The sequence below is a fragment of the Pleurodeles waltl genome, chromosome 7, assembly GCF_031143425.1.
Source record: "Pleurodeles waltl isolate 20211129_DDA chromosome 7, aPleWal1.hap1.20221129, whole genome shotgun sequence".
Classification (NCBI taxonomy): domain Eukaryota; kingdom Metazoa; phylum Chordata; class Amphibia; order Caudata; family Salamandridae; genus Pleurodeles; species Pleurodeles waltl.
The window spans coordinates 53,700,958-53,984,426 of record NC_090446.1 but is presented as its reverse complement, the minus strand read 5'-3'; the positions used below and the strand labels follow the sequence as shown (position 1 = coordinate 53,984,426).

The window sequence follows — 283,469 nt, the reverse complement described above, 5'->3', positions numbered from 1 at the left end:
AGAGGAGCGAAGAATCCAGAAGAGTTAATTGGGAGTTTATCGTAATAGGATGAGGCTTGTGGTGAGTAAAGGAGAGATGGAGGAGGGAAGAGTCCGTGGAAAGGGTTAGGGAGATCATAGTAGTATAAGGGTTTAAGATGAGTCAAAGGTGAGATAAGTGAGGGAGAGTAAAGTAGGGTTGTTTGGGAGCTCATAGTAGTCAGCTGAGGTTCGGGGTGAGCCAGGAGCCGTAGCGGCGGGAAGAGCTTAGGAGGGTTATTTTGGAGTTCATAGTGGTGGAATGGGTTTAGAAGAGTCAGACAGTGGGGATGGAAGATAGATTGATAGAGGCAGTGCTTTAAATGAAAATAAAGAAGTGCAAGTACTCTCTATTCAGAGTACCTATTTGCTCCTGAGAAGTACTGGTACTCATCCTTTGTGATGCATTGTAGCTGTGCTGAGAAGTACAGGTGCTCCCCTTCAAATTAAAGAAGTTCTCAAATGACCTACTTGGCAACATACTGTGTTAAAAAAAACGGTGGGATTTGTCAAGTTTCAAAAAATGGTAATTAGTGTACCAGTGATCTTACTGGAAATCACATCATATGACCTTTGAGCTGGCAGTATCATAGCACAAAATGGCATTACGTGCTTGTGATACAGATCAGACAACATGACGTAGCAGTGGGTGGCATTAAAAGAAATCTCATCACATATTGAGTGACAGTCTGAATCTCTCTAACATAACTCGTGCACATTAGATAGGCACAGGTCACCATACAGCCCAGTGTGGCTGCTGGCACCGTGTGTGTGCCCACAGGGGGCAGCTCCTCTGTTAGGTTGGAGGAGTGTTCGCCCCCCCACCAGCAGCGGCAGCAGCAAACCTTTACAAGGAGACAATAATAAACAGCGTTTATTATTGTTTCCTCATAAAGGGTCGGGCCGCAGAGGTGATGAGGAGTGAGGGGGAGTGCACAGCACTTCTCAGAGTGCATGTGTGTTTGGCTGGCTGTCTGGGACTGGCCAAACACACATGCGCAGTAGGCTCTCTCCAGCCCAGCAACAGTTGCCAGGCTGGATAGAGCCTGCACAGGTTCCCAGTCTGCTTGGGAGGGCCCCAGCTGGGCACTCCCAGCCAATCCTGATGCTGCTCCGAGCACCGTCAGGAATGGCCACAGACCAGGCTGGGAGGCGGCGCCTGCCTACAGCGACGGAGGAGAGGAGTGGCGTGGCGAGACGGAGGAGGTAAGTGTTTATTTTTTTAATCTTATTTTTATACCCACCGGATCCCCCCACTCACCCCTGCACCGCCCGCCCCACCACTCGCGCTTTGACTGGTGCCCACACTTAATCCAGCCTCCTCCCCCCAGAGGGGGAAGGGGGCTAGCGACATGTTAACAGGGAGAATGGGACATAGCCGAGCCAAGGGTCTGCCTTGGCTCTAAAACAGGTATTTCTAGAAGTACTTCCTATTACTTCACTTCCGATTGAAGAATTTATTAAAAGTGGCAGTTTTTAATTAGGAACTGGAAACATTCCTGCCCCAGACTGATGTCAACACTAACAGTGAACTAAGAGGGATCAGTTGTCTTGTATCCCTCTATGTCAGTGGTCTTCAAACTTTTCAAACCCCCCCCATGCAGGGGCATAACAACGGCCCCACAGCTGTGTGGTAAGGTGGGGGCAAGGTTCCAGGGCCCCCCTCAGCTCAGTACACGGTGCAGAAGGTAGCAGGCCTCTGACTGTGTCCAGAGGGAAGGGGGACCCCTACAGGTACTTTGCAGGGGGGCCCATTTAAGTTTCGTTAGGCCACTGCCACCCTGGACTTCAGCTCCTCAAGCAACAGGAGGGCAGAAACCTGTCTGTGAGGTGGCAGCAGCTGGGGCTGCCTGGAAACCGTCAGAAGGCTGGAATGGCAGGACTGGGGGTCCTCTAAGGAGCCCCCAGAGTGCATGGGATCATACTACCAATGCTTGCAAAAGCCTTGGGGTATGATTCCAACATGTTTGATACCAAACATGGCCGTATTCGGAGTTATCATTGTGAAGCTGTACATAGGTAGTGGCCTATGTATAGTGCATGCGTAAAATGAAGTCCCAAATCCGGGAAAAGGGTTCTGGATGATGTGGGGGCACCTCTGCCAGTGCATGGGTGCCCTCACACACAGGTACTCTGCACCCTGCTTTCAGGTTTGGAAGGCCTGTCATAAGGGTGACTTATAAGTGACCTGCTGCAGTGTAATGGCAGTGAAAGGGGACATGCACCATTTCACACAGGATGCAATGGCAGTCCTGTAGAAGCCTTTGCATGGGCTCCCAAGGGTGGCAAAAGAAATGCTGCAGCCCAAAGGGATCCTCTGTAACCCCAATACCCTAGGTACCTAGGGACTTATAAGGGGCCAGCAGTATGCCAATTATGAGTGGAATACTGTGTTAACAGTATCCAACAATCACATTTAGAGGGAGAAAGCATAACTACTGGGGTCCTGGTTAGCAGGATCCCAGTAGACACAGCCAAACACACTGACAGGCTACTTCCCTACACCCACTCGTATATTCCCTCTTCTCTCTTCACCTGAATGTAAAGGGAAACCGGCACCCAGAGTTAAAAACACAAGAAGACCTAAGCGGCGGCTTTAGCCAAGCCTTGAGTAATAGAGAGCCCTGGTGAAGACCCAAGGAGGGAAGGCTGGACTGACACGATTTTTAAAATAACATATTTCTACACTATAGTGCTTTTGCCAACATCACAAGACTATAGCGTCATTCTTACACCCCTAAATTGTGGAATTAGAGGTATGTGATGTATATACTATAATGCTAATGCATTTGTGGTTTGATTAATTGTACACTTTGTGTGCTTCTTCCATTTCTTTGTTTCAAGTTCATTAGAATTTGGGGTCATTGGGTGGCTTGACCCTGAATGTTAAGCACCTCGCACTAACAGCATCGGTTGTACATGTGCAATGTGACTTTGCCACCTCTGTCAATGTCACCTCTCAATTCAAGTGGTGCGAACATTCGTGCTAGTGGGTTTATTCGTAATGACGATAAGTCAGTACTGGGGGGACACCATAGAGCACGTGACTATGCCACACGTCACTTCCTGAATGGATTTAACTACGAACAAGCTTTAATCCTGCACATTGAAATTGATAAATACAAAGAATAACATCAATCCTGCGTTGTCAACACATGGCTGCTTGATCTCAGCACAGCCGGATCTAGTGATGCTCCTATTTCATGCAGCATTGCTGGGAGAGATAAGGGACCGTTTCTTCTCTTGAACAGAAAGGCCATCTTGAGAGCTCCATCTGCCACCAAATGGCTCACAGTTTTGGGTCAATGCCTATTGTTCTGGAGGCACTTCATTAGGGCACTGTGACCAGAGGCAGCAATGTTAAAGTGCTCCGTGTGTGTGTAGGTGTGTGTGTGTGTAGGTGTGTGTGTAGGTGTGTGTGTGTGTGTAGGTGTGTGTGTAGGTGTGTGTGTGTGTAGGTGTGTGTGTGTAGGTGTGTGTGGGGGAAGGGGTGGATTGATCGGGGGTGTCTTGTCATGTGCTCACTTTCTTGTGTGAAGAATCACTATCAAAACAGAAGGTACACAACAAACTACACACCCATGACCTAATGCACTGACATGCACTATTAATTATGCAGAGAGTGAAGAAAGTTATTAAAAAAACACATTAAAAAAATCACTTTGTCTTCTTGCTGTTCCCACTCATGAGTGATGCCAGACATCAGCTTCCCGCCGTTGTGGGCTGACACAAGTAGCGGGTACTGTAGCTGATAACATAGTGAATGTGCTGCACAGTTGCTGCTGCATCCTCAGCAGCGCGGGAATATTATCCCTCAGACTGGAGTGGGGACTGTTTCCCATGTGCGCCTGGCTGCCCCAGAATCCCTTAACGCTCATGTGGAGCGCCGATAAAAGCCCATACTCGATTCCATCAAAGCAGAAATGAGAAAATAATCTGTCGCTTCGCACCGCACTTCCAGCGCCTCAACTGAAACAGGTGTTAATTTAATGGTTTTCAACCTACAGACACCGGCAGGATAAAAGGCGGAGTTTGCATTGCAGGATTTCAAATTTACAATCTGGAAATTGCAGCGTTACCAACATCAAGTGTTTAATCAACTGAGCCATTCTGGAAGTGTCCGTGAAGTCACTTTAAAAATTTAATTAAATTAAAACCAGTGCTGATAAAGGTGTGCTTCATGAGCATGTCCCTTCGTGACGTATGTCGACAGAACCTCAGGACGTCGGGACGTCTGGTCACCATACAGAGTAGTCACATTTGTGGTCCTGTTTTCTGTAAAACGGAAATGACGTTTTGAATAAGCAAGCAGTGGGGCGGGAGGGGGTGGGTCAGTACAGTGGGATGGCAATGTGCACGCAAAGGCTGGTTAAAGTTAAAGAAAAAAGTAGCTCCTGCAGAAACCGTGGAAGGACACAAGTACTGGGGAGGGTTCAGTAGAGGAAGCCATCACGAGCTACCAGAGGCAAGCAGGGATATTAGAGTGACAAAAAAGCTAATGAATGTTAAATGATAAGTGATGGGCAGGCGGGGTCTCACTGATAGTAAACGAAATGTCTTGAAGATACAGTGCATGAGCTGTCTAGCTGAGACCTAAAAATGGAGAATCTTGTGCACGCTGCAAAACCTCTTGCCTTATGCTTACTTTCATGATACCACCCAACCTGTGTAACCACTGCTCCTACTTATCAATTATTTGTTTTTGATGGCTTATTCCTTATTCTTCCTACCTCTTTTTGCAGTTTTCACATTTTGATACACCGCTCTTCTTCCTTCTTCAAGCAGAACTCTTCTCACATAAATTTTATCATATTTATTTATATTTAATATTTAACCTTACATTCCTCCTTTATTCAGATCCCCTATGTTAAGGGAGAATCAAGTAATGATCTCAGATTTTGATCTACTTGAACTTCAGTACAATCACTGCCACAGGGTTAAATGAATGAGTGATCACTATTTCTTGTTAATTTTTTGCTGATTTCTCGAAGGAGCTTCAAATCGTGACCCCATTCCTCTGGAGATTCTTGAGACACTAAGGATGTGAGGCAGGTGTTAAGATGTTTGTCCACTTGTCTTCTTCTCTGATAAATTTTATGCAACCATGGAAATGTACTACTGGGGAGCCATCATCTCTCTGGAAAACAATGGGGACGAATGGAACAGAAACACACACTGGGCTCTCGTGATCTCGAGGGCTACATCTCCCTTCGGGCATCTTGAAAGGTTAGCAGAGGCTTTTGTCTCCCGCCCTCAGAACACCAATAGCCAGTGGAATCCACTTCACAGAGTTCTACATAGATAGATACAAAAATGTATATTGTGATAAAGAGGTACAAGCTTAGAATTTTAAATTTATGCTCATCTGATACTCCACAGAAGAGATAGTTGACAAGTCCTATGTCGTATGTGGAATCCTGCTCCAGTACCTGCAAGTTTCAGGGAACCACAGTGCGCCTCTATACGCGAGGACTGTGAACAGCAAGGTAGGACACCAAGGCAGGTAAGCTTCAGTAAGGCTACAATGGAGACAGGTATGGGGCATGGGACAAAACAAATTGCTAAGCTGAGTCCTCCTGCACTAACACCAGCGGTAACCACACAGTTTGTGCCATGCACCGGACCTGTGTTCGTGTCTCCTTGGACTGCTGCTGGAAGTCAGTGTGAGCCCTAGATTCCCTTGCAACAGTCGGACACCTGAGTGTACTTCTCACTCCAATGGCTGCAGACCCGTGTCTTTCAGTTTCTCCCTTATATATGGAGAATGCCTACAGCATTTGTTCGCCTTTAATCATCCAACCGGTTTATTGCCGATCAGAGGTATAACATGCTGTTTGCAGTTTCTTCGCTGCACGTTGCAGCTGGCGCCACAACACAAACCCGCCGCCATGTTGGAGAACTTACACGAAGGACATTCTGCAAAAACCACAGGTGGGCAGAGGGAGGAGGTGTAAAAGTTTACAATAAAAACAGTGCATTGTTCATCCGCCTCCCAGGGATTTGCCTCTGGCAACACTGTGCAGTCTTTGAAATGTAAATAACAAAAAAAACTGTCTGATTTTGCTTCCTGTTTGATGCTCGAGTAACCGACTGACTAAAAGCTTTGTCCTTCGATCAGCAACGTCAGTATTGAAGATGCCTAAAACCAGAACTGCATCTAGAAACATTAGTTTACGGTGCCATTGGTTGCAGCGTGAAACAAAGATATATCAAATACAACACAGATGCGCCCTCCACCAGGAGAGTAAATATTAATCTTGTCTGTCCCCCGACTGACACTTCAATTACACTTCCCGTTCAATAATCAGGATTTCTTAGAGAACTGAATGGACCAAGGACAAAGGAGACACAGAGGATACAATGACTGGTCATGAACTCACCAATCAAACACAGCATTGGGATTCTAGCTACAGGCATGTTATTGGCTAAGGAGGTCCTGGGTCTTTCCACCCCTCACACTTCCCACCCTTCCTCTGCAACATTCTGCATTGGTTGTGTGTGCAGCCTTATATTTCTATTAATAATTTATCTATAAGTTGACACGTATAGGGTAACCATCAATTACCCTGAGAGGTCGACACAAATCTTTGGACTCAGATAGGAGTGACATAGTCAACAACAATGAGATCAAATCAATAAACATCACTTTTCATATTGGAGTCAGTAATTTATATGCACCATGACCTATGTGGCCATGAATCACCACACCAGTTTAGTAAAGTTCTAACATTAATTGCCCTCCAGAGTAACAATCCTAAGGTCACGCAAAGCAAAAGCAAGACCAAATGATATAAGTACAGAAATAACACAGGCTGACCAAATCTATGAAAGGATCTTAATCTAGACAGAATATTTCTCATTAAACATTCAAGAACCACCATGCAGAATAACAGCAATAACAAATGAATGCTAGACACAGAATACATTTAGTTATCGCAGATGAATGTTTTACGATCAATTTATATAAAACAGTCAAATTTAGAATGTGGCATCTTTAACTATTACTCTAATTCAATAAGCATGTTTGGGCTTCATGCAAAAAGAATAGGAAGACAAAAGGAAGACAAAAGATATTTTGGAAAACATCTGACTTTGGCACTAACCAATAAAGCGGTTGGGTTTTCTTAAAAGAGAAAATATAAAAATCTGCAAGAAAGACAAATGCACATTTGGTTACACCTCTCCTAAATGGATCAGCAAACAGGGATGTCTTCATCAGTAGAGCATCTTTTGGTCTTCTTCATTTGACAGTAACATAATAGGGAACAGTTCAGTAATGTTTGCCCTTAAGGCATCTGAACTGTCAGTGGCAGAAAGCTAAAGAAACAGCATATCATTACACTAGCAGAGAAAAGAGAAGCACTGAACTGAGAACAGCCAAGATCTGAGCAGAACTGCGAGGAACTGAAACCTGCCAGACACAGAGAAGAACAGCACTTACATCACCTAATTCTGTTATATCAAAGTCCTAGAAAGCAACGAGCTAAGCTTCTATTGGTCGGTCCACGGGGTGGTTTGGGTCAGAGCCAATAACATTTTCTCCAAGTTCTCAGAAGTATCTTTTCTTCCTTTTCTGCCTTCACAACTGGCTCATCTTCTCAAACCGCAGTCACCAGTTTCCGCAGTAGAATACAATTGTTGCAGACTGCACATAAGCACTGAACACTATTGTTCTTTAGTACACACTATCTCGCAGGAAGACAATCAAATGTTGCAACATAAGAACATAACTTTTCCACAGCGAGCAAATCACACAGGATGCTTAGAAAAACATTTTTCACAGCGTTAACATTTTAAGCATTGCCTCTGCATTTTTCTAACATTAGGTCTTTTAAAAACGAATGCTAAAACAGGAAGAATAAAACATTTTACAATATTTAATCTATTAATCCTTTTAGTAAATATTAATATTGATTTTTCAGTTTATTTAATTACAAACCGACGAAATACATTTCATTACATAGTTATTTATTATTATGTCGAACTAGATTATGGCTGCCGCCAAAGCGGTCATGTTTTTCAAAACACACCTTTTCAGTATTAACGTCTAAACATCTTATTTTATTTTGTTTTAGTGTCACAATTTTATTAATAACGTTTGCACTCTAACAATTGTTCCACAATGGAGTGGCCAGGCCAGCGGTGATGCAGGCAAATACTTTCGTAGTTAAAAACTCATTTGCATTTTTTACGCACACACATTCTTCAAACTACCACTAAGCAGATTAGCAATCTAGAAAATGGCACCATTGTAAAACCCTAGTGGCATCCTCATCCTTTAGAACCTGTTTTTCATGAATGGGAGTGGTGAGGGAGTGAGAGGAGATTGCATTTCATGAATGACAAGAACCTAAAAGCTAAACCCTCTGTTCTCTCCATCACCTCAGCGTTTCAGTTAGCAGCGGCCTCCTCTGGGGCGGGAGACTGTACCATGGGCTTCCCCAGCCACTGCATAGATGGGCTGCCACTGCGGAAGCACAGCAGGGACATCTGGCTCCCTAATTACCACTGTCCACCCCCAGTATAGGGATGGGACAGTGGTAATTACCGGACAGAGGACCATCAACCCGCCCTATCTTACTCTTTGTTGTGGAAGATAGATTCTGATGTGAACTTTTTCCTAGAATTGCATCCGCCCTTGACGAACAAAGATTACCCAGCCATACTTTTCATGCCTCCTGAGGGAGGACGGGTTTTTGTACCTCAGGGAGTCAATGAGTGATGTGCGTCAGGGTAGGGATGGGCAATGTGCTGTAGAGTAATGTGCATCAGGGGAGCTCTGGCTGTAGTGTTGATCCTCAGGGGATCACTGTATTGTGCATCTGACGGGAGCATTGGTTGAAGCGCATCAGGGGAGCACTTCACAACGCTAATAGCTCTAATGCAACCAAACGTGAGACGCATTGCAAATGTTTGTATCTTTCGCATCTATCTTACATTACATTTTGCATACAAGCGAAAACGTCATATTTTCGATATAAGTAAATGATTCTCTGACTTAGGAAATGGCTCAGGAAGGTGAAAATGGTCCGTTTTTGATTGTTTAATCTTTTAACTGTTTTTGACTTGCAGAAGTGGATCAACATGTTTGGAGCTTAAATAAGAAGGTTTAGAGCCATATTCATGCTCTGAAGGGGACAAAATGTAAAGTTTAGAGATTTCTCAAACGTGATGTAACATGGTTCACTTGGCAAGACTGAGGCCTTAAACAGTGTTTTTACAAGGTGGGAATTAATTTAAACAGCATTTGGTGTTATTTTACATACAAGCAAAAAGGTCATATGTTTGATGAAACTCGATGATCCTCTGACTTAGGAAATGGGTCAGGAAGGTGAAAAATGGGCCTTAAAATAAACAACTCTCAAATTGAAATGTTATGCTGGACTAAAGGGGTGGGGCAGCGAAGAAGAGTGACGGGGAAGCAGAGAGGTGTGAGCAGAGAAGAGGCTGAAAGACCACAGGGAGGAGAGAGAGGGTGTGCAGATGCACCCATACGAAGTGGCAATTCGTGAATGAAAAAAAAGTACCTGTGAAGTGGAAGGAGAGTGGCCTGTAGCCAGTGGTAATGACTGGAAGGAGTGCTTGGTCCCGAATCCACTGACAGCATGGACGGCTGGACTGCAAAGCAGCAGAGAGCAGGAAGTGAAAGCAAATGACATGCTGGCCAATCAGAAGCACATTTATGAGATTGACATTGCAGTAAGCCAATGGTAAGGCCAGGTAAGTAAGGGGCTGGTTCCAAGCCTCTTTTCAGATTTTCTTTCAATTCACAAAGGATTTTGCAAGCTCTGCGCACAAGCGCTTGTGCAGGCGAAACCTAACAAGTGCTAAACGGCCTTGTTATTATGAAACTTACAACAGGTAGAATTCTTATTTAAAATTATCATCTGAGGTCGCTTATTGGACATTTTCATTTAGAGAGTTTTTACCCAGTTTCCAGTAGCCAAGGTCTTGTAACATTTTCACACTGCACTTTAACAACCCAATGGGAATACATATTTAGAGATGGCAGGGTGTATTTGAGTTTTCATAGACATTTTATAGAGTTTTTCACAATGTTTTCACAAACATTCTGGTGTTTTTTCATAGAATTTTTCAGTTTCTTTAATAATGTTTTATTAGAAGGTGGTAGTTTCTTAGAGAGGTGTCACGGTGTTTAAAAACAGACCTCATGGTGTTTTTAGTGTTTTATAGAGATTTATGGGTGGTTTTTCTAGAGATTTCATAGTGGTTCCACTATGTTTTCAGAGGTCTCTTGGGGTTTTATGGTGTTTTTATAGTTTTTTTGGTGGATATCATAGAAATTTCACAGTGTTCTCACAATAGTTTCAAAATGTTTTCAGAGGCTTCATGATGTTTATGGTGTTTTATAGAGGTTTATTATGAGTACCACAGATAGTTCCTAGAGTTTTATGATGGTTTCACAGTGCTTTTTACAGGCCTTACTGTGTTTTTAAAGACGTTTATTGAGGGTATCGTAGTGGTTTCGCAGTGTTCAGATAAAGGTTTCATAGTATTTTCATATAGGCCTATTTGTGCTTTATGTTTTTTTTTTTATAGAGGATTGCAGTTACCATCAAGATTTCACACTATTTTCATAAAGGATTGATAGTCTTTTCATGGAGGTCTGTTGTTTTTCTATTTTTTTTCTATAGTGATTTATTGTGGTTATCGTAGATATTTCTCATAAAGGTTTCACAGTGTTTTCAGAGGCCTCATGGTGTTTTTATAGAGGTTTATCGTTGGTATCGGAGAGATTTCACAGTGCTCTCATAAGGTTCCATGGTGTTTTCATATAAACCTCAGTTTTTTATGGTGATTTTATAGAGGTTTTTGTGGCTACTATCAATGTTCACACTGTTCTCATAAAGGTTTCACAGTGTTTTCATACAGATCTCATGGTGTTTTATGACATTTTTACAGAGGTTTTTCTTGTTATCATTGAGATTTCACAGTGTTCTCATATAGGTTTCATAGAGTTTTCATAGAGGCCTCGTGGATTTCGCAGAAATGTTTCATATCTTTTTATAGAGGTAAGAGAGTGTTTTCAATAAATCGTTTTATGCTCCCATAATAAAGGTGTCATTCTGTTTTTCATGTGGTTTCACTGCACTCTTATGAAGATTTCATTGTATTTTAAAAGTATTCTCAACTAGGTTTCATTGAATTTTCATAGAACTTTAATGGCTTTTTCTTGTAGTATTTTCTGTATCTACCAACTTCTAAAGTTTCTTCACTGTGTGATGAGAGGACGTGGCTTTGAAGAAGGCAGGGCTTCAGGCCAACTAGAAACTCTGAGACACTTCTTCCTACTGCTCCAAAAAGAAGAAAAACACAAAAAACAAAAGTTCGGTCTGACAAAGATGTCCTGGGGCAATTTCAAAACCCATAATTGACTTTAACTTTGCAGATCTTCAAGAGCTGGATTTCCTCCTTGTGTTCTATTGTGGGATATCAGCTCATCATCCATTGACTATGTGAAGGAAGCCGATATCATGTGACATACGGTGAGAGTGTGCTGACAAGTCTTCTTTTCTAGAGGTTCCTGTGTTCCCAGAAAGGTTTTGTACTGTTCTCTCAGAGGTTTCATGTTCCAGCGCACCCGATGTTCCACCGTGCAATATCAGCTCCTCACCAGGAGACTCCGTGAAGGGAGGCAATATCATGATATGGCAACTGTGGCGCTGTGTGTGTTGGCAGGTCTGTCCTAGAGGTCCATGTGTTCCCAGACACATCTTATAGTGTTCTCCTAGAGGTTTTGATGTGTTTAACATGCTGCAGTGAAGCAAATGGGGGCAACTGTAATGCATATTGCTATAGCTAACAACAAGGTGTAAGCTGGAATCACCAGCCTATTTCGCAGTTGCTGATTTTTATTTAATCGTCTACATAAGGCTTAGTCCATCAGACCTTCAGTTACGTTGTGACCCTTTAGAATATTCTAGTTGTAGGAATCGCCTTACCTGGGCCATGTCCAGGCAACGTTGACATCCTGGGGGTGGTACATTAATCCTCTCTGAGTGCAGTAAAATACTTAACAGGAACTCTCTCAACCCTTTCTTGTAAGCAAAGTATGAAGGTGTTGTTCTGAGAGGGGAATGCTGCTCTGGATCATTTGTCCTGCACCGCGAAACACGTGGCAGAGAGATCTTTGTGTAGGGTTTCTGGTGTGAAGATTGCTTTGTTCTTATAACATCTGCCTTCATCTGGGATGTTTAGTTTATGTGCCAGGAATTTCAGGATGCTACGATATAGTTGGTGTATCATGCAGTTCTAGAATGTATCATTGTCAAAGACAATTTAGCGATTTTCAAATTATTGAGATGTGACCCATCTTTTGTTTTGTTTTGGTAATAAGCCTCACAAGAGTTCATGGATGCTTTCATGCTGTTGTGGGTAGTAAAATACAGCAATTGTCAGGGTTTAATGGGCCGCTCTGGGCCCAGGTGCACTGCACCGGGTGCTCTAATGGTAGCTACGCCCTTGGCAAGAACTGTGCATACTGGACACCTTCTGTTTTGAGTTGCCTGGCATAGTGGCTTTGGGTGAGTCGGTTATTTGATCAAGTGGAAGACATTCATTGGCTATTTTTTGCCTCATTCGGCTGCTTGGGGAAGATTGAGACTTTGGCACTGACAATGCTTTGCTTGCAAAGTTTACTTTACTTTTTTAAGTGTTCAGTTTAGAGATTGATGCAGATGACACTCAAGTATTTTAGTGCATTGTTTGTTAAATCACATCCCCTCTTAAGTCATTGGCTTAGTGGAGGATTGATTTAGCTGTTACATGTTTTCCCAGAGCTTTTTCCTCAATATTGGGTAAAGTTTCTGCGTTGATTAAGCAGTGTTTGGGCTGCCCTCATGTAACTGACGTTCAATGGGAATATTTTAAGTGATTTATCGGAGTTCAGGTGATCTTCTTGTAGGTGCAGTCTTGAGAGGAGTCTATTCTGGTGGTCAGCCTCTAGGGCAGAACACTCACCTCCTCTTCTGGTTCTGGGAGAGAGCTGTTGAGACCCATCACACACATAGGGTCATAAAGCTCAGGTTTATTTTGAAGGGGGACCCCTCCCTCTTATAAAAAGGCCCTTGGCACAGACAGAGCTCTTAAATAAGGATCCCTTCAGTGCAGTGGTCCATGGTGGGGAGGGGGAGACATGGGTTCAGCAGAGCGTGCCAAAGATGAGTCTGGCTGCAGCCTTCTTCACCATCTTCAGCACCGAGAGCGATGATCGTACTGTTCCTAAGTACGTGAAGGGAGTATGATGCAGATGACCGATTTACAAAATTACCTTGGTGGAATGTGAAGTCGGGAATGTTGCTTACCTAACAGTTTTGTACCAACTCATGATCATTTGTCATGTTGAACTCTTAGCTGTAACTTATGATTGTATCACTGTTTACAAGATGCCAATAAACTGTATTAAGTGTAATTAAAACAATAAATTAGTTTAAAAAACAGGACCTTGGGGGAGAGGGGCAAAGTAATGTTTTAGATAGTGACAATCCAAGGAAGAAGCTTGATGCTGCCAAATTTTAATATCTGTTTATTAAGTGAAAGTGATTGGTCAGAACCAAAGCCGGAGATTCGTACTGAAGTGACTACAGCTCGCACGGCTCCGGGATCCTCGGGCTACTACTCTGTGGTGCTCGTAGAGGCATTACCAGGCACAATTATCAGCTGAGTGTCTCTATCCAATTTCAGTGCATTGGATGCATCCTATCACAATTGCCTCAATACATTCCTACTAGTGTGGACCTAACCAGTTGGATCTTCAAGCCAGACGACTTATTGAGCCTCTACTGTGTAGGTCAAAAACAAGAACCCAACGGATGTGATCAAACAAGGTAGTAGCGCCACATACATGTTAAACCACCCGAGGACGAGTGACGAGCCCTGTGTTATACACTGGCCCAGTTTTGTAAGAGGAGATGGAAAGAGGCAGTCCTCATGGCTGTCATTGGATTGAGAATTAAGAGGCCCATCAGCAGTGCCAGACAGGGCGTAACGGGCATCGGGTGTTTTCCCAGGAAGTTGAAAGGGTGGGGCCGGTTTTAAAACTGGGGCGGGTTTGCAGCGGTGTTATAATATTGGCATCCACTAACAAACGCAGCAAGAAAGCGTTTCCAGCCTCAGGGGCCAGGCAGTGATTCCCCAGTGAGCAGGTAGTGCTTACCCACCATCCATTGCCACCTCCAGGGGGCTGGTCCAAGAAAATTGCCAAGGTTGATTTGGGTTCCCAGTCCGGCCCTGCCCGTGACCCACCCAATGGCCTGGGCAGAGATAGCGATCCTTACCTTCGACCCAAGAGAATGGATGTGAGACTGTGTGAAAAGGGGCAGACAGACTGGGCAATGCCAAGGCTGCTCTTCCACCCCTTGCCTTCTGCAACTCTGACGTCACCCAGGGCAGCAGTTACAGGAGGAACACTGGTGTCCATCAGTGAATGAAGTCCTGCTGCAGGGCAGGCATCCAGTGGAGAGCCTGGTTTAATGCACAGTGACAGGGACCTTGTTGACACTGAGAGGGCAGTGAGAACTTGGATATGATTGAGACACTGGCTTCCCCCTCAGACATTAATTAAAAGCTTACAAAGGAGGAGGAACACAGGAAGAAGGAAATGTTTTACAGAACAAAACTGCAATTGAATCAGACAGAGTTTCGCAATGATGTTGCAAACATTGCAACAGTTTGGGTTAGTCAGAGATTTCACAATACTAAACATTTCCTTTCAAATTTTTTTTCTGCTGCAATTTTGCCATCATAACAAGCAACAGTGGCAAGCATACTTGTAATGACTTCTTGGAAGAGAGAAGTAAGGTTTTATCCGTGGCTTAACTTGAGGAATCCTTGAGCCAATCCCTTCCAGATTGAGTGAGGGTTCACTGCAGAGGTATAAGGGAGGGGCCAGGCCAGTAACTCTAAGCTATTTTTAAAGGGGCCACTGCAGCTAATGCAACTGGAGAAAAAGGCAAGAAGGGAGGAACACATCACATGGAGGCTTCGCCCAGGCATGAATGGCTTGCAAGAGAGACCCAGGCTCAATCCTCCACCAGGAAACAGATAGGAGCACACGGCCTCACACTCCAGCATGCAGTCAGCCCCACTGCATCTTGGTAAATGCAGCACAAGTTTGTTTCACTCCATAAAGTAGTATGTAGTTTTTCACCTTAGTTGGTGCGGCTAGTGCTGTATATCTCTGGACATGTGTTTCTGGGGTTTGGCCCTTCATCAGCAGAGAGTAGCTTTGTCTGTGGGGTTGTTGGAAATGGTGCCAAAAGTCCTCTCAGGTTTCTGTACCACTCACAGGTGCTTCAACCAGAGCTCGTCAACTCGCTGGCTCAAGGGAGCCTTCTTAAACAGGAAACAGATGGGAGCACGCGGCCTCACACTCCAGCATGCAGTCAGCCCCACTGCATCATGGTAAATGCAGCACAATCCTCTACCAAGTCTGTTGGAACGGAGAAGGCCAAATGTTACAGTCACATAAATCCAATACTAACAGATTTCAAACAACGGTAATAAATGGCTTCAAAGGTTCTAAAAAAAGTTCTGAAAATTACTACCTGGTCCTCGGGAGCAATGTAATAATAAGTGGAGGTGAATATGTAAAGCATGAAAATACGGCATAGTGAAATTGTGCGGCACATGACACATTTAAGACCCGATTCACAAAGGTAACCTTAGACCTGAAGTCTAACTTTAGACCTGAGGTCTAACTTTAGACTTGAAGGTTAGACTTCAGATCCAAACTTACGGCTTGATTCATAAAGGTAAACTGCTAGATCTAAAATAGACTTAAGGTCTAAAGTTAGACTCCAGGTCTAAAGTTAGACTTCAGGCCTAAGTCTGCCTTTGTGAACTGGGCCCTTAGACTTCAGGTCTAGAGCTATACTTCAGGTTTAAACTTACATTTCAGGTGTCTTAAGTTAAAATTCAGGTCTAAACTTAGACTGCAGGTCAAAGGTTACGTTTGTGAATAGGGCCCCCTAGTATCTAGAAATGATTGCAAGGCTGCAACCCCTTTTAACAACTCTATCAGCATGCAGCATTTCATAACTAGATGGTACTGCAACATATAGGTCTTGTTGGACCTGGCTTTTTGACAGGGACATCCCCAAACTTTTTGCCTCCTTCCTCCTATTTTTTCTGACCTGCTGTTGTTGGCTTTTGACCTCTGAGCACTTTACCACTGCTAACCAGTGCTAAAGTGCATATGCTCTCTGTGTAAATTGTACTATCGATTGGTTTATCCATGATTGACTATTTAATCTACCTGTAAGTCCCTATTAGAGTGCACTACATGTGCCTAGGGCCTGTAGATTAAATGCTACTAGTGGGCCTGCAGCACTGGTTGTGCCACCCACCTCAGTAGCCCCTTAACCTTGTCTCAGGCCTGCCATTGCAAGGCCTGTGTGTGCAGTTTCACTGCCACTTCGACTTGGCATTTAAAAGTACTTGCCAAGCCTAGAACTCCCCTTTTTCTACATATAAGTCATCCCTAATGTGTGCCCTAGGTATCCCCTAGAGCAGGGTGCTGTGTAGGTAAAAGGCAGGACATGTACCTGTGTAGTTATGTGTCCTGGTGGTGTAAAACTCCTAAATTCGTTTTTACACTACTGTGAGGCCTGCTCCCTTCATAGGCTAACATTGGGGCTGCCCTCATACACTGTTGAAGCGGCAGCTGCTGATCTGAAAGGAGCAGGAAGGTCATATTTAGTATGGCCAGAATGGTAATACAAAATCCTGCTGACTGGTGAAGTCGGATTTAATATTACTATTCTAGAAATGCCACTTTTAGAAAGTGAGCATTTCTTTGCACTAAAATCTTGTTGTGCCCTTCAATCCACGTCTGGCTAGGTTTAGTTGACAGCTCCTTGTGCATTCACTCAGACACACCCCAAACACAGGGTACTCAGCCTCACTTGCATACATCTGCATTTTGAATGGGTCTTCCTGGGCTGGGAGGGTGGAGGGCCTGCCCTCACACAAAGGACTGCCACACCCCCTACTGGGACTCTGGCAGACAGGATTGAGCTGAAAGGGAACTGGGTGCATTTCTTAGAGACTCTTTGAAGTCACCCCCACTTCAAAGGCACAACTTAGTATAAAACAGGGCCTCTGCCCTACCTCATCAGACACTTGCTGGAGAAGAAACCTGAACCAGAAACTACATCCTGCCAAGAAGAACTGCCTGGCTGCTCAAAGGACTCACCTGTCTGCTTTCTCCAAAGGACTGCTGTCTTGCTGTTGCCCTGCTGCCTTGCTGAACTCTTGTCTGGCTGTGAAAGTGCTCTCCAAGGGCTTGGATAGAGCTTGCCTCCTGTTCCTTGAAGTCTCAGGACCAAAAAGACTTCTTCCTTTCACGTGGACGCTCCGTGCGCCGAAAATTTCGACGCACAGCTTGTTTCGCGGCGAGAAAAACGCCGCACACCGACGCTGATCAACGCGACGCCCTCGGGACGATCGAGACTTCGACGCACAACCTCGCAAGGACAAAGCCGCCCGACTTCCAAGGAGAAATCGACGCGACGCCTACCGTGAGTGCGAAACTTTGACGCACGGCCTCGCAAGGACAACGCCGCCCGACTTCCAAGGAGAAATCGACGCGACGCCTGCCGTGAGACCAAAATTTCGACGCACGGCCTCGCAAGGACAACGCCGCCCGACTTCCAAGGAGAAATCGACGCGACGCCTACCGTGAGATCGAAACTTCGACGCGCAGCCCCGCAGAACGACGCGCAGCCGGAAAACGAGCAGGAGAATCCACGCACAGACCCGGGACATCTGGTAATCCTCGCGATCCACAAAAAGAGACTGTCTGCGCGCCGGAAAACGACGCCCGACTTCCCCGCGTGGAAAAGAACGACGCAAGTCTGTGTGTGCTGAGCGGAAATCGACGCACACACCCCTTTTTCCACGCATCTCTTCTCCTGTGGCCCTCTGAGGAGATTTCCCACCAGAAACCAGGTACTCTGTGCTTGAAAGACACTTTATTGCTTTTTAAAGACTTAAAGACTCTTAATATCACTTTTCAGTGATATCTTTACCAATTCGTATTGCAACTTTGATCGTTTTGACCTACAATTATCCAGATAAATATTCTATATTTTTCTAAACACTGTGTGGTGTATTTTTGTGGTGTTATACTATGGTGTTGTATGATTTATTGCACAAATGCTTTACACATTGCCTTCTAAGTTAAGCCTGACTGCTCGTGCCAAGCTACCGGAGGGTGAGCACAGGCTGATTTTGGATTGTGTGTGACTTACCCTGACTAGAGTGAGGGTTCTTGCTTGGACAGAGGGCAACCTAACTGCCAACCAAAAACCCCATTTCTAACAGGTCTGAAGCCAAATAGCACACATCAGTTTTTGTATATCTAGATTACGTTAATGTGTAAGATGTGTTATTTCCCATTTATGTTTAGCCACCAGTGGTGTTTTGTGCAGCACATTAGTACGTGTTTTCATGTATTCGCCCCAAGGGGATTAATCCCTCATGTGATTTTATCTGACAGTGGGCTGAGAACAAGCGTGACTCGTGGTGCTGACCCAGTTATGAGTTGCCCGTGCATGGGTAGTGAAATTACTGGGTCCAGAATGCTCAGATTACTTACTGGTAATCTTCATTACTCAAATTCTCTCTTCCTCGTCCCGTACTCCCTTATAAGTTATATTCACCCAATGCATTAGCATTTCCCTAAACCCTTAAAGCTATTTTCTCTTTCCTTTAGAAAGAACTGTGCTGCTCTCCTTGAATGACTCCCTCCTCCAGGAGTACTTCCTTTACCTTACTGAAGGCTGTTTATCAAAAGAAATGATAGGAAGACTGAGATAAAGAGGAGGGAGGGTGGTAAGTACTGTAAATAAATAAAAGTAAATAATCCCAGAAATACCTCCTCATTTCTTTCCTCGTCCCACTCCTTACATTATGAGTATACTCAAGGTTAGGCATTGCTATCGCTGGAACTGGGACAAAGAAAAACACCACTTTTTATTGCAAGGAACTAAACACCCTAGTGTACAAACAACAGATTATGAAAGGCAAAGAATATTATTTAACTCAGTAACGTCCCACATTTAATCAAAACTCTAAGAGACTGACCCAAGAATGCCCGAAGCAAAACAAAGCTCATTACCTTGTGCCACAATACGTCTGTAATGAGAAATAAACATACACAAAGTGGCCCACATTACAGCAGAGCAAATGCCCCCACAATACCCCAACCCTTTCTGCCCAAGAGGCGCCCATGCCTCTAGCTGAGTGAGCATCTTGTCATTAAGTTCCTTGCCAATATTTTTATAATCCAAGGAAATCACTGTCTTGATCCGTATGGCTTATTTAGAGGACTTGCAAACCCTATTAGCATTCGTAAAATTAACAAATTAAGAGTCTGAGTTCCCGAAAACAGAAGTTCTCCTCAGGTATATAGTAAGGGCCCTTACAATACACAAAGATTTCAAAAAGGTATCATCAAAACAGAAATTCAAAAAGGAAGGAAGGACCATTTCCGGATTCCAACGGAAGAAGAGTTAATCTTAGAGAGGACATCTGGACCGAAGGACAAAACCGCCTCATCAAACATCTTCAAATATGGATATCGGCCTTGGAGAGAATCAAGCTCTCCTATTTTTCTAGCCAGTGTAAGTGCAATCAAGAAAGAAAATTTATATGTGAGAAATTTCTTATAAATTTCCTCCAATGAATCAAAAGGAGGACCTCACAAAAAAGAACAAGCATTGGCAAAGCCAATAGGTCTCGGCAGTGGGCGAGCTTTGGGCGTTGTCAATACGTTTTAGCCATGCGTAGTGTAGAATGGCATTTCATGGAGTGGCAGTGTGTGGAGCGGCATTGCGCGGAGAGACCGCGGTGTTACGTGGCTTTGTATGGCATTCCATGGTGTAGATTGGAGTGCTGTAAAGTGGAGTGCAGTTGGATGGAGTGGTGTTGCGTGAAGCTGACTGGCATTGCGTAGAGGTAAGTGGCGTGGCATAGAGAGGAGTGCAGTTGTCTGGATTGGCATTGCATAGAATGGAGTGGCACTGCATGGAGCAGAGTGGTGTTGCATGCAGCGCAGTGGCATGGCATAGAGTTGCATGGCATAGAGTGGCGTGGCATAGAGTGGTGATGCGTAGAGTTGTGTAGAGTGGAGAGGTGGTGCGTGGAGTTATGTAGAGTGTAGTGCAGTTGCAAGGAGTGGCATTGAGTAGAGTGCAGTGGTGTTGCGTACAGCAGAGTGCAGTTGCATGGAGTGGCATAAAGTGGTGTTGCATAGCATGCAGTTGCAATGCGTAGAGTGGAGCTCCATGACCTTAGTGGCCTTGTGTGAGTCGAGAGGCGTTGCATAGAGTGGTGCTGCCTAGAGTGGCATTAGAGTAGAGTGGCGTGGCATGGAGCAGAGTGGTGTTGTGTGGAGTGGTGTTGCATAGAGCGTAGTGGTGTTGTGTGGAGTGGCATTGCGTAGGGCGGAGTGGCATTGCATACATTGGAGTGGTGCAGCATAGAGTGGAGTGCAGTGGCATTGAGTGCATTTGCATTGAGTGCAGTTGTGTGCGCTATAAATATAGAACAAAAAGTGTGCATGTGCGCAAAAGTGCTTTTACAGAAATAGGAATCAGTACAAGTCACAATATCGGCACTCTGAGATTTCATCAGGGCAGGAAGGCGACAGTCGGTCATGTTCTGCTGCACACATTAAAGTGCCCTATCAGAAAATACATTTAGAAGCAGATGTGATCTGTTGTCCAAATAAGCATCCATTTCAAAGGAAAGAAGTAATGATAGATGGAGGGGGCAAGCAGTGATAAGGGAGGCGGTCCATAGAAAATTATTCACTACATGACCACTCGCCCTTAGCCATTAAGAAGCGCAAAATGTGTGCATATGCGCAGTGCAGTGAAAAATAATTTGAGTGCAAATCAACAAACCTTAGTAGCATAAATTCCCAGAAGCACAAACAACTGTGAAACAAAACACTGTAGTTGACATCAAAAAATTGAGTAAAATAACTGGCATGCATCACAAAGGTGTAGTTTCTCTGAAAGCTTTCTAGCGCTCCCAATCAATAATGAAATATTAAGAAGCATTGTCTCGCATTTTTCAAATTTAGAAAGAAAGCGGAGGTCAGCTTGTGTTGTCGCTCTGGGTGATGAATCATTACAGCATTTACATGGTGGCCTCAGTTCTTCAGCAAAGGGCCTGCCTCACACCCATCCTCCAGCAGAGATAGCTTATCAGCTACATCTCATAAACAGCTGCCCTCAGCTCTGCACATCCTGTTTGAATTAAACGAACAAGGATTGCAAGCTGAGACAAAGCAGAACCATGTGCACAGCAGCATAGGCAAAGTAACTTCTTGGTGTGGGAGAGAGGAAGAAGCTGCCTGCAGGGAACAGTGACAGGAGGGGGGTGGAAGAGAGGTAAACTACGAGAGAAGAGGGGAGGGATGCAAACAACGGGAGGCATTATGTAACTTATTTGGAGAGAATGAGAAGGTGCTGTTTGCTGTGAGGACAGAGAGCCTTGGTGGCTAAGAGGTTTATTTATATGCAATGCGGCTTTTCTCTGGGCCGTTTCTAAGTTTGTGGTTTAGAAAAGCAACCGAAAAAAACAAACCCAAGCCACTTAATATGTAATGAATCTATTGAAAAGCATCAAGTGCACATCTCCTTTGTGAAGGAACAGATAGTGCCATAAACTAGGCCGGATTAGGCCGCCTCGCCAAGTCCCTCAGTTCCGGATTTCAGTACTTACAACGCCCCTCTGTCAAAATCCACGGAAGCAACACTTGCAGGGTTGGGGTTGATATGACAAAACCGATGCTGCTTTGAATGCACAGAAATCTTAAAATGCGCAAAGAGACTAAAATCGCTTAGAAGTAGTTAACCCAGCAACAAGGCACTTCATGAAAACCTTTCCGAGTTTAGACGCGTAGTAAGGCTGGAGGATATTTCCGGGCTGGTGAAAGAATGTGAATTAGTCAGTCATGCACCCGGACCGCCAGTCACACTAACATTCAATCAATCACTTTGAAGTCAGACAAGAAAAAAGGCGCTCTCAGAAAACAGCGTCTGACATTCGCTCTCCATCGTTTAAGCAAATGTGACCAGATAACACTCGGTGAACCACAAGCACTCCTCTTAAGAGCTCCAGACTGAAACCTAAAGTAGTTCCTGAACAGAGGACATAAATGGTGACCAGTGTGTTTATACAGTAGTTGGTCGGTGCGCTCGGGAGGGCTCAAGAAAGCACAAGCATTTACAATGCAAAGGGTCTCGCGTTTGCTCATGTTAGAGCTGATCGCGTTGTAAACTCCTAACCCGACTTTTCACCTATCGGGCAAAAGTGCATTTATGTACACAACCTGAAAAAGTGAAATTAACTATGTAAAGTGCTCGACTTCTGCCAAGCGAGATCGGGCTCGTAAATTAGAGAACAAGAAATCCACGAGCCCGATGGAAAACAGCGAGCCTCGCATGTTTTCTGTACTTGGTCGCTGCGCTCGAGGAGGTATAGCCACCGGAAAAGGCATGACGTATGCTTGCCTTCGACTAATGAAAGCAAACAGATTTTATTAGGCAAGCCCACGAACCAATAAAAAACACTGACGTGAAGTTGACAGGGCTCCGAGCCCTTTTCTAAATACAAAAGTGTATCGCTGCGAAACGCATGCGCGAGCACATGCAACGCAGGCTCGACCCTAAAAAGGCATAACAAATGCACACCCAGGACAAATGGTAAAAAACAAAGGGTGAGTGACGCTGGAGCCAGCCAATTGCTACCCTGTGGGTGGGCTAAAGCCCCCAAACTGGATACAACATGTCTCTTTTCGAGGCAGCACATGCGCGTGTCTAGAGCCGAGACCTAAAAAACTAGAGGAAGACCCCAAGGAGAAAAATAATCATTCCCTTTTGGGCTTATCGAGAGAAAACCCTTAAAAAGCCTAGAGACTTTTTCTACAGGGGAAAGACTATCACAGGGGATCTAAAGGCTGTGACTACATTGGAGTTTTAGAGAGGAAACAGACAAGTTCTCATCAAAGCCCTCAGAAAGATAACCTTGGCTCTCCGCAGGGGAACACTGAAAGGGAGATAAAGATTTCAGAGAACACCACTTATGAAAAGAAAGCCAATGGTGATTGCAGGATTTCTTCATTAAATCTGTCCTGTAGGCCTATAAAGACAGCTAGACAGGTTAGGAAATGCTTTTCTTTAAAACGCCTTCCCTCTCAACCTCCAAGCTGGCAGCTGAAGATGTGCCATGGAAGCATAAGTCAGAACCATCAGAGGGGGAAATACAGGAGGAGAACCTGCTGCTGGGGATCGAAGTAGAGGAAACTAGGACTTTCTTGGCCACAATGAACCACAATGAACCACCCCTTCGAATTTTCAGTAAAAACTGCCAAACCAAAGGGAATGGAGGAAAGACATACAGAGGGGAATTCAGCCCAGGGTGAAGGAACGCATCAACTCCCACTGCTTGGCTGCTCAGGAATCTGGAAATTAACATTGGGACTTGCACTTCTGACTGATCTGTGAACAGATCTATAACCAGAGTACCACATCTGTGACAAACGGTATTAAGAGCCTAAAAAAGATAGGGACTGAGAATGTAATTGTGAGAACTGGGAAAACTATGGCTCAATTTCTCTGCCTGAATATGCAGGCACCCCTGAATATCTACTGCCTATAGGGAGAGAAGGTATTTCTCAGCCCACACCATTATGTCCAAACAATGTGATTCAGACTCCGGCATTTTGTTACAAACTGTCTGTTGATATAAGCCTTCGCCACCAGGTTGCTTTGTCCTGATCACTAGAGCAGAACACTTGAGTTGAGGAGAAAATACATGGGCTGAATCACCATCATCTCTCTCCAAAGCAAAGACGTTGTCAACTATTGAGATAAACAGAAGCCTTCAACTGACAGGTCCAACAGGTCTGCTCCCAGCTGCAACAGCTGGCATTGGTTGTCAAGACCAACAGGTCCAGGAGGGACAAGGGAGAACCCTGTAACAGAGCTGGAGTTCAAGGTGTAATGAATACCAATGTGGACTACAAAAATGAAAAGAGAAGCAAAATCAAAAAAAGCCCATTTTTCTCTTGCAGTGCCCTTAAAATATAAAAGATGTAACCACAAAAACAAAAGTTACTGTATCCCCTGTACTCGTACCCTCATGCCATTTTCTCACAGAGGCCTCCTTTCTCTTCAGATGTTCCACATGGCAGCATGGCTTTATACTCATTGGAGCTGGAAGGAACACTTTCTCCACATCTGACCTAAAGTTGGTACCTATGTAACCCAAATTTTGGGAGGGTGTATTAGAGACTTCTCCTTAGCAGACCATCCTTGAATGAATATGGGACTGAAAGTAGGAACATGCCTGAATTAGAAGTCAAGATAAGGGTAGACTTTTGTCCCCTTGTCATAAAGAAGAGCAATTACCAGGGTCAGAATTTGTGTGAACAGTCTTGGAGCAGTTTTTAACCCAATAGAAAGGATTCTGAATTGTCAATGATCCTCCCCCGTATAGCATCTGAGATACCTCTGATCTGTCAGAGCAAATGGAATATGCAGGTACGCATCCTGTAAATCAAGTTTGGTTAAAAAATGTCCTTGCATCACCAAAGGAATAATTTGCTGAAGAGAGCTCATCATGAAATGTTCCTTGTGAATAACATTTTATAATATTTTAAGTCTATAATCATGGCTGTTGTGGTTTCTCAGCGCAAGGAGCCTCACAGATGCGGCCATCTTGGAGTCAGGCTCTCTGCCAACCTGACTGATATGTGATCCTCTCTCATTTTGGTGCGTCACCTCAGAGCCTCCTTTGCATGTCACAGTAGCGAGTGCAGTGTTTAATTTGAGATGGTGCCTGCAGCTGGAGCCCACAGGCACTCATTTTTTAGGACAAGTCCTTAATTTAAGAGTGAAAAACACCAGAGGAGGTAAGAAGGAGGAAGAGAAAGATGGAAAAAATGACAAAGGATAAAAGCAAGTACCTGCAAGGGTGAGTTATCCAGAGAAAGAGAAGGGTTTGGTGGAATAAAGAGCCATGAAGCGCAGTCAAGACTACACAGCCTTAGTATTCAGCACACCGATATACAATAGTGCCAGCCGTGGGCATCTTAGCAAACGATTGAGTCCCGGCACTTATTCTTTTACAAATTAAGCACTGACTGAGATTTTTAGTCTTCTGTCCTCCATAGCTGGTAAGGATATATTTTGCAATTGAGTGTTACTTTATGCTTATGTCAATCTATATGCCGAACCCTTGTATTACTGAATTACCTCTGGCAACTGATGGAGACATACACTCTGATTCCTCCAGTGAGACACATACTCTCCTTTAAATTGAAGAGAAGGAGCTTTAGAATTGCTGTGATTTTCTTTATCCAATGCTGCATCCTCAAAGTTGCTTCTCCTCTATTCCATAATACCACACACTACAAAGTACACAATTTCAGTCAAGTGAAGTTTTGCGGGGAGTTTGCTACAAACTTGTCAGCAATAATAACCTGGAAATGGTCTGAGATTTACTGCAGCCAAGGGGTGGAGTAACTTCTCTTCCAGAATGAAAAGGGGAATGGATCACCCTAGCCTTGCTGCAGTTGTATGGAACAGGGATATTACATGTGGAGAAGGGGTTTTCTTGTTGAGAAAAATGTGCATTTACACAGGTGGCTGATATTCCTCTTGTGCAGAATTTTCAAATATGTAAAATCCGCAGAGGAAATAGGAGACCTAAGGAAAAGTTACATCACATTCTGAGATGTACACTAGGAAATCTACACCTGTACTTATGGGAATGTTTATTAAACCCACAAAAAAGTAGAAGTATGTCTATGTGGAGTTCTAAGTCGATCCCAGTACTTTTATGTTTTTCTTTCTAAATAGGGCCCAAGTAGGTTATAACTCTGGTCCTCAAGCTGCACAAACACGAAACACCAGCATAGAAAACATAATATAGAATATCAAACTGCAGCATAACACAAATACCACAGTGTAACATTACATACCATATAATAAAAGAACACAGCTCAGTAAAGCAGAGTATAGCACGACATTCCCAACCTTATATTGAGCTTTACCTCAGCGTGCTCGGTACCTTTATTACCGCCCCTTTCTCAGGTATTTGTACGGTCTGGCTCGACAGCGCAGCTATCACCAGACAATCCCGTGAGAATCACCAGGAAAGAGGGTCTGGCTCCGTCCACATGTTGGATCCAACAGTACATATATTTTGATTGGGCAGAAGTTGTGTGCTTTCACACAAAAAAGTGCTTCCCCTCTCACAGCCGTGATCATTTTCTTTACGTATCCAGCTGCCTGAGCTTGAAGTTTCAGGGCACACACATGACACTGTAAAGCTATTAAAGGGTTTTGGATAACTGGATAATTATAGTGTTTTTCTCTGGCAGCAGCACAGACGGAAAGAGGGCGGTCATGAACTTACATGGATACTTACGTGGATATTTGGGTCTGGCTTGACAGTGCAAAAGTCACTTGACCTTTTAATCTTCTACAATATTATTCTACAGTCCTTTGCCTCCCCACAAATACACGTCCATCCCCATGCTAGCTATTTGTAATCAGCCCTGCCAAGTACCATGCATCAGGCATTCAACTAACGCATTTTAATGTGGTGGTCCACATCACCGCATTAAAATGTATTAATCACACATTTTTTGCATCTTGACCACCTGCGCGTTGCAAGAGTGAAGCAGGGAGTGACCGCGGCCATCGTTGCTGCATTTACAGCAGCGTGGCATCAGAGTGGTGTGTAAACCGTGCTGCAAGCTCACTACTCGTACTACTACTAGTTACTCAGGTCCGCACTGTTAAATAAAATATTTACTGACATATGATGTTGCGATTAACATTGCTGACAAGTTTCCCAGCTCCATGTATGAGATGCTGCTCCAGTCCAGATTTAGTCCTTTGAATTCTGGGCCATGTAGTCCTATTTTTTAATGGAATAAATAAAGCTACAAGTCCCAGAATACAAAGGAAAAACCTGGACTGGATCAGCACATCAAGCATGGACCGCTGAAACTTGGCAGGGCTGGATTAAAGAGCACATTGATATAATTTAATGTAGTAGCCTGCAAGAACTGTCGTCCTCGGGCTCGTGCCACAGCGGGCTGGGCTCAGCTCACTGTATTCAGCAGCTGTCATGTGGCCTGCAGTTCTGGGGTAGTAGTGAAGTGAAATTATCAGGGGGTGGCACAATGCCCTTCCCCGGCTCTTGATGTTTGTCGTGCCTCCCCCTCTCCCCCTGTGACAGTGACCTTTCCTTTTGCCGGCTTCGCTTTCTGAGTGCCGAATAGGTGCAGCAATGATCACTCACACCACAGCCCGAGTCACAAAGATAGAACAAAAGTCTAAGTTTAGGCCAAAAGTCTAAGGCTAGACCTAAAATCTAACTTTATTCATAGCAAGACTTGTGGTCTTACTTTAGAGTTTTGGTCCAAGTTTAGACCACAGGTCTAAACATAGCCCAAAAGTCTAACTTCATTTATAGTAAAGTTAGACTTTGGTCTAAGTTTAGACTTTGGGTTTAAACTTAGACCAGGTCTAAACTCAGACCAAAAGTCAAACTTTACTACAAGTAAAGTTAGACTTTAGCTCAGCAGACCCTTGAATTATCAGCTATCTGGGGAGGTCCGCTTATGATGAGCCCATATGGACGTCAGGCAGACTAAAGCCTAAAAGCGAGCGCCCTGGAGGACTTCGCTGGGTACTTGCAAGCACCTTGCAGAGACACATGAAGCAGTCTTGGCAGGGGAAGTGTGAGAGAGAGCCAACATCCCTGCAATAAAGTAAAGAGTGATTATTCAAATGTTTGTGAGATCTGAAATACTTCACTGGAAAGTGCTACTGTCAGAGGAGCACTGCCTCGGTGCAAGTACATTTGAGCAAAAATAATCCGTTCCTTCTAAGCATTTTACAGCACCAATTGGGGTAATTTCTGATGTTTATAATTCCAGGGATTTTTTCAAAGGTTTTAATCTCAATTAAATTTCACATAGAGTGTCACACATAAGATATGGAACATCACACATCAAGAATGGCAATGTCACACATATGAAATGTGAAACTTGGCAGCCATATGTAATGCTTCACATTACCATGCAACAATCCTTTAAGGCCAGACCTATTGGCATTGTCAATGTTTGTTCTCTTCGTGCAGTTCCTCTGCTTCCAAAGTTGCCACAGGGACCATCAAGTGTTCCAGCATGCTTCACCAGAAGACTTTAGGGCCGAGGGCAGAAGATTTATGAAGGGGTGAGGAGGGGGCTGCCATGGGGCCTGGACCCACCCAAACCGCACAGCAAACTGCCAAGCGAAAGATTGGCACCTCCCATGCGGCCGGAAGTGATTCAGGGGTCCCCCCTCTCACCCCTATAGACTGAACAGTTGAGAATCTGAGAATAAGAACATGTGCGCTTTTTGATTGAAGAGATTATGCACAGCAGTTTTACTTTCAGGAACAGAGGCGTTTTTTGACTTTAATAGGAAAGACAGTTAGTTACAAGAATAGCCTATGCGCAGCAGTTTTACTTTCAAGATGAGAAGTGCGGAGTCTCCACAGGAACCTTCTCTACGCCACGCGCTGAAGGTTCACTTTCAGGGTGACTGGCAGGAAAACTTCATGAAACCCCCACAGAGCACGAGCCTCCCTGCAGCCCAAGTTAGAAACACCGGGCAACGGACAGGCGGCTGGTATTCCTCGTGCATCATTTTCGAGCATGTAGAATGAGCAGAGGAAATAAGAGACCCTGGGCACATTTAGATCACATCCCCACAAGTACGCCAGGAGATCTGCACCTGTAACATTGGGAATGTTTGGTGCTCCCTGAAGAAGGGCCGGTGTCTCTGTGCGCAGCTTTACGCTGACGGCAGGAGTCCGATGCTTCTCTTTGAGGGGAGGAGGCAGGTCTGGTGCTGAAGCTGCGAGGACAGTCCTCCCCAGAGCCGGCGCGTGGTGGACCCCCAGGCACGAGTCCATCACGGGGCTGGCTTAGGGTGGTGTGAGCTGTGCGGGGGTGCAGGGTGCTGACCTGGTTTGGGGGCGCTGACTTCGGGGGGCGTTGTGTTTAGCAATGACTCACAAACCTTGCGATTTAAAAGCACCTGCTGAAAAGTTCCTTGTGCGCCCAACCTTCAGGAAGCAACTACAATGTCAAGAATACTCTTGTGATTAATGATCCTGCTAGGGCAGTGGTTCCCTACCTTTTGACTTCTCAGGACCCCCCACCAAATCACTACTGGAAGGTGAGGACCCCCAAGCAAATTGTACGATTTAAATTTCAAACATTAAAACAGTAATTTGCAAAAAGGACACAAACAAGTACACACCAACCAAATACTCAAAATACTGAAGATATCATTATTTTATATTGAAAAAACGAGCGGAAATCGAAAACATTTTAATGGGAAGGTTGATGGTGCATCTCGTCAACTAACTTTTCAATGTTTGGTTTCATTTATGAAAGTTGAATCCTGAGGTCAGATTCTAAATTTCCCAAGCAATTTCAGTTTTTATTTTTTAGGTAGGTAAGATTTTTCACATAAGTATGTGGTGATGTGATCAGTATAGGGAAAGGTGCGGAAGACATTGTGACGCAAAGGGTTAATTAGCTTGAGTGGTGTAGATGAGCGTGATGCCTGCTGAAATCACCGAACAACGTGGAAAAGTTCATGATATTATTTTCAAGCTTGTTTGTGTAGAAGACTCTGTCTCAACCTTGAGAACGAGAGTACAGGGAGAAGATGGAATGAAAACAAATGCTGGGGAAGGGTAGAGCAGCCAAGTGCTGATAACATAGCTAGGAAATGCCAGAAAGAGATAGAATCCAAGCTTCAAGTTATTTAATCACTGAAGTGTGGGTGAGGGACTTGAAGCTCGCAGATGGAGTTGTGAAAGCTGCCACGGCCCAGCGCTGCCTCCCTTTTTTTGCTGACCATGATGCTTGAGGGGGAGAAAGGTCCAAGCAGGCGGTAGAGGGCTTCCCAACATTTCGTGGACTAAGTTAAGTTCCACACAGGGATGAAAGGCCTTTGTTTCTCTGCTCTATTATTATGATTGATTATTTATGCTTGCACTGTGTTTATAACCTGAAGTAACTGAAACATGCATTTTGGTGTGCAGTAAATCAAAGCTTATCTGAAGTATTCAACTAATTTATATTTTGCTTCCTGAACATCGTAGTGTGATGCATTTTGGTTTACAGTTAATCAAAACTTATATCTGTCAATGAACTCTTTGCTTATATATATGCACAGATGCTCTTTGTAGTGTACTTATATATAAATAGATGCTTTTCATTGTTATTCTTATTCTACTATTGTTAATGTCCTAAATGCCTACATTTACCTGAAATTCTAGTAAAGCTAAATTTTATTTATAATTGGCGTGTGGTCCTTCATTGAGCGTCCTTATTGATTTATACCGAACAGGTGTCAACCAGTCACCTGGATAAGACATGATGAAAGGAAGTAAACCATAGGGGCTTTTCATCTCTCCCTAGCCTCTGTGTCACATATAATTCATTTGTTTTATAGCACCTCTCATACCAAAGTAGGGTGTCGGAGCACTTTACAGGGGACTACAAGGTATAGGGTTCACATGTCATCCACGCTGGTAAGCATTTTCTAAGAGTGCTTGGTCTGGAGAAGCACAAACTCAGGATTCAGACCACAACGCAGTGGTTAGCGTTGAGTTTAATAAGAATGCATTTCTATGCAAGAAAACATTGTTAGCAGCATAAGGAAAATGAAAGACTGGGAAAAAAGCAACTTTCTTATTTGTGCCGTGCAGTTTGCATGGAGCTCTTTAATGGCAGTTCAAAGCTCACTGTGCTAGCATATGATTGTAACTTATGAATTGCACACAAACAATAGAATCTCTGTGACAAAAGCAGTAACCCACTGTGCTGTGCATAAAAAATATTGTTCTGTGCATGATACACATTCTTTGCAGCAGCCATATTATGCATCTGCGCTACCTTTGAGTCAAAACTGACACTGCCCAAAATTCCCATCTCTCTCCAGCAGGTACATTAATCACTAGATTTATCTTGACACTATTATTTTTGCCCAAAAGCTGCTGGAGGTACAAGGATCTTTGCACTGCTTTTAACACTGCTGAACAAAGGAAGTAATAAATATAAAAACACCCACATGTTTGTTGGAGGCCCCAGCTGCAGAAGTGACTTCCTCCTGGCCTAGGTCTGCGGACACCCTGGGAATGTGTCACGGACCCCTGGGAACCACTGTGCCAGGTAGAGAGATTGGAGTTTTGTCTAGCAGCAGCTTTGACTCGCCATAAAGTAGCGTAGAGGGTTAATGTGCCTGCTGCAAAGAACAGAACTACATTGTATATGGATAGCTGAGTGGATTAGTAAAGCCAGCCTTTACAAGCTCTTCAAAACAAATAAATGTATGTGAAAGGGGAGCCATGGAAAGACTAGTGGCACATATGCCGGGTGGTAGTGAGGGCAGCAGAGGAGGTGGTCATGGGGTGAGAGGGCGCCAAAAACAGACAATCGCACAAGGCGCCACCAGCGCTAAAGCCGGCCCTGATCCATCACATGCGACGGGAAGTGACTCACAGGGATTTCCCTCTCCCTCGATGAGCTTAACAGTTTAGGAATGTGGGAATGAAAAGTAAAGAGATTTTTTGTCTTTAATTGGAAAGACTGTTACTTACAGGAAAAGGTGTGCACTACACTTTTTCTTTCAAGCTGAGGAGCTTGGGGTCCCCACAGAAAGACCCTCTAAACCACGCACTAAAGTTTAACTTCCAAGCTGACTGGTGCAGGATAATTTCATAAACTCCCAAGGCATCCTCCCTGGAGCTGAAGTTATAAACACTGGGGCAACCGGGTACTTTTGCAGCAGGTCAGAGGCAGAGAGTGGAAATCTGGGGGACTCAAATACTCCCACATCAGGCATCCTGTGAACTCCTGCCGAGTGTAAATGAAGTTATTTTTAGCTAGAAGTGTAAGTTAGCATTTTCACATATGGAAGAAGAGGACGGCCACATTCACAGGCCTCCTGGGGTCTACTCACTCCCAGAAGGCAGTGCGCCACTTGCTTCATGCCGTGGCACTGTTTGGCGCAAGCATGATGACATCACCTCATGCTTCAATCGTGCCCTGGATAAACCATTCCAGCTCATGTCAAGTTTAACTGTTTTTCCAATAGGCCAGGCATTGGTAAAGCCAGTAGGTCTCTGCAAGCCAAGAGTTATTGTCGTTTTAAATGCTAACGTCTTTTAGACATGTTGAATAGCAGCATGGCTGCTATTCAGCATGGCTGAAAGTCATGTAAAAAAGTGCTATGACCAAGCCTGAGCTGCATTTTGAGATCATATATTTGAAAGCGATTTCATGCGTGATAAAGAAGACAACATTTGTGGCAAAATAAAATATTTGGACAAGAGCACACACAGAGCACTTCTTAACCCCTCCCTGCTAAGCCACCCACCTGTGCTAAGCATTTTTTTTGCTATTAAGAGTAGTTCCTGCTTAGGCCCCCATAACTTTTTGTCCATATTAGGTATCCAAGCCAAATTTGTGTCCTTTTTTTCCGTCATCCAGGGGATCCCCTGGGGGGGCTGGGAAATTAGCCAAAATACAGCTACATTTAATTTTTTGGGGGAAAAATGGCAAAAAAGTGCTGCCGAAGAAAGCATCTGTTTTATCCCTGCAAATAGCATCAACAGCTAGGATCACCATCTTCTCCGCACAGGAACAGGCTAACTAGAATCAGAAAAACAAAATTTTCAACACAATTTAGGCATTTTACTGGGACATACCCCATTTTTCTGATTTTTTGTGCTGTCAACCTCCTTCCATTTAGTGACAGAAATGGGTGTGAAACTAATAGTGGATCCTGGAAAGCTATACAGTTCTGAAATGTAGACATTATTCCGAATTCAGAAAGGGGTCATTTGTGTAGATCCTTCAAGGTTTTCCTATAGAAAGTAACAGTTAACATAAAAAGAAATATTGAAATCGAGTTGAAAATAACAACAATTTCTGTCTATGTTTTCATCTGTAACGTTTTCCAGCTTTGGCAGGTTTTTGAAAGCAATATACCATTACTTCGCTGGACTCTTCTGGTTGCAGGGATATAAAGGGCTTGCAGGGTCACCAAGGACCCAAGGTGCCTACAGCCAATAAATGAGCTGCAACTTTCAATAGGTTTTCATTGTGTACTGGATGTACAGAAATGTGTTTGGTAAAATATAAAGAGTGAAACATAGATACGAAGGAAACCTACGTAATTCTGAATTGGGAACAAGATATGGAGTTTAGAAGCAGTGGCTATTTGCACATCTTAGAATTTATCGGTACCCATACTACCATATGAACTAGAGGGCATTCTCAAAATGACTTCTTCCTTACAGACTGTCTTACATTTGGAAGGCGCAAATGACGAGAAAGACAATTGGTAATAACACTTGATCTGCTATTCTGTGTTCCAACAAGTCTCCCAATAAAAATGGTACCTCATTTGTGTGGTTTGGCCTAGCGCCCACAAAAGGAAACAGCCCAAAACACAACGTGGACACATCATATTTTTCCACTGAAAACTGACCCTTTACTGCTCTGGCTTGTACCACCTTTTTCAAACCTCAAAAACATATTTTCCCCACATTTCTGTGATGCAAAGTTCTGGAATGCGAGGGGAGTCACAAAGTTCGTCCCACCCCTCATTTCCCGAAGTCTCCTGATGAAAACAGTATCTGGCTTGTGTGGGTAGGCCTAGAGCTTGTGACAGGAAACACCCCCAAAATGCAATGTGGACACATCACATTTTTCCACTGAAAACTGACTCATTTTTTGCAGTGTGCCTAGCTGTCAATTTTGGGCTCTAGCTCAGCCCACACCTAGGGAAAGCTACCAAACCTGTACATTTTAAATAACTAGCCACCTAGGGGAATCCAGCATGGGGTGACTTGTGTGGCTCTTTCCACATTTTGCTGCCTAAAATGCCTTCCAAACCTCACAATATGTTCAAAAACACATGTTTCTCACATTTCTGTGATGCAGAGTTCTGGAATCTGAGGGGAAACAGAAACTTCCTTCCACCCTGCGTTCTCCCAAGTCTCCCGATAAAAACAGTACCTCACTTGTGTGGGTAGGCCTAATGCCTGCGACAGGAAACACCCCAAAATGCAGCTGGCACATATCACATTTTTCCACTGAAAACTGACTCATTTTTGGCAATGTGCCTAGCTGTGGATTTTTGGCTCTACCTAGCCGGCACATAGAGAAACCTAGCAAACGTGTACATTTTTGTAAAACTGGACACATAGGGGAATCCAGGATGGGGTGACTTGTGTGGCTGTCACCAGGTTCTGTTACCCAGAATCACTTGCAAACCTCAAAATGTGTCTTAAAAAAAATGTCCTCATGTTTCTGTGATGCAAAGTTCTGGAACCTGAGGGGAGCCACAAACTTCCTTCCTTCCAGAATTTCTCCAAGTCTCCAGATAAAAATGATACCTGACTTGTGTGGGTAGGCCTAATGCCCACAACAGGAAACACCCCAAAACATAATGGGGACACATCACATTGTTCCATTGAAAACACACTTGTTTTTTATAATGTGCCTAGCAGTGGATTTTGGGTCCTAGCTCAGCCAGAAGCTAGGGAAACCTAGCCAACCTGTACATTTTTATGACACACCTAAAGGGAATCCAGGATGGGGTGCCTGGTGTGACTCTTACCACATTTGTGTACCTGGAATTCCTCGCAATCCTCAAAATTTGTGTACAACTATTTTCCACATATTTCTGTGATGGAAAGTTCTGGAATCTGATGGGAGCCACAAATTTCCTACCACTCAGCATTTCCTTCGGTCCCCCAATAAAAATGATACCTCACTTGTGTGGGTGGGCCAAGTGCCTGCAACAGGGAGGGGCCAAAAACGTGAAGAGATTGAGGGGGCACCAAACTGTGTTCATAAGCACAGTTTTTTTGTACATTTTTAGGCTGACTGTGCTTTCTATATCCATACAAGTGAGGTATCATTTTTATCGGGAGACAAAGGGGTACGCTGGGTGATAGGAAATTTGTGGTTTATTTTTCATTCTAAAAGAATGTGGCACAGAAACGGAAGGACAATTTCTGATTTTAGTCACATTTTGAGATTTGCAGGGCATTGTGGGTAAGAAAACCTGTTGTGACCCACAACAGACACAACACCCTGTACTTCCCTAGATGTCTAGTTTTCAAATATATCTAGAGGTGGTAGATTTCTCCTAGACAAGAAGTGAGCATGCTACCAAGCCTCTTACCTCTGTGATGTCCCAAACACGCAAACTGTGAAAAAAACACCCTTAAGGTTTGTTAAAAAGACCCCTCACCCACCGACCTATTTGGTGGCATGCTTCATCATTGAGGTCCAACCCAAGAAAACCTAGCGGGTCAGGGGTGTCCTTCAACACCTGATTACAGAGGAGCAGGTTTTTTAGAGAGTTGAATTACCAACTGAGAGGAGAAGTGCAATAAATACATCTTGTGGCTACCCACCATTATTTTTACACATGCAGACTGATGGATTTGCCACGAGGGTGAGTGATGGTTCAATATATAACATTTTATTAGCAAGAGATTTCGCAAAAATCAAATGCACTGTTAATAATTGAAAGGTCAAAATGTGAACCAATGACTCACAGCACGGTAACTAAAGCCATTACAAGGCACCAACCACTTTACAGGCCATTCATAAACCTTTCATCGGTGACACACAGAGGATCATTCATTGCACCAGCTGTGGTCCCAGCACATTGCAACACTCAGATCAACAGACAGTGCCATTCAAGGGCCCATCACTTTCATACACCCACATGCTTGACACAGCAATCACACCAGATGTCAGAGCGTGTGGACTGGCGTTTGGTTATCAGTGTGTGTAGTGACCAGCAGCAAATCACTACTCACACACCACCAGCCAAGTGCCAGTTCACTCACACCAATAGCCAAGTGCCAGCTCACTCACACCGCAGCCAAGCGCCAGAACCCACACACTGGCAGCCAAGCACCAGCCCACGCACACCACCAGCTAAGCACCAGTCCACGCACACGCACACCGACATCACATTTTTTTCACAAAAAAGAAAACACAAACCAATTGTAAGTAAACACCAAACTACAAACACAACAGCTCTACCTAAATAAATCACACTAATGCCAAACATCAAACTGAACACAAAAACGATACAGACCAGGCAATGCTAAGGTGTGCTCCCAAAACTCTTTTGCATGTGGTACATTCTAAAACAAGCAGGCACACACAGTCCAGGTTTCGAAAGACAATCAGGGCAGTGCATATGACTCTCGTTTCACATGCCTCTTTGCATATAGACTCTCATCTCCTAAAAGGGATTGGTTTTTTTGGGCGTGGGAGGAATGTGATCAGTAAAGTAGCGATCTTTCAATCTAGCCACATTCTCCACCATTCCAACTCTAGGAACACTGGCCTGTTCCACTACAACAAGGCTACCTATCACAGACTCCGGAAACTGAACAAAAGTCATCTTTGACTCTGGAAAACTATCCTTGATCACAACAAAATCTTTAAAGGGTGCTAAATGGTAGAGATGGATAGCCAACTTGTTATACCAAATATAAGGCTTACGAACAGCAGTGTAAGGTTCCAAGCACTGATCTACTCTATCTACACCACCCATGTGCTTATTGTAGTATAACATGCACAAATGTTTGCACACTTCAGCAACCTGACACCAACCAGTCACAGATGAAGCACTTTCATCATGGATGGTAGTAAGCTTGTAGGCATCCCTCCTGCCTGTTAATTTCACAGCTAACAGTTCACCACTACATAAGGCACTGCAATGTCCACTCTGACGTTTTTTACAAACTAGCTCCTTTGTACAACATTTACGGATAGAGCGGACTGTGCCAGAAGCAATAGTGTCAGCTTTGAACAATTCCATGAACAATTGCACACCAGTATAGAAGTTAACCTGGTACAAATGATGACCTTTGTTAAAAAGTCCTCTAAGAAGTGGACGGACAACCAGAGGGGTCAATAGTGGAATCCTTACCAGGGTAGAACCCGAAATAATAGATATATTCTGTACGTCTCTCAGACACCATATACATCTTAAACCCCAACTCTTGCTAGGAGTGTACTGCCTAAAAACCAAACAACCCTTGGACAGGACCAAGAACTCATCAACAGCTATTTCTTTCCCAGTAATATAGGCCTCTGAAAACCGATCTACAAAGTGATCAAGGACAGGCAGAGTCTTAAAAATGTGGTCACAATCAGGGTAATCTCATGGCAACGCTAAGGCATTTTCAACAAAATGCAGCATCCAAAGCAGAAGCAAATACCAATCACGACTCATGATTGCCGGAAATATGGCCGTTGCCATCAAGGGACTGGTAGACCAATATGAAGACAGCGACGGCTTCCTTATGAAGTCCATCAAAAAAGTTAAACCCAAGAATTTCTTCAACTCTTCCAGATTTGTGGGAATCCACATAAGCTCCGGAGCGGGGCTTATATCTGGCAGTGGTGTCCCTCAAATACTGTTCCGCACACAAATTAGTCTGTTCAAAAATGTCACCCAAACATGCATTGTCCATAAACAACTGAAAGAAATTTATAGGCAGAAAGTTTTTGTTTCAGTATTCACGCTACACACTGTGGCACCAGTAAAGGTAGTCAATGCTAGCTGCACCATGTTTAGGGAAACCAGGAGTTCAGCTCTGGCAATGGAAAGCCTTTCAGCCCCAGGCTGCAATCCAGATGCCTATAGCTGCGCTGTCTGCACATCAGTGTCCTCCTCCAAAACAGGCGCTTCATTGGCACTGAGAGTGGCTTCATCATCAGATGATTCCTCTCGCACAGAACATCTGCTGCCAGAGTCTTGCACTTCCTCCTCTGCCTCAGATGCCGTCAGTCTCCTAATCATGGTCAGAGGAAGATACAAAAAGTATACCAACAACCTGCTGAGTGGTCATCTTGTGGCTAACCATAATCCTTACCAATAAAAGTAACTTGACATACAAGTCAACAACAACCAACACTGTGTAAAATAAGCAATACAGTGTGGCTTTTTCTCAAAGACCGATATACTCCAAAACTATACCACACACTTGCCAGAGACAGCTAGACTCACCAGCACCTACTCTACACAGACACAGCAAGCACTGATATCCCACTAAAAAGGAAAAACAAAATAAAATTACACAAAATTAAGACAACACAAAATTAAGACAAAAAAACACACATCGTGCACAAACGCAAGGAGAATTTCACACACTATAAAACATAAGCTAAATATGCTGCATTATTACAGCATTTATAGAAAACTCATTTCTGCATGAAAATGATGCTCATTTTGAGTAAACAGTACAAAAATGTTTTTCTTACCAAACACATGCAACTACAGAAACTGCAGATGTACCACAGCTGGAACCTCAAGCAATGTCACAGCTTAAAAAGGAGAAATAAAACATTATAATCACAAATAGAAATTATGTGCCAGTCCACACACCCCACCACCAAACATTCAGAAATGTTCCCTGGTGCCTAGTGGTTTTCAGCACCCCTTGCGGGCTGATGCACCTAAAAGGTTTGCCAGTCTTCCCCCAAGAGGGGCAGAAATGGCCAAAATAATTGCCTTGCTAAAGGGGAATGACCCTTGCCCAAGGAGTCACTTCCGAAACACAAAACTCTACAGCATTAAGAAATCCCTGATGTCTAATGGGCTTCTGCCCCCTTTGAGGCAAAAGGGCCTAAATCATAATGGCCGAGCTGCTCTCAAGAGTGGCAGAAATGGCCAAAATATTCTCCCCCAAAAGAGGACCAACCTTGCCCAAGGGACCATTCCCCAAACACTAAAAGTCTACAGCACAAAGAGATCTCTGGTGTCTAGTTGGCTTCTGTCCCCCTTGGGGCAGATGGGGCTAAATCATAATGGCCGATCGGCCCCCAAGGGTGGCAGAAACAGACAAAATATTCTCCCCCAAAAGGCGAATGATCCTTGTCCACGGGGCCATTCCCCAAACATAAAAATAATCCATGTCCTGTTTGGGAGCAGATGGTCCTAAATCATAATCGCCTATCAGCCCTCAAGGGGGGCAGAAATCGCCCAAATATTCTCTACCATAAGGAGAGCGGTCCTTGCGCAAGGGGCAGCTCCCCAAACACAAAAATAATATATGTATATAAATCCCTGGTGTCAAATGGGCTTCTGCCTCTCTTGGGGGCAGGTGGGCCTAAATCCTAATGGCTGATCTACCCTAATGTGGGTAGAAAGAGCCACAATATCCACCCACAATAGGGGAGTGACCCTCGCCCAAGGAGCTGCTCCTCAAACACAAAAATAGTACATGCATATAGATCCCTAGTGGGCTTCTTGCTCCCTTAGGGGCAGACAGGACTAAATCATAATGGCTGATCTGCCCCCATGGAGGGCAGAAACAGCCAAAATATCCTCCCCCAAAGGCAGAGCGACCCTTGCTCAAGGGGCTCCTCCCCAACACAAGAATAATATGTGCATAGTAAATCCCTGGTGTGTAGTGGTTTCTGCCCCGCTTGGGGGCAGATCAGCCTTACAAAAAAGGCAGATCTGCCCCTAAGGGGGACAGTAATGGCTAAAATACTTTTCCCACCAAAGGGGAGTGACCCTTGCTGAAGGGGCTGCTCCCCACAACAACATGCTGCCCAAACATAATATTCCTACTGCACGATTGTAGTGCCATGCACGACCCTGCAGCAGGAATGCACACCAAAGAGACATCAGGGGAAAGGAAACCCCTTTCCTTTCCCCCAGTGCCTCTTTGTTGTCCCCGATCCCCGTCGCCGAACACAAACTCACCTCTAATTCCCTGGACGTGCTGGAAGCAAATAGCGTCAAGCACGTCCCGGCATCATTTTATGACGTCTGCGCTTCCACTGCCATCCCTGGTGGGGGGTGCACAAGGGTGTCCGTGGGTGGGTGGCAGAACAGCTGGAAGCCGTCTGATGCACACGCCCACTGTGTCGTCCGGTGGCATGCAACGAGTTAAAGAAAATGAAACAAAGTGCTTGAAGTGCCCCTGCCTGAGCCCAGCTCCCACAGCTGCTAATTGGCCCGGCCAATTCCTGGGTGAGTGCCCAGCCCCCATCAGTAGACCTGTTTTGTCCCAGACCTAGCTGTGGGATGACTGGTGCACATTTCTCCATAAATAGCGTGACCTTTTCAGTACCAGGAACTAAAAATGTAGGTGCCCGTGTGCAAAGATTTGATTACGGCATGGCCAATGGGCTGTTGTTGTCTACTCTCTGCGATGTACACTGCCACCAGTCATGCAAGTGTGGTTCACACACGACATGCTGAGCATGGACAGTTCTCATGGAAGCATGGGTCACACATGACACGCACACCATGGACAGCAGTCATGCAAGTGTGGTTCACACACGACCTGCAGAGCATGGACGGTTCTCATGGAAGATTGGTTCACACATGACACACACAGCATAGTCAGCACTCAGTCACCTGTCCTCCATACAAGACAGAACACACCGACACACACGCGGCTGAAAGACAAGCTTTCTTCACAAACGTATAATCGCCTGCAGCAGCCTTGCAAATTCCCACTTGGCATCGGAATGCAACCTTTCCACTCACAGAACTCACATAGCCTAGACCTCAGCAGTGCCAGTGTGCTGATAAAACAGAACAGGCCCAGCACAGCATCAGTGGTGCAAGCTTCCCATGCACAGAACTGAAATAGCATGGAAGCTTCCCATGCATAGAACTGATAAATCAGCATGGCAGCAGGACTACAAGCTTCCCACACATGGAATAGCTACAACATCAGCATGGCAGCAGGACTACAAGCTTCCCACACATAAGATAGCTACAACATCAGCACGGCAGCAGGACTACAAGCTTCCCACACATAAAATAGATACAACATCAGCATGGCAGCAGGACTGCAAGCTTCCCACACATAAAATAGATACAACATCAGCATGGCAGCAAGAGTGCAAAACTTCCCACACACAGAACCGACACAGCCAAAGCCTCAAGAGTGCAAGCTTCCCATGCACAGAACTGAGATCACATGGAAGTATCAGTGCCAGCTCCTCACACATAGAACAGCTATAACATTAGCATAGCAGTAGGAATGCAAGCTTTACAAACACAGAACTCATACAGCCAAGACCTCAGCAGTCCCAGTTCACTAATAAACAGAACAGGCCCAGCACAACATCAGTGGTGCAAGTTTCCCAAACACAGAATTGAAATAGCACGGAAGTACCAGTGCCAGCTTCCCACATATAGAATAGTTACAACATCAGCATGGCAGCAGGTGTGCAAGCTTCCCACGCTTAAAAAAGATACATCAGCATGGCAGCAGGAGTGCAAGATGCACACACTTAGAGTAGATACATCAGCAGCAGTGTGCTACAGCATGCCAGCAGCGGTGCAAGCTTCCCACACTTAGAATAGATACAACATCAGCATGGCAGCAGGATTGCAAGCTCCCCACATTTAGAATCAATACAACAACATGACAGCAAGAGTGCAAGCTTCCTGCACATGGAATAGATGCAACATCAGTATGACAGCAAGAGTGCAAGCTTCCTGCACATGAAATAGATACAACATCAGCATGGCAGCAGGACTGCAAGCTCCCCACACTTAGAATAGATACAGCATGGTAGCGGCAGTGCAAGGTTTCCACACTTAGAACAGGTACCACATCAGCATGGCAGCAGCAGGTCAAGCCTCCTGCACGTGGAAAAGATACAACATCAAAATGGCAGCAGGAGTGCAACCATTCCACACTTAGGGCCAGATGTAGCAAACACTTTGCGACTCGCAAACGGCGAAAATCGCCGTTTGCGAGTCGCAAATGCGTGTTTGTTATGTAGAAATGCATTTTGCGAGTCAGAACCGACTCGCAAAATGCATTTCCGAGTCGCAAATAGGAAGGGGTGTTTCCTTCCTATTTGCGAGTCGCAGTGGTATGCAATTCCATTTGCGACCACATACGCGGTTGCAAATGGAGTCGCAGTTACCATCCACTTGAAGTGGATGGTAACCCACTCGCAAACGGGAAGGGGTCCCCATGGGACCCCTTCCCCTTTGTGACTGGACCCACAATTATTTTTTCAGAGCAGGCAGTGGTCCAAGGGACCACTACCTGCCCTGAAAAAATCAGAAACTAAAGGTTTCGTTTTTTTTTTCTAAGTGCAGCTCGTTTTCCTTTAAGGAAAACGGGCTACACTTGGAAAAAAAAAACTGCTTTATTTAAAAGCAGTCACGGACATGGAGGTCTGCTGTTCCATCCCCGTGAGTGCCCTGACTCGCTATGGGGTCGCAAATTGCGACCCACCTCATTAATATTAATGAGGTGGGTCTTTGCAACCCCATAGCGACTCGCAGAACGTGTCTGAGACACCTTTCTGCATAGCAAATTGCGACTTGCAATTTGCGAGTCGCACGGACTCGCAAATTGCAAGTCGCAATTTGCATCTTTCCTACATCTGGCCCTTAGAGTAGATACAACATCAGAATGGCAACAGGAGTGCAAGCTTCACACACTTAGAATAGATATAGCATAGCAGCCCCAGTGCAAGCTTTCCATACTTAATTTAGATGTAACATCAGCATGACAGCAGCAGGAGTGCAAGTGTCCACACTTAGAATAGATACATCAGCATGGCAACAGCAGTGCAAGCTTCTCACACTTGGGGACAGATGTAGGTAGCACTTTGCATGGGGCAAACTGTGAAAATCGCAGTTTGCGCCATGCAAAATGCGCATCGCGATGCTCATACACATTTTGCAAGTCGGTACCGACTCGTAAAATGTGAATGCGACTCGCAAATAGGAAGGGGTGTCTCCTTCCTATATGTGACTTGCACCGCAATGCTAAATTGCTTTGTGATCGCGAATGCGGTGTCACACTGGTGGTAAGCCATTCGCAAAAGGGAAGGGGAAGGGAAGGGAAGGGGTCCCATGGGACCCCTTCCCCTTTGTGAATGTTTCCAAAAATGTTTTTTCAGAAACCAAATGGTTTCGTTATTTTTTTGGTATTGCAACTCGTTTTCCTTTAAGGAAAACGGGCTGCAATACAAAGAAAAAAGAAAAACTGCTTTATTTAAAAAGTGAGTTCAGGGAATCTCTATGGGGTCGCAAAATGCGACCCACCTTATTAATATTAATACACCTTTCTGCATAGCAAATTGCGACTTTTTAGGGGTAAGAGGTATGTAATGGTATTGAGTGGTAAGGGTATATTTAGGGTTTAGGTGTAGGCAAGCGTATAGCCTGGTAAGGATAGTATTAGGGTTTTAAGGGTGTGTAAGTATATTGGATGGTGAGGATATTTTTAGGGTTTAGGGTGGGTAGGGGTATTGGGTAGTAATGGTGTTCTTAGGGTTTAGGGGTGGATAAGGGTATTGGGTGGTAAGGGTATTTTTAGGGGTTGGGGTGGCTAAGGGTATTGGTGGTAAGGGTATTTTAGGGGGTAAGGGTATTGGGTAGTTAGGGGTGTTTTTAGGGTTTAGGGGTGGGTAGAAGTATTGGGTTGGAAGGGATGTTTTTAGGGTTTAGGAGTGGGTAGAAGTATTGGGTTAGAAGGGATGTTTTTAGGGTTTAGGGGTGGGTAGAAGTATTGAGTGGTAAGGGTATTTATAGGGTTTAGGTGTGGGTAATGGTATAGCCTGGTAAGGATATTATTAGGGTTTTAAGGGTGGGTAAGGGTATTGGGTGGTAAGGATATTTTCAGGGTTTAGGGTACGTAGGGGTATTGGGTGGTAAGGGTATTTTTAGGGTTTAGGGGTGGGTAGACGTATTGGGTGGTAAGGGTATTTTTGGGGTTTAGGTGTGGTAAGGGTATAGCCTGGTAAGGATATTATTAGGGTTTTGGGGTGGGTAAGGGTATTGGGTGGTAAGGATATTTTCAGGGTTTAGGGTAGGTAGGGGTATTGGGTGGTAAGGGTATATTTAGGGTTTAGGGTGGTTGAGTTTAGGAGTTAGGGGGCGATAAGGGAAAGAGGCTTTCTTCTTTTAAGACAAAATGTCATCACAAGTAGAATAGCAGAGCTCAGTTACTGCCTGTATCCTTCACCCAGTGGTGTTCAGTGGATCAGTTAATAAAGATAAAGCAAGATGCTGCTGTAACAGTGTGGGGGTGCGGTCACTGATGCTACGTCGCCGAAGTCCTGGGATTTGTGAAATATCCAAGTATCACTCAAAAGAGTGCGCCATGCCCATGCAGCATCAGCAGCGGAGTGGCGAGGGTGTGGTGCTGATGCTGCATTTTGGAGCACACTGTTGCAAATGTGTTACTAAACATGGTGTGGCAGAACGCCGTCATTTACAGACAACATTTTCTGTTGAAATGGCCACCACATTGCGTAGACGTGCAGTTTCAGTGGTAAAAATATAGAGTGCACTTATGATTATGCAAGGAACGCGGGATTCTGAGAATAGTTATCATTTGTGCATCACCAAGTAAAATTTCTTTATTTGTTTTCATCCCATTAAAATCCGTCACACTTCAGAATTGCTGATATATTTTGAAAGTGTATAGTTAATTTGCATGTATTTAAAGTTGTTGTGTGTTAGAAAAAAACTGACATCCATCAGCCTTTCCCGTCACTTTCTGTACCTCATCAAGATTATATTCCCAGGTAACTTTTACAAAATCCTCTCGCTTTCCAGACAGAGAAATAAAAGCAAACACTAGTTTCAGAATAAGCAGCAGTTTGTCAGAAGCAGCTCTGAAGTGCCACGCTTCACGGGGTAGACTAATGCATTTTAATGCCTGTGTCTGCAGCACAGCACTAAACTGCATTGGTCACGCACACATGTTTCCCTGACAAGCTTTGGGGATCATGAGGCTCTCCACAAAAAAGCCTTGTGCCTGCAGAGCATGTTAGCCTGCTGGCGGGCCTGGAGGACTTGTTGTTATGGTGATGCGACACACGGAATACACTGCATCTTTCCCGTGCTCCCTCTCTGTGCCCCACCGGCCTCTATGAGACACACGTGTAGCTGTTGCTTCTTCCGGCACAGGCGGGGCTGCTAATTGTGCGTTCGGGTATGTTTCCTGTGGTCTCTGCTGAGTATCAACTTGTAGAACTTCAGAAGAGAGAAGGATCAGAGGTAATGTGGCGCTTTCAAGAATGCAGGAGGTAACTAATGTCATATTGATATGAAACAATAAACAGGCTAAATGGGCAGACGTGCAGCAATCTGTGACACATTGTGCCCAACTCTGCTACCCTGATGTGCCTGATATAATATAGGTCAGTGCTCAAGAAAGACTTAGAAATCTAAAAAGAATTCTCATTATGAAGTCACAACAAAGCTGCAGGTAAGTCACGGCTTAGTGGAGAAAACTGTCCAACGTAAAAGCAAAGCAACTCTGCTTAAAGGTTACACAACAAAATCCCGTCCCACCACATAGCTTTCTGGACATTTTTTGTAGGTTCAGATTTCTAAGGTGGGGGCTAGTCTTATAATGCCAGCAAGCACTAGACAGAAATGTACATTATGCCAGTCTAAGGCTGTCAGGCCATGTGCATACTCTCGCTGTCCTGACAGCAACCCCCGACCTACCTCACATGTAGTTATTTAGAGGGAAGGTATTTTTTGACTAATTTTCCCAATTACTAAATTTAAAAGAATATGGGAAGCTTGAAACTCTTGAGAGGCCTTATTAATATTAGGTCGTGTGATCAGCATTTGAACAATGTTTTGAATGGTGTCAAAGTACTTCCGGAATCTGAACCCTACTCTCCAGGATGTTCTTGTTTCTCATTTACAGAATCATGATGGTCTGTTGTCACAGAGTAAGACACCCTGAGTGAGGAGAGGATTGCTGACTGTGACTCTGTCTGCCTGCACTAAGCCTATGACTGCCGCCTGCTGCAGCAGCCCATTGCCCCCGCGCCCCCGGGCCAGTCAAGACTCCTCGCAGCTCCACAAAAGGGAGTCTGAAGCATCCCAAGCACAAAGAAAGGCAACATCACCCATGTGTCCCTTCTCGGTGAGTCTGACTGAAGTAGGAAAGCAAACTTCACAGAAGCAGGAAAATACATTTCATGTTTGTAGGTTTGGATGTTTTTTTTCAAAAGTTAAATGAGATAATTTGAGAAGCTTGCATAGTTCACATTTCTTTGTCTGACTATGAGGAACTCAATCATTTTTCATGCAGTGATTTGTGTTACTGATACCGTCCTGCTGCCTAGCTTTATAACCAATAGCACTTTACTTTCTGGGACCTGCATTTGCACTTTTCCCTGGTGAATTGGCTGTGAACCATATCAGGCCAATGCTAGTTTGTATTGCTGCATTAAATGCCTCAAGTCCAATATGATCTAATCACGTATATTAGCACCATGTTAAAGTGATCACAGTCCACATTCCTATTGTTATCAGTAAAGATAAATGTGTTTCTAAAGCAGCGTTATGTCTTCCAGGCTGCAACTGCTAGCTCCCAAGTAAACAAATGCCAGCTCTCCATTTATTTTATACACACTTTGGGCATGGTTGCGATTTCAGTGGACGGAAAAGCCCGACTGCCGAAATTCCACCAGGGAGGTTGCCGCCATAGTGGCTACCTCCCGGCTAGGCCCATTGCGAGATTCCCGCTGGGTCAGCAGGCAGATCCTCCGTTTTTGCCCGATGGCCCAGCAGGAAGTGGCCTGCAGCATTGTCTCTGGCTCGTAATAGAGCTGGCAGCAAAGCTGTAGTGCATAGAGTGCACCAGCACCTGTGACAATGTTCATTGTCTGCAAAGAAGACAGTGAACGCTGCGACAATGCTGGCTAGGGGGGCCCCTACACTGCCCATGCCCAGTGCATGGGCAGTGCAGGGGTCCTCCTGGGGCCCTCTGCACCTCTTCTCCGCCAGCCTTTTCATGGTGGTGTTACTGCCAAGAAATTGCTGGCGGAGAACGGGGTCGTAATCGCCAGGGCAGATTAGGACTGCCACAACCGCCAGACCACCAAGCGGACTGATCCTGGCGGTGCTGCCGGTCCAACCGCGGCACCACCGCTGCGGTCATAATGTGGCGCTCGGACCGCCAGACTTGTAATGAGGCCCATTAATGTTGGGGAGGGTGCACAATGGTGCAAGGCATAACTGCTTGTTTCTGCTTTCTACAGCGTCCCTCAAAGGCAATGAAAACTTACAGATGAGCACCCAAAAACTCAGAGATGTCACACATAAGTAACCTTAAACCGTGGCAACTCTGTACAAAACATAGCCTGACATTTGACCTTTTTATTTGAATGGGCATACATGCCAACCCTCCCTATTAAGACAGGAGACTACTGATGTCAAGGTTAGTCTCCTGCCTCCCAATTCCTGTGTGAAGAAACCTGATCCAAAGTTTTGTAAAACTTTCAAAAATATAATTTTGATGCCTGTCACATAAGCTCCAATCTCCCCCCTCCAAGAATTACCTCTGACATCAAATATTAACGCACTGTTCTTAATTTTTGGAGAGGGAGATTAGTGCATGCAACCGTGGCCTGTATTTAGAAGCTAGGGCAACGCCTCCTCACCTTTTGCCCCTAAAGAAGAGTGTCTGTCAGGCTGGTCAAAGGTCAGTCTGACAGACACTCTTCATTTTCAGGTCAGGCAGCCAGGATCTAGACATCCACTATTTGTGCAGGCTTTCATTGCCTCCAGGACACTTCAGCTTTAAGCCCTGAAGTGTCCTGGACCGAGCGTCAACCAGTGACACAACATCACAGAGTGGAGTGTGTTTAGCAGTCTCACTGACTCATCCCACTCTTTGACGAGGTTGGGACTGCTGCCTTTCCTCAGCCAATGAGGGAAGGCAGCAGTCCCAACCCTCCAGGGACCTCAGAGACTTAGGACTGCTGCCTTCCCTCATTGGTTGACCAAATGTCGAGTCCTAGTGTTCTTGGGAGCTCTGAGGCTGAGCTGCAGGTCCTTTTTTTTATTTTAATTTATGTGTGGATATATGTGAATGAGGTTTGTGAGTGGATGTGTGTGTGCATGCATGTGTGTGTGAATGAAAGAGTGTGAGTGTGTATGTGTGCATCCCGTTTACCACGCACTCCTTTACAATGATTTTTAATTGTAGAGGAATGCCTAGTGAAGGCATGTGTGGAACGACATGCGTTTTTTTCACATGCCCTACACCCACCCTCAAAAAACAACTACCCCATAGCCCCTAAAAACAAAATTACCCCGACCCCGCTCCCAAAAACCAACATCCGCCAACCCCAAAAACCAAACTACCCGATCCCCTACCCCCAGAAAAACAAACTACCCCAGCCCCCACCCCAAAAACCAAACTACCCCAACCACCACCCTGAAAAAACCAAACTACCCCGACCCCCACCTCAAAAAGAAATGACCCCGACTCCTAAAACCAAACTACCCCGACTCCCCCTCCCCACCCCAAAAGCAAACTACCCCACCCCCCAAAAAAAACTACCCCGATCCCCCCCACCACTCCCAAAAACAAAAGTACCCTGACCCCCCACCCCCAAAACAAAACTACTCTGACCCCCCACCCTGCCCCTAAAAACAGAACTGCCCCTATCCCCCCACCCCTAAAAAAAAAAAACTAACCCCACCCCAAAGTCAACCCCGAAACCCCTAAAACCCAGTATTTAATTTGTGCTTGTTGTTTCTGGTGCTGAGAACTGGCAGTTATTTTTGAGGGCCGGGGCTTATTCTTCTGCCTCAAGCAGTTGCTGTGAGCAAAAGACACATAAGGGAAAGACGAGGAAGGGAAAAACGAAAAAGCGTCACAAAGGGAGAAATCAGAAAGCTGCAAGAGTGAGCTGAAGGGGCAGGGTGTGGCTTTATATGGATTGAAGAGGCCCACGATGGCTTCAGGATTACGCCGCCTCAGTATTCCGCGTTCACACATTTAATTGCAGCAGCCCCGTGTTTAAAAGGAGGGCTTTGGGTACCTGCACCTTTTTATTTACAAATTAAGCACTGCTAAAACCTAACCCCCAACCCTGCCCGAGCCACACTAAGCTGATCACATCCTCTTACAATGCTGACTCCCTTTTTCTTTGCCTTAACCACCGGGCATTGTTTAGCACCTGGTGGTTAAGGGGAGAAAAAGGGAGTCGCTGTTAACGCAAGTTTGGTTTCTGAGTCTTTGTTCCGGATGTTCCCTGGGAGGTTGCCTCTGTTTCAGTGTGTCAGTGGAGAAAATATATTGTCTCTACAATTTTTTTAAATTCCCAGTTGCATGCTCTAAAATGTTGGCATGTGTGCATGTGATATAACAAAAACACAATTTAAAGGCATCTTTATAGCTCATTCACCCTCTGCACTCCGGCGTCGTTATATTTGGGGGTGTCCCAGCGCCTGTTGGTTTTGCCAGTGTCTGGTTTTGAACTGTTTTCCCGCCTGTATGTAAGTCTTGGTTTCCAAGAAGACGAAACTGAAAGTACTGACTGCAGATCCGCCCTTTACCCTGCCAGTCATCCTGCACTACAGTCAGTGAACATCCGGGCTCGGAAGGGAGAGCACAGGCGCTGCGAAGCTGTAAAAAAAACAGAAAAAAACAGAAACGGCATGAAAATTTGATCGTCACGACTGACAAAGATTAACAACAAGATGGAAGCTCTGGGCAGTTCGCTGAAGTCGCCTCTGAAACCGCGGGATCCGGAAAGCCTGGGCGGACTTAATAGCTGCGAGAAGGGAGGATCACCAGCTGGTAAGGACACCCCGGACAGAGGAGCCCCAGCTTTCTTGCATCATAGCCGCCCCTCTGTGATTCATTGGCCGCGTGCGCCACCCTCTGGTGTGAATATAGAATGCAAATAATGCTGGCATCAAAAGTCATGGAAATGCGTTTTCTCTGACAATAGTGTGTTTTGTTGCGGAATATTTAAACTGAATACACATTTAAGAGCACCCCTAAGGCTTTTACAGGCCAACTTACTGTTGCAAGGTGAGTTGGAAGGCTCCAGATACTTGTGTTCAGTGCAGTAGTTGTGGGATCTTTGCTGTTGGTTGTATGTGCAATATTCAAGGCACGAACTGGAACATCTGCAGTGTAGGTCTGGGAGTAATTTTAATTGTGCGGAGTATAAACAGAGGAATTGTGGTTCATTTTGCGTTATTCTTTGACAATGAACGATCATAATAATACAGTTACACTCACTTTCATAATTAAGAGTAATTTGGGGGAAACACCCTAGGGCAATAGCACATTTATGGAGCGCACGTAGCTACTTGCCCTGCTGTTTACGTTCTGATGGATTTAGCGCTGTGCCTTCTTCTGCCTATTTGTGAAGTGAGGGTAATTTTACAAAAAGAAACTAACACTAAGTGCCGGGAGTGGGTTGACCTGTCCCACTTACACTTTTAGTGAGCATGAGCAGTTGCTCGCGCTGCTTTGCATGTTCTGTTGCGTTTACCACTATTTTTTAGCACAAAATGCATCCTCGTCCTTTTTGGATGCAAGGGGGCTAACAAAATAGCGCCAAATGCATAACTACTCTTCTTGCGTAATTCTGCGTAGTTTTATGGAACATTTAGGTATATCCGTTACTACACTACACTGAATTACGCGCGCTGTGACCACCCATAATACCAAGTTGATAGAACGAGCACTGTTAAGTCTGGCAACGCCGATTCCTATTCTTTTAGCCCAGTGTAGTTGGCCGCCTGTTAAAGCAAGTTGTATACACTTAGCTGGAAGGAGAAGCCTCCACTTTAGGCTAAGATGCTTGCGAATTGCTGTGCTTAAAGACGGTCTGCTAAAGTATGTTTTTTAGAAGCCCTAGATAAACCTAGGCCTTCCCGAGAGGGTGCAGCGTGTCCTGTTGTACCCCGTGGTTTGGTGGTGTCTTTATAGGTGAGTCATGCTTTTGGAATGACATTATTATGTTTATTCTTAGAAAGCATTTTAATGTATTTTAGTTCCTTTTTACTTTTGTATTTTCAGTTTCATATGCATTCTAGGTGCACCTACTGTAATGGTAAGTGTCATTGTTTTACTTGGCTCTCCTTTAGGTACCTGCTGGTACAGTATTATCCAGTCTGAATAGGTATTCCTTACCTAACTGGTTAGTAGTGCAAAACGAGTCGTTCTCACACTTTCAAGGGAACTTCTTCATTGGAACACCCATTCTCTTCCTCCCCAGGAGAGTATTTTCTTTCACAAAAGTCTGTGAGTAACTCTCTTTAGGGGTGTAAATCCAGGCTGTGTAAATCTCAAATGAGTCTTTACACTCATAAAAAGGTCACTTGTCCAGGATAAGCTAAACTTGCAAATGCTGCTGTGAAGCAGGACAGTGTTGTCGATGATGCACCGCACTTGGTATCAGCGAAAACTGCACTTTCCTTTCAGCCCCTGTCCCTGCAGCCTGAGTGTTTGGCACGGAAGATACACCATTATCTGTGGCTTGTGGCAGTAATTCTGTGGCTTGTGGCAGTAAGGTTATGTTACCTGGAAATGATACAGGCCACAGCTGCTGCTTGGGTTCCCTTGTGGTACTCTGGTTGATGTTACTCTCAGTAAGTATTTGCCACTCAATTGCATGATACAGTGTTGGAGGGACCTCCTTAAAGACATGAGGGAAGGCCTCTTTCAATCCACCCACCCTCAGCGTTAACGCCAAAAAACAAATGTGAGGCAAAGTTGTCAGGGCATCAGGTCACATCAAGTGAGGCATTTTGCACCCCTTTGTTGACACCTCTTTGTTAACACCTCTTTGTTAACAGGTTAATGAGTGGCACTGCTAGAAGGGAGTCCCTTTGTTGACTGTTTGTGTGAGCTAGGCACAGAATTGTCCCTTCCCTCTGGCCCACGCATCCCACCTAAAAATGGATATTGGTGTTATCTACAGTGCTTAGCAAGGGCCAAACTGTGACACCAAGCTCAAAATGTCAATAAGTTGTTTCACTCCCGCCTGTCACAAAGAGGCCCCTCTGTACCACCCTGTGTTTCAGCTAGAGGTAACTTCCTGAGAATGTATGTGTTGCTTGAGTTTTTTCGCCCTTGTGTGCAGTTAGTTGTGAACAGGACGTGTCTTGCTGTTTGCATAGCTGGCAATGTGACCTCCCATTTTGCTGGCCCAATCACTTGAGAATTGCCACGTCTTCGTTCAGCTGTAGGAGGATCCTTTTCTGCTTTAATTGATGCTTTCCCTGCCCTCTTCAGAGGAGGAAGAACCTATCTGTTCCCACAAGTGAAACCTCAGCTCGATCCACTGGTGGACATGCTTGGCTCGGTCACCAGTCCGCCACAGGCCCGCTGAGCCTCACTCGCTGTAAAACCCGGGGCAGGGAAATGTAATTTATGAAGAACCATTGCCCTACTTTTGTCAAAAGACAACCGTCTCGGGACCCTTAATTCCGATATTAAATGCTTCTGCTAAAGTGTCATTCAGGGAGTCTCCTGTGCTGTGAAACCGAAGGCGAGCAGACATTGTAGCAATAAGCAAGCCTTCTTGCCAGGGTGCCTGCTTGCCTGAAAAATGCAAACGTATGCCACTGATCAATCTGCAAATGTAAGATTAAGCTTCAGTACAGGCTTTACTGGATGGAATCATTGCAAGCTTTGGGACTGCAAAGATTTACTCTTTTTGAGCGGTAGTGCAAGGAAGTTACCAGATGTGTTATGAAGTGTTTGCTTTTAAAGAACAGCCATATAAAATGTGCCTCATGTGCAGTCTGGATACTATTAAAAAATATGGCCCTCATTACAACCCTGGCAGATGGCGGTATTTTGGAGAAAGGTACTTCCAACGGGCTAGCGGGTGCCTTTCCACAAAATATGACATTGGCGGTTCGGCTTCTCTCCGCCAGGGCGGTAACAGCTGCCGTGCTGGAGGCTTCAGTCTCCAGCCAGGTGGCCGTCACTGTCCCACCCGTGGGATTATGACCCTGCCTACCGCCAGGGTTTTCGTGGCTTTCTGACCGCCACGAAAACCATGGCAGAAGGCAATCTCAGTGCCAGGGAATTTCTTCCCTGACACTGATAGGGGTCTCCCCCGCCCCCTCCCACTCTCCAGAGTTCTCCCCCATCCTCCCCCTTCCCCTCCTGTCCCCCCCACGATATACTCACACATTCACGCACCAACATACACACGCATACACACACTCATACCCACATTCGCCCATGCATGCATACATACATTCACACACACATCCACACATACTGACATACATACAAGCAAACACGCATTCACACAACACAACATACAGGTATACTCACACCCATTCATGCACACATGCATTCCACAAGCCACACACCCGCATGCACGCACACAGATACATACACCCTCACCCCCACACACACAACATCCCCCACCCCCTCCCCTGTCAGAGCACCCGACTTACCTGCTTGCAGGGGGTCCTCCGGCAGGAGATGGGCTGTGGCGCTGCTGCCAGCTGCAGCGTCCGCCAGCAGAACACCACTATGCCGTATCATGGATCATGATACGGTCTGCGGCATTCTACTAGGTGTGGCGCTGGTGCTGGCAGCAGCGCAACCTTACCACCGTCCGCTGCCACGTCCGTAGCCAGAATTCTGCCAGCCTTCTGGCAGAATTCCAGCTGCGGTCATAACATAGCAGACGGTAGGTAGCCGTGGCAACGGTGTTTTGGCAGCCGTCACCTCTGCGGTAGGTGGTCATTACCGCCATTGACATAACGAGGGCCTATGTTTTGGAAGCACCATTTTATCTTGTTGTGCATTCTGTAGAAGTCTATTTTGCACTGTGTTGAGTGCAAGTTTATAATAATTAATTACATAGTCACAGTGCTTTCTGTCACAAACTGACCTTGTAGCAATAAAAATACAAAATTCACTATTCTTCACCACACCAACCAAGATTTAAGTCTGTTGCTCTCTGTTTACACACTGACATTTGCAGTGCATTAACTAATAGAGGTTTCATAATGTACTATAGTGCATTTCAATTGATTAACTTAACATTTTATTAATTTATTTCTCATTTAAGCTGTGGGCTGTTTTATATGTAGCTACCTGAAGGTGAAAGACCAAAAAAAACTAAAGAGATATCATATTTTTTGGCCACACCTTTGATCCCGCCCCCACACATCCTGACCCCGCCCCCATTGCTTGCAGCATCACAGTTCCCATACTGTTTTTTAATGCACTGCGACCGCTGGTTAATAGGGAGAGTCGAGCCAGAGCTGAGCGAAGGGTCTGGCTTGGGTACAGGAGGCCGTCTTCAAGCTGAGAACAAGTTTGGCATGTCAATCTTGCAGCAAACATTATATGATCAAATATGATTACGATAATTAAAAAAAAGTGCATTCTTTGAACATGTTGATGTGGTTCACCTTAGTGCCTTAGAGTATGTATTGAGTCATTTTTGTTAAAACTGATGTTTTTCAAACATGACAATAGAAACAGTCATGCCTTCACCTTCTCTGCCAACGATACCATTAAACTAAGGGGCAAGACAGCTGTCATGTGCGACTTTGACTCTTGTTATACGTGGAACAATATTATAGTCTTTTAAATCAAACACAAGAAATGTTTTTGATGTCACATTGTGCAATTCAGCCACTAGACATATATCTCTTTCTCTCTTCTTTTGTACATCAACGGTTAATGCCTTGCCTTTAAATAGGTTAGAACTGGGGGGCAGCCAGAAGCAACACGATAACTCAACTCGTTTTGGGCTCGAGGATCTCAAGCTGAACCGGAGCCAGCCATTTACTTGAGGCTTAAGTGGTTTGCCTACCTTCAGTGCATGTGTGTGTGTGAGAGTTTTCACATGAATGTGTAACTTTATATGTGTTTGCATCTTCCTCTGTGTATGCCTCAAAGGCTGGAGTTGCATCAGCGTTTCAGAAAAGAGCGCTTTAGCAAAACTGTTCATTTGTCAGTTAATAATAGCTAAATGACTTTCTACCCAGGTAGGGTGTTAGTTGTGTCGGTACCTGTGTGTATGCCCATTAGGTCTAGAACAGGAGGGGGTGCTGTACATCTGAATACTGTTGGCAAAGCTCCTTCTGAGTCAGTGCTGGTTAGTAGAGGTAACACGTGTGCGTGTGGGGTGTATGTGTGCATGTGTGTGCATGGATTGATTATATTCACATCAGCACTGCATTCAAGGTTGCTAGCTGCAGGTCTTTGCTACAGACCTGTGGTGTGTTAGTCTTTCTGTCAGGTGTGGAATAGCAGGGGCTGCTAGTGGTCTGGGATTAGTGTATCCGCAGAGGTGTTTGAGTGTGTGTGAGGAGAAAACAAGACACAGTTGGGCCTGCTGAGGGTAAGGAGTGAATGTGAGAGTTCTTGCAGAACACACTCAGAAATAAATTGTAATGGTTTAATACAAGTTGGGACTCGGCTGCACGAGTAGAAATGCATGTTATTTCCAGCGGTGGTTTGCTCCTATTTACGATGGGGTAGCGAGAGGGGGATATTATAACAATAAAATAAAAAAGGAAAACACAGCACTTACCTTGGGATGGGCGTCCTCCTCTCTAGCTATCTCCTTTTCTACCGGGTCCAATGCACAACGGGACCCAGGAAACTGCACTAGCCAATAAAGTGCTGCCTTCATGCTGGTACCCAGCATGAACGCAGCGTCAGGATTAGTGGGAGCGGGGTCTCTCTGCACTCACCAGAGTGCTGGAGGCCCATGCCTTCTCGCGGGGTTAGAGAAGTTTACAGTGCGCATGTCAGGCTGGCTGTCGCAAGATGGCTGGCCAAACGGACCTGCGCACTTTAAGCAAGTGCGCAGCTCCCTGCTGCCTCTTGGCAGCAACTGCCCCGCTCCGCCCTAACACCCGGTTAAAGACAGGGTGCTGAAAAATAACCGGTTAAAGACAGGGTGCTGAAAAATAAAATGGTATTAAACAAAGTTTACCACTATTTTATTTTCCTGTCCTGGGGGTCGTTTTTCTTAGCGGGGCAAGGCTTCTTCGCTCTCGTTGAGGGGCCGCCCATGGTTACTTCACCGTTTACTGAGGATGCTGGAAGTCACAGCATCACTGTATGTGTTGGTCAGGAGAGTGTGCGAGTACGTGTTTGAGAGAGAAGGAGCTGGGGCTGCTGTATTGGTACTGGAGTGCTTTGTGAGTGTTCTGTGTTTGACTCAGGAATAAAATAATATTGAAAGCTGTAGGTATTTGCTAAAAACTAAAATCCATTGTCAGAGCTCAGGCCCGGACTGACCGTACCTGGAAACAGGCATTATCCTGGTGGGCTGGAAGATTGGGGGCCAGTCTTTCAGGGTTGGGGGCCAGTTTTGTTACTGGGTGGCGGTTTTTCAGCAGTGCTGCAATATGGCCCCCCAGTAACCACTGGTTCATCAACCCAAACACCCCTGCCCACTGACGCGGGGTCTGGTCTCACAAAATTGCCAGGGCTGCTTAGGTTTCCCAGTTCGGCCCTGTCTGAGCTGTGAGTGACGTGGCTGGATGGCAGGGGTGCTTTTAAGTCAGGAGTGAAGTACATTGTTTAGGAAGAAGGGTCATAGTGCTGGCGCTCATAGGGTTCTCGATGTCAGGAATGGTGCACGTGTTGGGCCCTGTTAGGGCTGAGTCCTGCAACTAAACTTGACAATACCTAACTAGTTGCACTGTATCCTGCATCTCATATATATGTATGTGTGTATTGTGAACCTAGCTGACAGACAGCGGGGCACTGCTCAGGGTCAATGTCAAGGATACAATGAGTGATTAGCAGTGTAGTTGTGTTCTGAGAGAAGTGGACTGTGCTGTGGTGTAGTGTTCTTAGACAAAGTGTCTCTTCAGCTCTTTTCTAAATAGGAGGCAGGTCCTGATGGATATTGTTACTATAGATGTCATTCTGGATCCATCATGCATCCACAGAGAACTGATGTTGCTTATTTTTTTTTTTATATTTCTTTGTCCTGGGTGTTAGCTTCATGGGTGCCAATACTCACCTTCCGGGGAATATTCCAGTTGGCACAGTCTCACTTTCTTTAGTAGCAAAATCTGTGACCAAGCTGTATTGTTTTTTGGCAATATACTCCTTGAGTAAAGAGTTGGTGTCCATGGTGAATCTGAGTCAATTGGTGTTGGCTGAAAGCTGTGGTTTATGTCCAGATTTATGTTATTGAGCCAGGATTGTTTGCTTCATTTGATGTATTAACACAGTCGCACAGTTTTCTAGTGAAGGATGTGCCAGATGCTTAATATCTGAATGGCGAAAGCTCACTTGTAAATTTGTATTGTTGTAATTGGACTCTTGCTCTAGGCAAGACTGCTGGTTTAAGGATGACAGTACTTATGTTTGTAGGGGACTATGCCAATCCTACAACAAAACGCAACTGTTGTCCCAACCCTTCCGGCTCACAAGCAGCACCTCACCAAAAACCTTAAACAGTCAAAGGGGATTTGTGGCCGCCTTTACGCATGGACTCAAAAGTGTGACATCTTAGGGAGTGTCGTGGTTAAATGGAGTTTACCCCTCTGTCACATTAACAACATGTCTCAATCACACACAGGCAATAAAGAAGATGCAGTAAAGTTTCAATAGGTTTTATTTTAGTAAGACTGAATGATTAATGATTAAGATAATGAACAGTGCAAGAAATAAAATGGTAAAAACAAGAGTCATTAATACAAAGACCCCCACCATCTTGTAATATCATGAAATACCATCAGGTTTGTGATACGTTCTGACACCTTAGCATATACGCCTAACCCATAACCTAGAAGAGAGCTAGGTGTGTTAAATCTCAAGCTGCCAATGCAATGTCCATGAGAAGAGCCCCCAATCCTTGTTACCTTGGAATGAGGTCTCTAGTTCAGACTCCGCAGGAAACCGAAGACTGGGTCAGTGTCAAGGCGATGTGCCCCATCGATAGCAGTGATGGCATCTGGTCAGAATCCCTCTGACTATCTGATAAAGTGAGGAGTATTTAGACAGATCTACTTGGACACCTGACGTAGGTTTGTTCCCAAACAATAGATAACAAGGTGTGCTTGGGACGGTAATTAATATAAACAATTCCCTCGACAGCATGAAGAGGGAAAGTACCTAAAGTGAACACCTATAGTTTGTTTGTATTGGTCGCCTGATCTTGACTCCTTAGTGAGGTGGCACTGATAATGCAAATCAAAACAAGGGCCTAAGTCAAAACAAGGCAGCCATCTTAAAAGAATTAATTAAATAAATGCGCTAAAACAGAGCAAGCTAAGTGGGGTAAAAGTCACTGGGTGACGGGGGCACGAGTCTGCACGCCACAGGCTAAGCCAACTCCTGTACCCCATTAAAACAAGCTAGGATTCACTGCAGTATGTAGGGGTATTTTATTCTGCATCGTGGAACACTTCTTATGTCACCATCTGTGGATGACAAGACGTAAGGAGGCCATAGGGAGTCTGGAATGAAACCTCTTCCGCAAGAAATAAGCATCAATATCAATACATTTTGGAGCATCTAAGCCAGGTCAGATTCTCCGGGTTACACCAGATGAAGAGGTAAAACAACAGCAGAGGTCCAGGTTCTCCCACTTCCGTCCTAAGCAGGAGTGTTGACCATTAGCTCAAGGTGTGTTGCGTGGACGGGTAGACACAAGGGGAGGGTTGTTATTATATGTGACCCTGCCTTTCATATCTAGATAGGATTATGTTGTCATTGTGTCCTTCTGCTCTTACATAACAACTTCCTGCCTACAGATAAAGGTAACCTGTAGATTCCCTGCTTGACAAATAGAGTCAACGTGTAAATTTGGCCGAGGCCTGTGTGCAGTGTGCCAGCTTGCCAGCATGAGCAAACAACAGAGAATAGACTTTCCCCTGAATTGGTTAGTTGCAAATAATCTTAATGAACCTTCTCTAGACCTCAGCCTTGACTTGCGCGACTTGTGCAGTCACCACAACATAATACTGTATGTGACCCCACTGCCTACAAATGGAGTCACTTCTAACCAAGGCGATTTGCCTCTCTTGGTGCTGAAGAGATTCCTGAAGGGACAGAAGCATCTCCTACATAAATTGCTAAGTTCAGCTTGGAGGAAGGCATGCCACTGCACCTTGGAGGCAGCAGATGTTGTCAGAGTGAAATAAAGTGATGATAGTGACGCTGTTTCGGTGGTTCATGGGAGAATGGCAATGATCTGCAAAAGTGCTGGTGATAATCTCTGGAGTAGCAGCTCTGAACTTGCATCCCTCCATCATCGAAATGAAAGATTTTGCTTCTGTCCCCTAGCAAGAGTCCTATCCTGTGCCACAGTCTTCTTCCCTAACCTCCATCACGCTAGGCATCTTGCCTAAGGCTCAGAATCTTCTCCATGGTGGTCTTTGAGGGTGTCTGATGGTTTCTGGGATTTATTAAAATTTAGGAAAGTCCAACACTAGTGACCCCCTGTGAGCCATTAATAAAAGATGTCCATATTCTGTGCCCACGTCTTCCTGCATTCAAAGCTATAGGTCCTACCCAGAATGATGCCCTAAAATCCTTCAGATCTTGGATGTGGACTGCTCTTGAAAAGGTTGGGTTCAGCAAGAGATCAGTTGGCTGACCTGCCCATAGACACATCTGATGTGCCTACCAGGCAGGACCGAATGCCTTTCTCAGTACTTAGCTTCTTTATAGGAGATGGGGTGGTAGGATGAGGGCATCACAGATAAGGTGGCATTTGAATTTAAGTTTGCTTCAGTACACATCTGGATCCTATAAATGCCTGCACAATTGTTAGGTCTGCAACCTTGCATTGGGCATTTTTTAAATTCTGTACAGAATGTACAATTCAGTGACCAAAGCCAAGCACATACTAAAAAGCCCACACATTGCCATCCCTTGCATATCATTTTTAGTTTATGACATGTGAATATGGCATTTCAGTGTGGCACTTTGTAGCTTATTATGTCATGTGTTCGTCTTATTGTATTGCATAGCATATGTTTAATATTCATCTGGCCTTTGTAGGATGTGATTTGTTAGGGGGGAGGGGTGTAAAGTTATTTTACCAGCAGATAGTTCTATCTGTATATTAATGGTACCAAGAATAGTCCTTAATTTTCCAAACACCAAAATAATTAGCATAACCCCACCCATCCCAAGACAACGTCCTAGCACATGACATGCTTTTTAACTGGGATGATGTGTCGCGTGTTGGTAAATTGCAGTCTCTTCTTCCCCCCAAAATCTTCCCTCTTCATTCTCATCACTGAGTGGACCTCAAGTTGGTCTTGGCACGCCTAGAATGTTGTAATGTCTGCTAAGCGGGGCTTTCATAGAAAGGCTCGAAGGTTGCAAAACCAGGAAGCCAGAAGAGTGTACTCTGGAGTATCTAATACAGTAATATCATGACATCTTAATATCGTAGCCACAGTATCGGAGGACAAAACATTAAAAGGTGGGAAGGTATTGATTTGCTATTCGTAACTCCACATCTGCGAGCCTTGAAGCTATATATATGTCAGCAAGGCACATATATGTGAAGTTAGATATAGATAGTCTGTACTTCCTTACTTTTTGATATTTTATCTCTCCATACTTTGTCAGGGATATTAGCATTGCATGATATTGTGTATGCAATATTCAGGATCCACACTCAGCTAGAATGTCCTGAACCTTTGCGAATGTGTCCACAGCAAATCCTGAATCAACTGTGCAACAGCGTCTCATGGCGGATGCATGAATATGAATAAAGTTCATGGTCCCTCCTATTGCTCACAAAGCTTGTTGGACGAAATGTAGACTGTACTTGTGCTCTGTGCTCCTTCTATGCACCAAACAACCCACCCAGCAATACTCCAAACAGCTATTGTGCTGTTCATAAAAAAGTAAAAAAAAACAGGTATTTTACAAACTGGCCTCCATCGGACCTGACAGAAGAAAGCGATTGATACTGAAGAGCTTAGGACAGAGTGTCACCTCGCCGATCAAGCTCTAGCACCCCCACAAAAGCACCCCATATGTCTTTCTCAATCTCCAAGAGCTAGAGATAGGCTAGGGATAAGCCGATTATACCTCAGTGTGACCTAACAACATCCACTCTAATTTAGGAGCAACATTGGGTTGTTGCTGCCCAAACTATCTGTTCGTGACTCTCACATCACCGGGTGCCTGAGGGGTTACAGGTTCTAATTCTGGTTTCAATGTGTGGTTAATGCCACCCACATAGACATGTGACATGTCCTTCCTAGGCGTAGGGCCACTTAGAGTACGTGGTCATCAAAGGTAGTTTTGCCTTTAGGCCTAAGAGACAGCGGTCCCTCTGGTGTGTGAATGAGACCTGTCGTGGAGTCGCCCCACAGATTTAAGATGTTCCATTATGAGCTGTAGACTCAATCCTGCAGTGACGCCCTTTGTGGAAGGATCACCCTTTACTGGTAGGATCACCCTTTACTGGTAGGCTGTAAATCATGAGGTTGGGATTTGACAAATATGTCTTTTCTATGTACCCAATGCTCTCTATAACTCCAGACAAAGGAAACATGATTATATTGAACTGGTGGTCTCTGCACTGTTCTATGCACCTAACAGAGTTGGTGTCACACCGAGTATTGATAAAGTAACCCCCTGAGTGACTAAGCGTGCTTGCCACAGGGCGCATCGGAACACAGTGTACACCGCCACATCTCCACATTGTATTTCCTCCTTAGTCACAGTTTGAGTTTGTGCCCCTCCCTGGCTGACGTCATTACTACACCAATGATGGGCTTGAAACGTAAGCAAGAGCATGGGAGATTGTGCATGTGCCAGGGTAATGGTAGACCCCAGCTCCGTCAGTCTGCCGCGATGAGACGAGCAGGTGTACCACCATCGCTGAGGCTCTCACCGTGGTGGATCATCATGGGTAACATCAGTGTGACCTGACACCCTAAACCCATCCACCTCCTGCCCAGCAGAATGTCTTTTTGTTTAAGTCAGGGCATAGCTGCTGCACTTGTCGCTGCATCCCCCCAAGGGAGCATCTCCCAGCAAGCGTCCGGCCCTGTTGAGTAACATCCTCTGCTCAGCACAGGCAAGCACTGGATCAAACTACACACTGGTTATTACCAAAAAATAATCTTCAGAATTCAGGTAGAGGAGTATAATGAATGGACACTAATGTTTAGTGATGTATTCTGTCATAACATTTATTTAGCTCTTCCTGCTAAGCCTGATGGGTTTGCTCATGGGACTTTACAGCACTGTACCACCTTACAGGGCTTATTGCTGCTCAGTTCTGTCAGCTAAACATTACCTCACAGTAGAGGCCAGATTGTTATTAGGTGGAAAAACTCCCTTTTTCTGCTGTGTGATGTCTTGCTTTTGTTCATTTCTGCTTCCTCCTGGCCTTGCTCTCTTCCCTGTCTCCTCTTTATAGTTGGGGTCTTTCATTCATGTTCATTGTTCCTGAGAGAGGGGACCAAAACATGTAGAACAATTTAGAGGAACTCATGGGCACTTAATTGTGGGAATGAGGTAATGACTATCACCTGTATTAAATTGTGTTTTGTGGGGAAAAGGCATTCCTCAGTGTACTCAGCTCAATTGGCCAGCAGGTGGTAAATGTGTGGGAGATTCAAAAGATGAAGTTCTTTGTTGCTGAGATCATCTAATTTGTCCTTTGTGCCCGTTGAATAGTTTCCATGTGGTAGCACCTTAAAGATATATCTCTTCCCAGTACAAAAAAACGCAGTATTATATATATGTCAGCAAGGCACATATATGTGAAGTTAGATATAGATAGTCTGTACTTCCTTACTTTTTGATATTTTATCTCTCCATACTTTGTCAGGGATATTAGCATTGCATGATATTGTGTATGCAATATTCAGGATCCACACTCAGCTAGAATGTCCTGAACCTTTGCGAAAGTGTCCACAGCAAATCCTGAATCAACAGTGCAACAGCGTCTCATGGCGGATGCATGAATATGAATAAAGTTCATGGTCCCTCCTATTGCTCACAAAGCTTGTTGGACGAAATGTAGACTGTACTTGTGCTCTGTGCTCCTTCTATGCACCAAACAACCCACCCAGCAATACTCCAAACAGCTATTGTGCTGTTCATAAAAAAGTAAAAAAAAACAGGTATTTTACAAACTGGCCTCCATCGGACCTGACAGAAGAAAGCGATTGATACTGAAGAGCTTAGGACAGAGTGTCACCTCGCCGATCAAGCTCTAGCACCCCCACAAAAGCACCCCATATGTCTTTCTCAATCTCCAAGAGCTAGAAATAGGCTAGAGATAAGCCGATTATACCTCAGTGTGACCCAACAACATCCACTCTAATTTAGGAGCAACATTGGGTTGTTGCTGCCCAAACTATCTGTTCGTGACTCTCACATCACCGGGTGCCTGAGGGGTTACAGGTTCTAATTCTGGTTTCAATGTGTGGTTAATGCCACCCACATAGACATGTGACATGTCCTTCCTAGGCATAGGGCCACTTAGAGTACGTGGTCATCAAAGGTAGTTTTGCCTTTAGGCCTAAGAGACAGCGGTCCCTCTGGTGTGTGAATGAGACCTGTCGTGGAGTCGCCCCACAGATTTAAGATGTTCCATTATGAGCTGTAGACTCAATCCTGCAGTGACGCCCTTTGTGGAAGGATCACCCTTTACTGGTAGGATCACCCTTTACTGGTAGGCTGTAAATCATGAGGTTGGGATTTGACAAATATGTCTTTTCTATGTACCCAATGCTCTCTATAACTCCAGACAAAGGAAACATGATTATATTGAACTGGTGGTCTCTGCACTGTTCTATGCACCTAACAGAGTTGGTGTCACACCGAGTATTGATAAAGTAACCCCCTGAGTGACTAAGCGTGCTTGCCACAGGGCGCATCGGAACACAGTGTACACCGCCACATCTCCACATTGTATTTCCTCCTTAGTCACAGTTTGAGTTTGTGCCCCTCCCTGGCTGACGTCATTACTACACCAATGATGGGCTTGAAACGTAAGCAAGAGCATGGGAGATTGTGCATGTGCCAGGGTAATGGTAGACCCCAGCTCCGTCAGTCTGCCGCGATGAGACGAGCAGGTGTACCACCATCGCTGAGGCTCTCTCCGTGGTGGATCATCATGGGTAACATCAGTGTGACCTGACACCCTAAACCCATCCACCTCCTGCCCAGCAGAATGTCTTTTTGTTTAAGTCAGGGCATAGCTGCTGCACTTGTCGCTGCATCCCCCCAAGGGTGCATCTCCCAGCAAGCGTCCGGCCCTGTTGAGTAACATCCTCTGCTCAGCACAGGCAAGCACTGGATCAAACTACACACTGGTTATTACCAAAAGATAATCTTCAGAATTCAGGTAGAGGAGTATAATGAATGGACACTAATGTTTAGTGATGTATTCTTTTATAACATTTATTTAGCTCTTCCTGCTAAGCCTGATGGGTTTGCTCATGGGACTTTACAGCACTGTACCACCTTACAGGGCTTATTGCTGCTCAGTTCTGTCAGCTAAACATTACCTCACAGTAGAGGCCAGATTGTTATTAGGTGGAAAAACTCCCTTTTTCTGCTGTGTGATGTCTTGCTTTTGTTCATTTCTGCTTCCTCCTGGCCTTGCTCTCTTCCCTGTCTCCTCTTTATAGTTGGGGTCTTTCATTCATGTTCATTGTTCCTGAGAGAGGGGACCAAAACATGTAGAACAATTTAGAGGAACTCATGGGCACTTAATTGTGGGAATGAGGTAATGACTATCACCTGTATTAAATTGTGTTTTGTGGGGAAAAGGCATTCCTCAGTGTACTCAGCTCAATTGGCCAGCAGGTGGTAAAAGTGTGGGAGATTCAAAAGATGAAGTTCTTTGTTGCTGAGATCATCTAATTTGTCCTTTGTGCCCGTTGAATAGTTTCCATGTGGTAGCACCTTAAAGATATATCTCTTCCCAGTACAAAAAAACGCAGTATTCAACTCGATTCTAAAAATAATCCTTAATGCCATTGTAAGGCAATGTGTAAAGTATTTGTGCAACACTTAAAACAGTGAAAATCATCAAACAAAAACATACATTAACTTAGCTTATGATTTTTTAAAGAATATCTACAAATGTAGTTTTTAGAAGCTTAAAGCACCAACCGGGGCTATCAGGTTGCACTAGAATGAGGTCAAGTCAAGAGTTTAGACCAACCGCAATGGTGCGAGGGCCGGCTACAGGGACCAACCTTGTTCTTCTGAAAGAGTAGCTTGTATAGAGGGTTGCTTTAATGTCAGAGATCCAATGCGAGGAACAGAGGAGACGATGTGAAAGCAATGCGCCATTTACAGTCTGCTCAGTCACAGGATGCATCGTTGTCGAGCCATGCAGTTTGTCAATCCGTGCAGTTGTCTATCCTCAAACAGTGGTGTGGCATTGAATCCTTTGTGATAAAAGCAATGTGTCATTGTCAAGCTGCACAGCCCGCGATGTGGAGGTGATGCATCAATTTTGAGCCGCGCAATCAGTGTTGCAATGTCCTTAGCGGCAGTGGAGATCTGATTCTGCTGGCTCAGCACAGGGAAACCCACTTCCAAGGGTCCAGGACTGGATTGCCACCACCTGGCGTGGCAGAGCTCTCAGTTGGGAGGGTCCAGCAGCTGTATGAGAAGTGAGTGAAGTCTTTGTTGTCCATGAGACTTCCGAGCAAGAGGCGAGCCATCAAGCCCTTGGAGTTACTTTGGTTCTGGGGTTGTAGAGATGCAGGTCCATTCCTTCTCCCAGGCAAGGAGAGCAGAAGGTGGCAGAGCAGGCACAGCAACGCAGGAGTCCAGCAAAATCCGGCAGAGTGACAGCAGTCCTACTTCCTGGCAGAATGCCCTCATGTCCACGAGTGTACTGGTTTGGTGATGGTCTGAGGTCCAGTACTTATAACCAGTTCTGCCAATGACATGGGGAGACTTCACAGAGAGGCCTTTAAAGTGCACAAGGTCCCTGATCTTCCTCCCCTGGCTCACAACACACTACAGGAGATTATGCAGCACTTTCCGGGGGCTCAGGACCCAGTGTATTTAGGTGTAAGTGTCAACTCCTCCCTCCCATCCACCAAGGATGTCCTATCAAGAAGGTAATGGCCTATCAGGATGTGGATGGCCCATCAGGCACATCTAAGTTCCCTTTCTGTGTGGCTATCTAAAGGGAATGCACAAAAGCCCAGCTGCCACCCACCCAGAGGTATATTCAGAGACAGAGAGAGCGAGGCACATAATGGTCAAAGTAAGAAAATGCCAACTTTCTAAAAGTGGAATTTTCATATTTGCAACTTAAAATCCAACATTCCCATACGTTGTGATTTTAAATTATGAGTCCAGAGATACCAAACTCAAAATGTCTATCTGGTCGCAATTGGAACTTACACTAATACGATGTAATAAGGTAATCCCAATGTTAACCTAAGGGAGAGATAGGCCTTGCAGTAGTGAAAAACAAATTCAAGAGTTTTTGACCACATGGACATATACAACTTAAAAGTATATGTCCAACTTTTTAGGTAAACTGCAGCCCGCTTTTGGGCTGTCTAGAGCCTAGCTTAGGGGTGACATATGTATTAAAAAGGAAGGTTTAGACCTGGCAAGGGAGTTAACATACCAGGTCGACATAGCAGTTGAAAACTGCACTCACAGTCTTTTCAGTGGCAGACATGAGACCCGATTAAAGGGCTACTAAAGTGGGCGGAGCAATCAGTGCTGCAGGCCTACTACTAGCACTTAATTTACAGGCCCTGGGCACATGTAGAGCACTTTACCAGTAACTTACAAGTATATTACACATGACAATTGTGGATAAGCCAATGTTACCATGTTTTAAAAAAAAAGTACTGACACTTTAGCACTAGTCAGCAGTGGGAAAGGGCCCAGAATCCTAAAGCCAGCAAAAGGAAGTCACCAAGACAGGAGGTCAGAAGGAAAAAAGTCAGTGGTAACGCTGTGGATGCCAGGTCTAACAATGTGGATGCCTCTACACGGGTAATACCTAACATCCATAGCTGCAGTGCCCGAGCACCAAGTTAATAATATTATTAATAGTTTCCCCAACACTGTTTTATTTTTAGCACTCAAATATCAGTTTTAAATATATTCTAGAAATGCAGTTGTTTTTCTCCAAGCAACAGCTTATGAATTCTGGAAATACACACAAATGTATCCTTTTAAAAAACACACTTTTCTATTTTGACATACGTATATTAATTCAACCAAGCAAATGCTTTCAAGTTGCACATTGGAGAGCTACTTCCAATTAGCTGGAGAGCTACCAGTAGCTCACAAGTTATTGTTGGAGAAGCCTGCTCTAATCTTATTGCACGCCATGCTGTTGTATGAGTTACACTTGCTTGGCGCTCCCATGCAATAAACTTATCTTTATAAAGAGCTCTATTAATTCTTAGAACCAGGTCCATTGAATATAAAATTCCTAAAATAGATCAATAAAAGTGTTCATGTATAGGATTTCTTGATCATTCTTTCGAGGGTGACATGAGATGCTAAAAAGTCAGGACTCTTGGATATAGCTGCTGGGCGGTGGATCACATTCGGTGGTTGTCACAGGGCCAGTCATTCCCAGTTGGGGATTTTACAGCTCTTTACAAGTACCTTAGTAGATTGGTCAAAGCAAAAGGTAGAGTAATAGAGATTATTTCCGGCCACAGAAAATTAGCAGGGGTGCTTTGTTACTGACTGAAGCTGGAAGGGAAGCAGTTCAATCACTCATTTAGATTGTAAAGGTATCACTCCAGACAGTTATACTATGGTCTAAAGTATCTTGTTAAAGATCCTTCTGACAATTTAGGTCTATATGGAATAAACTGGTGGAGAAAAAGTCATTGGTTGGCACGGTTACCTTATAATATTACAATTGAGAGTTAAAGGATTATGCAGCTCAGAAAGTTTGGTATATTCTCATAGCTTAAGTGAGGTTTGTAAGGGGTGCAGAGTCCATCACAGATAAGTCACTGCAGTCACTGAAAATAAATGTCAATATGATAGAGACAATTTAGGGGTTCCACAAACCGCTAGACACAGTGTTGAGTGAAACTGTGTTCTGCACTACAGTTGACATAATTCTTTTATCTTTTCAGATGGGAAAACCTGCAAGATGCTTGCCATTGGTGGTTCTTGTCTTGTCTTAATACTTGTTCTAGCAGTTGCTCTCCCAGGTGAGTTTTCAGAATTTATCTTTAATCCAGGTGGTACTAGTGTGCTTTTGAGGGAATTTAATTATAGAAAGTAAATGTTGGTGTTGCGAAGCGAGGAAGAATCCATGTAAGTGTAACACTGAAGTTTATCCAGCAGGATCACTATGAAGCAACATCCAACACTGACATCCAACACTGACATCCAATAACTGACAAACCAACTGTCACCTCAGAATCCTGACAGACGGCTTGGAATGTACCAGTTGTGAAAGGGGGAGGAAAGAAGGGCAGTCAATATTGTATAACAATACCTGTAACAATTGGCTTCTTCACAAAGTTCACAATTCTGCCCTGATAACCCAGGTGTTTTCATCTTGAAGTGTTCCTTGTAAATGCTGCTGTGAGAATCTTTCTATCTCAGTGGAGGTCCATACCTTTATGAGTTGTCATGAGACGTGGTACGCTGGGGTGTCATGGATCTATTTGACTACTCACGTGTTCGAACAGTATTACCTGTCACGTTCAAACTTTTGTTGGTCATATTGTTCTCCAGGGGCGGCTCCTTTATTATGGTTTTATTTTTATGGTTTGAGATCTCTTTTATTGATTTTGTAAAGGCAAGAATGACACAGTTTCTCCCACCTACAACCACTGGCTGGTGGGGAGACAGGTAACATAGAAGAAGGGGAAGGTGGGGGGGTGGAGGGGAGAGGGAGTGCAGCACCCACAGTGTAGTAATTACCACACTCAACATGCATACTCAGAGTGTATATTGCAAGCAGGAAAACCTTAGGGTCTCATCGGTCAGCCTGTTCAAAGGGAAGTCTGCACAGGATTCGTCAGTCGAAGAATGCGTAAGTAGTTTGGGCAAGTTAGTTCCCTAAGTTCGTCCGACAGGTTTTGGATACGTGGTCCCCATGTTTTATCAAAGAGGGGCAATGAGCCAGTCGCTGCCGCCGTCAATTTTTCCATACCCATAAGAGCCCATAACCTATGCAGCCAGTCAGTGTGGGTGGGAATGGTTTCGGTATACCAATGTGAAAGCAGCAGTTCTTTAGCAGCCCCCAGTTCCAAGGTAAAAGCCCTACCCTTAGGTGTGAGGAGAGGATATGTTTGAGGGTTGGGGAGGCCTAGTAGTAGATAGCCTGGGAAGCGCGGTATGGTTGTGTCATATATGTCCTCTATCGCTTGGAGGACGGACTGCCAAAAGGAGGCGATCCTTGGTCAGTGCCATAATACGTGAGTAAGTGTACCTTTCTGTCCGCACTGATGCCAGCATTCACCGTCGCCTTTCGCCCTCCACTTGGCCACCCATGCAGGTGTATAGTAAATGTAGTGGGCTATTTTCAAGAATATTTCTTTAGTGTTTGTGGCTTGTGCTGTGACCCGGGCCCAGTGAAGAATATCGCGCCATTCCCTGTCTGTAAATGTACGCTCACATTCCCTCTCCCATCTGCATCTCACTGGTGTTACAAAGAGTGTAGTTGGTGTGGTCAGTAGGGCATAAATGTCAGACAAGAGCCGTTTGTCTGTATCTTTGGTCAGTAACCATTGTTCAGATCTTGTAAGGGGTCGATTCGCATGTGGACGTATCGCAGGCGAGGTCGCTCAGTGATGAACGGCCATGAATTGCCAATAGGTAGATGTCGGGAGACCATACCCCACTTGGAGGCTGTGGAAGTCCATGACTCCATCTTCGTCAAAAAGGTCACCTATCCTCTTGCAGTTTGCTTCCTGCGAGGGTATGAAGACAAGGTTGTCAAGTGTGGGAGGGAAGTGCAGGTTTCTGATAATCGGTGACTGTGGGGAGACCAGTGTGGAGAACCCTTTCTGAACCTGTACTTTGTCCCATGCACTCATCGTGGCCCTCAGAAACATACACACCTCGTGGTCGGTCTTTCTTTGGCAACCATGGTACCTTCCAGATGTGGACTCCTGCCACTGCCTGGTCAATCAAACACCAGTATTTATCTGTCAGGGGTCAGTTTGGTTCCATTCAACCATGTAGCACAGCTGCGCAGCATGGTAGTAGCTCAATAGGTGGGGAGCTCCCAACCCTCCCTCGGTCTGAGGAAGGTATGCCTGGACTCTGGACATTCTGCCCTTCTTTCCGCTACAACTGTATTCCCAAATGAGTGTTTGCATTTTGTCCAAGAGGTTAAGGGGCGGTTGAAATGGCAGGGTCTGCATAAGATAGAGTATCTTAGGCAGGACTGTCATCTTGACCGCGGCTAGGCGTCCCAGCCAGGAGAGGCCAGGCACCTTCCACTTTACTAAGTCTGAGCGTGTAATGTCAAGTATCTTGTTGTAGTTACTGTCTATTGTGGCCTCTATTGTTGAGAGTATCCACAGTCCGAAGTATGTAATCCCCTGTGCAGCCCACGAAAAAGAGAGAGTGGCCTCCAAGGATGACCTGTGAACGTCTGGAGTGGTGAAGTTCAATATGGATGATTTAGCAAGGTTGGTTTTAAAACCTGATACCCTACCAAAGGCTGTCAGGTCCGCCATGACCACGGGGAGAGAGGTCTGAGGCCGGGTGAGGTGGAGGAGGATATCGTCTGAGTAGCGAGCCAATTTATGCGATCTACTCCCCATTGGCACGCCAGAAATATCCGGATGTTGCAGTATATGCACAGCAAAAGGCTCTATATATAGAGAAAATAATAGAGGTGAGAGGGGACATCCTTGTCTAGTGCCCCTCAATATGGGGAATTTCTGGGACAGTTTGTAGTGAAAGAAGCCTCCCCGGGATCTCAGCCTGCACCCGAATCACTTTCCCTGGCAAATTTGTGGCCAGCAAGATCACCACCCCCGCCCGCCATCCAGGACCCGATGAATGAAACTGACGGTCAAACCAGCGTGTCCTCATTTTTTTCCACTCTTGGTGAAGTAGGTGTGTCTCCTGTAGTAGACATATATCGCTCTTCGGGTCTCTAAGCTGCAGCAGAAGGACCTGCCTCTTCACTGGGGTGTTAAGGCCTCTTACATTAAGACTAAGGCCCTCATTCGGACCTTGGCGGGCGGCGGAGGCCGCCCGCCAAAGTCCCGCCGTCAGATTACCGTTCCGCGGTCGAAAGACCGCAGCGGTAATTCTGAGTTTCCCGCTGGGCTGGCAGGCGGCCGCCTTCAGGCCGCCCGCTAGCCCAGCGGGAAACAGGCTTCCACAATGAAGCCGGCTCGGAATCGAGCCGGCGGAGTGGAAGCTGTGCGACGGGTGCAGTTGCACCCGTCGCGTATTTCACTGTCTGCTAAGCAGACAGTGAAATACTATTTGGGGCCCTCTTACGGGGGCCCCTGCAGTGCCCATGCCATTGGCATGGGCACTGCAGGGGCCCCCAGGGGCCCCATGACACCCCCTACCGCCATCCTGTTCCTGGCGGCAGAACCGCCAGGAACAGGATGGCGGTAGGGGGTGTCAGAATCCCCAAGGCGGCGCAGCGAGCTGCGCCGCCTTGGCGGATTCACAAGGGCAGCGGGAAACTGGCGGGAGACCGCCAGTGTTCCCGGTCCGACCGCGGCTTTACCGCCGCGGTCGGAATGCCCTTGGGAGCACCGCCGGCCTGTCGGCGGTGCTCCCGCGGCCCTCCACCCTGACCGCCTAAGTATGGTTATCAGTGGGAAGGTTGATAGATGTCGCTGTGCTGTACGTCATATGGTTGGTGCAGTGTGTGAGTGTTCCCATGCATATGATCAGGGGTGATAAGGTAAAAGGGTGCTGCAACCTCTGGGATAGTGTGGAGTGGTAATAAGAAATGAACATTCAACATGGGATAAACTGTTGACAGAGTTCCCTACCTGGGAACAGTCATCATCAAAGCTGGGGGTCCGTGCCTGTTCATCAGTCGATCGGGCGCTCAACCACTACTCTAGCAGTTCAGAGCTCCACCAGCCAGATGTCCCAGTCTATTGTCTTCTTGCCTGTATTGTCGCGCGGACTACCCGCTGAAATTATCCAGGAAGCATCAGCTTGGTAACCGGGGGAGAGGCCACATAGCGAGCCAGTTCGTCTCAATGATGGGAATCGGCTTCTGATATGCTGTCCTGGCTGCGTAGACTTCTGAGCAGTGCCGCCCTCTCCTTTTGGGTCTCAACCATTGAAGGTTTGCGGGTTTTATATCGCCGGTTGTGTGTCTTCAGGCATCCCTTGACTGCGCCCGACAGTTGTGCCTGTGATGCTGCTTTCTTGGCCTGATCTCCGAGGTTCGGCGGCATCCCATCCGGTCCTTGCACCTCCTCCAGCTTACGGATGCTACAAAGTTTGTTTTGCCAGGTGAAGTGCAGCCGGAAAGGGTGGCCCTATTTTTACCTGATAACTTCCTCCCTGAGGAGCTCTGTCACAGGCCGGAGCGATCTACGTCTCTGCATTGTTATCATCGATAAGTCCTGATACAGGCCGATCCGATGGCCCTCATACTCAATAGATGCTGTGTCACGGACAGCTGCCCTTATGACCATTCGCTGTTTATAGTGATGCAGATAGGTTAGTATGTCCTGAGCCTGGCCCGGCATGCGAGCAGGGCGGCCAGCTCTATGCGTTCTGTCAAGCACAATGTTCTGTTCCTTCAAAGACGGCGCCACTTGCCGAAAAAGACGCACAACGAAAGCCCCCATCACTGCCTGCGCAGGTACTCTTTTTATTCAAATGTTAGAACGACGTGATCTGTTCTCTAGGTCCTCTATTTGGTATTGCAATTCTTGGTTCTTGTCTTGTAAGGCAAGGAGTTTTCCCCAGTGACAATCCATTTCTTCCTCTCGTGTGTCATGCGTCTGTTCTATAGTGTCCACACGCTGTCCCAGATCAACTACCTCTCTCTTAAGGTCTTTAATGTTAGCCACTATTTCCTGCTTCAGTGTTGCGAAGTCTTCATGTAGGGACCTGAAGTGTTGTTCAATGAATGCTCTCGTCAGTAGTGCTCCATTGCCTTCCGATGGCCCCGGCCCAGCCGCCTCTCCGCCCTCCAACTCCATGGTCAAAAACTGTGCCGCTTTTTTGGCAGGGATTTTATCGAAGAGGTCTTTGAGAGAGTCCTCCTTCTTGCTGTGCCTCTGAGACGTCATTCTTTGTTACCCGTGTCTTATTGAGGCCTCTATCTGGTCCACTATCCTCCTGTTGCTGTCTCAGCCCATTCGCCTGCTCCCGGTGACCCGTTTAAGCTGATATCAGTGTGGGCTTTGCTATCCCACTAATAAACATGCTCTTTCAAGTTTGCAGCGGTCCCCTCCAGCCGGCTTCAGTCTCATTCCACCCGAGGCCCTGCTCCCAAAATGACCATGTCTTCCTGCCTGAGGTGGTCCTACGCCCCGGATCAGCAGGCCCGAGCATCTCCATTTTGTTTAACCGCAGCGGGTGGCCGCGCTCCCAGCCCCTGCACAGACCTCTGCCGTGTTCCTCACCTGCTCCTGATTGTCCACGTTACACATGCTCCGGCGGGGACCGCTACCCCTCAGGGGCCTCCATGCCGCAAGCGCCTGTCCTCTTTCTTCTGCGCTCGTCCCGCTCCACTGCCCGGGCTCACAGCGCACACTGACCCATCTTATGCGCAGGGCTTGCAGGTGTTTGACGCCCGTGCACAATGCAGGTCCTCTCTTTCTCTTCCCCACGAAGGTCTTCACTGTTGGGGCCCTTTCTCCGCACGCCCCACCAGGGCCGGCCCTGACCTTACCGCCCGCCTCCGTTGGCCCAGTCTCGCCTACTCTGCTTCGCTGTCTGCCCGGAGACATCTGGGCTTACAGTTTAGCGGGGCCCGCACTCCAGGTCACTGCACTCACTGCCTCCTCACAGCGACCGGGCCCCAGTCACGGCGTGTCCGTCATCTTTCCGCCGCTCCGCAGCGGCTCATCGCGACCCGCACCTCTGGTCACTGCGTGTCCCAGCGTGGGGCCCACCGCCATTGGCCGAACTCAGGGGCCTCCAGGGTACACAGGCATTGCCACCACATCCTCGGATGGCATGTTTGGGTGTCCGATCTGGTCAGGTGTGCTTTCCGGCGGCAAAGCTCTGGAAAAATGCTCCTACTTGGCAGCCATATTGGCCACGCCCCCTATGGTTTTATTTTTAAAGGGGTGGGGCAATGGGAGGGTGACAGCCATGGAGGGGAGTGCACAGAGTACTCCCCTGGTTGCACATGTATGTTTGGTGGGCTGTCTCTGATTGAATAGCCAGTAAATCTGAGGAAAGGAAGTATTGTGTAATGGGGAGAAGAAGTGTTGTATCAATAAAGATTCACAGTGTTGTATCAACAAAGATTCACAATGTTGTAGCACAAAAGATTCACTGTGTTGTATCAACAAAGATTCACAGTAATTTAAAGGATTATGGCTCACACTTGTGACAGTGCTTCTATACACAGACAAGTCCCCTCCACAATATACTTGGTGGTTGCCTATGATCACTTTACACTGCTGCTTGCAACTCTTTTAAAGTAACTGCAAACATACCACTGGTCAAGGACATGCTGATTAGTACTCTATCCTGCATGTTTGCTGCAAAAGCACTTAGTGATCTGCTCTCTATGAGAAAAACAATGCTTGGGTCATTAGCACTTCACATTTGGTTGCATGTTTTTGGTGGGTGCTTCCTGGGAGTGATTGGAGTTGATATTAGAATGGCATAGCTGCATTGACGGCAGAAAAGGGCTGACCATCAACCCACTGGCAGAACCTCCAGCGGCTTAAGATTGCAATACATGGCAAATATGAAAAAGGAGCCCTTTTAGTTTTTGTGTCTACACATTGAGTATACCATTCATATACATTGTACTATAAACAACCCTGCAAATGAGGGAGGTACCACACCGGGATCCACAGCACAAACTACCCTAGAAATCTTCAACATTTCTAGTGCTGCTGTTGACATGAAAAGCCACATGTGCAGGGATGTCCAAAAAACCTTAGTGAGCATTCCTTATTACAGGTTTAGCTGGAGGACAGCTAGACTGCTTGATCTTCTGAACATGCAGAACATTTTTGAGACTCTTGTGTTGGCAAGAACTGGGGGGTTAGTTTTATGGAGAAAATAGATTTTAGATTCAAGCTGTAGAAGATTGACCTGTTGCTTGATTGATACTGGTATTCTAGTAAGTGAGGACAGAACAGCGCCTTTCCGGGCACGTCTCATGGATGAGAATTGTGGGAGATTATAAATAGGATAATAGTCCTATATTGATTACTTTCAAGAGATAAAGTATACAGACTGCAGTAATATTAGTCCTAATTGTTAAGTCTGAGATTGGGTTAGATAGAGCATTGTCTGCATTCACTGCTGACAAAAGATTGTATTTATTTAAAAAATGGTCTTCCTTATTAAGCTCACTTTCCCCGCACAGCAATACAGCACCCACCGTAGATGATGCCACAAGCAGATGAGGGCATGATTGGGGTTATTTTTCATCAAGGTAAAAAAAAAATGTTTTTACATGGTAAGTTTTCCGCTCCCCATGACTGCCTTCTTCATTTTTAAAAATGCCCTGGTAGATTTACTCGCCTCTCTCGAAAGATATCAAGTTATCATGTTTTCGCCAGGCTATACCGCTGTGGCTGGCGGTGCCGGCTCCCTTATTCTGTTTTATTAGCCTTTAATAGCATGTACGTGAATTCACCTAGCTGATAACCTGGTTAACTGGTTAAACTAGAGGAGATATGCAACTTTGTTACCCAGATCTGAGGTGCAGCCAGGTCCACTCGATTTATATCGCAGTGAGGGACCTACGCATGTGCCATGTGACACTAAATATACAGCAAGAAAAGGCAAAATATATGTCATAATATGGACATTTAGTGGCAGTAATTCACTACTTCCACATTTTAACACGCATGAATGCTTTATGGACAAAGGTTACTATATTAGTACCTGTATATAGTTAGCAACTAAAAGCTGACCTGTTAACCACTGCAAAGGTTTTTCCACTGCCCAGCACTTTGAGCAGCACTTATCATGATAACTTTTGATTCATTTTACCCATAAACGGAATATGTTGAACTCTGCCAATTATACAGCAAATTATTGTTGCAGCTGCAGTAAATCAGTCATTATTCTGAAAACACTTCAGATTTACTAAATTCTGATTCCCTTGACTTCAATCCAAACTACTCCATTTATTCTTTATTGGTTGCACGTGGGATGATCATAGGAGGCTGAGTTCATGCCTTGCATGTGATTTCTGTAATTGATCAGAGAGCTACTGGGGTTTGCCTCCATGAGAAGTAAATTGCAGATCAACTGAAAACTCTAGAATAAATATGGAGCAGAGGGACAAACTATGAGTGAAACAAAAAATGACAAATTTGAAAAATGTACTTTCCTTGTAGTGTACAAAATATCATTTGTTTTATGTCAAGACCATTTCCACAAGTTCTTGGTGTCACAGCTGAGACAATTCAACAGGTTGAAGATGTATACTTTGTCTTTATTAATGTCGGGAGTAGGAGGGAGCAATGGCCTTTCAGGTGTTCTTCCTTACAGAGAAAACACACTTGTCCTGCAGATATTCATTCTTCAATTCATGCATCTTCAGTCAAGAAACCCTGTCTACAAAGTCAAGTGACACAACCATTTCATTGGTAAAATAAATATCACCTTACTAGCACTTCTTTAATTAACTGACAATCACAATTTGGTCCAATGATTTCTGGGGACTTTTTGGTACAGATCTCAGAGCTTAACGGTAGGCCATAGACGCACTTAAGAAAATGCGACAGATTGTCGCCTTGTGTCATGATGTCCTATTTGACAAGGTAGGTGATTTTTACGTTTGTATTTTCTCCGACTACAAAAATATGAGATCCTGGACAAGGACAAACCCTGGTCACTCTGCCCATGATATTACTGGTGAGGTATGGAGTAAGTTTTTTAATGTTAAGTTTCATCTCTATCTCCAGATTTTGATGATGGTTTTGATTGTTTCGGGCAATTCTGAGAGACTCTTAGCTATGAACCTCTTGCTACAGTTTCGTTTGCTGGGCTGGTCTTTTCCGGCTTAAGTTTAAAATCACATACCACTAGGCATTGGTGAGTGCTGACTACAAGGGACAACTACTCTGTGGTAGAGTCTCAGTACTTTTTGATGCCTTGAGATGTTATCTTAGCCACAATTTCCACTCATTGAGCATCTGAGCTTATTACTAAAGGGCTTCAAAATACTTGCAAAGCATCACAAAGGTATACCCATGTCTGACATAGAAAACAACAAATACACCCAGTGAGTAAATGCTGAGCACAAAGGAGGGGGGGGCGGCGAAAGTAACACAAACTATTTCCCATTTTAAAAAGTAAATTGCAGGCATTTATGTACTGAAAGACACACTATAAAATACAACAGTGGAATGATCATTATGAGACCACTCTACTATTTTTGAAACAAATGAGAGAGAATCTATGATTTATGGGCCACAATTTCCACTCAGTGCAGGTGTGAGCGCATCTGGCCTTATTTGGTCTCTAGTAATTTATTTAGAAGGGGCCACGTTATAGATTCGATGGACCTTTTGACTACGCTCAGAGTGATTCCACCATGTACACAATCTTTATTTATAATCTAACCACCAACAATACAACATGTTCAACAAATCAGTTATCAGAAACTTTGAGTCAGTAATCTTCACGCACCATGACCCATGTGGCCACGAATAACCACACCTTTTAGTAAAGTTAGAAAGTTTATTTTCCTAGATTAACAATGCTAATATCACGTAAATTAATCTCAAAACCAAATGGTATGTATATACAAACAACACAGGCTGACCAAAGCGGCGAAGTATCTCAATTTGAGTAAAGCATTAATCACTAAGCATTCAAGAGTCACCGTACAGATTAATAGCAACAATAACTGAACAATAGAGATGGCATGCATCTAGATTCAACAGGTGAGCAAAATCAATTATTTGTTAATAACATTTGTTAACACATGGCACTCTAACTAACCTTCAAATCGGAATGGCATATTTGGGCTTAATGCAAAAGTAATTTTAGTCAAAAGTTAATTTGGAAAACATTTAACTAGGGCTCTATCAAAATAGCGGTTGGTCCCGAAAAGAAAGAACAAAATCTATAGCAGACACAATAGCATTTTGTTATACCTCTCCTGAATGGATCAGCAAGCTGTGATTTTCTTCGTGGGTTGGACATCCGTCTGGTCAGCGTCGGCAAAGGCCAGTGAAATGATCGGTTCACCCACGGTTGGGCTCTAAGTTAACTGAACCAACTTAGAAAGGGCATAAATCTAAGAACAGCATCATTAGCATTGACAATTAAGCTATAAGGCTGAAGTTAGGAGGAAAACATCAGGAGCTGCTCTGCTTCTCGAACGGGACTGGAACAAGACTAACTGAACTCCTTTTCCAACACAGTTGGTTTTAAACTAAAAATCCATAAAGTATTTTCTCTCATCGCCATTGGTCAGAATATTGTGTGTTCACAGTAGAACCAATAATCATTAATTCCCTCATCTATGATATAACTAGACAGTCTTTCACACGCCGATGATTGGCTCCTCTTCTCCCATTCCCATCACCAGTTTTGTCAAGTAACTTTTTAGTTACATTCATAGCCCCCGTCAAGGAAGCCTTCGTTAAGGCCTGGGAACATCAGTCTCTTATACACAAAAGATACAAATGTGTCTTCAGTTAGGACACGGTATTACAGCTCATTGTTCTCACAGGAAAGTTTAAGAAATCAACTTATTTAACATTGCAAGGTTACAAATCTATCTGGTCAGTTCAGCGTGAACAATGAACAGGTGGTAATTCTCTGCTGGCACAAAAAATATCTACGAAAATGTACGGATGCCATGAAGCATAATATGAGGCTCTGTCGACTGGGCCCAAAATCTCATAATGAATCAATGCATAATATTTAATCAAATACACAGTATTAATGCATCCTGTCTGAACAACAGAGTAATCAGCCGGAGAAGCATAGAGAAGCTCACGCTGGAAAAGTGTAAATTATTAGCTCCTGAGATTCCAAGCGCTACTGACGCCTGCTGTTGAAACATGCCGATCTGTTGTTTCTGAAACATTCATTTGTGATTATGTATATTACTTTTTAGTTTTGTGTACTTTGCATTTTTGCTTGTTTTCAAAGTGTGTTTACTGTTCCCTTACCATGTGCCCAATACCTCTTTGTTAAAATTTGTTACTTTAACAGTTTTTTCTAATCTAGTAGAATGTATTACCTATCGGAGGAGACATAGCCATGAGAAATTCAAGTGCCAACCCCTTCATTTTTAACCCAAAACTACTAAACTATAGCACTGATGTTTTGCGAAAAAGAGATTAGCACCACCTGTCAATAATTTCTTCCCTAGGAAAATGCTGAAGATATAGTGGAAGCCATAAATCCTCAGAAGATAGCACCTTGGGAGCAGACCATGTTGATTTGACATAGGAAAGCTCAGACAATCATTTAAACTTTAACCCCTTAGCTGCTGCCCCCCTCCCCAAGTGCTGAGCCCTTTTTTGATTATTTGGGGTAGTTTGCGCTTAGGCCTCCATAACGTTTTAGCCACATAAGCTATCCACGCCAAATTTGCATCCATTTTTTTCCAACTTTTTGGGAATTATGAAAGTACCCAGAGTTTGTGGGCTCACCTGGAGGAGACCACGAAATTAGCCAAAATACAGCTAAAATATGGTTTTGGTGTTTTGGGAAAATTGAGAAAAAAGTGCTTCAGAAGAAAGCATCTGTTGTTTTCCCTGCAAATGGCACAAACAAATGCGTTTCCAGTGCTAGAATCACCATCTTCCCAGCTTTCTGGAACAGGCAAACTTGAATAAAAAAAACACATTTTTCAACACTGTTTTTGGCATTTTCCTGGGACATACCCCATTTTACTATTTTTTGTGCTTACAGCCTCCTTCCAGTTAGTGACAGAAATGGTTGTGAAACCAATAGTGGATCCCAGACAGCTCAACATTTCTGAAATGTAGACAAAATTCGGAATTAAGCAAGGGGTAATTTGTGTAGATCCTTCAATATTTTCCTACACAAAGTTGAAATAAAAAACAATATTGTAATCGAGTTGAAAAAACACAGCCATTTCTGTCTACCTTTTCTTCCATAACTTTTTCCAGCTATGATGATTTTTTTAAATCATTATACAATTACGCCTGCTGGACCCTCCTGGGGAAATATAAATCTTATAGGTTCATCAAGAACCCAAGCTACCCAGAGCCAATAAATGAGCTGTACCTTGTCATGGCTTGTCATTGTATACCGGGCATACAGCAATTCATTTGGTAAAATATAAAGAGCAAAAAATAGGTATCAAGGAAACCTATATATTTCCGAAATGAGCACAATATAAGGAGTTTAGAAACAGTGGTTATTTGCACTCTCTGAATTCGGAGGTCCCTACACTGACATGTGAATTACAGGGCATTTCTCAAAATGACTTCTTTCTTACATTTGGAAGGCAAAAATGTCGAGATAGACAACTGCAAATAAAACTTCTATTCTGTATTCCCCCAAGTCTCCTGATAAAAATGGTATCTAACTTGTGTGGATAGGCCCAGTGCCCGCAACAGAAAACGCCCCAAAACGCAGCGTGGACACATCACATTTTTACATTGAAAACTGATAGGTTTTTTTTGCAAAGTGCCTAGCTGTGGATTTTGGGCTGTAGCTCAGCCGGCACCCAGGGAAACCTAACAAACGTGTACATTTTTGAAAACTAGACTCATGGGGTGACTTGTGGGGCTCTCACTGGGTTCTGTCACCCAGAATCCTTTGCAAACCTCAAAATTCGGCCCAAAAAACTATAACACTTTTTCCTCATATTTCGGTGCTGCAAAGTTCTGGATTGTAAGGGGAACCACAAATTTCCTTCCACCCAGCATTCCACCAAGTCTCCCGATAAAAATGGTACCTCACTTATGTGGGTAGGCCTTGTACCCGCGACAGGAAATGCCCGAAAACACAACGTGGACCAATCAAGGTACCCTGGCTGTACAGTAACTGAAGCATTGGCTTTATAGTACTGCAAGACCATGCAAGCTTCATTTGGTGAAGGGTGCGTGGCCTCGCAGTACCCCGACTGCCAGGGGATTCCCACAGATCTTCATGGGCTGCCGCACTAGGCCATGTGGGAGTACCTCAGGATCGACAGCACAAAGTAAATCGATTAACTCTGTTTTCTTAATTTACAGTACTGCAGAAGTCCAGCAAGGCGAACCATCCTGATATAGCTATTTTTTACCCTTTTCAACACACATTTGTCAAAAATGGTGCACCGGTGATACCAAATCAGTAGTTAGTAATGTTCTAACTTTCATTCAAACATTTTTTTCTGTTTCACTTCCAAAAATATCCTTTTCGAATAAACATGGGAAATTTATGTTTTGGGACCCCTAGTCCCCTTTTACTCAGCCACACTTAATGGATTACCCTGACACTTTCCACAAGGGAGCTGAGGTGGAAAAAACTTTGTTTTTGGAAAGTTTTGTCAAGATTCGTCAATCGTGAAACAGTGCCAATATTACTAGCAAAACAAAAAATCATTTTTCCTATGGTAACTATGGTCTAACTACAACTATACAGTGGTGCCCACCACTGTGCAATATATATGTTCCTCACATGTGTGGCTGTAGATACACATGCCTAGCATACAACATCTAGTGTTAGACTCAGACGTTTGCAAGTTGTTTTACTATGAAGAAGGTTCACGAGTCACAAGATTTAGGTGGTCAATACGACTTCTGCAGACGGAAAAGCCCATCCGCCGAAAGCCGAAGTCCCAACAGGTAGGTTTCTGCCAGTATGGCCACCTCTCTGCTGGCCCCATTATGAGTTTCCCATTCGGTCAGAGTTTCCGTCCCCTGTCCCAGTGGGAAACGGCCTACAGCATTGTCTCCGGCTCGTAATCGAGCTGGTGGCAATGCTGTATTGCACAGGGTGCACCAGCACTCGTCGCAATGTTTACTGTCTGCAAAGCTGGCAAGGGGGGGCTCCTGCATTGCTCATGCCAAGTCCATGGGCAGTACAGGGGCCCCCCTGATCCCGTCTCTGCCAGCTGTCTCTGCGAAACCGCTGGTGGAGAAGGAAGTCATAATCGCCAGGACAGCGCTGCCCTGCCGGATTAGGACCGCCAGCACCGCCACACCGTTGTGTCGATGAAAAGTGGCAGTGCTGGTGGTCTGACCGCAGCACTACCACCGCGGTCGTAATGTGGCTCTTGGACCGCCTCATTGGCGGCAGTCTGACCACCACAGTGACCCTGGCAGGCAGTGGACCTCCAGGGTCGTAATAAGGCCTTAGTGTGCCTCCTCCTCCCCATATAAATTGTGCATGGGCACTTACTACAGGTTAGATTGTTTTTTTCTGCCATTTGCGTCAGATGTGCTCTGAGTAGCCTCAGAGTTCCAGCGTGTTTCTCACATCACAGTAGGATCCGATTGGTGTACTCTTGATAACCTGAACTAGCTTCTCATAAGTCTTGCCAGATAAACATCAAATCCCTGGAACACGTTCGCCGTAGAGTGGCGTCAGGGCCTAATCTCTTTGGGGGCCAAAGACACTTCCACCTGGGTTATTTTCTTCTGAGAAAGCACCTCGGTGATGTAACAAACAGCATTCCATTACTGACATTGATGTATAAAAGGAAAACTCCCCATCCAGCCTATCAGTTTTTAAGGTATTAATCCCATGGATAATCGTAAAACAAAGCGGGTCTCAGTGGTTCCCATTAAATATTCATTTATTACATCTCTTCATGTTAATATAATATATTCATTAGCCAGGCTTGCTTGAATCCAGTGGCATCTTGTTGTGTTGCTACAATCTATGAGCATACCTTCCAGAGGCTACTTTAGCAGGTAGCAGTCTTGGGTAAAGGGGAGGTGGTCAAATCCCATGTCTCCTGAACAAGATCATTCATTCCAACAGCATGTTTATCAGCACCAAGCCAATGGAATACAGTAGGGGAAACTGCAGAGGCAATCACTAAGGCAAAAATAAGGGAGTCTTGCACAAGGGCCCACCCCTACAAAACCGTGACCTACCATACATTTCCCCATTCGCTCCACATTTTTCAGGGGAAAATTGTGCAGCTTCCTCCATTAATGGTTATGCCCAGACGTGCTCACTGTGCGACTAGAACCAAGCTATATCTGGCTGATGAGCGCTAATGAGAATGAAACCAGTTGTGAGGTACTTGTGCTCTGGTTCAGGGAGGACCTGGCCCGCAGTTCGGGTTGGACTGTTCCTATTGCGGCAGAATCAAGACTGATTTGCATATGGCAAACTAACGCAGGGAAGAGAAACATGCTTCTTTTACTTCTTAATTCACAAGCGGGTGGCTCCCTCAGACCCATCCTTAACCTCGGACCCCTCTACTGCTAAATCATCTTAGAACACTTTGAGATGTGATAACTCAAGAGGTCACCCCCTACTTCAGCAAAGGGAATTTTATGACAGCACTTTATCTCAAAGACACCTAGTTTCATATCCCCATTGACGCAGCCCAACCGAAGTACCAAGTACATATGCTTTGTGGTAAGTGGTTGTCGCTACCTTCAAATTCTATCTTTTGGAGTCACCACAGCTCCAAGAGTGTTCACAAAATGTCTGTGAGTAGGAGCAGCACACCTTTACTGCAAGGGAATTCACATATTCTGATACCCCAACAATTGGGTGATCAAGTGCTGAAGCAGAATGTATCACCTAGCATGCACAAAAATACCAGTTCCCTTGCTTCATGCATTGGGTTTCATCATAAGCACGACTAAATTCCACTTCCTGCATTCTCATTTGCAGCCTTTCCTTGGTTCCATACTCACCTACTTCCTCATTTTCAGCAGAACCCTTCATACTACAGTGCACACAAGCACGCCCCTTTTGTGATAATGGCATATTGCTTTGCAATAGTCCCCTATGCAGGGTCTCACATTAGGCCTTTGCAAGGGTGTTTGACAGTCCAATGGTCATAAGCTTTTAGCTGTAAATCACTCTAAAAGCCCTCCTCCAAATCATTCTGGAAAAAATTGTCTTAATCAACCCTGGCAACATGGCAGTTATATATTGCATACAGAAGCAGGTTGGCACACATTCACCTCAGTGCTCTCACGTGGCACACAGCATTTGGCGATTTGCCACAATGTTCATCCATTGGTGCAACTTCTACCAGGGGTTGCCAACAATTTTGCAGACCTATTCAGCAGGGTACATCAACAAGTCCACCAATAGGAACTCTACCCCTAGAGTCCTTCCCTTATACTTCCACTGTTTGCTGCCAGATATCCACACCCACATCCCATGGGCAATGCATTGTAAATGAACATGTCAGTGACATTTGCCTATACCTTTCCAGTGTTTTCATTCATGATCAGGAAGCTGAGGCAAACAACTCTCACCCTCATTCTAAGTGCCCTGACCCGGGCCTGACATTCCTGGTTCTGAATTTTCTGGAACTGTCAGTCAGACCCCACAAGTGGCGCCCTCTCAAACCAGACCTGCACATGCATAAACAAGGCCAAGTTAAGCATCTGGACCCAGCACAAATTGATCTTGTGATTTGACACCTGAGGTCCTAGAGTTTGGGTATCTCCACCTTCCCAGGATGTGAGGCAGCCTACAACCCATACCTATTATGCAGCTAAGTGTAAGAGTCTTATCGATACTGCATAACTAATACATCTGACCCTTTAAATCCTAGGGGTTGTTACCTACCTTTTGCAGTTGTAAAAAGTGGGGTTGGCCAGAACATCAGTTTGCCTCCACCTAACCTGTCACTGCGTAAATGCAAAATAGACAGCTGACAACTTTGTTCAGGATATCAGTGGTAAAATCACTTATGGAGGGATTAAAGAGTGTCATACACCCTAAGCACCTCTAGCCTTGTGTTGGAACTTCAACAAAGTGCTTACGATACCTACGTGCCACCATTCAACCCTTCACACTCATGCCCCCTCCAGTTTCTTTCATGGAAAGTAGCTTTCCTAGTTGGCATCAACTTCACTAGGCACATTAATTAACTACAAGCCCCTACCATCCAAGAACAATTTGTACAGGTTCACAAGGATAAGTTGGTTCTCAGCACCTGCTCTAAGTTCCTGTTCCTTCCTAAGGCAGTCTCACCTTTCCATCTCAGTCAAACCATACAACTCCCAGTGTTCTTCTCTCAGCCAGATTCTGTTGCAGAAAGAGCATTACTCATTTTGGAAGTTAAAAGGTATTTTAGGTACTTCCAAGACCGGATGAAACCATTATGCAGATCAGATCAAATGTTTCTTTTGCTAAGCCTCACAAAGAATAGGCCATTTCCAAAATGGACATAGCAAGGTGGATTATCAAATGTATCCCAACCTGTTACCTTTAGGTCAAAGGATACTCCACACACTGTCTAGGGCACATTCTACTCATACAAAAGGCTACTATTGCCTTCCTCAGCAACATCCCCGTTGCTGATATTTGGTAGCCGATACTTTGTCAACCGCACACGTTTACTAAACATTATTATGTGTACATATTGGTCCGGAACCAAGCCCTAGTCATCCAAGCAGTATTAAGAACATTATTCCATACATCTGCTTCATTCACGTTCTAGCCACCACGAATTGGAGGGTACTGCTATAACGTCAGTGCGGAGCATATGGATCTACAGCCATACATTCTATGAACAGAAAATGCTACTTACCCTGTAAGCATCTTTTCATAGCATGTAGTGCTGTAGATTCACGCCCACCCACCCCCTCCCTGTGTGCATGCAATGATGCAGATCTTTTTACCATAATTGTCTTCATTTTACATTGCCCTAACGTACCATATTCTTTTGTTCACACTCCATACAGCCTTAAACCTGCTGTACAGAAAAGAATCTAACATGGACTTGGTGCCCATGCACAGTTTACATTGAGAGGAGGAGTTACACTGCATCTCGGGACTCAAGAACCTTCTTCAAAGAAAAACAACTTGCAAAACTCTGAGGCCAAAAGTAGGTGGCATGAGTATGCTAAGCACGAGAATCTACAGCACTACAAACTATTAAGAGATGCTTAAAGGGTAAGTAGCATTTTCCATACATTTAAATATATTTTCACTGAAATAAAAACAAAGGTTCCTTACAGTTAATTCTCCAGTTATAGTTAATAAAAGTTACTAAATCATTAGCCGTGTTTTTCTTTGCCAGCAGCACAGATGCCAAAAGGCAGTCATTAACGTACATGGATGTTTAGGTCTGGCTTGACTGCAGCTTTCACCTGACGTTGTATGATCAACAAAAAAGATTTTTCAGAGTCCTACTGAGTGAGGGGCGCAGGCTCTAACCACTTGTTGGCCCTCCTGATTACAGGATTTGATTGAGACACATTTATGTTCTTCCACTAAAAATATTGCACTTTTAGGCTTGTGGGAAAGTTTATAAATCATGCAGCAGGACTGAGTTGGTTATGATGGCAAGCCAAGGGTCATGGCTGTTTATTATGAAATGGTAAAGGGAGTAGGCCTGACACATTTATTCTGAAAAGCATATATCAACGTTGATCGGCATTTAAGTGTGGATTGCTATTACTCTATATTTAAGCCCATATTTAGGTATTTTGTAGCTTGGAATCTACCAGCTTTCCATAGTAGGAAAGAGTTTTGACGTTGGCAACCGACTCTGAAAACCCTGTGGAGTTCTGATGTGATGATTCTTGTCAGGCCCCATTGGGAGGGGTTGCATATTGTTTTGCAAGCTGTATTTTTCTTCACATTTGTAACTTCATAACTATGTAGACTGGTTGCCAGTTTACGTACACTTCAGTAGGCTGGTTTTGGGTAAAGTGTAAAGACAGTGTTTAAAAGTAAAGGCTTCATCCGTTCATTGGGCAAGAATACCAGATTTCATAGGTTTGATCTTTTTATTATGAAACATTATGACAAAGCCAGAAGGCCTGGCCTACTTATTGTGAAAAGCATGGGTTAAAGACAATAGTCTCTTTAGGATGGATTGTTACTACGTAGGTGCTAAAGCCTGTGGATAAGCACTTTGTTAGATGGAATTTCTCAGATTCCTGTTGGAGGCAAGGGTTTTGGTGTTGGCGATCTCCCCCAACAAACTGGGGATATAATATATATAATACAATATTCCTTATTAGGCTCTTTTAAGAGAAACAGTATTTTCCTTTGCCAAGTGCAATTTTGTATACCTGTTTTTTTTTTGCCTGATGGAAAGTGTATGCTCAGTACAATTGGCTTGAGTCGGTTGTGGTTGCAAGCCGGTGATAAAGTCTTTATTTTACGATAAAGGTAGTAGGCTTGACATGCTGATTGTGAAGAGCATATGCTAAAGCCCATATGTGTTTTAAGGGTGGATTGTTATTACTCTGAATTACAGTCTATAGATGTTTCGTTACGTGGAACCCCATAGATTTCCTTAATGGGCCGGGGATCTGGCGTTGGTTACTCCCACTGACAAACTGTGAGAATAGAGGATTTGCACTGTAAGAACCTCTGTTCAGATTTGCTAGTAGAGACACTACTTTGCTTTGCCCACTGTAACTTGGTATAGATTTGCAATTTTCTGACTGTACGCCCGATGGTTGCCCTGTGGGAAGCATTATACCCAGTCCTGCAGGCCAGAGTTAATTATGGTGACAAGCCAATGATAACAGCTTCATGCTTGATTAATGAGCAGGGAAATATTGTGTTCAATGCCACAGGTCCGGTCTGCTTATTATGATATGTTATTATAGCGGCAGTAGGCCTGGCTTATTTGTTGTGTAAAGCATATGATGAAGCCAGTAGGTCTCTACCAATGGATTGTTACCACATTATGTTACAGGCCGTAGAAATGTATTTAGTTGCATGTAATCTCACAGATTACCGTAGTAGGCAAGGGTTTTGGTGTTGGTGTTCCACTCTGACAAATGCAGGGAGCAGAATTTCACTGTGACGATTGTTGTTAGCCCCTTTTTGAGAGGGGCTGTATGTTGTTTTGCCACCTGTCATTTTGTACATACTGGTAATTTTATGAATGTATGCCAGATGTTTGCCAGTTCTGCATGCTTCTCTGGGCCTGGGATGTATACAGTGTGAAGCCCTGGTAATGGGTAGAGGCCTCATCAGTTCACTGGAAAAGGTTATGTTAGATTCATTAGTGTTTTATCTGTTTATCATGAAAAGTTATGATAAAGCAAGAAGATCTTTTTTTATTGATATTTTGAGCTTTAATTGTGGATTGTTATTACACCGCTAAAGGCTTGAGGCAGGTACTTTGTTACATGGAATCTCACAGATTACCGTAGTATGTTAGGATTTTGGCGACCCACATGAACCAATCATGAGGATAGACAATTTGCACTATAGTTATCCCTAATAGGCTCTATTAGTAGGGATTTTGTTTTGTTTTGACAACTGTATATTTTTTATTTTATTACAGTAAACGTGGTTGATGGCATGTGGAAAGCCTTATGAACCATCACAGTAGGTCTTAGTTACTTATGGTGACAAGCTAATGAAAAAGTTTATAGGCTTGATTTTTTAATGAAAACTTACGATAAAGGCTGTAGGCCTGACATATTGATTGTGAACAGCAAATGTTAAAGTTAGGAAGCATTTAAGGGTACATTGTGATTACTCTGTATTAAAGCAGAAATATCGGTATTTATTACATGAAATCTCACATCTTGCCATAGCAGTTAAGCATCTTAGTGCTGGTTACTCCCTCGCACAAGCCACGGGTATTGAAGATTTACTGTCAAGATAATGGTTAGGCCCTCTTAAGAGAGATGGCATTTTGCTTTATCAACTTTAATTGTATTTACTATGCATTTGTCATGCCTGTATGCCTGAAGGTTGTCTTGTTGGAAAGCTTATGCTCATTACAGGAGATCTCAGTTGGCAATGGTGGTAAACCATTGATAACACCTACAGGTCTGATTAGTTCACAAGGAAAATATATTTCTATGAACCAGGAAAGTATATTTCTTTCACCATAGATGTGTCCTGTTGATTATGAAAAGTTATGAGGAACACATTAGGATTGACACATTGCTTGCAAAAAACATATGTTAAAAAATCAAAAGACATTTAAGGATTGATTGATATTTTTCTTTACTAAAGCCTACAGATAGGTATTTTGCTCAAAATATCAAATCACTTTTGTACTAACTGACAACCCCTAGAGGGAGAAGATTTGCACTATAATAATTTTTGCTAAAATCTCTTCTTAGCTGTCGGACAGGATCTTGTAAAAAGTTTATAAAAATTATAAAAAATTAAATACTCAGACAGATCAAAGGAAGAGTGGACCCAAAGGCCCTATATGTATCTATATCAAGGCATAATGTAAATATACATTGAGACAGATACTGGGCCATTGGGTTCACTCTGCCATTGATCCGTCTGAGTGTCATTTGTACTCTGCTTCCACCCATGACAGCAAACGTCACGGGGTAGCAGCTCAGTCAGCATTAGTATTGGCTCCTTTGCCCTGTGAGTAAAGGCATTTTCTGAACATGTGTGAACATCCACCGGAAAATGAATGTGCTTCAGTGCCATGGTTGGCTGGCCAGCCCTTTAGTTTTTAATTTTCTCCTGTTATAGTTCCCCTTTCATTTCTTTGCATCTCCTCTTTTTATTTTAATGTTTCTTAAAATGATACTGCAGCTCCAGTGCTCATGGGTTGGTTGCTAGCTGCTGATCGCATCTGCAGTGTGCTGCATTCCATGTGTCCACTCCCGCTAAATCAGGAAATCATTATGTAATGCTGTTGTCCAAAGTGTATGATTGTTTATCATTCCAAGATGGCCAATACGTTTCCTCTGAATGTGGCGGCCATGTTTGAACTTTAAAACACAGATCCACTAGTTACAACACCTTTGCAAAGCAGACACCCGTTGCTATGTTTAGGATTCTCATTGCGAGGATATGTACTCTGTCTTTAGAAGACAGCATGTTTTATGTTTTCTACGTGTATTCTTATAATTGATCTTGTGTATGTTGTTGAGTCTGTATGTGTTTTATTGCGGTTGTGTCAGAGAATGAAATGAAGGGTAAGTCAGTGGATTGTTGAATGGATGCATGAGTACAATGATGAGTGGAGATGTGTCTGTATAATGGCTTGTTGAGCGTCTACACCCATCAGAAAAAGCACTTTCATTCATATGACAGACCGAATGGCATCGCCAGTGCTTGTTTTTCTTTTTGTTTGTTTTCTATGACATGGGGACTGAGTGCCTCAATCTTAAATTGACAGCCACAACATGTCTCTTCATTTTGCTGCCAGCCAACCAGAATATTAGTTTTGTGCTTGCTGTACCTTGGTACTCCCGCAGTACTATTGCACCGCCAATGAGATTGCTAGTTTCCAGCTCCCTGTACTTCCTTGGAACTACAGCAGTAGAACGGTGTTACTACATATCTATACATTGTGAACCTTAATTTCTCATAAACTACTGAACAGATTTACACCAAATCACAACAAGCATTTGCAATGCAATAGATCTTGCGTACACTCGAGTTGGGGCTATTGGCATTGTAAATTCATAACTGGACTTCTTTTGCCACATGAATTGGTCAACCCTGCCACATATTTTGTTCCTTTCTGCCACATAATTTCAGTGGCCCTGAATAGAACTAAAGGGCTAGTAGGTCTACTGGAATATTATTTTTAAACAAGGCCCTTAAAACTACTCCAAGGTGCAAAACAAACTTTCCAGCCGTAAGAGAGCTTACGAATACACTGAATGGTGGGACGGGTTATTATTTTGGGTTCCCCACTAACCCAGTGTGGGGACCCAGAGATGATCTAGACATAAAAAGCACGTTGTAGTGAACACTTTTTGAAGGTGGTCCTATTGTATGAGGAATTATGAGGAAAACATTTTTGTAAAAGGAATGCCCTGCAAAGCAGTATCGGGCGACTTTCTGAGTGCCGCGAATAATGTAGTATGTTGACTGTAATGCTCAGAACAGCCTCTAGAGGGCACCACAATAAAAATAGCATTTCTAAGAAACATGGTCATGTAACCATACAGTTAGCCCCTACAGGGCATAACACATGAAACCAGAATGGCAGAAAATATTGCAGCGCAACAATATAATTAGCCCCTAGAGAAAGTAGTGCATTAAACATTTCCAAAGCTTGCAGGCCTACTACAATGATATTACAAACAAGACCCTCACAACACAAACTACTCCCAGCTCTAAAATAAAAGTTCAAGCCCTGACAGAGCTTAAAAAGACACTCAATGGTGGGAGGGTTTGTTATATTGCCCCCCCCCCCCCAAACAGGGGACCTGGAGTTGACCTGGACAGAAAGAGTGCGTCCTACTGAGGTTTTAGTGGTGGTGCCCTTGCTCTAGGAAAAATGTTTTGAAAAAAGAATGCTCTGCAAAATATTATGGGGTGAGTTTCCGCGTGCTGCATATATGTCAGTATATTGACAGTAATGCTCAGAACAGCCCGTAGAGGATACCACAATAATAAAAATAGCAGTTATAAGATACATGATTATGTAACTATATAGTTGTCCCTTAGAGGGCACAACCATATACAACAGAATGGCAGAAAATAATGCAATGCAAGCATACATTTCGCCCCTGGAGGACATTACACATTTTCAGGGCTGTCAGGCCTACTGCAGCAATATTCCAAACAAGGCTCTTAAAACATTAATACTCTCACCCCTAAAACAAACCTTCCATCCATGAGAGAGCTTAAATAGATATTGAATTGTGGGAGGAGTTATTATTTTGGGGTCCCCAATAACCTAGTGTGGGGATCCAGTGATGATCTAGACAGAAAGAGTGTGTCGGGCTGAATGTTTTGGTAGTGGTCCTATTGTCTTAAGACCACCGCAGGCTGAGTTATGGGCAAAAATGTTTTGCAAAAGAATGCCTGCAAAGCATTATAGGGCGAGTTTCCTAAGTGCAGTGAATATGGTAGTATTGTCTCTCCCGCTGTGCCCAGAGAGCCGCATTGAGGATTTCTGTGTTTTTTACATAAAGCATTTATCAATTATAAGTGTTTTTGTGAAAGCCATGGAGTGTGAAGGGGAGAGCCAAGAGAAATGACTCTGATTAGGTGACAGTGTGAATAATGTGCTCAGCGCTCCAATACTGCCGGTGGAGTTCACGCTGCTGCTCTGCTCTGTCCGCACTGAGAGCGGCTTGAGCGCCGTGAAGCAAAGAGACAAAAGAGAAACACAGTTCACCCTCACTGAAGTATATCGGCAATTGTGCAATAATCCATGTAACTGGGTCAGTCTGGAAGGTGGTAACAAAACCGCCCCAAGGCAGGACAAAGGTAAAGCATTTACCAAAGACATCAGGGGATGTTTGAAAGGCAAGCCCATGAATGAGTGGAAGTGATGGGTGTGAGATGCGGTGGTTAAAAGCCCACAGAATACTTACAACAGGATGAAATGCGCTTGCTATCGACCTTAAAATGTCACTATAAATTCTGATTAATGTTTCTGGAGAGAGATCTACGGGAAGATTGGATTTAGTATAAGGTAGTGCAGAGGTTAGTATGCCTGCTACAAAAAACATCACAGAGTGCATATAGTGTAAAAATGTTAAAATAACTGGTGATTAATATTCTTTCTGGAGGGAGAATATACTTTTGCCTAGTGGAAGCTTGGATTCATTATAAGGTAGCGCAGAGGGTTAATCTGCCTGATGCAGAGAATGTGTACAAGGCAGATCCCAAAGTGAATATAATGTAAAAATGTCAAAATAACTCTTGTGATTAATGTTGTTTTTGGAGAGAGAACCTGGTTTTATCTAGTGGAACGTTGGACTCATTATAAGGTAGCGCAGAGGGTTAATTTGCACATTTATTGTGAAAATGTCTAAATAACTCTGGTGATTAATGTTCTTTCTGGAGAAAGATGTACTTTTGTCTAGTGGAAACTTGGATTCATGATAAGGTAGTGCAGAGGGTTAATGTGCCTGCTGCCAAGAACGTGTAGTAGGCAGACCACAGAGTCCATATAATGTAAAAATGTCAAAACAACTCTGGTGATGAATGTTCTTTCTGGAGAGATAATATACTTTTGTCTAATGGAAGCTTGGACTCATTATAAGGTAGCACACGGGGTAAATATGCCTGCAGCAAAGATCACGTACTAAACAGATCAGAGTGCATATAATGTAAAAATGTCAAAACAACTCTGGTGATGAATGTTCTTTCTGGAGAGATAATATACTTTTGTCTAGTATAAGCTTGGACTCATTATAAGGTAGCACACAGGGTAAATATGCCTGCTGCAAAGATCATGTACTAAGCAGATCAGAGTGCATATAATGTAAAAATGTCAAAACAACTCTGGTGATGAATGTTCTTTCTGGAGAGAGAACGTACTTCTGTCTAGTGGAAGCTTGGAGTCATCTTGAGGTAGCGCACAGGGTAATGTGCCTGCTGCAAAGAACGTGGACTAGGCAGATGACAGAGTCCATCTAATGTAAAAATGTCAAAATAATATGGGGTATCAAAGCCCTTACTTGTGACAAAAGCGTGGAACACCAGGCCCCTTAATTGTGAATGAAGCATCGGACACTGGCCCTCACAAGTGACCAAAGCGCAGGAAACAAACTGTTTTATGACTACAACACGGGATTTACCAACCTTCACTTGTGGCTTGAGCCTGGGACACCAAAGACCTTACTAGCAGCTAAAGCGCGGGACGGCAGCCTCCTACTGTGGGGATGAAGTGGGGGACATATGGAGGACGGAAACGCATATGTTCAGCAACAAAAGAAACATAGTAAGTGTATATCTATAGATGAGAAAAACCAACGGCTTGATGACATAAGAAAAAATAATGGGCTCTTAGAGAAGTACGTCACCAAATTCTTTACTAAAATTTAAAATGTTATTTTGAGTAAAAGAATCCATAATATTACATGAATGAATAAAACAAACAGTTGTTAAGGCCCAATTTTTTACACTAAAAAAGAATTAATAACATTGTTTAGTAAAACTATTGCGTTCGGGGAGATGCTATATAGTGAAATATGGCTTATTTTTTTCATTAGACACAAACCATCAGCTTTAGAGCAGAAACTTGTAATGGGCGTGGCTAAACTCTTCCCCGACCGCTGTTTATTTTTTTTCTTTTAGTAAGGCCAGGTGGAGTTAGGAAAACTTGCCAAAGTTGCCACAGAGTTTAAATAAGGCAGAGACGTCACAGGCGCGTGCAGGTGACGCTCTAAACAAAGGTGTAGACAGATGTTGTGTGAATTCTGCAGCTGTGCACACAGTTACAGCAGGGGTTAAATGTACTTAGAAGAGTTTGGTGAGTTTCTGCCCCAACACATTTTCCCAGGAGTCACCATTGCGAGTCGCAGCCTCAAATTGCGAGTCGATACCGACTCGCAATTTGCGGTTGTGCATCGCGTTTGGCCATTTGCGCCTCGCAAACTGCGTTTTTCGCAGTTTGCGAGGCGCAAAAGGCTTCCTACATCTGGCCCTAAATACTGAGGCAACATAATTTTAGACATAATTTTAGAGCCATCTCGGCCCCTTCAGCTCACTGTTACATCTGTTTTTTTTTCCATTTGTGATGCTTTTTAGGGCCGAGTGCAAAGTGCTCTGTCCCTGGTATAATCTCTCTGTGGGCTTTTAACCACACCCATGTCATGCCCATCAATTTTGTTGGTTCGTGGGCTTGCCTTTTAAAATTTGCTTGATTTCATTAGTGAAAGGCATTTACTGTGAGAAAAGTAAAATAAGCAAGCATTTGCAATGCAACGGGGCTTGCGTTTGCTCGCGTTAGCGCTATTAGCGTTGTAAACTCCAGACCAGACTCTTCTTGCCACATAAACTAATAATTTAAAGTAAAACAGTTTCACATAAGTGAGCTGATGGTCGCCATGAGCGTGAAGGAGACACAGAAAAGGAAACAGAAGTTTGTTTGCAGTGAATCGTTTCGGCAAAAGCGCAATTATCCATGTTACCAGCAAGAGTGGAATTGTCACGGAGGAATTTAACAGGGTCGATGACGTGCAGAGTGCTCAACCACTGCTCAGCAAGATCGATATCACGCTACGCAGGAAATTAAAAGATAAAGTAGTCCAGAAACCAGCTGAAAACATGGAGCCTCGGATGTTTTCAAAGTTGACCGGTGCGCTCGAGGAGGGCTAAACACCGGAAAAGGCATGAAGTATGCATGCCTTTCACAAATGACAAGCCTCTAAAAGTACGTCCCTGTCATGTCTTAAAATAGAAGGCAAAGGCATTTCAAAAGAAGACAATAACTTTTGTAGCTCAAAACCAAACACGAAAAAAAACATTATAGTCATGGAAGTTTGTTCTTCTCGTGGCTTCCAAAGAAAGCCAACTCACCAATGAAAAAAGTGCTGACAAAGTGAAATGAATAACATGAAGAGTAAGGACATATATAACAGGGGCAGTCCTTATAGGAGGTTACAAAAATGCAAAAGGAGGGAACAGGAAGCATATGCACCAATGTAAACCAAGCATTTAGCAAAGACAGTCAAGCAACCCAATTACAAATATGGGCGGTATTTAAATCACAATTTCTAAAGTCAACACATCTCGAAGAGACACTGCCTAGGCGAGACCTAAATAGCACACTTTGTAGAACAAAGTCTAGCTTTTCACAAAATTTGGTGTCATTCTCTTCAGGCGTTTTGGCTGTGGCACTGTTCAACTTTCTTCATACAGTTTGCATGGGGAAATTGCATTTTGGTATCCTCCTTTTTCTCTGCCCGCTTGATAAGTCACCGCAAAGACTTTCAGGAAGGAGCTGAGTTGGCTTTAATTGTTTGGAAAGAATTGTCAAGTGGCACCAAAGTAATTAGCAAAATAGAAAATCCATTTCCTCTGAAAACTTGGGCTCTCATTATGAACACGGCGGTTAATGCCGCCGTGTTCATGCTGGTGGTCTTTCTATAGACTGCGAGCCCCCCTGGGCCCCGCCGGCCGTATAATGCACATTCTGCTGGGCCATGACATTGCCGGCGGCTCCACATTGAGCCGCCGTCAATGCCTCTGCGGTGGGTGCAGCTGCACCCGTCGCGCAGATCACTGCCCGTAAATCGGGCAGTGACCTGCGCGAGGGGGCACTGCACAGGGGCCCCTGCACTGCCCATGCAAAGTGCATGGGCAGTGCAGGTGCCCCCAGGGGGGCCCCAGAGCATCCCTTCCACCAGCCTTTTTCTGGCAGGGAAACCCGCCAGGGAAAGGCTGGAGGAAATGGGATCATTATCCGAGGGGCAGCAGTGCTGACTAGTCGGATAATGATGCCGTCCACGGTCAGGCTGCCTGTCGGAGGTAGCCTGGCAGTGGAGGAGGGCCGCCTATGGTGGCCCTCCCTGTCTTCATTATGTGGAGGTCTGGGCCGCCATGCCAGATGGCGGTATTTACCGCCACCGCCGGCATGGCGGCCCGGACCGCCAACATCATAATGAGGGCCTTGGTCCTAACTATAGCGGCAACCACCAATGTGTATGTGTTCCTGTGTGTGTGTGTGTATATATATATATATATATATATATATATATATATATATATATATATATATATATATATATATATATATATATATATGTATATATATAGAAAGAGAGAGAGAGAGGTGTCCAATTGTCCAATGACAACTATCAGGATTCACTTGTTCTGGATTCGTGATCAGTTGATGATGTCACAATCCTGATTATTGTTCCATAGTATATTCTTCTCCATTTTACAATAGTTAGGATTGGTACATTGTATTCTATGTTGTTAATTAGGTGACCACTAATGTTTTCATGTGATCCATGTATAATAAAAATGAATTGGAATTTTAGATATATTTTTTGTTTGGATACTTATTGAGGTGACTCCCACACCAATTGCGATACCAGTTTTTGGTGCTGAGGTGGCCCTGTTAGCCTTGATAGGGTTGTCTGATGGGATTAAACTACCTGGTGGTTGTGAGTTCTAGCAGGCGCTATGGTATGCTTCTTTATACCTCCTCGGTTGCCTTAAAAATTACGTTTCTTTTCAGTGTCCTAAATAAAATACAAAAAGTCTTACCTGACACACTTTTCATATTTCATTGGCGGCCAGTCACTCAGGGATGTCCAGTTTGCCTACTGTCCATGTGTGTTCCAGTGATTGTTTGGTGTACTGAATATTCCCTTCAAGAGACGGCTTGTGGGTGAAAGGCCTTCATACACAAGATACGGGGCCAAGGACTAGGTGGGGCACTCAATTAAATGTTATTTCCTCCAGTTTACTTAGTGTTAGTCTTCTTACTCAGTTGCTTAGTATATTGTATCACAATTGTTGGTTCCATGGTGCATCACTGCGTTCTGCGATTTTCATACGTTTTGTACACAAAGTTCATATGCTGGCCAAATGCAGTTTAAAAAAGTTCCTTTAAAGTTTACACCACATCTGGACATGTGCGACCCTAAAGCTAATACACGGGCACCCATGTAGTAAACTTCTGTTTCTGCATGGGAAAAAGAAGGATGAGCATTCTGTGGCAAGTTCAATGACTTGACTTGTTTATGTGCATTTCTAGCATGTAAGGCAGGTGTAATCCTGAAATGAACAGGATGAGGCTTAGGCCTCTGCAGTGATATTGTTACAAAATGACCCCATCATTCTCTTTCACATTAAAGTTCAGGTGAATTGCCTCATCTTAATGGAATGTTCAGGCAAGCATGGTTGGTGCCGTAATGGACTAAAGGTCAATCAATCAATCAAGCATTTGTAAAACGCTGTTAATGACACATAGCGTCTCAAGGTATGCATGTTTACTGTACACATAAGTATCAACTTAAAGGCGGAGTTAAAGAATTAGGTTAATGGGAAGAGAAGTTATGTGTGTGTGTGTGTGTGTGTGTGTGTTGGTGGTTGGAAGACTAAATATGTTAGTGTAGGACAGAAACGTCTTTAGACAGTTTAGCAGAGATCATATTTAGAAACCCTAAGCCATCTTGGGTTTAGGGATATTGGGTCCTACCACCACCTTCTGTATGAAATGGACAAATGTTAATGGAGCCAGGAGAATGTGCCCAAGGTCCCCAAAATGGTGAGGTAAATTCATGTGAACCCCCGCCAATCTCCATACAGCCTAGGGAATCAGTGAAATGGGAGGCCATGTACACAACATCCCATGAAATGGTTGCTAGACACACATCATATCTTGATCATAGCCAGCACAGTGCTGGTAGAGTAATCCGGTGAAGAAGAGGTCTCCTTTGACCTCCGGTCCTACTGTTGTCCTTCATTCTTAGATTCTCACACATTTCTTTGTATTTGCAGTCATACTAACAAAACCCTGCGATGATGGAAATGAGACGAAGGAACAAGTTCTGCTTCCATGTGAAGATGGGTGGATCTTGTACATGGGCATCTGCTACTTCTTTTCTGAAACTGATGGCAACTGGACCAACAGCCAAAGCTTTTGTGCCTCCCATAAAGCCTCCCTTGCTGTAATTGCAACACAAAAAGAAATGGTAAGTGCACTCAATGAACGTGGGACATTGCAAACGTAGGCATGGTATGGGTGTAGACTGGTGTTTGACATCTTTCATAAACATGCAACTTTTAGTATGACCTTACTGTACTGTGACCAAAGGTTTCAAAACCTGCAACAAGGGTCATCACCGCCCACACTGTGTCTTCGGCAGCCCTCGAATATCACCCCTGGACATTGAATTCCTCCCCTAGCCATAGCATGTCCTGCATTACTGTCAGTCCACTGTGTTTGCTTTTCCTTCTTATTATTTCCTTCCTCTTGAATGAAGTTTCTTTCGAAATGTTGAAACCTCACTGTCCTTTGGCTTCTCTGGACACCTGGAGGCTGTTTCAGCTCAATGTGTCTCGTCCCAGCTGTTTTCCACCGCTCTCGGAGGTGGCCATGGGTGCTCCAACTTCAGATTTAGGTTTGCTTGGGGAAGAGTTTTTTCTTCCGATGCTGGTGCTTGTCTTTTACTACATCCTGTTTGCCTGTAGGGACTCTCAAGGAGTTTCCTAAAGTTTAATTAGTATTTTTCTTCCCCATTTTACTCTTCTTTCAATATACGATGTGAAGAGGATTTAGGGAAATAACAGTGATTCTGTGTCACACTGATTGGAACAAATTATCCCAAACAATGTGTAAGTTCATGCAAAGTATTTGGTCTGCCTGGTCACCCGGGTTGCTTGAAGAATGTCTTCGCCCCAGATCAGTCTCTTCATGGGGGCACATTGTTAGTGATTTGACCGGCTCTTTTAATGACTCATTGACGTTTCCACTCACTAACTCATGATAAGGTCCTCCTGTACATCTACTTACAAGTGCACCAACAAGGTCTCCTCCGCGAGCGCAATCTCCTAATATTCTCTAGGCCCTTCTGGGAGCTGTATTTACCTCTGACTGGGGCTAAGGATCCAGCTGGGCAGAGTTCTGAGCCACTCCATGGTTGTTGTCACTCTTTGGGTATTTCCATCGAGAGGGAAGTTTCAGAAGGTGCAGCCTCCACTAGTTGCTCTTTCTCTTACCTTCTTTGAACACCGCCTAGAACCCTGGCAAGAACTGGAAGAGGCTTAACACTTTAATGTTAGTTTGCTTCGGTCAGATGGTGCATCTGACATCAGCCAGTTCACAAACCTCCGAGCTAATGATGACGCTTCTCTTACCACCTGGACGGAGCTCTTCCCAACACATGGAAGAGAGATATTTTCATTTAGCAAGCGTGCACATGGTGCTGCTGGCCTTGCCAAAAGAATGCAGTGCAAAAGATACTGTAGAAATGGTCAAGGGCATGGGATCAATTCAGTGTTACTTTTTTAATGGTAAAAAAAAATATTGTTGCACAGTTCCAACACTACTAATTTCTTTAATTAACTGTCTGAGATGTACAGCTGATGATGTGAATGCAGACCATTAAACGCACCAATCTAGAAAAAAGCACAGGATGTCTTTCATGCTGAGCGATCAACATGTTTGTTGTACAAGATCTATTAGTCACTCTTACAGAGTAAAGAATGAGCTTCTATCATATGTTAATAATCTGCAGGTACAGACTTAGACCTGATTGACCAACACACAGGCAAAGGGTGCTATCACCTCTTAAAGGAGATGTGTTTTGCCAAAGATGGTTCATTTATAGGTAGCCTTTACAAAGCTAGTCTACCTAGGCCTGCTCCCGAAGGAGGAGGCTTTACTAAGCACTATCAGTCCCACTCTGGCACTCTGGATGTCAGAAACAACATGAATAACAGGGATGGGCTCTTGGCACAAACACAAGTCTCCAGTCATCCTCAGAAATAGTGAAAAAGATGTAGGTTCTCACATTTATCACTGCTCAGGGTCCAGTAGCACATTTTGTCACAGAATGTAACCTCCTCTGTTACAGCAAGAGGTGGACCATCCCAATTCAATTTTCAATAGTATGTGGGATAGTTAGTGACAAACCCAATTTGTGCCTACTTTTGCAATTAGTTTATTCAAGTACCAATCCGTACTACCGATAAGGCTTCCTACATGTGCCTGCGTGAGAAGCCTCTGTAACCGAGTTACTAAGAGTTTTGCATTTCTGCACAGTAAAAAATACAACCAATTCATGACTACATATCAATATTATGGAGCATTTTAGAAAAGAACAAGGGAAACACAGGAAAGAATGAGCTAGTCTCCGGTTGGGTTATATGTTGCATCTGCTACTGCTGTGATGCTTCAAGAACTATACTAAAAGGTCAAAATCTGTTCTATCGTTCGAAATATCCATGTAGTGTAGATTTGTGAGAATGCCACATGGGCTTCTGCGCATGTGTTTACAAAAACTACTGGGGGAGCTTAAACTTTGCTGCAAATAGCACATAACATAAAGCTTCACACTTGGAAGAAGAAGTGAGGAAGATAGGCTGATATCAAACAGGCCTCATTCTGCAGAACAGCAATCTCTCAGCCCTTCTTGCCTCACCTTGGCATGGTCACATTTCCATCTAGATAAAGACCTGACTTCACCTGACTAGACCAATTGACTTTGAAGGCATCAGGAACAAGGAAATGGCAACCAGGGTGAACAATCTGCTTGGAATTGGCCTGTTAGCCTGGGGTAGGTGAATTAAGTGCCTATTAAGGAGTGAACAGATCCTACGTATCTCAATGACTGCTATGGCTGTTCAGAGTGTTATCCTAAGTATTTGGAATGACTGTGCACCAGTGAACAGTCTCCCAAAGGCTAGTTTGGTTTTGCTGACATCACTATCAGGATAACATGGCCTGGCTTCTTGTAGCCTGCCTGCATGAACCGCCACTTAGACACACACACACATCCAACAGCACACATTAGACATAACATCGAAAACACAGCACAGAAATGTTAGTCTACTCTTGTGTTGCTATAAACAGTAGATGCCACCGAGATACATAAGTCACATGCATTCAAATTATTAATAAAACAGGACATTTCATGTAAATCAACACTGCTCACAGATGGCACCCCTTGAGGAACAGCTCAATGACACCATAATCACACACAATTGCTCAGTGAACATCCAATCAAGCCGATAGGCCAGAGTATACTGTGCAGAACGCGATTTTGCAGGATGACTGAGACTCCATTCTGCTCTGACAGCTAACACAGCTACAAAGTCCTTCAAATGTCAGACTGTGCTCTCTGCAAATAGTAAGCACTTCATATGACAAGGAATGGTGCAAATTGTGACAGCATTTGACCTGAACCTGTTCACCCAGGATGTCCCCAGACTACAATAACCATGACATCATAATTTAATCTCATCACCCTTAAATTACCCTTTGAGGACACCCTCAGGGCAAAATCAGACACCACCTTGAAAATTCAATATGCCCCACCTAGGGCCATATAATCCAGTTTAATCAAATTCTAAGTTTTCTTACCACAGTGGACGTCATCAATATGTTGGGATGTGAAATTTAAAATATCGATTGTTAAGACCTGGAGAGATCACAGGATGGCCTCATATATGTGTATGAACTAACACAAGTCAGCCTGCCACTCCAGACATGGAGCACTGCAATGGACCTTCAAAGGAGCCACCCATATGATCAGAACTTTCCAAATGCTACATTGCTAAGTGAGTGGGGGATGCCTCTCTGGTGAGCTTCTATACCTCCTAGCTCCCTGGATAAAAGCAAGTCCTGGCTTTACATTATGAAATTAAAGCATTGACCCGCTGAACAGACACCTGGGGAAGCTGAAGGATAGTGATGTCAACCCATCAAAAAGTTCAATGTAAGAGAATGTATTATAATTCTAAAAGGCTTCAAAGGCAAAATGTTGAATGTGTTCTGTCTGCTGACATTAAATTATTCAAGAAATAATATATAGTGTGTGGACACTTTTTATTATTTGTGTGTTTGGTTCTCCATGTCGCAGAAACAAACATATGGCAGTCTTGCTGTGGTGTGTATTGCCGTAGAAGGCATGTCTGTTTAGTAGCATTACTCTCTGAAAAGCTTAGTACCACATCGTGCTTTTATAAGAATGATAGTTGAGTGGACACATTTAGTCAGGTCATTTGTGTGTAAGCTTGGTGATGGACAGGCCCTAAGCAGTCTAGCCTGGTGGTGGTGGTTTGAGTTGCAATTGGGGTCCTTAAACTGTAAAAACATGATTTCAAGCCCTGACAAAGGCAAACACTAGGAGCCGCTACAAATCTCAAGGGGGGGAATAAAAAAAATATTTTTAAAAACGTACCTGTTTCCGTAGCAGCTGCCTGCCACAATGTTCCAGCATTCACTGGGACACCAGCACAGGCTGCTCAGCAATCCTAGCCCTGCTCTCATGCTTAACCTAGCATGAGAGCAGCACCCGGATGGGTCTGAGTGGCCTGGACTGCCACTCAGACACTGCCCTGGGGTCTGTGCATTTTCTCCAACCCGGCTGTGAAACCTGAGAGTGCCAGCCAAACTCACATGTGCACTTAGTGCACAGATTCCACTCCGCTCTCCCCCTCCCATGGCCCAGCATCGCCCCTCCCTGCACCTGCTGATGGCTGAGACAGTAGCTGAAAGATAACGCAATACTGAAATATCATTTTATCTTTCAGCTCCGGGCTTAGACAGGGGCGTGACGCTCTTTCACCATTGTGGAGGAGCCGCCTCTGTGCATTAAAAATAAAGAAAATAGCTTTGAGTGGTGATACAAATATCCAATTAAGACAGCCCCATGACATTGTTTTGTGAAATATTTATTGGGAGTGGCCATTCATCTTTTGATATCACATTCTATATTAACCACTTAGCGTCACTTTCCATTCAGCCACAGTGGCATGGCTATGTGCCCTGGTGGCTTCACCAAGCTGCTTTACCAGTCAGTACGTCGCAGGCAGTTTCTGCCAAGGGATTGCTCTCAAAAACACCACATTAGAACACCTCCCACTTGTCCCACTCACTAAGACAGAAATATCATCTGAATGAATCCCCCATCACATCAACACACTGCATTCATCCAAGACTGCTGACATCATATGACAACACAACCTACATCCACTCTGCATCTGCTCACACCCACATCCACACATCCCAGACCTCAACCTGTCAAAGCTTAACGTTCAAATGTTAGATTATGTGCATAAGGCAGGGTGAGGACTTGACGTCAAATACAGATCCAGTGTACCTGCATAGTGTCTCAGCCAGATGAACTCCCCGCGTGCCACTTCCATTCTGGACAACCTCCTTCATTTCGATCTAGAAACCTGTATGGCCCTCATCAAGAACTTCACAGAAGACATCTCAGAATACTTGCCTTCTACCTCCTGCCATGTCTCTGATGCTACATTCAAGTCATATAACTTTAGTCTCTCCATGGTGAAAGCACAGACAACGAAAGTAACACTCTGAACACTTCTGAAACACTTGGACTTGCAGCAGTATATCATGAAACCTACCCACACCAAAAGCTAAACATTGATTTTATCACAAAGCTTCACCCTTAGTCCACTGCCTGGACCGAGACTCCTGGACTGGACTTTCTAATGCACCATCCCCTTTCTCCATGCTAAGCAATGCAGTGCAAGCAAGTGAAAAGAGAAAAACAAACATACAGATGTTTAAGGACTTTAACAAAAACATCCTCCAAGATTAAGTTATCAACCTTTCCACCTCACAGCAGTCCTACTTCTTAAGCTATTCAAAACTGTACTGAAACACCAAGTGGAGCTAAATGAGCAATGATTCTGCATACTCAAACTACCAGCATCATGGTACATGCATAAACTCCCATAGAAACATAACAGAGCAAGAAAAGAAAGAGTCTCACCTCCCTCAGCCAACTCAATTCAACGTGGCATGCCTCACCGCTATGTCCAAAGCCAGCTTTCATAAAACATCTATCAAAGACACAACTAACGAAAGCTAACAGAAAAAAAACAGTTCTCAAGGCTGTAAAGTACAAAAGCAAGTGCAACAATCAATCACTTCTTTAATTCTAAGAACAACCTCAGAACTCCTATTAGCAAGCCCAAACAGACTTTCTCCTCACCTCATACCCGCAATGAACTACCTTAATCCCCTTTTGTACACTGAACTCACTAACATCCTCAATTCTAACAAGACATTCTTCTATAAAGATACCATTCCACTATCATCCGTCATGAAATCCCTTCAAGGAGATTCACCGCATCCCTACGTAGAATTATCAAAATCTCCTCATCCAAGGAACCTGCACTGAAAACCTAAAAACTGGACAGATCCTACCCTTATTGAAAAAAAACCCTAAACTAGACCAATTACCACGTGATCACTTATCTACTTTTTGAAACAAAAATAACTGAGGGAGAGGTAACTACCCTGCTACAAGATCATATCCTGAGAAATACAAGATTACCAATCAGGCACCAGACCACGCTGCAGCGTGTAAACAGCTTCAGTTCAAGCAGTTGAAATGATTGTTATAATGGATATATTTAATTTAAAGGAGATGTAATACAGGGCATGTGGAGTCCTCCTATTGGCAGTGTGTCTGCTGGACTTATGTTAGACGGCTTTAAGCGTAGGAAGACTGGCTGCAACACTCTCGCTCACACACTCTGTTCAGACTCTGATTGACAGACTATTAATGGATTAAAAAAAGGAAGAGTTATATATTCAAATGTTTTTAATAAACAAATTCCTGGTCCCAGTTGAGGGTCATTCGCCTACTCCTTGCTGAATATTATGACATTGTAAGAGTGGTCAACTCTGCCAACAGCATAATACCTCGTGAAATATTTTTAGTTACACCAGATTAATTTGTATCTTCATTTAAGACACCAGAAACGTGATGCTTTGAGCATATTCACTTCGGATTTTCTGCCCTCTTTGCCTGACCACATTATTGTGATGTTGCTATTGTGTGGGCATTCATTGTTGCCAAGTGTTGCCATGGCACATGCCTCATTTTAAGTCATCAGTCCTGACCTCTTAACAGACCGCACCAATGTTCTAGAGCTTGAGATTTTGCTGTTACCACTGCAACTGTGGGCTCAAAAACCCCATCATTAAAGCGCAGATGTGTAAAAAGCAAGGATTAGCTGAAGGTATCATACATTAGAATGGGGCACCTTGCAGCTATGCATTTCTTTGGTAGCCTTTGGAAGCCTTGTGTCATGTTTTCACCTCTATCCCATATGCATGGTGACAGCACTCTGTTCACAGGTACTGATCACTAAACCTTGTAATGAATGTTTAAAGCCTTGGCTATTCGTCAGTTCGCCAGTTATCAGTATTGACTTGTTAGAAAAGGGTGCCGATGTATAAAAGGGTTTAATCAGTCTGAGGACAAATGTGAAAGTACATATTGGTCAAGATTCTTATGAGTCAGCCATTTCACCAGTCAGTGAAAGAATTTAACACTGCTAAAAGATCAAATATGGTTTCAGTATTTCCATGTTCTCTACAGTGTATAAAGTAATAATTAGATCAGACATAAACATGCTTCTAAACCATGCACATTTAATCCAAGCACTCAGAGCTGGAAAAGAAACAGCAGGAAGAAGAAACTAGGGGGTCGTTATGACCTCGCCAGTGAGTGTAAATATGGCAGTAGTACCTCTAACAGGCTGGCGGTACATACCCCCACACAAACCGCCATGGTGGTAGCAGCCGCCAGGATGGAGATGTCAATCTCAAGCCCGGCGGCTGACATAGTACCGCCGGTGGTGTTATGAGCCTGCCTGCCACTATGGTTTTCAAAAGCAGTTCCTCCACCCCCCAATACTCACCAGATGCCCCCCACTCCCCTCCATCCAAATCCCCCCTCCTCCATCCAAACTGTCCCCACGCCCACCGATCATCACACTCACCCCCCATAAATGCACACACGTGCAGACACGCACTACGCCTACACCCAATCACACACACTGGCATACACACATTCATACATGCATACTTCTAGACATGCTAGCACACATTCTTACACACAATCACACTGACATGCAGCCACAAACTCACTTCACCATTCTCTCACACACATACACCCACGCAAAGAACACACACAGACATACTCACACACTCAGACACACACACACAACATCCCCCGTCCCCCACCCCTGTTGGAATTACCTTTGTTGAGGAGGTCTTCCGACAGGGCCCGCAGCAGAACCCCGCCAGGCTGTATCACACGTCATGATACGGCTGGCGGTGTTCAACTGGCATGGTGGTGCTGGTGGTAGCAGTGCCAGCTTACCACCGTCCGCCAGTATGATCACTGCCGGATTTCTTTTCTTTTTTGTGGCGGAAGTCCAGAAGTGATCATTATATGGTGGACGGATGGTAGCCAAGTGACGGTATCTTGGTGGCTGTCACTGCGCCGGTAGACGGTTTTTACCACCATTGTTGTAATGACCACATATGATAGTCTGTGTGGCTGTAGATACACATGGTCTGCATTCTCCTGCCATCTAGTGATGGGTCTGGAGAGTTGCAAGTTGTTTTTCTTCGAAGAAGCTGTTTTTTCGAGTCGCAGGATCGAGTGACTCCTCCTTCTTAGTGAAACAGCACATGAGCATCAAGTCCTTTGTTAGATTGTTTTCTCTCTGCTGTTGGGTTATTTTTTGCTCCGTCTTCGACTTGCTCTGGTCTAGGACTTTCTCCCCGTCTTTTCTATAGTCAACGATACTCTTGATCGTTGTTTCTATTTACACATCGAACTTTACACCTCATCAGATCCAGTTCCGGCTGTACTCCTTTTGGGGCAAGCCTGTCGGCCTTCGGGACTACATACTTGTCATGCCGAAAAGAATGTAAGCCTGATGGAGCAGACACCATTTTCATTTTGTCCTCGGTGCCACTCGAAGTACCCTTACAACAATCATCATCGGGTGTGCAACCTCTGTCTCTCACCAGACCGTCAGGAGGTGACCTGTGAGGTGTGTCGATCGTTTCGGTCCAAAAAGACACTTCGGGATCAACGAGTTCTCAGATAGGAAATGGCTTGCAGATCTCCAAAATGTACCCCGTATATTTTTGAGGAAGAACATGCGCAGGAGGTGCCAGGACAGGAAGAAGCCGTCACCATCCAAGATTCGGATTCCCACATCCTATTCGACCTTGAGAGTCAAGAACTAACATTGGTGCAAACCGTGAGTACTGTGGCCCCACCTTTACCCACAAAAACGCAGAAAAAAGTCACTACTGAGGTCACCGAACTACCACTGCCTTCATACCATGGTCGGTTTCGAAAGGACAGTTCAGCTGACCCACCTACCGGCTCGGCACCGAAAAATATGATGACTGCAGCAGCGTCTTCAGCATCAACCACATCCACTTTGGTCCAACCTTCCATCAGTAAACAATCGCCACCAACTGCATCCATTTCGAGCCAAGAATTTTCGGATCCGAGTTCAGCACTGAAAAAGTCCATCAACCGAACAACTTTGGCACTGAAAACCAAAGAGCATACTACTCTGGAGCCTTTGGACTCAGGCCACTCCTCCTCCACACCCTCACCCATTCAGTCAATAACTGGGACTATGAACGCTAGATAGCACATACTATACATCCAAGAGGGCACATGGCGAATTGTAGCTTCACCTACTGTGACTTTTAAAAGGAAGGTTAGTTTTCAGGAGGCATTGGACACAATAATTCAATTTGGTGTGCACTAGATGCTGCCAATACAGCGGAAAGGGGCATAAATTGTAGTGTATTCATAAGAAGACATGCATGGCTTAGGTGCTCTGCCTTTAAGCCAGAGGTTCATCAAGCAGTATTAATTATGTCTTTTGACAGAGAACATCTCTTTGGTCCACAGGTTCACTCTACATTAGAGAATTATTTTGCCTCCCAGTGTATAGATGTGGGCTTCAAATCCTATACGGCATCTGACCCTTCTTCCTCCCAAAAAAAGCATGCCTCAAGCTCTTACACGAAAAGACTCCTTCAGAGGGACATTCAGAGGCAGTAATTTGAGAGACAGGGCAAAAACAATAACTCTCCGGGCTCTGCTTCCACAACAAAGCATTAACTACCTGAAAATGCCCAAATTCCATGTAACACCAGTTAAGAGGCATCTTCAAAACTACTACACATATTGGACAGACATAACTTCGGACCAGTGGATCTTCTCCATTATCCAACATGGTTATTGCCTGGAGTTTACCACCACACATCCCAATGTCCCTCCTCGCACACAGAGGTTATCACAAGAACACCTCGCCCTCCTCAAAGAAGATGTACAGTCTTTTCTTCTAAAAGGAGCCACAGAACCAGTTCCATCCCAATAACATGGAACAGGAGTATACTTGCTTTATATCCTCATTCCTAAAAAGAACTGGTCACTCAGACCCACTTTGAATCTCAGGCCCTAAATCAATACATTCTTTCAGAACACTTTCACATGGTCACTCTTCCGGATGTCATTCCGCTCCTTCAACAGTACGATTTCCTGGCAGCTCTAGACCTCAAAAGCATAATTCCACATTCCCATCCATCATGCACACCGCAAACATCTACGGTTTGCGGTAGCGGGTAAACACTATCAGTTCAAATTCCTCCCATTTGGGGTCATCATTGCTCCCAGGGTATTCACCAAACGCCTAGAAGTTGTTGCAGCACATCTCAGACGACAAAAGATTCATGTCTTCCCATACCTGGATGACTGGCATATCAAAGCCAGCACACTACAGCAGTGCCGATCCCACACACAAATCACAGTAAACCTCCTTCACATGTTAGGGTTTAAACTCCCCTTTGTAAAATCTCATCTACAGGGTAAAGCATTCCAATCCAGCTCGCATACAAAGTTTTCAACATATTCTTTTTTAATTTCAACAGAATCATTCTCCTACAATCAAAACTGTCATGTGTCTCTTAGGGGTGATTGCATCCTGCATTGCCATCGTCCCACATTCCAGACTCCACATGTATCCACTACAACAATGTCTGTTTCGCCAGTGGTCTCAGTCACAGGGTCACCTTCAGGATCTAGTGTTGGTAGACTGCCAAACTTTCCACTTTCTGCAATTGTGGAACCCCACCAACTTTTTAAAGGAGTGGCCTTTTCAAGACCCTGTGCCTCAACTCATTGTGACCATGGATGCATCCTTAACAGGCTGGGGAGCACATCTTCAGCACTTCACAGTCCGGGGCCTTGGGATTACACACATCAATCCATACACATCAACTATCTGTAGCTTCAAGCTGTGTTTCTAGCCCTGAAAGCTTGCCTACCCCACCTCACAAACAAGGTTGTCCTTGTCCAGAAGTAAAATATGACAGCAATATGTTATTTACAAAACCGGGGGTGGGAGGGTGGACACAATTGTTCCAGTTGTCACAACATGCACAAACAATATGGAAATGGGTTCAGCACCACCAAATTCACCTACTGGCAGAATATCTCCCAAGAACGGATGATGACTTTGCAGACCTGCTCAGCAGGATGCAGCAACAAGTCCAGGAATGGGAACTCCACCCACAAGTCCTTCAAAATACTTTCAAAAGTGGGGAAATCCTCGAATCGATCTTTTCGCCGAAGCACAAAACGCAAAAGGCCCAAACTTCGCGTCCAGGTGCCCTCATCCTCTGTCCAGGACAATGCTCTATGGATGAACTGCTCAGGGGTCTCTGCTTATGCTTTTCCACCTCTCCCACTCATTCCATTCCTGGTTCGCAAACAGACACAGACATCACTAACCATGAATCCATATGGGTACGGTAACCTTGGTTTACAGCACTTCTGGACTGATCACAAGTTCCTCATGAGAAGCTCCCCAACAGGCCAGATCTTCTCACAAAGGACCATGGACAGATCAGACATCCAGACCCCAAATCGCTGAAGATAGAGATATGGCTCCTGAAATCATAGAATTTACTTATCTCACTTAACCTCCTGAGTGTATGAAAAGTTTGACGGAAGTTCGCAGGCCAACAACTAGAGCATGTTATGCAGCAAAATGGAAGCATTTTGTTTGCTACTGTCAGTCCAAACACATTGATCCTATTAAAGCATCTGTCCAAGATATTATTTGCTGCTTGCTACACTTGCAAAAAGCCAAATTGGCTTACACCTCAATCAGATTACACCTTGCACCCATAGCTGCATGCTTTAAAAATAGAGAACATCCTTCACTGTTCAGAATCCTTGTCCTTAAAACTTCCATGGGGAGACTTAAAAGAGTAATTCCACCTATACCGCCTCCTGTTCCATCATGGAAACTTAACATTGTACTCACTAGGCTCATGGGTCTTCCATCTGGGCCACTTCGCTCATGTCCTGTTCAGTTCGTTTTATGCAAGGTAGATTTTTTGGTCACAATTACACCCCTTAGACGTGTGAGTGAACTCCAGGCATTAACTTTAGAAGAACCTTTCTTTCAAATACATAAAGACAAAGTAGTCCTTTGCACAAACCCAAGATTTTTACCAATGGTGGTATGTCAATATCATATCAATCAAACCATTGAACTGCCTGTTTTTTCCCCACAACCTGATTCAACATGTAAAAAGAGTGCTCCATACTTTAGATGTAAAAAGAGCTATAATGTATTACATTGACAGGACAAAAGAGTTTAGGAAAACCAAACAACTTTTTGTAGCTTTTGCCTTTCCATTTAAGGTCAATGCTGTTTAAAAAAAAACGGCATAGATAGGTGGATTGTTAAATGCAAACAATTATGTAATGCTAAGGCAAGCTATGTCTTAAACACCTAGGGCACATTCCACTAGAAAGAAAGGTGCTACTATGGCATTTTTGGGACACATTCCATTAGCTGACATTTGTAGAGCAGGTACCTGGTCTACAACGCACACATTCAGAAAGCATTATTCTGTAGATGTACAAGTACGATAGCAAGCATATATAGGGCAGGCAATCTTAAGAAAACTTTTCGAGACAACTGAAACTCCCACAGGCTAGCCACCATCTTTTGGAGGGACTGCTTTACAGTCTATGCAAAGCATGTGTATCTACAGCCACACATGCCATTGAATGAAAAATGTTACTTACCCAGTAGACATCTGGTTGTGGCATTTAGTGCTGTAGATTCACATGCACCCTCCCTCCCCCCGGACACCTATGGCTGTTGCAGTTACATTATATTTGTATATATGTAGATACACCTGCATGGACAACTCTTTCGCTATACTTTCTTCTCATTCCTCTTTCTCACCCGCCTGCGGGAAAACAATTTTACAAAGGGCTCGATTCCCATGCGCAGTATGACCGAGAAGGAGGAGTCACTTGAACCCGTGACTCGATAAACAGCTTCTTCGAAGAAAAGCAAAGTGCAGTATTCCAGATCCAAAATTAGATGGCAGTAGAATGCAGAGCCTCTGAATCTATAGCACTACATGCCACGAATAGACGTCTACTGGGTAAGTAACATTTTCCTTTAGTGACATCCCTAAACAACAAAACTCAAGCAGAATAATTTTAGACCTGTATTTTATGGTAATAGCTTGTATCACAAAGTTACATTGTGTTCGGGAAGAAATAAGAATTACTCATTCTCTCTCACCTTTCTTTGACTAGCATTTTAATTTGTAGTTGTGCAGGTGTTTATCTGTGTTTACATGTTTATACTGATGAGGGCTATGTCTCTTTCATCTGGATTTTATCAATTATTATAGGTTTAAACCTAAAAGAGGATAGCCTAGTTATATTTCAGTATTCCTCATTTGTATGTAGTTAGCAACACCTTGCATTCAACAAGCCAAACACCTGTCCAGTTATATTCCTGGTATGTTTATGCTTTGTATTGTACTTTGCCTCCTGTGGCGGTGTAGCCTGCCGTTTGAGCCACAGGGATCAACTAAGGATGCCTGGAAAAATATGCAAGAAGATGGATTTGTGCCCAGCATGTGGCATCACCCATGGCTAGTGTCATGGATTGTTTAATTGTGAAGTGGATGGTTGATGTTTTGTGCCTTAATGGGGTGTATGAGTAGACAGGCATAATCACTGCCGACAGTGACACCATGCTGTGATTCTCATGTAATATACAAGCAAGTGTAGGCTGCTATGGTGTTTGCCATGCATATACAACTGGTTATTATTGGGAGGGTATTAAGGAGCCAATGAACTTGTGCCTGAGAATGAACATCGCTGTTGCCACCTTATCAAAGATCCATGTCCTAAATCAATGAAGTTTCTATGGAACAAATGTAAACAGTCATCCTGTAGAACAATTGATCTGTGAGTGTGTCCAATGTGAACTGTACTTCAGAGTATGATGAAAAGGTTTGAGTTACGTGTCATGTTAGTTTTTCTAGATTATGACATCTAGCTGTTCCTAACATCTGTTTGCTGGCCTTTGAGGAAACATGTTTGATGTGTTTTATGACACCCACTATGTTTGCAGTACGTTCCAGTTGTAAAGAAGTGTGCATTCATAGTTTGATTACCTGTTGTTTCAAGATCCACATGGACCAATGAATGACTTCATTGAGAATGTATGACACGATTTATTATGTGAAGGCACATAATAAACCATATCTATGGTTTATGGAATAACCAGGACCTCATACAGCAATGGTGTTATGTCTAGATCATTGTGGATATTTAGTTAAATGATTTTCACAATGTCAAACAATAAATGCATGCTGTGTGCTGATACCAAAAGTATACCAACAAATATCTTCTTTGTGGGAGTGCTGGTTGTGTTTTATCCATTTCTCTTACAACACATGGAGGTATTACATTTGTGATGTAATTGCACTACTGCTCAGGTTTGGGTCTACCACACTGTTCTAAGTGAGGAGTGTATTGTGCAAGGGGAGCCGTGGCAGTTTGGAGAGGAGCTGAATTTTCCCCATCATAGGGATATTAATGTAAAGTGCAGTGCTCACATGGAGGAACTGTTAAATGGGTTTAGTGGTGAGGAATTATATTATGGGGTGGGAATTAATTGAATGGCATGCCCAGATCTGAGTCCTGTGTACAGTCTGCCACAGGACTCAAGCTGCATCTCACTAATGAGACTCAAGTAAGGTGAAACCGATCTGGGAGGCTTTTATGTATCTTTGTATGTATGTAAGTATGTATGTGGTATTTCTGTAGCACAGAACTAGCCAAAAGGCAGCAGAGCAATGTAAATGTAAATGATGATTATAAAGTCAGCTAGTGATAGTAGAGGTAGCTGGTTTGTGGACGGTTAATATATTGCGAAGTAGGGTTCTTTAAAGGGGTGCATCAGCGACTTGTTCCTAGATTGATTCACCATTCGGTGGTCCTGATGGATGTGGGTGTGCTGTTCCAGATCCAGGGTGCAGAGATGGAAAAGGCCTGCTGGATGCCTTGCTGTTTCTTTTTTACACTTCTTAGCTTGCACTCTGATGGGGTCCCAGCTTGTAGTGACAACCACCTGTAAGTTGGGGTGCGGGTCATGATGGGTTTGTAAAGGAAGCAGCTGGTTTTGAAGATGGTGCTGGCTGCCAAGGGAAGCCAATGGAGTTCCAACAAGGATGGAGGTGATGTGATCATATTGGTCTTATGTTCACATCTGGAGGAGCCCTTGCCTGGCTTCTTATAGCTCTAAAACCAGACAGGCATCCAAGTGCCAGTGTACAATCAGCACTTGTATGTAAACAAATCATGCTAAAAGTATAAAGATCGGACACCAGTCAAGTTGTTTCTGATTGCAGAATTTATGAAGGTTGGGCTAAGTTTTCACTCTGTGACTTGGATCATGGTTGTTTAATGTGACTTAACAGTACACTTTTACTGCTTGCCATGATGCCTGTCTGAGTCACTGCCTAAGATTTATTTTGTTATGCTAAAGTTTGCCAGTTAATAATTGATTTACAGTTTGAACTTCAACAATCCTTTCAGAGACAGCTAAGGAGCTTTGGCTGACTGATGGATGATAGTCATCTGTAATCAAACAGTAAAACTAGGTCCTGCATCACACGTATTGAGGAAATATCCCTCCGCTAATTTCACACCCAAAATTACCTATATGGTGGGTATTGCCAATTGCATGATCCAGAACTACCACAACATTTGGGGTAATCCCACATGGAACCAGTGGAATGAGGAATGATGTTAAATGTTCTTGTTACCACGCCAGTTTTTCCATGTCACTACCAAATCCTAGGCCTGTTTTGTTGGTCACATTTCTCCAGATTTGACATTGAGGGCCTGATTCTCAAACTGCACTTTGTAGTACACGTTATAGTGCTACAAAACATACTACAAAGTGATATTCACAAAGTCTGTGTGGAGTTTACACCTCCGTAATGACTCATATGTTTGTGTGTGGAGTTTTTTCCCCGACTGTGGAGTCTCTGTATACATAGATATACGCTTTAGCAGTAAACGTGGGTGGAACACAAGGTAGTGGCTGTTAAAAGGGGTAGACTTACTCCAGTAGGGGATGGGATTTTCTTTCTTGTTAGGGAAATCCATATGTTTGCGCCTGGACATCTATCTGCAGACTCTGTTCCTTAACATTTTTTTAAAATCAGAAGATAGCCAAGAAAACACAAACATCAAAGACTTATCTATAAGGTCTCTTCAGTCATTTGTGATAACGTTATGATGATTGGAAATTACTGTAGGATTTGATTTGTGGAAGAGCGGTCATCAGCGCATCCAGGATGTCAGGACAAGATGTGGATTGCACCGTAAAGATACTGCAGGTGATCTCAGTATGGCTTCAGTGGCAGCAATTACTCCTGATCTGTAAAAGATAAGGAGGACATGACTGAGGAAGACAAGCCAGACTTTAAAGACTTAAGGGACTCTGAAATAATGTAAGAACTGGTGGTCTGTCACAGTATTGAAGTCAAGAATTTCACCTTGCACATATATTAACGCCACAGGATCAACTACCAATATATCGTCAACATAAGCATACACAGGGAAGTATAAAATTACTATTTTCTACTTCACAGGTACTAACCTAACCTTGACAATATATTAGTAGTCAATATTCTAGAGGTGATATAAGTGCAGGCTAATATTTAAAATATAAAGTTGAATGTCACCATCTCAAATTCCTACATATATCACAGGGAATGGAAAGATGCTGCAAGTTATGCCTTGCCTGTACAGTGAACCTACTCTAAGCCAAAAAGGAAGGCAAATATTTGCTAATTGTGGGCTGAGTCAGAGGGACCTGATAGAGCAGTAGGGAGAGCAACATCTCACAGTACAAAATACCTAACACAGCAGTGCAAAGGTGGAATGATATCAGGACAACAGCATGCAGAGGTACAAGGATGATGACTTTGCATAGATGGTCATAAAGTATAGACATTGGGGGCCTGTTTCATGGTATTCACATACTACGATTTTAATTTTACTAATAGTAATTTTACCACCTCAGAGACTCAGTTGAGGTGGAGAACTCCATACATAAACGTATGCACGTGTGCAGAGTCTCCACCACAAGTGTGGATTTTCCACAGTCATAAAATTAATTTAAGTAAAGTTAAACTCGTAGTTTGTGCTTACCAAAAAAAAGTAAGCTTACGCGAAAGTGTAAGTTTACCTTTGTGAATCAGGCCCCAGATCACTGTGTGCTTGCAGTCCATTCAGCAGTGTGCAATCATGCAACAAGATAAAACCACACTTTACAAGTTTGTATGTTGTGAGGACTTATACTCGACATTGTTAGCAGATCTACTAAAATATGAGGACATGCAGAGAAGTCTTTGCAGTTCATGATTAGTCCCATGTGGAACTCTAAGTGTTTCCCAGAAGAATCCTGAGGTTCAGAGGGACTGTACAACCCAAGAAAGTAATTGTGATGGTTCAATTTCCAGTAAACTATCCTGACGGAATGCAAAGCACTCTACGTCCAGGACGTAGCCCAGTCAATCCTGGTTTACTAAAGAACTTAAACACCTTCATAGGAAGTACCGCCAACAAGATAGTCGCTGGAAATCTAATCTCTCCTGAAGAGAAAGATAAACTGAAATTGGACTTAAAACTTATAAATTTGCAAGTTTCAGAGCCAAATCAGCTTTTTACACTCTCAAAATCAAAGAGGCATCAAACGCCACTAGAGAGCTCTTTAAAGTGATCAAGGCTTTGTCCTCTCCCTCTATGCCATCTGAATTGGAAAATTATTATGAATTTTGCGATAAAGTAGGCAAGTATTTAAAAAATAACATTTTGCAAATTCACACCAATTTCACCCCTCACAAGGAAACTATGGGCCACCTTACCTTGACTGATATGGCTTTCAATGCTAGTCATGCAACCCTCTCCAACTTTCCCTTGGATTATATCCAAAAGCTGATTTCCAATATTAAATCAGGCTCCCCCTTGGACCCCTGCACCCCCTCCATTTTTCATTTGGCCCCTGAACTCTTTACCTGGGCTTTAGCCCCTATTTTTCAGGTGGTTCTCTCCTCAGGGATTTATCCTGCTTCCTGGAAGGAGACTATATTCATCCCCCTTAAGAAAAAGCAAAAAGGAGACAACCAGGACCTAAGTAACCTACGTCCGATTGCGCTCCTCCCTTTTCTGGCAAAGATCTTTGAAAAGTACATTAATACGGAACTAATAAAATTCCTAACGGAAGAGGGAGGACTAGATCCTTCCCAACACGGTTTTAGAAAGGCACACAGTACAGAGTCGCTCTCATCTTTTCTTCTGACTCCATCCAGAGAATGGTGGACGAAGGGCAAGGGGCTATCCTAATTTTATTAGACTTGTTGGCGGCCTTTGATACTATTTCACCTCAAATTCTGCTAGTCCGCCTTTACCAAGCAGGCATTAGAGATCAGGCGATTACATTACTAGAGTCCTTCCTGACTGGTAGATAGACCTCGGTTAGCTGTGGCGACTTTAGATCTACAGCCTATCTCTTACCCTGTGTGGTTCCTCAGGGCTCTTTATTAAGCCCCACCCTGTTTAATGTGTATGTCGCTCCACTGGCCAACTTGATTCAGTTGTTTGGTTTCATTCCCACGTCTTGATACACAGCTAATTATCCCAGTGAATAAGAACTGGGAGGAAGTAGATGATTGTTTTAACAATTGCATGCAAGCAGTTAATAAGTGGATGAGGACCAATTGGCTGAAACTTAACAGTGCCAAAACCGAAATTCTCTGTTTCGGATCTGGCATCGAGCGGTGGAACTCACGGTGGTAGCCGGCTGACTGTGGCGCGCTCCCAGTCCCCACTAACGCTAGTAGGAATCTAGGAATCATCTTCGATGATCGCCTATCCTTTAAAAACCAAGTAGATCACACTGTTACTACGTGCTTGTGGACTCTAAAAATGTTAAGAAAAGTTTTCCCTTATCTTCAACGGGAATGGAAAATCACAGTCACTTTAGCCCTGGTCATGTCTAAAATAGATTATTGTAATGCCCTTTTTCTTAATCTGGACAGAGTTTCCTTGAATAAGCTGCAGTTGATTCAGAATACGGCTGCTAGATCCATTCTTAATCTCCCTCGTTCTGCCTCAGCCAGAGATAGTCTTAAACTTCTACATTGGCTACCGGTGGCTCAACGCATAATCTTTAAAACACTTTGCATGACCCACAAAGCTGCTTATGGCATCGGCCCTCACTACCTGGTCTCTAAACTCTACTGGTATAAACCCAGGCGTCACCTCAGTTCACTCGGGGCGTTCAGAATTCAGGCCCCTCGTACCCATAAAGCTAAATGGGGGGATAAAGCCTTTACTGTGGCCGTGGCAAAATGCTGGAATTCTCTTCCTTTGCATATCAGGAAAGAATCCAGCTATTTAGACTTCAGGAAACTGGTCCAAACTTGGCTTTTCCTGCGTTAGTCACAGGTCTCTGCTTTTTTTTTTTTTTCTTCCTTTCCCTTCTCGGCATCGCACCTCTCACTTCTATTTCAGCGCTTCAATGCTCTTCTGTGCTGGAATGCGCTTTATCAATACCACATACATACATACAAACATATGTTGGCCAACTTCAGTGGGTCAACAAGAGTATAGATAAGGTACATGCAGCATACTTTCACATTTCATTTGAAAAGGTGCATGGCTGTTAGCTCACCTACTTTGCAGGATTCACCTGCTAGATCTCTTGGTGTACTTCAGTCAGCTTCTAATTTCTCCAAGTGCCTTTGCTCTTTCAGGTGTTACTCTACAATCAGTTATAATGACTAGGGCCCTCATTTTGAACATGGCGTAATGACTACATCGCCGGCGGTGACGATAATTACCGCCGACAGCATGGGGGTGCAGACCGCCATATAAAGATAACAGTAGTGCAGCCAGTTCACTACTACATACTGCCAGGCCGACGTTGGCCACTTTCGACCCGGCAGTCGAGCCTAGACCGCTGGTGGGATAATGATCCCATTTTTCACCAGGGATTTCCTGGCGGGATGCCCCACCAGGTAATCCCTGCTTGAAAGCATACTGGTGACAGGAATGTGACACGCTAGGCCCTCCCCCAACTGCCACAACCCCCAAATACCACCCCCAATTCCCTAGACACCCACCCACCCCAGAACCCTGAAATCATCCACCCTACCACTCCTACCCCAATCACCCTGTAGGCCCTCCCCAACACCCCCTCACTATCCTCCACCCCTCTCCCCACCTCTGTTTATGCCACCCCCAAATACATATGCATGCATACATAGACATACACACACACACGCATTCATACACACAGACACACATTCCCCCTTCACAAACACACATGCACACCCCATGCACACACTCACTCACTCAACACACACACAACCCTCCCCTCTTCCCTCTCGGGCAGCACTTACCTGTTCCGTGGCGCTGCTCCAAGATGGAACGGGCTCCTAGGATGCTGCTCCACCGGCATCACCGCATCTCCATACACCGCCACACCTATGACTGCATGATTATAGGCGTGACGGTGTCTGGACTGACGTTGCGGTGAGGGTGGAGCAGCATCCACTCCCGCCACAGACCGCCAGCATGGCGGCCCTCAACGCCATCCATGGCGGTGAGGCTCCAGGCGTCAATATATGGCAGGGTGCCTGCCGCCGCCACTGGCGGTCTTCTGTCGACCATCAGCATGGTTGTCGGCGGGGCATCCTGCCAGCATCATAATGACTACCTAGGTCTTTGTAGTTTGGGACAACTTACTATGGCCAGTAGTGACTATGTACTGGACTGAGCTGGGCCCTGAAAATCATCTGCTTCCTTAAAGGAGGACAGGATCAATTTAGTGTATGACATTTTGAAAAGTTTTAAGAAACACAATTGATTTTCATTTCAATGTAAAACACCAGGAGAGTTTGAGTGAGAGAATGTGGAGGTTACAATGTCTGTAGTACTCAAATTATGATCCAAAGAACTAGAGTGCAATTTTAGTGAAATTAAAAATGTACCAAAGTTATTATTATTTCATATTCAGATTGTTAGTAAATAGGTCACTATCCATTTGCGTGACTTATTCAACAATAAACAATAGGCATATCTGTTTCCTCTGGGATTCACTATCCAGATGCATATTGTCTCTAATATACTTACAGTGAGCTTTGGGTCCATCTCATTCAGTCATTGTCTTGAGACTTTGTCATTCCCATCTTATCTCAGCCCACGTGGGTATTGATTTCGTGCTCAATTTCCTGTTGTCTGCTTGGGTATTTGGGGTATCCTTTCATATATATTGAAGTGCTTCCAGAACAGTGCTTGAATGCATGGTTTTCGGCATCCTGCGGGCACTATTTGGTCAGCACAGAAGCCTTCTAGAAAAGAAAGCTTCACAAGTGCATTTTGCCTCACATTCTTACTTTTGAACGAAGCTTGCTTTGTTGCATTTACCTGTGTTCCCTTTAGTGGTAGTGTTGTGCACCCATGATAGTTCAGCTTGTTGTCTCTAGAATGATATTATTAGCTACCTATTCGTTCTTTAAGGCCTTTCAAGCATGATGCTTTGTTAATCTGGTTAGCCTCATCTGACCTGCTTCTGGATGTGTCATCAACTGATGCAGCATGTTTCTTGGTAATTACTGCATCCAGGCAGGACCAGGTTATTAGTCTATATTAATGCAAGGCTCCACCTACATCTTTCCAAACCACCTGCATCCCCACCACAATATATATCAATCTCTTTCCTGGTGTTTGAGCCTTACCCGCACTGTCAAGAGTCAGACATGCTCTAGGACAGTGGTTTAAACAGTGGTCCGAGGACCAATGGGGTCCACGCCCCCTACTCAGATGTTCAGCGACTGCTTACAAAATTAAATACTATGAACAGATTAATAACCTGTATATTAACCATGAAACAAATGTAGAATTGAACATTTTAAAAAGTTCTGGAAATGTAACATCGCTTCATAATAGGAAAACACTCGGGCCCATATTAAGAGTTTGACGGGTGGTGGAGGCCGCCCGCGAAACTCTTTCGGACGGAAGCGCAGCCGATGACGTGTTGCTCTAACCCGTTTGCCAAAAAAGAAATGATGCACTGGCAGCGCAAGGGGCTTGTAAATAAGACCCCCCCCTAGTTTGTAACGCGGAGGTGAATGCGTGCCGGCCTGTGGGGTTGATAAGAGAAGACCCAGACGAGCACTAGGAGAATAGGAGAGAGAACTGGGCAGGTAGAAGGGCAGCCAGAGAGTGCAGCAGATATAAAGGAAGGCACTACTAGTCTGTTAGAGTTTTGGAAGTCTGTTGCTGCCTTGGTTTACTGTTTTTTTATTGGTCGAATTCCATGGTGTGTTGAAAGTGGCAGATGTTGCTTCATCATTGTGGAACCCCATGTTATCCAAAGGTTGCAGCTGTTGCTGATCACTTACATCAGGTCGCTGCTGTGCAGTTAATACTACAGATTGGTCGAGCTGGAAGTCCTTGCTAAACAAATAATACATCATGAATCAGTTATTTGGTGCAAAAGCATACAGAGCTCCTTTATCAATGAAAAGTAACATCTAGGAAACTTATTAGGAAAAGTGAATCCAATGCAGGTGTTCAAGTGAGGCTGTCAAGATAAAAATTGACATGCTTTGCAATGCTGTGTTTGTGAGAAGATACCAGAATAACTGGAGCACAGTCGTGAAATGGGGTGTGTTCCCCAAAGAAATCATTCTTGATGCATCTGCAATGAAGTGCGATCCCAGCAGTGAATGAAGATACCCTTCGATGTATTGGAAGAACTGACACAGAAAAGAGTAAGTATTTATAACTTCTGTTTAGATCTGTTTTAAAATTGAAACAGTCTCAAGTTGTTAATGGCATTGCATGTGTGTGGTGGTCCCGGACCTACACTCTGGTATGTTAATTCTCAAAAAACTCATAGTTGTCTGTAGTATTATCCCTTGTTACTCAGGGTAACCCACTACATAACACTTCTATGAAACCATTTTTCTGTATTTATTCCTATCTCTAAATTTATTTTCCTTGTGATTATTGGCCAGACGTTTTGCGAAAGCAATCAGATTTGATGAGCCTACCTAAGTTAAATATGTTGGGTCAGCCATTATGGAGTCACTGGGTTTGTAGAATGTTCTGCTGAATCAATATTTATTAGGCATGTTGCTATTTGCAGCCCCCTGTGATTGGCTACTATCACAGGGATGGTGGCCTGCATGGGAAAGCGCACCTACATCCTGCGATTGCTTTCCTGAAGCTGACATCTTGTTTCCCAAAGAGTGAGGGATCCAAAGGACCCATTCCCTTTGGAGAATCAGTTACCACCCTAACTTTGGTGGAGGTGATCTATCGAGCAGAATCGTGTTTGTCAATCATTGATACATTGGGCACCAAATTGAAATTTTGATTGAATACCCTAACATGCTTGTTCCAAATTGTGATTTGGTATCCATTTCCAAGCTGATTTAGAGATTCAGAAAAAAACATTTCCGTATTGCTAAGTGAGTTTATTACATTAAAAAAAGGCTTTAGCATTCACAACCCTTTGAGTTACCAGCTCGGAGGATTTGCAAACCCTAAGACCTTTCTGGAGACATGTCCCTTAATGGAAATACATCTCTTATATTTATGAAATTAAGTTGGCTTGCACATTTGTAATATACTTTGGTGTTTTGAGAAATCCCTTTAACTGCTTTTCAATATTTCAGCCTCTACGGATTTGTGAGAAAGCAAAATGATGAAGCGAAGCAATTGTAAAGGAAAGGTCATCAGAACGAAATGGTGTCAGCGAGGAAATAACAGTTGCAGATAATCACATTGGAAAAGAATGGAACAGAAGATAAACAGGGCGAGGCACATGCATTTAAAAGCTCCTTCATTCAAACAAGTTCACTCGGATTGGATTGGAATGCAGCCCGCGAGTCAGCACACAAGATGAACTGCACTCGGATAGGCAGCTACTAACATTGATGGTGATCGATATGGTTTTTGCTTACGAGATGACTGTTAGTACCAACAATGAGAAGTCAAAGTTAACAGCAGTGCCTCTTCCACAACCCTATGGGTCATACACAAATTCTCTGACCTCACAATTGGGCCCCCCAGGTAAAAAGAGAATTTTTATCATAAATCATTTGTGACCTCTCTTCTCTTCCAAAGCAAAATTCAAATAACAGCTTAGAATTAATGAAGACCCTCACTATGACAAAGTTGGAAGTGGATCTCAAAATGATAGTGAAGTGGCAAAAGCATATCATGATTTGTGCACCACCATGGCTTTCTGAGTCAAAATGGCGGATACGCTCTAACACTGCTCCGCATCAAACCCCAATAATCCTGGTAAATTCCAGCAGCTAAAGCAACATCTGCCCCAGGACCTGCTCCCACCATGTCCCTGGTCCAGAGGATAGACCAAGAAGCCACCTGTCGGTGGTCACAAATACTGAATGCACTAACTGGCCAGGGCGGGACGAGCACGTCCCCACCAACACAGCTGAGGCCTAGAGTGATGATCGAACCCTGAAGGATGCTGCCGCAGTGACGGGCTACCTTGGGCCGGTGACAGGACTGGTCATCGACGCCAGAGAAGGGAATCGCCACCTGGGAAGCCGAAATGTCAGAAGCCAACACTGCCACTGCCCAAGGTAGGAGTGTGCCTTTCTGGCCTCTGACGCGTGGCGGCCAGGCTCTGCAGTTGGAAACACACTCTCCACCTGAAATGCCTCTGCAGTCCCCCCCCCAGGCCTCTGATGCGAATGGGTTTGCTGTATCAGGGACAGGAGTCAGGTCCCACAAACTTGCATAATTAAAAGTGGGCAAACCCAGGCCTGAAACGGAAACTTGAGTAGGCGTCCCAGGAGACAGTAAGATCTGGCCTATACCCGTCACAGACGTCCTCAACATTATACAATAATAAAATTAACCATGGAAGCCTGACCAAGCCCATTCCTTGATATCACATTACAATCATAAACCAGCCAATAGACTGTACATATGGCGGGTGAAGCCCCAGAGGGACCCCTCATGTCACTTACAAATTATGAAACATTGCACTGTGCGCTGTAAGGCACAATAAGGTGGCTGATGATGTTGGACCTCAACCACCCTGATTAACCTGTCAAGGACATAAGGGACATTGCAGGCACACTGTGTGCAAGCCTGGATTACAGTCATACCTACTATTGATGATCCAGCATAGACCATCACCATGCACTGCAAACTTTGCAAACCACTCTGCAATAGACAGTACACCACAGTACTCCTTTAGTTGAATGCTGCCACAGCACCAGGTGCTTATCCTAACCCGATACATCACTGTAGAGCCCTCAGATCCCAGTCATGATACAAAGGATGCAGCTGTACCTTTATTCATGCAGAGTTCCCCAGAGGGGTTTTGTATGCTGCTCATGCTGCAATGCCTGCCCTGTAAACACAGGCATTAGCAAGAGGGCCTCCCCCCTCAAACTTTAGCTTACTAAATAGAGGGATACAGCACAAGTTTCATCTACCTGCTGTCAGAGACATAGGATGATTGCGCTGTAATGCCTCTGGGGTGTCGCCATCCTCCTCCACTGCCATGGGCCCCACCACAACCAACTGTATTGAACAGGATCCGCCCTCAGGTGATAAACTCAATGTTGTAATAGCAGCCATTGAAAAAAACTGCACCTCACTGAAATCCAAGATTGACTATATTACAGCTGATTACATGCCACTCCATACGGATCACCGTAAACTAGAAGACCGTGTGCACTCAATAGAAAAATCTATCATGAATATTCAACCGAAGCCTCAGCAACTGGAAACTGAAATAAAAACGTGCATGCAACAAATTCACAATCTGATAGCAAGAGCCGAATATTCCAAGGGGCGCACCAGGCACAATAACGTCCGTGTAATAGGACTGCCAGAAGGTACGGAGGAAGAAGCTTATATTGGAAGCTAGCTTTTAAGAACTTGTTCCAGCCTGTGGGCCCATACCCGGCTCCTATCCCAATTTTTTGCCTGCTGCACTGTTGTGACCACAATTCAATACTAATGGAAACCCATAAATTATCCGACATCTAAGTAGACAATACACGTGTCAGATTTTTCCCTGGTTATACCATACAGGTGCAACACCAGCCTAAATTATTCCTGGCAGTCAACTGTTGTCCCCGTGAACTGGAACTATGGTATTCATTGTTGTTCCCTGCATGCTTGAGAGTGGTGTCAGAGGGTAGGACACTGCTCTTCAACTCTCCAAGAGGTATGGGACTGGCTGGAATCATCAGGGCCGGCAACCAAGTCCCCCATTCAAGCAAAAGACCCTGCATGGAGTGGTGGTGAAGTGACATGCCACCCATGTCGTCGTCGCCACCAACATGGCGCTGTCCAAACAAAAGCAGGCCCCAATCTGGAACAGATCATCACTGAGAGACGACAGGGGCTACAGGTGGCAACACAACTCCATGACCCCACACCAGACTCTGGCCCAGAAGTTAACTCAGAGAATAACTCCAGCGGCGAAGGACCATCTGCTAAGTGGTCTCCTGGAACAGACCACACAGACATTCCTGATGTGACTCCTCAGACATCGGAAGACGTTGCTTGAACACCGCAGGGGGAGTTGAGAAGACCCACAGCCTGATACTGTCCACATGCGAGTAACTGTTCTAACACGCTCACGCTTGTGTCCTTAATGTTATGCATAACTGAACGCCCTCTACACTATGTTGGTACACCTGTATTGCCGCACCCAGATGTGGTCTGGGAGATGGATTAAAATCACAGATTGGAATGACTGGGTCGGTGGGGACAGCACAGGGAGCTATCCACAACCGTAACATAAGCTGAATATCCATTCATACTGGGGTTGCTAGGGCACTAGTCACATCACACTTCAGCTTCCCCCCACTATTACTGTTCTGGTTGCTGCATTTGGCATACATGGCCATATGTATGGGTGGACACATGTTGTGGATCTGCTCTAATAGTATTATTAATGTTTGTTTTTGTTTAGTTACATCATTTGTTGGTTCAACATTTAGTTTTGACCTTACACCCACCATACACATGAGAAGAACTTATACCCACCCATCCCTGCCAACCACCCTAGTAGAAGCAACAGGAAACTATTTTTTTGCTACCTGGCTCTTATGACGTACACTAATATAGTAATTTGGAATGTGCAGGTATGCACACCCCTTCACGCTGTCTCAACCGTGCTTTCTGGCTGGAGTGGGACTCCCTGGCTGATAGGAGGCAACGTTAACAGTGCATTAGATACCAACCTAGTTCACTCATTCCCTCCTGTTCCACATACCACTGCCACACTGGCTCACCGAATGGCAGTTAGCAGACATTTGGCGACATCGTCATCCCAACACCAAAATATATTCCTTTTATTCTTCACCACATCAACTCCATTTCAAAATTAATTGTCAAGTAGAAGGAAGCTGTCAAAGATCGAATACACTCTGCTAGACCTTGAAACCGATACGGTGAAAGACCAATCGAATGCTGCCGCCCTTACAGATGCCGAGCACACACGTGCCATTTTGCTAGGGCACCTCCATTGCCTTAAACTGTGCACTCCACACCACCAGAAGCCACGCGACTGCAGACAAGTCAGGTTCCCTCTTGCCATGGCTGATGAGGGAGGAGCATACACGAAACCCCATCAGCACACTGTGCTCTGCTGATAAAAATTTACTATACACACAACAGGAAATATAGGCAGAATTAACCAGGCATTAAACCACATTATACCAGTTGGCATTAGATGCGGACCAAGGAGAGATTGACACATACCTCTTCATGTTGCAAATCCCACAAATCACCATGGGCCAGCGGGTGGAGCTAGATGACCCCAACACCTCATCTTAGATACAGGCGGAAATATGTGCACTAGCCACGGGTAAAACATCAGGCCCAGATGACTTTCCCACCAAATTTTATAAAGCGTATGCAACACAACTGGCGCCTCACCTTCAAAAAATGTTTGAAACTGCACGAGTCCTCTTGCCTCCCAGACTCTCTGTGACACTATGCTCATTTCCCTGCCCAAGGCAGATAGAGACCCCACTGCCTAGGGTCGACCAGACCCTTAGCATTGCTGAACAACGATTGCAAAACCCTGGCCAAAATATTAGCAGAAGGTCTGGCAACCCTTATTCCTTCATTGATCCATCAGGACCAAAACTGATTTGTCTCTGCTTGCAACACTTCCCTTAACCTGCGCCACTTTTTTCGACTCCTTGCATGTGCTCCAGGCAACTGGCCTCGAGCTGGATGCATGGTGCTTGATCTTGAGAAAGCCTTTGATTCACAAGAATGGGGCTTTCTGTTTGTGGTGCTACTGCGCTACGGATTAGGGGCCAGATTAATTTGACTGGTAAGTCTGTTGTATTTGAACCCCCTCCTTTTCTTGTTAGCCATCAAACCTCTGGCACTTGTATTGTGAGCTCAGGCTATAGAGTGGGGTATCCCAGTGGGGGACGGGATACAGATGATATCCTTACATGCAGATGACCTACTCCTCTACATCAAAAACAATCACTCCATTCCCTCCTTGATCACACACACCTTACACCATTTTCTCACCACTCTGACCTAAAGGTCAACTTGGTGAAGTATTGTCTCTTCCCCTTTACTCCCACAATGCCGGACCCACATTTCATCATTGATAACACTTTGATAACGTGGCAGCGGTCTTTGGATACCTTGGTATTAGGATATACCATTAGGATCCAGAGTTATTTAACAGAAATCTTACAAGGACAATTACAATGATGTCACTGAAATCACAAGTACCATTTTCCATATTGCACTCCTTAAAATTATGATACTCCTGTGTTTACTCTATTATTTTTCGAATCTGCCTTTGGCACATACCACCCTCTTTTTTCTTATTCCTGTAGAAAACGGTGAGGCTTTATCTGGAACAAAGGCCGCTGCAGGGTGGCACTGACAAAACCGTACTTGCCGTCTGATCAAGGAGATTTGTTGGTACCAAACTATGAACATTATTACTAAGTGTCACAGCTCCAGTGGGTGGCAAGATGGCTGGCAGGGTCGTCCTTACAGATACCGCCATGCTTGAACCTACTTGGAGTAGAATCACCATCCTCCATTTATTTCATCCATGCTCCACTCTGCCACCGCCGTGTCCTAAAGTAGTACTTCTGGCCTACCGCTGCTTTTGCTGCTGCCTATGTATCACTCACTCCATCACCCCATAGGCGCCAGCACTGGTGTTATCAGGAACACAAAGGGGACGAGTTGTGACCACCGTGACTGAACTATCAGCCTGGCACAGGGCTGGACTCCATACACTAGGTGATCTCTATAGCGACAGGACCCTTCCCTCATTAGAGTTGTTAATGGCTGAAACCGGCCTACTCCCCTGGACATTTCCTTACATACAAATCATTAGTTGGGGCACTAGGACGCAGCTGGAGAGACATGTCAGCGGAACCCCAAATGCATCTTCCTATACAATACATGCATGAGATGGGCACGGGCCAAAACCTCAAGCGCTGGCTGTCAGACTCATTGCAACTCCATACCACAACATTACTCGCACCCTTTCACCAGCGGTGGGAGACAGATTTGACATGACCTTGTATGGGTAAAGAATGGGCTGTACTATTAGCGAGCCCCACGTATGTACCTCAAAATGACAGATTTTGACTTATCCAGTACACAGGACATATTTGACCCCAGACAAAATTCATCAGTATTTCCATAGAACAGATGCAGCCTGCTCTCGATGCACCGAAATAGATGCTGACCATCTCCACAGGGGGCCTGCCCCTCCCTACAACACTACTGGCATGGAGCGACACAACTCTTACCCATATGCACAGGAAGACCCACACTGCATGCATGGAAGATTTGTCTCCTGGGTCTCTATCACAGAGACAACTAAATACAATCACCATACATTTCTTAGATCTGGGTTTCCTATTTGCCAAATGCCTCATTACTTGCAGGTGGAAGTCCTCTGAACCACCAACAGTAGAAGCTTGGTGTCAGGCACACCGCACTGCTTTGGTGGCATGATAGTTATGGTCTCTTTAAGGTGGAGCGTGTAGACTTTAACGCTGGCATGTGTGCTGGTGATCTTCGTTCTGTTGCATGGTGTTCTTAAGCAGCTTCGTTTCTTGACCCACTATTGTGCCTGGCGGCCTCGTTCCAGGAGTCGCAACGGGTTCGTCCTTGGTGTTGGGGTCTTCTGTTTTTTTGTGTCTGTATCTCTGAAACTCGTGAGCACATGCAGAAATCTACTAAAGATAAAAAAACAATAAGCGGCAAACCCTTCAGGATGGTAACAATTGAATGCACACAAAATATACAAAGCAATATAATTATCTAATAGAGTACTGTAAAAATAATTGGTGATTCACCGTATGTTACCTGCAAAGGAGAAAGTGATATATATTAGTTTACATCAAGTTTATTTTAGACTTACATTATTACTCACAGAGGAGCTATTGTTTGTCATTTAATAAGACTTTATTGCTGAACTTTATCTGGACAGGATATCCATTGCCTGCATGAGAATTTCTGTTAAGAAGACTAATTGAAGTGAACTTATGAACTGACTGCTATATACTTATGAGATGAACTCTGCATTTATGAACTATAGATAGTGTTTGTACTGCTTTTCCCCCTATCTCTGTCTAGCTCCTGAAATAGACACTATGGCCCTCATTACAACTTTGGCGGGCGGCGGAGGCCGCCCGCCAAAGTTGCTCCAACAGAATACTGCTCCGCGGTCGGAAGACCGCTGAGGGTATTCTGGGTTTTGCACTGGGCTGGCGGGCGACCGCCAAAAGGCCGCCCGCCAGCCCAGTGCAAAACTACCTTCCCACGAGGACGCCGGCTCCGAATGGAGCCGGCGGAGTGGGAAGGTGCGACGGGTGCAGTGGCACCCGTCGCGAATTTCACTGTCTGCAATGCAGACAGTGAAATTCTTTGTGGGGCCCTCTTACGGGGGCCCCACGACAACCCATACCGCCATCCTGTTCCTGGCGGGCGCACCGCCAGGAACAGGATGGCGGTATGGGCTGTCAGAATCCCCATGGCGGCGCAGCGAGCTGCACCACCATGGAGGATTCATTTGGGCAGCGGAAAACCGGCGGGAGACCGCCGGTTTTCCACTTCTGACTGCGGTCAAACCGCCGCGGTCAGAATGCCCAGCGGGGCACCGCCAGCCTGTTGGCGGTGCCCCCGTCATTTTAGCCCTGGCGGTCCAAGACCGCCAGGGTTCAAATTACCCCCTATAGGTTGGTGTGGACAGATCACTGACCTATTCATATAGCTATGTAAGTTTATATGATATGTATTGTGTCATTAATGTTGAGCTTGGTTTCTAGATAAAGTGCACATCATTTCCAGCGTACTAGGAACCTGCGTCTTTCACGAAAGGGAGGAATGGACATTTGGTAGGTGACGGGGAGAGGGGCAACATGTTTTTTGATATACAACTCATAGTAAGTAGTCCAAGCATTAAGTAGTGTTGTTCATTGCTGTAGTAGCTGAATACCTGCCCGAAGTCATCAGATACTATCAGGTGTTGAATTTGGACAAGCTTCATCCCTTCGTACCAGTGGGTCATACATGACCATCATTTGGTCCGTCTGTGTTGCAGGGAAGTAGGGAACTACATTGTGTCCATTTGACTCCTATGAAAAAACAACCTAACTGTGACACCTGGTCTCAGTCCATTTCAACATGGGATCATGGCTCTGCACAGGTAGGATAATTTGAGATTCCACAAATACCCCATTTCATCATATTGGGACACTGTCCTACATGATCTCCATGCCTTTATACAACATACTAAGGTGGCACTGGATGTTGACACTAATAACGAGATGAACACATAGAATACTCTGCATAACACTTAGGTGGTCATTACAACCTCGGCGGTCTTTTAAGAAGACCGCCTAGGGACCGCCGTGCGGAAGACCGCCAGTAGTGGCGGTTTGCCGCTCGGCGTATTATGACCGTTGGCTGCCCTCCGTCGTTTTTCCGACGGAGAGCCGCCAACAGCCATACTTGCGGGTGGCGGGGAAGTGGAGGTTGCTCCACCTCCACCACCACGCCAACAGAACACCGCTGAGCTAATCACGTCCTGTGATTCTGCGCAGCGGTGTTCTGTTGACGGTGTGGTGTTGGCGGAGCTGCCCCCATGGCTCCCGTCCCCTCCCGGAGGATCGACGGAACAGGTAAGTCGATCGTCCGTTAGGGGAGGGGGGTGGGGGGTGTTGTGTGTTGTGTGGGTGCATGGAGGTGTGCGTCTGTGTATGTAGGGGGGTGTGAGTGCATGGATGCTTGCGGGGGTGTTGCGTGTTTCGGAAATGTGTGCGTGTCTGTCTGTCTTTATGTCTGTATGGATGTGTGTGTGAATGTGTGAATGTGGGTGTACGTGTCTGAGTGTGTGTGTGGATGTTGGCATGTATGTCGGTGTGTGTGCGTGTACGTGTGTTGGTGGTGCCTGTATGCGTGTCGGGTGTGTATGTGTAGGGTAATGTCGGGGTCGGGGTCGGGGTGGGGAGGGGGGCCCTCCCACCTTTGGGGGGGTGGTAGGGGTGGTGGGGGGTGTATGGGAGGGAGTCGGGGTGGGGGTGTGGGGTGAGGGAGACCCCTATCAGTGCCAGGGAAGGAATTCCCTGGCACTGATAGTGCTTACCGCCATGGATTTCATGGCAGTTCAAACCGCTGGAAATCCACGGCGGTAAGCCGGGTCACAATACCGGCGGCGGTATGGTCACGGCTGCCGGGCTGGAGACCTGGGTCTCCAGCCCTGCGGTCCTCTCCACCCTGGCGGGCAGAACGGGGAAGCAGCGGATGACCATGGCGGTTACCGCCATGGTCATAATACAAAAAAAAAGACCGCCAGCCTGTTGGCGGTCTTACCGCCGCTTTAACACCGTCCGCCAGGGTTGTAATGACCCCCATAGTATTCTCAATTACCGTGCTGGGTCAAATGTTTTTTCTCGGGTGAGAAGCTCTGTAACATCATATGTTAATGCTGTGGCACTGGTATGGTTATTAGTTATTGGCTCTTACCACCTGTCTTCTCCTACCCTCTCATTACCACCCTTGATTTTATTTCAAGTTATGGCATTTACGCCCTCATTATGACAATAGCGGTCTTCCCTAAAGACTGCCGTGCTGGCGGCTGGCAAAAGACCGCAGTGGCAGTGGTAATCCGCCCGCCCAATTACAACACACAAAAACAAAATTGCCAGAACACAGCCACAAAGCTGACACTGTCAGGCTGAACGACGGCTGCAGAGAGGCAGTCCCACCAACCACACCACCATAGCAGAAGAAAATGTGCCCCCTAATGCGAACCACAAATCGGCACAACGGTCATAGCGCAGAGTTCATCGATTGGTGGCAGGGACCGCGGCGGCCGAAATGGAACCTCCACTACAACACAACACCACATTAGCCAACTTGAATACCCCATACCTGAAACACATACACACACCACACCACCAGCCACTATAAAACACACATACACACACACACACAGTCCGCAACCCCTTGCTACGACAAACATCTGACATACATTGCACGACCACGCTGAAGATCACACTGCACACAGACATCATAGACACCTGCAAACCTCTCACGCATCACGTCACTTAAAATATTTTACACACACTCACATCCCACTCACCATGTCCCGACAAAAGCACCCCTGTTTCACCGATGATGAATTAAGGACCATGGTGGACGAAACCATGAATTAAGGACCAGGGTACAACCACAGCTGTTCGGGACACACGTCCAGCAAATGTCAATTTCAAAGAAGATGGAGTTATGGCGGAGGATCATTGACAAGGTGAACTCAGTGGGAAGCCACCCACTCACAAAGGACGACATATTGAATAGGTGTAACGACCTGAAAGGAAAGGTCCAGTCCATGGCGTTCAGACACCAAATCGCCCTCATGAAGACTGGCGGTGTGTCCCCACCTCCTCCCCTGGAGATTACATCATGCGAGGAGACGGTCTTGGCGACCCTGAAGGTCTCAGTGGAATCCCCAGAGGACTGGAAACTGGTAAGCCACCTATAATCCCCTTGTATAAAGGGTACCTGTAATGCATGATTCCCCATCCCCTACATGACCACCCTACCTCACTAACACCAATCCCATTGTCTACACACCCAAATGTACCGAACGCATGTACAAAACATGTTGCACTACAACTCATAATGCATCACCCTTCAGCCACCTAACAATGCACATTCTCCTCGCATGACTACACCTGAGTACTGAGACGTTACATATAGCAGTCACCTCGCAGCCCCTGGAAAGCACACCAGGCAGATGTGAATAACAATCAATGTAATTCACAGGTGTCACTGAGAATGTCTTCAGACAACCAGTGCCATGTACAGCCATTCCTCTACCTGATGAAGACCCCACTGATGACAGTGACATAGACTGTCTGGAACTCGAAGACCTACCTGGCCCATCTGGGCTCTCTGGGCAGTCCACCTCCACCAGCCTCACCCAGGACACCATAGAGTCCCCCTCAATCTCTGCCACCACAACACCTGTCACCCAACACCCCCACACCAGTGTCTCCAGGTCACGTCAATCCATAGTGTTCCCACCTGTACAGGGACCTGAGTCAGCACCCACCACACAAGATGATGAAGGTCCTGGTGTAAGTGGGAGTGGGCACACCATGCCGGAGACACAGGTACAGGGAGATAGGGCCATTGGGAGGGCACCTAGGGGTCACAGGGCGGGGCAACCCAGAGAGCCACCTGCTCATGAGGCTATAGCACAAGTCATGGGAGCATACAACCTATCCCAGGATAAGATGGGGCAGATATTATACCATTTGGGGGAAACCCTGAGCCAGCAGAGGGAGTACCACCAGGAGGCAATGCAGGAGTGGCATGCCCTCAATGCCTACATGGCCTCCATGAAAGGCTTGATGCAGGAGCTTGTCACAGTCCTGCGTGAATCCTCCACCCACCAACAGGCCCCTTCCACTAGCCAACCTACTGACCAGCCCTCAACATCTGCTACAGCTAGTGGGATCGTGACCATGCCTGAGGACTCACAAGCCACTACTGAGCCACCCCCTGTTGCTGAGTAACCCCCATGTAAACGTGGTCGCAGAGCCAGATATCCTGCGGGGACTGAAGCCAAGACCAACCCCACTGCCAGGAAATTTGCCTCTCCAGAACTGTCTCCCTTGTGTGCCACTGAGACATCTTGTTGACTCTCCGCTGCAGTAGCCCTGTGCTCAAATGTCATTTGGATACTGGAACTGTGCTACCCACTGTGTGGCCTAACAGACTGGTGTCTCTGAACACCATAGTCCAACTTCTTTGCACCCTATCCTTCCCTTTGTTATTCACAATAAATACACTTACACACAAGTGATGGTGCAATGTGTTTACTTATTGTAGTAGTGCAACAAATGTGTAATGTGTCACAGAAATTGAGTCTTAAAACACAGTGAATATGTGTATGTATCATCCGGTTCCCTGCAGCAAAGTCAGTGTCCACACATCCCTGGGTCCTCAGGTAGCAGATATGGAAGAGTTGTGAAACATCATCCACATAACATCTGCATAGAATGTACATCACATATCAATTGCACTGTTGCCAACAGTAAGTACCTGCACATCATGATGGTAAAACGATTTGCAATGTAGGTTTCATTGATAGGCAATCCAATGCCTTCTCCCCTCTCCCAGCCAAGCCGCACATACAGACAAGCACTCACACAAATCAACAGACAAGGAACACAAAGACAAATACAAGCACCACAGATCACATCACAAGCATGCACACACTCAACACACAAAAGCAAACACAACATCAGCCACTACCTCCAGGTCTTCCCCAGCACCTCCTCCCTTACTGTCAAATCACCACTCACACCTGCACTGCAATGTCACTCACAGTTCCTGTCACCACCTTGCTCTCAGTCATTACAACAGCAGACACTCATACATGCACCCCATGCACCACATCCACACTCGCCACTACCACCATCACTGACACATGCAGCATACCACCTTACATGCAGACACCACCCCAACATACATCCACACGACCTGTCTGTCCTCTCCCAGCCTCTCTTCCCCCTCCTCCCAAAACACATAAATGCTCACACTCAGACAACCAGCATTCCTCAACCTCACACATAGATACTCTGCAAACATCTGCACCTATATCCAGCACACCTACCATCACTTCCTCTACCTCCACTACCAAACCTATTTCCCAATCCATCCCCCTTGTTCCATAGAAGCTTTTCCTTGCCCACCTTGACATGTTCCCTGAGCCTGTCCCACCCCGTGTTGCCCCTCACTGTCATGGTTCCCTCCCCAGGCCGAAGCCCCTCCACCTCCAAGTCCTCCCATAACCCCCTCTTGTACCTCTGCTGCCCCTTCACCTGCAAAAAAGTCTTCCTCTGTCCACCAAAAAAATCCTGCCCCAAAACATAGCTCCAAAGCCGCTGCCACTCTGGCCAGAGCAAAGGTGAGACTCCACCCCCTCCCAAACCAGTGCCCAAGGACCCCCCTCCCAAACCAATGCCCAAGGACCCCCTCCCAAGCCAAATCCCAAGGACCCCCCTCCCAAACCCAAAACCCTACCCCCAGACCCGTGAGGTGCCTCCCTGCCCCATTGATGCCCCTACCTTGTGGAGGCCATTTGGCTGTCTGGTGTCAAGTTGGGGCCTTTGCCAGGCACAGTTATGCCTACTGGACAGTGGACTGGCCTACAGACCTTGGTGCTTTTTGTTGCACATTTGCATTGCATTTGTTCTAAATATATTTACACCTCAGGATTCCTGTTGGTTTGTATGCCATACATTGGTGGAGTCTTTTTGTTTACTGGTGGATTTTCATCCATCTACCATGGGCTGTACAATGTGTACTTCTAAGCATTTTTTCATTCAGATTCACTGTTCTTTCTTGTATTTGGGCATTGTCTGTTTTGTTGTGTCTTTGTATTGGTTTGTGTGTCTATGCTTGTTGGTGCTATTGGTGTGGTTGTGTAGTTGTGATCCGGGGTGTGTGTACGTGACGTGTGTTTGGCGTGGCTGTATTTCATGTGTGTGTGTCTCAGTACAGGTGTTGTGTGGCGTGTGTTTGCATTGGAGTTTGTGCATGGTGTGTATGTTGTGTGTGGGTGTGTCATTCTCCCCTTCCCACCTTGTGTGCTCTGCAGGAGTACTCACCAATGGCGTCGGCGTTGGTGGTCATAGAGGAGGAAGGCGAGGAAGAGCGCTAGAAAGATTTCAAGGTGGCATTCCATGGCTTCCGCCGAGTCGTCTGTGTCCCTGGAGGTGAGTGGGTAATTTTCTATATGCTGTTTCCACCAGGCTTTGGATGGCGGTCGTCCCACCCCAGAAAACATAGTGGTCTGCTGTGTCGTAATAAGGAGGGTGGTGCAGTGGGTACTGTCAGGATGGGGATGGCAACCGTCGGCAGCAGCGGTCTGGCCGCACTGGCGGTAGTGTAGGCAAACTGGCTTTGTTTCTGTAGGTTGATCTCCAGATCATAATTTTGTGGTCTGCACTGCGGGCTTGGTGGTGAGACCGCCATCGCTGGCATGGTGGGAGCGTTACTGCCAATGTCATAAGGAGCACCATAATGTTACTCCAGTAAATCTGTTTACTGTATGTATCTAGTGGTATTGTATCTTAAATAACAGCATAATGACTGAGGCAACCACATGTACAATTATGACTTGCAATAACGCTGATCAGCATAAAATTGAACCCATGGTGCAACCATACACCTTGTACAGAAAAAAAGTATGTGTACAACCATGTTATTCATAGATACTCAGCAAATGTAAGGCATATATATGTTGTATGTTCATGCTTGGCACATATTGTTGTATGATAAACTGATCAAACAAAAGACTTGTGCACCACCATTTGCCGACACTGAGACTCTAAAAAACTTAGTGAGTTTTCTGAGCAAGGAGGAAAAAGAGAAGCAGAGCCATGTCAGTTTGAGGATCAAGGAGATTGTATTGTGTAAAAGTTTGCACAACTCTTGAAAGACCTGTTCATTTACACTTCAGGAAAATGTTCGTAAGCTTCATTAGCCTGACATCGTAAAGAGTTATAATCAGAGCGATATCTCCATACATTAAGTCTTTTTGGAGTAAATTATATGTCCTGTATTTTTATAATGGTAAATTTGATGCAAGATATGTTTAAGATCCTATGACTTCGATCAAACTACTGACCGATTCCATGAATCTATTTGCAAGATTTTGCATATTATGAGGATGCTTTTCCTGCAGCAGTGACCCACCCGTTTATGCCTTTATGTTCTGTGGAGGCCAGTTTTTCCATCTATTGGAGATTCACCTGTGAAATAGTCACAAAGATGTAAAAATTATAATACCCAGTATGGGGAATTGAATTAGAGAAAGCCAATCTATACAAAATGGAAACAGGCCCTATCAATAGTTGTCCCAAAGTTTGAAGTTTTGTGTTCGCCCAGGCTTGTCCCAGTCCATTATGGGAAAAATTCAGAAAAGATGGGTTATGTCCTAAACCAATATGGCAAGTTCTAACAACGCTCATGTTAAATCAGCTACGTGGCCCTGCTTTTTCGGTACAACCCTGTGAGGCCAGTAACCTCTACGACATACAGTTTAATAGCAATCGATACAGGTAGGGTATAGGCTATTTCTGTTTATTATAAACAACTTACATTAAGAACAAAAAGTAAAAAACGAAACCTTAAGAACATTTTCTTGTCTAAAAATATAGGATATGTCTCGTACTTGTGTAATGTTGAAGAATAAAAACTGTTTCATAGTTTTGTAGAGAAGAATTTCAGGTTTTGTTTTTTAATTGCATTCTTAATATACATTGTATATCATTGCGAGAGACAGCTTGCTCTCCGAGCTCTATGGAGTCCCATAAAGTAATATACAGATTATATTTGGGAACCAGTAACTTGCCAGCAATAGCTGACCATATCTGTGAGTATATCAACAGAGTTTTAAATCTTCTTTTCTTAAAATATGCTGCATCAAAGAATCCCTGAGCCGGGGTTCAATCTTCGTCTGTTGAGTGACCAGGTAGTATTTGTGATAACCTGTTGAGAAGCATTCCCAGTAATACAATTTTAAACAGGGTAAAGTCCATTCACCATTCCCTAAGGGGCATCGCAGCTTGGTGATTATCTATTCTATTCATGGGAGCTTGTAAAGCACAGGGCTACCCAGAAGGGCCTCCCTGCACTACAACAGCTAATGGTTAATTGTCAACTCTGGCCATTCCGGCCAGAACAAATCTGTTTTTAGCAATTTCCCGAATATTGATTCTGTCTCAGTCTGCATCATGTATTGTGGGAGAGTATTCCAGAGCCTGGAAACTAGGAAAGTGAAGGACTTCCCCCCACTTCTAGCTGTCCTTATCCTGGGTACTACAAACAGTTGCTGGAAGGCAGCGACCTAGAGGAGTTGTAAGAAGTAAGTAGTCTTTGGATCAGTTTAGGACCCTTTGTTATGCATCACTCGATGGGCCAGGTAAAGTGAATTGTATCCTATTAAGCACGGACAGACAGTGTAGGCTAGCTAGAGCCTCATTTGCTGAGTGACGTTTGGGGATTTTCAGTAGTATCCTCGCCGCAGCGTTCTGGATAACCCGGAGTCTTTTTATCACAGCTTTGGGACTTCCCAAGTAAAGGGAGTTCCCATAGGCAAGCCTTGACATGATAAGGCCTTATACCACTATCCTGCATGATGGTTCGGATAGCCATCTCAGCAGCTTTCTCAGGATTCTTAGCATGCCAAAGCATGCTGCCGCCAGTTTTTTCTCTTTAGTTGCCACTGAGAGTTTATTGTACAGCCAAAAACCCAGACTTTTCACCTCTGTTTTGGGGTTGAGTTGACTGCCAAGAGACTGAGGCCAGTTCAATTCCATCCAACTAGGTCGATTATTCAACCACCCTTAAATTTGGTTTTCTCTTCATTTTATTCCAGACTGCTTTCCACCATCCAATCTATGACATTCCTAAGGCAGTGGTTAAGGTGGAAGGACATCTTGTCTGTTTGATGGGAGAGGGTGATGGCGATCTGTGTGTAATCAGCATGAGATACTGAGGAACGGCTGTAGCCATTTATGATGTCTGCCAATGGGGGGACAAACAGATTGAATAGCCCGTGGCTCCACGAGGCACCCTGAGGGACCCCACAATTTAAAGAGTTACGTTATCGACCATATGAATTCCTTGCAGACTTGGAAGGTTCTGTTATTGTGGAAGGAGGTAAGCCATCTAAGTGGTGTCCGGCCTACCCCTGCTTCTTTATCCTTTTTACAAGCAGTAGGTTGGAGACAGTGTTGAACGCCACGCTAAGATCCAGAAGGACCAAGGCCACGGACCTACCTTGATCCAGGATTGCTTTAAGCTCCTCCGTGGCAGTGAGCAGGGCAGATTCAGTGCTGCTACTTGATCTGAAACCGGTCTGGGAAAGGTGTAGTTTGCCATTTGTTTCCAGAAATAAAGAAAGATTCTTCTTAACAAATATTTCCAAAATGTTGCTGGGTCATGGAAGAAGGGAACTGAGTTTTAGGGGGTCGTCTGATAAGTAAGCAACTAATCATATCTTTCACCATGGTGATTACTGCTTTTCCTCCTTTTGGCAAAATGTCTGGAGGTGCAGGGTCTTGCAGTGAGCCTGATTTTAAGGAGTTCAGCATCTCCTCTGTGTCTTTTTGCATTATTTCTGGAAAAGTGCTTAATTTGGCATCCCGTAATTGGGGGGACTTAAAGGCTCGTCCATTACCTCCCAGAGTAAGGAGGATGCTATTTACTTTCTCCAGAAATAAATTTGCCAGTATATTACATTGTGACTCTGATGGAGGGGGGTTGCTATTGTATTATTGGTGTGTTTCATCAGGCTGCTTCCCAGTTCTTTTGAGGAGTTGGCTACATTATAACTTTTCAAGGCAAAGCAATTCACACTAACATTCCTGATAGTGTCATGATATTTTTTAACTGCCTTCTTCAGTTATCCTTTCCACCTATGTCATAGTTTGTTCTCCATAGCCTTTTGTAGTTTTTTTATTCTTTGTTCAGATCTGTGAGTTCCAGTGTGAAACATGGTGCTCTCTCTATGGAGCAACTAGTTTTTTGTAGCCTTAGGGGTTCCAGATTGTTTACAGCATTTTATATCCAGACTTTAAAGCTGTTGTATCTGCTGGCTATATCTCCAACAGTTTCAGGGATGGTGTTAGTAAGTATGTTCTTCCATGTGTCTATATCTGTGACCAGTTTTTTCCAGGTTTGGGCTGATGAGGTGATGTGCTTTTAGTACTTGTGTTGCACATTTGGAATGGTATTAGTTTATGATGTGACCATAAAATTTCTAATGGGTCTTATGTTTCGGTGAGGACCATGCTGCTGGTTTGTTGTCATCTAAGAAAGTGAACAGATCGAGACCATGTTTGGGGAGGGATCTACAATTGATCAGGTGTAACTGGCTGTTAGTACCTTCTCTCTCTGGCTTGTCTTTTCCGGAGGATGGTTTGAGGTTAGCCAAGGTCACTTTACGTTCCCCACATGTGAAATCCCAAGCGCAAGGGCTAATGATGTGCATTCACACCTTTCCTGTGAATGGAGTTTGGCTGACGAATATCTGAGCCTTTTTTTGTCCAGACGGGAAGGGGTCCTGGCCGTGGCCACGGCTGGGCATGGATGGGCGCAGACAGACTTGCCTTCGGTGTGCCCTCTGTGCATCCGCACCCCGGTGCCCATTACATAGCTGGGCTGGAAGTGCTACAAGTAGTGTGCTGACCACAGTGGTACCAGAGGAGTGTCTAGCACGTGAGACCCTGAACAGGGCCACAACCTTTGGTCCCTTCTCTCCTTCTAGAGGGTAGCGGTGCCTCTGTCAGCTAGGGTGTCGGCGCTACAGGAAATCATTCAACTAAAGTGCAAGTTCATGGTTTAGCAACAATGCGGTGAGTTTCACAAAAGGCGTGGTGATTTAAAACAAATTAAATATGTTTCAGCAGCAGCACACTGATTTCAAACACATAAACACTTTTCGAAACCGACACAGTGCAATAAACAATGAACAGTCCTACGTGGTTTCTTGGATTGCCAAATAAACTGAGATTGTTATGCTTCAACCTTATGGAAAAAAAAGATGTGGGGATTGCAAGTGGTTAATCTTGAAAAAGAAACCTCATTTCTGGTAAAATAGACGTTTTTGAAACATTGAAGCATCCTTGTATTCCAAGTACAAAGTTGTTCAATTTTAATAAACTAAGAATCATGGTGTTTAAGAGTGCAACACTAGTAGAAATATGGATGCGAAGATATGTGATAGAGGTAACATAACAACTATTCTTATTTGGTGGCTTCCTGATATACACTCCTGTTATACACAATTTGAGTTATATCTGTTATCAGCAGATACCTTGAAAGAGCACCAAATCTCTTGGTTTCTTGTTCTGCTGCTGCTAGTGCCACAACATCAGTAGCATATACTGCAATTTTTTGAGGCACACAATTGAGAGGTATACCAATGAAATTATTAATATATTTGATATAGACCACAAATAACAGGAGGGGAAGGTGTAAGCACCAGCGAGTCGAGTGAATGACATTTTTGCATAATGTACCCATACAGTCAGCTTGGTTGTGAGATCCCTATGTAATACTTGTATCCGTTTGATCATCATGAGTCAAAATCCATTATTATTAGGTAAGTTCCATAAAATAGTCATCACACCTTATCAAATGCACTTTCAGCATCTCGCAGGACCATCTCGGATGCAGCGTCGAAAATGGAGACTGCTCGCTTTGGTACAAAGTGTGCTGCACTGGATCTACGCAATTCACAATCCAAGGAGAAATTCTTTGTGAAAGTTGTATATCGTGTCTAATTCTTGATTCACCAAATGGCGGGTGATTCCACAACTTCATATAGCGACTGTTGATATTGTGATTGTGTCTTGATTTGCAAATTACAAGCAAATTTGCATGTTTTTTCTAGGGTTAGTCATCAAGTTTTCCACACCTGTGCGTACTGTGCCTATGTGGTCAGATACTTGTTAAAGTACATCTGTGTTCTACATCTCCACAATTATGAATTGTAATCAAATTGCAAATTCAGAGAAGGTGAAAAAAATAACTCTACAGAGACCTACATCCAATCACTTTTTAGTAACAATTCAAATGTGATTAGCAGGATTCGCAAATTACTGAACTACAACTATATGTAGAGGTGAACACAGACAATTATGGTATACATAAATGTTTAAAGACTTGGACTACAGTGAGCAATGAGGTTTATATATTGCACTTATGTTGGCTTTGTTCCCCTCCCAAAATTACTCAAGAGCTATGTTGGGACTCTCGCGGTACCACAAAGGCAACTTTTACATTTCTCAGCTCTAGTGGCTTTCTTTGAAATATTATAAACTGTTTCCTGTGTTTATCAATGCCCCAAGCACCTAATCTTAAAATAACACTAAAGGGAGGCGAAACCTAACACCAGCACTTCTACAAACGTCACAGGTGCTGGGACTGTGTCTTCTTTCACTCAAATTAAGGTTATGTGAGTACTCACAAGCAGATCTTAACTTGTGATTCACCCAGTTTCATAGGATTGTATGTGTTTTGTGGCAAATAACTGTGTTGCAGATTTTATTTGCGTTGTAACGTAGTTTAGCAGATAAATCAAGCTTAAATGTGTTGCCTGTTTAAATACCTATAGATTGATCGAGAGCAGTACATTTCTCAGTAAAATGTATAAACTGCAGAATTGCAGTAACGAGAAAGTGCTAATTACCATAAGAAAATGCTGTAATCTGCAGCAAAAAGCCATTATAAATCAGGGTTGACTTGTGATTGCAGTATACTGACTGCTGTGCTTGATTATTCCATAGCACAGAAACGATTCTGAACATGTAGTGCCTGATTTAGATCTCAGCAGAAGAAACATTCCCTCACAAACATGATGGATATCCCGTCTGCTGTATTACGATCCCATTATTTCCTATGGGGATCATAATCCATCTGCCGAGATCTAAATCAGGCCCATAGTTCTGTGTAGTACCAGATATTCGCAGTCCTTGTTCTGCCGTTAAAAACATCATCTCGCTTACAGAGTCCACATCCAGCCAGGGGCGCACAGCTGTTTGCTGGTTATGCTGTGTGTTTACATGGTGATGCACTGTCCATGGAGCGTTCCCTTGCTGTCACTCATAAGGAATTGCATGGCTGTAACATAGGGACTGCGCGTCTGGTTTTGTTTGCTTATACAAGCGTGCACGTACACCCAAAAATCAATCAATCAATCAATCAATCGTTTCTAAAGTGCGGCTAATCAGCCGTAGGGTCTCAAGCCCGCAGAATAAAGACAGCTCGTGGTTGAGAATCTCCGTTGTGCCAAGCTGCCTCAAGGTGCCACAAAGAAAACAAACAGTCTTTCTTCCACTTCTTGTCAGAAAGGCAGATTTGCTGTCAAACAATTTTTTTTTTTTCATTTAGCGATTCCTGTCTAAGCAATGCTTTAATCTCTAAGCTGTGTAAGTAACAACGCATCCTGGAACATTGCCAGACTCACTGAGCCATCTTGCCAACAGTAAATGGTAAACTTCAAATTCAATCCCAGAAAGCCCATCGTCAATGCTGCAAAGTCCTCACCACACTGTAGAACATATACATAACAAAGATTGGTCCTGCAGAAATAGAACTGGATCTTTAAATACACATGCACGAGACCAAGCTTTCACGAACAAGCATTGCCAAATCCAATCGGTGTGACTTCAGTTTGCTAACATCTGCAAACACAGACAAAGGCGTTTGCACATGCCCTTGTTTGTATGTGTCTGCACATTAAAACCAGACATATTGGTTTGCTGGTGCTTGTTTTTATTTGATAGCAGTGCTGGGTATAAATGAGGCGTAAAGCTACTGATACAACCCCAAATACGAGGGCATTTATGTTTCTAATTCTACATTATGATGTGTGGGTCTAAGCAAACTGTACAATAAGGCATTTGTTTGACTAATTATGTACTTTGCAGAGAATATTTTATCATGAGAATATAAATGATACTTATTTTCCATAAATCGAGGTTTTCAACATAGGCATTCTCAAGGACTACAAGCAAAGCTCAAAGAAACATCTATAGTCGAAGGCTCAGGCCGAACCGCGTTGCCATTGTGTTCTGGATTTTGCACTTAGCACTTTACATTTATAAGATGAAATAAAAGAAAATTGGAACCTGGATTGGTGGTGCTGGCGTCAGACATGTGGCGATAGGCTGGTGAAACCTGGCTTTTGTTGAAAATGGAGTGACGTTTTGTGGATATATATATATATATTTATACAGTCCTCTCATGGTGTGCTCTGCAGCTAGTGCATGTGTCAGGGTTGGACCATTCCCCTGTGTACAATTTACCACCAAAATGAAACTATTTATTCACAGTACTTCCTGTTACACACTTTTGTGGTTGCAACTGTCTCTCCATTTTGTTGTCAACAATACAGCATTCCTCACAGCAGGTGCGATATCCTATCACATTAACATAAATGTCCAACTACAATTGGAGCAAATATTAAAATGTGAAATGATTGTTTATTAAAAAAATGTGGATTCATATTCTAATCCATTCTACAATAGACATGACCGGGAAGTAATTAACACTGATCCATAGCAATTTCTCAACACCTTCCAACAGTATTTCCACAGTTTTTATGGAACAATCTCCAGGACTTCTTGTATCCCACTGCTATTTATAAAGAGCATCCAAAATCCTATAAACTGTAAAGTACTTGGAACCGCTCCAATTCCTAAAGACTGTAGACTACCCAGACCGCAACAATTATTAATCAGTCCATATTCTGTCTTGATTAATGCGGTCCTGTACTGATTGACAAATATATATATATATATATACATATATGTATATATATATATATGAGCACACAAAGCAGTCCTCTCACGGCGCGCTCAGCAGCGGTGCCTGTGTCAGTGGCGGACCATACCCCTGTATCTTATTTTCATCAAAAGAGAATCGCGGCACTCCAAGAGACTTGCTTACTTGCTTTTCTATTTAATAATTATAACATCTCCATGTTATAATTATTAAATACAAAAGCAAGTCTCTTGGAGTGCCATGATTCTCTTTTGACAAATATGTATATATATATATATATATATATATATATATATATAAATATAGAGAGAGATAGATAGATCAATAGATAGATAGGGATTTGTGACAATATATTTTGTTTGTATTCCTTTTTCCTGGTTGGTTCATCTTATATAGTTGTATTTTTGTCAAGGTGTTCTTTTGGTAGTGTGAACAGGTTCTGAAAATAAAGAAGAATTACAACCCAAACAATATTCTTGAAAGAGATATGTTTTGGAAGATTATGTTATTCTTTTGACAACTGACAAAAGATTACAATACAGGACACTGCATGAGACCAGACGAAAGAATAGAGTATACTTATTATTAGGATGGTTTTTTCTACCTTTAATAAACAGTTGCATTTTTTTGTCTTTTCCACATTGATTCAAAATATAACAATTTTTGGTTATGTTGTGCAAAGGAGAACATAAAATGGATTTTCTGATGAAACACTTATGAGACACCTAACAAGGACTATTTATAAGTGCAAAATATCATGGGTTCCAGAATTGAAACATAGTACCTGAGAGTATGAAATCATGAAAGAAATGCAGTGATTTTTTTGTGTTTTACTAAATATTCATAAGATTATTCATCTCATTAAATTGTTGTGTATATTTGAGGTGCTCATGAAAATGTACACTAGACAAAGTTTGAGTTTGTAAATATTCTAAGTTCTGAATCTAAATGGCAGAAGCTGGGTTTTCAAAAATTAAGCGTCAACCATCTGCAGTCATTGCATATGATGAGGAATGTCACCTTGGTGTTCATGAACATATATACAAAAAGCCCCCTCAATGTGTGCTCATGCTAAACCATTTCAGATTTGGGTGAAGTAGTAGCATTAAAACATCAGTCTCCCACATATCTAAATGGTTTGCTTGTTTCATCACACTATTGACTCATTGGTGTATATTTACTTACATAGACTCACCCGTCATTCTCACTGTTTGATAGTAACTGGCTCCTCAAATTGCAAATTGCTGGTAAACTTCTTTCAGTCTCTTGTGCACATCTTTTTATGTTGCCTTCCTAGTAATTTCCTCCACATATCTACTGTTCTTCATGCATACAGCCCTCATTAGTTATGATCTGTGCCATTTCTTTACCCTGTACTGACAAGTGAGTGTTCCAAAGGTGAATCAGTGATACTCCAGTCATCATTGTGACTGTAAGAGTACTGAAGAGTATATTTTACCATATCCCAGTCTTCTCAGGCATATTAACGATTGCTAATAATGTTGTGCTTTAAATATGTTGGTCTCTGTATTTTTGATGGTTAAAAGGAATATTCCCAAATACTGCCACAGTGTTTAGAATATACTACTAGGACCCTCTACGATAAGCTTACCTAGTAATAGTGCCTTAGGCTATGGAACTATATATTGTACCATCAACATTGGTTGGTCAACATTGTAAATTTTCCTATTTCCTATGTGCTCACTTTTGAGTTAGTGTTGGGGAGTCACATTTGATATCTTTGTTTTTGTATTTCATGTTTATGTCTGTATACAACCCTCCATAAACTGCATAATCATTCATGCCATCTGGGCATGTAACAGAACTAACTAAGACATAAGTATGTACCCACACAGATGAAGGATGTATTGGAAGTATGATGCCTATAAGGTTCTGCGGGCTAAATGCTGGTGCAAATGTTTCTACTTATTCGCTCCATGAAAATATTCTGTGGAAGTTGCCAAACAGGGCTGTTTTGGGTGTACATTTTAAAAGGTAAAAAGTCCTTTATCAATCTTTTTTTTTCTTTACCTAACTTCACAAGTCAAGCCATAAACAGCAAAAGCCAGCTTTGAAAAGATGTTAGCCATCGGTGAACAATTTTAAAAGTTGCTTAAAAGGAATTATTTTTGAGGTAGCAATATCAAAATCGGCATTGCATCACTTCATTTGTACACCAAAATTGAGCATTTCTTTCTCTTCTGTTGTCATAAAGAATGCGTTTGTTAAACTTGTAAAACAAGAGATACCATTTGTAGGCTAACAAAAGTATTAAATTGTTCAAAATAATACATAGAAATGTGCAAAGAAACGTAATTTTAACTGCAGCACACTGGTTAACAAAATGCACTAATTATCCTGTGGCATTTCGCAAGTAGGGTGTACACGTACACCTCTCCAGAATACAGTTTTCCTGCACCATTTCTACTTTCTGTGTCTATATATTTTTGCATACCAAATTTTACAGAAATACGGATGGTTTGGCTGAAGGGCTTGAGCGATGTACCTGGATATTCACTAATATTTCAACCAAGTAAGGAACTTGCTGCGCTGCATTGGGTGAAAGGCAGAGAGCAGAAATGCTCCATATTTTTAAAGATAAGGACCATTTCTGATCTCCCCTTGCATGGCGCACTGTGTGCTGCCCAGCGCCAACACGGGCACCCTCGCTCCATAGTGCAAGGGCGCCTGCATTGCAAGATATAGATGCATCTGTCACGGTTCCAGGCGGTTGTCAGGACTCTGGGTGGAGCACCCCTTGAGGTCACACAGTATCTCTCGATGGAGGTAGTGTACCAAAACAGAAGAGCAACTAAAGGCGTACACTGGGAATGAACAGCTATAGTAAGGCACAGAAACAGGACAGTGAAGGCACAGCAGCCTTAGTGTGAACAAACGGGGAACAATCTGCAATGGACAACCACAATGGGGTTACCACTAAGGTTGTACACAGGTAAGGATCAGAACTTCCCACAGCCACAGGGAACGTCAATGCCTCGGTGTAGATTACTCTTACAGATAGTCACCCTGCAAGCCCCATAGAAAGGAGGCAGCAGAAGTGATTCTGTCTCTGGACCCTCAGGGTACAAACAAGGATTGTACTTACATACACGAGACAAGCCCTGGAGAGTCCAGCTGGAGACACAGTGGCAATTCATGGCAAACAGCAATGGCACACCGTCACAGTTAGGCACTTAAGACTACATACAAAACTAGACAAAGGATGGGGCAGGAATTGCCTCCTGGAAATCAGGAGCTAACCCCAGTACAAAGGAAAACACTTACACAGGTGAGGATTGACAGTACACTTACCAGACACAAGAACCCAAAAGGAAATAACAGAGAAAGAGTTAGAAAGGAGCCTAAGAACTGATGAACAAGCAAGCAAGAGACTAACTACAAGAGAACTAGAGGCTGCAGAAATAACAGAGAAAGAGGACAGAAACTAGTAGGCAAGTCTGAGACACAGAAAAGAGGTTACCAACGGTAAGGAAGAAGCAAAGGAAAAAGGAAAAGAATACCAGGAACAGAAGGAACAAAAAAGGAAGTAAAGCAGGAACAGAACTGGGAAAGGGAGCAGGCTCTGGCTGAAGCAAATAGGAACAGGGTTGAGAAACAGGGAGCAGGCTTTGGATGAAGCAATTAGGAACATGGCTGAGAAACACAGAGCAGGCTCTGGCTGAAGCAAGCAGGAACAGGGCTGAGAAACAGGGAGCAGGCTCTGGCTGAAGCAAGCAGGAACAGAAATGGAACACAAGCCAACAAGAGGTCCGGTACACAAAGGAAACAAACTCCAATGCACGACGAGGAGCTCCAGGAAATGGCAACTTATAAGCAGTTCCAGGCAGCAGTAAGCCCAGGGCGGAGTCACATTCCTGGGCTGCACAAGAGTGATCACAGGTGTGTGCAGTTCCAGTCTCTCACAAGCCCTGAAGGAGAGAACCCAGTACAAAGTGACAACAGGACTATTCCCATAGGAAACAATGGTCAGCAGATTACAGGTTTTACCAACAACAAGGCAGTGCATTATGGGACCTGACGTCCATGGAAGCAAAGGTAGTTCTTCAATAGCAAACCATATCGACATGGGAAACAAACGGGAGTCGGAAAGGGACTCTGGATAAGTATTAATGGTGATTCCCAGGCTACAAATAGTCTGTTTATGGCGCCCCCTACAGATGGGACGACAGAGTCGTAACAGCATCACATATAGAAAGAAAGGACAAGAAAAAAATATTTCTCCTCTTTACGCCATGCTGGGGGGGCGCATACCTATCTGATGCTATCCCAGGATTACAAATGCCGATCCTAGACCCATGGAACATCTCTGAGCTCAAAATGTAATGCAACGCAGTGCAAGCTGCTGCAATTTGTTACGTGTCATCACAAAGCCATGCGACCATGCAAGGTGGTAACATTGCCCCTTGTGTGGCTTTGTAAGCCCTACTGAAGGATTTGCGCTGTCCTTGCGTTGCCTGGCCTTGATGTTTATTGTATGGACATTATAGGACAAACACACACATCCTTGCACAGAACATTGGACCTTGATCACAGCCCATACACTGCAAACAGCATATTTTTCTGACTCAACTAGAGCATTCTCAGAGCACGCAAAAACAAGCTGATTTAAAGTGCCACAGCGAAGGAGAGACACAAAAGGAAACAGAAGGTCACTTGCAGTCAAACCTATCGGCAGTTATGAAATTATCCATGTTACAGAGTCGATGTCATGCAAAGCACTCGACTACTGCCCAGCGAAATCACTCTGTGTTGGAAATAAACAGAAAAAGTAGTCCAGAAGTCATGCTTAAAACATAGAGCCTCATATGTTTTCAGTACTTTACCGTTGCGCTTCAGGAGGGCTAAACACCGGAAAAGGCATGACGTATGCATGTGTTTCACAAATGAAATCAAGTGATTTTTAAGGCAAGTCGTCCACAAACCAATTAAACTGATGGGCGTGCAGTGGGCATGGTTAAAGCCCACAGAGAGCTTACAGCAGGCTAGCACGCTTGCGCGCTAGACCCTATAAAGGGGAGCAGAGAGAGGGACATGAAGCGGTACAGTTATTTGTGCTGCTGTGTCAGTGGAGGAGTAAAGGTGGTGGTGGAGGAGATGCAGGTACACGGATGGGTTGAAAAGTATTTGGAGATATGGAAGGGATGAAGTTGGTGGAGAAATAGTGATATGTTGTAGGGTGTAATTAGGAGCAGAAGAGGGTTTAGTGGGGAAGTAGGGTTAAAAGAGTAGCAAGGCGTGAGAAGGGCTAGAGAAGGGAGAGAAATAAAGGCAACCGATATTAAGAGTACGGCAGAAGTGGAAATAGAGGGGGTGCAGGAGTGGTTGTGGGGGTGCAGTACGGGGAACACTAGAATGTTGTAGTATCTAAAGATGGAATAGGAGCACACTTGAAGCCGGACAGAGGTTGGTTGAAAGTAGGGTTAAGGAAGAAGAAGTAAAAGGAGTCAAAGATTGGAAAAAAGGCAGCAGGCAGGCTAGGAGCTTTTCAGATGGTGCTCATAGGGAGCACATGCGTTTAATGGCAAATGAAGTGTAGAGGTGGACAACAGGAGAACGAAGATAGAGAAAGCAGAAAATAAGGATTAGGGAATTAGTACAGTAGATGAAGGGTTAGGGAAGTAGTGTAGTAAAAGTGGGACCAAAGGATTATTAGCAAAGAAACCAAGGGAAGTGCATAAGTAAGGTGAGGGACAGAGCAGAGGTGGGGCTTTAGGACGCATGGGACTGAAGAATGAGGAGTAACAAGGAAGAGATGGGTCAAGGGATTTAGATGGGGAGGGAGTAGTGGTAGCTAATGGTGTTAGGTGTAAGAATAAGCAGGACTAAAGGGGTTCCTTAGCTGGAGGTCCATAAATGTGTTCATGATCAACACTCTGTTCTGTGCAGCGCCTACTTCTGGCCGGATGAGTGGGGACACCTCTGGTTCTTGCTCCCAGTTTTCTCTTCCGGCCTATCCAAGAGGTTTAATATGCTGCTGTGAGTGCACAGTATTAACATGATACATTGCCCCATAACATTTTGGGGTTATTTGACAGCCACATCCTTCTTAAGCAGCCCTGGACTATGGTTGACACAAATTCATTGAGATCAGTGTTTTCACGCCACTGCTGTTGGGTTCATAACCATGTACAGAATCCATGTACATATAAGCCCGCACTGTTTGCTTTCACACCCACTTCTCCAAAGCAGTTCGCAGGGCATAGAAGAAACCAAGGACCCAACATAAACACTCTTCCATAAAGGTTCTGGTGCAAATTGCAAATTCCTTAAGCTATTGCACATCAGAACAGCCACGAATCCCAGAAAACGTATTTATTTAAGTGGAATTCCTTGTTATGTGGCATTCTGAAAGCTGAAGGTGCATGTTGGTGCTTTCCAGTGATTGTGGGTGGTTTCGTTGAGCACCATTTTGTTGGGGTCAGTGATGAATCTCATGGCCCAGAAACAAATCGATGCCATGTCCGATTTTTCGTATGCTGCTGACTTTTTAAGTATTTACCTTTGAGTTTCATTGAATACAAAGGTATCTCACAGATATCCTGCTGTGTGGCATGGCTTCTCCCGGTGAGCACCAATGTTGGGACACTTGCCACCCTAGACATAAGACATTGATATATGAGGGGTGGATTTGCCTAATTGGTTAATTTTCTACTGTTTTTTCTATAGTAAATACTGTAGTGTCAAACCAGGAGCGTAACTCTGGCATTGACCTGCCCCTCAGCAGATTTATGTTGCTCATTTCATTTCACATAAGGTTAAGTTCTGCTGGATAACTACAACTGCACCAATACAGATTCCTATGCACCCAGCTTCTTCTCCAACCATTTGCTGCCTTAATGCTTGTAATTGACTCTGTAGAGTACTCTGCTGCCTTTTGGCTAGGTTCATGCTATCACAATACCACATCCATAAATGAGCAGAATGTGTCCTCACCCATTTTGATTCAGGCCATTGGCAGCTGTTAGTTGTGAACAGGCTCCCATGTGATGAGCTGGCAGTCCAGTTCATATCTGGGACAAGTCTTCTTTATTTAATCCCACAACGACACTACATCACGAAGAACAAAGAGCCATTGGTGTGAAGACTCACCTGCATCCCACCTTGAGCATGTCTATCTTTCCATACCACCATTGGGAACCACGGTGAAGACTTTTAAGCCCACGCTGAGCTCACTTTGTAGAGTCGTGGGGGATAATTTATTTTCTCAAGTACACTTCGGTTCAAGCTATCACAAAATTCACATAATTACAACAGAGAACTATTTGAGGTAACTAGATGCAAGTAACCCCACCGTATGTGAGTACGACAGCTGGGTTCTGTAACAAGCAGATGGAGACATGTTCTTGGTACCGACACAAAGAAATCTTGATACAATGTAATCAAGGAGTTTGCAGTGCCCTGTACTCTTCAGCGAGTGGCACCAGTGTGGTACATAGCATAAAGTGGTTACACGCCCATCTCAGGGTCTAGAGTGGTGAGTATTTCAGAGGAAGAAGTTATAGAGACATTTCTCACACGCCACTGCCGCTGTGTGGCATCTGGAGTTTAATGAGAGTGGTACAAAGAAATAGTGGCTCCGATGCATAGTGGATCTTGTAGATCTGATGCTTCTGAAAGTCCAGAATTGTCACGAGTGGCCAGATGTGCTGTTATGTAGAGTAGAACTGTGTATGGCTGAAATGTGACAGCCATCCCTGCCCAATAGTTATTACAGTCCAAATACAGTATGTCCACTCTCAGTATTGACCCCTAGACAATGAATTCCAGAGAGGTTCACTGGGCTGCAGATCCCAGGTGTTCTTTGGATGGGAACAGTTGGTTGCAGAAAAAAACTGTGAAATGACTATGTAGAATTCATAATTATGTTATATTCATATGGATAAAACAGCTGTTGAATTGTTTGTCGATTCATTCCTTTTCGGCACAATGACCCAACAGGGTCTGCCCATTAATTTTAACAAGACAAATTGAAATAAAAAATATTTTTCAACTTTACCAATGTGTGGACATCGCATTATTTTTAAAGGGGGTGCTCTGTTATACAATCTCAGTTTACATACAAATGACACAGTAAGAGAAAAAGCACCATTACATCACACATAGACATATTTTTGCATTTGCAGGCAAGTGTTGCTAAACTCTGTTGCATTTAAGGGAATAAATGCGCATCCTGTTCATGGGACACATGGCTCAGATTTCACCTAGAAACCCAAGGAAATGTTCAGGGCTCCCAGGGACAAAGCACGGACTCAGAGATGAAAGGAGGTTGATTCTGATCCTGCAACATGGCGGCTGCTGGAGGACCCCAGCCGCAGGCCATTCTGTGTAATGCAATGAATTGTGTGCTCTAGTTTTTCAGTTCCTTGGACGTTAATTCAAATTCAGAATACTGACTCAAGATCATCCAGGAGGGCGAAGAAACGAAGGGAGCCTTCATTGGAAGACGCTCTGTCTGCTGAGTAAATTAACAATTGGCAATTCCACGTGATTATTAGAACATTGGAATGCTGGGAGCTCCGTTGAAAAAAATCGAGTGATCCAGGCTTCTGTTGGCCAGTTCCAACATTCCAGTATTTTTGTTTGCAGCTTTCCTTGGGGTCCGTGAGTTCTTCGATTGAGTCATTAGAACATTCTGCCCTCTAGCGGCGGACTGTTCTAATAACCTTAGAGTCCACCTTGTTAAAGGCCCTTGCCTCTGACTGGAGAAGGCCTTTAATGGCTGGTATAGCCCGCTATGGCGGGCTCTAAGGCTATCGTAGACAAGTGAGGTGCAAGAACACTTTATAGGCGACCGATGGATCAATGCAAACACATTCCTTTCTCAAAATTTCTTTCAGTATTCATTTCCAGTTGGTAAAAATATGTGGTTAGGGCTTTGAAAACGTTTTAAAAGAAATACACCAAAGTCATAAACATTAGTTTTGCCTTTCATTTCCATTCATGTTGTATTCCCCTGGCTAATCAGCATGTTACTGATTTCTTCCACAGTTCTACTCACAATGAGTTGACCACACAATGTGTCTCCCAAACTCGCTCTATAATTACACACACACTCGTGTTCTCACCTCAGGCCTCTGCAAATCTTCTCAATGTGGATTTGCCTGAGAATTTTACATTCCATGATGTTTCCATAAGCAGCTCTGCAAAGAGAACTAGAGGATGGAACCTTCGCTTGGCCAGGAGACACATTTTGTGCACTTGTTTGTATTTCTTTCCTTCATGAGCATGCTAGCAACAAATGCTGTGAAGAGGACACCGTAAAACACAATACCTGAGTGGGCAACATTTCCTCATTCCATTGACAGAAGAGAGGGATTGGGTCAGAAGACAAGACAGGGGGTGAGCTGTTGTGCCGGATTGGTTTAGAGAAGCTGGTTTATGGATGAACTTGCAGCAGGTTGTGGTAGTAGAGATACTGTGAAGGTAGTCAGCATGGTTCGGGTTCTTCAGGTGAATGACAGGATAGGGATGATGCTCCAGTGAGGTAAAAACAGGAGAGCAAATTACCTGAATGTGGAAAAGGCAAAGGTGCCTTAGGGGCGAGAAGATAGTGTTAGTTGAGTTAGCAGAAAGGTGATGTGGCGCATAAAGGGGAATCGTTTAACCGCAGTAGTACGACGCAGTCATGCATCGTTTAGTACCATGAACAGCATTTTGCAAAAGTGCCTTATTTGCACTTTGAACCATCCTATATGAAGATTGTATGATGTCAGACCATATCTTAGGAGTTTCAGATGGATCCTTATAGATAGTAGAACGTTTCTTCGACTTTGAAGAGACAGTAAGAGGTTGTTCCCATAAGATGGTTGTGTTGAATAGGTGGACGTGGGGTAATGCAGCAGGTGGAGTAATTACTGTGTAGAGTCACATGTGGATGACGGCACACACCCCTAACTTTTGATGCAAAAGTGTCCGAGAGAAATGACATAATGGAGTGAAATAAGTGTGTTCTTAATAGATAACTGTATGGTGTTGGTTAAGGATACCTCAAGCTTTGTAAAGCATGAGGCCACCCTTTGGCGGATGTCAGTTGTGTAGAATGTCACTTGTTTATTGGCAAATAGATGACGTAATGGAAGGACATGAATAAGGAAATTATATTTTGGAGCGGGGATGAGGCTCGTTCAGAGGACTGTGTCTTCTGGTATGCCCACTGAGGAAGCCTGGCTGAGTAGGCAACTGGACATCCATGAGAGTTCTCTGCCCTTGATGTCCCTCTAGGATATGATGTGGTGAATCAAAAGCATTAGAAAGTCCAGAAAGGAGGAGAGTTGTGGTGATGGGATGTGGAATCAAAGTTGGATGAGAATGCAAGTTGTTAGGGTACGTTGCTCAGAGGTGCAATAATCATGAGTTCTAGTAATTGGAGGTACAATGGAAGATGCTGTGCAGAGACCATCATGGGTTTTGGGATGGAAGTTGTAGTATTGAGTGAACGGTGATATATTCCATGGAGCAAGATATGGTTTAAAAGTAGGTAGATGGCGCATTAAAGTTGGAGAAGGTTGCTGTTTTGAGAGTAAAAAGATGCACGGTGCTATGTAAGAGTTGATCAAATAATGTGGAACACCTCAGAGGGGGAGTGTACAGTGGTGAATAAATAGGAAAAGGACTGTTGTTTGCTGTAGAAAATAAGTTGTTGGGTAAGGACGCAGGCTTATGATTGCTAATAAAGATAGGAAACAAAGAGATGGTAGAGTTCTAGACAGTAAGCTTGAAAGTGGAGAAAGGAACAATGGTATTTGAGAATGTCCAGAGTTAGAAGATAATGGCCACCGGCTCTCCAACAACACACTGGAGTTTGGAGACCAGAACAGAACTCCTCCCTATAGAACTCTTGGTGGAGAGCAAGATATGACGGTGAGCGGAGAATCTTATGTCCTGACCCCACCTAACATGGTCTCCAGAATCCCACAGTGTTAAGCAACGTTGCTTGAAGGACTTAGAAAGGTCATAACCAAATAATTCCTTTCTTGTGTCCACTTCAATCACCCTGCGTCTCCCAGTGATCCCTCCCGCAGTGTTCAAATTACTGAGCTAGTCATGCTATTGAATAATTGTGTTATATTCTCATGCTGATAAAAAAACATGCAGATTTCTTCTCTACAACTTGACATTACTCTATTTTTTCTGCGACGTGCAGCTTCTGTGAAGCCTTTTTGAAATCATGCTATATTAAACATAAACTGTTGCAAAAGTCCATAAACAAAAAACTTTGCAAACTATGCAAAGTTCCTTATTTTCTAAAGAATTTCACATATGTTGTAAAATAATTGTTCACCCCTAATATATTCAGAAAGTCTCATGTTTCAAACTTTCAGTACGTCAAAACTGTCAGAGCTGTTCTGTGTCGCCCACAGAGAAGAAGCCTAAATGCGCTTCATGAGGCTCACTTACCATAATTTTACTGACCTTATTTTAAATTGATTTTTACACTTTTAGGACAATCTGCTATCTTCGTTATACTTAATGACATTCATAAAATGTTTGCTGATTACTAAATCTCTACACATCCTTAAGATGTCAGGCAGATGCAAAACATCAATTTGAATAGACATCTTGGCTCAAATGGTGAATTTGTTTGCCTTTATGAAAGTAATTAAACGGTTCACATCTATATAACAAGACAGTTCCATACTTCTGTTGTTATAACAGAAATGGTCAACTTCTCTTGACGTCTATAAGGAAGTAACTGTGGTTGAAAATTCAGTTTTAGGTTTTTTTAGGGGAGTAGGTTTTTTCTCCAGGACCCAGCTGGGACCTTGACTGACATACCTATGTAGGACAATCTATTTTGATCTTAGAAAATGGGAGTTTGTTTAGCAGACAATACATTATCTTAGGATATCATTTATGGAGAACACAAGCAGGAGTACATTTATGTTGGCAGGGACAGGAAACTTAACATTTGGTGCATAAGAGTTCATAGTTATGTTGCACCTGAGACATTTTTGCCTCTCAGTCGAGTCCTTAAATATATTAAGGCCCTTTGATATTTCAAATAAGGAGGCATAATAACCAAATGCCGGTATTTTTTTAAACTTTATTTATTTTGATGTAATAAAATGGTAGACTTGTTTTTCCAGCTTCCTCTGTGTGTTGATTGTATATGAAACCGTAAATTGATGAATTGGTTTCATTAACTTTAACCACAGTGAAACCAATAAACAGTGGAGAGAAGCAGCATCCATTATTGAGCCCATTAGGTTCTTTGCCAGTGTTAACGCCACAGTTAAACCTACGTGTTGGCAGGAAATACGTTATAAGATAGTCCAATGAGCCGTATCCACCTCATTTTCATGGTAAAAAAATAAAAGTTTGTAAATGTCCTAGTAGGGGATTTAGAGGAGGCTAAAGGGCTACAGAACCACCTCCTAAACATGGAGTCATCCAATAAAAATCACTGCAGGATAGAATTAGCGAAAGTGTTCTGATGTAGAGGAGATTTATGTTGTTTATGAGAAAACTGTATTGGTTCCTTGTGGATCAGGATTGCAAAAAAAGGGGATATTGAACCCTCACTCACACTAAGTGACGTCATCAATGATGAACATGGCTATAGAACAGAAATTAGTTCCAAGCTCTATCGGTAGGACATCCGGATGAATAAGGAAGCGTTGAAAAGTGACATAGAAAGTGGGAATCTATGGGTGGTAAGGTATCTTAGAGGAAGTGAGTGCCTAAAGACTCCTGCAATGATTGATTACTAACAGAATCAGGAGGATATTGTGAACAACAATATCAAGTAAATGTGACACAATATGAAAAGATGAAATGAAAGAGGGATCCTTCCCCTTCAAAGAGAATGACATGATCCCATGTGGTCACTGTGGAAGTGTAGGTGCCGTGGTTATGGTCAGTTTCAGATGTGTAGACTATAAAGATGAGCAGATTTCATGCAAAATGAAGCTGAGAGATCACCACCGCTTAAGGAATTTTGGCAGAATCCAGCAATAGAGCAACATTTGATGGAAATGAGATGCTGTGCAAGAGCTTTTTCTGGAGTGAGGAGAGGATGAAGTGTTTGAAGTCATTTCCACCACAGCCCATGTGAGAGCTTTGTATATATAATGTGGGGAACAGGATGACTATGTAGTCTCAGTTAAGCAGGGATAGTACCATTTCACTGCGGACATGGGAAGGTTTAAAACATTTAAGGAGAGACCTGAGATCCTTGGTGGTGGGGTCAAATATGAAGGGAAGTGTGGGATTCTTAAGTGGACATGCCAACGGAAAGTTCATTTTAATTCACGTGAGCTTGTCCTCAACATGTTTCTGTCAGAGGATGTATGTGGGTGGAAACTGCGACATGATAACTAAAGCTTTGACATGTACTGTATTATCTGAAATTGGCCATGAGGCTTGTATAGCTATTCTTGGTTTTTAAGCAAAGTTTTGCACATTCATCCTTTTTGCTAAATAGCATAAAAGAGTTTAGGAGTGGGGCAGTTCCTATGTAGCTCTGAGTGCCTACCGGGAGTTTCAAGTTATCAGTAGTTTCTTTTCAATTTAAGTTAAGTTCTAGTGCGAATCAGTAATCATTAAACTTGCATATTTTGAGGCACGCAAGGGTCAGAAGAAGGTATTTTGAGAATTAAAACTGAAGCTTTCCTTAAAGGGGGAACCTGTAGGAGTGTTTTCTGTCAGGTTTTTGAAGAAGGTAGAAAATATGCTAGCCTTTGACCCAGAGAAAACATTTGAGGTTTTATGAAAGTTGAGGTTTTCTGGAGGCACATGGTCCAGAAGGCATATGCAGAGTTAGTACGGTTTTGTCTAGACCATTGGTTCAGAGTTCACATTCTTTATGCAGTTTGTGGCCTTTTGTGGGACAGAGCACATGTATTTGATTTGCATACAGATTGGGGAAATGGAGTAACAAGGCCAACAAATAAAATAACAGTTGATTCCACACATGGAGAGGCTAATCAGTATAAATAAAGAAGTACCATTGCAGGTAAAAAACAGACAAGAAAATATAACAATTACTATAATATTTTTATAATATTTAAACATTATAGCCCATACCTCTTGGGAGTAAGAGCTTTTAATCGCCTTCCCTGAAGGGATGCTCCTGAGCTGCAGGAAAAGGCCCATGATTAGGGGAGGGTAATTAACAGCAGCTGTTGTCTGCAAGTGAGGGCACTGGCACCGCCTCTCGGGCACTGAACTCAGGTCACCGGCGGTGAGGGTTTGCACAGCTCTTCAGTGTCATTGCCACGGTGCAGCGCCACCTCCCTTTCCTTCACTTAGGGTGAATGCTAGGCCCAGTTGAAAAAAATGAACCTTTCAGTTTCATTTTTAGGGTCGAGCCGGTGTTGCATGTGCTAGCGCATGCGTATCGCAGCGAGACGCTTTAGTGTTTAGAAAAGGGCTCGTAGCCCTGTCGACGTCACGTCAGTGTTTTTCATTGGTTCGTGGGCTTGCCTAATAAAATCTGCTTGCTTTCATTAGTCGAAGGCATGCATACGTCATGCCGTTTCCGGTGGCTATCCCTCCTCGAGCGCATCGACCAAGTACAGAAAACATGCGAGGCTCGCTGTTTTTTGTCAGGCTCGTGGACTACTTTTTCTCTAATTTACTAGTGCGATTTCGCTTGGCAGAAGTCGGGCACTTTACACAGTTAAAAGCACTTTTTCGGGTTACGTACATAAATGCACTTTTGCCGATAGGTGAAAAGTCGGATTAGGAGTTTACAACGCTATCAGCTCTAACATGAGCAAACGCGAGACCCGTTGCATTGCAAATGCTTGTTATTTCTTTGTTACAGAGCTTGTTAGACCTTAGATTCCCCCCTTGGTGGAGAAGGGGGTGGGGCCTGCACTGTGCAGCGAGAGCTGGAGCTGTGCTGCAGCAACAATACATAAGGGCTCTTTTACACTCCACCCACAGTGAGCAGAATTCAACGCTCAGGCACAGGGCGTGGGTGGAAGGAAGTCAACTGCTTCCGAAGGGCAGGGGGCTTGTTGCCCCACAATGCACCCTGTGTGTCCCTGTAATGGAAGCTGAAGCCACAAAGGGAGCATTCTTAATGGCTTAACAACTCCTAACTTTTAATAAAGGGTGTTAATAATTTGTATATGGATCTTTCTTATTCTAATTCAACACACATCTGACATCTCAGTCCTTTCCTAAGGCAGAATGTGAACCATGATGGCTCTTGGTAATTCTGTGGGTAAGCAAGGATGTCAATTGATCCGTCCTAAGAAAGATATCTTTTGTTGTGCAGTAATTCCCAATTCTCTGTGATTTGGGGAGCGACCCTTTTCTAGATGCATTTTCTACAATGGAGATTTTGTAAATCTGACAAAAAAGAGCTGCCATTTGCTTAAAAGATACTACATAAACAATCGAAATGCAGACATAATTCTGATTAATAAATAATGTCTGCTTTCTGTCATAAATGTTTTGCCCTAAAAACAAAAAAAAAGTCACTTTGGAAACTCATGGTTTCTTAACATTCACCAAACAAGGCCTAAACTAGGCCCAACTCCAACTCGTTTTTATGTGTTCATGTTTTCATTTCTTCTCATTGCATGTAGCAAAATGTGCACTAATGAAGTGCTTTGTGTTGTGATGCTGTTCTCGATGAACTCAGGAGGAAGCTTTCCTTCCAGATGTAACTGTGTAAGGTCTTTCCTCTCTGTATCCGAGGAGGTCTGGTCACTATGCGCCTCTGCCATTGCTTTGTGTGTAACTAGATTGTACTGTCACACCCAATGACATCAGGTCCAGAAGGAATTATGTATTATTCATTGAGAGAATGGTGCTTGCTTCTGTTCCACTTAATTTTGTGTTGTGATTGAGACTTGCAACATTTTATTCACATAATGCTGACTGTGTGATTTTATTGTGAATTTTCCTGTAAAAGGCCACATTTTGGAAATGAGCTATTAAGTCATTTTTGATTATTAGAGAGCAGGCCCTTGTCAGTTTGTTCATACTTAGGACTATATTGATATTTTTTCTGAGACTTGACTTTATCGCAGATCTCTTGCTGTATCTGACTGAGCCTGATGCTAAATTGCTATATTTGATTTATTATTCATTTTTACAAATTTTTACCCTAATCATATTTTGCTTTCTGTAATGTACCTTGAACCTTTCACAAACCGCTATGGTTTCTAACCTATTCTTTGTCTCAAGATGGCGGCTTATTTAACTGATTATTCTATTTAATGACAATTTTGACCAATAGGGGCATATTACCTTATCCAATCATGAAGCTAACACCACCCAGATCCTGCAGAGACGCTTTATCTCATGACCTATCAGATCATCAACAATAGCATTAACTCAGGTGCTGGCAGCTCTTGAGATTGGCTGCTGTGGTGCCAGGGATGCCACGTTGCTGCCTGTGTGAGACCACAGGTAGAGTGTGGCAAGTCTTGATTCACTCTGTCAGTAGCAACCAGCGAACATTTTCATCTTCAATGATCTAAACCAACACAACCTTATTAGCCCTTCGACTAATCGTTTCGAACCTAGCCTATGTATCTTTCATAAGAGCCAGTTAGTTACCCACTTGGTAGTTTAAAGGTGCGATTCATACCCGCACTAGAGGATTTTGTGCTACTGCACAGTGAAATCTGCCTATAATCCTCGCTTTAATCTCTGCCCTCCTAGGAGATGGACTTCTGGGCTTAGGATGTGATAAACTCTTAGGAGAAGCATCAGTTCCTATTTTGACCTCATGTGTGCTTAAATATGACAACTAGTTCTTGGCTTGATTTTCTTGTTGTTCCGAGTATTTTCAAAATACCTCCTCTGATACCTGGATGAAGAAGGGGCATTACTCCGTACCCCCAGTTTAGGGTGTGAAATGTAATGCCTGTTATTGTAGTCTTTCATCACAAGGAAAAACCATGACAATAAGGGTCAGGCAAAAATGACTTCCACTCCCTCGGACACAAGGGGGTCATTGGGTTTTTGACTTTCAAAAACAACTCCAGTTTAGGGAGTTTACAAACACAAAAAACATTTGCCTGTCATGACTGACTCACAGTCTAGAAAACATTCCCTACATTGGCAGGAACCGCCATGACAGTGGGTCCTGTCTATCAACAGGATTGTCTGCTGTGCCGGCAAACAAGTCACAATGTTGCTGCTGTACGTCACTCTGTGTTTTGGAGGTAATGTCCTCCGCCATCCTGACAGTGTCAAAATACTTCTTTATGTAACATTTTGGAGGTAAAACTATCTTGTACATAATGATTTTCATACTAAAAGGCAAACCTCCCAATGGAAGTTGTAACTGACCCCAGTGAAGTGTAAAAGGCCGGACTAGTGAAAGATGAAGAATTTCACAAACAGAAGTGACATTTTAAACACAATGAAATCTTTACTTTTCTGGCATTTATTTTACATTTCAAGTCATGGTACACAAGTAAATAGTAACCCGAGCATTGGCTGAGGCGATGCCATGGTCATCACAGTTGCTGGAATTCTTCATCAGTCTAAGGGCCTCATTCCAACCCTGGCGGATTGCATCCGCCAGGGTGGAGGGCCGCGAATGCACCGCCAACAGGCTGGCGGTGCATTCATGGGCATTCTGACCGCGGCGGTAACGCCGCAGTCAGAAACGGGAAACCAGCGGTCTCCCGCCGGTTTCCCGCTGCCCATGGGAATCCTCCATGGCGGCGCAGCAAGCTGCGCCGCCATGGGGATTCCGACCCCCTTCCCGCCAGCCTGGCTCTGGCGGTTTACACCGCCAGAACCTGGCTGGCGGGAACGGGTGTCGTGGGGCCCCTGGGGGCCCCTGCAGTGCCCATGCCAATGGCATGGGCACTGCAGGGGCCCCCTAACAGGGCCCCACATTGCTTTTCAGTGTCTGCTGAGCAGACACTGAAAAGCGCGACGGGTGCCACTGCACCCGTCGCACACCTTCCACTCCGCCGGCTCCATTCGGAGCCGGCATCCTCATGGAAGGTGGTTTCCCGCTGGGCGGGCGGGCGGCCTTATGGCGGTCGCCCGCCCGCCCAGCGGGAAACTCAGAATAACTGCGGCGGTCTTCTGACCGCGCAGCGGTATTCTGACGGGGTTACTTTGGCGGGCGGCCTCCGCCGCCCGCCAAAGTAGGAATGACCCCCTAAGTCTTGTGCCACCTCTGTGCACGGGGTGCCACTTTGGTAACGGTTTAGTGCCACTGTTGGAGTTCACACTTGTTATGGTGAGAGTTTTAATCTTCAGTGGACTACTGTGGCTGCCAGGGATGCTGGACAGGGGTTCTGTGTTGATGAGATCATGTGGTTATATGATTGTTTGAACTGAGACTGTAATGGTGTCTGGCATTTCAGGCACAGGATGTCCTCCTGCCAATAATTCACAGTATGAAGATCTTTAGTGTTGTGTCCAGCTTACAACAACACTTCTAGGCACTTCTCAGAAAGATTGTTTTTAGATGAAGAATTGTAGTAGCAGTCTAAATACAACCTAGAAGTATTGGCGCTCTCCATTTGTGACATGTCCATTTTTCCTTGCCTTGGCAGGATTTTGTAATGCGTTACAAAGGTTTAGATGATCACTGGATTGGTCTGTCACGAGAACCAAAGGGGGAATGGAAATGGCCCAATGGAACTCCATTCAACAACTGGTGAGTTCTTCTTCCTTTTTTAAAATAGGTGTTGTATTGTGTTAGCAATATCCACTTAGCTTTTAGTAATATAGCGCAAACCATTTCAGATTGGAGTTGAACGTGAAGGTCCAGCATATGCAGCCTTGGGATTGCTACTAGGCTTTAAATACAGGTAGCGTGGATTCATACACATTCCGCCGTTCTGGAGTCCTGAGGTGGAGTTTCTTCTTGGGCAGGTTCGCTGTCCACAGGAGTTCTTGGTCCTCTGTGATGCAGGCAGTCTTCTGGAGTCTTTTCAGAGGTCGCTGGACCTGCAGGATGCGCCACTTTCTTTTGCAGGGCTTTTTGAAGCTGGAGACAAGTAAATTTTTGGTCTTCTCTGCAGTGGTTTCAGCTTAGCAGTCCTTCTTCTTTCTTCTTGTGAAGTCGCCAGGAATCTGATGAACTGGGTCCAGGGGGGCCCTTAACTCTTGGATTTAGGAGTGTTACAGGGGTCAGTGGCCCATGGCTACTGTCCCTGAGGGTGGCTACACCCTTCCTGTGTCCACTCCTTTTGGGAGGGGGATACAAACCTAACCCTATTGGTCCCTGCCTTCCAATCTGAGATGGTGGGTTTTGCAAGGAGGGGGTCACCTCAGCTCTGGACACCTCAGGGATGGTCCGAGCTGAGGTGGTCACTCCATCCTGCTTTCCCTAATTTTCCCACCAGACTTGCAGCCAAAAGTGGGGCTTTGTCCAGAGGGCGGGTGCCTTTGAGGCTCACCGCCAGGTGTTACAGTTCCTGCAGGGGGGAGGTGTGAAGCACCTCCACACAGTGTAGTCTTTGTTTCTGGGTGTTGCGAGCACAAAGGCTGTCATCCCATGTGGTCAGAAACGCGTCTCTTAGTTGCAGGCTGGCACAGACCAGTCAGTCCTGCACTAAAGGATTGGGTAAAATACAGGGGGCATCTCTAAGATGCCCTCTGGGTGCATTGTTCAATAAATCCAACACTGGCATCAGTTTGGGTTTATTGTGCTAAGAAGTTTGATACCAAACTTCCCAGTATTCAGTGAAGCCATTATGGAGCTGTGGAGTTCGTAATGACAAACTCCCAGTCCATGTACTCAATACGGCCACACTGCACTTACAATGTCTAAGAATAGACTTAGACACTGTGGGGGCATATTGCGCATGCAGCTATGCCTCACCTGTGGTATAGTGCACCCAGCCTTAGGGCTGTATGGCCTGCTGGAGGGGTGACTTACCTATGCCACAGGCAGTGGTTTCTGGGCATGGCGCCCTGAGAGGGGTGCCATGTCGACTTTGTCTTTTTCTCCCCGCCAGCACACACCAGCTGCAATGACAGTGTGCATGTGCTTAGTGAGGGGTCCCCAGGGTAGCATAATACATGCTGCAGCCTTTGAAGATCTTCCTTGGCCACGGGCCGTTGGTACCATGGGTACCTTTCACAAGGGACTTAACTATGTGCCAGGGTGGGTCAATTGTGGAAACAATGGTACAGGTTTTGGGAAAGAACACGTGCTGGGGCCTAATTAACAGGATCCCAGCACACTCTCAGTAAAAGTTGGCATCAATATCAGGCAGAACATGGGGGGGGGGGGTAACCATTACAACAAAGACACTTTCCTACATACTGCTGTTTTGTAATTATATCAGTTAACGATCAAGGTGGCTGATTGGCAAATATCAACATTTTTGATGTGATTTAAAAAGCACCTGGCATTTGTCAAAGCCAACAATGCCAGACCATGTACAGTACTAGAACTAATGACTGTACCATTGCTGTATAAAAATAGTCACTTCACTGTACCGAATGATGGTAGGTTACTTTATGTACATGCCAACATTAAAATGCAATACATTCCGTAACAATTTAAAAATCAAACAGTCTAAATCCATCTAAGTCTAGCTTGGATTGCACACATCGCTCTCTAGAAAGGGTTTGTCATGAAACAGCCTAGAATAGTACATGAGAGTGGTCACATTTCAGTAGATGTATTCATTCAACAGTCATTCGTCAGGAATAATACACTGACATAAATACCCGAAAATGGGGGCTAAAATTCAGATATTAAACATGATTGAATGAATTAGTTGTGAATTAGTTATGGCTTTTTTTAGCATATCTCAACAAAGCCATTTTTTGCTGTTTATGCGCTAGATTATTTTTTCTTCAGAAACAAGCATGGGTGCACAGGGCAGGCTTGTCCAGGATTATAAGTGCCCATTTAGGCAATTATTTTTTTTAAAAAATGTTTGTACATTTTTCTCTTCTTTGCTGTGAAGATGTTTTTTGTTTTTGTACACCTAGTTTCTTGTTATTGTTCTATGTCTTTTTAAAAAAAATACAAAACACAAAAAATACAGTTATACTAAATGTTACTTGAAAAAACTCTTTTCAGACTCTCCCTATGCTTTCATTATGTATGCTGTTTGTACTATGTACCCCTTTTTTCCTTCCTTTCTCACAAGACAGTTGCAAGAACCATGATGCTACCATACATAGCATGGATGATTGTTGCAAGCCTCTTGCAAGAGTTAGACACACAGTCGTCCGCATCCACTGCAAGGGGACAGTGTTTGTGTTTGCGAACATCTCGCAAGACTGTACTTCAATAATCCAGTTTGCATTTTCACTGAACATATCCTGTTGTATTAGGTATAATTGATATGCTCCAGATCTTTGCTAACCCTCCACGTTATTTTCCTATGATCCTGCAAGACTCTCACGAGATTGTAAAACTAATTTAGAGGAACATTTTACATTTTCCTTTATTATAAAATATATCCCTTATAATCCTCACTACTAGACTATGTGGAGAAACTGGCCTCTCCAGTGAGACCTTGCATGAAGATACCTAGTTTATAGTGTAGGTTGCAAAGATACACTCATTCTCCAGTCACACTTTCCCCAGGCTCAGTAGTATACATAGTAGAGTGGGGATGGTACTCACCTCACATCAAAGACCTCCCTGTTCCATAATAAGTATACAAAAAGTCTAGCCTTCCCACTGACTTCTCTCCACAGGGCAATATATTCATTAGTATGTGGGAATGGATCTCCCTGTCCACTTAAATCTCTCTCCAGCCTAACATATATACAGTAGTATGTAGAGAAGCTTTGTCTCTGCACTAACAGCTATCTCAACAATATATTGGATATACAGTAGGGTGTAGTAAGCTAGTGGCATCTGTCCTCAGACCTCTCTTTAGAACAACTGTGATATATAGTGCTATCTGGGAAGAAAGTCATCTCCCTGCTAGCACATCTTACCATGGTAAGAGGTGTCTCTAGTAGGGTTTGGGAGAAATTTCTTTCTTTACTCATACTTCTTCTCATGGTGACAGATATGCATAGTAGGTTGTGGGGAGGAACCGCCCTGTTTCCTGAGACAAGTCTCTCGCTTGGTAACTGTGTAGTATGGTGTTTAGAGACACTGGGCTCTCTCCTGTAATGTGTCCCTTGGAAAATGATTGTGCATATTAGTGTGTGTGAAAAGTAATTTACCTTTGTGGTCAAACCTCTCCCCATTATTAAACAAGTACAAGTAAAGTATACAGTTGAAATTACCTTTATGTTCATGAGTATATCTTGCATAACAACTATAGACACTATGATATTAAAACGCACTACACTCTCAGCTGACACATCTCCCCAGAGTAACATGTGAAAAATACCACGTAGGTAGAAACTGCTGTCTCTGCTCATACCATGATAATGAATGTCATTAGTTGAGTGTAGAATGGTGTATCCTCTCTGTTGACAACTGTGTCTTGCACAACTGTGCACATTTGAATGTAAGAGCCCACCCACTTCTCTGTCAGACATCTCCTTATGGGGAGAGGCATGTGTAGTACGGTGTACACAAAGACATAGCTCTGCACTGAAACTTCTCTCCAGAGTGACAAGCAGTATAGTATATATAAAAAGAACTGCCCTTTCCAGCAGCAGACAGCAGTGCATAGTATACTATGAGAATGCATTCACCTCTGTACCAAAACACGGCTATGTAGCTGAATCTTTATTCAACAGAAGGATAAGTACTAATCTCAAGTACCTTAAACATACATATACATGCAGGGTTACAGTTCTTGATGAATGTACTGCCACTTTAAGTCAACATTAGAAGATTGTATTCATTTTAAAAGTTATTAAGGAAAGAAATCAGTAGTAACTTCAAGCATGTTATTAAAAAAAAAGCAATTTAACGACATACCAAACAATAACAACATTAATAAACTACAAAAATAAAAGTAAAAACAATCAAATTTGCAAATTATTATTTATCTTTGCTGATTTGTAAAAAGAGTTGAGCAAGGGCAGCCAGAACCACCAATACAGCATGAGAACAACTGGGATGGGGTAACATTGCAGCCTGATAACTCGTCGGGGCATCTTCATCTTTTCAACCTGGTGACACTGTGCATCCCCAGGTACTTGATGATCAAGGAGATAACAACCCTCCTTAGATTAATAAAAACACATTTTTTGCTGCTTGAGTAAGCAAACCAATTTGAAATCCAAAACAAGTAGAGTAGAGCTACAGAGAACAAGCTTCTCCAAGGGTACAGTTGTCGATGTAGTTAGTAAAAACAACACCAGTTGTGCAATTACATTTTTCTGACTTTCCACACAGTTACTGATCCATCTTTCTTCCAATGTAAACACATTTTGTTTCCTCCTCCATATATTGTGTGACATGGTACTTCTGTTTTTAAGAGCTCCTGTCTTGCATTTTCTCCCTAAAAAATAAACAAAATAGTCACAAAGTACAAAGTTACATACTAATCAGTAATTGATAACAATGATAATCACTACATTCTCTGAAGCTACCTACATATATTTATATGCACTGCACCACTAACTCTATGATCCTTTCGGTTAAAAAAATCCCACAGCCTCAAACTCTGTATTTTTAATCCACAATAAATTCATAACATGCCTTCAAACATGATTCCATAAAAATATGTAAAGTAATACATTCCACTTTACACAACCTTCCTAACAGTGAGCACAGTGTTTTCCTCAAGAAATGGCACTATCTCCACTGAAAAACCTTGTGGAGGTACAATATGTGAACAGTAAGGTTCATAGAAACCCTAGGCCCTGCATTAACAGTTTGCAAATACTTCATTTTATAATTTCAGAAACACCGCCTCGTTTTGTTTACAATTACATACATTTAAAACATTTCATTATTAACACATCCAGTACTTTGTGATGTCTCTCCACATTCTGAAGTCTACCTCTTAAAAGTTATATTAATAAACATGCACCTCTGCAAACAGATTTTCACTCACTAAAGATTGTATAGAAAACAATTACTGACACTTCTCAACAAAGTTCATTAAGTGTATTTCTAATTACCTGAATTTAGATTAGTTTCTTATATACAGCTGAAGACAATGTTCAACAAATTTCATAAAGTATATCTCTAATTAACTGACCATAGAGTAGTTTCTTAGATACATCTGATAACACTTTTCCATAAAGCTCATAAAGTATATTTCTAATTACCTGAACTTAGAGCAGTTTTGTTATATACAGCTGAAGACACCAGGCTACAATCTCGCTAGACTCTTGCTGGATTGTGAACAGCTTGTGGCATGTTTTTTCCTTTTGACTCCCACAAGACGTTTGCAAGATGGAACAAACTTCATAAAAAAATAACCATCTACTCATCACAGTACTTATCTCTTGCACAATTTCTCTCAAAAACAATGACCAAAATATGCATTCCTCCTAATGGTGCCTATTCAGAACTCATTACCCCTTTTCACTATTCACGATCATGCAAAAGTCACTCTAGATCATAACAATTAGTTTAAAACAATATACATTTATTTTTATCACAAAAGTTGCCCCTTAGACACCTCCCCTCTAAATCTAGGGAGACAGCATGCCTTTCTGCTGTCCCCTTATATAATGTTTTCACTTCCACATCACCTCCCATTTCTCACAGTAAACAGTAATATTGGCCATTTCAACAGCCGCCAGCCAAAGAGGGAACTTGCTCTCGAGAGATTCGTGAGAGCCTCTCACTCACACAAGAGTTTAGAGGTTCACAGAAAAAAATGGTCCTCTTGACCAATCACAGAGCTCCATTTTTAATTTTACACTCACGGGACACCCACGTGCCTCTTGCCAACCCTTGGGCCCAGATTTACTCGAAAGTGGTGCATCAGCTGTGTTTTGCCAATTTACTTTCGACCCCCCTACCGGCATCTAACAACACCATGGTTGCGCCATATTTACAGTATGGTGCACCATGGCGCACGTTAGGACAATAGCGTCAAAATTTATGATGCTATTGTGGAAATGTGAAGGATTAGTGCCATAATTTGGGGCTCTAATCCTGCAAAGTAAAGGAAGACCCTTTTAATGTAATGGGCATATAATTTTAATACCTGCAGGGCTTTGTGCAGGCATTAAAAATGGTGCTAAAAGTGGCGCAGTAAAATTTTGTAGATTTTACTGTGCCATTTTTACGGGCCTCCCTGTGCCGGAACGCCCCCTTTGCATACATTATGGCTGGCGCAAGCATAATGTGGTGCAAGGGGGTGCAAAGTGGTGCAATGCAAGCATTGCACCACTTTGTTAATATGGCGAAGGAGAATGGCCTCCTTAACGCCACATTAGTGTAAAAAAATTATGCAACTGTGGCGCTCAGAGGTGCGAGGGCCTTGTGAATCAGGCCCTTAATTTCTCAAAAACTACTGAATGGATTTGCTTCAAATCACATAAAGCACAATCTGACCGAGATCTATCTTCCTGCCAAATTTGGTGTGTTTCTGTTCAGCGGTTTAGTCTGTAGCCTTGCCTAAAGAAGTCTCTGGAAAATGCATGGAGATTTTGGAGCTCATTTAAATTTTTGTAAAGTCTGCCGAAGTCGCGGGCGCCAAAAGACTGCCAGTGCTGGCGGTCCGAAGACTGCCAAAATACGATGACGTGGCAATTTCTGCCCGATTTTGGGCAGAAATCCTACACTGTCTGCCTCGCCGACGTCATAATAAAGGTGTTTTCCACCGCCGGCACCATCTCACTAACAGGACACTGCCCGCTGCATTACGATCCGTAATATTGCGCAGCGGTTTCCTGCATGGCCATGCAGTGCTGGCAGTGGAATGCGCCGGGACCCATCCCCTCCTGGATGACTACCTTGCCGAAGCAGATAAGTTGATTGTTCGAAAGGGGTGAATGTGTGTGGCGTCTGTGTGTGTGTGTGTGTGTATGGATGTGGGGGAGGGGAAGGGGTGTCTGTGTGTGCGTTTGTGAGTGCGTGCATTCCGAGGAGGGGAGGGAGTGTTGTGTGTCTGAGTGTGTGTATGTTTGTGTGAATGCAGAGGGGGGGTGTCAGTTTGAGTGCGTGCATGCAAGTGTATGTGTCAGTTTGAGTGTGTGCATGCTAGTGTATGTGTCTGAGTGCATGTGTGTGCGTGAAGGGGTGTTTGTGTGCGTGTGTGTAAGTGAATGGGTGTGTTCGTGTGTGCGAGTGAATGGGTGTATCTGAGTGCGTGTTTGGGTGCGTATGTGTGAGCGTGTATGTTAGCGAATGCGTGGCTGAGTGAGGGTGTGTGTATGTTGGTGTGTGGTCATGTGCGGATGTGTTTGCCTGCAACATGGAGATTCCTTTCGCCAGGTACATGACCGCCAGTATTTTCATGGCAGTGCGCCCACCACGAAAATGCTGGCGGTCGGCCGAGTTGTAATACCGATGGTGGTATGAAGGCTACCGCCGGGCCGGAGGTGTTCGCCTCCGGCCCGGCGGTCTGACCGCCCTGGCGGTATGGGTGGCATTTCGGCAATTTGGCTTCCAAGGACTGCCAGAATCAAAATGAGGGCCTTTATGTTTTGGGAGCACCTTTTTTGTTCCCAGCCAATGCTTGACAGATCACCCAGAAGCTTTCCAGGATGGAGCTGAGGTTGATGAACTTTTTTTTGGACAGTATTATGAATATTTGTCAAACAAGGCCAAAGTTATTAGCAAACCAAAAAATATCTGTCAAGGAAAAGCAAACGTAACTAAAATTACCTAGTGGCCTCCACCACTAGGTAATATTTGAATATACACACAGACACCCCCAACACACACACACGTTTCATACACAGCGGAGGCCCAAAAAAGGGGCGAATATGTGACAATTCCCATTTTAAATCTAATTAGATTCTATGTTCTCTGTGACAAAAAAAAACACTGAATGGAATTTCTCCAAACTCTGTATGAAGGTAGTACTTAAGAAAGTGTTCTTCGCTTGGTATGGTGTAATCTGTTCAGTAGTTTTTGAGACATTAACATTTAAAACATTTTTTAAGTTGGGCATGAAAGGGTCAAATTATAGCGATATCTAAATCACTAATCCACTGAGGTTTGTAAACCCAATTTCGCAGACCTCTGTGTCCCAAAATTTAAAAAACTACTAAGATCTGATTGGATGAGGGAACTTTTTCTTCTGTTGTCCATTTCGGGTCAGTGAACCAAACGTTGGGTTCACGGACTTGAAGCTCACTTATTGGCTTGCCACAATGCCATGACAAAAGATTGCAGTCACATTTACAGGATGTCGGGGCTCATTTCCCTCGACTTTGAAAAAATTCAAAAGATCCGTAAGTGGTTAAGAGGACCATCCATTGAGCCCCTGCTTATGTTGGAGGGGCCACAAAGCAACCCCCTGCCTATGAAAATACAAACCCAAATAAAATATTCCTTTTGCCTAAGGCTCACAAATACCATAGGTTAGGTGTGCAGGTTATAGCAAGTAAGGTCCCCTTGGTCAATGAACAATGGTCTATGACCATAGAACCCCAGCAAGCTTCATGTCCAAGGGCTGCAAACCCATTTCAAGCTTCATGGGTTTGTGCTGGCCCTTTTGTGAGGATTGTTCATGTGTGCAAATATGCATACACTTATGCCAGAATGTTTGTTCACTATGCACAAATCGCTTTTTTCAAGTTTGAGTTTTTAATTTCTTTTTTCTATTTCTGTATGTCATAGATCCCATTAATAAAAACAACATAAATTATGGGGGCTCATGGGATAAGGATGAGACCCCCAAAGTGATTTTCATAAGATAAGGTATATTACGGTGGTACATTGGAGTATACAGTACATCTTTTTTACTTCTACTGGTGCTGGTCTAACCAATGGATATTTGAGTAAACTACTTGGAAACTGTGTGGGGTGGCAGGAAAATGGTCTCAATTGAGAATATTACACAGGATATTTTCAGATAGCAAATGTTATATTGTAATGCATGCTGGAAATCTGTACGTATTTAAAGAAACTTTTACTATTCATGAATGTTGAAAAAATTTATAGGAAGTGTTTTTTTAAAGTAAATTAGTAAAGCAACATTGGAGAAATGGGCAAGTATTTCATTATATCCACACAGTTGGGGAGGGTTTTCCCTGAAGGAGTTTCTGGCATTCTGAGTGGCAATGGTGTTTGTCCCGCCCCGCGCCGCCTCCACTTTGCCGGTTGCATCTTTTTTCCTTTCCAAATCCCCTGCCGCTGCGTCCCCGCAGCCCCTCCCCCTCCTCCTCTCCGTTCAGTTTTCCCGCCGCTGCTAATCCCTGCGGCTCCACCCCCCAGCCTTCCCATTCGCCCAACCCTCCCTCCTCCCAGCTGCCACTCCCTCCCTCCTCCCCATTTATGGCAGCCGCGGCAACAGGAGCAACCCTTGACCCTACCTTCAGCAGGCAGGTCGCTCCTCGTGCCGCCGCCCCGCGCGCCTCCACTTTGCCAGTTGCATCTTTTCTTTTTTCTTTTTCTAAATCCCCTGCCGCTGCGTCCCTGCGGCCCCTCCCTCCTCCTCCCCTTCGTCCGTTTTTTCCTTTCCAAATCCCCTGCTGCTGCATCCCTGCAGCCCCTCCCCCCACCTCCTCTCCGTTTGGTTTTCCCACCGCTGCTAATCCATGCTGCTCCACCCTCCCAGCCTTCCCATTCGCCCAACCCTCCCTCCTCCCAGCTGCCACTCCCTCCCTCCTCCCCATTTATGGCAGCCGCGGCGCGGTAACCGGAGCAACAGTTGACCCTGCTTCCAGCAGGCAGGTCGCTCCTCGCGCCGCCGCCCCACGCTGCCTCCACTTTGCCGGTTGCATCTTTTCTTTTTTCTTTTTCTAAATCCCCTGCCGCTGTATCCCCATGGCCCCTCCCCCCACCTCCTCTCCGTCTGGTTTTTCCTTTCCAAATCCCCTGCCGCTGCGTCCCCGCGGCCCCTCCCCCACCTCCTCTCCGTTAGTTTTTTCCTTTCCAAATCCCCTGTCGCTGCGTCCCCGTGGACCCTCCCCCTGCCCACCTCCTCTCCTTTCGATTTTCCCACCGCTGCTAATCCCTGCAACCCCACCCCCTCAGCCTTCCCATTCGCCCAAACCTCCCTCCTCCCAGCTGCCACTCCCTCCCTCCTCCCCATTTATGGCAGCCGCGCCGCGGTAACAGGAGCAACCCTTGACCCTGCTTCCAGCAGGCAGGTTGCGCCGCCGCCCCACGCCGCCTCCACTTTGCCAGTTGCATCTTTTCTTTTTTCTTTTTCTAAATCCCCTGCCGCTGCGTCCTCTCCCCCCTACCCCCATCTCCTATCCATCCGGTTTTTCCTTTCCCAATCCCCTGCCGCTGTGTCCCCGTGGACCCTCCCCCCACCTCCTCTTCGTCTGGTTTTTCCTATCCAAATCCCCTGCCGCTGCGTCCCCACGGCCACTCCTCCCACCTCCTCTCTGTTTGGTTTTCCCGCCGCTGCTAATCCCTGCGGCCCCACCCCCCCAGCCTTCCCATTTGTGCAACCCTCCCTCCTCCCAGCTGCCACTCCCTCCCTCCTCCCCATTTATGGCAGCCGCGGTGCGGACGCACAGCGGGCACCGAAGGCGCGCCAAAGGCAAGCCCGTCTGTGCCGGTCCACGCCAAGACCGCACCCAGCGCCAGTCCCCCGGACCCCTCAGACAAATCTACTCACCCTCTACTAACTCAACCCAGGCCCTCGCCCCACCTGCACCCTTTCCAGCCCTGCACACACTCAGGGCCCCTTCACCTGCTACACCTGTCATTTCTCCTGCTCCTCATCCCCCACACCACACACCAACCATAGCGACCCCCCACCAACAAACACAACACCCCCAACGCAATACTCACCTGCTCTGCCCCCACCCCCACCAACCAGCCCCGCCGCACACCACCCCACAACCAGAACACACCCCGCAACAACACCCTCATGCCCCACACCAACACCACCCACCACAACCACCTCAATTGCCTGCTCCTCAACACCCGCTCCCTTCACAAACGGAAACCTGGACCAACCCCTCCTCGGAACCCGACATAGCCATCGCCACCCCCAAGGGATAGAAACTCTAACGCAAAGACCGCCTCAACAGGCCAGGTGGTGGCATCGCCATCCTACACAGGGACACCATCAAAGTCACCACCAGCTCCCAAGACACTATCGACAACACAGACCACATGCACTTCCTAATCCACATTAACAACAACTCCACCCCCAGAGGTACACTAATCTACAGACCACCAGGACCACACCCCACCTTCTGCGACACCATCGCCGACACCATCAGCTTGCACGCCCTCACCTCCACAGACTACATCCTACTCGGTGATTTCAACTTTCACTTTGGAGAACTTTCAAGAGCACAAGTCAACCTCCCTCATAGACAACCTCACCAACCTCGGACTCAAACAACTGGTCACCGCACCCACCCACTCAGCAGGACACACCCTCAATGCAATTTTCACCTCAAGCCAACACATAGCCTACACCCACACCACCAAACTCCACTGGACTGACCACCACTGCGTCCACTTCACCAAACCCCCCACACACCACCATCAACACACCACACCCTACCGCATGTGGGACAAGATCCCCACAGAACGCCTGAACTCCCAACTGGCTCACAACCTCCCCCCCCACACCAACAACCCCAACGCAGGAGCACACAACATCTCTAAATAGATCACTACCTGTGCAGACACACTAACCCCACTCAGAAAACACATCGCCACCCGCAACATCAAGAATGCCCCATGGTTCACCCCCGAACTCCAAGACTCCAAGCGCAAATGCCACCAAGCAGAGAAAATATGGCAACAAGCACCCTCTACAAACAACTTCTCCACCCTCAAAACTACCATTGGCACCCATCACCAACTCATACGCACCATCAAAAGAGAGCACTACAAGACATGCCTTGACAACAACTCCCAAAACAGCAAAGAACTCTTCACCATCATTAAAGAGCTAGCCAAACCCAAAGCCAGCAACATAGACCCCACACACACACAGCCCCTATGTGACGCCCTCTCCAACCACTTCCAACACAAAATCCTGGACATCCACAACAGCTTCATACCACACACACCCCTCACTCACCCAACTCAACCCCCACTCATGTCCCCGCCACCACACTCACCACCTGGGCCCCACCACACACGAAGAAACCGAAAAAACCATGAACTCCATCCACTCCGGATCCCCCTCCGACCCCTGTCCTCATCACATCTACAACAAAGCCAGCCTGACGATCGCCCCCATACTCCATGACAAATGAACTCCTCTTTCGACTCCGCCACCTACCCAGACCCCAGGAAGCATGCAGAAATCAGCGCTCTCCTGAAAAAAAGCAAAGCCGACCCAGAGGTCCTCTCCAACTATCGCCCCATCTAACTCTTCCCTTTCCCCGCCAAGGTTGCAGAGAAACTAGTCAACACCCGCCTATCCCACTTTCTCGAAGAAAACAACACTCTTGACCCCTCACAATCCGGGTTCCGCAAGAACCACAGCACGGAAACCGCCCTCATCGCATGCACTGAAGACATCAAGACCAAAGTCAACAAAGGCGAGACAATCGCACTCATCCTCCTAGACCTCTCCACAGCCTTTGACACTGTCTGCCACCACACACTCCGCACACGCCTCCACAACACAGGAATTTGCCACAAAACCTTAGACTGGCTCACCTCCTTCCTCACCAACCGGACCCAAAGAGTCCGTCTTGCACCTTTCCACTTCACCGCTACCAAGATCACATGCAGAGTCCCCCAAGGGTCCTCCCTCAGCCCCACACTCTTCAACATATACATGATCCCCCTAGCCAACATCCTTCAACCACACGGAATCACTATCCTCTCCTACGCAGATGGCACCCAACTCATTCTCCCTCACCCGCAACCCCACCACCGCCAAAACCAACCTACACGCTGCTCTCCTCGAAACCGCCAACTGGATGACAACTAACCACCTCATGCTTAACTCCAACAAAACCGAGATCATCTTCTTCGGCCCCAACAAAACCATATGGGACGACTCCTGGTGGCCCACCGCTCTAGGCCCCGCACCCACCCCCGCAAACCATGCATGTAACCTCGGATTCATCCAGGACCCCTCCCCCTCCATGACAGAGCAAATCAATGCATTAGCCTCCTCCTGCTTCCACACACTCCGCACTCTAAAAAAATCCATCAAATGGATTCCCCCAGAGACCAGGAAGACAGTCACCCATGCACTCATCAGCAGTAGACTAGACTACCGTAACGCCCTCTACGCCGGCACCACAATCAAACTCAAACACAAACTCCAGAGAATCCAGAACACAGCTGCACGCCTCGTCCTGGGCCTCCCCCACCACGAACGAACCTCACCACACCTCAAATCCCTTCACTGGCTCCCCATAGACAAGAGAATCACTTTCAAGATCCTCATCCATGCACACAAATCCCTCCACAACACCGGCCCGACCTACCTCAATGAAAGAGTGAACTTCCACACTCCCACCTGCAACCTCTGATCAGCCAACCTCACACTAACTACAGTCCCCCGCATCCAACGAACCACAACAGGAGGCAGGGCCTTCTCTTACCGCACCCCCACAACCTGGAACTCCCTCCCCACCAACCTCCGCAAAACCAAAGACCTCCGACTCTTCAGAAAAAACCTTCAGTGGCAGCATCAGTGGTGACAGGAGCAACGTTTACCATAACACAAGTTCCTCTTTTCTGTCCCTACTGGGGGCTATAGCCACCGAAGGCCACCATTAGCAGACAGCATTTGTTGTATTTCCTGCATATTGCCTAGATTCTTATTTCCTTCACATTTTCATTACAACTGTGGTACTTCCCGTCACTTCCTTGCACCCCTACGGTCCACTCCCATGGTTCGATCCATAGAGTGTTCCCAGCTGGTGAGTTGACCAATTGGCAGTTGCTGTTGACAGGTGCCGAAGTGAGTATCACACCCAAAAACTATGGACAATAATGATTTTAAAACTGCACGTGTCTTTGTATTTGAAGGGTGCATGGGTGTAATATGTGGGAGTGAATCCCATCCCCCCAAGAATTATAACCCATTGCCCTTCACCACTTACCTCAACAGGTTTAACATCACAGGAGACTCCAACTGCGCCTACCTGAATCACGAGGGAGCTAAGAACGCCAGATGCTACGCGGAAAGGAAGTGGATCTGCACCATTGGTAATGTCTTGGGGCAACGCAAGACATCTCTCGGTCCTGGGGTCGCCAACCTTGACACAAGAAAGGACAAATGACAAATGCTGTTACCCTATATCTGTAGTTGCCCAGCTCACTTACATGCCGCTCAACTAGAATGTGTTTCCATGCCATCTTCAGTCACCTGCTTTCTTGCCGGTCAATCTCTTAAATTTCATGTCCTGCCTTTCTTCCGGTTCTGGGCTACACTGCACTGATGAAGGTCAAGGAACCGGAAATGTAGGGATTCAAATGTAAGTCTTCAGAGGCAAGGTAGATATGAGTGTACATCAATGCCCCAATGTTGAAGCAGGGATATGATGGTGGTGGTGGAAGGGGCGGTTGGAGGGGAGGGGGGCAGATCGAGAGGGAGAGATCCTGCAACTTTTAGGAGCAAGCACTGCCAACATCTGCAAGAGATTCTACATTCTAAAAATCTACTGAAGTTATGCTAATGGAATCATCCCTCTTTCTGCAAAACCGAATTGATTTTTCATAAACACCTGCAAATGGTGGTGCCACAGAACCCTACAATACTCATATTTGAAACTTTAGCACTCATTACTCATTAGGTCCAGTATTTCCCGATTTTTCAGAGCAGAAATAGCGCATTCTGTCAATGCTGATAATGTGGGATGAAATAACTTCCCTATTACAGTATGACTCCCTATTGCACAGTTTTCTGTCTGGTGGATAATGTACTAATCGATTTGCTCAGACACAGAATTTGCATTTTCTATCCCAAATCATTTTCTTATATTTTATCTGTGCAAGTTGTGGTCATTTCAACAACATTCAGAATCCAAATTCAGCACCACTCTCAAATGTATGCCTTAATCAGGATTTGTGGGACACTGGTAATGAGAAGCTTTATAGAGAAGGCGAATTAACATATTGTGAGCATTGGCTATCAAGGACAGATAGTTTCACTCGCCAACTGCAGTCTGAAACCGAATTAATTAATGGAGTGAACAATATTTTGTAATGGTTTGCATGATTGCTGTCCCTACTATTCGCACTTCTTTCCTGCACTGACACAACAAAGCACAAGTGTGCACATTTTCTAGTATGTTTGCACAGTCTCAAGTGGATGCCAGTTATTGACTAACCCTTGTTTCTAGCCTTTCCTGCATTTCCTGAGACAATACCTGCTGTGCTTTCCTTATACACTGGAATATTCCTCGTGAGGGCTTGTTGCTGGTGAACATGTGTGCACTGTTTTCTTGCAAGTCAACTTTAATGCTACTTTTCTTGTGATTTGGAACATGATTAGATGGTGGCGAACTTTTTTTCTCAAAACAACTTAATAGGGGTTTGGAGATCCAAGTTAGAAAGCAAAAACCCTCATGCAGGAAACGATGTGAACTACAGGCAGTAATCACCTCTACAACTAACACTGTGTTAATGGAACCTGTGTACTGCTATCAGCACTTTCTATTGCGGAAAGTGTTCCGTTCTTACAGTACCATCTGCGTCCTATCTCTTCACTTATTGTGGCCATCAGGTCCATATTTGTGATCCCATGTGCTGCCGTTACATCACTTCTTGTGACGCAATAGCGGTGCAAACCTCCAAATCATGGTAATATTTATGAGCCCCCTGCACTGCCTTTCCATCACTTTTTGTGACGCAGCAGAGTTGCAAACCTCCAAATCATATCTACAAAGCTACTCAAAAACCACTTGGCTTGGCCTCATAGATGTGGAGTAAGGCAAGGTAGTGCAAACCGCTGGATGGCCTTACTCTGCATGAGGGAGGCGTTCCATGGGCATTGCAATGGGTTTTCCTAAGCAACACCCATGGATTATGACACATCCCCAGATTTGCAAGACTTTGTAAACCTGGGGATGTGCCAAAACCTTGCACCTCCCCAGAGGAAATATATCTTTATTTGCACCTCAGGGCATATTTATGAGGCCCTTGCACCACCGTGGCATCACTTTTTGTGACTGTCCTGTGGCTCTCGGAGGCACCTCAGCACGGTGCTTCTCTTTATCCATATTATTCATCCTTCTTTCCTGAAATCCCTTAGCACCAAACTAAGGGATTGGTCACACCTTATGTCCTGCTGTTATATAGTGCACTGGCTACAATGTCACAGTGCACTCATCTGGGGTCAACATAGATTAAATGGGCCTGACTGATATCTTGGCGAATGAGTTACTCCGTCACTATGGTGATGGATATTCCATCCGCTGAAATATAAATCCCAATATATCCTATTGGATTTGTACTTTGATGGATGGGATATCCATCACCATTGTGACGGAGTAACTCATCCACCAATATCTCTATCAGACCTAAATGTCTCCCTGAAAGCAAAGCTGCTTTGTAAACCTGGGAGAGTCTGGTTCTCAAAAATCTAGATCACAGGAGGTGGTCCTGAAGTTTTCATCTGGACTCATGTTACCAACGGGCTCAGAACAAGAGGTCAAAACCAGGTTATGAGTAGGGAACCAACATTTCATTGCATGTATGCCGTATCCTCTGAAGCACAAAAACATTGTGAGGACTTCTCACATCAGAAAAAATCATAAGCCTCTACCTCTTTTGGCAGTAAAATCAGTCAAACTTAACTGGTGGAAAGACACCTTTAGATTCAATAGACATTTTCAACTTCAGGAGACCTAGAGGTATCCAGAGGGATACTATAAGTTGGGTTTGAGCGCTTAGGCATTAGTTAGATGCTGTTCAAGTCATGACTGTAACAGTAGAAGATTCACTTTAGTTTTGACACTCAAATAGAGTTGCTGGCATCACTCCGTCTCTAGGATCCACGATCAGCATTACCTGAGTCTTATGGTGACTGAGTCCAGCTGATCAGGGATAACTTCGATTCTGGATACACCCAAAATCTAATGCAGATGAAAGTGTATCAAAGCTGATCTCGGTCTGGACAGCCATGCCACATGGAAACCTCTTTCCTTTCAAGAAGATAGAGCTATGGCTGACCTCACTATCCGTGTAACACCCAGATCTGAATTCCAGAAGGGCTGAATTGGCATTTCATCTATTAGTGGTAAATGAAATGAGTACCAGTAACGTAACACTTATCATGTAAATGGCAGCAGGCAATGAGGTGGGTGGCATCAGACATTTATATGCTTTTTTTATGAATTGAAAGCATAACTACAACTTCCAAGGAAAGTCTAAAACATTGAAACATGTAGAAACACCCTCGCCCAGTCTCCGAGGACATCTCGGTTTCAAAAGAAGGCACCAAATTGCTAAAAAAAATCTGAACATTTACAAAAAAAAACCTAAACTAAATTGTCACTGAAGGACTGACACGTCAATGGAAAATGTGTTAGTAAACAAAATCAACTAATATTTATTTCTCAGTGTTTGCACAGGTAGACCGTGATGTGCCTAGTTCTCCTTGTTAAGTTGGCCAATTTATGATATACAAATCCCCAAATTCTGGTCCCGTTTACAGTATAGAAGCCTTCTCCATCACCCATAAATGATTCAGCAACCACCCCACTCACTTGAGCTTGCATTACTGTATGAATGGGCAATGTACTAGTGGTCACATCCGGGGTTGTCATGCAGCTCAGATAATTGGTTCCATTTCCAGATGTCATGGGCTCGAGCAGCATGGTAATGCAAAGCAGAGTAAAGTGATGCTGCTTTGGTGCCATAATTCTGCTCGTTCTCATGATGCTCTGGGGGCACCACAGGACTGGAATTAATGTGTACCTGCCATCGCTCAAAGCTTGGAAAGATTTATCTGGAGAGAAAATGCATGTCTTCCTCCAAGCAGAGAGCCTGGGGGCCAGCCCTTTCTCTTCTTGGTCTGGCCTTGGACTTTACTCTGCAGTCTTCGGTGCATCCCTTAATCCCCCTTTAACCCAGTACCGAGCGCTTAGAAACTGTAACAGGCTGCTATACATGCTTTCTTTATTTTTGGGGGGGAAACCATGTGTGTTCTACCGGCTCATAATGAAACGTATGAACTCAAACAACATGCGGTCACATTGGACATTTATCAATTTGTATGCATGTGGTCACCAACAGGATGAAGACCCCTTCATTGGCACTGTCATGTTCGATTTGTGATCTCACAGACCGTCCTTGTGGGTTCATGACCTGTTCTGACTCATAATGTGGAGGTGATGTTTACCTGTCACTGTGCGGAACATGGCAGGTATGTTCAACACCCTTGTGTCACCTCTAAATGCGAGTTCTATTGTAGTTTAAGAAAGAAAAGAAGCAAACGTGTTGACGCTCATGGTTCTGCCATCACTTAATGACTTCACATACATTATTAGTACTTGTCATTGTGCCATCAGATGCCATCTTTGTACATCACTAATATCCACTGGGAACACACAATGATGGCATGAAGTGTGCAGCGGTGTAAATTGCTCCCAGTATGGCTCTGCCCTGATAGACCTTCTTGGATGCACACTGCACTGCAAAGAACATCCCACCCACATCTGAAGGTTTGCTCACCCACCGCTGAAGGCACAGTTCCGGAGACATATTACTAATATTGGAGCTATTGTCTCAAACAGTGACATAAGTAGGGTTTATGTTTGTACCCTCACACAAAAGAGCAAACAATTTGGGTGTCACCAGAAGCCCTTATAGAAAAACCTTCACCTTTTCAAACTGACCTATTTAACTGCACCGCACTGGTCTTAGGTGAGATTTTGAATTATATCCCTTGCACATGGGCACCCCAGGTAACTGGTTGCCTGGCTGGGCCATCATGAAGCAGTGACTCATGAAACCGAAGGACTTGGAGTGTGGACCACACTCACTGACAGGTGTCCATGCCATTTAGATATTCAGGAGTGGTCTGATTTTAGCCCCGCGGCTCAGGGGTTAGCATGACCAAGTATCATCAGTGTTCCCAGTGGAACATGGGAACTCAATTCCAAGTCAATAGGGCACTGCTCAGATGGTGGAGATCAGAGGAGAGCTGTCGGACCAGAGAAGAGTCATGTTATTTTGACCCTGGTGCTGGGCGTGGAGAGTCTTCCCTACCGAGAGGGGAAATAATCGCAAGTGTTCGGAGATCAGACTAGTCTGTGCGGCCTGTCGAGGCGGTACCTGCAGCCGTTCTTGTTACATTAGAGGCTTGGCTCTACTTTTACATAGCATGACCTGTCCTCCCTGCTGGAGACACTTTATACTGTCTTGGCTGACATGGAATTTGTGTAGATTTAGTTGGGTGATTTTGAAAGTGAAAAGTCAATGGTACCAGGATAGACTGACTTTGGTTGTTAAAGTTATGCAGATATATAAATTCTAAAATAGGTAAAGCTTCAAGTTGCCACCCAACCTCTCTGTTGCTGTAGGGGCCAAGTGTTGTGTGCTAAATACGCGAAATAGTACAAATAATGTTTGACAATAGTAATACTATATAGTATAGGAATGAGGTAAAATATGTTTCTATAATCAAGGCATTGACATTTTGGAGCTGTAGGGTGCACAGACCTCAAGAATACCAAGCTCCCTAACATCAGAATTTACCTGAAACTATAAAATGGCTTGTCACCTGTAACTTGGAAGAGAACCCACTAAGCAAGTGAAGTGAAAGTGTCAATTGTGTGGACCGGGTGAGGATAAAAAGGTGAGTTGGCCCCGCCAGGATTTGTACTTGTGACCTACATGTTCAGTAAGACCTTTTGCTGCCAGCACATTATCCAACTTAACTATCTCACCAGCCTTTATGTAGATATGTAATAACGTAAAAGAGTAGCAGTGCCCAGATAGATTGAGCTATGTGTTCATAGGGGACAGGCATGTAAATTATACAATATTCACCCTGGGAATAGCTCCAAGCCGCTTTGCTGCTTCTTTGAGCTGGGTCATCGCTATATTAAATACCAATAAATCAAGTAGTGCATATTTTAGTACTATAGAGCAAATAACCCTTAGCATAGTGAATTCTGATTTGATTTTCCTGTTCATGGATTTTAGCACATAAGAAACAGTAAGGTACAAAAGAGACATAGAGATGGTAAGGAAAAACAAGAAACAAGCGTGGAAAAATATAAAAAGAAAACTCCAACAAACCAAAAATACAAGCATATTAAGATGTAATCATAGAAGAAAAAAACAATAAAAAATAAAAACAAAACAAATGGCAAATACCACGGGATTACATAAAGTGCGTAGGTTAGGATCATTTACAGCTAAGTCCCTGTCAGAACCACAGTAAATATGTAGACAAACTGCAAACACAGCACTAACCGCTACAAGAAGAAGTGGCGCTGAATTGCACCCACCAGTTATAAGATAGGTATTAGGCATCTTTGCGAAAATCTGCAGTTTATGTAATCGGGCTTTAAGGGTATGTGGAGAAAATGGGTGACAGCACCCAGATATTTAAATGCATATTACTAAATAAAAATGGGGGAGTCCTTGTGGAAATGTGCGTGCTCGCGATGTTTTGAGGTGCCTTGATGCAGGATTGATGAAGGGCTGCAGAGGACTTCGTAGTGAAAGGATTTTGATTACAAACACATATTTTGTACTGGAAATACTTTACAGATACCACGAAGGCAGGATAAGTTTGTCTCAAAAGCTTTGGTCTTGGGAGCAGTCACTGGACAGATGTGCACACTTGTGCTCTTCTGTACACACATCCTGCTTTGTGGTTTATTGCCCGACAAGAGAGCTAATGACAAACCTGTCCTCAGAGTGTTTGCAGCAGACAGTTGCATAAAAGCACTTATTACAATGTGATGATAATGTTCTACTCTTTGAAAAATGTCAAAGAAAGTTGTGTATGGCGTAGGTCTCGGTGGGCCAGATCCGTGCCAGGTACTCAAGATAACCACTAGCAAAGTAAATGGGTCAGTTTAATACCCAGCATATGGACGCATGTACATACATCAGATCTAAATGGGACCCATTACATAGTCACTGATGATCCTGAAAATCCATTATGGATCAGCCCCTCCCACACCTGCATTGGACCCTCCTGTAAGCTTTTAGCGACACTTCTTGGGATACTGGGTAATGCACAATCATTTATAGATGTATTGATTTTGACACAATCTCTAATTCTTAGGAATCTTTAAACTCTGATTTGCTTTAATCCACACCTGGTTTATCCTTTACTTTCTGGCCCTGGTGATATTAGGTTTGTAACAGGAACATATAACAGTTGTAAGGATTAAGATGCAATGGAAAGAGGACTGAGAGAACCACTTGGCATCACATTGGCATCAAGAAACCTGAGAGCTCTAAGAAAATGTAAAACATTGTCTGAATTTTCTTTGGAATTTAAGTATAATGGCTTGGTTATCCTTAAAATGCAACCTAATTTCCAGGTGAAGAATCCACATAAAATGTTCCCCTTCTCTCAAATGCTTGTTTTCAAATGTGTTTATTAATTGTTATCATTTTTATCAATTGTTCTTCTTTTGAATGCATCAATGAGTCATATTATTTTTTTCTGTATGTTTTGGGATACATGTTGGATATCAAAACACTGTCATCAGTAGTATTTTTTGCATGATAACTCCAAGTCTGTATATGACATGCAGTCTTTTTACGAACTGTGCTAAGTTACAAGAGATGAAACTTCAAATAATCTGTGATTAGTTTTTGGATTCTGCTTAAAGCAATAACTATTGTTAATTGCCGCAGCCCCGCACATAATTATGAGGAGCAGCTGAAGGTGGAGATAGATAATTATGGAAATGAACAACTGGTAATGTTAACAGTACCTGGGCAATATGGCAGACCTTTCCCATCAAGATACTAACTAGCCATTGGCCCCAATCTGGTTTATGTCCCTCTTTCAGACTCATACTTAATTTTGAATCCTAGAAAAATTAGCCAATGCTAACATTCAGAGCAATCTAATTGGCTGAACCACCTTCAGCATTCCTCGTGGGGTGTTTATCTTTCTTTCAAATGCTCTAGGATTTTAGAAGGTTAATGGTTATTGGTTATTTGCATTTTAGCGACAGATTAAAGTAGAGCTCTACTCAATTTGTAACATTTCTTACAATATGTACAATCGCTTATATAATATATATGTTTGAAATTAACACGATGTTTTGAAATCAATATGGTTTGTAGGGAGTTTGCATAAAAAATTAATCTATGATGCAACATGCTTATATTAATATCTAATACCCCTGGTGCTAGATGTACGTTTGAGATCAATATGTATTTTAAGATGGTAGAATATGAAAATCATCTTTTAAGTACTTTGGGAAATAATGGTAATAGACTTAAAATAATGTATAGATCTTCCACCATGTGATTTTGTTAAAAAGGGTTAGTGGAACAGTATTTTTTACTTTACAATGTGACATCATATTCAAATACATAGCTATATGCATGCATCAGCAGAATTTGGAGCTCATTTTATAAAAAACAATAACCGCAGCTTTACATAACATTTAAGTGTTTTCGCTTTTGAGATGGCTTCTCCCATCACTGCATGCTCTTTGCTGTTGTTCTCATCAGTGTTCTACTGCTCTGTATGTCGCAAGCGCTTTTGTTCTTTCCAGTCTTCAGTTCAATGCAGCTTCTCGCTGGGAGATTCTGGTAAACATTTTAGGACACTCGTTTTATTATATTTTGTTCATCCCTCGTCGACTAATTTCCTCCTTTCCACTAAGGTGCCTGATAATGTTCTCTAGTTAAGTATCAGGATGTATTGTTCTTGTGCAGTGTGGGTGGCTGACTTTCCTGTGGCAGGTGGGAGGGTGACAGTATTGAGTGCAACCCTAGGATGGGATATGCAGTCTTTTTCCTTCTCTCAACATTTGAGAATCCTCCCTGGATTTTCACTTGGGATTTATCTGCAAATTGAATAAACTCTTCATAATCGATTACCTGATTCCAATTATTAACATTTTTTTGTTAATCTTATCCTGGGCAGGTAACTAGTTTGGCAGACAACAGATGTCAAAAGCGACTGGACATAGCTGGATGCATTCACATTCTGTGTAAAGTATGCAGCGACTCAATTCACAGAGCTAAACTGAGATGAGATAGATATACATTGTCAGGTTCTCTACAATGGAAATTATTTCACCACAAAACACAATATGCTCAAAACAACAAAATAGCACACATTTCTGAATATGTGTTAAATCATGTGTTCATGTTCTGTGATGAAAATAACATCTCTCCTAAATGATCAACATATGTAATATTATTTTTAGAAAATTAGAGAATAAGGACCATGTATGTAACACAGAACACCCACTAAATTGTTTCGGTGATCCATTTCAGGTGTTTATTAGTAACTAACTCCCCAACTACATGGCATGTCATTAACAACTTTCAGTAGAATAAAAGCCTCATTCATATTCTTGGCACCTTGTATTCAGGTGTCTACTGTGGCTGTTCACCTCTCTTAGTTATTTTACCCAGAACAGACCTTTGAAATGAAGGTTATGTCTGGGTCCCTGCAACAAAAACAAGACTTCACTAAGCAGTCTTCTGGGATTCTACCTGTGACCAGCAGAACACACACTGTGCACTGTAGCACACCTACTGGCTTTTGTGAACTACAAAAGAGCAATGGCCATGATGCAAAGGGAGATTTCTCCCTGCTTGTGGGGGTCTTTGTTTATTTTCCCTGTCTGGGTCTGCCATGCCTCGTTTGCTGGACCAGAGCAGAGAAAGTATGCATCAGAAGAGCACCTGAAGAGGGCGAGTGTCCCGATGCATGAATGATGGTGGTGGTGTGGAAGCCAGGCCACCGTGTCTGGCTCCACTAGCGCTCAGCAGTTTCTCTCCTTAATGAGGTGATAATCAGAAGCTTTGTGGGAAGAGAGAACCTTCAAGCTCTACTCAGGTTTCAAGCTATTATCATTACTGCCTGTTCTGAGATGATTGAATGTTGTCACAAACAAATCTTTACAGAATGTCACAATTAGGCACACACAATTAAACGAGCATGCAATTGATGACTTTACACTGTCACCATCTTGTTTGGAAACTGCCTTTGCACCATATGTGGACTAAAACTGACTCCTCCATTAACTGCAAACTTCAGGACACCATGTACTAACATTGGATTCACAAAAAGTGTTTGCAAAGTGCGCAAAACGTTTTTGCAAATCAATTGTGATGTTGCAAACTGAACTTTGTACTAATAAGCCACTTTGCAAAATAGGGAATCTCTGGGGTTCCACAGTACAAACTGTCTTCTTAATAGCCATTAGGCAGCTCACAATCTGTGACCTCCTTCAAACGGCTACAATAAGAGGGATGGTGGCCAGCGGGGAAAAGCAGATTACAATGCTTTTGTGTGCATTTCAATATGGAGACGTTTTTTGTTAACCTGCCTGATTTGGAAAGCTTCATTGAGAGTTAGCACATGACCACTTCCTATTCCCCTGCATTACACCCCTCCCCCACCAAATTGCCACTCTAATTCTCAAACTGAAAGGTGTCCAAACAGGACCTCTTCCTGTTTGCAAATTAGTTACCGGAAACATTTGGGAGTCAATATCAGGTCAATGGTTTGCTGCCAGACTTGCAGCTGCACCACTGATACATACCATAATGGCTCTCAGTTTGGAAAGGAACCCCAAAATGTATCCTTTTATATTGTAATTTGGATGGGTTTCTCAAACCATTTTGTTATTCGTAACAATGTTTGTGATTTACCAAATGGGTTTTGTACACAAGGAAAAGTGAAATCTTGACCTCAAACCTTGCAACTTTCAGCGCATGCGACCGCTAATTCACTTGGCAATCAGGCCCTTGATTTTTAACCAACTTCTTGCATTCTCTTTACTTATGATTCTACAGCATGTCATGATAATGCTGAAGCTCATAATCTTTATCCATATTCTTGTTTTCTCCATTAACATTTCCTGCCAAATGTAATGTTCTTGTATCTTAGCTCTCTTCTATTGCATGCCTCACTAACACTTTAGTTTGTGGTTTCTCTTTTAATAATGAATTTCTCTTGTCAGGGCTGGTATAGGGCCATAAGAGATTCTCTTGTGTGAGTGATGTTATGTAAAGCTGTATTGTGCAATTAGGTGGCCTAAGCCAGAGATATTTAAAATGTTGAGCCAGCAGTTCACATAAATGTAAAATGTTTATATCAATCATTGATCAGTGGCTGCTTAAACTCACTAATTTGGAGCTCTTTGATTCTTTAATAAGAGGCAACACCTGGAATATGCTTTTCACTTTTGATGGAGTAGGCTGAGCCTGTACCAGAGATTCTGGATATCCACAAATGCAATATTTACCTAAAACGCATCTAAATTAAAATAATTTACTAACTTGTTATCCTGAACCTCTGGTTTTAACCCAGTCATCCTGATATTAAGCATGATACCAAACTATAATTGAAATGCAGGGATTATTCCTTTGCACTTGCCTTACATTCTGCGACCTCAACTAAGTTAAAGGCATACAAAGTTAAAGGCCTTCTGCAACATGTCACTGTACTCCAACGACCCTTGTGATCTATTGTACAAAGTGTTTGATCAGTTAACTGCTTATATTGACATCAATGTTGTGGTTCTTCGGACAATAAGAACATTTACTATTGTAAGTGTATGTATGTGTCCTTTTTAAGGTGCATCACTGTCTGTGTCTTTGTACCTCTCCTACTGCTATGGTTGTCATTCATGCATGATATATTACTTGCTTGTATGCAGTCATTATTTTTCAGATACTCAGTCTTGTATTTTACCATAAAGCAAAAAAAATAAAAGTATGATTTTACCAGCATCCTAATTGCTGCCATGGCTAGTCTAACTCCTCCATGCCCGGTCCAAGCCCAGCTGCAAAAGGAGGAGGGTTATGTGTTTTGGCCAGGTACCCGCATTAAAATAAATCCTAGGTACAGAATCATCAACCAAAAGACATCCCAGCCATGGGGAGAGAGGAATCTCCTGATACTTTTGACCAAGACCGTCACCATTGGGACATGGATTGTGAGGACCATGTACGAGACAGGCAAGACAGCTCATGTGGTAGAGGAGATGAAAAAATACAATCTTGCCCAGCTTAGCTTCATTGAGACCAGATGGACACAGTGCTGACAGAAAAAACTGAGTCCAGGAGGAATGCACCAATATTATTGGCATGAGTATGAAAATTTCTCACATACTTAGTGAGTAGCACAGATACTAACACCAGCAGCCAGCACAGCTCTGATTGGGTCGGTAGCCCACTGTCCCAGAATTATCACATTGAACTTTGCACAAAGAAAAAGAGGATCAACATGAATGTTATCCAGTGTTATACACCTACAAATGACAGCCAAGAAGAGGGAAAAGAACAGTTCTACAACAGACTCCAACCCGTCCTGGAGAAATGTCTTGGGAGAAACATCACCATACTGTTGGGGGACCTCAATGCCAAGATTGGAAGCGACAACACGGTGTACGAAGAAATCATGGACAAACATGACCCTGTCGAGATGAACGAGAATGGTGGAAGGCCCTGCACAGTCTGGTGATAGGTGGTGGTGTATTCCCACACAAAAGAATACACTTAGCAACATGGGTGTCACCAGCCCATTCAACATAGAATCAGGTCAACCATGTCTGCTTTGCCAAGAAGTTCTTGAGGTCCCTGCATGATGTGAAAGTGATGAGAGGAGTGGACATGGCAGCAGACCATCACTTTGTCTTGGCCATGTTAAAGCCTGAGCCGAAGAAAGAATGGATGGAACCGACAAACCAACACCAGCTTTAGAACACCACCCTCCTCAAAGAGGCACAGTAATGGAGTGAATACTTAGTCACCCTCAGTTACAAGTTTCAAGTCCTGCAAGAACTAGAGGACGACAGACCCACAGAAGGTCAGTGAGAGATCAAAGAAACTGACATCAACCTGCTAGGATGTACTGGGTCCCAAGAAACACCAGCATAAAGAATGCTTCTCCACTGAGACTCTCCCCAAAATCAAGAGAGAAAGGAAAAAAAAGCTGCAGTCAACATCAGCCGAACAAAAGCAGAAAATGCAAAAGCTCAAGTGAAAACAACAAAACCAACAAGGAAATAAAGAGAAGCTTAAGAGCAGACAAAAAGGATTCATTGATGGTCTTGCCACAGAAATCCAGTAAGCAGCAAGACATGGAAAGACATGGAAACTTGAAAGAGCTCTACAATATCACAAGGAAACTCTCCAGCAGATTCACCATGCCAGAAATGCTTCTTAAAGACGAAGCTGAGAGGACATCATGTGGAGTACTTCGAAGAACTACTGAACCAGCCATGCTGAAGTCTCCACCATACAGCCACCTGACATGAACTTGCCAATCTACTGCAACAGACCAACTAATAAAGAAATATGGCAAGCCTTTAAACATATGAGAAATGAGAAGGTAGCAGGATTTGACAAAATCCTTGCAGAAGCACTTAAGGCAGACATTGAAACATCAATAGGCATGCTCTCTCCCCCGTTTGGAAGGATCTGGGAAGAGGAAAAGGGACAGTTATACTGGAAGGGTGGATGTGTCATCCAGATCCCCAAGAAAGGTGACCTGAGTAACTGCACAAACCGCAGAGGGATACCTCTTCCATCAACCTCAGCAAAGTGTTCAGCAGAGTCATCCGGAACAGAATGAATAATCAAGTCAAGGCTCAGTTGCAAGGCCAGCAAGCTGGCTTATGCAAAGATAGATCCTGCACAGACCAGATTACAACAATGTAAATCATCATTGAGCAGGCGATGGAATGGAACTCCCCTCCCTCTATGTCAACTTCATTGACTATGAAAAGCAATTCAAAGCGTTGACAAAGAGAACCTTCAGAAACTCCTCCACCACTAAGATGTGTCAGATAAACTCATGAGTATCATCAGAAACTCATGTAGGACAACTCACAGAAGCCATCCAAGTGAGGGCCGGAGCCTGCCAGGATTGTTTGCTCTCACCTTTTCTCTTCCTGCTGGCAATAGACGGGATCATGAAGACATCCACCACAGGGAGAAGAAGTGAGACCCAGTGGACACATCGGATGCAGCTCAGTGGCCTGGGCTTTTCAGATGACTTGATCCTACTCTCCCATACCAATCTGCAGCTGCAAGAGAAGACCAACAATGTGGCAGCCATATCAGCACAAGGCCGCAAGATCCACAGGGGAAAAACCAAGATCCTGAAGGCTAACACAGCCAGCACAACTGCAGTCGCGATGCAGTGGAAGAGGTCAAGGCCTTCACCTACCTGGACAGTGTCATAGACAAGGAGGGCAACACCGACATCAACATCAAAGTAAGAACTAGGAAAGGAAGGGCAGCCTTCATTCAGCTAAAGAAGATCTGGAGCTCCATGGACCTAACACTGCAAACCAAAATCAGGCCTTTTTAACACCAATGCAAAATTGGTATTTCTGTATGGAGCAGAAACATAAAGGACAATAGTGACCACCACCAACAAAGGCCAGACCTTCATTAACACCTGTCTGAGGAAAATCCTCCAAATATGCTGGCCAAACACCCTCAGGATCAACGATTTATGGCGACAGACTTTCCAACTCCCTACTCATGAATAAATCATGAAAAGACACTGGGGCTGGATAGGTTGCACCTTCCGCAAGCCTGCATCAAACACCAGTGGCAATCCCTGATCTACAAGCCACAAGGGAAAAGAAAAGAGGAAGGTCAAGAAACACATGGCACTGAGACCTGGAGGCTCTCCAAAAGGGGGTGGGTTAGACCTGGAGTCAAATTGAAAGAAAAGCCCAAGTCAGAGATGGTTGGAGAGTCCCAGTTGATTGCCTATACACCAGGAGGGGTAGCAGGCATAAGTACTCCTGCCATTAGGAGGCAAGCTCCCTTAGAGCAAAGCAATGCCAGAGTGATGGAGCAGTGTGAGGATTAATCCAGTCACCACTGAGGCTGACATTCTCCTCCAGACGTCTATATTTAGACTGTACCTGCAGTGGAAACATCTTTGTGAGTCTGGTTTGAATTTATAATGCTCTTGTGTGCCTTGCATGAGACTATCATCCACGATCCCTAGGGTCTTGCCATGCTGACTGGGGTCTGAGCTGCCAACTGCATGAAGCTCTTGAGGATGACATCCATATTGTGTGTATCTACACTGGCATTTTCCTGTCTCTTGCTTCCTGGCTACTGCAGCTTGTGGTTTGCTACTACATCTTCGGTGTGGATGGATCTCAGCAGAATTCCAAATGACTGCCTCAACCCATGTTCACGTAAGGGTCAGAGGATAATCCTCTGCGTTGAACCTCTAAATGAGTTCTTTCAATGTAGTGCATTTTAGTGTTGATGATGTGGTAAGGTTGGGTATACATTTTCCTCCCTCTTTGAAGACCTCAACATGGCTAATTTCCTATTCCAAACCCGGGCTTACTTGTGTGGCCATATGGAGGTCACAACAGGTCAAGATAATGGCTCTGAGACATTTCATTTGAATATCTGCCGATCTAACTGGTTGGATCAGCCTGGACGATCATTCAGTGAACCAAAAATGCCTCTTCAAAACTTTCTAATACTGTGTCTGACTAGGATTTGTATAGTGGCTACAGTTTAGAAACAAATGACAAACTTTGATTTTTGTGTTTGAGTATTCACTGTTTTTATTCCTGCTGCTGACTGTAGATTTAGGATTGGGTAGGCCAAACCTCTTATGACAAGAGGCTCAAGAGTGAAAAAATCAGCTTAGTTCAGAAACAGTGGCCTATGAGGTCCCTATCAACCTGTATTAAATGTCTTTTATGAACACTCTGAAGCCTGTTTTGTCTTTATCATGCTCACGATAGCATCCTCCCCATGGTAGCCAAGTGCATGCACGTAGAAGAATTAGGAGATGCAAGACCTTCCATGGTGTAATGTTTGGTGCATGACATGTTTCCATATTGGCTTGAATGAAAGTATATATTTTCTAGATAGCAGGAATTGTTCACGATAGGTAGCGCACACTTAATGCCTCATTTCAAGGTCCCAGGAAACCCACTTGGTAACCCTGCCAACCAGGGAAGGAGTAATAGTGTGGGCATTTGTAACTCTGAGTGTGATCTCAATGAGGAGTACAAGTAGAACCCTGAGGGTCTCTTTGAAAATGAGAAATTACTTTGCAAACAGTAATGTTGTTCCTCTGCCTACTCCTCCTTTTGCACCTGATATTTCACCTGAAGACTCCGCTAGCCTTTAGCAGGTAGATTCTCCTAGTGGCTGACACAGGAGCCATAATTCTGATGAGACTTATTTTCTCTTTTTCCACAAACCTTCCTATTTTAATTTGTTTAAATATTATGTTTTTATTCTTTCTAGTTCCAAGTTACAATTAAGTGTGTCTTTACTTAAAAACACTGTCCCTGAACCTACCTGCTCTGTGCTGTGCTGTCTCTTTCGTATTTAAGGCAGTTCCTCTTCTTGGCCTGATGTTTAGGAGCTTTTCAGGTCCCTCACAGGCTCCTGCTGACTGGGAATCTCCCACTGCTGTGCTGTCCATGATGACATCTGTCTGTACAGTCCATGTCAACACCCGGTGAGTTATTTCTTCTTTGTCATAATTTCAAGAGCTAACCTATATATGTATGTGCTGTAAGGGTGTTGGCTCTGTGGTTCACTTGGGAATTTAGTGAAAACTATTGTGGGCATAAGCAGTTTTTTCCAATTCTATTCTGTTTTCAACATCAACTTGAGGCATTGTGACAGTGGCATGAAGGATGAAGCGCCACCAAGGCATTCATCCAAAGTTTCATTCATGCTCTGGAACAGAGACTTACCTCCCTAGCTGATAAGACAGCATGCACAGAAAAACAGCCACTGCTACTATTCCTGGTGAACATTTATTGATGGACTTGCGTGGCATGATTCAGGTAAAGACGGGGTTCAAGTAAAAATAGAGGCACCATCATTACAATTTTGTTACATTAGATGATCATTTACTGCTCATATTAAAGATTGAAAATCCATGTTTTCAAATCTGTACGTCAAGGCATTTTGCAGTCTCTAAGTACATTTGTAAAGTCTATGATTTTCAGTAATTGGCAGCGGTAATGGAGATGACCCTTCGACCAAGTCTGAGTCCAGCACCCACACAATTTGTTTCCCTGCCACCTTTTCTAGGGTCCTAAAAAAACCTTTTGCCTTAAAAATTATAAGGAGTAAGTGGGGCTAACTGATTCTGCCTCTGCAGCACAGGACCCAAAATAATGCTTCTATTAGTGAGTCAGTCAAAAATTAAGTTTAGTGGAACAATAGTTCATTAAACTATTACAAATATTTTAAAACCATATTTTATCTCCAGTTCATCAAATAAGCCTTGACACTCTGTAATTTTACTTTAACACAAGATGTGTAAAATCTAATAAAATAATAGCTCTTATTTTTCATTTCTAATAAATGCATGGTACATGCTTTCTGGTGCATTTTTATATTGTACTTGGTTCAAAATAGGTTTTAAAAATCTTTGCCTTTCTCCTTTATAAAATTGACATTCTAATAAAATATGTACACTTGCGCATTGCATATTCATACCACAATTTCAGTATCCTACTACTTTCTGAGTGGTATCGGCTAGCTTCATAACCTAGCCTAAATGTTTAAAATCTATAACGCATACCTGCATCTGACAGTCTAGAAGTGAAAGGGAACACACACTCATTACACCACAAATCAATTACATGCAGAGCTGAGACCTTAGATCATAAATATTTTAAATAATGATCACTAGATAGTACTTCGATTTTCATATTTAAATAATGAAAGGAGATTTTCTGAACATTTTAATTATTTAAGGGTGCCTTGAAGTCAACAAAACAGCAGAAATAAATTGTCTGTAATTTTCATCAGCGTCTTAGCTGTCATAGACTAAAGCAGTGGTCTAATGTTGAATGATGTTTCTTAAAACCACTTTACTCTACTGGGGTTCATTTATTAGTTTCAATCAATTCCTGAAACTATGTAAGTAGGAAATTTGAGAATACTTTAGAGCCCAGCTTTGTAAGGCTAATACGTCTATAATTCATTGGGTTATATGAGTTGCCCTTCTTGAAAATGGGCTTTATTATTGCATTTTCCAAGCTTTCTGACACAACTTCCATAGTTACACTTGCTTTAAATGTTTGTTCGAAAAACATTGCCCACCAATCACTGTTTACCTTAATAATCGTAGATGGCAAGTTGTCTGGTCCTGTCACTCTTGTTTGAGTCTTAGGGCCATAATTAACTCTCTAATGTTCCTAACTGAAATACTTTTCAAAAATTCCTCTTCATATTTATACTTCACTAAAGGCGATTCTTTGTACCCTTCACTATTCCTCTTTTCAAGAAACCTTATCAATTGATCTTCAGGTACTGTAGTATTCACATCATAATATTCACCTCCCATGTCATATTGGACAAATTTTCAAAACTTCTGGGGTTCTCTAGATCCAATTACCCTTGACATATTTTCCTGTATCCCATTTTTCTTATAAAATGACCTTCTTTCTGATTGATTAATGATCTTGATTAACCATTATTATTTAATCCTTAATATTGACAACTTCAGGCTGTTTTCTCCCAGACTTCAGTCTCCCCAATTTACTCTTTAAAGCCTTATAATGAGCATCAAGCAGAAAGCATTGTCCTTTCTGCTTTACTTTAGCTTTACTCTTTCCTTTTTTATTCCTATACTCTACCTTCAAACATTTTACCATCCTTAACACTAAATATTTCACTATATGTGTTAGTAATATTTGTGGGAGATTCCAATAGACTCCCTGGGTCTATCAGCACTTGTATATGTGCAAGAAAGTATATTTGCTGTGCACCAAGGTGAACTATACATCTTCTTGAAAATTCATTCCGAAGTGGAAATATTGACTTTATAGAATTTGTTGTTTCTTAACAGAGATCTATACTTAATAGGAAATGATCACTTGCACTCACTTTTTGCACACGAAATTCCAAACTAAGGGCCTGAATTGGAATTCGGCAGATGTGTTACTGCTTCACAATGGTGACGGATATCCCGTCCACCGAAATCTAAATCCCATAGGAAAGAGTGGGATTTAGATTTCAGCGGATGGGATATTCGTCACTGTTGTGACAGAGTAAACCGTCCGCCGAGTCCTAAATCAGGCCTAAAGTCAAAGTGCCACCTGGGCGACACACAAAATCAAAAGGCCATTCTTGGTTTCTATATTTTAAAGTTTGACATGCTGGTACATCAGTGCTAAAATGCCCATCCAGGCATATTAACCCCAAAATATTTAATATCACATTACATTTTCAATCAGCTTTAATCATTGTTTGGTTTGCAGTGACACTCTTCCTCTGTGGGGCACGGTTTGGCATTAAAATCATTCATTAACACAATAGACTCCTGGAAGCTTGGAACAATAAATTGCACAAAGCCTCTTCTAATCTAATCAGCTGATTATCTTGATATATTCTATCACACACAGAGACGCATTAACATCCAGTAAAAAAAATATAGAGTCTAATTGAGCTGAGTTTGGATATAGTTTCAATTCGTTATTTTGACAATCTGAATACTGACTCCCTAAAGGAAGATGCCTTTCACATTCTTTATAGATACCAATCTCAGTAGCCCACGAGACAATACATATAGATATGTGGATATATATCTAAAAACAAATGACACTAGTGTGACGCAAGGAGGCGAAAGTATGACCATGCATGCTTTGCGCCACTTTGAAACCTCTTGCACCACATTATAACTGCGTCAGGCATAATGTATAAAAGATGGGCGTCCTCTCGCAGGGAGACCCGTAAAAATGGTGCAGTGAAATTTACAAGCTTTCACTGCTCCATTTTTAGTGTCATTTTTAAGGCCTGCCTGGGGCAGGTGTTAAAGTGACGCTGCCATTGTTTTCAATGGAACCCCCTTTACTTTGCAGGATTAGCACCATCATTTTTGGCGCTAATCGTGCAAAGAGCCACAATAGAGTCACAATTTTTTATGCTTTTGTCTTAAACGGTGCCATGGTGCACCGTATTATAAATCACGACTGATGCGCTACTTTCTTGTAAATATGCCCGTAGTTCAATTTCAAGCTGAGTTTAATCCTCCCTTAAACTGGTTATATTATATGTAGTCTTCCTAAATTGCTTCAACGTGGTTCTGCCTGGTTTGGCCATGGAGTAAAATTTTCAATGTATAGCAAGATGCTCGGTCCAGCCCCAAACCATCCTACTGACATTCTGAAATTATTCCTGCCGTGTAAATAAAAGGAGTGAATACTGAGCAATAAACAGGAGAAAATGACTAAGCAATCCTTGTGTACTTCCAAGTGTCTCAATAAGTTCTCTTGAATAGCTGTAGGAATAGTCATAAGGTCCTGATGCTTTCACACAATAATTTGTAGGTCACAAAAGAATAGATGTGGATGGATTTTTCCATAGTGTTTGGGGGAACTAGAAGTGTGGGGCCCTCATCCCCACCCCCACTGGAACCCCTCCAATTTTGCTAAGGGTGTCGAAGCTGGGGATTCACATGGTGAAAATATGTTTCCCTTTTTAAATAAAACATACGAAATCAGCATGCCCACTGCACAAACGTAACAGCATTTTAGCAGGCAATACGTACAAAACATATACGAAAACAGGAATTCACAAACTTTCTACGGAAGTGCGCCTGCCAAACAGCAACTGCTGCAGCTTTCAAGCACTACTTCTGGAAAGTGTTGTCAAGTTCAGGGCCGACTTTAGGGGGGGGGGGACTGGATGGGGGGGTGCTGACTTTAGGGGAGGCGCTGTGTTTAGCATCAATTTAGTATTTAAAAGCACCTGAAGCAAAGTTCCATGTGCGTCCAGCTTTCAGGCAACAATAAAAATGTCAAGATAACTCTTGCGATTAATGTTCCTGTTAGAAAGAGAGAGATCAGAGCTTTTTGCAGTGGCAGTTTTGATTTGCCACAAAGTAGCACCCGCTGTAAAGAACAGATCTGTATAAAACCAGTCTTTACCAGCGCTTTAAAACAAATGAAATGTATGTGAGAGAGAGAGGCAATGGAGAGGTGATTGGCACTTTTGCCGGGTGGTAGTGAGGGAATCTGAGGAGGAGGTCATTGGGGGCGAGGGAGCCAAAAAGGATTGTCGCACAGGGTGCTACCAGAGCTAAAGCCAGCCCTGGTCAAGTTGTACACTTTTTTAATGAAATAAGACCAAAATATGGTAGTTTTATTTTTCACAAGGATTTATTATTAAATATGCTGATAAATGCCCCACTCAGGCCCAAGATGAAACAAAATCGGCACATTTGTGCATGTTAAATATAAAGCCCACATTTCAGAAAAAGTGGAGCATCAGAGCTGATGTGTCTCGTTTTCTGCGCCCGCCCACTCGCACCTAACAACACCATGGTTGCGCTGTATTTATGATACGGCACACCATGACGGTCATTAGCACAATAGGGTCAACATTTTTGTGGCGCTTTGCTACACTAGCGTCAAAAATGTTGGCGCTAGTGTACAAAGTGCAAGGAGGCCCATTCGTTACTATGGAAGCGTCATTTTAATGCCTGCTCTGAGCAATCGTTAAAATTACGCCAAAAATGGCAAAGTAAAATCTGTTAAATTTCACTGCACCATTTTTGTGGGCCTCCTAGCACCGGAACTCCCACCCCCCCACCCCCGCATACATTGTGCTTGGCACAGGCATAATGTGGCACAAGTGTTTACAAAGTGGTGCAATGCATGCATTGCACCACTTTGTAAATATGGTGTGTGGAAAAAGCCACTTTAGCGCCTCCTTAGCATAAAAACAAATGACCCTATGGTGGTGCTACGGTGGCGCTAGGGGCTCTTCAATATGCCCATAAGTTTTGTGAGTTTTGGCTTTAAATAATGTACAAACATTACAGTTCATTAAAAAAATTATATCATACATGAGTATCAATAATGGGGGAAGGAAATTAATGGTACTTCTCATAAATATGTTCCATTGATGACTTACGATGTATACAATATCACTATCATAAAGTTTGTTTACCTTTTGGATGATTCAAACTGAATATTATTATTTAGCTGCAGGAAAAATCTGCGATATCTCATGGTGTATGTTTGTTTTGTTCACTGGTGTTTCTATAGTGACCTTTATATGCATGATTTTGATTTAAATGAATTGTCTACCTTAATCCTAACCAGGAGCAAAACACATCAGTCATCAAAGAAAAGACTCAATTGCTGAATCCTGGAGCAAGAGAAATGCTGACCCACTACAATACACTAATAACAATACAGATAAGAGATTCACATACTGAATGTGAAGCAAGAACCAAAACTAAAGATTTTGATTTTTTAAGCCCCTACAGCGGCAACCTCATGAATCCATAATCACCTACTGCAGTCAGTCCAAGCATCCAAAGCATCAGGTGGTCAAGGGATTCTGAAATGTTGCACTGTATAAAACTCATAACTTAAAATATATTTGTAGGTATATGCAGCCACACCACACAAGAGTACCATGGAGGTATGCAGCCATGAAGCAAGGGTAAAAAACCTAAATCCACCACAAATTGCAAATGTCTTAATCAACAAGTTACAGACTTGAAAAGCTAGCATGGATCTCATTGTGCAACATCAGATGCTTCTGAGAATAAATAATGCTGCTCTACAGACTCTTAGGGGTCGATTACGAGTCTGGTGGTCACTTAACTGCCAGACTCCTGGTGGCCAATGCAGTGGCTTAGACTGCCACATTACAACTACGGCAGACATGCCACGGTGGGACCGCCAGCACTGCCGGGATTGGAGATCCCGGCGATCTGGCTGTTGCGGCAGTCCTAATCCACCAGGGCAGCCCTGTAGCAACGCTGCCCTGGGTATTACGACCTCATTCTCCGCCAGCGATTTAATGGCAGGAGCAACACCATCAAGAGGCTGGCAGAGAACAGGTGCAGGGAGCCCCAGGGGGGCCCCTGCACTGCTCATGCACTTGGCCTTGGCAGTGCAGGGCCCCCCCTGGAAAGCACCCTTGCAGTGTTCACAAAGCAGACAGTGAACATTGCGAGGGTGCTGGTGCATCCTGCATCCTACAGCATTGCCGCCGGCTCGATTTGAGCCGGAGACAATGCTGTAGGCTGTTTCCCACTAGGCCAGCGGGTGGAAACTGAGGTTCCCACCCGCTGAACTAGCAGGACACTCGTAATGGGCCTGGTGGGGAGGTAGCCACTATGGCAGCAACCTCCCCATTTGGACAGGCAAAACAGTCCACCGTACTCTTAATGAGGCCTTTAGTCCTAGGATGGAGGATGAAGGTAGGCTTACTGATGCTCCAGATTGAGCGACAGATTTACTAAGGGCATATGTTGTCCTTGCATCACGCAAGTTGACACAAGGCAGTGCATTTCACTGCTTTGCATTACCTTGCGACAGGAAAGCATTCCATGGGTGGAGTGTGGGCAGTTCCACACATCCACCTATGGATTTTGACTATGCCAGATTTACAAGGGTTTGCAAACCTGGGAGTGCATTAAAATGGTGCTCCTCGCAGACCTCAGCATAACGAGGAGTGATATCTTTATTTTTCATCCTTACTTCCTCTTTGTATGCATTCTGCCGCACACATACAAAGAGGAAAATGGCTTTCAGGATTCTTTTTGTGCAGAAATGCACCCCTTCCTGCACAAAATCAATCTTGCTCATAATGCAGGCTCCCTAGATCCATGGCGCTAGGGTACCTGTGTTGGCGCTACGCAGTCATAAGTGCAGCAGAGCATCGGGACAGAAGAAATGCACCATATGTACGTATATATACCCTCTGTTATTCAAGTCCGTGTACCAGCCCCCTCAGTCCAGCCCTGTATGGTCTGATGTGCAGCCACTGCCCCCTCCTCTCCGTCATAGTCCGTTATGCTGCAACTGCTCTCCTGTCTGTCGGGTATGGTCAGCTTGCTGCCTTTGCCTCTTCCCCCTCTGGTCTCTGTTGTCCCCTCCCTATTTTTTTCCATGGTCCCTTGTGCTGCTCTGTGATCCCACTTGCTCTGTATTGTGTATTGTGCTGCTGCAACTCCTGGCGTTTGCCTTGTAAGGTCAGTTTGGTGCCCCCGCCCATCTCCTTCCTTCCCGCTATAGTTTGAGTCCATGTCCCTCCCCCGTTCCTCCTGATCCAATGTACCATATTTGCCAACATTTTGAACTTCGTAAGAGGGAATTTTTGAAAACAAACCTGGGGAATCAATTTTGCCTATTGACTTACATTGAAAAAGAGGAGATTTTAGACAGGAGGCAGCTAAAATAAAGCCCTTGTCCGCTTTAAAACATTGGCGTCTCCTGCCTGAATCGGTCCTGTTGGCATGTATGGTTATACAGACACTGCCTCTTTCTTTTGCCCTCAATGGTCTGTTGTATTGCCACAACCTTTTTTGCCTGTCCTGCATGGTTGGTGTGTTGCCCCTGCCCACTTTCCCCTGCCTTCCATGGGCTGTTGACTGCCCCCGCCTGCCCAGTGTGATCATCTTGTTGCCTCTGCACCCTCCTCCCTGCCTTCAATTATCTTAGTCCGTGCCCCTGACCTCTGCCTCTCCACAGTATTCTAATAAACAACTAGATTGCTAACAATCTATATTTCTTACAAAAGTGTGGCACGCCAGACGTCATCTTGATGTAATCAAAGCTGTAATACCTCAAGCATTTCCAATGGAAATTATGAAAATGAAAGGGTCTTACTCCCATAGAAATTATGGTTAGTGCTCTAAAAAACTAAAATGAGGACATATTTTATGAGTTCTCAAATAGCGACAAAGCACTTTAAAATTATTTCCTGTCTTTATGTACCAAAATGATTGTGTCCTTGTGTAATGTAACTGATGCTCATGTAAAGCAATCCAGTACCTTGGGGTCATGCTGTGCTGTATAAAACTGCAACAAAAACTAAATTGAACATTTTAGGTTTTACCAGTTTGATTCAATCAAGATGGCTTCAGGTGTCCCACATTTTTGTAATTAGTCAGACTATTAGCCCTCTAGTTGTTCTTTAGAACACCCTGGAAGGCTGCAGTAGAACACAAGGAAATTAACTGACAGGCAGCTCCTTTTGGAAGTACATGTTTTACTGAGAATGTCAGACTTCATTATCATATGGCCGAGAAAGATAGTGTAAATTTACAGAAAATATGCTATTAGTTTCTGAAGCACCTTCCATCACCTCTATGGGGAAATCATGAGAAAACAGTTTTCTTTCAAACGTAATTCATGAAATCCCAGCAGAGTAAGATCGCCTTAGAACACACCACAATTCCTAAAATGATGATGGTACCATCACTAAATTATTAATATTGTAACTTAAATTTGTTATCACCCTTTTTACATTCTCCTTTGTGTGACCCTTACTACCTGCCATTCACTGCAACGCATTTCAAACGGTGCTAGCATGTATATTGATCCCAAGATGGCTGCCAGCACTTCCTGGTAGAAGTGCTGACAGCCATTCAGATCCATGAAGATTCGTCAAACAGCGCCAAAGATATAACCAAGTCAAAAAACACTTTTTCAATGGAAATCAGGTCATAACTATAACTACCTACTAGCAACCGCCAGTAGGAAAGGCTTCAGCAGAGTCTCAAAGACAACCGCAAAAAAAAGAAAAAAGAGAAGGGGCTAGGATACTGTTACCCTAGCCTTGGTGCAGGGGTCCCTGAGGGGTCACCTCCTCCCCCCAAGGCTTAGAAGTATTTTTTTTCAATCATGGCAAAGATTGTGGCTAATCCGGCTACTGCCAGACACAGTTATTTCATCAATATTTTTTTTTGCAAAAGTTACAGTGAAATTATTAATTGTGTTATAAAAGATGTCAGGAGTGATGTAATATATGGGGTAAATAGCAGTGCATGGCGAAGGTGCGAGTTTTAACTGTCTTCGTGCACAATCATAGTTACTTGAAATAACTGTAACATCTAAATTTCTATGGTTTAGTACATTCAAAATGTGAGCCTAAGTATAACGTCTCTGTAACTTTAGTTTTTGTCAGTGAATTTTTATGTTTTTTTAAACGTAAATGAATTTTTATTACTATACGTTAATCCAACTACCAGCACCTGACCTTCAGCCAAGTGCGGCGGGGCTGGACCCCTATAACCACCCAACTCCATGCCACGCATGGCCTTTGGCCTACAGCCAGACCCTGCAGTCATCCTCCTTTTATCTTGAAACCCTGGGCCCCGGGGACCGCCACCTCCGCAGAGCTACATTTTAAAACAATAGAGGGGCCAGCACGGACCCCCTTGACCCCAGGGCCCACCACCTCATTGGGGCCACATTATAAAAATAAACTTAGGTGGCCCATGCAGACTACCACCTCCCCAGGACAACATTAAAAAATCTATGGAGTGGCTGCACAGACCTCTAACCGGGCCCCAGGGACCACCACCTCCCTGGGACAAAATTAACTAAATATATGGGGGGGGAATGCAAGAAGTAACCCCCCACCCCCTGGGTTGCCACCTTGGTAGGTAGCATGAGCTGGACCTGGGGAGTGGCGCTCCCCAGGGCCATGAATGACTCCAAGAGGGGGGGCGCATGGCCTCCCCCCTTCCTTTCTATTTGCCCTGGGGAGGTGGTGGTCCCCAGGGCCAGGAGTCCGCAACTGACCCCGTGCTAAAATCATTTTGTAGTACTGTGGAATGGCGGCCCCCAGGGCACGGGCCATAGGACCCCCCTATTCATTTTTTTCAGGGAGATGGTGGTCCCTGGGGTGGGGGCGTGGAGGCCAAGCAGCGATGGCTGCATACTTTTTTATATATATAGCTCCAAGGAGTTAGTGGGGCCCAGAGATGTCAGCAGGGCCCCTCTGTTAAACATATTATATGTTGCCTCAGGGAGGTGGGTGCCCCTTTGTTGTGGTGGGGCAGAGTGACCCCCCCGGCATACTTTATAAGCATTGTCTCGAGGAGCTGATGGGTGTGCAGCCTTCCCACATATATATCAAGATTAGCCCTGGGGAGTTGGTGGTCCCCGGGGCTCCTACAAGCCTTGGGGGGTATGCGACCTCCTCCTATGTAAAGTCCACAATGGTGCCGGGACATGGCCCACCGAAGTCTTAATGAATTGGTATCTGGCCCAGATTCCTCCATGGTTTGAAAAAATACTTTTAAGCCTTGGGGGCTCCCAGGAGGACCCCAGGACCAAGGCTAGGGGATTAGGGTATACATACCCTGCCCCTTTTTATTTTGTTTAACTTTTTTTGGGTCTGGGCTGAAGCCAAGTCCCAAAATGGCTGCCAACATTTCTTGTTTGAAGATTTGGCAGCCAATCAGATCTCAGCAACCGATCTCCTTGGATCTGCGGCTGTAGATATACAAATGTATTTTTCCTTTAATATTTCAAAAAATACTGAACAGATTTACACCAAATAAAAAAGGGTGATCTGTGTACCAAAGGGAACCTTTTTGGCAAATTTGGTGTAGTTCAGTCCAGTGGTTCGGCTGTAGGTGTGTCTAAAGAGTCTACAGGAAATATCATGGGAAATACACTTTTTTGACCCCTTCTTATTCTCGGCTCCCCGCTTGATGGATCATCTTAAAACTTTCCATGCACAACAAGACCCAATGTGACACTTTTTTAGAAACTGTTGTGAAGATTCATTAAATGGTGCCAAAGATATAGGCAACTGAACAAACGTGTTTTTATGAAAACTAGGTCCTAACTATAACTACCTACTGGCGGTGCCAGTAGGTAATTTACATATTTTATCCAGGGGGAGTTGCCACTGAGTAGTTATAGTTAGGTCAGAGTTTCCATAGGTAATGCATTTTTGTTTTTTGTGTTGCTAACAACTTTGCCACCATTTGACCACTCTCCACGAAACATTGCAATAAAGTGTTATTTTTTGCCTAATTTTTGCATGGAAAGTTTTGCGGTGATGCGTCAAGTGGGAGGCTAAGGGAGGTCTAAAAAAGAGGGTCCCAAAATGCAAAATGCCCATGCATTTTCCATAGACATATTTTAGACCGTGCTACCGCAAAAACTGCTTAACGTAATTACACTAAATTTGGAAGGAAGTTAGATCTTAGTGCAGAAACCATGCATTTTGTGATTTGGTTAAAACATTTTATGTAGTCTTTCAGAAATCAAGATTTAAAAATATTTGCAAATCTGGATGGGCTCCTATTGGCTGCCAGCAGCATGAGAAAAATATTGCTGGCAGCCACTAAGGGAGTCAGGGACTTAGTCCCCTGAAGTAAAAAATATATATATAAGGGGGCAATATAGGGATTCCCTGCCCCTCAAGGCCCAGTGGGGGGGTACCCCATGGGGGTACCCATTTTGGGGCCAGATTTGAATAAAAAATAAGCTAATTGTGCTGCTATCCTTTGAGAGTCCCACAGGATCGTGGCCAAAAAAATGGCAGATCGGACCAATATAGTATGTATAATTAAGGAGTGCTCCCCCCTCGCTGAGCATGCCCCCTCTCATCTGATATTTTGGAATACTAGATGATATTACAAAAAGGTTAACCTTTACTCAAACGCAGACTGAATACTCAGTCTGCATATATGCAATGAATTTGGCTGTAAAGATCTTTGCTGGAAAGTAGTTTTGCTAACTAATTTTATGTTTGAATAGCACCTTCGGTTTGAGTTGTCATAAATTCGTACACCTAAATTACTTTATACAAATTGAACTAGTGACAGTTTCCACATGTTTCTGATTATACGTGAGATATTGCAAAACGCCTTGAATTACAAATTGTTGAATGGATTCCACTTTGAGTCCAGGACCCAATTGTCATTTTTTCTAAAAGATTACTGCTGAATGGGTACCACAGAAAGGATCTAAAACACAACTGAGATTAACAGTGACATGAATATTACTTCAGAGGCCTACAACAGCAAATGCACTGATTATGAATCAGTAATTCATTTTGGAAAAGGAACTGGTTCACAAAGGTATTCACACGCACACTTACTTAAATTAAAGTATTTGCTCACCCATCCGAAATAAGGGTGTGCAAATACCTTCATTTATGAACGCTAATTCACATTAGTGATTCACAAATATGAATCTGCATGTCAGCATATCTAGCTTACTGAGGCCACTTTTGCAGATGCTCTGCTCTCCTACTCAACAGAGAATATGATGGGAGATGATTAATCTAATGCTTATCAAGGTTGGATTACGCAGGTTTTTCGTATTGTTCTCCAACAAAGAAAATAAATCCTTGCATGCTACATTTGGTTCCTTGGTATAGTGAATCCATGAGATTAGCTAAATTATAGTGGAAGAACAACAAAAAGCAATGGAGGATGATTTACACTCCAGGGCCAAAATGTACAACGGGTTTGTGTTGCCCATACATCACTCAAGGCCTTTTACTAAGCCATGAAAAGCCATCTTGTATAGCTCTGCATGATTTAGTAAATCCAGAGTAACTTAAGATAGTGCAAGTCACTGCCTTGCATTAGTCTGCGTTGGGAAGGTGTTCCTTGGGTGGAGCATGGGCTTTCCTGTGCTTCAACCCATGGATTGTGATGCAGTTCCAGATAAGGTCAGTAATCCTTGGATTGTGTCACAATAGTATGCCTTCCCAACAGAGGTGCAGCAAGAAAAACTATTTTTATTCCTCCTCGTTATTTCCTTTTTTCTCCTCGTTCTGTATCACACTTAGAAAGAGGAAAATACCTCAAAGGATTGTTTATTTGCACTCAGTGCACCAGTGCTGGAAGAGAGCTGGATTGTGTCTTATCTTAAAAGTTTTAGTGCATTTCTGCTCTATCCTTGTCACAGAACAGAGGACAGCAAGTTGCATTGCTGCATTGTGTGACTTTTTTGACAATCCTCCCCAGGACTAAAACAGAAATATAAAAAAACTGAAAGCTTATGAAAAAGTAATCGCTACAGCAAAGTTGGAGTACTTTACCAAGCTAATTCTGGAGGCTCCTAATGTCTCAAAGAAAAGAAAAAGCACTCATGGCAGGAAGTAAGTCTTGGTTGCACTACAGGACAGTCTCTGAAATACAAAGGACAAAGGACAACTTGTAGTATTGATTCAACCTCTCCCCGGCCTTTGATACCAGGGACCACAGCATCTTATTTTCAAGGATGTGGGAATCCAAGGAGTTGCCCTGGACTGTAGCACATTTTACCTTTAAAATAGTCCACAATCTGCCACCATTCCAGTCATCAGCTAGATAGGTGAAGCAAGGGGTCCCACATACATATGTTGTAATTTCTCTCTTGTACACTTGTTTTAACTGAACATTTAATACTTAATAATTTGACCGGAACATAAAGGGCTTAATTCACAAAAACATATATACTTTACCAAACTCATAGACTCTGGTAGGTTATGCACCAATCTGCAAATTTGTATTGATGCATAAAGTGTGAATGGATGTCTGGGCAAATCACCGATTTCCATGTTTACTACTGGAACATCACATAAGCTGCAGTGAAATTTCTGCAAAGGACCGCCCAACTACTGCAGTAAGTGTGGTGCAAATGTGTAAATGTACATTTGTGAATACCCACAAAACTTCTGGTTTGTGAGTGTTCACTATAGGCCTTACACCAAAGCTGTGAAGAGGAGTCCATTTTGGACCTGGTGGTCTCCCTCCAAGCCCATTTTGAATTTACCACTGGGCTGATGGTCGGGAACTAAGGTTCCTGTCAGTCAGCCCAGTGGGAAATATGCAGCAGTATTGTTGCTGGCTCATAATGTAGTGGGCGGCAATGCTAACACATGCAGGGTGCAGCAGCACCCTTGAAATGCTCACTGTTTCCACAGCAGACAGTGCACATTTCAGTGGTGCTGGGCAGGGGGACCCCTGCACTGCCCATGCCCGAGCCACCTGTGGCACCCTGTACCCGCTTTCCTCCAGCCAAGTTGTAATAGGCACGCCGTGGCTGGTTACAACTCAGCCCACTGTCTGCCTGTCGGGAACCTTCTCCGGGCGGGGACTGCGGTCATGTGGCAGCTCCATCTGCCATGGTTGTAATGTGGTAGTCGGACCTCCATATTCGCAGCGGTTCAACCTCCAGTGTGAGGTTGGTGGTCCATGGACTGTGAGCCTGGTAGAGAGGCCCTTTGTTTTTCATGGCCAACACATTTTTCTGCCATATTGGCAAATGGATCACATTTGTGACTGAACCTGCAAGCAGAAATGTTCCCTGAAACTGATTCTGTGAATCAGAAATAGTATATTTACAACTGCAACAGTGGTAAATGTACTCAAGCTCAGGCCTGGCGTAAGTCCAGCACCACACATGGCCAACCACTGGTACTGCAGCACCCTCCGATAGAAAATAATGGAAGCAGGAACTTAAAATAGAACCACATAGAAGACAATGTTAAAGTAAATTAGGTTATTTCAATTTTTTTAAATTGTATATAACTATAAAGTCACATAAGGAATTATTTACAAATAAAAAAATATATGTTTTTGCAAAAATATGTTTTGGGATAACCTTTAATAACTTATAGTTTTTTTTTTAAAGTCATTTTTTTAATCAAATTAATTTCCATTAATTCTACACATGACATTTGTGTAATTTTTACACAAAAGTATATATAAACATTTTGCACATGTTATTTTTTTTAATACGTCTCATAAACATAGTTTTAATTTAATATATTTATGTTAATAAAATATTGCATTCAAACTTAAGTTAATATTGCTGCAGCATTTTATATTTTATTCTAGATTTAAAGTAAATAAAATAAATGAATAACATGACTTTAATATTTAACAAAAAAACGTACTTTTTTCCTTAAAATGTAATACATTTTTAAATTTTTCCTTCAAATTACTATTATAGGGAGATCTTCCCCACATAATTTCTTCCCCAACATTGTGTGTTTTCCACACATCACTGTCCTCCCTCTGGCTTTCCGCTCATTTTGCTCCCCTTATCTTAGCTCAAGACCTCCTGTCGTAGTGTTCCTCTCACCAGTTCTCCATGATGTCTGCTGCAGCCATCTGCGTGCTCCTACAAGGCCACCACTCTGTTGTTGATTAGTTGTTTTAAACTAGAATCAAACTTGTGTTTTGTTTTAGAATGGAGCAAGAGAGAGTTTGTGTGTGGCAGTGGAGCAGAAGAGTGAGAGGTGGCTTCTGTCAAGGGAATCAGCTTCCAGCAAGAGAGCCGGTATCTTAAATTAAAGTTGCCTCAACTGCCCTCAGTTTCCTTGTCATCCTAACTAATGTAATCATGCCCTACAACCCCCATTAAGATTTTTGTCTTCAAGCTGTCAAGGAGACTGGATATCACAGACCAGATCAAAGTAAAGGAGAGAACTAAGTACCTTCTTTGCTCAACTCTTGTCTCGTTGCTTGCTCAACTTGGGTGCTGCATGAGAGTCATAAAGCTACTAGAGGACTTGGGGTGGCAGGCTCTCGCTGTTAGAAGAATGATGTTTATTCTGGGGGTCCACCGAACCAACAGAAACAAGATAGGATTCATTGAGCACTGAACTTTGTCTGATGAATGTTCTTGGAGCATGTTGCATATTCCGAAATTGATTGATAACATTGAAGGAGCAAATGACAACTCCACTAAAGTGAGCACTATCAGGATGGTTAGTCGCCAAATATCACAATACAAATAATACAAAAGTATCACCAAAAAATATTGAAAACAGCAATATCAACTTTACATACTTAGGGCCTCATTACAAGACTGGCGGTCACAAGACTGCCAGCCTCGCGGTGGCGGACGGACTGCTGTAGATGTGGTGGTCAGACTGCCAACTCTGCCAGGATCCTAGATCCAAACGGGGTGATGGCCTCGCTGATTCCAACCTTGTTCGCCGCCAGCCTTTTCATAGCAGTTTCCATACCATGAAACGGCTAGTGGAAAACAAGTGCATGAGGCCACAGGGGTGCCCTGTACTGCCCATGGCTTGGACAGTGCAGGGCCCCCCTGCCCAGCACCTTTTGAATGCGCACTCTGAGAGTGCTCAATGGCCCCCTCTGTGCTATGAGATAGCACTCTGCTCTTTTAAGGGAGCCGAGTGTCAACTTTTTCACTGGTCATCCATGGCAGTGGCGTCCTCCCCGCGAGTTTGGGGGTACCACGTTGAGACCTCCAAACTCGTAATGAACTCCTTAATATGTAAAGTACAAAGATATTAAGAGCAAAAATATTGTCATCTTTAAAAACAATTGTTCACTTTAAACATAATACATATTTATATGTGTAGAATATAGAATATCTCTGAATAAATACTATAGCATAAATTATTTAATATATAGGGGGTCATTACGACCTCAGCGGTCTTTTTGCAAGACCACCGAGGGACCGCCGTGCGGAAGATCGCCTGTGCAGGCGGTTTGCCACTCGGCGTATTATGACTGTTGGCTGCTCTCCGTCGTTATTCTGACGGAGAGCCGCCAACAGCCATACTTGCGGGCGGCGGGGAAGTGGAGGTTGCTCCACCTCCACCGCCACGCCAACAGAACACCGCCCAGCGAATCACGTCCTGTGATTCGCCGTGGCGGTGTTCTGTTGCCGGTGTGGTGTCGACGGAGCTGCCCCCATAGCTCCCGTCCCCTCCCGGAGGATCGACGGACCAGGTAAGTCGATCGCCCGCTAGGGGAGGGAGGTGGGGAGTGCGTGCATAGGGGTGTGCGTGTGTGTATGTAGAGGGGGGTCTGAGTGTGTGTATGCTTGCGGGGGTGTTGTGTGTATGGGAATGAGTGCGTGTATGGCTGTGGGTGTGTCTGTATGGATGTGTGCGTGTATGTTTGCATGTGGGTGTGCGTGTCTGACTGTGTGTGTGGATGTAGGCATGTATGTCGGGGGTGTGCGTGTGTGTGTTGGTGGTGCCTGCATGCGTGTCGGGTGTGTGTGAGTAATGTTATGTTGGGGGTCGGGGTGGGGAGGGGGGCCCTGCCACCTTTGGGGGGTGGCACGGGTGGTGGGGGGTGTAGGGGAGGGAGTTGGGGTGGGGGGAGACCCCTATCAGTGCCAGGGAAGGCATTCCCTGGCACTGATAGTGCTTACCGCCATGGATTTCATGGCGGTTCAAACCGCTGGAAATCCACGGTGGTAAGCCGGGTCCAAATACCGCCGGCAGATGACCATGGCGGTAACTGCCATGGTCATAATGCACTAAGGTAAGACCACCAGCCTGTTGGCGGCTTACTGCCAGTTCTCCGCCATCCGCCAGGGTTGTAATGACCCCCATACTTTTAAGTACATGTAAAAAAAATAAAAAAAATGAACTATATTAAACAAACACCAATATTAAATTAAAAAACAGCAATAGTAATTGAAAAACAAATGTATAAAACTGTATATCAACAGTTCCAATAAAAATATATTCAATAAAAGTATTAAAATTAAGAAAACATTAAAACTTCACTGATTTCAACAAATATATTTGCTATAAAAATAAAATAACTTTTACAATTAATTATGTAGAGATGTAGAGATGTCAGATTCACTATTCTCACTCCACCCTGACTAAAGTAAGCAAGAACAGGGAAAGTGTTGGACTTGGGAGACATCTTATTTACTGTCGCGCCGCGCGGTGCGGCGCGAGCCGAGAGCTCGACTTCTGCCGGGCGTTCGGCTCGGGCCGCGCACCGCGTTATTAAGACGCGGCGCGCCCCCAGCCTCTCCTGCGCGTTTCGAGGCCCCAGATTTGCTTGGGGCCTCGTTCTTCCTTCTGCCTTTCACTGTCCCAGGGGTCTCTGAACCCTCTTACCTGTTTTTCTTCGTTTCTTTGTCCTTTCTTCTTTTTGCAGTCTGTTGTGTGCCTTTCTTTATGTCTTTTCCTCCTTCCCAGATTCCTGTGCTTTCCCAGCATTCCTTGTTTCCTATTCTCTATGGTTCCTCTACTATTCTGTTCTATATATTGTTTCCCTATCTAAGATGGTGTCCTTTTACTTCCTGTGGGTCACTTCCTGTTTTTTGGTATATAAGGGCTGTGTTTTTCCTCTTTCTTTGCGCTGCAACACTTTCTGCTCAGTTGGTGTCTTCGCTCCTGATTTCCTTGCCTTTTGGTTTTGGACTCAGCATTCTGTGTTTTCTGATTTTTGCTCCTTTTGGATTCCTGTTTGTTTGTTCTTGTTTTTCTCCAGGACTTTTCCTGTTTGGAGGTTTTTCCCCTTTGGAAGGGGTTTTTCCCTCTGGCGCTACTTTCTGAAGGGCACGGTCTGTTCTTGGTGTCTCCATTGCCTACAGCACCGTGGCTACCAGAAAGAGTCGCCCCTTTTTGGGCCAAAGCCGAACATTGAAGATTCACGCCACCAGATCTGCAAATTCCAGGCGCAAGCAGCACGTGAGTCGTGACAGATTGCAGCGCCTAACCATTCCGACGTCCTCAAACACCATGGATAATACAGTGGCGGCTGCTGCAGATCCGGAGCAATCTCTGTTAACCACGATTCAGCAACAAGCCCAGGAGTTGCAACAACTACGTAATGAAAATGCTGCGTTACGACAGGCTTTGGCCCTCCGCACCAGTGATGTTCCGACAATCTCCGCTTCTACCCCTTGTTTCTCTGGTGAACCAACCAAGCTTCGCGAGTTCTTGGATGCTTTAACGGTGTATTTCGCCTTCCGACCTACTCAATTCTCCCACGACAGGACCAAGGTGGGTTATCTTATCAGTGCCTTATCCGGTCCAGCCTTGGCCTGGGCAACCCCGATGGTGTCCTCCGACGACCCTGTATTGTCAGACTATTCCGCCTTTGTGAGTCGCTTCAAACAAATGTTTAGCCGTCCTGGATTGGAAGCCTCCGCTGAAGAAGCCTTGTGCGACATCCAACAAGGCTCCCAAGACGTCCTGCAATATATAACCCGTTTTCGTCAGCTGGCGGCAGAGACCACTTGGGTGGAACGTACTCTGGTAACATTATTTCGTAGAGGACTCAAAGAAGAAATAAAGGATGAACTAGTGCATTCTACCAGAGCGGAAGATCTTCGTGGCCTGATGGATCAAGCACTGTCCATCGAATATCGTCTTCAGGAACGGAGATCGGAAAAGAAAAGGAGTAGAGGGTTTACCCAGCCAAGTAGCTCACGTGCATACCTGCAGCGATCCGAGGAACCTCGCACTCCTGCTAGAGACATCGAAGGGGAACCCATGCAGGTGGATACTACCCGAGGTCCGCTCTCTGCTAGTGAACGAGAAGATAGACGCAAGAGAGGGTTGTGCCTGTATTGTGGTTCTGCTGGTCACATACTCCGTACCTGTCCAGTACGTCCGTCCAGACCTTCGGGAAACGCCACCTCCCGTCCTCTGTAAGAAGGGAGGGGACGGGATCTACAGCTATACCTTCCATCAGCTCCTTTAATGACAATACAACTGCCTTGTTCATCTTTCCTGTCCTGTTACAACTTCCTGACGGTCGTCAAGAAAAGACTATGGCATTACTAGACTGTGGTGCTAGTGGTATATACATGGACAAGACATGGGCTGCTGCTAACCTAGTTCCTACTCAAGCAAAAGAAGTACCCGAACAGGTACACACTGTGGATGGATCTTTGATATCCTCTGGTCCTGTAGACACCACTACCCTGATGTTAAGTCTACAGGTGGGAAACCATCAAGAACACATCTCCTTCGATCTTATTACGTCCCCTAACCATACCATCATTCTGGGAATTCCGTGGCTCATTAGACATAACCCATATATAAATTGGGTTACCCGGACAGTCTCTTTGTCTTCGCAATTTTGTCACGAGAACTGTTTTACTTCCGACAAGTATTGGTCTCCGAAAAGATCCTTAGCTACTGAAGGTGCCACTGGTATGTCCATTAATACGGTCCAAGGGGTCCCAGACCACTATTTGGAGTTTCAGGATATTTTCCAAAAACCGTCAAAACCTGTGCTACCTCCACATCGAGAATATGATTGTGCAATTCCATTAGAACCCGGCACAATTGTTCCTTTTGGGAGGATGTACTCCCTCACGGAACCCGAAAGGGAAGTTCTAAAGGAGTATCTGGACGAAAATATACAGAGTGGTCTTATTGTTCCATCGTCGTCCCCGGCTGGGGCCCCTCTCTTTTTTGTGCCCAAGAAGACTAAGGATCTTCGTCCGTGCCTGGATTTTCGAGGTCTGAATAAAATCACCATTAAAGATCGTTATCCTTTGCCTCTCATCAGGGACATACTGGAAGCAATCAGAGGGGCCCAACGTTTTACTAAATTGGATTTACGAGGAGCCTACCACCTTTTACGCATAAGAGAAGGCGACGAATGGAAGACAGCATTCAGGACCCCATTTGGCCATTTTGAATATAGGGTTATGCCGTTTGGTCTTACTAACGCCCCCGCAATCTTCCAGAGATTTATGGACTCAGTGTTTTCAGACCTACTTAATCAGACAGTCGTGATCTACCTAGATGACATTCTTATTTATTCTAGAAATCCTGAACTCCATACTTCCCATGTGAAACAAGTTCTTCAAAGACTTCGTGATCATCAACTATTTTGCAAACCAGAGAAATGTGAGTTCGACATAACGGAAGTCAAATATCTGGGCTATCATTTAAGTCCCACCGGCATAGCTATGGATCAAGAAAAGGTACAAGCTATCCTAGAGTGGCCTTCTCCTTCTACCATAAAAGAAACACAATGTTTCCTAGGGTTAGCAAACTTCTATCGACAATTCATTCTAGACTTTGCCAGTCAGACTAGCCACATAACTCACACCTTAAAGAAGGACAATTTAAAGAAGGGGTTTGTCTGGACTGAGGCTGCTGAAGCAGCCTTTCAAAGCTTAAAGAGAGCCTTCACCCAAGCCCCCATCTTAAGACATCCAGATACCACCAAGCAATTTATAGTAGTAACTGATGCTTCTGAGAGAGCCATCGGAGCTGTCTTACTCCAACGACAAGAGGATGATGGCCTTGAACATCCTGTTTTCTATTTGTCTCATATCCTTTCCACAGCTGAACAACATTATTCCGTACTTGAAAGGGAATTATTGGCTCTGAAAACAGCCTGCCTTGAGTGGAGGCAGTTTCTGATGGGTTCCAAGGAACCATTTGAGGTGAGGACAGACCACCGTAATTTACAATGTTTAAGAAATTTTGTATGCCAGAATAGTCGTCAGGCCCGCTGGGCCTTTTTCTTCAGTCAGTACGATTTTTATATTACATATATTCCAGGATCTCAAAACATTCTGGCTGATGCTCTGTCTCGCCGATATCCAGAGTGTTCTCCTTCCTCATCCCAGTATCTTCTAGAACCCAGTAAGATCATTGGAGTGGCTCAGTCTTTCCTGGAAGAAGTACAACAAGAATACGCCAACCTATCGGATCATGACATAGAAGAACTAAGACCATTATTGTACAAGAAACAAGGATATTTTTATTACCAAGACCTGATATTCCTCCCTACAAACAAGGTGCAAAAGAAAGCATTACAAATGTGCCATGATTCCCCTGTAGCTGGTCACAGAGGCATCAAAGCCACACAAGAACTACTTTCACGATTTTTTTGGTGGCCTACCTGGAAACTGGATGTGGAAAGATACGTTCAGGCCTGTCCCATATGTGCCCAAGTCAAAATACCTCACACCAGACCGGCAGGATTACTACAACCTTTGCCTGTTCCATCGGCCCCATGGCATACTATCTCTACTGATTTTATGTGTTCGCTCCCACCATCAGCAGGAAACCGGGTTATCATGGTCACAGTGGATTCTTTCACAAAGATGGCTCATTTCACTGGCCTAAAGAAGCTGCCTACTTCCCAAGAACTAGGTCAAATATTCATAGATCATGTCTTCCGTCTCCATGGACTTCCACATACCATAATCTCTGATAGAGGACCTCAGTACATCTCCCGATTTTGGAAGCATTTTTGTAAAACACTGAATATGAATAGAGCCCTGTCTTCAGGGTTCCATCCTCAGACCAACGGACAGACTGAGCGTCTGAACCAAGGACTAGAGCAATATCTTCGATGCTTTTGCAATTCTACCCAAAGTAACTGGAGCACTTACCTCTCTTTAGCTGAATTTTCCTACAATAACTCAGTCCATAGTGCCTCCAAGGTCACTCCCTTTTTCTGTTCCTATGGTTTTCATCCTACCTCTTTCCCTACTTCTCCACAATCCAACTCTCCTCTACCTGCTATTAACTATTTCTCCAAACGCCTTCTCCAACTCCATAAACTAATTCGATCTAATTTGTTACATACCAAGAGGTATATGAAGAAGGCTGCAGACAAGAGACGTACAACCAATCCAAATTATCATCTGCAAGATAAAGTCTGGCTCTCCTCCAAATTCTTGCCCTCACGTCTCTCTCAAAACAAGTTCACACCTCGTTACTATGGGCCTTTCCGTATTCTCCAGTTGGTCAATCCTGTCACTGTCCGTCTTCACTTACCCCATACATGGAAGATCCATCCGGTTTTTCATGTTTCTCAGCTTAAACCTTATGTGCCTGATCCTTACTCACGTCAGTTTCCTTGTCCACCTCCTGTCCTTGTGAATGATGCTCCTGAATATGAAGTGCAGGAAATCTGTGACTCTCGTCTTTTTCATAAACGACTTCAGTATCTGATTCATTGGAAGGGTTATCCTCTCAGTGAATGTTCATGGGAAGATGCCTCTTCCGTTCACGCTCCTCTCCTGACTCAACGCTTTCACTGTTTATTCCCTCTTAAACCTGGGCCTTCGGGAGGGGGACCTACTGTCGCGCCGCGCGGTGCGGCGCGAGCCGAGAGCTCGACTTCTGCCGGGCGTTCGGCTCGGGCCGCGCACCGCGTTATTAAGACGCGGCGCGCCCCCAGCCTCTCCTGCGCGTTTCGAGGCCCCAGATTTGCTTGGGGCCTCGTTCTTCCTTCTGCCTTTCACTGTCCCAGGGGTCTCTGAACCCTCTTACCTGTTTTTCTTCGTTTCTTTGTCCTTTCTTCTTTTTGCAGTCTGTTGTGTGCCTTTCTTTATGTCTTTTCCTCCTTCCCAGATTCCTGTGCTTTCCCAGCATTCCTTGTTTCCTATTCTCTATGGTTCCTCTACTATTCTGTTCTATATATTGTTTCCCTATCTAAGATGGTGTCCTTTTACTTCCTGTGGGTCACTTCCTGTTTTTTGGTATATAAGGGCTGTGTTTTTCCTCTTTCTTTGCGCTGCAACACTTTCTGCTCAGTTGGTGTCTTCGCTCCTGATTTCCTTGCCTTTTGGTTTTGGACTCAGCATTCTGTGTTTTCTGATTTTTGCTCCTTTTGGATTCCTGTTTGTTTGTTCTTGTTTTTCTCCAGGACTTTTCCTGTTTGGAGGTTTTTCCCCTTTGGAAGGGGTTTTTCCCTCTGGCGCTACTTTCTGAAGGGCACGGTCTGTTCTTGGTGTCTCCATTGCCTACAGCACCGTGGCTACCAGAAAGAGTCGCCCCTTTTTGGGCCAAAGCCGAACATTGAAGATTCACGCCACCAGATCTGCAAATTCCAGGCGCAAGCAGCACGTGAGTCGTGACAATTTACTATTTCAACTCCACCCTGAGCAGCAGTAGGGAAGGTATTGGACTTTGGCCAGGTAAGATGAACTATTCTCACTCCAAAATGACAAACTAAATAAATACACATACAAAGCACAAGTAACACAAGTAACATATTTCAATATGTATATTAACGTATATAGTAAAATATATAGTAATCTTATGTTATATAATTACTTAGGGGGTCATTACAACCCTGGCGGATGGCGGAGAACCGGCGGTAATACCGCCAACAGGCTGGCGGTCTTACCTTGGTGTATTATGACCATGGCGGTTACTGCCATGGTCATCCGCTGGTTCTCCGTCCCGCCCGGCAGGGCGGAGACGACCGCTGGGCTGGGGACCTGGGTCTCCAGCCCGGCGGCCATCACGTTACCGCCGGTGGTATTTGGACCCGGCTTACCGCCGTGGATTTCCTGCGGTTTGAACCGCCATGAAATCCATGGCGGTAAGCACTATCAGTACCAGGGAATTCCTTCCCTGGCACTGATAGGGGTCTCCCCCACCTCCCACCCCGACTCCCTCCCCTACACCCCCCACCACCCGTGCCACGCCCCAAAGGTGGCAGGGCCTCCCTCCCCACCCCGACCCCCAACATAACATTACTCACACACACCCGACACGCATGCAGGCACCACCAACACACACACCCCGACATACATGCCTACATCCACACATACAGTCAGACACGCACACCCACATGCAAACATACACGCACACATCCATACAGACACAGCCATACACGCACTCATTCCCATACACACAACACCCCCGCAAGCATACACGCACTCACCCCCCCTCTACATACACACATGCACGCACACCCCCATGCACGCACACTACACCCAACACCCCCACCCCCTTCCCCTAACGGACAATCGACTTACCTGGTCCGTCGATCCTCCGGGAGGGGACGGGAGCCATGGGGGCAGCTCCGCCGACACCACACCGCCAACAGAACACCGCCACGGCTAATCACAGGACGTGATTCGCTGGGCGGTGTTCTGTTGGCGTGGCGGTGGAGGTGGAGCAACCACTACTTCCCCGCTGCCCGCAAGTATGGCTTTTGGCGGCTCTCCGTCGGAATAACGACAGAAAGCAGCCAACAGTCGTAATACGTCGAGCGGCAAACCGCCTGCACAGGCGGTCTTCCACACGGCGGTCCCTCGGCGGTCTTGCAAAAAGACCGCTGAGGTCGTAATGACCCCCTTAATGTTACAGCATTACAAATTACACTAAAATTATTATAATGTACTTAACAATTAAAAACATTCAAAAATATACATCTACCTAAAACGCTTCCCGTTCTACTACACAAAAAAACTACAAGCAACAAAAATACAAAAAAAATAATTGTACACAATTTAAAAATTATATCCATATATTATTCCTTACAAGTATTTAATTACAATTATTTAATGATAAAATACCAACATATAACATACCTAATGATTTTAAATATCATTTTAAACAACTAATTTACATAATTAGCCAACTAACAATTAAACCACTAAACAAAATATATAACATACTGTATCAATGCAGTCATTACTTAATTAATAATTACATTCACACATTTATTTTAAAAACTTTCTATAAACAACTAGAAAATATATATTTAACATCATCCCACCCTACTCTCCTACAAACCCAATGACGTACCTATATCTAAAAATGAAAACAATGAAAAAATTAAGTATATTAGCAAAGTCAAAATAAAATAAACTATAATAAAAATGTGTACTCATAACTAACATTAATTAGTACTTGCAACATAAAAAGTAATAAAAATAACATAATTACAAAATTATATTACATACAGCTATAGCAAAAAAAGACACAAAACACTTTTGAAACAAAACTTTTGACAATATTTGTGACAGACGATATTTTGGGGCAATGCCTTCCTCCCATACTAGGAAACCAACAACTCCCTCCAACTCAGCCATTCAGTGGCCATACATGGCAAATTAGGTCGATAGTCAAGACAGAAACACAAATTAGTAAATTAGATTGATTTAAGTGCATATTGCAATTTGTGCCTCACAGTAATTAAACATTTGGCATTCTTGTGGCTCGCCAATGGTCACCATGTACAAATTCCTTTTAAACCATGTAAACCTATGAACACATGTGGGTGGATTACATGTCTACTTTTTCAGAAAGCTGGTCGCTTTCATACTATGTTGAGCAGATCTGGTCAGTTTGAGTCCAGAGGGCGGAAATATTTGTTTTTGCTGAACCTGAATGGGCTGAGAAGTGCTGTATGGGTGATAGAGGAGCAGACCACTGACACATTTTTGTGTGAAAAAAGCAGCTTTTATTGAAACAGGTGCACATCGCATACATTCCCAAGTTATTCCACCTTACAAAGCTAAAACATCACTATTCAACATTAGTCACCTATCTTTTCTTACCCCCATCCCTAAATGACCTGCTTCCAACATAACGTAAACCAGCAAGCATCTACCTCCTGCCATACTGTACTTCTGCCATTGTGAACTTTAACTTGCCCTAGAGCTTGTCATTGCATGTATTAACATCTAATTAACTTAACTTCCTTTAGCGTAACCTTTAACTTACTGCTTTGTCCAGGTGTGAGCTTGTTCACACCGTCCCTTTTACCCTGGTTTGCCAATGGCAACAAAAACTTATTTTGCTAAACCCATGCAAACCTCGCTTTCAACCACCACTCACAAAAGGCCTTAATCGGCCGTGACCTACCTGGACATGGAGTAGCATACTCCTCACCCAATCTCAGTACCTCTGTGGGCCCAAAAGCTACAAAAATGGCCTGAAGCAGCTCCAACTGTGCAGAGATGAACGATATTGACAGTAGCAAGGGTCACTGCCAGATGCCGCCCACATTAAAAGCGGAGAACTGCTCTCTCTCTCTCTCTCTCTCTCTTCCCCCCCCCCAAGATTCTGCAGCCATCAGCCAGCATCGTGGGTGCAGGAATGAAGCTCTGTGGCCCGCTGAGCCTGCTACCTGAATCATGCTTCATCCCTAACTCGGGACCCCAAGATTCTGCAGCCATCAGCCAGCATCGTGGGTGCAGGAATGAAGCTCTGTGGCCCGCTGAGCCTGCTACCTGAATCATGCTTCATCCCTAACTCGGGACCCAGAACCAACCCGCACATTCGAGGTGAGCATGGACGGGTGGGGCACCTGCTGGCAGGCTGACCCCTGATGCAAGAGGAGGCATACACTGTGACCCCAGACCTTGACCATTACAGTCACAGCACGTGCTCTGCAGAGGTGCGGGCCTTGTGGAGCGGCATCCTTCATTTTGGGATCCTGATGTTGCGCTCACCTCTCCTGCCACTAACTTGACAAAGCGAGTCCCCACTGCCAGCTGACTGCAACATTCCTTTGTGATGAGGAGGTCTCATGCAGCTCCTTGGTGCCCCAGCCGCCATTGCGTGAGTGCGCCTGACCTTCCTGGGACCTACTCTTGATGGGCCTGCTGCAGGCCTCCTGGATGACATGCCCGAGTCCGGCTCTTGATTTGGATTGACCCCCCCCCACCTCAATGCAAAGCTATTCCTTTGCACTCTCAAGAGTGGGTCTATTAATGATTCCAGGGGGCATGGAGATTTTGGGGGGGGGACCACCCCCACACATATACCTGCCTGGCCTGACAGTCAACCCTGCATGTGACAAGCGGGCACAGCTGGGGGAGGGGGCCCTCCTCTCCCCCAGAGAGATGGGCGGTTCTGCAACTACAGTGAAATACTACACACTGACGACCTCCCTGATTTATCTGTGAGATGCCAACAGGGAGAAGGGATTATCACCTACTAACTTCGTCAAGTGAGGCGCCCGTGGTTGCAAGAAGCTAGCACCTACTGTAGAGGGCCAAGTACTAGTAGATCTAAGGGGTTCCCACCCCCCTCTTTGTCTCACCACATGTGAGTGGTCGCCTACAATGCCTGCCAGACTCTGCCACGTTTCTCCTCACCGTTTGCTGGAACACAACTTGTTGCTTCCCAGTACTTGTACTCCTTGTAGTCTGGGCCCATGCTGATTCATGCACCAGCCCTCCCTACTGACTCCTGAGGTCCCCCGTGCATTCACATTTTGGAAGCCATGACCAACCTGGGACCCCCAGCAACCCTCGCCGTCACACAACACTACATGGAACCATTCCTCAGTAACATTCGTTCAGAAATTGGCTCTCTCAAAGAGGACTTCAAGAACTGCATCCAGAAACTGCATACAGACATCTCCATAGGTGCACGATTAGGTGTCATAGAACGTACAATGGGTTTGAGAGCAAAAGATCAAGAACTGCTCATGCGCCATATGGTAATCTTGGAGGAAGAACAGATAGAAGACTTTGGTAGCAGCAGGTGAAATAACAACATTTGCATTCAGGGGATCCCCCAGGGAGCTGAGGAAGAGGACAATATGACTTTTACCAGGGACCTGCCTCGAGCTATCTGGGAGGGCTGGATGACCAACCGTTCATTCTTTTCAAGGCGCACCATGGACCAGATGTATGCCATTTTGCTTTGCGACTCACAATTTGCGGTCCTTTTGGGAATCGCAAATTACGAGTAGCAAAACAAAATGTGCAACATTGTAAAGCACACTGTTTGCGATTCCCTAATGACTTACCTCATCAGTATTCATGAGGTAGGTCGCAATTTGTGACCCCATTAGTAATGGCTGCACTCACACGGATGGTGGCCTGCTGGGGACTTTTTTTTTTAATAAAGCAGGTTTTTTTTCATGCAACCCAGTTTTCTTAGAGGACAATGGGATGCATTACAAAAAAAAAAAGTGAAAAGGTTTCTTTTCATTTTTTCAGATTAGGCAGGGGTCCATGGCACCACTCCCTGCTCTGAAACAAGTTTTGAGTTCCCATTCACAAAGGGTAAAGGTTCTCTTGTGGACCCCTTCCCGTACGCGAATGGTTTGCACCAGCTTGAAGTTGGTGGCTATATGCGAATGTTCTGCGACCGAATTCCAGTCGCAAAACATACACATTTACCTGTGCAACTTGCTATTAGGAAGGGACGCCCTTGGCATGCTTCTTCCTAATAGCGACTCACAGAAACATTTTGCAATTCGGTAATAGATTGCCGAATCGCAAAATGGGGCCTGTACATGCAAAAATGTTTTTTTGCATTTGCAAACGGCCTGATTCTGTGAATTGGACCACTTGCGAATGCAAAAATCCTTTGTATATTTGGCCCCATGTCACAAGCCTGGCTGGCCACATGGATGAAGCCCCTGACTTTTTCACCATTGTCCACGTCCTTCTGGGCAAGGAGGATATTTGAAGGGCTTCGAGGAGAAAGGCTGACATCATCTTCCATTGCCACACAATACAGATTTTCTAAGACCTTTCACCAGACACTGAAAAGAGGAGGGTCTTCAAACCTGTAACTCAGAAACTGCATGACCTGGGCCTTAAATACCAGTGAGCTCACCCCTTGGGTCTCCGCCTCCAATGGAATGGCAGGCAGCAAATGGTAAGGTTGCTGTCTGAAGCTAACCATCTCCTGTTCTTGCCTGATGAGCCACCAAGTCGGGAGTCCTCACCTTCCCTGACTGAGAGACTGGTCAGTTGGCTCCCTGCCTGGCAAACCGTCCTGGGGCGCAGACCTTACTGTCACTCCAAAGCAAAGGCCCTCCATGCACTTGCAGATATGAAACAGGAAAATCTGCAGACTTCCACTGATGCTCCTTGCTGATTATTGAACTTCTCCTGACTCAACGAACATTGCACACCTGGGATGCTGTATCCTTTTATTGGAATGTATGTTTACCCTGCAGGGTCCACAGACTTAAGGCTGGACTTATGTGATCAATTATTGATTTGCTAGTACCTGAGATGTGCTAGATTTGTCTATACACAATTCCTAACTGTCTTCGAGAACCACCATATACCCTGACGGTCATGGGCCAGTGTTAAAGTCTTGTCCTTAAAGGACTTTAGGGCATATTTAAAAAAAAGTGGTGCTGTACATAGGGCAGCGCCACTTTTCTGAACCCCTTAGCGCCCTCTAATACCACCATGTGTGTGCCATATTTAAAATACGGTGCACCTTGGCGGTAGTTAGGGGACTAGCAACAGAATTTTTTACGCTAGTCGGGAGCTTTGCAGGATTAGCGTGAAAAGCCTTGACGCTAATCCTGCAAAGCTCATTGAGGCCCATTGTCATCAATTGTGTGCCTCCATTTAACGCCTGCTCTCAGCAGGTGTTAAAAGTGCCAAAAATAATGACTCAAATAAATCTGATAGATTTCATTGCACCATTTTTTCAGACCGCCGAATGGGGGAACACCCCCTTTGTAACACAAAGGGTTACAAAGTAGGGCACTGCATGCATTGCTCCACTTCTTAAGTATGGCGCTGGAATTTTGGCCTCTTTTGGCCACATTAGCATAAAAGAAATTATGCTAATGTGGCTCAAGGAGGTGCTAGGGGCTCTTTAACATGCCCTTTGTTTCCCCTACCAAGAGGAAGAAAATCTGGCCATACCTCCTACAATGTGACCCTGAAATTATCTTCTTGAAGGAAACCCACCTCCTTAGGGGAGACTGTAAACGTATGGCCCACCTTCGCTATCCCTTCCAACACTGAGCCTATGCCGATTCCAAGATAGCAGGTAGGCCATTCTCTTTAAGAAGGGTTTCTATTTAAAAGTATTGAAGACGACCCGAGATCCGGGAGCGAGAGATCCCTAACCTTAACTCTTGAAAGGGGAAACACAACTATGACTCTACCAACCTGTACGCCCCGAACTACACTCAAGAAGCTTTCCTACATGAGACCCTGAAAAGCCAACTGGGCTCCTATGGAAGGGAATTAATAGTGGGTGAGGACTTTAACTTAGTCTGGGCTCTCAACCTATATAGAACCACAGCACACTTACAGGGTGCGGGCCATATCTATCCAGCTCTGCCGAGCTCACAGAGACTGGCCTGGTTGACTCATGGTGTTACTTCCACCCGGACATGAGGAATTATTATTCACAAGTGCACAGATCTTATTCTCGTATTGATTACTTATGCCTCACACACTCCCTCAGCCAACGGTCATGTCGATCTAGTCCGGACCCCATTCAGGAACTGAGTACCAGGCCCTTCCCCTCCTTTGAAGCCTGCACCCCAACTCATATGTGACCTGGTAGATGTGGCCTCCATTAAAGAGGCCATCACTGAATATTTCAAACTCAATGCCTTGCCTTATATGCACCTACAAGTGCTTTGGGATGGCTTTAAGGCAACCATTAGGGGCGCTATCTCCTCCATATCCATTGTTAGACCCTGTGAAGCCTGATTGTTTGAAACCAACCTCACAGAGGAGATCCGATCCTTGGAGCTCACACACAAACAACATCCCACAGAACGTATCTAGCACCAACTGGTAGTGTTAAGGGACCAGCTGCTGGCCCACGGGGTCAATAGGGCAGAGAGATCTCTCCTTGCCCTTGAACAAAAATATTATGAGGGGGCGACAAAGTGGGCACATTCTTGGCCCGCTGGGCTGTCAGGGAAGTGGACAAGCAAGAGGCATTCTGGTGTTACAATCAATTGCTCTGTTCCAATGATGGAAGCTAGCAGGTGGCTATTGAGTCTTAAGTACGTGACACTCTGTGGCCGCCTTTCATCTCCCAAATTGCAGAGGAACTTGAGAACCTTTTCTCAATCATTGAACTGAGCTGCAATCTTAAAAGGCTTCTGGTAGGGAAAGCCCTGGGCCCTGACAGCCTACTGGTCTCCTTCTATATGTTTCCCCCCACCTGAAGCACCAACTGCTCAAGCTCTTCAACTCTTTCACATGCAACACTCGTAACCCAGACTTTACACCAACCCCGGCCCCTGGATCTTTTACAGATTGGTAAAAGGGTAATTGCAGGACCTTACGTGACCTATATCAAGGTCCAACCATCAAGCTCTTTGAGCAGTGTAAAATTGATTTTGCTGTCCCTTATAAATACCATCAGCAATATTTTAATATTTTCAGCTACATCACTGGGCTCTATTTCCCCCCAATGCAACAGGTCACACCCATTCTCTTACTCTGTTTGAGACCGTAGTATTTTGCTTTGAGGGATACCGAGGTCTTATCTCCAAAACATATAGTCCTCCATCCTACCATGACATCGATACTAAGCTAAATTGGAACTGATTATCTCCCTCGATATAACTCAGAAACAATTGGATGTTCTCTGGCGTGAGATCCCTAAAACCAACAGGAGCACCTCCCGGCAGGAATTGGCATACAAGCTGATGCTGAGAAAGGGACTATACCCCTGAATGCTTATGTTCCTTGTTTCTGACCACCTCTGCTGCTTGTTGGAGATGCAACGCTCCGGTTGGGGATTTCCAGCACATTTGGTGGTCATGCCTCTTTCTCATCATATTCAGAAAGAAATCCTGAGCCACATCAAGAACACGCTAGGTTGCCCCATCCCAGCTTACCTCCGCACAATTATCCTGGGGTAAAACCGGTCACGTTAGAAGCAATAACTGATGTGGACTGGTACCTTGTCCAGCACAGGACTGGGGCAGTGAAACAACTAATAGCCCTAGCTTGGAAAACCAAGGCCACCCCGGTCTACTCAGCTATGGCATGTCATGGCTCTGGAACAGATATCCCACAAAGGGGCACTTGCGGAAAAGAAATTCACCCACCCCTGTCAGCCCCTGATTGACTACATGTCACGCATTAAATACCTGTGCTTCTGGCCCCCCCGACTCCAAGATCTCCACCTATTTGATCAATGCCGCTCCCCTAGCAATGGTGAGACCCTGAGTTGGCATCCCCCGTTCCCTCTGAGTGGAGATAGCTGCACGCATTTGCCAAAGCAACACAGCCAGATGACCCCCCAACCCCTTTCCTATTCTTTTTTGATTTTTTTTACTTTCCCTGTTTTTGTGACAGGAGCCGGTTGGTCCCGTAGCTCCCTTGTCTTCCCACTACTTGACAGGGCCCACTCGACCCATGGGTGGCATTCATTTCACTGCAGCTGCATCTTACGGCTGCCTGGGGGAAAGCTGCCTCACACTAATGGCCTGAAAACTACAGCGGCGCCCTAACCAGAGCAGACATGAAGCCTTCCCTCTGCTTTCCTACCGTTGAGCCCCAGGTAATGCCCCAGGTAATGCTCAAGCCCCTGTTAGGCAGCACCTCAGTCACACCCAGCTTCCCTAACTACTGGCCGCTCACAGTGCCTCGCCCATGAACGGGGTGGAGTCCGGGTGACTACAGCGGCGCTCTAACCAGACCAGACATGACGCCTTCCCTCTTCCCTACTAGGCAGCGCCTCAGTCACACCCAGCTTCCCTAACTACTGGCCGCTCACACTGCCGCGCCCATGAACGGGGTGGAGTCCCGGTGACTACAGCGGCGCTCTAACCAGACCAGACATGACGCCTTCCCTCTTCCCTACTAGGCAGTGCCTCAGTCACACCCAGCTTCCCTAACTACAGGCCGCACACACTGCCTCGCCCATGAATGACTCTGGGTGACTACAGCGTGCTTATCCTGCACCGATGTGTCCATGACCTACATACACATTGACATTGAGAACCTGCATTATATCATCCTGTTCTTGTAACGGTTGGTACTGTCTTGTACTTTTTCTTAAAAAACCTAATAAAGAGATTCTGAGTAAAAAAGAAAAAGGCTGTAATCCTGGCTTTGTCTGCCTCACCCCCTTCCCTTTCCTCGCCGCTCACCGGTGTATGTCCAAAGTTCGAAATCCATACCATAATAGGATATTTGAACTGCATCTCCCTAAAAAACTCCTCATTATCATATCTCATATCTGCATGGTCAATCCTGCCTAAACCTTCTTCATTACAGAATGATCTCATTTCCCTGTTAATCTTTCTCCTGGCTTTGTCAATTGCTGCTCGCATGATTACTCCTTGTTAACTCGTTCTTTGGATACATTTTGTCCAAATCACAAAACACACCGACCATTGCTTTTTAATCTCCCTCTGGTCATTTTTCATCACCCTTAACAGAGCTAAGCCCTTTTCTACTACCAAATCTTTTGCTCCAAAGTGTATTACCAAGACATCAGGGCCTGTTGTTTCCATCAAAAACCTGTTCAAAGCAGGGAGCAATTCCCTCCAGTCCATTCCACTTTTCCATGCCATGTGACTAAAAACAAACTTGCATCAAATCCTAAATTGCGACCATGTCCTCTCTTCTCTTCTTGCCGTTCTGTTCACTTTATGAATGAGTGTCCCATGATCCAAGTGGTCAACTTGTCTGTCTCTGGGTCAGGAACCATACCTGCAAAAGAGCACAAAGAGTTTCAGCGGTCAGAAAAGCATAGTGTACCAGACTTCAACAATTCCCCCCTTCCATTCCCACGTATTTCTTGAAACAGCTGGGTGACCACCTCTGCAGTGTCATGATGCACTCCCTGCTCCAACCTCTCCTGCCCGCTTCGGTTGCCACCCCAATGCAAACCAAATGTGTGCCATATTCACCTGCCACCAGCCCCAGCTGAGCCAGAGCCTTGCTCAGCACAGCTAGTGGTTGAAAAACCGTCATCGGGGGCCCATCTGTATGCCTGAAAACCCCCCCACCTAGGCTCCTGGCTAGGTATGTAACTTGTCTCCCCTCTTTACAGGACAATAAAGATCCACTGGGTAGGCCTGTAGCAGCATCGTCTTCCCCCTTGATCTTTTGATCTTGGATTTGTGAAACCGTATCATCAGCCCAGTCCCCTGCGTCCCTACATCATCCCAATAAAGACCTATATTGCCCTTACCCCCAGCAGTTCTGACACCTGAAAGGCAGCAAAGAACATCCAAGTCCTAAGGGTAGCAAATAACCCCCGTTTCTCTACATCCCTGCAGACCACCAGCAATATTCAAATCACCCATCTTAACAAGTGCCAATTTAGTGGGTTTTGTTTGGCCACACTCAACCCTTCTCTTTGGCCCAACCCTCCAACATCTTCTTTCCCAACTCACTCGCTGATGGGGCATAACCCCAAAACAACTTTTCCATAAAAGCAGTGCCTGCTATTTTCCCTGCAATTTAGACTTCCAAAAGCCCCTTTTGTCATTGGCAGAAAAAACTGAACTACCTCTCCAGTTCTATTCCACCCTGCTGGCCTCCTCCATGCCCCAGTGTCCAAAACTTCCCTCCATGCCTGTGCATATGATCTCCTTGTAGACTCAGGCAACAACCCTACCACTAGCTGATACATACTCTGTCTCCTATTATGCAAAGATCCGTTGGCATTGGCCTCCTGTCTCCGTCCTTCTCAGTGGCCAGCCCATGGAATCTCTCCTACTTTGATTGAGACAAAGCATTCTCTATGTCATTGTCCACTCCTGGCACGTGTTCACCTTAAACAAAATATCATGCTTCAAACAGCCCAAAACAAAGATCCTTAACATCTTCGGCACCTGGGCATCTCTGGCAGGCTGTCTGTTCACAATTTGTACCACTGCCATGTAGTCAATTCTGAAACATACATTTTTAGGCACCAACTTCAAACCCCACAGTGCAATTGCCACCACCAGCGGAATACAGTGCTCCTACCCCCATCAATGCCTCTGGCAATCCTCTGCACCCCAGCACCCTTGTCGGTACAAAGTGAAACCCATGCTACCTGCCTCGTCAGGATAAATCTGCAGATCCCGGTCATATTCTCTTGGTGTAAGTGGGGGAACACCATTGAGGGAGTCCAGGAAGAAGCCCAAGTACGCAGGTTCGCCCTTGCCCCTGCTGATGACCACACATTGTGATGGAGCATAGAGACCGCTGACAATCCCAGTCGCTGACAAGAAACCCTACCTGCCCTCACCACTGTACATGCAAAATGTAAATGGCCCATTAGCACTTGCATGTCCTTAACCATAACTTTAGCATTTTCCAACATGGCATGCAATAACAATTGCATTATCAGATTTTTTCCAGCTGCAACGGTGTTTCAATGGCTGTAGAATCAAGTTCTATCCGCCTAAAGGACAGTACTGTACTAGGCCCAACTCTCTCATCTGTTGAGAAAGGAATGCGCAAGTCCTCCATCAGCTCCTGAAAACTTACCAGCAGCCACTGGCAGTTCGCAGAGCTGTGTTGGCTTACAAGGAAAAAGCCACCCAAATAGTTTGTAACACCTGTATGTCATGTTCACCAAGAAAATAACCGCTGCAGGAATTAGCTAAATGGTCTCAAACAGAGCGAAAGAGATGGAGCATCCCTTTGACAAGGCCTTGTCTACATACCACTGACACTCAAACTGAATCCTGAGCAACTGAAAGTCGCTTGGGCACACTAGCACCAACCAGAAAGCCAACTCAGTATCACTTTTTTGCCATTTGTGCTTCTGTTCCCACCTGTTCCACAAGGGGCATTGCTACATCAACTGAAGAATAGGACACCAATGCTAGATCCTCTGCTATAACATCATTAATAGATCCCCCTTCAGGCCAGGACAAAGGTTGGATCAAGCAAAATTGTCCTTGCTCCTTTTTGGGAACAGCTCCTATTAGGGACAAGTTGAATTTGCCATTGGCAAGAATTTAAATAGTTCAAAAAAAGGAGGGGATGGGAGGATTTATGGTCCAGTGTATATCCTCCAAAGAACTTGATAATAAAATATGATACACTGTTCCAAAAGAATAGGGAGAGGAAGTAAAGGAGTCCTGATCATCAGGAGCAAGAGTCCTCACACACCGTACTTGGTGTCATGCTTCATCATCGGACAGCTCCTCGTCAGACCGGCGCTGCAATGTCTGACGGGCTCCCCCCTAAAAAAGGGGGGGCTCTTTGCCGGAGATCTTTTGTTTTTGCCGATGATGCCGCGGAGCCAAGTATGGGTCCGTGGGGAAGGAAAGTACAGGAATAAAGAATAAGATTGGCTCAGGACCCTCACTAAGTGATTTATTCTTTGATGTTGGGAAATGGCCAAGATTAAAAAAATGGCAAGGGAGTGAAAATTGAGGTAATGCTCAGACACTCACACAAGAAAATTCAAAGCAGGAAGTCGGTAATTATCCGAAATTCCTTAATATGTGGTCAAATTATCAAGAATTTAAATAGGCCTGCCATCCTAACTTCCAGATTTTCTTGGACCTCCTTGATGCTGTTGCCATTGCCCTGTGTATGCCCCTTGGTATCCCTTTGCTGTCTGAAACAGTTAGTGAGGGCATGCCTCCCTGCAAGTGTGGATCACTCTTGCCTGAACTTGCAATATTCTCTCATACATAAACCTTTATTGAAGTCCCACCACGCACCCAACACTCACTGGGCTCCCACCCCTCCCCTGGTGGGGTGGCCTTGAACTGACTATAGATAAGCCACTTGCAGTAAATATTGTCTTACCAAATTTAGATGACCTCATTGTTTGCTGCCTCAAGTCGTCATCAGTCTCTCCCCATTTTGCTTCTGAATTAAGCACCATACATGCTTGAAACTCGTCATCATGTTGCTCCAAAGTGCATACTACCCGTATGTGATCTGCACCGCCTGGATAGCATCTATATACTTTTCCATATATTTTCCTTCATGGACAGCATTAGGTGGGCCCCCAAGAGTTTTGTCAACCCCATGTAAGGCAACTTCTTTATTTTCTGTTCTTTACTCTCTGGGCCTTCTACCTTCCCACCTTTTCCATCCCCCCCTTTTCTCCGTCTCTGCGTCCTTCCCTGTAACTGTTTCCAAGACACCCTGGCAATCCCCTATAGACTTCCCCATACCTATGGTGGGCACACTCCCTCCCTGTTTGCCCTTTTTCGCATGTATGTGCCCTTTATCCTGGGTGCCCTGTCCATGCTACTCCTTGCCCACCCCTGTATTTCTCACACATAGACCCTTCCGCAGCCTTGCTCCTTCACTCTCCGGTTCCCCCATGCATCCACCCCAGTCAACACCATCATGGGAGCCTTTCCTATGGCCACATTTCCTTCCCTGGTGTTCATATCAGTGCCCACTCCGGAGCCTGCCACCTAGCTAGTTGAATATGCCTGTCTAGTACAGTTGTTCCACTGTGCCTCCTCTCGTTTCAACCATATCCTGCAAGACACTTGGTGGAAAACAGTTATCACATCCCCCCATCTTTTCAGCTCCTCACCTTCTTCTAAACCCTGTTCCTTATAGTCATTTGTCATCCGCAGCCTCTTCCTACACAGCCTACCTGACATGTGGTGGGTCCCTACACCTTTCGTGCACATCGTGCCCTGCCACTGGGAAATGTACGACATTGTCCTGAGAGGCTGTCAAGAGAACTCTGACCCACTCCACCAATGCAGGCCGTTGTGATGTGAATGTCTACTCACCAGAGACTCCCCGGACCCTGTCAACTTGAAATGCTGGCGAGGTTTACCAGGTCTTCGTCTGTCAGCAATCTCCCTGCCCCAGGATGTCATCCATCTGGCCACTCTGTGCCCTGCCTTCACTTCCCCTAGGGGTGAGTGAGCCTCACTGTTCTCGCCCAAGTCTGCTGGTCTGGTGCAATCTGCAACCTGAAAAATAGAGGATAGGTCCAGTGGGCTGGCCCCGTGTGCCCTTAAATCCTGCCTCCACCCCACCTTCCAACCACCAACCCAGTCTCTTCACCCACTGTTTTAGGCTGCCCTCCACATCCTGTGTCTCTTCAGAGAACAAGACCTGAGGGTTGTCCCTAGCAATCCTCCCTTCTAGCACCACTGTAACTGTGTTCCACCCACATACCAGCGCATGCCCCCTCCCTGACCCTTGCAAGAATACACCCGCCTGTGCTGTCTCTTGCATGCCCCTTGTGCCCCTGCTTGTCCAGATCTTGACTGCTACTCCTCCCCATCACCCCCTAATCCTCCCTTCTCAACCTCACTCCATTCTAAGGGTGTGGCCACCAAAGCAGAGGCGGGGCCCCTTGTTGCTGTAAGGCCTTAACCCGGCCTTGTGCTTTACTGTTCCCCAACTCTTCCTTTAGCTCATCTGCTCGTCATCCCCATCACCCAAGCAGGTGGCTCCCTTTTCCCACTGTGCCACTAAGCCTTGTTGGGCCCTGTCCAGCCAAACCATTGTTTTCAAAGAGACCCCTGGCAGCCGACCTTTACCCACCCCATGGTTTGTGCAAACCGTTGACTGGGCAGCACGCCCTGCTCTGTCCTTGCCCCTGTTTGGGCTTTGGTCAGAAACGGTGTGCACACTGGCACCTGCTGGCACCCGCGGGCTCACTCTGACCTCAGTATGTTACCGTATTTGATTATCCAGCCCACCCTCTGCCCCCTCAGTGTGCTTTTTTGTATTGTGCCCCCATGCCCGCTCGGCCCATTTCAAAATATCGGGCCGCTGCTCCTCAGATGCGAAGTCCGTGGGTCCTCCCTGCTCCCCACGTCCTCCGTGAGTGAAAGAGGCTCTACCACTATGAGCATAGCCGCTCCCTCGCAGGCCGCCAACCTCACCACTCAGCCTCCATTTTTGAGATTGCTTACATGCATTCCATTCATTGCTTATGTTTGCTGTTGGCTTTAGGTCACGAGTTACAATCTCAGCAATGTCTGAAGGACCTTGTGAGGTCAGTGTATGGAGTTCCATTATTTCTAACAAGGCATTAGAGGGTCACTTATTACAACAAACCTCCATCGGTGTTTGCTAACACTCCTGTAATGTACTGTACCAGTGGCAGTAAAACACTGCATCTTGCACTACTAAAATAGCAAATGTAAACTTTAGTGGAGTATTCTGCTACTGCAGTACAATTCCACGGCAATGTGACCCTTCAAGCAAAAAGGAGTCTCAGCTGCCTGCAGTGCAGAGGGGTAGCGAATATTACACTATTCAGTTTCTTCTTATCTTTCATTGCTGTCTTTTCCACAGGATTGGATGAAATGTGCACAGCCTTTAGAATGTGTGGAAGGAGATAAGAACATCAAAGTGAAGTGCACATTCAACCCTGAGAGAGCTCACTCTGTGGTTGGAGACTTTCCTTACTGCTGAGCAGGGGCGGCTCCTCCTCTATGGCAGAGGAGCATTGCCCTCCTGCCAGCAGCAGCAGCTGCAAAACCTTTTCATTTAAAACATAATAAACTATGTTTATTATGTTTTTGCTGTAAAAGGGAGAGGCCAGGGGTGTGACAGGGAGAGAGGGGGAGTGCCCAGCACTCCCCCTCAGTGCGCATGTATGTTTGGCCAGCCGTCTCGGGCCAGACAAACATACATGCACACTGGGCTCTCTCCAACCCGGCAACGCAGTGCTGGGATGGAGAAAGCAGGCAGAGGCTCCCAGCCTGCCTCAGAGTGCCCTGGCTGGGCGCTCCGTCCTATCCTACCGCTGCAGCGGTAAGATTGGATGCAGGGCAGGCTGGGAGCCTGTGCCTGCACTGCAAGACCGGAGTAGAGGGGAGCGGAGCGGCGTAGCAAATAGGTATGTTTTTGGGTTTTAAAAAAATGTTTTTTGTTGTCCCTCCCAGCCCTGCGCCGAGCTGCCCCGCCCCTTTTTCCTCCTGCGAGCCATGCCTGCTGCTGGGTCACAGCCACAGAGATACCGGAAGTGCTCGGTGTTCTTGTGTGGGAATCCAGATCCCACCACCATGTGTATTAAAAAGATTTGTTTCACTGATATTTCCTTTTCAGTTTTTTTAACTCTGTTGGACACATGATGTACCACGCTAAGGCGAGTGGCAGTGTCAATGCAGTGTTCACTTTAACCTGCATAATTTTGGTAATTGCGTATTCATAGTGAGGTTTTTCTTAAAATAGTGACACCCATTCCTTTGCCAATGCCTTCTTTTATGCAGCTCGTGTTCCTTAAAGGAACAGGTGCTACTGGTGAAAACAAGCATTGGCAAAGCCAATAGGTTTCACCTCTGCGAGATCTATTGATTTTGCCAATGTTTATTTAGACATGTTGCAAAGCCGCGGCTTAACATTTAAAAGAAAGCATTACGTCAATGCTGGTCACATCATAGCACTTTAAAAAAAATAAAGCCAAATTTCACAGCAGCTTGTGCTACTGCTACATGTGTCAGAAAACAGTTGACAAAACCAATAGCTTTTGCAAAGGTGAAATCTGCTGGCATTGCCAATGCTCGTTAAAGACAATCGTGAATAGAACTTGAGGCAGCATGTCTGTGGCATCAGCAGATGATGCAAAGAGGTGCACCCAGGACTGCATGGAACTAGAGATGTCTGCTGAAATCTGCATTTACATTGACAACTTTGCATACTTTTCTAAAATCTCATATAATTAAGAACTACGTGGATGACTGAAATTGCAGCAGCAGTCTCATCAAGAACTGTGATATTTTAGCACACACATATTTTCTGTGCACTGTGTGCACTGTGTGTTGGGAGCTGGTGGGGGTGACCATTGTACACTCGTTGGAGAAAGGGCGTGTGTTGTGTTTTTGTGCCTCAACGGCCATGAGGTTAATGTGTAGCCCTTGAGCTTCCTGCAGTGTAAAAGCAACTTAAAATAAGTTACAGTTGATGCAGCACGTGTAAGGGTGTTATAATTGTTTTTTTCTTTTTGAAGTTGAAACAAAGCGGACAGTGGGGGGGGGACAAAACAGACAACACGGGGTGGGGGGTAAAACAAATGGGGGTGGTGGGAGAAAACCTGGGTGGGAGTGGTGATGGGTAAACAGTTGGTAGAACGGTGGGGTAAAACAGACTGCAGCCTTGGGGGCGGAGTCCATACAGAGCCATGAGAGCATGGCCAAAAGTAACATAAAACAGCCTGCATGCGGCCAATTGAAGGACACTGGACACGAGCTGGAAGCAGTGCTGGGTCCGTGCTCCATGGCATGGACAAAAGCCCTAAGAAGACTGCAGGTAGCAGGAGGTGTGACCAAAAGAAGCAAAGATTCTGGAGTGAAGAGAAAGCCATCAGATGAAGTATCATCAAGTAAAGGGAGAGCTCTGAGACAGTTTTAAAGTTTTTTCAAGGGCACAAAAGCTTTCATTGACACCCCATTTGTGCTGTAGGCTATACTTAAAAATGGGGGTAGAGGAAGCAGTGTAGACCATAGCTTACACTAGCCAAGATCTTTTGACACAATCCCTGGAGTGGGACTAAGGCCTTGCTGTCAAACGATTCACTCCCTGGGCCCCACACCAGGATCCAACTGGATCCAGTTTAGAGGGACTAGAGACTGCTGATAAAAGATCTACTTTTCCCTGGCCACCTTGTAGAGGGATGGGATGTAGGCTCAACAGGGACTTCTTATGTTCTGCATCATAGTTAGAACCTGTCTCCACCACATGCAGACATTGATGTATTTCTACATCAGTTTTATTCACCCGCCTCTGGTTGTTGGTCTTACGGTCAAACCTGTGCCTACTTATACACACATCCCAGTGCTTCGAAGACCAATCTTCCGGTGAGAGACTCCTTGGGAGGATGATAGAATCAGTGTCTCAATCTTATGTTTGTGAATAGTTTTTTTCTTTTCAAATCTTACTATAAGTATTCATATTAAGTTACAAATGCATTTACATTTCTCTCAAATGCATAAGCTAAGGTTGTGCATCTTCAGTAGCAAGTGGTCTATTATATTGCCTCAATCATGGGTGGTAATTGTGTACCTGGTAAATGCCAATAAATCTATCTGCATTATGCACTGAGGGCTTAATTACCACCATATTCTGAGGTGCCTGCTGACTGTGAAGCATAATGTAGGTACTCTGAATTTGCACATTTGATTTAAGCATGTTTTACGTCTTTTCAAGCACTCTCCCCAGGTCACACCTGCCACAAAGGGAAAGAGAAATCATTAATATGGGAGAATAAGCTTGCAATTCAGAGTCCTGATTCCAGCACACATTTGGGGCCGAAATGGGGGTTTGCAGGGCAGTTATAATAAGGCCTTTATTAGTAATTTACTGTATTGGGGTATTTTTTGAGACATGCCCCTGGGCTATGCTTTTGAGGACAGAGGTTATTTTAAGTGTCTGGGTGTAGGTGGCCATGCACAGTTACTGCCACATAACCACTGGAGATGGGAGCCTATATAAATGCTGTGGCAGGCAGTCTATTCTGATATTACTAAGGCTTGTGTCTCAGGTAAAGCATTTGAGAGTTAGGATTTTGTTAAAAAGTGGGACATGGGAGAGGCCAGGCGAAGACAAATGTCTTTGCAAGTCGCAATATACTCTTTGCAACTCGTGGATTTTTTGGAAAGGGGGCTTTGAAATGTCCCCCTCCTCGCTATTAATTTGCAATGAAATTTAACAACGGTTTATGACCACAACCGCAGTTCCAGCCCACTAATTGGATACCAATGACCAATGGGGGTGATGTCAATATACAAAGTGGATGCTGCACCCGAAGGACCTGCTTCTCTTTGTTATTGTGAACTGTTGGCAACTCCTGCAGACATAGTCCACATTCACCCAAAAAGTGCCTTTGTCTGCAGTTGCAGAACTTGCTGAAAGGGAGCCTTTTTTAATTTATTGTCTATATCATTTTTAAATAATGGCTATATATTTTGCATTCACTCCTTTATAAAGGTTACGTTAGGAAGTGTTTAAGTGACATTGTAACATTTTAGCTGCCTGTTATTTACGTGCTTGGTTAGGTCGTGATTTATTCTTCTTACCTCACAAATAATAATATAATGTAAAGCACAACTGAACAAACACTAGGAAAACAACAGCATTTGTTTCAAACACACCATCAGGCAGCCATATGTTAGGTGATGGTACGTTTTCTTTTTTTCCTTTTTACTTTTAATCACATTCTGGCAATAAAAAATTAAAATAGGAGAATGACCATCACACCAGCTTGCCAAGGCTAGACCTGTTGCCTTTGACAGTGCTTGTTTATGGTTTCATCCGCTCTTCCTGTAAGAGGTAGAGCTGCAATCAAATAACTAATGGGGATTTATTTAATTTTGAATGCAGGGTGGGGGGTCTGCTGTCCCTCGCAGGCGCCCAGCTCTCTTATACAGCCACTTCTGGAGGGTTCACAATCCTGCCTCATTAGCAAGGGTCTCTGAATCCTACAAAGGTTCTTTTTGTTCTTGCGATGGATCAGGGCACCTGCTGCAGCAAAATAAGCCCCGGGTCGCGGACTAGTCTCTGTGCAAAAACAGCTGCTGCTTCGTGAACCAGAGCTTTGTATTTCTGGTTCTCAGTATTGATACAGTACAGCAGCAAGCGGTGTGTGCCATCCTCAATGCACTATTAGTCTATGTCAAGGTAGTTGTGATAATGTTTACATTTGCAGGGTAACTTTCAATCGTAAATAGCCTGGAGTTGTCCAGATACAAGATACTTGTATAGAAACGAGTATTTCATGTGTTTTCTCAGTTCTGACTTTCTTTGATTTTAGAAGTGTTTTATAGGAATATGTCTCACAGTCAAAAAAGGACATGTGCACCTAATCAGGAAATGCATTCAAGAAATAGAAAGTTCAAAAAGAATTAAATCATTAATGCCTGGTATAAGATGCCAGAGATAGAGAGGGCTCTGATGGAGGACATAGCATTACATGAATGAGATAAGAGCTGAAAGATGCAGCAAAGCATGTGTGGGAGGGATGAACTGGTAAGAGCCTGAGAGACCCTCAGCTCAAATGCCTTTGGGGACCCAAAGTTAGAGTTGTGAGCGAAAATGTTTTTAAAAATGCATTATTTCCCCAGATAGAAATACTGCTATTTTTTTCTATATCTATGTCAACGTGCCTATCTCTATTGTTCCGCGCACCCGCGTTTATAATTCTATAACTCTGCTACTGCTTACCTGGTTGTTACTTTCAGTATCCCAAGATACTGCTTTCTTTTTATAACTTTTTATTTGTTCTTTCCTTCAATAGATCTGCGACACACAGAGAACACCTCCAACTGATCCAGCCCATCTTTTTTGTTAGATAAGTATCAAACTGCAGTGTTATTGGATCTATAGTGAAACAATCATGAGATGATTGGATGAATCAGGTGATGCTGTGTCTACTGTAGAAGATGTGTGTATTAGTGCATTTCCTTGAATACTGGAGTACTGAGGGCTCCATTAAAGGCAATGGTGCTGTGGGGGGATTATAGGATTCCTAATAGCTAGTTTACAGCCTTTTCTCCAACAATCCCTTTTTTCTGGTGTATCTCTGCTTGTTTGATTTAACCCCTACACTATCAATATTATCTGAGCTGAGATCTCAACCTGTTATTACATATGTAATAGGTTTTCGCATCTAATTCGGTCGCATCTCCTGTGATGGGCATGTTAATATTACTATAGTACAGACCAGAACATTACCTTGTTTCATTTTTATTAAGTGGATGCTATTCACTTTTTGAGGTTTTGCCCCCTATTTATCAATGGAAACGGGGCACCATTCGATAAATCAGGATATTTGATTCCACGTATTGTGTTCTGCGAACAGTAAGTAGCTTTTCCTATGTGTTCCTTCAGTTCAAAAGAAGAAGCAGATCATCAGGACGGATCACACAGCAGGTAAACACAATGTTACAGCTACTACAATAATACTATTAACATTGTTACTGCACTTTTATAACTACTAATGCAATAATATTAACATTGTTACTGCAATGTTATAACTACTAATGCAATAATATTAACATTGTAACTCCAATTTTATAACTACTAATGCAATAATATTAACATTGCAACTGCACTTTTATAACTACTACTGCAATAGTATTAACAATGTAACTGCATATAACAAACACTATTAAACTGGATGTGTCTGTGTGTAATTCAGGTAGGCTTCCGCCAGCTGAGTCAATGTTGGGGGGAGGGTTGGGTGCCTTAATGTTCTAAGATGAGACAGCAGCTCCAAGAATTAATCTAACCAAACTCACTACCAAGCCGGAGTCAAAGCTGAGCCTCTTATGCAAATGTGGCAAACACCTGGAAAAAATAGCGACCACTGGATGGTAGGTCCTTGCAAACTGACACCGCAGTCAGTGCTCTTACATTCCACTGAAAATCCAGGAAGTGGGACAAGAGCTTCGTGAGGATTTGTGGGATATTTCCTTCCATTTTACAGATTGTTTAGCCATCATCCTCCAACACCCAAAGGGAGATGAGTGCTTACTTGCAGTAAGTCTAAGCATTGGCAAATCCCCACCCCATTGTTCTTATTCCCCACCATGCCACGTTAGTTTGAACTCAGTTATATACAAATTACTTTTGACCCACTTCTCATAGGAACAGCCCGGACAAACCTGCCACGTCAGATCATCCCTGAAATGGACAAAAGCAACCTGAGACCGGGTCTGCCTTGATTGGGGCTCTTTAGCCAGGTTTAGCTTGGTTCTAGTGGCACAGTGAGCACATGACCCCGTCTTGGCATACCCTTGGCCACTTGGTGTGTTACATCAAACACACAAAAGGGGATGGGAGGAATGCTTACAATACATCTAACCATTGGCATCTATTGTTCTTTTCCCCACCATGCCACCTCGGGTTGGATCCAACCATATTCAAATCAGTCTTGGCCGTGCCCCAATGGGAACATTCCAGCCCAAGCTGCCAGGCGAGGTCTTCCCTGAACCAAAACACAATCAGCCCAAGAATAGTTTCTCCCTGATTGAGGCTCTTCAGGCAGGTGCAAGCGTTCCTCCCATCACCTCTTTATGTTTGATATAAGTGGCCATGGATATGCCCATTCATAGATTCCTTGCTGACTGTGCCACAGATTCCAAGCTGCACCAGACTGACTGCGCTGATTAGGTGCTGAGCCTAGAAGAAAGGAGGGCAAGTTGATGCACTAGGTAAAGGGTGCTTTCAGGCAAGCCAGGACCTCCTAAACGATTAATATGGCCCAATTGTGGTAGTAGTAGTGTACCAGGAAGGCGAGGAATTCCTAATCATGAAGCCTTTGAGGGCAGTTCCTCTTGTGCTGTTCCTAATAAGGGTACCACATACCTGAAAATCAGTGTGTATTTCAATGGTCTGAAATGATGCTAAAAATGGATTCTCTCCTTATTTTAAGTGGAGATAAGCTTATTTAGAAGTTGGGATCTACCCAGGTCTTGAGAAGTAATTCCAGGACATGCTCTTAGGGGGTCATTTTGAGTTTGGCAGACGGAAAAGGCCATCCACCAAACTCCAGCGGTCAGGTTACCACCAGTGCAGTCCCCTTCCCGCAGGCCCCATTTCGAAGTTTCCCACTGGCCCAGCAGGAAACGTGCCACAACAATTATGAACCAGCGGCAATGCTGCATTGCGTAGGGTGCACAAGTACCCAATACGCATTTCACTGCTGCAAAGCAGACCTTGAAAAGCGCGACAGGGCTGGCCACGGAGGCTCCTGCACCCCGTCTCTGCCAGACTTTACATGGCGGGGCTACCGCCATGTAATCGCTGGCAGAGAAGGGACTTGTAATCCCCAGGGCAGCGCTGCTTATAGTGCTGCCCTGGTGGATTAGGACCGCCACCACAACCAGACTGAAGAAAATTTGTGATTTGGCAGTGCTGGCGGTCCAACAGTGGCACGACCGTCACGGTTGTAATGTGTCTCAAGACTGCCAGGATCATAATGACACCCTTTGTATTAAGTTCACTTGCCATCTTTCTAAGAGTGTAAATGGCTTCCATGTCAAAATAAAAGTTATGTGTTGACAACATCATCATTACAGAAGTCTTCACTTCTAGCTGAAAGTGCCAACTTAACAAACTACTTCTCTGCAGGTCATGCAGAGAGCTAAGCTGACAATCATGTTAAGCTTGGGCACAGGTTAATGGGGTACTCTGGTGGTGTGAGAATGTCTAATTTAATCTCAGCCAGTGGTAATTATCCTGGGACGCATTTCAGTCCAGCATTTGTTTGCTCAGTATGACACTACAGACAGTGACCAACTATATCCAAATGAGCCGTAGTCCTGCTGATAAAAGAACAGTTCAAGCCTAGTATTTCAAGCAAGACTGTTTCTTTTTGGACAGTGTCAAAACTGATTAACAGATGGTTGGTTCTGTGTGGTGGCACCTACTAGCTTAAAGTATGGAATGCAATGTGACTCAGAGTGAATACCAATGTCTGAGATTAATTCAAACAAGCTTTACATCACTTGTGCTCTAACATGGTGGTGTACCTTTCACTCTAGGAGAGAGAAGGATAGATTCCTCTTTAGAATTATTTCACAGTTCAATCTTTCCTGGAGATGGCGATTCCTAAATTCCATTCCCAAGGCAGTTTGCCGGGTACTACAGGAACGACTTGGAGAAATATGGGGCCAAAGATACTTTCTTAATTGACATAACCTCTGAGAACAGTTCAGGAGGATGCTTCGACCTAAGCCCCTGTACTACAGCTCTTGGTTTCAGACATCCCTTTTAGAGTACAAATGGATGCCTGTGGCAAAAGAGTTGGTGTATTTTTGTCACAACTCTCTGTTATGGGTAAGGATCTTCTGGTGGCTTTCATCATTAGCCATTTCCAGTCAAGGACATAAACCTTGATGAAAACTTCTGGTAACAAAGGCATAAAACATGTTCTGTCTCTAATTCTTTGGCAGCATATTCACTCTTCAGATAGAAACATCCTTATGACCGATGGCCCATAAAAGTGACAACCTTTAGATGCTTTTGTATTCCATTTCATTGCCGGGTCTGGATTACACCGTAAGGTGTCGGCCAAAGCTGTCACATGAGAGCATTGGCTTTACCAAAGATTACCTCATCAGATGATAGAGAATCTCCACTCAGAAGGAGTAAGCTCTAGAAAGACTGTTTCTGGGGTGACAACTGCAGGGCTGAATGATCATGACCCTATACTTCCTTTTTTCTGAATATGCCACCTCTGCCATACCTGGTATGTTTTCTTGTACAATTCCCTTGAAAGTTGATCCACTTGGTTTGGTAACATAAATGCTCCATAAAAGCTCCTCATCTAAGTACTGAGCTCTGCTGGTGATGAAGTTTGACCCAGAGTGACCCTCATTTTTACATGGGTGACTTCTATCTCATTGTCAAGGGCATGACCTACCTGGCAGTTGATCGAAAATGACAACAGTTCAAATAGTTGTGGGGTAGATTGCATGGTACATCTGCACGGTCTGCAATTACTAGAACCCTTTGGATCTCACCAAGCACAATATGTCTGTGGAATGCATGGCTGCATGACCATGAGGAATAAAGGCCCTTGACTGTACTTTCCTGTCTCTCTATGTACCCCCAAAATTGTGGATTGGCATTGAGGTAGTTGTAGACCTTATTGATAGCTGTTTTCCTTTGGCCCCTTGTTTGCTCATGCACTACACTACCTCTCCCCCTTTGGGCACAGGCCATTATCACCAGGTTGTTGTGCATCTAATTTTATTCAACAAACTTTGAGGCCAATGGGCCATTTGCGTTTTGTTCACTCTTTTCAGCAAGTCAAGTGGACTGCCTGGAACCTGTGAGAAGAAACTTATACAAATGTTGGGCACCGGCACTCCCACCGCCTCATATGAAAAACAGATAAGTCCTGTGCGAGTGTCTGTTTTGTGTCCACCCCCTGCATTGCAGACCCAGCAGTGGCCTCTGAGTGAGGTCTGCTTCAGATAAATATACACTCCATGCAATTAAAAGGGGATGTTCACCTTCATCATAGGTTCTAAAAAGGTACATATTATGGGATGCTTGATTACCATGGGACTGGGCAGGAGACCCAGGAAAAAGTTGTCTGATCCCCACCGAATTTTCATGATACAAGCTGGCCTCTTAAAAGCGAGAAAATTGGTTCAGCCTTGGGCATCTGTGAAGCTGTGTGCACCAGAGAAGGTTTGGACCTGTTGTTAGCCTCCCCTAAGATAGAGAAATAGACTTTAGAACTATTGTGAAAGGCTCTTGTTGTATAGCAGTGAGATTCTGTGTGCTGAGAATCTGCCCTGCCAATTTCCATCTCTGTCATGAGGATGTACTGCTGTCCACAAGAGGAGACTTTTCAAGACTGGACTGCTGCTGTCTATACTCAAACAAAATTCACTGCACCAAGATGGAGGTTGCATTTTTTATCCTCTCTATCCTCATTACTCCTGCAAGAGGCCATATGCTGTGCGCTGTGACAGCCAGGACTAAGAGTCAAACTTAAGAGTTTTGGTCAAACTACCAGCTTTCAGTTTGTTGTAAAATGCATTTTCCTCGCCTCATCTGTGGCCATGGTGTTGTGGATCTTCACATGTATTTTTGCCATCACAGAGTGCGTAATTATTCCAGGAGAGAGGGAACTCCTTACGACACAAGCCACTCTTGCTTGATATGCCTGTTTGGCCCCAATATCCCCTTGTGCATGAGCAACCTGATTTGAAAGTGAGCGCTCAACATTTGACTTTGGGAGTGTGGATTCACAGTGGGAACTGCCAGCCGCGGCACACTCTGCCTTCAGAATTGCCTACTTGCTCTCCCTGGTAAAATCTGCATTATGTATAATGATTGGGCTCCATTATTCCGAGAAACAAAGCTGTGTTTAAGAAGTACTTGTGTGTATAAGTGAAGGGACAGCCTAGTATGGGGGTCCTAATGTGTATATGTTGCCCCTGGGAGCTGCATAGTGTTGCTTGAGTTGAGAAATTTCTTCTCCTCCATATTGCTATATGCTGCTTTCACCTCTCACATTCCTTCCTCACCTTACCCATTATTGGCCAGGTGGTTTTAAAATCACATCCACCTCAATGGAGCAGAACAAGTGATTTCTTTTTGTTCCCCTTCCTTGGTTCAAGCCAGTTCCAGTGGGTTACCCTGTGATTTAAAAAATAGACTGTGACAATTGTATAGCATCTCTGAAAAGTTTCAACAAGGAAGATGCCCTGCCTGCTATCCCCCACTTCCTTGTTCAGAATCAGTAAGGAAAGCAGAACAGAGCAGCAGTCACATAGAGGTGTATGGGTTCAAATGCAGACACCCAGTGCACATTAAGGGACACCTGACTGCTCATACGTGAAACTTATTGGCTTTGTAAATGCTTCTTTGTAAGGTAGCTGTCTCTGTGCTTCAGTGTGATCTGCAGCTGGACTGATGTTTGGTATTCAAGTTTTGAAGTTGTGCGTAGACTTTTTGTTCACTGATATTGACACCGATTGCTAGATGAATGATGAGTTATTAGTTGGGAGAGCCGTCAGTATCAAGTATGGGTTCCTAAAGGAGTGGTAGGGTCTGAGCAGTCTTGAGAGATTCAGGAAAGGTACCTTGAGTAAACAAGGCACAGATGAAGGTGAGTAGTGGTGGGAGAGCTTCTTCAGAAAGGGAATTAAGGAAGGATGACCATAAGAATTTCATCTTCATAGGTGATGGTTTTGAAAGAGTTAATACAAGGACTTTGAGTGGCAGTGGTTTGAAAGATGACCACTGTGGGATGCAGGAGGGAGTGTCAGATGAGAATCAAGTTTGGTGCTGTCAATGTTCTGTGGGTTCTTCTGTATTTTTTCATTACAGAAAATGTTAATTGCATTGCACTTGTCTGTTGAGTGTAAGATATCAGGGTCAGGCCGGGGGTTAATGTAGTGCTTGAGTGTTTTGAAGAGTGCTCTACTGTTACTAGCTTCATTGATGTTGTTGGCATAGTACTTGTTTCTGGCGGATGACACCACTTGTCTGAGTGATATACAGAATAACTTCTGTAGAGTGACTATGTTGGGGTTTTGTTTTTTTTCCATTTTCTTTCCTGTCTACAGAAGAAGCTTTTGATGTTAGCTAGGTGTTTGGAGTACCAGGGAGATGAATATTTTGGCTTGCACATTCATATTTCCATTGGAGAGAGGGTGCTTACATACTTTTCCAAAGATTTGCTGAAGTAATTTAGATGGGTTTTGATGTTAGTCATGGAGGTTGCATGGCAAGAGATGAGATTGCACTTTAGGTTTTCCATGGACATGTCTTGGAAGGATCTGAAGGTTTGTTGAATCATTTTTGGTTGGCCCTCCATGTGTTGGTTAGACAATGAGCAGCTTGATGGGGATGAGAGGTGGTTAGGGGTTTGGGAGACTTGCATTGGATGGTTGGTGATGTCGAGAAGACGAAGTTCAAGATGTGGCATTTGGAGTGTGTTAATTGGGTGGCATGTTTCTTATTTCATTCATGCTTGTGCTGTCTGGTAGGTGGAAGTCACAGAAGTTGGGGATGTGTTTGTGTTGGGTTTATAAGGTATTCAGGAGCTCTAAGAATGTCTATGAAGTCCTTGTTCTGTCAGGGGAGCCACTAAAAGAGTTGATTATGCTTGGTTGCCTGAGATGCAGATGAGGAGGATTTATGGATGATGGCAAAGCCTTCTCACTTCTTCTGAACACGGTCCACACTGGATGTTTTAGCTTGTATGAAGGTTGACATCATGAAATGCAAGGATGTAAAGGTGAGTCATGTTTCTGTGATGAAGAGAACATCAGGTTTGTGATAGATGATGAGCTGTACTATGTCACAGGCATGGAGCACTGCAGAGCATGCATTAATGAACAGGTTATGAGGCTTGTGTTCAGAAGTTCGAGGGTGTGTAGTGCTTAGTGCGAGGTGAGTGAGGTTGGTTCCATGTGTTTTGAGGATGTTATGTCAGTTTGTTGTGTATATCTATGTGCAATTGTTAGGACTGGCATTGTGGTGTGTTGAGTGAGACACATGATGATATGTTACCTTGCAGGCTGCAATGGAGCAGGAGGTTTGACCCTGACAGGCCTAAACAGGAGATGCTCTTGTGCCCAGGATACTGAGGCCGTAGGGCTGATGAGTGGATTAAGGATGGATAAGTCAAGAAGTGAAGTCAATTTCTGTTGATATGGATGCTGAGAACTGCAGCTATGATACTTCCAGTGTATATGGACTCTGTGGAAGGATCCCAGCTACCAAATTTGTATGGTGGTAAACCAGTGATATCACTTCCTGTGGAGATGAATGCTGGGTTATACAGCGATGCCTCTTCTTGTACATATGGATAATGGGGAATTACGGTTCCACTGTCTGGGTTCTTCTTTGAAATATAGTTTTGGCTCAAAACCAGTGATGTTAGTTCCTTCTGATAACACACCTGATATTGCATATAGATAATATAAAATAAAGGGCAATTCCCTTGTCTATTATTTAAGTTTATGCTGCATCTGTGCTTCGACTGCACACCACCCTCCAGGAGTATGTCATAGCTCTTCTTCCCCTCTACCCACTGTCAAAACATAAAAAGGAAGTACTGATTCTTCGTGGTCTGTGCAGTAGTATTTGGGTCCTGGAGGCTCCAGAGATAATAGGCAGTACTTATCACAAAGATTGCTTATTTGCATGTTAGTTCTATGGACCTGGGAAAACTGGCTCAGAAACACGCTTTAGTGTTTTACCTCTCATTTCTCCAAAATAAATCAACTCTGTCACATGGACGCTTAAAAGATCTCATTGGCTAGTAGTTACCTGAAAACTTTTTCAGGGAGCCACCGTTTCCCTTATCATGCAAAATCTCAAATTGAGCCTCCTCAACAGCACAGTATCCATCAATTCAATTATTACACACTACAGTACCTCAAAGCAGTGGCGGCCGGCAGTTTTAGGGGGGAGAGGGGCGAGCGGGAAGCACACTCACACTCATTCTGTCACACGCACGCACGCACGCACATACATCCATTAACAACACTCATCAACATTCAAACATACAAGCATGCACCAAACATTCATTTAAAAACGATACATACACACTTACCTTCAGCCTCGGAGGTCCCAGGAGGGTTGGGACTGCTGCGTTCCCTCTCTGGCTTAGGTCAGCCAATGAGGGAAGGCAGCAGTCCTAACTTCGTCACAGAGTGGGATGGGGTCAGTGAGACTGCTGATCCCACCCCACTCTGTGGCGAGGTGTCACTGATTGACACTCGCCCTGGGCGCTTCAGGGCTTAAACCTGAAGCGCCCAGGTCGAAGTCAATGGGTGATGCTTCCCTCGTCACCTGGGGGAGGGCCTCGAGGCGCCTTTGCTGAGCCGAGGAGGTCACGTCCAGAGGAGATGTGACCTCTTCAGCCCAGCAAAGTTCAGCTCAGGCAACAAGGAGTCTGCACAAATCGCGCATGTCTGCTCATGGCTGCCTGACCTGAACATGAAGAGTGTCTGTCAGGCTGGCCTTTGTTCAGCCTGACTGGCACTCTTTATGAGGTGTAAAAGGTGGGGGTATGGCCCCTCCACCCTAAAGGATGGGCCGCACGTGCCTCAAAGACCCCCCTCCAGTGTTCTGCTGAATAGTTCCTGAGAGGCCCTAAAAATTGATCCAGGTCCTAACTTCACTGGCAGACCCCTTCTGAGGTCGCATTCTGTCTCCACTCCAGCCCACCTGGTTCCCATACAGCAGGTTTCAAGCAATATGTAACCACTTGCTATGACCCAACCTCAGAGGCCATAATATGGTTTTGGTTCTGATTCTGACCAGAATTTACCTTCACCTGGAGATGACAAGGTTGATGTTGGAGATGATTTACAGGAGGCCAGTGGGCTTGACACTTTCCCTGATACAGGAAAGATGTCCCTCATTTGACTTCCAGGTTCCTTTGCTGCTGTAATTCTACTTACTTCAGCTGTAATTAAGATAAATGTCATTAAAGAAGTACTGAAATCTGGGACTGTTTCCTCTGAGTCATTACATCTATTCAACAAAGCCCTAACTGACACTGTAATGGGCACTAGGTCTAAGCTTTGCTCTGGCCCTCTGGTTAATAGACAGGTAGTCAGAAGCTATAGACTGATGCTGGGTAACACCGGATATTTTATGTGGCATCCTTCTCCTGAGTTTGGTGGTCCATGCTTCCACCAGCAAGATGAATCCTAACGCATTCTCTTCAATCCCCCTTGGGTCAAAAAGGTTTGAGGTGCTCAGAAAAGAAATATTCTCTTTGGCAAGCCTAGCTTTGAGGTCGGTCAACACAGTTTGACTAATATGCTGATATACTGCTCTGAGTAGGTGTTAAAAGCGATGAAAAAAATGGCACCAAGAAATCTCTTAGATTTCTTTGCACCATTTTTTGGGCCCCCATCACAGGAACGCCCCCTTTACTTACATTATGCCTGGTACAGGCATAATGTAGGGCAAAGGTTTATAAAGTGGCCAAATTAGCCTAAAACAGAATGGGGATAATTTGGCGCAAGGGGGCGTTAGGGGCTCTTGAATCTGTCTAACGGCTTATAAGGGAATCACAAAGAGTACGGCTGAGAGTTCAGGATTGACCATTTGATGCACATTTCACTGTGGCTGACACTGAAGTGTGAACTCTAGTTATTTCCATGGCCTGTGTTGTGGGATTATCAGCAGCGGAGTCTCTGCTGCTGCGTCAGACAGTCTTTCAAGAGGAAGAAGAGAGAGAAAAGTGTACACTTCAAATGAAGTATATCACCAGCACTTTAAAGGCCCAACCCCTAAATCATGGTTGGTGTCTGAAAATGGGCTGTACTAAGGGGAGTTTGGGACCCCAGTATTTGTCATCTACCAAGCAGCCAAATGGGCTGTGTAAAAAGGGAAGCTCTGCAAGACTTCTGCTTGTGCCCAAGGCTGCAGCAACGACCTACTGTTCTCCCTGCTGGGTGAGGGGACATCACAAAGAGAAACCAAGACCACCTGCCCTGGAGCTCCTCATCCTCATGCTTGTCACGACCAGTGTGCCCTGTGAGAAGGAGGAGAGTGTTGGAGGGGGTGAGCTTCAGTGGGGAGCACTACTAAGAGGTCTTCCTGTGCAAGATGTGAGTAGCCAGCTTTGCACAGATCGGGGTGATGTCTGTGTGCAGGCTTGATTCGGTTACCCATGTGTGCTAGGAGAAGGCTACTGTGAACTGAGCCATGCAGTAAACGCAAAGCTCGTACCACCTTGTTGCGCTGACCCTGTATGCCAGAGATGCGAGCGTTGAAGTGATTGTCCCAACAAGTGTGTCAACTCATGTATGCCTTAGTGGAGGGGGCTTTGTTCTTTGGAGGATAGCACTGGAGTAGCCAGCTCTTTGCCCACAAGCACTGCAGCAATCTCCAATGCCAGGAAGGGCTGCCATACTAAGTTTTGGCAAATGTTCTGGCTGTTGCTCGAGAAATCGGATCTGCAAATTGCGTGTCAAACCCAGACATTGAGACTGCCCCTGACCGATCCAAAGGACTTTGGGGGAAACAGAGGAGGATGTTGCAGCATCGTTGGGATCTGGTCAGGAACCTGATGATCAGCCACCTTCGGCCGTGTGGAGAAAACAGACTTACTGCATTTACTGAAGCTGAGAGCGTCTCCGATCACTGAGGAAGAAGACAGAGCTGCTCGTAAAAGAGCCTGCACTTGCTGAGTGCTGCAGCATATAGTTAGCCTTTAAGCCATAGTTCTTCTGCCACCTTGAACAGCTTGACTTCTTTGAACAGGACCAGAGCTTGCAAGTGCCCCTCGTCTGGGCACCGCTGAAATGCTGAACGCTTCCGTGCTTCAGGAGTGAGTAAGACTTGAATCTGTCCTGTTGGGCCCTGGGGGACTCACTGCCGAAGGTTCTGCAACACCATAGACAGTTTTGACTATTTCCTAGGAGTCAAAGCGGAACTCTTGATTAAGGCCTAATAGTAAGTATTCCTTGGATGAGGTCACCAGTGAATGGGGAATACCCCCAACAACATTGCAAGGAAGAGGGTTGAACAAGGATATGCTAGACGAACACTAGAACCCTGACATCAAGGGGATTGAGTTATTGCTTAAAAGTGTTGTTATCTCTTTGCATAGGGTGACAAATAAAATACTTCTTTTTCATCAACAATAAGTAATTGACTAGATATTGATGTATTGACATTGCTGAGTGCAATTTGAGTTATGAGTCGTGCTCACCAAGCTGTATCTACACTTCCCCTCACCAAAGGGAGCCTTGGACTGGTCATGCATGGCTACAACTGAGAGTCAAGGACAGAAGGGGCATGTGGCCCAGTTGCTCAGCATCCATAGTAGGTTGTGCTGCAGGACATTAGGAGTAAAATACCTCAACTACCGCTATTGGGCCCAGTAGCTCCGGTGTGCCCCAGGCCCCTCTGAAAAGGGTTCTGACATTGACACTCTTAATAAATAATGAAAGTTCGACTATTTTTATGCAAATTTGAACACATTCAAACCACAAGTTGCCTCCCTATCCAAATATTGCAAATTATATAGAATGTTGTGTCCCTCTGATCCTAGAGCATGCAAAAGCAGAGCCATTTGTGTGTGTTCTACATCCACATCTGTACCACACACATGCTTACTTTTCAGATACCTTCTTCCACATTTTCCACATCATTGGAGGCTCTCCCTGGAGACTCAGGAAGAATGATGGTGGGGTAAAATTCTGCATAATTCCTTCTTAGCTAGCACCATGTCCCCACACTCATTGGGAACCTCTGCAAGTTATGTTCTTAAATCCCATTGTATTTCACTGTTCACAACGCATAGAATGTTTAAAATGTTTAATTCCTTTCAGTCGATACCCCCTTGAATAAAACATATATGTATTTTTTTATTTAAGAAATACATTTGCATTCAGAGCTTCCAACAACATGTGCCCCAGAACCACAGTGCAACATTGATTCTTTGAACAGTGGTCTACTGTTGCCGTAGGCTTTGCTGCTTCCCTGACTCAGCACCCCCATAAGTGAAGGCCCCCCACGAATGAGAATCAGCCAGGACTGGAGCAGGCACAGGTAACTCTATTTCTGGAATCTCAGTCACTGCCCTCTCACAATTGCCCAGTAGAACGTCCCTGAGGTCAATGGCCAAACACTCCAGAACTTCAGTGACCAACCTGAACGACCAAACCACTGGGCACCGACAAATCTGTTGTGTGGAGGCCCTGATGCCTTCTACAGCACATTTGCTCTTAGGTGCACATTTGCACCTTCTCTGGACCAGCAGGAACCTGCAAAGGCTCTAAATTCAATGTTCAGAAGCATCTTTGTATTTATTTGTCAGGCTTTGATGGGCAGAGTATCAAACAAAACAATGAAGAGTATCCACGGGAACCTAAATATGTGTAAAACCCATCACGATGATTTAGAAGAAGATACCATTAAAGTATGTTCAGAATCAAAATTATACTCACATGGTATAGTATGTAAATAGAGGTTTTCAGTAAAGGTACAACGACCGGGACTGACGTCATCATTGTGGTTTTTTCTAGTCAAACCTCCAAACACACAAGAGCTTCGAACAGTGGAAGAACAGGACACGACCCAGCCACAACCCAACAAGAAAGCCAGAGCTCCTCATATTGCTGACTGGAAGAAGATGAATGACCAACTGTGCAACAGCCTGGGAGATGAGGGTCTTCACATCACTGTAGATATATGGGAATATGCCCCCCTAAGAAATGCACAGCCCTTCCTGGGTTACCCGGGGTGATCTTCCTTCAGGGTGACCGGCAGCTTCTAGGACTGAGACCCACCGTCAGTTATTTCAATACGCATTATTGGAGATTCTGGATGTCTGCACTTATTCACTCATTCACTCACTACTCACCCACTCACTCACTCTCAGTGTGGGGTACGATTCAGTGCCAGAGTTTTTAGACAAATCTTTTCAAATTAATTCCTGGCCAAGTAAGTATCTTTATTGATGGCTGCCCATCGCCTTCAGGAGGCTACAAAGGGAATAATGTCATTTTAGTGCAATACTGGTTGAGCATCATTCGGGCATCTCTTCCTGCAGCATCAGTGCTGTGCAGCCTTACACCGTGGGGCCCTCACTCTCCATCTGGCAGATCCAGGACAGTCCATTGTTGCAGTGAGTGGATACAATGGAGCTGCTTTTCGTCGCTCCGCAATAGCTTCCATCAGCAGGGCCTGTGACACTCAAACTGCAGATAAAATGTGACAGCGGCTGTCAATCATATACCATATACTTTTACTTAAAACCATTTTATCCACAGAGCAATAAAATAGATCAGTAAAAAATGTCCTTACTTAAAACACGGATACATGCATGTATCGTAAGACATCTGGGGAAGAATAAATGGAAGATTATTTATAACAGCACTACAGGAAAGAGCAATAGACAAAAGCCCTTAGCAGGACTGACAGAGAGTAATATCCTGAGAGGTTTCTCAGGGCTAGCCACAGTGCAGAGATTTCTCGGGGCTAGCCACAGCGCAGAGGTTCTCGGCGCTACCCACAGCGCAGAGGTTTCTCGGGGGTTGCCACAGCGCAGAGGTTTCTTGGGCTGGCCACAGCGCAGAGGTTTCTCGCGGCTAGCCACAGCGCAGAGCTTTCTTACAAAAAATAAAAATGGTGCGAAGAAATCTAACAGATTTCTTTGCGTCATTTCTTTCGGCACTTTTAACACCTGCTCAGAGTATGCGTTAAAAGGAGGTACACCATTGTTTACAATTGGCCTCAATGGGCTTTGCAGGATTAGCGGCAATATTTTGTTATGCTAATCCTGCAATGCACCGAACTAGCATCAAAAATGATGGTGCTACTCTTGACCCTGCTTCAGGTAGGCCGCTCCCCTGCACCGCGTGCCGGTGCTGCCGCTGCTCCAGGTTCCCTTTTTGTTATTTGTTTTTTTTCTGCCCCGCCACTGCATACCTGCGGCCCGCCCCCCCTCCCTCCACTTCAAGTTCCCTTTTCCCGCCGCTGTGTCCTTGCGGCCCGCCCCCTGCTCGTCCATTCGCCGTCTCCTCCCTGCTGCCCCTCCTTCCCACCTCCCCTTATATGGCAGCCGCTGCACAGTGAAGGGGAGCGACCCTTGACCCTGCTTCAGGCACGCCGCTCCCCTGCACCGCGTGCCAGTGCTGCTGCTGCTCCAGGTTCCCTTTTTGTTACTTGTTTTTTTTTGCCCCGCCGGTGCGTCCTTGCGGCCCCGCCACCTCCCTCCACTTCACGTTCCCTTTTCCCGCCGCTGTGTCCCTGCGGCCCTACCCTCCTGCTTGCCCATTCCCATCCCCTCTGTCCTCCCTGCTGCCCCTCCCTCCCACTTCCCCTTATATGGCAGCCGCTGCGCAGTGAAGGGTAGCGACCCTTGACCCTGCTTCAGGCAGGCCGCTCCCCTGCACTGCGTGCCGGTGCTGCCACTGCTCCAGGTTCCCTTTTTGTTATTTGCTTTTTTTCTGCCCCGCCGCTGCATCCCTGCGGCCCCGCCCCCTCCCTCCACTTCAAGTTCTTTTTTCCCGCCGCTGTGTCCCTGCGGCCCTGCCCCTCTGCTCATCCATTCGCCATCCCCTCACTCCTCCCTGCTGCCCCTCCCTCCCATCTCCCCTTATATGGCAGCCGCTGCGCAGACGTGCAGTGGACACGCGCAGTGGGCACGCCAAAGGCATGCCTAAACAAGCCCTTCTGCGCCCGTCCGTGCCCAGACCGCGGCCACGGCCAGCAACGCCATTACACCGCCAGCACCCTCCGCGCACTCAACATCAGATGAGCACACGCCTTCTTCCTTGCCTCCCCTATGCACACCCAGGGACCCTTCACCTGCCGGAACTGCAGCCTCACCAGCGTCCAAATTGCCAAACCTCCTGCCGAGCCTGACCGCAACTACCTCTGATGCATCCTACTTAACACCCGCTCCGCACGCAAACACGCCGTTGAACTCTGAGACCTGCTCGACACCTCCACCCCGGACATCGCCATACTGACGGAGACCTGGATGAATGCCTCCTCGGTCCTAGACATCACCATAGCCATTCCGGGTGGCTACAAGATCACGCACAGGGATCGCACCAACGGAGTCGGAGGTTGAATTGCCATGGTCCACAAGAATACCATAAGGGTCACAACTTGTACCGACGACACCCTCAGCACCGACGAACACCTGCACTTCCAGATCCACACCAACCCCAGCACCACCCTCAGAGGAACCCTCATCTACAGACCACCCGGACCACGGCCTCAGTTCTGCAACTCCATCGCCGACTTTGTCAGCAGGCACACCATAGCCTCCGCCGACTAGGTCCTCCTCGGCAACCTAAACTTTCACCTACAGAATAACAACGACCCCAACACTACCACCCTAATCGACAACCTCGCCACCCTCGGACTCAGACAACTCATCACTACCCAAACACACTCCGCTGGCCAGATGCTGGACCCCGTCTTCTCCACTAGCCCACACGTCACCTACAGCCACACCACTGAACTCCCATGGACCAACCACCACTGCATACACTGCAGAAACCCACCAAGTACCACCACACCCAACAGATCCCCCGCTGCAACTGGAGCAAACTCAGCCAAGACCAGCTGAACACCAGCCTCGCCCAAAAACCACCCACCAAACCCGACCTCGCAGCCTGCAACCTCTGGCGCTGGATCGACGACTGTGCCAGCACTCTCGCCCCGCTCAATAAACCTTCCAACAGAGGTGCCAACAAGATCCCCAGCTGGTTCACCTCGGACCTTCAAGCCTCCAAACAAACCTGTCGGAAACTGGAGAGAAAGTGGGTCCTCGAACAGACACCGGACAACCATGCCACCTTCAAGAACCCCATCTGCAATCACCATCACCTCATCAGATCTGCCAAGAAAACCTCCTTCAAAGACCGCCTGGACAACAACGCAGACAACAGCAGGGAGCTCTTCAACATCGTGAATGAACTCTCCAACCCCAGCTCCAGCATAAACAACATCCCACCTTCACAAGACCTGTGCAACTCCCCTGCCGCCTTCTTCCACCACAAGATCACAGACATACATGCCAGCTTCAATAGCCAGACCACATTGCCAATCACCGACTCCTCAGACTCTCCACCCACTTTCAACTACGACCCCCTTGCTCGTCTGGGCCAACGTGAACGAAGACGACACAATCAAAACCATGGGCACCATCCACTCTGGATCACCGTCAGACCCATGCCCGCACCACATCTTTAACAAAGCAAGCGCCACCATTGCATCCCACCTCCGCAAAGTCATCAACATCTCCTTCGAGACCGTGACCTACCCCGAGAGCTGGAAGCATGCTGAGATCAAACCCCTACTCAAGAAACCCATGGCGGACCCGAGGGACCTCAAGAACTTACACCTCATTTCCCTGCTCCCATTCCCGGCCAAGGTCATCGAGAAGATGGTCAACAGACAACTGACCCACTACCTCGAAGAAAACAACATCCTGGACCCATCCCAGTAAGCGTTCCGCAGCAACCACAGTACTGAAACTGCCCTCACCGATGACATCAGGGCCCTGCTTGACAGCAGCAAAACCGTGGCCCTCATCCTCCTAGACCTCTCGCCCACCTTCGACGCCGTCTGCCACCGCATCTTGCGCACACGCTTCCACAATGCAGGGATCCGGGACAAAGCTCTGGAGTGGACCACCTCCTTCCTCTCCGGCACAACCCAGAGCGTCCGCCTCCCCACTTTCTGCTCCGAAGTCTCCAAGATCATCTGCGGCGTTCCCCAAGGTTTGTCCCTCAGCCCTACACTTTTCAATGTCTACATCGCCCCGCTCGCCCGCGTCGCCCGGCTGCACAACCTCAACGCCATCTCTGACGACACCCAACTGATCCTCTCCCTCACCAAGGACCCCCTCACCGCCAAAGGAATGAAGGCCGTCGCCGAATGGATGAGGAACAGCAAACTGAAGTTGAACTCAGATAAGACGGAGGTCCTCACCTTCGGCGCCAACCCCTCAGCCTGGGACGACTCCTGGTGGCCGACCGCTCTCGGAGCAGCCCCAACACCCACCAACCATGCACACAACCTGGGCATCATCCTCGACTCAACACTCTCCATGACCAAACAAGTCAGTGCTGTCTCCTCATCCTGCTTCAACACCCTCTGCATGCTCCACAAGATTTACAGATGGATCCCCACAGATACAAGAAGAACAGTCACCCAAGCCCTCGTCAGCAGCAAACTTGACTACGGAAACACACTCTATGCAGGAGCCCCAGCCAAACTCCTCAAACGACTGCAACGCATACAAAACGCCTCTGCACGCCTGATCCTCGATGCCCACCGCCACAGACACATGACTCTCCTTCTGAGAGACCTACACTGGCTTCCTGTCAACAAAAGGATAACCTTCAAGCTCCTCACCCACGCACACAAGGCGCTCCACAACACCGGTCCAGCCTACCTCAACAGACGACTCACTTTCTACACCCCATCTCGCCAACTCCACTGAGCCGACCTCGCCCTCGCCACCGTCCCCCGCATCTGAAGAGCGACTACCGGAGGCAGATCCTTCCCCCACCTCGCCGCCAAGACCTGGAACACCATTCCCTTGCACCTACGACAGACCGAAGACCTGCTGACTTTCAGGAAGCGGCTCAGAACCTGCCTATTTGAGCAGTTGCAGCACCCTCCCCCCCCCCAGCACCTTGAGATCCTCACGAGTGACAGTGCACTCTACAAATACACTGATTGATTGATTGATTGCTAGTTCCCTAACTACCACCATGGTGCACTGTATATTACATATGGCGCACACATGGTGGCGACAGGGGGAGAGCGCTAGAAAAGTGGCGTTGCACTAGGTGGATTTATACATTTTTCTGTATTGTTCTTATTATCAATTCTGTAATAAATCTATTTTCCCTATTCTTGACCTGGATCTCAGTTATTAATGATTCCAATTTTCATTCTGTTTTTAACCTGCTAAATGTATGTGTTACTTATTGATGAGTGCAGTTGCTAACACCGTAGAGCAATACAAATCTCTGAGCCAAATTGCTTAAGTAAAAATCAGGGTGTTTAATTTGGGTTCAGGTGATTATTGGGGTTCGGCTCCCACACATATATCCGAACTGTCACATGCAGTGCTTGTTTCCAACTCAACCTCCTCAAGAAATCATTCATCCAGCCACCAGACTTCAAGGCGGCTGTGCACTCACTAGCTGTATCTAGATTGGCCTATGGTAGGACGACCTTAACAGGCTTACTAAAATTAGGAGTGGCACCACTCAGGACAACCCTCAATGCCGTGGCCAGATTACTCAAGGGTAAGAGACAGTTTGACCACATCACACCCTTCCGCTCATCTCTAAAATGTCTCACTTTCGAAACCAGGATCCAGGTCAAAAAAGCATGCACGACCCACAAAGCCCGTCATCAAGATGGACCTGGGTACCTGCCACAAATCCTGATGATCTCAGGAGGCAGCCGCTCCCTAAGGAGCTCCGGCTCCCTGCTGCTAGATCCACTGAGGTTCCAAATAAAGAAAATTTATGCCAGCACTTTCAACTGATCGGCCAAAAGGATCTGGAACTCTCTCCCAGCAGAGACCAGGTATAACCCATCAAGCCGCATCTTGAAAAAAGAGGTCAAAAGCATCATATCAAACAGACTCCTTCCATTCTGGTCCAAGGTGACCACGGAGCTGGTTTCTCTCATCCAGACGCAGATATAGCCTGTCTTGTTTCATCCTGGAAAGGTGAGAATGAAAGCGTAAGATATATGCTAGTCCCACTATCAGCAGATGCTCTTCTTTAGGTCTCCTGGAACAGGTTAGGGCCTTTCTGTATATTGGATTATGCTGTTTTCAGTGGTTGGTTATTCATAGTGGACATTGGCTCGCTATATACAGGTCATGTCCCCACTTTATAAAACTCTCAAATAAATATCCAATACATTAATAATCCTTCTGTGCCATCATGTGCAGTCCATATTGCCCCTACACTGTTTCCCTCTCAAAGTGCCCCCCCCACATACGTGGCGGGAGGTGTTTTAGGGGGAAGGATGATCTGTTTATCTGTACAATCCTGTCAAAGTGTGGAGGGGGGTGTTTATATGATGTCACAAACTTATGTCTGCCATGTGCAGGGAGGCTTTTACATTAGTTCAGGGGAAATTTGAATAACCTTTCTTTCTGGGACCACCGTGCTTTACAATTTGTATTAGATTGCAAATACCCAGCAGCTTCCAAAACAAGAAAAGCCTTTGCAAAGCCATGACAAAGCAAAACAAGAATTGGCAAAAGGCTGACAGATCCTATTGGCTTTGCCAATGCTTGTACTTTGTACACTACATCGTTATGAACGCTGAAATACTGTGATCCCGTAAAGTTAATTTTCTATTTCCTGCTCCTGTCCCTGGGTCATTGTAATAAACTAAACAGAAACCTACAGTCAGCAGGAGGCACTTTGGAAGATCTATGGCAGGGTCTTTGCAATTACAGAACCCAAAACACCCGCCATGTGTGTATGTCCTGCTATTCTGGAAGGGCCAAGAGGAAAATGATTTGTAGCAAAATCCAATTATTCATAACATACCCTGACAATTACACAGCTGTTTGCATTAAAGATCATTTAGAAATATTTAGACAGCTACAAACGCATTTTATGTGATTTCCACATGTTGTGTTCATAGTTTTAATTTTGTATTTCAAAAGAGGAAACTACATGCCCTCCCCGCCTTTTGTAAATGTTGTACTGTAAAGCCTTGAAGGTCCAGGCCCGCCCCGTACAGAGGCAGCCGGTGGCAACGCTACTCACACATGAATGGATCTGGGTGTCGGTTTGTACTATAGTCACAAGGAAGGGGGCGAGGTACAGCTCCCCCCGTCCTCCCGAGTCAAGAACCTAACATTCAAAAAGAAGAGCTAATGATTATAACAATATACCCCCCTCTGCCGGACACCCCCAGTGGCTGCTTCATCACTGGGCGCCTCCAGCCCTGCGCGCAGACCAGCGCTGGGGGTGGAGCTGTGGGATTCTTCGGAGGAAGTACCCAACATCCACGATGCAGAATATCACACCCTCTCTATTTTATTCTGGATGCCCCTGGACAGGGTTAAAACGTATCCTGGGGTACAGCAGGGTGATCATTGCCCTGTCACCCGCTCTGCTATGGAGTGACATCCGTCTCTGGCGCCGGCTGCGGGGAGCCTGGACGAGGCCTCGTGAACTCTCTGCCCTTCCCCAGCCCTGGGCAGCGCACATCCCCGCAGCGGCGGAGAAAGGGAAACCGACCGCTGCCTGGAGGGTTTGTAGACCGACCTCACCCAGGGGGTTCCTAGAGGGTTCCTGCTCCCCATCAGGGAGGCAGAGGCCTGGAGTGAACCAGACTCGGGGATGAAAGTACTCCTTTTGTCAATGGGGCTCCCCCGAACAGCGGAGCTCTCCCTGCACCACGGGGGCTGCGGGGCCTTGTGTTACATCCCTGGGCCCCCAGAGTGATGGTAGATCCAAGCTCCAGGGGCCACTAAGCAGAAGACCACAGGGAGTGTTGGAACTTTGGTTTTTTTTCCCCTTGGATTCTGAAGCAATTAATGTTAATTTGGGTAACTCGAATTCAAGGGTTTATTTGTACCTAGTTTGAATAACTTCTGCGTTTATTTTGTTCACTGAAAAAAGCAATAGGCAAAATTAATTACAGTGAGAGCACTTGCAAGCGTGCCCCTTAAAAGGGGGTAAACAGAGCCACATGCACCCTCTGTCAGCCCCTCGCAGGCTATCCAGCCAGTCCCTGCTCCCGCCTGCAGGGGGCGCTCTGTGCCCGTCGTTGTGAAGCAGTTTGGCTCCTGCCTGCTCGATGAAAGATGAATGATCTGCTTCAAACAGCCGCTCTGCCTTTCAGTCATCGGCGGCCCTCAGAGCAGCTATACATTCGGGGTGCTCTGGGATCGGCGAATTGGCTGTGATGGGGTCACTGCCTCCGTCTGCGCCAAGTGCACCTAGTTAAACGGGGACAGCGCCCCCAATGCATAGTATAGCTCCTTGTACCTGTTTGCCACTGAAAACTTTCTGCAGCAGCTGTGTTTGGCACTTGTAATGGAGGGGCCCGCGGGAAGCAAGAGCAACGCTCTAGTCTTCCCGCGGGTCAATTCGGGAAAGGAAGTGACGGCGAGGGACAGGGATTGGGAAAGGTAAGTGGGGGCGGGTCTAGGGGGAGGAAATAAAAGGGGTTGGGGGTGGAGGGACCGGCCTCTTTTCCGCGCTTACATCGCGCGTTTTAATTTGGAGTGGCCGGTCCCTGGGGATCCTTCATAGTGGGAGTTTGTGGTGCAGGTAGGCTGGGGTTTAGGGCAGGGAAGCGGTATATGGGAGTTTTGGTCCTTTAGTTTTAATACTAGGGGGCCGGGGCACGCTTGCAGCCCGCGCGGCCCCCTTTCACAATTACTGGGGGTGGCCATGCGCTCCTTTCGAGCGCCGACCCCCCCCCCCCCATTTCAGGAACAAGACACGCGTTTGCTGGCCAGCAGGCCTGCATTCGCAGCTCCACCACCGCAGTAGCAAGTGGCTGTTTTGAGCCACTGCGGCCCCCTGGGGGCCCCGACAGCAGGCCCCCTCCCCCTTTTTTCCGGGGGGCCCAACATTTTCAATTCATTCAGCGGCGGTCCAGATTGCCTGGCTCCGACCGCGTGGGGGCTCTCAAAAAAAAAAAAAAAATTATCAGTAAGTAGACAAGGGTAAGTTTAAATTAGAGCATTATGTTTTCAGGCACAGGCTGGTTAACTATAATTAATAGGTGGGGGGAGATCACACATTAAGGCGTGGGGCCCTCGCCACAGGCTTTCAGGGCCCAATTAAGCGAGTTAGGGCCAATACAGGCGCCCCCCCCCCCCAAAAATAAATAAATAAATAAATAAATAAATAAATAAATAAAAAAAATAAAAAATATATATATATATATATATATATATATATATATTATGAAAAGTAATAGATACAATTTTATACAGGGAGGCTATTGCGCAGGGAAAAATTAACGCGCTCACAGGCCCCCCCCCCTTTGTCCAGGCCCCACGTCAAGACCCTGGTAGGCGGCAGGTTACGCAAAGGCCACGTATCCCTTATCAACACTCCCTCTGTGGGCCGCAGCAAGGGGGCACAGGCAGGCAAGTGTAGGAGGGACCCCCGCCCCGGACATGTCCGTGCCATGCGGCCGGCAGCCGGAGAGGCCAGCAGACAGTACAGGCAACGTAGGAACCATGCCCCAAGACAGAGGAAGGGGCAGATGGGTACGGGTCCCGAGCGGAAGGGGACAGGAAGTCGGGGAGGATAGTGTTTTAGGTAGCAAGATGGGAGCCAGTGGCGCATACGGCCATGTGGCGCGCGGAAGGTCAATGCCAACGCAAGAGGTTGGTAGGAAGAAGGCGATACCAACGGGGCGCAATACGGCCCCGGCACGTTGGTCAGAAGCGCTAGAGGGGTCTTCGGCGGCCTTCTCTACTTCGCAGGATCGGGGACAACACAGAATGGCGGACGCCATGTGGGGCAAGATGACATGTCTAATAAATGCATGAGGATGAGTGGGAGTGTTTGACAAACGGATGTGTGCGAATAGGAAGTGCTAGAACTGGACTATGACTAGGTTTCTGGAAGAATGGGAAAAGGGGGAGATCTGGGAAACAGAGGTACACAGCATAAGGGGGAGGGGAAGAGGACGCAGGAGCGGCGCAACCCCTCTCTCTGTTTCTATTTTTAGGAGCGGGACAACAGCATGGGTCCACAGGAAAGAAGGCAGGACCAAGCACGGGGCCGAGGGGCCCGGAAAGTTTTCGCGGCTTTCGACCACACGTGGAAGAGGTAAAGGGCAATGGTGGTAGGTTTGGGGGACGGTGAAAAGGGGATGTCATTTCAACTTACAAGTCCGTTGGGGTGGGGGAAGTTTCGACAGTTGACACACTGCTGCGAGCCAGAGCTACAACTGAGGGCGAGGGCGGGGACAAGATAGCAGGAGAGAAGTCAGGCACAGGAGAGTAGGAAGGGGGAGGACACAAGAAGAGGCTACCCTATATGGGTCTGGCTATGCCATTGTGCTCACACGTAGCGGAAAAAGCGAAGGCAAGAATATGGAGACCTGATTATGTAGACGTTTTTAAACTCTTTCATAAGGACATACAAGCCAAAGGAGGGTCTAAGGAAGAAGAGTAGGAGTTGGCCCGTAGGCCGAGGGTGCCAATTAATATGGACGTCAGCGTTTTTAATTTTGCAAGCATTTATTGTGAGAAATACCCTGACATAGGCTATAGCGCTATTTAAATACATGGACATCATTAAGCCATGGGGGGGATGTAGACCCAGAATTATGGATGCAGGGGATGACATCATCACAATCCGCAGTAGCGACACATACGGCCAGTGGGTTACCGGTGGTATATAAGCCTTTTCAGGCACGTCCAGCCCCGGGGGGGGGGGAGACAAAGAACAACATTTAACACGACAGGAGCGTGCAGGATTTTCACCAAAGGTTTCTGATCCAGACATCCTTGTAAAAAGGAAACAGGACTGCTCCAAGTGCGGGGGCCGTCATTCAGGTTACTCAATGTTTTTCACCTTCAGTCCCTCCGTACAATGGAGGGCGGCAAAAGGCAGAGGGACACAGGGCGCTATCTGCTCCAAAAGGGGGCCTACGCCAGTTAGGTTAGTCTTTATCTTACCAGGGCTGCGTATATACACGGATAGGGCAGCTGCTTTGAGTTAGCAGAAGGGATTCAAGAAGGTTTGAGGGTCAGTGACCACGGCTCACGGGTGAGACACTGGGCAGACAAAGTGCGGTCTGCAAGGGAATTACCACAGGTGGTAAGGAAAAGCTGGACAAGGAACGGGCATTGGGCAGAATTGCGGGCCCATTTTTTATGGGCGGCCAAGTCAGATTTTGATGATATCCCCGCTGGGAGTCGTGCCGAAGAAGGCCCCGGGTGAAATCAGGTTGATACATCACCTCTCATGGCCGGAGGGCACATCTGTTAACGATTTCATGGCAGCAGAAGACACCAGACTGGTGTATGCATATGTGGATGATGCCGTAAAATTGGTCAGGGCGTGCGGCCATGGGGCAGAACTGGAAAAATGCAATATACAATCAGCTTGCAGGTTATTGCCGATACACACAAGGGATTTTTGAATTACTGGGGAATGCAGCTTGAAGGGGCAATCTATGTGGACAGGGTCCTGCCCAGGGGTCGCGCGATTTAATGCGCGTTGTTCGAAGCTTTTAGCACCTTCATGCAGTGGGTCTTTGTCAAGAGTAGTGGGCATTATGCGGTGACCCATTATTTGGATGACTTCTTTTGTAGGAAGGAAGGGTTCGCGGGGAGTGCCGGACGGCTCTGGAAGGTTTTCAGGATATGGCACAGCAGATGGGAGTGCCGTTGGCACCCAGAAAGACCAAAGGCCCCTCATAGTTTCTTACCTTTCTGGGTAGGGATTTAAGACTCCAGTATAATGACGGACAGATTACCGGCACAGACAGTAACGGAGATGCTGTTTTTCTTGGACACGGTGATAGGAAGCACGGAAAATCGATTCGAGACAGCCCAGAAGCGGTTGGGGTACCTTAACCTTGCTTGTAGGACAGTTAAAGGGGGGAGGATGTTTTTGCAGGTGATTAGGGTCGTGCATGTCAGGCGCAGTTTTGCCACACCAAAGAATAAGAGGGTCAAGGGGACTCGGAAGATGTTAAGGTGGGAAATATTTCTGAAACAATTAATTGGGGTACCCAGGTGGTTCTGGGAAGAAGAGACAGCATGGCAGGTGCAGATATTTTCAGATGCGGCAGGAGCGCATGGTTTTAGAGATTTTCGGGGATGGCAGATGGTGCTCGGAGGCGAGGCCAGCATTTTGGTGACAACTTAGGAGGAGCATTGCTTTTCTGGAAATTATTTTCCTTGCTGGTGGCCATGGCAGTATGGGGGCGCGAGTTAGCATATAGGGCAGTTTTCTTCAGAACCAACAACATGGCTGTTGTGGATTGAGGAACAGACAGGAAGCGAGGGATGTGAAGGTTTTTTGCGCTGGTTGCGCCGATTCATGTTGCAGGGCTTCTCTCGGAAATTGTGATCTTTAAAGCTGTCCATATACCAGGAGTTGTCAACGAGATTGCGGTTTCCCTGTCCCTTTCACAGGGGCAGCGTTTCAGCAACCTGGGGTCAGGAACGGAGCGGACCAAGACAGCGGTCCCGGCAGACAATTGGGAATGGGGGTATGATGATCACGGGTGGGTGGTGATGTTTTTAGCGGACTCCAATCGGCGAAGTTACCGGCTGGCCTGGTTGGGGTTTTTTCAGTTTTTGAGCGGTTACAGGAAAGTTTGGGGGCAGAGTGACAAACAGTTAGAGCATCAGGAGTTTTGAGTTCTTGTACGGTGCATGTTTCAGAGAGGGTATCAGCGGCCACTATTTGGGGGTAAACTGGCAGGTGGACCTTTTTTATGGCAATTGTTTTTGATCACGACCCAGCAAGAAAGGATCTGTGGGAAGAATGTTAAAAGGTTGGGGCAGAATTAGAGCGGTGGGGGGTAGAACGGCCAGGGAACCCAATTTTTGAGTCGTTACTAGATTTGTTACACGAATTGCCGGTATGTTGCGTAGATGAATACGAGCTAGCAATTTTTCCGCTTAGGCAGGGTGGATGTTTTTTGGAGCTTTCAGTCAATCCTCACGGTTGTCAAACAAGGAAGCCGGGGTTTTTGTGCACAGATCAAGGTCCAAGCTCACTAGTTTTCAGCTCTTACGAGTGTTGAGGATGGCGTTGGGTCGTGTGGGCCGCCGGGCCATGGTTTTTTCGGTACACCTTAGTTTAGGTTTGGGGCAGCTACGGCCGCAGCGCATTCGGGTTGGGACTGGGCAAAAGGTCAAGGCGAGAGTCCGCTAGCGATCAAGGTGTTGTGAACTTTAAGTTAAGACCCTGAAAGGTGGGGCGATACAGTTGGAGGGGGTTTTAGAAGGGGGGGCGGGGGTTTGTTCTGTTAAAAAAAAAAAAAAAAAAAAAAAAACAACAAAAAAAACAACACAGGTTACAGTTATTTTTCCATTGCAGGAGATGCGTTTGGTCCATCACAGAGCAAGATGGTTACATGGCTGGTCGGCCATTCATTTGTCCACTGGGCAGCGAAGTTCGTGGAGAAAACAAGATATATGGTCGGGGCCTGGGACTATCCAGCAGGCGGCACGAGGTGCTATGGTGGGGAAAGAGCAGAAGGCGGTGGGGTAACCTGCTTCCTTTCATCACTGCTAATTTATGGAATTGGGGATGTGGCGGAATTGTTAATCATACATTTGGGAGAGGATGGCCTTGTGAAATTGTCAGAACTCACGTTACTGCAACACGTGCAGAGGGATTTGGAGATTCTCAAGCAAAAAATGGCATGGTACATACTTGGGTGGACAGAATTTGTTCCGCGTAGAGGGTGGAGAGGGGCAGTTAAGTATGGAGCCATGGAGCGGGCTCGAAGGAGTAAAGGTTTTGCTGGGCGCAAGGGCAAAAAATTAATGAAACACAAGAACATTACAGAGCAGGAGGTGGCACTGTTCAGAAACGATGGTGTTCACCTGTACACAATGGGAAACGCATAATATCTGACAAATCTGAGACTGCTGGTGGAAGATTTGTGGGGAGAAAATTGGTGGATTACAAACAAAAAATGAGAAGTACTGGGTCGCAGTAGCGTGGCCTTTGGGGGGGTGGGGCAGCAAAACGCCAAATGGGTTTGTGCTGGTTGGCAGTAGATGGGGGAGGGTGGTGAGTCAGATGCGGGCTTGGCCACCCTTCTAGGGAATAAACAAGCAGGTGAAGGCTCTGAGTGGGGGTACGCACGAACCAAATGGGGCATGAAAGGAAAAGGGGAGTGCGTAGGGGAATGGAAACGAGATAAGGGTTTGAAGAAGAAGGATGAGCGAGGAGATGTTAATAGGAGGGCGTTATTAAAGTTACGGTTACCTTTGAAAGTTAATGGTTATGTTATTTATGCAATCCTGTCCTAATAAATGACCTTTTACACTAAAACAGCTGTCACTGAATTATTTCCCGATGGAGGGGCCCGCGGGAAGCAAGAGCAACGCTCTAGTCTTCCCGCGGGTCAATTCGGGAAAGGAAGTGACGGCGAGGGACAGGGATTGGGAAAGGTAAGTGGGGGCGGGTCTAGGGGGAGGAAATAAAAGGGGTTGGGGGTGGAGGGACCGGCCTCTTTTCCGCGCTTACATCGCGCGTTTTAATTTGGCCTCCCACCCACCCGACAATTGGAAGAGCGATTGGAGGGACGGAAGTTAGAGTCGAATAGCAAGGAGGGGAGGGAAATTGTCAGTTAGGGCAGGTTGCAGGGGTGAGCGAGCAGTAGATGGGGGAGGGTGGTGAGTCAGATGCGGGCTTGGCCACCCTTCTAGGGAATAAACAAGCAGGTGAAGGCTCTGAGTGGGGGTACGCACGAACCAAATGGGGCATGAAAGGAAAAGGGGAGTGCGTAGGGGAATGGAAACGAGATAAGGGTTTGAAGAAGAAGGATGAGCGAGGAGATGTTAATAGGAGGGCGTTATTAAAGTTACGGTTACCTTTGAAAGTTAATGGTTATGTTATTTATGCAATCCTGTCCTAATAAATGACCTTTTACACTAAAACAGCTGTCACTGAATTATTTCCCGACAGCCCATTAGTGCAATGGTATTATAATCATTCAGTTAGTCAGTCAGTTATAATGATTTTTTTCGGATATACACGGTATCCATAAAAGTAAAAACAATACACATACATTAAAAACATATAGAATACATAATAAAAACAGAAAATAAAAGCCACTCCGTCTCAGCAATAATATCACAACCCAGTTGAGTCAACAATGACATGTAATTCACATTGCATTGTACTGCGGCCCGGACGGCAGATCTCAGGAAAAAGCCAACATGTGACCTTTCATCGCCTGGCAGCTGCATCACGAAGCTGAAGGCTACCCCAAAATCTCAGATATTACGACGTTTAATGAGCAGAAGTAAAGAGTGCTTCGTACATTTAAAGTAAAACTTACTAAAAGTCCAACGCGCTGCCTGGACTGCCCAGATCTCCCGCCGCAGGGGCACGAACTCGCCTCCAGAGTCACGTGAGAGCCCAGCAGGGAGCGCGGCGGATACTGTACTGTGCTGCATGAAATGGAACCGCACACTCAAGGCAGTGATGCTACCCAGTACAAGCAGGTCTCCTCAGCTCTCCATACTAGCGGGGCCTCTCTGATGTAATCTTCTAGATAGCGCAAACCCGATTCCTCATGACAAGTTAAGTGGGGGGATGATATGGGGCCGACAGAGCCTTCCTGCAAAACTCATTGTCTCCCGTCTGAATGGCTTCACATTTGCAGCGCCCCCGGCCTCAGCTCCACGCACTGCAATAGGAACACACTGTGTTGTAAATCTGCAGCAGTGGAATGAGCGCTCCTGGTGGCTGCGGTTAGTCCTGCAGTGAGTGAATTGCCCTGGACTGTTTTGTCCTACTCTGTGTAATGTTTGGTGTCCAAGGTCCTGAGGCGGCAAAAGTAACCCCCAAGTAGGAAAAACTGCTGGTGCATTTCAGACTATTAGTCTATTGTCAACCGAAAGAGCTGACAGCTGCTTACTCTGAGGGCCACAGGCCATGATGTAGGATTTGGTATAATTAGCTTGTGGGTCCAGATTACCCATAAAACCCACACAGGCGAGCACCAGCAGGTGCAGGGCATCTGGCGCTCGCGCCATCAGCACTGCGTCATCCGCATATAGGTACGTAGGGAGCGACATGCCTTTAACTTTAGGTACATCGGGAGTAATAGTGGTTGTTAAAGGGTGGAGCTCATTACTATGTAAAATAAATAAAAGTGGGGCCAATACACGCCCCTGTCTCACCCCGCGAAACACCCCTATATCGCCAGGAACCCTCCCTTGGGTGCTAATTCTATTCCTGGCTTTCATATCCCTGTGCAGACATGCCAAAAAGTGCACAAGTGCTTCATCCATCCCACGAGAAAGGAGAATCTTCCACAGCTTTGAGCGATTGACACAGTCAAACGCTGAAGTCCATGGTCCATGAATGCCAAATATAAAGGGGATCGTTTGATGACAGTATACTTTCACCCAGAAATCGGTGCTACATTTTATGAAAACATCTTGTACACCATCTGGCCATGAACCTTTCCACCACGGCTCTGGCTGATAGCATCTTCCACCTTGCTCAAGGTAACCTGGATATCTGGTTGATTATTAATACCCAGTCAGAGCCCAGTATCAAGGGGCGGAGCGGCATACATTGTACAATGGGCCTCCCATGTCGCTCTGGGGATATGACAACTAATTGTGGACATACTTTGATTCATTCTTCTCATATCCGATACAAAAGACCAAAAGAGTTTGCTGTTCTTCTTGTTTGTCACCAAGGCATGTGAGTCCCAATGTTGGACTATTACTTCCCTCCAACATTTAAGAAGTAACCTCTTTTTATTGCTTGTGTAAGGTGGCCGCCACCGGGGGAGCACTAGGTTTGGCTGCGAAAGCCCTGCGCAATAACCGGTTAACCACCGAGCATGCATGCTTACACCACCTAGATGCATTGAGTGCAGGCCGAGATGATGTTAATAGGGATTTTTTTATGTTTGTGCAAACTATAATAACGGCTCCAACCACCTCGTGTTCCACATCTTCTTCTACTAAACAGACACCAATCAGCCCTAGATTCTGCTTAGTTATTTGATTAAAAGGTTGTACTGGCTCCGAAGTCTCCACACCAATCTGAGATTGTCTATTGATGGTTGGAGGTTTCTGGCCCCACGATCCACTCTAAATTTTGGTTTTAGTGTCCTTGAAAATGCTACTTCAGTAGGATTATCATCCCCAAATGTTGGGTGACTACTTTCCTATACAGAAAGAGGTCTTTCAAATTAGTTGAAATAAAAAAATAATCAATTGTGGAGGAACAGCCTCTGCCCCTGTGGGTGGGTGCAGGTGGGTCATTGACACCTGCCACCTCCATTGCGTTGTTTAGGTCATGGGAGGTAAGATAAGTCATCAGCTCCAAACCTTTGGGTCAGAGCTGATTAGAGGGCAATAGCGACACTGGGTGTGTAAACTGCAGGGAAAGTCTTACATTAAAATCTCCTGCTAAACAGAGACAGGCCTGGTGCGCTTACTGAATTATAATCATTCAGCTGTGCTACCACGGGGAAGACACTATAAACCTAAGAAATAAGACCCAACTGGACATTGCAAGTCACTAAGGAGTTCTGTGATCACAAGTGTGAGCGACAGAGGGGCATATTTATCATCGTGTTGCATTGTCCTTGCACCACACAAGGGAAACACAACACTTTGGGCCATATTTATACTTTTTGACGCAAAACTGCGCTAACGCAGTTTTGCGTCAAAAAAATTAGCGCCGGCTTACGCCATTCTGAAGCGCCATGCGGGCGCCGTATTTATTGAATGGCGTTAGCCGGCGCTAGCAGACCGGCGCTGCCTGGTGTGCGCGAAAAAAAACCACGTACACCAGGCAGTGCCGGCGTATGGGCGTCTTAAAATGGGGCAAGTCAGGTTGAGTCAAAAAAATCGTCTTAACCCGATTTGCGCCATTTTTTTACGACGCCCATCCCCCATCAACATGACTCCTGTCTTAGTAAAGATAGGAGTCATGCCCCCTTGCCCAATGGCCATGCCCAGGGGACTTCTGTCCCCTGGGCATGGTCATTGGGCATAGTGGCATGTAGGGGGCACAAATCAGGCCCCCCTATGCCACAAAAAATAAAAAAAATATACTTACCTGAACTTACCTTAATGTCTCTGGGGTGGGTCCCTCCATCCTTGGGTGTCCTCCTGGGGTGGGCAAGGGTGGCAGGGGGGGTCCCTGGGGCAGGGGAGGGCAGCTGTGGGCTCATTTTGAGCCCACATGTCCCTTAACGCCTGCCCTGACCCAGGCGTTAAAAAGAGGCGCAAATGCGCCGTTTTTTGCCCCGCCCACTCCCGGGCGTCATTTTTGCCCGGGAGTATAAATACCACGTACAGGCCTGGGAGTCATTTTTTAAGACGGGAACGCCTCCCTTGCATATCATTAACGCAAGGAAGGGGTTCACGCCAAAAAATGACGCTAACTCCGTGCACTTTGGCGCTAGAAGCGTCTAACGCCAAAGTATAAATATGGCGTTAGTTTTGCGTCGAATTTGCGTCGAAAAAAACGACGCAAATTCGGCGCAAACGGAGTATAAATATGCCCCTTTGTGTGGCCCTGTATGGCTTGATAAATCTGGAGTAACGCAAGGCACATTGCTCCCTTGCAGTACTCTGCCCCAGGGAGACATTCCACGGGTGGAGCGTGGGTGTTCCAATGCATCCACCCATGGCTTGTGGTGCGTTCTCAGATTTACGATTATTGGTAGACCTGGGAATGCATCAAAGTGCTACACCTTCCCAGGGGAGGCGTAACAAGGAGAAATATCTTTATTGTTCCTTGTTAGTTCCACTTTCTAAGTGTGCTGCATTCTACAACATACACACAAAGAGAGAAATGACTCTCAGGGCTGTTTTTGTGCAAGTACAAAAATAAATCCTGCCTACAGTACAGGCACCCTTGCAACATGATGCAAAGGAGTCCTTGTTAGTGCTAGGCTGCAGGAAGTGCCCAGATGCTAGGAAAGGACAGCAATGCATCGTATAATGTGCAGTACGGAGCATTCCTGTCCTTTGACACTGCACAGCAAAGTGGTTCGTTGCGCTGCATGAAGGTTAGATAGATATACCCCACAGTGACAGCACCACTCGCATGTAAAACATTTATTACAGGCACCTTCACTGTTGGGCACACCTCTAATAAATAATTAGATTATAGGTAATTGCAGGGGTATAACAGTCTTCCTCCCACTATTAGTGTATTTCTTTAGTAATTTCACTGAATTTGATTTAACAATTGTTATTATAATGAGATATAACATTAGAACACGGATAGCCCTATTCGACTGATTGATAAATATTTCAATCACCAAATGGAGCTAAATGAACAACTTGAATAATAGTAAGAAATGAAGTTCCACAGAAATATTGTAAACAGGATTGCAAACTCACACACTGTCATTCAAGGAAGATCCGTTGACCCAGGTCCAGCGCCCCCCAGCGGGTGTGTTGAAAAGTCCAATCCAAGCTTAGTTGATTATTTTGGATGTAAGGTAATCCTGCATTCAACAGACAACGATAGCTTTAGTATGAGCATACATTCCACTTTTCTGCAGTAGAAATGTAATGAAAATGTTAGCTTACACCTTGCAGCACTATGTACCGTATGGTTACGTCAATGTTAAGCCACCGCACAAACACGTAACATAATTCCAGGACATGGCTAATAGCATTGAACATGCATTTATATGTTTGATGTGGTTCTTTTAAAGTGTAATTGCCCTCTCCCTCCCAAAAATATTTTTCTTAAATCTGGAAATAAGGAACAACATGTATCTAGTCCTGGAATTTTTATTTTTCAAATGCTAGTAAAAAAGGCGTATTAGTCAATGTAAGCAAATAAAGACACCATCTCTCACACCATACTTAAGGCCAGGTGTATTAAATACTGTGTGCAAAAAACAAACATTTTGCTAATAGTCGTGAATTTTATCAACCAACCTATGTGCTTATTAGTCGGCTTTATGTGGATTGTATCCCCACATACGTCATGAATATTCATGAGGTTGGTCCCAAATTATGAGTCACTCTGAAAGCCAGCCATCACGCTGGGACCAACAGACCACCAGGTCTGTGGTCACCTTAAAATAAAATAAACTTTTATTAATGTGCAGCCTGTTTTCCTTAAAGGAAATGGGACGGCATTTCAAAAAAACAAGTTACCTTTTCTTTTAATGTGTGTTTCAGATTAGCAGTGGTCCAGAGGTGCTCTGCCTACTCTCCTACAAGCTTTGTTTTGTATTAAAAAAGGATGGTTAGTGAATAGCTTACTACCCCAATTCAGGTGTGGCAACTTTTCATAATTTTAGCTGCAAAAACATTGAAAGGAAAGAAAGAATGGTGACATTACATGTGTACTAGTTAATTACAGAAGGATGCTGTAATAGGAAGAGGAAAATGAGGTAAGGCAGGCTTCTGGTCGGTTGCGGGCAGTTTACCTGAATCGGGGGATCTGCCTGGTGAGATGCAATAGCCCTCCCTCACCCAGTTGGGTGTCATCATCGGGCATCTCCTAAAGGGCCGACACTGCAATGCCCAGTAGGTCCCTGAAGGGGGCTCTTTGCCGGAGGTCTTTAAAGTAGGATGCTGTGATGATGAGTGTGAGTGAGGATATTGTGACTCTAGGATCCTGTAGAGAGTGATTAAAACTGTCTTAGGGGTACCAAAGACAGTTTAAATAAACACACAGACAGCTAAAAATATGTGAATGTACCTAGACAGCTGAAAATTTGTCAATTAGGGTCAACATGTTACATGCCTTGTGTGGCCCAACCAGATCTTAGGCAATTCCTCAGGACCATAGAAGTGACACCTAAGACCCAACCAGATCTTAGGAAATTCATCAGGACTATAGAAGTGACATCTAACCTACACCTGATGGGAATGTAGATGTGATATACAAGAATGAATGTGCCTAATGCACATGTTGTGTCAACTATACCGCTACAGTTCAGGACATCAGAAATCTGACCACAAAAAAAAGAGAAAAGACAGCTAATCCAGGGTGTCAACACTGAGGGAATGAGTTGATACCTCTCTAAATAAACATATTATGTCATAATGTCAAGATAAACATGCTAAGGGAGAGGTAACACCCACAGTGAAATGTGTGCAAATACAAACAAAGATACAGAGAAGTGACTACGCATGGAAACACAACACAACTCCTAAACCACACAGGTATGTGGAATATCACTGGGCTACTTTCCCAAATTTAGGTCATGGAGATCTTACCCTATTTGAGTGGAGTTAGTACCACGTAGGATTCAGCAGAGGACCGTGCTATGAAGGGGGAGCAAACTGGTAGATATGGATGTACCACTTAAAAGGCGTACAGTACATTGGTAAAGAGAAACTCAGATGAAGTTGTAAGTCAGTACTCAAATGGTCCAACGCAGTAAATCCCCTACTACATGCCCTCTTCTACCTGTCTTGGAAGTAATGTGATTGCCGGCGTGGGGATTTATAAAGCTTGTCTAAATTGTTGTGAGGTGTCCGTCACACTGTGAGAGACTGTCGGCCACTAGACCTCAGCACAGACCCTCCCTCCCAGACAACACCCAGCTTGGATATTCCGATTATGTCCCATGCCCGTAAGCCCCCCAATTTTGCTATGTTTCAACCAATTGCCAGTTCATAATGGGGTCTCTGCTGTCAGTACCCTATTCAATTTGATCCATCTCTGGGCATGATGCCAGCATTTCAGAGTTGTCTGGGTTGCTGGAAGGAGGATCACCTGCCTCGTGTAACCATACAATATGTTAAATATACCATATAGCTCATTAGATGGCATACCCATGGATATTGCTGAGTCACTTTTATCATCATGTAGCCAGTCATTAATTTTTACAATTTGGCTAACACAGTAGTAAAACTTGTCACAGGCAGCCCCTAGGCTGCCTTCATAAGAGTTCCGAACACATGACTCAGTTGACCTCCTGCCCACAGAAATTTTGGGATTGCCAATTATAGAGAGAGACTGCATTAGTGGCATTTTGTTTGGAAAATTCTGCAAGATATAAATCAGTCGGGGAAGAGACACTGCCCGCTCTCCCCTACAGCAAGGGAAAGAGACTTCCAGGCTTTCATATCTCGATGTGCCTGTGCATTCAGAGGTATTATGCACTGATGTAGCCACATCAATGTGATTCAAATAAGGGATAGGAGTGGTGGGGTCTGGAACATGTTAAAATGCCTGCTCCTCGTGGTTCCAATAGTTTAATAGATCTCCTGGAGATGGTATGGGCTATGGAAGTTGGGTGTGCCCTGTACCTTTCTTCCTGGTCTACATGTTTCGAAACCTTAACCCTAGGCTCATCTTCAGGACCAAGGCTGACTCCCTGGTTGCACTCCTTACATAACTTCCACTAGTGTAAGCACAAATAATGCATGCTACGCGATAAAGTGCATTTGCCCTATCTAATGTGGTTGCCTCAAATAATACCTGTGGAGATATAACGGGATATAGTTATCATGGTCCTAAAGAATATTGTGCTACTATACATGGTATTTTTTTTTATTGCTTGTTGGTGTGGTGCCACACATTAGCAAACCTCACCCTACTCGTAAAAGGGCACATGTGACAATCAATGGTCAAGAAATGAGCGACGATAAATCCTCATAATGGACATTACAAGACAAACTACACATAAAAACACATAAAGCACACAAAATAGCACACTTGGTACATGTGTGTCCTATTCGGCAATGTGCTGGCTATGGTATCGTAGTTCCTCCCTTATGATCTTATTGCTGAGGCTGTTGATGTTCCAGGAAATCACTTGAAAAGTGTCCTGTGTTTATGGCAGGTGGGGTTGTAACATGTAAAGCAGTCTTGAGGGGCACTCTGGAATTGCTGTATGCCACATAATCTACAACATGTTCCAACAAAATGAACTGTAACCCCACTTCCGTGTTCCCCACACTTCAGACACTGAAGCATCCATCAGCATCCTTGACATTAGAAACATATACTATCAGGCATGTAACTTTGGTTGTTCTCTGAGCACGTGTAATTTGCCACAGAGCTATCCTTGTACATCCAAACCAGCTACATTGTGATACATTGATACATATATATATATATATACACACTTTCTTAATCTAAACAATTAGGATTTATTATCATGCAAATTTCCCTCCAGCAATTTCATGCATAAAAGGAAAAACAGACATTCCATCTAGAAAAGGATATGCATTATGTTCAAGTCTCTGGTGGTCTCTGGTGCATCTCTGTGGGCACCCAGTTGGGGCTCAGAGTGCCTCGCATTCAGCTATCACCCCATCTGTGCCCCTTTGTCACTCCCCTTCGCTCCAGCATTGTATGCATAGTTGGGTACATCTGGGTCATTTCTGAACCGGCTCTTTCCACCAGGAGAAAGCTGCCTCCTTGTGTCTTCTGGCCTGACTGGGAGGGATGCTTGTGCGCAACTTCCCCTGCCCCAGTCTCCATCTCTCCAACTAGTCTCAGACCTCTTGCTGTGCTTCGAAGAAGTGTATTTTACCTTTGTAAATCACTTTCAGTTTTGCAGGGTACAGTAACATATACATTAATTGTATTTCTCTAAGTTTCTGTTTAACTTCAATGATGCACGTGTTGTCTGTAATCAGTGTAAATGTTGAGCCATGTTGAATTATTGTTAGGTTAGCTTGATGGCAGCCACATTTCACGATATTGTCCATATTGGCAGAGTTATGGAATTTGCCAGTGACCTTGCTAGGCCTTCAGAGGCCCCGAACTGCCAGGGATTTATAGGCCCTTTTGAGAACATAACATGCAGACAGTAGCTCTTTTGGTAGCCAAGACCACAGCCAGGATATAGGAAAGCTTTCTGGGTTAACCCCTTCAGCAGCACCTTCTGGAAGTCCAAGAACGTGCAGGTTATTCCCTTGTGATCTGCCCTCTGCATCTTCCGTCCTAGGTTCCAGATGATTTACTTTGTCTCTGAACCGGGCAACATCCGTGTACACTCTAATCACAGTATCCTCTGTGCTAGAGATCTGGGTTTCAGCCTCGGTGACCCTTTTTGCAATCTTTCATAGGCCTGAGTATAGCAGTCCGGCTTCTGTTACTATTCCACTGACCTGCAATTCTAGGGTGGCTCATGAGTCACAAATAGCCTTGAACATCTGTGACTGGGTTATTTTTATTGACCTCTGTATCTTCCGGGAGCGTTGTCTTCTCAGTTTTTCTCCACCAGGCTTTAATAATTTTAATATATTGCACAGGTGTTGCCACTTGTGCTTTACCATTGCAACTATATATTGCATTGTTCTAGCAGTAGGGGGCCTGAAACTTAAGAACAATTCTTTTCACTTGCCACTAGTGTCAGAGTTTCACAGTCTTTTCGCTGTCGAATAATACCTTCTACAGTGATGCACCACTCTCAGCGCTCACTTCGCTTTTCAGTGGGCCTCACTGAATCTGCATGCATGCATTACAGGCAATATTGCTGCCTTTTTGTCATCTGGCCAGCCTACCGGAGTATCACTGTTGCTGGGGTTACACCAGGGTAACTCCCAGAAGTCCCTTGGTATGCTGGACTGGCAGGGGTTGACCCCAAATCGGTAATCTTTAGGCTTCATGCGCATCAATCGGGCAGCTCCATAGGGACTGGTTATGTGTGGTTTAGAAGAGTACTCTAGGTAAGTAGACCTCAGCTTTCAGTTTTAGGGTCTTTCTCAGGTCAGTAGGGTCCTTCCCTGGTGCTGCTTCCATACTGTGTCTTTGGCAAGGGACAGTATTCAAGAAAGCTCGGAGGAACGAGAATAAAACATGGCTGCCATTGTGCACGGCTGGCCACACCACCATTTAAAACTGCTGTTGATCATACATGAATCACGCAGCAAGTTCCAGAGATCTAGAATTTGGGCTGAACTAACCTTATCTGCTATATTAGTAATTTCAACAAGGGTGTTTCTAATGTATGGGTATCAAGCAGAATATTCAGGTTTGGTGTAATTTAAAGTGGTCAAATTGAATGGGCTTTCTGGGTGAAGCCTTCAGTAAGATTTTATGATGCAAACCTTTTTTTCTGGGCCCATACAGTGGCACTCCATAATAGAAAAGTGGTAACTTTGGTGTTATATGGGACCGTAAGTTACTCATAGGTAACTTTATTAAACCACATATAATTGGTTTAGCTATATATTCTTCAGAGATTGAGTTGTTTCCATTTCAGTTTTTCCTCACATATAAGACCCATGTGATTGTATTCAGTTACAATTTCAAGCTATATCTCTCTCTAGATCCAGGCAAAATTTGGGTTGAATCTGCCCAACTTCAGTGCATGTTTTTTGTGATTGAATTGGAGGGAGTTAGAGTCCCAACCTTTCCAAACATTTCAAAAAGCGCTGCAAACCCAGAAGAGTATGGATTAGAAGTAGCAAGTTGTCTGTGAAAAAGAGGGATGGAATATAATGGTGACCAGGCTTAGGTGACACTATTTACTATATGAAGAGAACCGTTAAGATCTGAGATAAACAAAGGCCCTGAATTTGATCTCTCCGGAGGCGTTACTCCGTTGCTACGGTGACGGATATCCCGTCAGCCCAAATCTAAACACCATAGAAAACAATGGTATTTAGGTTTCAGCGGACGGGATATTCATCGCCGTCTGCCAAGTTCTAAATCAGGCCCTAAAATGTTCAGATGGTTAAGACTGTCACTCCAAAAATGCTACCGACATTCACATATGGTAGTGAAGCTCTGAGTGGTAGCTACTTAAACCCTAACACTGTTGTCTCATAACAAAAACACATCTTTTGAGCTTCTGAAAAAAGCATCTCCCGCGAAGATACGCTTAGAGTTTGGTATGATTAAGCAAAATCTAGCCAGGCAAATTTAGAGCCACACAACAACTACCACCCAACACTGCTGTGGTTGGAAATAGAAGCTGGCCGGGATCCTTCTCCTGCCAGAAGCTAGTTCCCTGCATACGTTCCAGTTACCTATGCGACATTTGAAAGAATGCTGGATAGCAAGAAAGCTGTCTCTGTCCCGGGATGCAAGGATGCTTTTGAACATCTGAATCAATTGAAAAATACAATCATATCCCTGGACACGATATGTAATCTTCCTAAAGTAAAATATTATGCTTTTCCAGTTTTTATGCCTTCTTTTGCTTGACCATACACCTGCGTCAAGCATAATAAGTAATTAGCAAGCTATACACAGTGCAGATTTAGTAGGTATCAAAATCTTTGAAGGGGGGCAACAATTCTTTTTCACTTTGGCCCAGTTTATTGGATCATCAACAAGTTTAGCAGGGACCTAGCATGTTTAATCTCAGTCTGTTTTCATATCACTGGGGCCTTGCTGTCTGTTGGTTCTTTCACTGTTTTCTTATCATCACTACCTAGATCAGTGGTTTTCAAACCTTTTCAATGTTGCACCCCACAACCCCCAGTTGAAAAGTAAAAATCATCGGGCCCCCCATCAGAATTCTTCATAATTACTTTATTAAAATGGCAATGTTTGAAAAGGTCTAGACTTATTTAAACACTGCTGTTAAGTACTGTTACCTTTTTAAAAATGGAATCACTTGGGCCCCCCCTGCGGGGGCCCGCCCCCCAGTTTGAAGACCCCTGACCTAGACATGCATCAATACCTTACCAGCTCTGTCTAGTTCTGTATCACTGATGCCTTCAAGCTCTCCCTGGTGCTCAGTGGCTGATGCTTTACCAGCTCCGCCTGATCTTTTATGACTGATGCTTTACCAGCTCCGCCTGATCTTTTATGACTGATGCTTTACCAGCTCTGCCTGATCTTTTATGACTGATGCTTTACCAGCTCTGCCTGATCTTTTATGACTGATGCTATAGCTGCGCTGCCTGGTCTTCAGCCTGCTGCTACATCACTGATGCCTCATCAGCTCTGCTTCGTCCTTTCATTGTTGACTTACATGACTGCCTAGACCCAGATCAATAACAACTTAAGAGCTCTGCCTACTTCCATCTCACAACTGCTTGCCAGAACCCCCCGGCCCTATGTCACTGATGATCTTCCAGCTCTTTCCAGTTTTCAGATACTATTGCCTTACTAGACCTACCTACTCCTGTATCGTTGGTGGGTTATAATTCTACTTGGTCCTCCAGCACTAATACCATATCCGCTCTCAAGGTGGCCATGTCTTACAGGACTGACACCTTACTAGGCCTAACTGGCCCTGAGCCTCAATCAACATTGCTCTACCAGGTTTGAATTGTCTTGTGCCACGGATGCCTTTCCAGTTCAGCCTGTTCCTGTATTACTGATGGCTCTGCCTGCTCTTGTTCCACGGATGCCTTACCAGCTCTGCCTTGCTCTGTATCACTGATGTCTCACCAGATCTGCCTCCTCCTGTATCACTGAAGGCTTACCAGCTCTGCTATTGCTGATGCCCTGACAGCTCTACCTGCTCATGTGCCACTGCCTTATCAACTCTACCTGCTCATGTATCGCTGATGCCTTTCTAGTTCAGCCTGCTCCTGTACTTCTGATGGCTCTGCCTGCTCCTGTGCTACGGATGCCTTATTTGCTTTGCTTTGTCCTCTATCACTGATGTCTTACCAGCTCTGCTTGCTCCTGTATCACTGATGCCTTACCAGCTCTGCCTGCTCCTGTAACAGTGATGTCTTACCTGCTCTCCTTGCTCCTGTACCACTGATCTCTTACCAGCTCTGCCTTGTCCTCTATCACCACCAGGCGGGAGCCCCTGGAGGAGCAGGCTTCATGGCTCGCGCTCCAGCTCTTTGGATCTGTTGATCCTGGAATGTAATAGCACTTCCCTCCAAGCAGCTCCCAGTCCTGAGGACAAGATGGTGCAGGCTGAGCTCCTGCTGGAAGAAGAAATGAAATGAAAGGGTAAGGAGGATTTAAATTATTGATTAAACGGTTAATAGCTTCACCTAGTCCAGTGCACCAGCCTTTCAACAGGTTTGAGGTTTATCTATTCGATGCTAAAATTAGTCTGTGGCACGCGGGTCAGAAGCCCGGCTACTGCCCGGTCAGATCCGGGCCTCACATCCTTGCGCAGTTAATACACAGAGAATTCTAATATTACTATTTAAAGTGCTTTGAAAGGACACCACTTCAGTAATGTAAAAGGGGCAACAAACCCCACCCTCCAGAAGAACGGAAATGAAAGTTCATCTGGTGAAAGAACGATAACATTCATTCTTTACTTAATGGCGATGCACAGGTTTCCACGCTGAAGAAGAGCGCCCTGAAGTGTGAAATATGAATCCTGCGCAGTCAGACTCATGGAAAAGTTAGGTTTAGAGACCCGGGAGGTCTGATGGATGTGCTTCTGCTGCCTTTTCTCTGCTCCTGGGGTTGTGTCCTGCCCTCTGCGGGTATCATGCCCGAACCCCCCCTTTGCAGCCTGTGGTGGTCAGTCTATCATTCCTTCATCCCAGACACCCCTCTCTCTCACTGGAGTAGCCTAGGGTGGTTCATCCCCCCCAGCAACCACTGTGCAGTCGTGTTCATTCTGACGTCATGAACGTCAATTCACCAAAATACTGGACTATTGCTGCTGCAAACCATCCCCCAGTAACAAAATCGGAGCCCAATTCTGCAAAACCGGCACCCACTCTTCCAGCTTCGATGTCCGCTGCAGCCAGCCTCGCCACGGGTCTGAGCATCTTTACGTCCACAGTAACTATGGGCTTAGATGTCGAGTCCAGCGGAAGGGATCCGCGACACAAACTTGGCCGCTATCCCATCCCAGATGTTAGAAGTGCATTATGTCCAATGGCTCATGCAATACGATTGACCTTTGAACTCCATATCAAGTCCTAAGTTTCTTTACTTCATGTTGTGTGGGCATCACCTTCGATTTTCCAACCTGTAGCAACACTGCACCTGATTGTACCGGATGTGTAACCACATAGGGACCTGCAGCACTGAAATCACAACCTGCGGTAATCCTTCAAAAATGTACTCAGTGAAACACCCTTGAGAGCTCCCCCCACACACACACACACTCAGTGGATAGTCTTTGCCTCAATGTATAGGCTAAGTAATGCTGTCCCTCAGTTCCCTCCTTGAGAAGTATGGGAGAAAGGGATGCTCTGGCCTCATTTACAGTTTGGCAACGAGAGATCTCAAATCATGGATCTCCTGCCCTGCAAACCTTCGAATCCTCTGTTCTGCTTGGAGTCGGTGGGAGCCTGGTGTTTACACCGGTGGACACTTCTCTGGGTTCACTGCATAAGCCTTTGACCTAATGACCTATAGAGCTCCCTTCCCACCCCATTTAGGGCAGGCAGCCACCACCCTTTTGCTTTACCAAGAAGTGGTTGGCAAAGACAAAACACATATTTGCACCCAAGCACAGGGAAAAGCCCACTGCTTACCATGGACATTGCCTAATAATTTTCTAGAAGAGACTCCACTTTGGAAGTTTCGTTCTAGAATACAAGAACAAAACAGCTGAGTGAGTGCAAACAAGGCCCCCATTCGGCAAAGCTTCAGTGCCTGCATTGTAGCTACTGCACAGGTGAAGCCGATCCTCGGGTGCTGGTGTTCCGGTTCAGGGGGGGACCTGGTGTAGCAGTTCGAGTTGGAGTGTCCACATTTGGGCGTTGGAGCAGGGTGATGATTGGTTTGGTTCAAAATGACTTTGCATGGTGTGCAAACAATGTTTTGTGATGCGGCCTGAGTAATTACTAGTAGCCTTGACAAATTCAAGTATTCCATCCACCTCTTTTTAGTATATGTCAATGTGACCCCCTAAGCAGGAAGGGTATGTCTAGACGTGGGTCCTGTGCACCCTCTGCACTGCAACCAAGCTATACTTGACTGATGAGCCTTATTAAGGATAACACATGTCCTGGGATGCTTGTGATGTGCTTCAGGGAGGGCTTGGTCTGGCTACCCCCCATGTGGTACCACCCCAGTCCTGGACCCTTGGAAGTGGATCTGAAGGTGCTCTGCCAGCCTAGCTGTGGTTTTCAAAAAATCAGGTGTGAAGCCTTGGTGCACTGCTACAAGCTTCATTGGAACAGGTGCCGAACGTGGCTAAGCCACACAAAGATTTTCTGCCCAGCTGGTAGCTTCACTTGAACAAAAGTGAGTCGACACAAAACCCCACAAAGCCTTGCCGCACAGCTTAGTTTAAACCAACATAGTTGCTCAACTCAACCCGGGAACTCACATTTCCTCATCGGAGCCAAAACAAGGTGACTTGAAGCCTCGCAAAGCAGAGCCGTGCAGAGAGCACACCAAGGACATAAGGTGCATTACTCAGCTGCCTAACTTGATTCCTGTGCCTGGCTCATGCTCCATTGCGGTCAGCCTGCACTTGTACTGCTGTCCTGATTCAGTGGGACTCACAGCTGACACTTCGTGCTTTCAAGCACCATTTATATCAAAATCTTTAACATTATATATCTCCCGTTTTACTAATTAGATTTTTTCATTTTGGTCTTAAATTTTTATTACATTTTACTATTTTTTTCTAATTTGGTATGGGATTTTGCTTTTTGTGGTGGTTTCATATCATTACTGTTTGAAGTGCTGCATAAATACTTTACACGTTGCCTCAAAGTTAAGTCCGACTTCTTTAAGCCAAGCTACTAGAGGGTTAAGCACAAGGTTAATTTGGGGTTTGCTTGTGTTTCACATTGACAAGAAGTGTGGTTGCTGTGTGCTTGAGTAGAGTTTCACCCCAACCACTAACCCAATGTCCTACAGGCACTGAATAATTACCAGTGGCTGAAATTAATTCAAGAATTTAATCCATCCCTTTTTTGTAAACTTTGTTGTGTCACTCTAAGTGGGATGGGTATGCTCAAACATGATTCCTGGGCACACTCTGTCACTGAAACCACGCTATATCTGGCTAATGAGACCTAACTGGGGAAACCCAATCCATGTTTGTTTTTCTGTTCTGGTTCATGGAGGGCCTGGCAGCTCAAGCTCGATTGTTCCTTTTGGAGCAGGGTCAAGTATAATTTGTATATGACTGGGTCCAAACTGAGGTGGCATGGTGTGCAAAATAATGACAAACTAGGATGCGGCTCTGAGTGATTACCAGTGGCTGAGATTAATTCAAACATTCCATCAATCACATTTTTGTATACTTCAATTTGATGCCCTAATTGGGACCGGTATGCCCAAACGTGGGTTCTGTGCACACCCGGTACACTGAATGAAGTCATAGCTGGCTGATTAGCCCTAATAAGGGTGACACCAGTCCTGGGTTGCTCATGTTCTGGTTCAAGGAGGACCTTGCCTGGCAGTTTGGGATGGATAGTCCCATTGGAGAAGAATCAAGACTGATTTGTATATGGCTGGTTCTAAACTGAGGTGGCATGGTGTGCAAAATAATGATGGTCTTGGGTACGCCCCTGAATAATTATCAGTGGTTGACATTAATTCAAGCATTCATCCATCACTTTTTTGTATACTTCAATGAGATGCCCAACATGGGATGAGTATGCAAATCTCT

At 44.8% G+C, this 283,469-nt stretch overlaps 1 protein-coding gene and 1 long non-coding RNA gene across 2 annotated transcripts; one reads left to right on the top strand and one right to left on the bottom strand.

Annotated features, from left to right (window-relative positions):
* Positions 1–7,963: 7,963 nt before the first annotated feature.
* LOC138303612 (uncharacterized) lies at positions 7,964–40,035 on the bottom strand. The gene is made up of 3 exons (XR_011205424.1): positions 39,894–40,035; positions 38,444–38,506; positions 7,964–15,469 (listed from the first exon to the last, which is right to left on the bottom strand). It is a non-coding gene; the product is annotated as an uncharacterized lncRNA (long non-coding RNA).
* Positions 40,036–49,511: 9,476 nt separating this feature from the next.
* Positions 49,512–183,702, top strand: LOC138303611 (C-type lectin domain family 2 member B-like). The gene is made up of 5 exons (XM_069242902.1): positions 49,512–49,740; positions 67,989–68,066; positions 98,242–98,435; positions 163,070–163,173; positions 177,530–183,702. The coding sequence occupies exons 1-5, from the start codon at positions 49,641–49,643 to the stop codon at positions 177,699–177,701; spliced, it is 648 nt and encodes a 215-aa protein (XP_069099003.1). The 5' UTR covers positions 49,512–49,640; the 3' UTR covers positions 177,702–183,702.
* The last annotated feature ends 99,767 nt before the right edge of the window (positions 183,703–283,469 follow it).

Bases quoted from the DNA above. Each gene is read 5' to 3' on its own strand.
- LOC138303611 (XM_069242902.1), top strand. From the start codon at position 49,641: ATGGAAGCTCTGGGCAGTTCGCTGAAGTCGCCTCTGAAACCGCGGGAT. The intron at 98,436-163,069 runs GTAAGTGCACTC...TTGCCTTGGCAG, and splicing joins TTGCAACACAAAAAGAAATG to GATTTTGTAATGCGTTACAA. The intron at 163,174-177,529 runs GTGAGTTCTTCT...TTACCTCAACAG, and splicing joins GGAACTCCATTCAACAACTG to GTTTAACATCACAGGAGACT.